This window comes from Indicator indicator, chromosome 11 (assembly GCF_027791375.1).
Source record: "Indicator indicator isolate 239-I01 chromosome 11, UM_Iind_1.1, whole genome shotgun sequence".
Lineage (NCBI taxonomy): Eukaryota > Metazoa > Chordata > Aves > Piciformes > Indicatoridae > Indicator > Indicator indicator.
This window is the reverse complement of record NC_072020.1, coordinates 19,946,485-20,234,842: the sequence shown is the minus strand read 5'-3', so window position 1 is coordinate 20,234,842 and position 288,358 is coordinate 19,946,485. Positions and strand designations below refer to the sequence as shown.

General features: G+C 39.8%; 1 protein-coding gene across 1 annotated transcript; it reads right to left on the bottom strand.

The window, feature by feature from the left end:
• Positions 1 to 103,060: 103,060 nt before the first annotated feature.
• On the bottom strand, positions 103,061 to 243,522 carry NXPH1 (neurexophilin 1). The gene is made up of 2 exons (XM_054385006.1): positions 243,469 to 243,522; positions 103,061 to 103,822 (listed from the first exon to the last, which is right to left on the bottom strand). Exons 1-2 carry the CDS (start codon positions 243,520 to 243,522, stop codon positions 103,061 to 103,063), a joined length of 816 nt encoding a protein of 271 aa, XP_054240981.1.
• Positions 243,523 to 288,358: the final 44,836 nt, after the last annotated feature.

Here is a 288,358-nt window from a genome sequence, read left to right as displayed (position 1 = left end):
TTTAACAGTAACCTAGTGGTGGCATTTGCTTTTGTTAATTTCCTTATTATTTTCATATTAAAACTTTAATGGGACTACAACAAACATGTTCTATCAAGGGCCAAGATCTAGTCAGTGGCATTTTCAGTGTCTCTACATTGTAAACTACACAAATCTGAACTAGGTTTTCACAAGCTGACTCAGACATGCAGGAGCAGAGTAGCTTCAACAGCACAGAGTTCAGCTGACATGAAGCCTAACCTGCAGAAAAAAGCCTTCCTGCTACCATGCCTAGACAGCTCCCAGTGCCATACTAATTAACTTACAAATGGCTCACTGGAGATACCTCTGCACTGTACTCTTCAGGAGAATCATACCAGCAGCAATATGCTGAATAAAAATGGACACACACAGTCACTTGAGATAATCTTCTTGTGATGAATGAGCATCCTAAAAAAGGACAAATCATGCATCTTTCCTGATGTGAATTCTAATTAGACTTTAGACAAGTTGAAGCAAAGACTGTAGGTAAAACCTTGCCATGTGTAAAATTCATGTGAATGCCAAAAGATTCAATTGGTATGAGCTATGTAACTATACACACCACAGAAACATGCCATTTTTCTATACATTCTGCTTTCTCCAATAAAAGGCCTGATTGTCAGAGTGATCTGTGGACCAGTTTTCCTTAGCAATGTTTGTTATATATGTAGATGTTTTGCCTCAGCAAAACATAGAGCACAGATTAGAAAGGAGCCAGGCTCTTCTCAGAGGTGGCCAATGACAGCACAAGGGGAAATGGGTGGAAGTTGAGGCATAGGAAGTTCCATATAAACATGAGGGAAAAGGTTTTCACTGTGAGGGTAATGGAACACTGGAACAGGTGGCCCAGGGGGGTTGTGGAGTCTCCCTGTCTGGAGATATTCAAAACCCACCTGGATGCATTCCTGTGTGACCTGGTATAGGTGATCCTGCTCTGGCAGCAGGGTTGGACTGGATGATCTTTTGGTCCCTTCCAACCCCTAACATTCTGTGATTCTGTAATTTTCTGAAATAGAATCCAGGAATGATGCAATGCACTAGAAACCCATGGAAGACTGATCCTACAATTGATGCAACAGAGATCAAAACTGAAAGCCATTTTCTACTCCAGTGCTCAAAATACAAAAAGCAGAAGACAGATACTTCCTCAAAATATCAGAAGTAATAAAAGCTCTCATACAAAGATGAAAACAGGTGCAGGAGAATTAAGCTTATTTTTAGGAAAATTACAGATGGCAAAAAACAAGGAATGAGTTGCAAGAAGCTCTGAGTTTGGAAGTAAATAGTAATTCCAAATAAATGTTCCAAAGCGTAGTATGCCTTTCCCTGAAATTCATCTTATTCAGCTGTTGATTTGTTTGTTTGCTGATTGTTCTATTTAGCCATGTCAAGTATCCAGGTGTGGAAGTATAATGAATTATAATAATGATAATGATGCTGTAAATAAGTTGCCTGAAATACCTTTAAAATTAATCTTTAATTAAAGCAAAATACCTGAGCATGTGTAATGTTAATAGGTTCTATATCTGCAGCTATGCTTGAGTGATTTCCTGAGAACTGCTTTTCATCAGTAATCTTAGGTATTAGAATTCAACACTTCCTTTCTGATTCATTAGAAGAGATTAGCAGGTGTCCATTGAATTTTGCAGCTTCTTAACCTTTGTTCCTGAATTTTCTGCTAAGTTTCACACACACACACATACACATCTATATATATATATATACACATATACATATTACAGAAAACAATTTTAGAAAGCTTTATTTACAAATAATTGATACTGATTAGACAAAGATGCCTATTCCCTCAAGGTGAGGCTACAATAGTAATATTTAGGGGGTTATTACAGAATATTTATATCTTATGTAATCCATTGTGTAAAAAATATTTGATTGAGCAGCTAGAGTAAAAAGGCAAAAGTGTATCTTCCTCTCTGTACATGCATTGTAACTGAACAATCCTAAGCAAGCACAAAGTAATTTAACATATTCTGGCATATATGACCATGCAGGAAATTAAATATGAAGTCCATAACAATTTGAAAAAGATGAAATTAATTGGAAGAAAGGACAAGAAATCAAATAGAAGGGTCTAGAAGATCCTGTGTAAGGTTTAGTATAGTTGATTGTTCCAGGTAGTCTGTCCATAAAGAAGAACAATAGCTAATGAGGATGGATGTATCACCTAAGCATATCAGAATTGGCTGCAGCAAGAATTGTGATGCATGTGGAGGACTCTCCTGTTCAGCTCGCTCTCATATGACTGGCCTTGAAAATGCTGTGTGGCTACATTCTACATCTGCTAAAATGACATTGCAGCAGGCCCCTCAATTTAAGAAGGACATTGAGATACTTGAACACGTCCAGAGAAGGGCAACGAGGCTGGTGAGAGGCCTCGAGCACAAGCCCTATGAGGAGAGGCTGAAGGAGCTGGGGTTGTTTAGCCTGGAGAAGAGAAGGCTCAGGGGTGACCTCATTGCTGTCTACAACTACCTGAAGGGAGGTTGTAGCCAGGAGGGGGTTGGTCTCTTCTCCCAGGCAACCAGCACCAGAACAAGAGGACACAGTCTCAAGTTGTGCCAGGGGAAATTTAGGCTCGAGGTGAGGAGAAAGTTCTTCACAGAGAGAGTTGTTAGACATTGGAATGGGCTGCCCAGGGAGGTGATGGAGTCACCATCCCTGGAGGTGTTCAAGTGGGGATTGGACGTGGCACTTGGTGACATGGTTTAGTAGTCATGAGGTGTAGGGTGACAGGTTGGACTTTGATGATCCGTGAGGTCTTTTCCAACCTTATTGATTCTGTGATTCTGTGAAATGTTAACCAGATTTAAATACTCAGATTTCATAGCTGCTTTGTTTTCCAAAGGAAATATGTCAAATTGTATTTCCTTTGTGCTGTCAAAAAAATAAATCCTTTAGAATATAGTGAATTAGGTTTAGTTATAATTAAGATGAGATAACAAAGATAACTGTTTTATGAAGGGGTAGAGATTCACTTGCAAGGAGATTTAGGCAATGGTAAGAGTCACATTGATGGTCAAAGGGTAAGAGATGGGAAAAAGTCATCCATATAAGAAAATCACATCTTTTCATCCTGTGGAGAAATACTGTTTTAATGTTGAAAGAGTTTTCTCAGTGTTGTTTCTTGACATTCAATAACACAAAAGAGTAGACAATTTGGCACTACTTACAGGTGTTTAGTTTGGTATTCACTAAAAATAAGCAACCAGAACAGACATGTATTTTTATCTGAGAACAGAAAATTTGAAAAGGAGTAGGAGGCTAACTATTTCAAATTGTTTCATGACTGCAGAAGGAGGTGTATCAGTTAAAGGATTTGTTTATTTACTTTAATGATGTAAAGAATCCTTCCTGCTAGAAAGAATGAAGAGAAAAAAATGGAACTAAGAGTTATATAGATTGCTATGCTCTTAAATAACAGAAAATAAGAGCTGTACAGATTGTTAAATGCTACCAACTAGAGATTTTTTTTTTTTTTAAGCAGCTTAGAATTTTAAAAGTGTTTCTCTCCTGGAAATATGCAGTCAAACTGCTAGTCTGTCATTCACTTCTGGGGGGAGAATGAGATGGCTTTATTCCTTGGATAAAGGTACCTGCTGTAAGTGATCCCCGTACATGAGAAACGAATAAACAGGAGTTTGGTCTACATCTCCGGGAACAGCCTTGAGCCAGTGATGATGCATACACCTGAGAAAACTACAATAAAGGCACCACCTCAGGAGAAACATTTGGCATCATTGTGATACAAACATATCTCTGTGCCATAACTCATTCCCTGTCATTCCTTTCCTCCAGGGAATTACTTGTACTTTGCTGGTGGTCAATGTTATTAGTAACAGGGCTACAGCATACATGCCAGCTCAGCTGTTCGTGTTGTCATGTGCAGAGAGTAAAGGAAAGCTTTTTTTTTCCTGTGCATTCTCAGTCTTTCAGTCTGCACAACTCAGTGATGAGGTTGTGCATCTACTCATTGCTGAACTTTGGCCAATATTCAGTTTGTACCAAGGCAGGACAGCAGGATGAAAATTAGCACATGGGAATGCCACCCCAATCATAGTGAAGTATTAAAGGTAACTTCAGAAGGATTCAGAGGAGCAATTGAGTTCACAGGCAATAGTAATTCTGATTTTTACCTGAGCGATTTTTTTCTGTCAGTGATCTTCCAAATTGAGGAAGAAAATATCTTAATAGATATGGTTTAAACATAGGCAATGTTTTTCAGGTCAGCTTTTCAGGTCAAAGCATGATAAGGACTTTTTTTTGTCACAAGGCTTCCCTCTCATTGATATATGTTTGCAGAAAAAGATTTTAAAAGTTTGCAAAAAATTAAGTTTTAGGATGTCCTCAATAAACTATCATGGACAATCAGGCTCTAGCTACACTCTAGTTCATCACAGTTGAACTCAACGGTCTTAAAAGTCTTTTACAATTAAAACAATTTTCTGATTCTATGTAGTTTGAACACTCAAGCATTGTCTGCCTGAGCCATGTGTCCCAACCTCTGCACTGCTAGATGACAAACATACTCAATGGATTTTGTCACTGCTAGTTAGCTCATTCAAAAGCAGGAGTAGCTGTGATCAGTTCTCCCTTTGTAACTACCAAAGCTGACAGTAAAAACACCTCATCACAAAGGGGATGGAGAGGACTGGAGCAAGACTGAGAGAGGATCTTATCAATGCATATAAATATCTAAAGGGTGCAGGTCAAAAGGACTGAGCTGGACTCTTTTCAGTGGTGCCCAGCAACAGGATGAGGAGCAACAGCTACAAACTAGAAGACAGGAAGTTTCACCTGAACTTAAGGAGAAACTTCTTTCCTGTGAGGATGCAGGAGCATTGGAACAGGCTGCCCAGAGAGGTTGTGGAATTCTCCTTCTCTGGGAGCTTTCAAAACATGCTTGGAAATGCCTGCAACCTGTTCTAGATGAACTTGCTTTACAGGGACGTTGGACTAGAATATCTCCAGAGGTCCCTTCCAACCCCCACCAGTCAGTGATTCAGTGATTCTGTGATTCATGCTCTCTGGGCAGCTTGTTCCAATGTCTGACTACTCTTTCTGTGAAAAAAATTGTCCTAATATCCATTCCAAATCTACCCTGGTACAGTTTGAGGCCATTCCCTCTTGTTCTATCGTTAATTACCTGTAAGTAGTGACCAGCACCAACCTCTTCACAATGTCCTCTCAGGTAGCTGTACAGAGCAATGAGGTCTCCCCTCAGCCTCCTCTTTTTCAAACTAATCATCCCCAGCTCCTTCAGTTGCTCTTCAAAAGATTTATTCTCCAGACCCTTCACCAGCTTTGTTGCCCTTCTCTGCACTGGCTCCAGCAACTCCACATCTCTCTTGTACTGAGGTGCCCAAAACTGAACACAATACTCGAGGTGTATACAAGGGGACAATCACCTCCTTACTCCCTACATTTGTTTTGGTTTGGGTTCATTCTCACAAGTCCATTCCTTAGGGCCATTATCTGTAAGTAATTCTTCTCACAAAGGAAAGGCCTGTGGTTGAAAATTATTCAGATGCCAATTGTGAAAAATTAATTCATCGTCTATAATTATGATGATAATGACACCACCAGTAATCATAAATCATCATTATGAATGTATGATCACTAATTATTGTAGCACTGGGCTTTTGCTTAGTACCAAGCAATATTTTAGGAGCTATGTGGCAAACTGAAAACATTGGCAAAGTAAACTTTACTGCAATGAGGCTGCTAATTTGCAATGTAATGTTTCCTGAAATATTATGGTTTCTTGTTTATCTGTTTTCCTATTAAAGTTTAGTCAAACTGGCTGCTTGTGAATAATTCACTCTAAATTATTCAAATGCGATAGAATCATACATTCTGAGATGGAACTAATTACAAGAATGGACTGGAGACTTCTATAATCTGGAATATTGTTTTTTAATCTAATTCTGCTTCTGAGATAATTACTCAGAATCAATCACTGTCAGGATTATAGCAATAATCAGATTGGAGTTCGAAGCTGTTGATAATATCTCAGAGTCCAATTTCTCTCCATGATAAGGAGATCAAATCAATTCAGCAACTGAAAATTACATTAGGATTATTCCAAATATAGTTTGTATGCCCCATTTTACTTTTTTTGATCTTGAATTTATATTCATGTCATCTGGTATAAACATGTCCAAGCCAAACTTTAGACAGTATTTTTAAAACTAAACCAAATGATTCTTGGTTTATCTGAGGAGTGGCTTTCATTGCAAAAACTGCATCATACTTTCTGCCTCTAGTACTGATTTATGATTCAAAAGGCAGACAAACAAATGAGTCCTGAATGTTTCTCACTGAATCCTGAAGAGCAGCACTAAGAAAGAAGTTTGCATGCCAAATCACTTATTTGCTGTGTGTCCATCTAGTTGATAATCTACTGTTACTAAAGGTACACCAGCCCTGCATTTAGTTATTCTCATTTAAAAGCAGCAATGACTATTCTGTTTTAAAATTATATTTAAAATACTGAAATCAGGCTGCAAAATCATTTTCACACCTATTCCTTTACTTTACTGGTAATTACTTGCTCTTGTTTACCAGGTTCAGAAGTTATTTCTTTTACCTTTACAAGTATTCTTTCCACAATTTTGTATCTTCCATTGTCCTATTCTTATGCAAGAAATGAGTAAGCAATTCACTACTACATTATACATGGTCTTGAAAAGTCAAAGATATGTGCCCACTTGCAAATCTGCCTGAATATTGTTGGGTTTTTTGTTGTTTTTGTTTTTTTTTTTTTTACCTTTGACATTATTAGTGAAATTTTGCTAACCTTTACTTACGTGAATCATTTTACTATATATTGTCTCCTTAGGTGATGTAATATGTTTCCTTTCCACATAGGAAAGAAAAAGGTTGGGAAAAAAAAAAGGGAAAATAAACAAAACACATAAATGTTCCAAGAAAGAGAACAGAGGTAAAATATGTAGGAGCAGGGAAGCTGATCCATTGGAGGCAGAATGATTAATTCTAGTAAAATGCAAAATGATACCTATCTGCTAAATATGTAAGCATGGTATTCACAACCTTCTATACAGTTGCTGGCAGGTGTGGGAACTCCATTGTGCACTTTAAAATCTTGTCAGGCATCCTGTCTCCCTTTTAAGAATGGAGCCTGGAGTAGATAAAGATCCAGGGAGACCTAATAACAACCTTCCAATACCTGAAAGGGCCTAAAAGAAGGATGGGGAGAGACCATATGCAAAGGCCTGTACTGATAGGGTGAGGAGCAGTGGCTTCAAACTAGAGTAGAGGAGATATAGACTGGGTGTTAGGAACAAGTTCTTTATCATGAGGGTAGTGGAACAGGTTGCCTGGGGAGATGGTTGAGGCCCCATCCCTGGAGAAGTTCAAGGTGAGGTTCAGCACCCTGATCTAGTGGAGGATGCCCCTGCTTACTGCAGAGGGGTTGGACTAGGTGACCTATGAAGTTCCCTTCCAACCCAGACCATTCTATGAGTCTATGAATTTAAACATTGAAAATCCTGCTTAATATATTAATATACTTCTGAAAATGGTATCTTCAGGAAGCAATGCAAAAATTGTAAAATTATTTGGACCATATGCCAGCCCAATGTTCTAGAAAATTCTGCTGACTGATTTCCATGAATATTTAATTTGGAATTTTAAAGTATTTGCACAAATAATTTTAATCAGCACAGTAAAAAATATAAATTGAAATAACTTAATGAAAAGAAAGCATCTTATTTCTGTCAAACAAAAGATTTGATTTAACCTAAAATGAACCTTTTTCCTTTTTGTTGCCCAGAAAAAATGTTGCACACTTAATAGTACATAGAATTCAGATCCCCCAGACATGCCAGGGAAAAAAAAAAAAAAACCCTCATTAATATGCATAAATTAATATATAAATGCTACAATTACTATTGTTATTAACCATACCACTGAATGCCATTCTTACACTGTTAAAGAATTTAAGTGGAAATAAATTACATTTCATCCACCTCATTTTGATACCACGTTATATGGGCAGAGACACAGAGGAGGAGAAATAAGGCTTCATTACAAAGAGACTTGGACTTTTAATATCTACCTGGTTATAAGCCCCAGATCCTTTTGAAAGTCTGAGATAATGGAAAGTGAGAAGACAGAATAACTTAGACAAAAGTTGTTAGATTTTAAGCATTCTAGCTTGTCTTCTGGCATTCATTAATTACTAGATCATATCACATTTATGAGAGAAATTTCATATCCCATATAAAGCCATTACACATCTTTTCTCAAGGCAAGTAGGTTTTCACAGGGAACACTGAATGAGTACACAAACAGCACACAAATTCTTAGGATTCTTTTAAAAGATATGTTTCTATAAAGGGTAAATGTAAAACCTCCAGGATTAAGTGGAAAATATTGTGAGGCTGAAGACCAGTGTTTTACATTATGCACAACACTCAAACTGCCTGAGAGGAGGTGTCTTTGACTTCATAATTACTTTGATGGCTAGAGCAAGCCATATGCAAGCAAAGTTCCCAGCAGAAATCAATGAGAGTTTTGTTGCAGACCTCATGAGAGCAATAAGAAGCTGAGAAATTGCATCTTTTCTTCAAAATTTGAAGTACCCATTTTTGTCCTCCACTTTGTATATAAACAAAGATTACTGGTAGAAGTGCCCTAATACATACAATTTACTTTTCAGGCAGGCTATAACCCCTTTGCCTCTGGGGTCCCTATGACAGATTTGGGCTGGCATGAGCCACACTCAGCAAAGACACAAGCAGAACCACAGGACCTAGGTACTTGTGCTCCAGTATCACAGCAGCAGTGATTCTATCCTGGTTTCAGATGGGACAGAGCTATTTTTTCTTCTTGGTAGTTAGAAGTGCTGATAATAAACTGATGGCTCTAGTTGTTGCTAAGAGGTCAAGTATTTTTCAATTTCCCCTGTTTCACTAGTGTGAAGATGCACACTTCCAAGGAGATGGAATTTGACACCTGAAATAGAACCACATTCCCTGGAAGTACTCCTAGGTAGGTAAGAATCACCTCCACATGACTGCAGTCTTCCTGAGTGTTCTGTAAAGCAACATACTATCAGAAACCTCTGCTTCCTTTTTTACACTGATACCTTACTGGGCTTTTGCAATCCAGAAATTTGAAGGAAGGCAAAGAATGATCAGAGCCTGGTTTGTCCCTGTTTCCTGTCCCAGGAGGTTCACTGAAGTACATCTAGGGAGGCAGAGAAGCAACAACTCTGCTTGGCTAAGTGGGTCTGATTGCCTGCTCCAGGGAGTAAGGCTGAAACAGTAAGATGGAAATTACTCAGTTTCCACATGCAGACTTTAAGTATCGTCCTCTTACGCCTTAATTCTCAGAAAACTGCCACTGCAACTGAGCAAAAACAGAAACTCATCACATATTTAAAGTGACAGCATCCAAAATTCCAGTTTTTAAGTTAAAAGATGTTTCTGTGTTCTCTTTTGTTTCAAATGTGTCACCCCAGCCATTTTTTATATCTCAGATGACACTGGAGAGGTTTTATATCAGCTCAAGTGAAACAAACAACTCTCTGATGACACCGTATGTTTGAAATACAGCTTTACCCTATTAACCTGGAATGAAATTTGAGATATATCCAAACTAGGAATATTCTGAAGATAGCAGGATGAGATATATCAAATATGTATATGGAGATATATCTGAGAATATACCAAGTAGTTATTAATGAGGCTTGTATTCCTCCTCTGCTTACCTTCAGAAATGTTATGTGTGCCCTCAAAGTTACAGTCAACACTGTAGTTATCTAACTTGTGATGACTATTATCCCACAAATCATAGCCCAGGGCCCAGGTTCTGCAGTGGGTAGCACTTAATCAGGCAGCTGCTTTTGCTGACATCACATGTTGCCCATATTATGCAGAGTTACACATGGTTAAGTACAAATTACAAAGACAGGAGGGAAAGAACTGGCTCCACAGTCACTGTTCCCTTAGAGCACTCATTTACTCCTTGAGTGGTGGAGCAGGTCAGACAGAATTTCTCATAAACAGTTTAGCTGTCTCCCCAAATTGGGATAAAATAAATAAAAATGGCAAAGTCTTCCCCCTATAAATACTCCAAAATATCTTTACTTCAAACAAATGCTGCATCAGTAAGGCTCCAACATTCTCATTGAGTTCACTTCTTCATTTTCTCTTATACCATGGCTGACATCAGGAAAGAATTCGCAGTAGAAGAGACATGTAGTAAACCAATGTAATTGCTCTGGTCACATTAAAACTAAACATTTTAATTATTTTCTGGGGAAAAAAGGACAATGAAATGGATGCAGAGGTGTTGATTTTATTGAATACACAAACCTTTTCCCCATATAAAATTGTTCCAGTAGAGGGCTTTCTGCAAGTTGTTAAAACACAACTCCCTGGAAACAGAAGTACTACTATCTGTGTAGTTACTCCTAATTCAGGATGAGGGGTATATTTCGGATCCTGGTGCTATGGTCTTAATGTATTGCAGGTTAAAATGAGAATAATTCCTTAAAACTGATGACTTTAAAGTGTGCAACCCAGCAGCTTGGCCATTTAGATATATTTGCATCTGCTTTTCTGTACAAATAATAATACAGATTAAGTCTCTGAACACTAGGACCATTAAATGGCTGAAGTGCATAAAAGAGCTCTGCAAGAGGCACATGCAGCAGAGTGCACAAGGTGTGGCACACACACCCAAGGCACTGTCCAGAAGAACCAAAAAGTTTACACAGCCATCTCAAGTGAAAAAAAAACCCAAACAAAAAATTAAAAAATAAAATCAAGATTATTAATTGAGCACAGGTTTGCTTCTTATGGGTTCAGGCTGGCTGATATGTCATTTCCAAAGCAAGGATGTCTCTGCTCTTCACTCATCAGAATTTGTTTTTCTGAGGTCTGTATGGTCATGGTGTAAATCCATTCTCTGCCAATTAGTTTTCCTTTGATTTTGGATACCTGAGTGGTTGCTGCCCAGGATTTCAAAAGACAGTCAGACTTGGCAATCAGCACATTTGTGATTGACACTTTCTTACTTTAATCTTTTACATGTAGGAATGAAACCAACTTTTAAAAGACACAGTAGGCTCTGAAAGCAGTAGACCATCTGTGTGAGCCACAAGAGCTGCCAACAACAGAGCACCCCTCCTGTGCTCTGCTTTTTAAATAGGCTCCTTGGGGAATAGCAGCTGAGATTCACAGTGTCTCAAAGCAATCTAAGAATCAAGGAAATGGGATGCCCAGAGGTGTGATGGCAAATCCCCCAGGCTCTGATGTCATGTAGGATGGGGATGATGATGATGGTGACAGTACACTAATGAGGACAATGATGCTGTAGGCTGGGTAAGTTACCTAAAATTCCTTCAATAGAAATATCCAGGGCATATAACTAACTTGTCTTGTCTAATTTACTTTCTGATAGTTCATATATGGGTATTTACTCTATCCTTGTAACATGTTTTGAACTTAACCTTATCTAGACTCTCAAAAATCCATGTTACCTCTAATCTTAGCTCAAAATCATTTCATGTCCATGTTTTCTACCACCTTGGACTTTCCTTCTCACAACAAAATTCTGCATAACATTTGCAAGTTAAACTAAAATGTCTTTCAAGTCAGCCTGTGAAATGTAAAACTCATCTTTTGAAACAAAAACATTCCTTGGAGCTCATGAATCTCTGAGCCTGAGAAAAGATAAGATGTATTTGCAACACAGCAAATTTGTAGTTTTTTTGTGGCTGGCATGTAAAAGTGAGGAAAATACAGAAGTTCTGACAGAATTTTACCACGACAACAGAAGACTCAAATGTAAATCAGCAGATGTTATTCTAAGCGTATCAAAGCCAAATAAAATGTTTGTATGGACCCCTGCGAAGCAAAACTGCCAAGCTGCACATTACTTCAAGGCAATAAAGCTTGCTGTAAAGACAACTACAGTTAGTACTCTCAGATTTCCAAAACCTATATTACCATATGTTCAAAGGTATATTCATTCTCTCCAAACAGCTTTTTACACTTTCAAAGGACATGGAAGTGTGTTTTCTGCTAACTAATGGCAAAATTATACTGTTTCTACCAGATGAAAGGAAATGTGGCATTCTCAGGGGCAGAAGAAGAAAACACAAAGGCCCAGCAAAGAAGCATACATGAAGCTGTTATGTTTCCATATATTTTTGCTCAATACATAAGATCTCAGTGTAACTGTGGCACCGCTAGCACAACTCCCATTTGCACCAGGAAAAACAAGACAAGGCTCCTTCTGTTAGCAAATGCTACACTGATTGTCATGACAGGCAATATTGTGGCTGTCTACTCTGCCACTTTCCATTCAGAGGCTGTTTTCTGTATTGACAGGGTACAGCCTTGTGTATTATTGCAAGGGATTTTTGTCATGAATAACATTTGTGTAAAACCTTTTTAGTTAGCACTGTCAGCTCTAATAGATGGAATGACTAATCAGCACATCTGACAGAAGTCTCCTCTTCAAAATTGCATTGTACCAAAGTGTCAGGTTCAAATATTGTGACAACCTTCTCTCTTATGCACAGAATTGTAAATAAGGACTCATCATGGTTATGCAAGTGTAGTCAAACTTGTATGTTGAAACAGAAGTATTAAGCTTGTGTTGTTTTCACATTCCAAGTACACACACAGCAAGACACTATGATTCAAATTAAGGTCGCAGACCTGGAATGATTTCAGCAAAGGTGACCCTCTGTAGTTTCAGTTATGTTCTCATGAATCCCCCTACTCAGACAGTAGTTTGACAAATCAGTATTTTTTTCTTCCTCTTTGTTTTTCGGGATAATTTTATTCTTAGGTAAAGTATTATATTTGCTTCCTTCCCTCTTTTTCTCCAGAAAACAGTCATCATAGCTGAATATCTAAAAATATTGCCTTGGTATTTTCACAGTCTTTTATTTCTATATTGTTAAACTACCTCTACCCTGTTTAAAAGTGCAAATTTTACCAAATAATTGAGATACAAATCACCTAATTTACAGCAGCGGGACTTAGATGACTTTAGCTAATATTCTAAGTTTGGACATACAAAACCTTCAGTTACCTCTGGATATTACTTCCATACTGGAATCCTAGAATGGCTTAGTTTGGAAAGGATCTTAGAGATCATCTACTCTAACCTCCCTGTCATGGGCAGAGACCCCTCTCTACTAGACTTGGATGCTCAAGGCCTCATCCAACCTGGTACTGAACACCCCAAGGGCAGAGGTATCCACAATCATCCTGGGTAACTTATTCCAGAGTCCCACCACCTTGTACTGAAGAACTTCTTTCTAACATCCAGTCTAAAACTACTCTCCCTCAGCTTAAAATCATTCCCTCTTGTCCTGTTGCTGAATACCCTTATGAAAAGTCCCTCTTCAGCCTTCCTGTAGGAGTGTTGAAACTAGATGATCTTTGAGGTGCCTTCCAACCCTAACAATTCTATGATTCTATGATCTTGTTCATTGCATGATCATCTCAGCTTTGTCCTATGTAGCTTACTAACTATGCTGCCTTTTTAATCTCTTTTCAGTTTGCAGCTCTTAAAATACTCCTTTGGATCTCTGACACTTATACATTGGCAGTAGTCTGGGAATTAAAACTGCAGTTCAGGACTGGAATGGATATTGGTACTTTTTTCATAGTTGCCTCTCATGGTGTTCATTTAAGTTGTTTGACTTTCTTTGTCTTCAATTGCCAAAAGCAGTCATGCAAAGGACGATCTGCCATGACAGAAACAGTTCCCCAAATCCTTCAGTTTCCTCTCCCAAACAAGTACCAAACTAAATACTATTCTTTTTTTTTAACTTTTTTTGTGACTATAACAAATACTCACAACTTTGAAATTTTATTAACCTGTGTATCTGATTCTCAGTGAAGAATATTATGATTGTAACAGATGAGGACTGAAGGCAGGCAGCAACACAGAAGGGTGAAAAAACAATAAAGGCTTTTGAAAAAAAAAAAAAAGAAAAAGAACAATGCACGAAGATATTCAGACACATCCATATCTTAATGGAATTGTTAATTAGAATTGTAATTTTTTCTTATATCTGCTTTTCAGAGATGACATGATGGAATGACTTTTTAGGACAGCTTTAAAAAAAGCAACAAAAATGGCTTCACATTATTTTATCTCGGGTTTTTAGGGTCTTTTTTGGTTAAAACAGCTAGGTGGGATAAAGGCATTTTGTGAAGCAAGACTAATGAAAAATAAAAGGCCACAAAAATCTTTTATTTTTACATCCAAATCATTCCACAAATATTACAAATACCTTCTATGAACTCAGCAGCTTCATCAAGTTTGGAGGCAATTTAGATCCTTCCATTGCTACGTAAGCCTTCCCAAATCTTCCCTTTTTTTGATTAGAAAAGTATATCGAATTTCTAGTTTAAATTTATACATTTCTATCCATTCAATTTTCTGTAAGCACTACTATTCAGTATTTATGCCTTTGCAATTGTTTCCTGAATGTATTTATGAAAAACAATCATAGCTGCCTCTTCTTTTATTTTTCTGGGCTGAATAAACAAATTCTCTTTAATCTTTTTATGTATGGTAAGACCTCCATTTCCTGCACTTACACAAGTGGTCCTTTGCTCCTGTTCCAGTCTCTGAGGACTTTGTTATTTTAAACACAAATTGCTTTACAGAGTATCACTGTATTCTAACTGTGCCCTTACTAATAGCCTTGTAACAGCTACACAGTGCCTGGAGTAACATTTCTCCTGAAAATATCTCACATTATATGCTGCAAAACTGTCACCTTTTCCATGGATGGAAAGCCATTATCTTGCTCATTCAGGTTTCTTCTTCTATCATATTAATTCATGAACTTTTGCTTATAATAAATGCTATGTTATCTATTCCAACATATATGATCTTGTATTTGGTTCATCTATCTCACTGTTATCACTCCATCCCTTGAAGCTATACCATGTGATAGTCTTATCTTTCTGCAAACTGGTAGTAAGGCTTGAATTGCTATTATCTCCACTTTTTTGCATCACCAGACTCATTCATGAAAATATTAAATAAAGACTCTACATATATGTATATATGTAAAGAAAAGGCACTCTTAAAAAAATAAAATAAAAAGTAACCAATCCTCTTTCTTTCTTTTCAGTATCAATGAATTCTTATCTCTCTCTCTGAGCCAGATTTTTAATCCCATGCAATAAACACCAAACATCCCATTATCTCCATTTCAATGGTTACTTGTGGGCATTAAATCAAATGCTTTCTCTTAAACATAACTAAAGTCACCATTTTTCAAAGCTATAAGTTATTTTAATAGGCATTATGCTGATTTGATAGAAATGACCTTTAATAAAACAATTGTAAATTTAAGTTTACTTTGCATTTATGCCTGTATCCCTCACATAACATTCTCAGCCTGCTATAAGCAGGTATTTCCTGGACTACCTCCCCATTACACTCCCTGTTCCAAAAGCAGAATTGAGTTTGGTACTTTATTTGTAGCTTTCCATTTCCTAAATGCAGTACTCTACTGCTGAGTTAACTGAAATCATTACTACTGGATTTTCAAATCCATTTTCCAATTCTTGTAGCATTTTCAAAAGGTGGATATATTTTAACCAATGAGTAGTCCAAATATTGTTTTCATCACAAATTGAGGTTCCATTACCCAGTATCCAGATTAATGAACTCCTACAATCATCCGTGTCCAGATCAAAACTGTAAATAAGCTATTAATTTATTCTTCGATTCACAAACTTTTCTTAGCCTTATTTGCATCCTTGGTATTTGGAATGTGTTCCTTGGGCTTTACCTTTTATCCTTTTTTATGCCTTAAATCTGTCATTATTATTTTATTTACAAGGTGAAAAACTCCTTAGCTTTTAGCTATTTCCACTCTATTCCTTAATTCGTTTAATTTCAAGAGTGAGCTTTTTTTGTTCATCACTCTTTTCCCCCTCTATTTGGCTGTACCTTTCTTCTGAATATCTGTGTTCTTTATTCATTATTTATCCTGTGCCAGTTTATTGTCATCTGCCTGAGATAAAAACTCTACAAAATACGTGCATTTACTTGAAGTAAAGTAAAGTAAAAGTAAAGGTAAAAGTAAAGTAAAGCAAAAGTAAAGTAAAAGTAAAAGTAAAAGTAAAGTAAAAGTAAAAAAAGACATCCTCCCTGTTCAAATTACACATCATCAACAAGTTTTTTCTATTTCTCTGGCTTTGCTTTCTCCAACAGATTTACTTTTCTATAATTTACATTTGAAGAAGTGCTGAAGCAGTATTATTCACTTCCAGCCTTTTTTCACTTTCCAGTGAGTTCCATGACTCCATCTCCTCTTTGGAGAGGATTTGGTTACCTGTCTTCACCAATGATATGAGCATGTGACAGGAAGATACAACTAAGAAGGGCAAGACAGCAGGGGATTAAAAGAAAAAAAAAAGTATAAAAGAATTAGAAATGTAGACAGGACACAATGAAAGGGGGAAGAAGATCAACAGGAAAAAAAAAAGGAAAAGAAGAGAGAAATGCAGACTAATACAATTAGATGGAGCAAAATAACATAAAACATAAATTTTCCAGACTGAAAGAAACTTAGAAAGCCAAAATAGGAGTTACAGAGGAAAGCAACTTAGAACAGCAGCATGAATTATGGCAGCAAAAACAAGCCAATGCAATTTCAGTCTGTCTATGTATTGATAACATGACATAATGCAGCACTCTATCATCTGGGAAAAGGAAAAGTAACTCCAGAATTTAAGGATGTTTCTATTGTGCACCTTATACAAGGAAAAGTGATCATATCTCATACCACAACCACCAAAACATCTCCTTCCTAACTATATCTGGGAAATGGCTGGCTCAGACTACATTCAGTTGTCTACCTGCTGACTTTGTGAAAGTATTATTTTTAGATTCACAATGTGGGTTCCCCACTGGCTGCCATATTGCTGGCTGCAGTATCCATGATGGGAAACTGAAGAAAAGTGCAATGCCTAGGTTCAGTCCTTAATAAACTTGCTGTTTGTGTTGTTAAATGACTAAAACAAGTCATGAGCACTTCCTCCTCTCAGTCTCTGAATTCAGCCCAGGAAGGCAACGTCCACCTCAGCCCTACAGATAGTGTAAACGCTTTTGCATTAAATCAATCCATTCCAGCCCCATCATACAAGTCAGCCAAATTTCAATATACTTGGATTAATCCTCCTGCCTAATTCACAGAATCCCACAGTGTTACCAGCTGTTATGACCTTTGAAAAACAGGATTTCTCCAGCACCTCACCACTACTGAGGCCTCCTCATCACACATTGCCTCTTTGATCAGGTTTTAAAAAGTGAGCACATATTCTGTAGAGTGTTAAAGAATTTATTGTTGTCATGTAGCAGAAAGGCAGTCTTCTTAGTATGCACAAGGCAGAGAGGTTTAACACCTTAATGATTACTAAAAAGAGCTGACAGGGTCGAATACAGAACCATTACTTCTTCCTAAAAAACACTGTAATGCTGTGCAACCCCCAGATCCTCCTTTCAGCCTCTCATCTCTTTGCCATCTTCCTCCTTTGCTACTCTCAGTGTTTGTTAGCTGGACCATGACAGACAGCAAATATGGCAAACACAGAGTGAATTTTAGCTGAACACTAACACTTTTTATCAGGTATTTGCAATCATTCTGTAAATACCTGCCACTGGTTTCATCTCTGCATTCTCTGTTTCAAGCAGACCCATGCTTGCAAGGCCATCTCAGTAGGGAAATGCCTAGAGCTCTGATCCAAGTTACATAGGCAACTTACACATAACCCAAACAGCAGTGAGATATCACTCTGCCCCGGGCACTGCAGTGATGAAACCTTCTCAATAAGATTTCACTATGCACCGTGCCAGACATGGAATCCTTTATGAAGTAGACATTAAAACTGCAATTGGACTGGCAGACCTTTATGACATAATCATAGAATCATAAATGTTGGCAAAGACCTCTAAGATCATCAAGTCCAACCATCAACCCAATACCACTATGTGCCTGTAGTGCCATGCATACACGTTTTTTTAACACCTCCAGGCATGGTGACTCCACCACTTCCTTGGGCAGACTATTCCAATGCCTAACCACTCTTCCAGTAAATAATTTTTTCTTAATATCCAATCTAAACCTGTCCTGGTTCAACTTGAAGCCATTTCCACTTGTCCTATCACTAGTTACTCAGCAGAAGGGACTGAAGTTCACCCCACTACAATCTCATTACAGGTAGCTGTAGAGAGCAATTAGGTCTCTCCTTACCCTCCTCTTCTCCAGGCTAAACCATCTCAGTTTCCTCAGCATAAATGGAATATATCTATAAAAAATTATCTCTATACTATAGAGATAGTATATATAGAGAAAATATCTCTATAACGTAGAGATAGTATATGCAGAATGCAGGGGGGAAAAATCTATCTAGCATCAGCATACAGTTAGGAGAAATGCTTGGGGTTTTGTAACTGAATGGATTTATCTGGTCTTTCTTGTGATCTGAAGAAGGTATTTTGAGTTTGGTTGGAATCCCAGTGGGAATGTGCACAGAGCTTTTCCTTTTAGATAATGGGGATCATCAGACATATCTATTTGTTGGTCCTCGTTTGCAAATCCTAAAATAATTCATGGACTTGGATATTTTTACTTTTGGAATGGAGGTCTTTTGTATCAGTCATCTGCTATTGAATTTAGTGTAGCTAAGGCATCATATTTCTCTGTTCTATCTCTCCGTCCCCTATCATTTGTGTCATCAGCAAATTTTAGTCATTTTGCAAGATGTATTTTATTTCAATAACTGTCTTCCTCCAGCTATGCCCTACATGCTCAGTTTCCAGATCAATCTTGAGTAGGATGTCCTGTGAATTCTAATCACTTAAATCATATTCATATCTACACAACAAACTCTACTTCTAAATTTATACCAAAGTCAATCTCAGGCCCACCTGTTTTAAGGATTAATTTTCAACTGCTGAACTGGAATCTATAGATGTTTGAGTCCACATATTACTGGAGGATTTGATAGGTAGACAGACACAAAGGTTCAGTAACTTAAATCATCATCTGACCTGTACTTGGGCTTTGATTCCCACATCAACTATGTCTATAATCTTTAAAGCAAACATGGATTACAACAAGCTTGAATGAAAATTGATGCTATAGTGTATATTGTCAGTGGAACTATTTCAGCAGCTCATTGGAGTTTCAAAAAGTCTGACATCCATTGTTTGTCTTAATCTCAACAGAACTTCACCTTAGAAATTAGTATTTATAGCCATTTGTCTAAGTGAAATAACAAATTGAGTAGGATCCTTTTCTTGTACATTTCTTGTACAAGTAGTGTTCATGAAGGTGCTTGCTTTACATTAATCTCTAGAAAATGCAGTGTTCATCCTGCTAGGAAAATGAAGTATTACTGGACAACATGTTCCTTTTATTCCACTGCCATGTGAATTTGGGTAGAGATTGTATTTTACCCTCTGTATTTGCAAGATGGAAACAATTCATATTTTCTGCCTGATCATGACGCTTGCAAAACTGAATTAAATCAGGCTCCAGGAAACTCTGACGTCTTAGTATAAAGCATACCTTTGACAAGCAAATTAAAGTATTTTAAGGTATACTTCCTATATATGTGATTAAAGAGTGGTTATACTCTCTTCCTAATAATACAGAGGCAGGTGTCAGAGCCTTGTTCTGTTTTCACTGCCACATCTGGATGCTAATTGCATACATAACCATTTAGAGCAGCCTGCAAGTATTAGGCTTGTCCTTCTCTTTCTCATTGTTGTGAACTTCTTCTGTCTTAACCTCACTGAAACTCTGCAGTTTAAAATGTACTGGTCTGGATGTTTGCTCATGTAGAAAAACTATTTCAAGCCAAGCCAAGGAAGCTTAGTGAGACAAACACTGTACTAGTGTTTTTAGAGTAGATTCTTCTACTTAGGTGACATCATTGATTCTAGTTAGTAGAAAATATAGAAACACTTTGTTTAGTAAGGGGTTCTGAATCTGACTCTTTGGCTAGTAGATTTTCAGCAACAAAGGAAGTATTCTGGAGAGGGCCAGCTATTCACATGAAATACATTCAACATTTAACAATGCAATAATATGAGTAAAAAGAACAGAAATAATTGCTTTTGAAATATCTTTTGTAATAAAATGTGTAAAGTTATTAAAATCTTTACTGCAATTTAAAAAAATATATATATTTTTAAAGGTTTAAAAGTATTTGGAGATTAAACTATTACGTGATGATATGTACCTGGTCTTAAATCAGAGATTACACCTGCAGAAGTCACCCATGATTAAAACTCCAGCATTTTGCCATCCTTTTAAGACCTATTTACTGGTTTTAGAGTCTGTGTATTTTTAATATTCCCATAGTGAGGCAACATATTGCCTTAATTAAAATAAGTCCTGTTAATTTATGAATCTCTGATTGGGATTTATCAAATAGTGATTAAGGTGTAATAGAAAGACGCAATCATAGCTACCAGGAATTCAGCAGTGGTCTCACAGTGAGAAGCTCTTGACCTTATAACTCATTTACTCTTTGGCTTGGCCTGGAAATCTCCAGAAGGAAATGATGTGGAACACATGAGGATTCAGGTCAGAACCTTGTTAGAATCAGTGTGAAAGAGCAAAAGATTATTAGGAACCTCAATAAATTATGACTGGAAATTATTTCAAGGGAAAATTATGCCAGGATGCAAAAGGAGCAAGCAGAAGGAGGATTAAATAATAGGCCTTCCCTATACTGAAAGCATACCAAAACAGATGTATATCAGCACTGTATAAAGTGCCTGCTTAAGAAAACACTGATTTTCTGTGTTATATTATAAATACTTCTATTGCTCTCTGTGATAATGGATGTCAAGATACATACACACAGTTTTATGCAGTTGTTTCCTGTTTGCTCCACTTCTTCCACTGATAAAGTCTTGTAATGACATGCAAAAATATCTGGACATGTTCAAACAGACTCAGGGCTGTTTATTCACAAACAATCAAATTCTCTCCCAAAACACCACAAAATTCCCCTCATACTGATATTTTTATACTGTGTTCATTTAGTCCTCTTTACTGCATAAGAGTACCAGTACCTGAAAGTTTGCACACAAATCTGAGGCAGAACATGTCCAAAATCACTTTTTCAGTCTCAGATCATAACTGGCAAGAGGGAAGAAACTAAACTCTTTGGCAAGTTGCAGTTGGATGATTTTGCTTTCTGTACAGTTGCAATTTCATCCTACCTGGGACTAGTTAAATGTTGTTTATTTTGACCAGAGATGTGGCTGAGACCCAGTCCTTGGAGACATTCAAAGCCAAGCTTGATTGAGCCCTGAGCAATGTGATCTAGTTGGAGATGTTCCTGCTCACCACAGGGAAGCTGAATCAGGTGACCTTTGAGGGTCCCTTCCAACCTGGTGCCTTCTGTGATTATGATCTTAACTATTTTCCCACTGCTTAGCTTTTGTTTTAAATCTAGACCTTACTTAAACTCTCCCAGTTTAGGAAGAGGTATCCCACACAGACCTATCACCTCTGTCTTACTACTGTTCCAAATGTCCAACTTTGATATCTCTTTGTTTCACCTCCAGGTTTGGACACAAAAAAATGAATGGAAGGATAGAAATTTTCAACTAGTGAGAGCTAGACCTTTGTAATACAAACTGTCAAAACCGTGTTTCAGGATCAGCTAGTAGACGTTCTCCTTACATGTCTAGAGACACACACAGCATCTTGGGAAGTCAGTAAAGTGCTTGATTCAAGACAACCTCACAACAGCCTCTAAGATTTTTCCTCAAATTGTTATTGTAGAGGAAACCACCAGATGGCGACCAGAAATGCAGCTCTTCATCATGTCCTAAGATTGTGTAATGTTCTGTTCATCTGTCTTCAGACCTAGCATCCTGGTGGCCTCAAAGGGCAGACAACTTAGAGTCAATGAAATGAAGGCATTTATCACCCTCTGCGGTTTAAGCCTGCTTGCCAGCCAAAACTGTAAAACAGCTGCAAGCAACTGAAATGTGCATAGATCTGTTCATAATGTCATACTCTGATATGAAATTTATTCGAGAAGTTGTCCTTTGCCCCCAGCCTAGCAACACATACAGTCCCTGCATGCTGGAAAGAGATAAATCTGTTATTTTACTCTTGAAATTCTAGGGCACCTATCAGCACAGCGTCTGGGAGCAAGTCATAGTACAACAGGGAACTGGAGCTAAACTGGTATGAGAGATAAAGTACATTAACAACAGAGGGAAATCAAAGTAGTAAAGAAAAAAGGCTGATGATAGAAGTGAGAAAGTTTTTCTACTATTACAATAATGTACATATGTATTACTCTGTCTCAGTCTTGCTTTAGTCATGAAATAATAGTTGTGTATCAAATGAATGAAAGTCTTCTTGTTGACAGGGTGTCAGCTTAACTGTTTTTATGAATTTCTTTGTCACACCTGCTTCACTATGTTGTTTTAAATGACCTGCAAAACTGTTGAGAACATATTTTACTGCTGAAGAAGTTATATGGGCAGTAATTATAAGTCTGCAGATGCCTTCCTGTGTACATGTTATACAATCTTAGAATCATCTTGGAAAAGACCATCAAGACCACTGTGTCCAGACATTAAGCCTACTCTACCAAGTCCACCACTAAGTCATATCTCCAAACACCATATCTACATAGCTTTTAAACACACCCAGGGGTGGTGACTCAATCATCTCCCTGGGCAGCCTGTTCCAATGCCTGATAACCCTTTCAGGGATTTTTTTTTCCTAATGTCCAGCCTAAATCTCCCCTGGTGCAGCTTGAGACCACACCCTCTTTTTCTGTCACTAGTTACTTGTGAGAAGACAAGTCTTCCAATTCCAAAGGCTAATTACAGAGTGTCTACAGTTCTTGAACCCTCTAGTTTGATTAGCTTTGATAACAAACAAGAATAACAAAAAGAACCCTTCAGTCTAGTAATTTGAAGGCATCTCTCAAACAAGACTTTGGTAAGCCCACTACACTTCCTTAAAGGCTAAATTATGGGGTGTGTGAACAAAAGAGGAGAGCAATTAGGATTTGGACAAAAAATATATTGAAATGCATTCAAAAGGCACCTCTGACAAAAATTCAGAAATCAATGTAGGAGTCTTTCCTATTGCTAACTGGGCTATGTCAACTTTAAGGGATTTTTAGCTCTTCTCTCTAATGACAGATCAATCAAAAGGAATGGGTTGGGTTTGGCGGCAATGTGCTATTTGATCCTCATTTGTCTAAAGAACCCCTGTTCAGGATGACTTAGCTGAAGTATTGAGAGGAACTTAATTTTGTGCTTCCTCTTTCAGCAGTCAAGAGGGAGAACACATTGTTAATGGGCAAGAGCGATAATGTGTTCCTGAGTCTGGCTTCAAATAAGGCAGTGAAGTTACTGAAGGCTGTTGGCATTGTGGGAATGTTTCTGAGATGACAGACGATGTTCAGGAGTTGGGTGTAACACTGTACACTTCATGCAGGAGTCAGACCAAGTAACTGGAGTCATCTAGAAGCAGTACTCCATATCCTTGGCTGCATCAAAAGGTACATGGTCAACATGTCAAGGGAGGTGATTCTGCCCCTCTACTTCACTCTTATGAGACACCCCCACAGTACTGTGTCCAGCTGTGGATCCCCCAAACCAAGAAGGACATGGATCTGTCCCACAGAGAAGGTCCAGAGGAGGGCCACAAAGATGATCAGAGAACTGGAGCACCTCTCCTAGAAGACAGTTGGGACTGTTCAGCCTGTAGAAGAGAAGGCTCTGGGGAGACCTCATTTTAGCCTTCTAGTACCTGAAGGGGGCCTACAGAAAAGCTAGAGAGGGACTATTTATAAAGACATGTGGTGATAGGACAAGGCCACCTGAGAGTAGATTTATATTAGATATTAGGGAAAAGTTTTTTACTATGAGGGTGGTGAGACACTGGAACAGGTTGCCCAGAGAAGTTGCAGACACCTCGTTCCTGGAAGCGTTTAAGAGTAGGCTAGATGAGCCTTTGAGCAAGCTGGTCTAGTGGAAGGTGTGCCTGCCCATGTCAGGGAGGTTGGAACTAGACGACCTTTACAGTCCCTTCCAACTCAAGCCACTCTATGATTCTACCCAATGCCATTCTGTGTTGCAGCAGGGGGCTGTTGGATGCTTCTGCATGTGTGTGTGCACAAAGAAAAGACTGGAAATGACAGAGATCTTTCAGCAGTAATTCTGAAAGTGTTACGTGAACAAGCTAAGAGCTAGAAGGAGGTGAATGCCTAAACACAGGTGAACTCTTTATTGTACACATTTCTTGTGACTGGGGGATTGCAGCCCAATTGATATATTCTCCTGAAATACATGTAAGGTAAGAAGCATTATTGTACCCATTCCTGAGCAGGGAATCGAAGCACTGAGAGATTAAGTGAATTGCTCAAAGTGACAGAGCTAGTAAGGAATAAATCCTAGTCTTCTGACACCAACTCAGTGCTTCAGTAATCCTCTCAGTTACAGTTGCTGTAAGAAAATAAGTCTGAACCATTGTAAATATTACCTAGACCTTCAGATGTGTAATCCTGCTTGAACATGTAATGCCTACTTCACTGGCTGGAGAACTGAAAGCCAGCTAGCCCTATGAATACATCATTATATAACACTCTAACACTGCCCACAACCATACTGGATAGCACTGACATTCTTCTACTGCTGCTCTGTATGGCCACAGTAACATCATGTCAGAAGCTGTAGAGGTGCAGATTTGGAGATTTTTTTCTTCTACCAAAATGCTAAGTAATGGTTTAAATATATGTTAAATTAATTCAGTTTATGTGCAAAATACTATATTTGCACATATGGCAAACCTAGTAATTATCTTTTTAATATCATGAAATAGCTACTTATTTCACCTTGAAATATTGTCTTCATGAGATCTGCATATTGGACTGAATTTCTAGCAGGTCATGAGTAAGACAAAGAAAAGCAAAAATTATTACATTTTCCATAACTAACATGTGCCTATTAGTATTACCAGTTTCAGGGCACTGGTTAGTTACTGCTGAAATATTCTCATGTGAAACTCTGCTATTCAGGTTTGAGGTATTTACATGGCTAAGTTGAGAATGCCCAAAAGTTGCTCAGGTTACAGCACCAGAGACCATAAAAATACTAATGAAGATAAAATCAGTAGAATTTGTAAAGCATACCCAGAACAGAAATACCAACTAGACAAGATTCAGCTAATCCAGATGGGTATGCTCACATATTTTGCAAGTAGTGACAACAGGGCAAAATGTTTATAAATGCTATTCAATGGTAACTTTACTTATTTGAGCTCTATGTTTTGCTAAATTCTTCAAATTTAACCAACTAGAATATAACTCCTGTGGATCAGAAAGGTTAACTGTACTGTGACAGAATATTTCGCCACATATTAATGATTTCTCACAGTTTGCTTTTTCTTTTACCAAGTATTTTCATTATAATTCCCAAAAGCTTCTCCTGTTTCTTTGTTGTTCCTATATCCTTGCTCTGATTTACCCTGAAACTTTTCCCCACTCTAAGGCAGAGTTATACAGCCCATGTTTTGTCTCCTAACACAGGAATGGAGAACAATGTTGAAGCACCTTTTCATATTCTTCCTCCACAATTTATTAATTCAGATAAAATATTGGAAAGTCACACTGCACAAAAGCTCTTCCTGTGATCAATATGGGTTGCAGAGGTCTCAATGTTATTCATTCTTTACTGTTCTTTCTGCTATTAAACTCAATCTCAGCACCCACTCTGTCCCAGAGCTCACCATCACCACTGAAAGATGAGCCCTTTATCTGTCCTTACCATTCTCACACCTTCTCATAAAAGGCAGAAAACTGAACAAAGATACCTGGCCCAGCTTCCCCAGGCTGCCCTCACCATCACCTCGTTACAAGCAGAAACCAGCAAAACTTAGAGATTCAGCTGTGTCTTTTATCCTCCCTTGAGGGGTCTGCCACCTTTCCCAGAACTGCTCATATAGAATGAAAACACATCAAGAGAGACTGGGAGTAAAGATAAAGGCAAATTTGAGGATAAAACAAACAAAACAATAATAAAATAAAATTAAAATAAAATAAAATAAAATAAAATAAAATAAAATAAAATAAAATAAAATAAAATAGCAAATACTACTTTTTTAACGCTGTAAACCAGCAAAGACTAACTTGAAAAACACAATGGTTATCTTTACCTATAAACATGGCAAAAATGGAATTCAACAGCAATCCAAATTTATGTGAAGCTTGTCTGGAAACTTCATTTTGTGGTGCATCTCTCCAGCAGTGATGCTGAAGGGTGCAGTGTCTACCCTTTTTTTGCATTAAGAATCCCCTCTTAAGTTTTTCATATGAAGCCAAACCTTTGGCATTATAGAAATCTTTACCTGGGACCATGTTACCACAGAGAATCTAAGTGCTAGAAATATCTTGGAGGGATGGAAAGCAAAGAGAATAATGGCAATGCAAAGATGCAGTGATGTAACATGTAGTTCAGCAGCAGCAACAGCATTTTAGGCGTCCTTGTTGAAAGCCTCATTGAAAGCACCCTCAGTCTGAAAATAATATGTTAAATGCTGTTCTTTCCAGATTAATATGATCAACAAAGTAAGGAAGGACTCATTTCTGTGGAACAGAAAAATTCTGAAGACCACAGCACTTCATGAAATAAAGTATTTAAATGGTCAAAGAAGTTTTTATCAGGTCCCACTGACCTAATATAGGCAAATATCTGATACAGATAGAGCAAACACGTGCTGTGGGCAAGCAGATGTCCAGGGGATAGTAAAACTGAGAGAATGACAGAAAGACAAACTTTCCAGGCTTCAGTGCAGCAGCTGCTACTCTGCATTTGGCCTAATCTACTCAGCAGCATTTCCCTGAGCACAATGACCATGAAAGATCCAAGCCCTGTCCACAGGAGGCTGAAGCTGGCTTGCTGGCACTGCACCTCCCTTTGCTCCATCTCCCCACAGCCAGTCACAAAGGCAGGCAGGTGTGTGACACTGTGTGGCAGGCTGCAGTGTACCTTCTCTCCTGGGTGCCCCACTGTCAGGCAGGCTTGAGCTAGGCAGCATGAAGCAAATAAATTATTGCTACCCTCTTCCAACATGTCCCCCATAAAACAAATCTGAGAAGCTACTACTATTTATTCCCTTAAATCCCAATATGTTACTTAATTCTGCGACACTGGGAGTATTAATTTTTTTTTCAAGACAGCACAAAGTGATGCCTGGGTGTTGAAGCAGTTATGTGGATTTATATTAAATACAACATGGCATAGAAATGTATTTGCAGATAATTACACACAGTTTAGCATACTGCTCTCCCTGTAAGTTTATGTTTCTCTTGTCTCCTGAAATTGGAAGTGATTTGAGGCAAAGCATGGTTCCATATCTTTATGCTATGCCTGTGTTAGCATCAGCATTTAACAGTACAAATATTTCCAAGGAAAAATAATAAGTGTTTTGAATATTAAGCTTTCCTCCAAAAGCATTGAAAAACTTGAGACAGAGAATCACTATCTGAAAATCATGTTAGCTGGCACTATGCTTTTAATCACAAACTTCTGACCTTATATTCTGCTGAGAAGTAGTTCCCTTGAAATCAGTTTAAAGAAAGGGTAGAATTGCTTTGGTTTTGGAAACAGAAAATGTTCTGAGACAAGGAGTTACGAATTCAGAGGGACAGTGTTACATTCCTGTGAGAAATATCACAAGATATTAACAAAATATTCTGCCCTGACCTGCAACTCCTTGTACCTCCCCTGTCTGAGGAGAAACAAGACCAAAATGAAAACAACTGACAATTTTTCTGTTAAAAGAGAGGAATTTTATCAAGAGCCATAGCTTAAAAGCAACATGTTGAATATTTTTCAACAGGGATTCCTCTGGAAGAAAATGCTATTTCTCCTAAATCAAAACTTTTTAAATGGGCACAGCAGGAATTAAATTTGGATTGGAAAGAATCTTCATGGAAGGAGAGCTCAGAGTAGTCAGCTGAGTAGTTGTGAAGCTGCACTCAAACAGGGGTCCTTACTTTAAGAGTCTCCTTTGCCCAACACAGAGAAGGATGTTTTTCACATGCCAAATGAGTATCCTGCCTATGGAAGGAGGCTCTATGACACCTTCTTTAGCACTATGACATTCTGTATAAATAACAGAATGTCCATAAAGGCTGACCCAATATTCATTGTAGTCTCTTGAGAATAAAAAAAGAGAGACTCATGTCCCCACTGTGATAAGTATTTAACCACTTATCTGATGTGGAACAGCTCCAATAAGACAGTTTAGAAATAGACACCACACTCTGGCAGCTACTGCACATACCTACTCGTCAGGAAAGCCCTCGTTTACCTTGCTCTGTCTGTAACTACATGCCAAAGGAGTTAAAATATGGTAACAGAGAGCTTTCCATTCTAGCACACTGCTTCAATCACTAGAAAAGTTCATATGGGAAATAAAGGGGAAAAGCTTTAGCTAGAACTATTTATTGATGGCAGTGATGGATCTTTCACCAAGGCTTGTTTTTCAAATCAAGATGCAGTCCAGGTCCAAGCAGTTATTGTTCAGGGAAATCTCATGGTCAGGTCTGTCAGGAGGGCTGATTAGATGATTACAAAAATTTCTTTAGGTTCTGTAAGCACAGAATTTATGAAGACAACACAATAAAAAAGGGCAAGTCAGCAGCAAAGGACAATGAAGTATTTTTTGTGTGTTTAGCATTGTGTGAGCAACTTACTGAGCTCCTTGCATCCTTATAGTGTTTGGTCTGAACAAGACACATTGAAAACATTCAAGATAGTGGATAAATTGCCTACATGTTTGAGGATAAATAGGCTAGCCTGAGCAACCATATGAGATTATGGTTGGAAAAGGTTCTTGAGAGCCTCTCCACAAATCCCAAAAGAGCAAACAAACATCAGTTCTTCCAATGTTGTTTGCTACTTAGGCACCCAGAGCTGTGATGATAAAGTACTGCTCCTTTATGAAGCTTTTTGTAACCTGAGTATTTTTTTTCTTATTGTGTTGTCTTTGAGTCACCAGGGTCACTAGTATTTCAACCAGCTTTCATAGGAGTGAAGAAGAGCAAAGGGCATGAAATTCTTACTCCAGATGTCTGCCATCTAACCTGTCTACAGCAGACTTACTGTCTGGATTCCACTGTAGTCTTGGAGAGCTAATCAATACAGTTAATGGAGTTTAAAGAACAATTCATCTGACCAAATTTAGGACAAGATGAACTGCTCTCTAGATGCCATTGACTGTATTGGCTATATCTCCATTGACTGTAATGGGACTCACACAATTAATTCAAATATGGACAGATGCATTACATATACCCAAGGCAAGACGAGTCTTAACCAGAGCCTTTCCATTCTGTGGGTAATGAGAATGCCCACAGCTGTATTGGACAGTGTACATGATATGCCTGCACAAGATCTTTGTGCTTAAACCTCTTTGTTTCACCTGAAATTGAACTGAAGAATGCACTCAGCCTTCATCATGTCTAAGAAGTTGAGAGCAATCAGACATGGTGCTACTACTCCTGTTCCTTGTGTAAAAGTAACTGCTGAGTCTTAGAAGTGTTATACTGGCAAGACATTTAAGTTTGAGCAGATTGCTGGCTTTGATGTGTGCATGAATACACATGTATATACATTCCTGGAAATCACTGTGTCCTTGTCTGCTTATAAAACTTTATCCAGTTCAGTAATACAAGGGATAGCTGGACTTTGGAGTTCAAAATTTCAAAACTTCACTATCCTGCCTTAAATCAATAGGGAAGGATACTTTTAGATCAGACTGGATGCCGGAAAATAATTTTTCACCATTCAAACTACTAGACATTGAAACAAACTTCTATGGGAGGTGGTGGATTCCCCTACATTAGACAATTTCAAGGTCCAGTTCGACATGAGATGCTGGGCCATCTCATTTGAGCTATACTCTTACCCTGAAAAGTTGGACTAGATGGTCCTTGAGGTCCCTTCCAACCTGTCTATGAATGTGTGAATCTTCAGTATTCCACTATTACTTGTCTCAGATCTTAAAATGTGTGACATAAAAATGTAATAATTTCAACATAAATTTTAATCTTAGCTGACCACAGAATCACAGAAACGTTCAGGTTGGAAAAGACTCTCAGAATCACTAAGTGCAACCGATAACCCTGCTCTACAAGGCTCACCCCATATCCCCAAGTACCACATCCAAATGACCTTCAAATACATCCAGGGTTGGTAACTCAACCACTTCCCTGGGCAGCCCATTCCAGTGCCTGACCACTCTTTTTCCTAATGTCCAGTCTAAATCTACCCAGTCCCAGCTTGAGATTGTTCCCTCTTGTTCTATCACTAATTACCTGTGTGCAGAGATCAGTGCCAACCTCTCCACAATGTTGTGTCAGTGTGAGCTGAAATTCCCCCCCCCCACCAACAATAACCAGGCTAGCTCAGTCTGGAAGCAAATGAAAAGCTGTATTTACAAGCAAAGTCTAAAATCTACAATGAAATGCAATAAATATGTACAAATATACAAAATTCACAACATTCACAAATATATACAATCAACAGAAAAGCACAACCGATCTCCCTTTGCTTCCCCCCAAGGGGACCCTCCCAAAGGGGCCTCTCTCTCTCCCAGGAGCTTCCCCCCAGACCCCTCTGGACAGAGAAGCAGAGTTAGTTAAGCAGAAAGTTGTTAACTTAGCTGCCAAGGTCAGTACGTGTTATCTTCAGCCAGAAGAGAAGAAGAAACAGCAGCCAGACAGCCCAGCAGCTGCCCCCACTGCAGAACGGAGAATGTGCAGAATGCCTACTTTGGGTAATAGTTCTTAAACATTTCTATCTATCCAATGGAAGTGTTTAGAACAATCAGTATTTTGCTTTCTTACACCCAATAGTGACTTATTTACATTCTTTCACTTTCTCTGTTCTGAACTTTGCAAGGAAAAATTAAAAAGAGTTTCAAACCATCACAGTCCACCCCTTCTAAACAATTCCATTGGCTGCTACTATCATTGATCTAATCTAAAATAATATCTACAACAATATCTGAATAAAGATCATAGTCCATTCCGGCTATCTCAGATGTAGATGATTCAAAAGAGTCAAATCACAGGAAAAACAGCAAACAGCTTGTTTCCTCGCAGATGGAGTGAAGGAAGGAACAGGGACTCTCAGGTGACTCAGGGCTCTCAGGGTTCGTGCACCGTAGATCTCATGGACTTTCCTCTTGGGCGCGATGCTGTATCTGTGCAACACTCTGAATTTAACCTCTCTCAGCCAAAGTTAGATTTCTTTGTGGAATACACTGAATTTCACCATTTTCTTGCATCACCCAATAGGTGTGACCAGGACCTTCAGCAGAAACCACCCCTCACACAGGTTTGGCCTCTCCTGAAGGAGAAAATACCCAAACAGTTTTGCCTAACAGATTCTTTTCTCTGATAACAGGAACTCTATCACCTTCTTCCTTTCGCAAGAAATCTGATTGGGCAGGTCCAGCTCGATTCACTGAACCTCTACTATTCACTAACCAGGTTGCTTGTGCTAAATGCTTCTCCCAGTTTTTCAAAGATCCACCCCCCATGGCTTTGAGAGTGGTTTTCAGCAAACCGTTGTAGCGTTCGATCTTCCCTGCAGCTGGTGCATAGTAGGGAATGTGGAATATCCACTCGATGCCGTGCTCTTTGGCCCAGTTTTTTACAAGATTGTTCTTGAAATGAGTTCCATTGTCCGACTCAATCCTCTCTGGAGTTCCGTGTCTCCACAGGATTTGTCTTTCCAGACCAAGAATGGTGTTACGTGCAGTTGCATGAGGAACTGGATAAGTTTCCAGCCATCCAGTGCTTGCCTCTACCATAGTCAGCACATACTGCTTACCAGATCGAGAACGAGGTAGAGTGATGTAGTCAATCTGCCAGGCTTCACCATACTTGTACTTGGACCATCGGTCAGCATACCACAAGGGCTTGATCCGCTTTGCCTGCTTAATAGCAGCACAAATGTCACAGTCATGGATGACTTGTGTGATAGCATCCATGGAAATGTCAATGGATCTGTCACGAGCCCATCGGTAGGTTGCATCTCTGCCTTGATGTCCTGACGAGTCATGGGCCCACCGAGCTAAGAACAGCTCACCTCGGTGTTTCCAGTCAAGATCAGGATCAAGATCAGAGTTTGTGTCCACCTGGGAAACTCTTGCAGCTAGATCTGCCTGATGATTGTGTTGTTGTTCCTCAGTAGCTTTGCTCTTAGGAATGTGAGCATCGATGTGTCTCACTTTCACTGGGATTCTCTCAATGCGAGCAGCAATGTCTTGCCACAGATCTGCAGCCCAGATTGGCTTTCCTTTCCTCTGCCAGCCATTCTTCTTCCAGTCTTTCAGCCAACCCCACAAGGCATTGGCTACCATCCACGAGTCGGTGTAGAGATAAAGCTTTGGCCATCTCTCACGTTCAGCTACGTTGAGAGCTAGCTGGACAGCTTTTACCTCTGCAAATTGACTGGATTCTCCTTCTCCATCTCTCGCTTCTGCAACTCTGCGCGTTGGACTCCACACTGCAGATTTCCATCTCCGCTTGTTCCCAACAAGACGACAGGAACCGTCCGTGAACAAAGCATATCTCTTTTCATCATCAGACAGATCACTGTAAGGAGGAGCTTCCTCAGCACGAGCTACTCTCTCCTCTGGAGGTTTAGCACAGCTTGTGCCTTCTGGCCAGTTTGTGATCACCTCCACCAAACCAGGCCTTTCGAGATTTCCCATTCGAGCTCTCTGTGTTATCAGAGCCATCCACTTAGACCAGGTAGCATCTGTTGCATGATGTGGTGAAGAACCTTTGCCTTTGAACATCCAATTCAGAACTGGCAATCTAGGAGCTAGAAGAAGTTGTGACTCAGTTCCAATCACTTCAGAAGCAGCTTTCACTCCTTCATAAGCAGCTAAAATCTCTTTCTCTGTTGGAGTGTAGTTTGCCTCTGAGCCTCTGTAGCCACGACCCCAGAAACCAAGAGGACGTCCTCGTGTCTCCCCTGGAGCTCTTTGCCATAAGCACCAGGTTGGACCATTGTCACTCGCAGCTGTGTACAGAATGTTCTTAATGTCTGGACCAGTTCGGACAGGTCCCAGACCCATCGCTTGGACTACCTCTCGCTTGATCTGGTCAAAGGCTGCTTGTTGCTCAGGACCCCATTGGAAACTGTTTCTCTTTCGAGTCACATCATATAGAGGTTTCACAATCTGACTGTATCCAGGAATGTGCATTCTCCAAAATCCCACTATGCCTAAGAAACGCAGAGTTTCTTTCTTGTTGATGGGATTTGCCATGGTGGAGACTCTGTTTATCACATCCATTGGGATGTGACGGCGACCATCTTGCCACCGCACTCCCAGAAACTGGATTTCTCTGGCAGGTCCTTTCACCTTGTCTCGCTTGATAGCGAAACCAGCTTGCAAGAGAATGTCAAGGATTTTGTTACCTTTCTCGAAGACTTCTTCAGCAGTCTCACCCCAGACGATGATGTCATCGATGAACTGAATGTGTTCTGGAGCTCCACCTTTCTCCAAAGCATCATGGATCACTGCATGGCAGATGGTTGAACTGTGAATCCACCCCTGGGGCAAACGATTGAATGTGTACTGAATGCCTCTCCAGGTGAAAGCAAACTGAGGCCTGCATTCCTCTGCTATGGGAATAGAGAAGAAAGCATTAGCAATGTCTATGGTAGCATACCATTTGGCCTGCTTGGATTCCAGCTCATATTGGAGTTCCATCATGTCTGGTACAGCTGCACTCATGGGTGGAGTTACTTCATTCAAGGCACAGAAATCAACTGTCAGACGCCACTCTCCATTCTGCTTTCTCACAGGCCAGATTGGACTGTTGAAAGGTGAATGAGTTTTGCTGATGACCTTCTGACTCTCCAACTGACGAATCAAGTTTTGAATGGGCACCAAAGAGTCACGGTTGGTTCTGTATTGTCTGTGATGCACAGTTTGAGAAGCAACCGGCAGCTTTACATCCTCTATCTCATGTTGTCCCACAACTGCAGATTCATCTGAAAGCTCAGGACTAATGGACAACTTCAATTTTCCTCCATCAATTTCTACAGTTGCTATTCCAAAAGCCCATTTGTAACCCTTAGGGTCTTTAAAACGCCCTTCTCTCAGAAAGTCAATTCCCAAAATACAAGGTGCATTAGGACCTGTTACAATAGTATGTTTCTTCCACTGCTTCCCAGTTAAACTTATATCAACCTCTATCTTAAACAACTCTTGAGATCCACCAGTGACTCCCTGAATAGTTATAGATTCTCCCCCTTGATAATTTGATGGTATTATGGTGCACTGAGCTCCTGTGTCAACCAAGGCCCTGTACTTCTGAAATTTTGAAGTGCCAGGCCACTGGATGTACACATCCCAATAGATTCTGTTATCTCCATTATCCCTTACCTCCCCCTGGCGGGAGGCAGGGCACCCCTAATGGTGGGGATTACCTCCACATGTACAGCTGGCACAACGTCCAGCACCAGAATTAGGATCACTGTTGGAGCTATCAGAGTTGTTCTGGGAAACTGAGGAAGCGACAGCTACCCTCCTGGTATTGCTACCTCGGGATCTGCCCCTCTGCAGCTCCCGTAACCTCTTGAAAAGATCAGAAGTTGGTTGACCATCCCATCTGTTCATGTTCTCACCAAACTGATCACGCAGAGTTATCCAGATACTGCCACGTGATTGCCTCTGCTGTCTGTTTTGGTTTGACCTATTCTGGAATGGCCTTCTTGGAGCACGTCTGTTTCTGACAGCTGAAACTTGTATCCATCTGGAGGAAGAGGAATTAGAATCATCCCCCTTCATCAAGTTGGATATGGAGGTTTTAAGTTCCTCCTTCAGCTCTTTCCTGCAATTCTTTATCTCTCCAGACAGAGTTTCAATGGCTGAAACCAAAGAAGTACGTGCAAGACTATCCTCCAATTGCCTCATTTGGTCAGTGAAATGGCCAACAGTGGGAGGCACTCCACCATAATTTCTTGCCACAATCCTGCTTGCCAGAATAGTAGCATAATTAGGAGGAGCAAGCTTAATGAGCTTTTTGGCAAGGCCTGTTCCAACAGGAATTTCATCAGGATTCAGAGTCTTATGATCTCCATACATTACTTCTCTCACAGCAAACTCTCTCAGACGCTTGATTCCCTCAGCTATTGTGGTCCAAGGCTTAGGGTTCCATGGTAAATCATCTCTGCTGGGGTACCTCAGCGAGACTGCCAGTAGGAGGCGTGCCCACAGAGAAACTTTACCAATGCACTTGCCTAGGTGCCTGTCTATGCCTGTATCCTTTGAGAGCATCCCCAACTGAGAGGCCGACTTGTCGCCTACCACCAATGCTGGGGCTCCCATATCAAAACACCTGGCTAGCCAAGACAGGACTGGCTCATTATCTCCTCTGATGTAATCCTTCCTCACATGTCTAATTTACTGTCTGGGTGCATTAGCTGACTGTATGTCATCCTCATCATCATCATCATCATCATCCTGAGGTTGCTGTCCCCATAATCCTATTTTAATCCTCCGTTGAATTTCTTTGAGTTCAGAGACTCTGCCAGCAGTTGCTAATCTACCAGGGTCTACCTCCTGACCTACATCTCCATCATCCATGTGGGGTCTCAAGAGGTCTACCAGAGTTTTAAGGCTAACCCTCTCTTCCTCATCAGAAGGATCTTTCTTAACAGAGGGACCCTGAGTAGAAGGACCCTCATCTCCATCTGCACCATCTCCTGCAGCATCTGCATCTCCTCCTGCAGCTCCTTTACGCTTTCTGGTTACAGTGGCCACCAAATTTACTGGCTTGGTTTTCACATTCACAGCAGAGTTGGAAGAGCAAGTAGCCTTATGTCTTTCTTGACACAGTGCTATCAGTAGCCATATGATTATTCCAAGAAGCAACAAAATTAAGATTAAGGCTAGCACAAGATATCTAGGGTACCACTGGTTCCAAGGACCCTCTGTAGTTGTAAGAGGAGTAACAAACTCATATGTGTCTGCTAGCACATCCATAGTTGAGTTACCATAGCTTCTTAGCCCAATAAGACCACAACAGAATTCACCAACATTCAGTAACTTGTTCTTAACCCAAAGAAACGACTTATATGCCACATATCTCACAATCTTGTCTATCATGCAGGTAACAGCCCATCTGTAGACAATTGCACCGATAATAGATGAAATAAAATTACTCAAAATCCAAAACAGCTTCATTTTGCTTCCTAATCTGAGCAGAAATAAATCACAAGCAATCGAGCCCCACGTTGGGCGCCAAAAATAAAAAGTGTGTCGGTGTGAGCTGAAATTCCCCCCCCACCGACAATAACCAGGCTAGCTCAGTCTGGAAGCAAATGAAAAGCTGTATTTACAAGCAGAGTCTAAAATCTACAATGAAATGCAATAAATATGTACAAATATACAAAATTCACAACATTCACAAATATGTACAATCAACAGAAAAGCACAACCGATCTCCCTTTGCTTCCCCCCAAGGGGACCCTCCCAAAGGGGCCTCTCTCTCTCCCAGGAGCTTCCCCCCAGACCCCCCTGGACAGAGAAGCAGAGTTAGTTAAGCAGAAAGTTGTTAACTTAGCTGCCAAGGTCAGTACGTGTTATCTTCAGCCAGAAGAGAAGAAGAAACAGCAGCCAGACAGCCCAGCAGCTGCCCCCACTGCAGAACGGAGAATGTGCAGAATGCCTACTTTGTTTTGGGTAATAGTTCTTAAACATTTCTATCTATCCAATGGAAGTGTTTAGAACAATCAGTATTTTGCTTTCTTACACCCAATAGTGACTTATTTACATTCTTTCACTTTCTCTGTTCTGAACTTTGCAAGGAAAAATTAAAAAAGACAGTTTCAAACCATCACAAATGTTCTTTCAGGTAGTTATAGAGAGCAATGAGGTCTCCCCTCAGCCTCCTCTTTTTCAAACTAACCATCCCCAGCTCCTTCAGTTGCTCTTCAAAAGATTTATTCTCCAGGCCCTTCACCAGCTTTGTTGCCCTCCTCTGCACTGGCTCCAGCACCTACACGTCTCTTGTATTGATGTGCCCAAAACTGAACACAATACTCAAGATGTAGCCTCACCAGAGCTGAGTGTAAATATCTCAATAGATAAAAATACAGAAATAAAAAGACTATGGATGTTTGAGAAGAAGATATATGCCACCATTTTATAAAGAATGCTAGGAGGTGAAAAGTTTCTTGTAAGAACTGTTCTCATAAAGTATATGCAAATGTTCACTATGATGAATAAAACATTATTAAACTCTTGTACCCTGAATCCATGTTTCACTCGACCTTATCTCATTAAGAACTTGGTGCTGAAATCACATCTGCCAGATGGCATTATAATTCTGGGTCCAAGGAGCATGGACTAAGTCCTTCAGGTGAAATGTTTTGTGCCAGGACATATCAGTAGTAGTCTTCTGTTACCTTTAAAGACCATTAGTGTTTCCTAAAAATACATTTATACAGCTCAGTTTAATTCCAATACTTTTACTGATAGGAATAGGATTTCTAATGACCAGCTGGGACATTCCATTTTATGTTTCCCATCAGAGTCAATTACGAGGAATAATCAGGAAGTTTTTTCTCAAAAGTTCAGTAATACAGAATAATTGCTTCCCAGAGAATTGTAGGTTTCATGGATGTTTCAGACTGGGTATTGCAATTAAATTGCTTTGGTTTCATTACTGGCAGTATTTCTTGAAGCTGCTGATTTAAAAAAAAAAAAAAAAATTCTGTTCCACTCTGGGCATACAGTATTTACTGCTGAAAGTAAGCAGCAGGACACTCTTCCTCCAAATGCATAAAACAACCTTCAGTTCACATGTGAGATGGCAGTAAGGGGGATTCTTTGTAGTTTTATAGCTGAATATATGAAGCTAGCATATGCAGACCATTAGCTCTGTCATTTTGAATAGGAATTGATGTCATTCCGAGCATGTAGTTATCAACAAGAACAACTGCCTTTGGTCAATATGCAAACGAGAAGAGAAAGGATAAAGAAACTCCCTCTGAGCTTTCAAAACCATAGGGAGGAAAAGAGGCATATCAAGCTATTCAGAATAAGCATGATACATAAATACATAAATACAGACCTCATCAGCTGCTTCTCCTTACAGTCATGAAACCACAGTGGGGCCAAACGATTTATCTACATAGACTATCCTGAGCAGTGAAATTATTAGAAGTAAATAAAAAATGGGGGGGGAAAAAAAGGCAGAAACAGGAGTTTGACAGTCAGGGAGGAAAGGAAAACTGCCAAAAAAACCCTCCATGTGAACCACAGTTGCAGTCCTATTTTCCCAGATGTACTCTTTTACATCTAAGAGTCTGCCAAAGGACATGAACACTGAAAACAGCTCCATGAAAATCACAGAATCATAGAATGGTTTGGGTTGGAAGGAACCTCCAATGGTCATCTAGTCCAACCCCCCTACAGTGAGCAGGGAGACCTTCCATTAGATGAAGTTGCCCAGAGTCCTGTCAAGCCTGACCTCAAATATTTCCAAGGATGGGGCTTCCATCATCTCCTTCGGCAGTCTGTTGCAGTGTTTCACCACCCTCATGGTAAAGAACTTCTTCCTAATGTCAAACCTAAATCTACTAAAATACAAGGAGAGACTGAGTCTCTCTTTCTAGATGTCATCTGGGAGCCAGGTCAATGGGCCAAATATGCTAGCCTATAACCTGAAGCTACCGAACCCTTGTAGAACATATGCAATTCAGTATGACAATAGGGCAGCAGAATATGTATTGAAAATATGAATGTCTTACTCAAGTTGTGAGCTTTTAAAATGTACATGGAAAGACCTGTTTACTAGGAAGCATGCCTTTTAAATCATAAAAATTACCTTTTTTTTTTTTTTTTGCCACTTACCAGGCTGTCAAACAGAATAATAAAGCTCGGAGAGGAGCTTCACAGATTTCCATCCTTTAATCCTAAACAGAGAGACCCTGCAATTTGACTTAGACTTAAAACACCACAAATTAAATCTAACAGCTCAGAAAGTGTGATCTGGAGTATTGGTGGACCTCCACAGAATGAAACAACACAAAAATTACATTCAGATCTTCGAAAGAATTATTTCCTACATTATTATGTTCAGGAAATATGGCTTGTCTGACCATAATCATTTACTCTGAAAGGCACATCAGTGTCTTAAGTGTTATAGCTCCTCTGGCTAATACTGTGCTGCTCCCCACATACATATTCATATAATATACACACAACCTCAACATCTCAGTAATAATAAAAGAGATTTAGCAGAAATGCTTCATTTTCTTCTTTCATTTTAGTTGTCTGCCTTTGTGTGTTTAACAGCTCTGTACTGATCTTCAGGTTCATTCCTCAGGCTTTACAAGTAACAAAGTAACCAGAACTGATAGTCAGCAAACAGCAGGGAAAGGTTTTCAAAGCAGGAGGAAGAGATTTTTTTTATTTTTTTTTTTTTTAAATGTTTTTGACCTGGGCCAGTGACCCTGTGGAGCACAGCACAAAACTTGGTAAAAGGAAATATTTGTTTAAAAAGGTCTCTGATTCCCAGGATGCTGTAGCAGAAATTGCAGGCTGTGATTTGGGTTTTTTTACAACTACTTTCTTCAGGTTGCTAATCACATGAAAGGTGTAGAGTCTCTGATTGGTCTGCACTAGTGTTTTGTACTGATCTTAAGCAGCATACTCATTTTACTGCCTCATACATCCTACCTTGCAAAATGTTTTCAACACTGTCACACAGCTTTGGGTCAGCTTAGCGTGTGGGTTTACTCTTAGTTTGATAAAGCTTCTTTTACACTAACTGCTTTGGCAAGAAGTGCTGTGCATTTCAAAATGTTACCTTTCCATCTCTGTAAACACCAAAAAAGAATCAATTCCATTTGCAGAGCTGCAGATTGGAATTTTGATATTAAATCACAGTAATCCTTCTGCTTTTATGCACACTTTCTTTATCCAGTAATAACAATCCTCCTAGTAAGGAAGACACTAACAATAGATCTGATTCTCGCAGAGTTCAGCCACAATCTCTGAGTTTTAGCAAAAAGATCAACCTTTAATTCTCTGAAGCCAAATTAGAACATAAGACAAACTAGTTTTGTTCCAGCTCCCAGCTTCCTAAGGTTTTTTCAGTTTACTTTACAAGCACTTACAAACTCAGCTGGCCTGAGCCTAAGACCTTTCAATTCCATAATCCTCCCTCTTGCTGTATTCTCTGTAACCTCTGAATGCAAATCAATGGACCTCAGATGGTGATTCTGGCTGACTGCTAAACAGTCTTCTCACACTCCTTTTAATGTCCCCTTGCATCATGCAGAAAACGTTCCCTACTTCACTTGTAACTACTCTAAAAGTTTAGTAAATAGCATGGTGCAAAGCATTTGAACTAAACTCTTTCAGACCTTCTGTGAAGATGTTTAGATTTGAATACATCTATATCAATTTAATATGTAGAAAAGACCCTGGCTCCAAGCCAAGAGGAATCCCACTGGGCTTTGAGTCTGATTTAGACCAGTTCATCCTACAGGCCAGGTAAAATCTTCATGTCTGTTCATCACTCCTGCCTGTAAACACAGGCATAGTCTAGCTGTAAATTTGGAAACTATTTCCTTATTTTACCTGAACAAATGTTTAGATTTGTTTCATATTCACCAAAACAGCATAAATCTTCAACAATATCTGTGAATAATGAGAAAGACCCAAGCAGAAACAACAGCTCAGAAAACAGTTAATGGAATTTGTTTAAATTATAGTTCAAACTTTTCCTATAAACCCAAAAAAAAAAAAAAAAATCTGAGAACCCATATAAACATCTCTCAGAAGACAAGGAACAAGTAGCATCTGCACCAAATCATAAAACTGACCATGGGAAGTTGACACGGAGCCCTGCTTGATAGGTGATCTGTTCTAGTCCAAGTCTCCTCCTTCAAATGTTGCATGCTTTGCTGGAGTGTTTATTAAAGTCAGGATTTAGCAAGTTCTTTGCAGACCCTGGAATATAGTTTGAGCTTATCTGGATGGTGCTGTAAGATCTCTACAGATCGGATCTCAAGAAATTGTTTATGAGTGTTACAATATAAATGAAAAAAATAGAACTGAATACAGATATCATGGGAGTTTTCTTCCAGATTCTATTAAATGCTGAGAATTTGGGTTTCTCCTTGAGGAAGGGGACAATTGAGTCCTTTTTACTCCCAGTAAGAAAAATGAAGCTGATAGAAGTTCCTCCCTGGAAGGAAAAGCATCACTTTCTTGGAAGTTGAAGGAGGACAAAATGATTCCTTCAACATGTAAAATGTAACTTTTTGAGTGTATATTTGACTACCTAATACATTTTTACCAAAAAAATCCATATTCTTTCCAAACAGATTGATTCTGGAAATGATGACAGGCTGTTTGTTGCAAAGTCTAGCTTGCAGGCTTCTGGATTCCACTCTTAAGGAAAGGAAATGATGTTATACAGGGTTCCCTTTATCTCTTGTGCCTGAGTAACAGTGTTCAGATCAAGCCTCAATGTGTAGAATAGGAATATAAATCCAGAGAGTTAATGGAGTCTAAGGGGAGACCTTACTGCTCTTTACATCTGAAAGGATGGTGTAGTGAGGTAGGTGTTGGTCTCTTCTTAGTAACTAGCGATATGGCAAGAAGAAATGGCTTCAAAGTGCACCAGGGAAAGTGTAGATTGGATATCAGGAAAAATTTCTTTACTGAGTGGTCAGGTATTGGATCAGGCTGCCCAGGGGAGTAATGGAATCCCCATCCCTGGTGGTGTTCAAAAAACACGTAGAAATGGCACTTTGGGATGTGGCTTAGTGGCCACAGTGGTGTTAGGTTGACATTTGGACTCACTGATCTTACAGGTCTTTTCTAACTGAGATGGTTCTATAAGCTATCAGGAGCATTTCACATCTGGGAGTGATTTTATGAACTCTGCCTGTGGGGAAAAAAAAAAAAAAAAAAGAAAGTGCCTGCCTTGTTGATCATTATCAAAGAAAGTTCACCAAGTTTCTTTTTCCCAACCTGGTCTGCAGTGGTGGACTGTATCTCTAGCCCTCTTAAAGGGCAGAGTAGTTAGTTCCCATGAACCTAAATGTCTTCAAAACTACTTCTAAGCAGCTGAAAGAGGTCAAAGTACTCAAAAGTAAGAAAAATGATAGACAAAGGTGCCACAGACACATTCAGACACATTACATACAAAGGTAAAGTATGACCAACTGTATCTCATTTTCTGGCCAGCCTAGACTGAAATATATCCATAGAAAATGTGGGGAGAGACTTATTTAGTGACTTGTGAACAGAGTATTTTGATCTGGCTCATGCAGTCATTAGGGCACGCTAATGATCTAGGCTGACTTTCCCCGCAGGCAATGAGAAAAGAGCTACCACTGTCAACAGTTTGCATACATATAAGATGTCATTTTCTGTAGCACTATCAGTTTCTTTGTGGTGAGACTAAAATGATGTGGAAGTAAAAAGGTACATTTATTTTACAAGATTAAAGCCAGGTATCCAAATTCAACCACTATATGCCTGTGATTTTAAGAATACTATAGAAGACTGTCTCAATGTTTTCTTATGCCACCAAACAGCTTTTCATCCTTGCTTTTCTTTCACTACTTACAAGGAAAAAATATATAGAATCTCCCTTTTACAGAGTAAAAGAAACAAGATTCATATTGGTTTTAAGGAGGGGAAAGGTTGAGGAAACCATGGTGTATTAAGGATTCCCTAGGTAAAGATGGCAGGCATGGAAACAGGAAGGGTTAATTTCTCTATGTTGTCAGCAGACTGCCTTCAACCCATAGTGAAAATTCCAGAACAGAACACTAAGATCCAAATAACAAGGCAAATCATAATAATGATAACAAATAAATAACAACGTTGAGACATATTCCAGTCATCTTTTTTTGCCTTTAATCTTGCCAGAGGCATTCTACTTTTTTTCCTATTAAAATAAAACAAATAAAAAGCAGCAGCGTTCTTTATCTGCTTTGAAAATATTATTAAAAAAATAAATAAAAATGGATCCCTCTCAGCAATTTTATTAAAATAAAGCTGAATATATTCTGCTTTTAAAAGTGGAAATGATTCTGTGCTTTTAATTTCTTTCTGAAGTAACAAATTGCACGGTACCAGAATGCTGCTTACCATTACTGGTCCTGGCCTTAGGGAATGTTACTTTATTACCTTTCCAAACCATACTTCAGAGGAATTAATTAATTGATGCTCTTAGCAGCCTCATCCTGACAAAAACATATGATACTCAAATGTTAAACATGGAAGCTAAGATGAAACTGTCAGGAGAAGGCTGAAAGTGGTTATTAATATGGGTTTTGATAAATATCTTCTCAGGCTCACACTGTGCCTCGTCTACTTTCATCTTGGAAAGTAGTTAATCTGATTGATGAAGATCCTGTTTCAGATTGTCTCCATGCTGAGTTTAATAACTGCACTTTCTCTTTTTCTTTTTTTTTTCCTTTTTTTTTTTTAAATAAAAACTCCCTTATTGCAAGGCAAAAAAGCTTTGGGCTGCCACGTTTTGCAATTGTGTGAGAAGCCTAACAGTGAAACCCTTGCTTTTTCCTCTCTCCATGCTTGAACAGTGTTGCTTAATTACCACACCAGCCCATATGTGACAGCATCCAGCTCACTTCCTCCTCCCCATGTGCTTTGTAAGCAGACTCCAATAAGAAAATTGTCATATGCTGCTAATGTTAAGCCCTTAGGCTTAAAAGAGCAAGTTCATCAAGGCATCCTCTCAGGAGGCCTCCAGCACAAAGGGGTGACACAGCACGCCAGTTTAGTGTCATTACCAACAGTCCAGTGTTAAAAATGAACAAGTTGGGTTTATTTCTTTTTATTCCTTAAATTCTTCTCTTATTGTTTTTAAACATATAGGCAGAGTTATGGTTGCTGGGTTGAATGAAAAGGTGTAGCACTGTCACAGAGTAATATCTGTAGACATATTACCATGCAACACATAACTGTTCATGTTAGAAAGAGAAAAAGTTCAAATATAGTATATATCATAGAATCATAGCATGGCTTAGGTTGGAAGGGATCTTAGAGATCATCTACTCCAACCTTCCTGCCATGGGCAGGGACGTCTCTCAACTACACTTGGCTGCTCAAAGCCTTATCCAGCCTGGCCTTGAACACCCCCAGGGAGGAAGCATTCACAACCTTCCTGGGCAGCCTATTCCAGAGTTTCACTACCCTCATACTGAAGAACTTCTTCCTAAGATCCTGAAGATCCTAAGATTCTGAACCTACTCTCCCTCAGCTTCAAATCATCCCTCCTTGTCCCATCTCTAGACACCCTTATGAAGAGTCCCTCTGCAGCCTTCCAGTAGGATCCCTTCAAATACTGGAAGGCAACTCTAAGGTTCCCCTGGATTCCTCTCTTCTGCATGCTGAACACCCCCAGCTTCTCCAGCCTATAAAAGTGAAACTCAAGGCCCCAACAAGATTTGAACTCATGATTCCTGCTTTACAAGACTGGTGCTCTAAATATAAATCAAAGAAGAACTTCAACTATACAGTGCTACTGTACAGACATATTAAAAACTGGCAATGAAGCTGTTACTAATTAATAAATCAGCTTCAGCTATAAAAGTCTTTGTAATGTTTCTACAGAATATTCTTCTGTTCACTTGAACCTGAGATATTTCCTCTGTGAATGTCCTGAAGTAGAGTGAAAGTTATTTCTGTGATCATGGCAATGCAGTTCCCTCTGCAAACTGTTCCCTCTCCACTCTATTGGTGGATAACATGGTTTCCTCAAGTCACTGCTTTCTCTATATCACCTTTCCTTTAATCCCATCATTGATGCCTCCCTCTCCATTATATTTTAATTATTTCCTTTGTGTCCACACTGTACAAAGTCTATCCCTTGCCTCTTGATTATCTCATCCTTCATTTCCTTCCTAGTAGCACAGAGTCACAGAATGGCTGAGGTTAGTAAGCACCTCTGGAGGTCATCACATTGAACCTCCCTATTCAAGCAGAGAGCCAAGCTTTTGAATATCTCCAAGGATGGAGACTCCGGAACTCCCCTGGGCAACCCATGTCTGCCTTTTAAGGCATTGTAACTCACAAACATCTTCTTTACTGAAATGACTGGAACAGCCTGACAACCACTAGGGTGCTGCAGTGTGGAGATCACTATCTGCCACAGCAAGCTGCATCATCTCACTGTCACTCTGAACTCCCCTGACTGACTTAGAATCATAGAATTGTTTTGGTAGGAAAAAGCCTTTAAGATCAAGTCCCATGACTGACTTGCTCCTGTATAGACAGGAGTACTGGCAGTTTCACTTCTAGGGAAACAAGGTCCCACAATCAGAGTGCTGAAAATAGAATAGATTCAATTCCCACAAGAAAACTCCCATTAAAAGATCTTCTCAGTCACTCATTCTGCAGCTAAACCTCAATAACATTGAGGGCTAATGCGTGGGTGGAAACTGAAAGGCAGCTCAGTGCTGAGGAACAGCTATGTGTTTATTTCATTGCATCCATAGTCTGGGCAAGACTACAGCCCCTTAGGAAATTGTCTGTGAAATGTTATTTTGTGTGAAAATACTGACTCGTCAGAAAATAAATTTAGAAAGCTTCCACTTCAACTACCTTTCTGTTCTGTTTGTGAGTGTGTGTGTGTGCTTTTATCTCATAGTGCTTATTTTGGGTTGTATTTGTTTTATTTTCATTTAAAAAGTAATTGGAACTATTTCTAAGTAATTGTTTAAAATTGTTTCGATTCACTGAAATTTTATTTATATTTTTGAGAGGGTAGTGAAATGCTTTCAGTCAGTAAAGAATTACAGCACATCAGGGCAGAGTCCTCTGAAGTCTTGTCACCAGTGCAGACAAACTCAGTTTTGCTCCTGTAAGGTCCTACTAGAATCAGATTGCTCTTTGTTCTAGCACCTGGGACCTTAGCAGACACCTGGGGGGGCAAAGAAGATGCAAAACTGTGTACACTGGAGGAAAAATACCTGAGGAGCCAGTTTGTCATTATTTTAGTGGTAAGGAACCTGTGGAGTGAGAACTGAGAGCAGACGTGTAAGAGGAAGGTACTGCCTTTCCCCACATACCTTTACTGGTAATGCTGCAGAAAGTGACAGAGCTTTCCATGGCTGAAACAGTGATAAAAGAAATAGCAAAGGACACAGAATTTTGTTGTTTCCAGATCTTAGCTGCTCTCAGTAACTGCTTCCCTGGTCTGTGCCCACAGCCAGCTCAGAAGGAAAGGGAAAGAAAGTGTGTGTGGGGGGGAAGACAAAAAAGAAAAGGCAAAAAGGAAAAGGCAAAAAGGAAAAAGTCACTTTTCTCTGATACTTAATGTGTTGATAAACACATCATAATGCAACCTGATTAAACAGCACTATCAGTGTATGCTACTCATAGCAATTCTTCCCATCACACAAGAGTTTTTGCACACAAGAGTGCACACAAGAGTGTGCATAATACCCATCACTTGGGTGTTGCATCATTTTAAGTGTACTTTCCTGGAGGGATAGCACACTGAGCCAACTGCCAGCAAATCCAGAACAAAAAAATTGCAGGGAAGGGCTGGAAATACTCAGGCTGCCTACCTACACAGGAGCTGCTGGCAGATTTTCATTCCACATTGGCAAAGGAAAAGTCATTGTCTCACCAGTTTGAGTACTGGGGAGAACTTAACACTTATTTTGTTTCTTTGCTATTCCTGAATTTAATACATGGAAAACGATGTCTTCTGGAAAAATGAGAGCTGAGATTTAACTGATCTGGGAGGAGACAGATGAAAGTTCCACACCACCAAAAAAAAATACAGAGTATGGTCTTGGCAAATGTCTATTAAGAAATGCAGTTTTAGAAATCCAAATTGGCATCAAATTACTGGCATCTCTGAGAAGCTGTGAGGATACACATTAGTTGCTTTAACAGGCCTAAGTGTCGTACTTCTGTTGGTATCAATCTCTGTGACTGTTAAAGAGAGAAAGCATGTCTTACAAGTTTCATTTCAAAGAAACCTCTTTTTGACTAACAATGAGTTGATCTCATTACCTGCTTCTTGTATCAGTCTGGTGAAAGAGTAAATCTGAAGTTCAATTTTCAGTCTTTCTTCTTAATCAGCCTAGAAAAAAAATGTCTTTAAACTGAAGTAACTAATTCAGAAAAAAAAAAAAAAGGAAACCTAGATGTTCTTATCTTTTGAAATCTGGGCTCTATCTGGAGGCTACATTTTTTTTATTAAAATAACTTTTATCAGCCTAAGAAATTAACTAGTCTAGAAAGAACATTTATCAAAACTGCAGTTAGTCTCTGAAAAGCAGTTAGGTCTGAGCAAAATGAAATTAAATAAGATGATTCAGTGTCACTGTGGAACATAGTGAAAAGCAGTGCATGGGAAAGAGAATATAAAAGTGCCACCATACATTAAGCAGTTCAGCCCATACCACACAGAGCAAGTCAGTACATACTTGTAATTAAAGTTGCTTAAGTATATTCCTACAACATTATTGCCAAAGGCCAGGAACCAAGAAACTTTCACTCATATATGTGAAATATCATTACCTTCAGGTTTACAGACACCCACCACATATAAAATCAAAACATCAGGTACTCTGCTGGTCTGCTGCTGTGTCTCCTTTATGACCCTACTTTGATGGTATGATTATTTAAAGCATGAGTTGGCTGGCATTAAGTCTTCATGCATGAGCCTAGTTTTTGAGGCAGCTGAAATTCATTGTCAAGAGCTCCAGTTGCCTAAGAGTTTGAGAGCAAATAAGAGGGTAAGACACTTATGAGTAGGGTGCTATAACCAAGTAGAACCTACAGGATAATTAGCAAAATAATAGTATCCCAAAGGAGTCAGAGAATGACAAACAAAGCAACACAGAGTGACCACAGAGAGTGTAACAGCAGAGGATACTGGACAAATTGGAAAGAAAAGGGTAATTTATAACACTGGCTGAGAGAATAATCAGCAAAGAATCAGCAAATTGAGGTCAAAAAACCTGAGTCAAGAAAGTGCCTGAAATGGGAAATGACTTCAAGTATCTCAGTGCAAGTCTCTGGAGTATCAGAGCTCAAGGTGAGATTAAGAAAAGAAGCTGTGAGAGAAATAGAAAATGTAACAATTAATATAAAAGTACATTTGTGGTGTTCAAAAATTATTAAAACAAGAGTGTTTAAAAGCTTTGGCTATTGATTTAAATCATATTTTTCCCCCTACTTAATTTATTATACATAGGATATGTGAGTCAACTATTTAGTTGGGGGTTTGAGGGGGTGGGTTGTGTGTGTGTTTTGGTTTTGGTTTGTTTTTCACAACCTTGCTGTACAGGAGAGGCTTTCCAGAAATGAAAGTTGAAAAGCCTGTGTTTTCACAGGAATTCAAAGGAACCTGTATGTTTCTTCATTTTTAACCAGAACTACTTTTAAAAAATCGGCTTTGTGTTCTGTAATGACCTAAAAAATTCTGGTGAAGAAATGCATGTGAAAATGAGGCATGGCTGAAAACCCCATGCAACAAAAAGAAAGTTTCTGCTGAGTGGGGAAGGTTTGCTAAATATGGCACTGAGCTGTGCCTGTCTGGCCCTTGGTATTGGCATTGTCCTATGTGGGACTGTGCAGCACAGGGTTTAATTTGGGGCATTTGTCCAGCACAGTTCACTCACCCTTAGCAAAATCTTCTTTCAGTTCCTCCTTCCCCATCACCTCACTGCCTGTGCTTGACTCAACTTTTGTCCCCTGGCCTTGGCATATATCAGTGGGGAACTCTTGCTGAATCCCTTCTTCCCTGCCCTATCCTTAACACTTCCCCCACCTTTTCTGTGTTACATCCTTAGACCTGCTTGACAAAACTTTATCATGCATTTTCATTTGTATGTTCAATTATGTGTTCTTACATGAGCTTGCCTCTTTTGCTGAACAACATTTCTCACAACAGACCAAGATGATAGCATTTCCAGTAAACGAGGCAAGGATGAAGCAGGGATACAAGAAAAGAAATTTAGCACATACAAAGAACTTGAGCCACCAGGGAGACTAAAAATAAGAACCTCCAACACTCTAAATGCAGTAGTGTAGTGATTGTTGGGCAACTTTTCTTCTGGTGTTCCTAAACTGGAAAAAATGCTCAATCATACACACAATATCTTTCCCTGTAGTAACCACATTAAAAAGTATTTTGGAAGAAATTGCCAATAAGTCACAGAACCAACCAGTTTGGAAGAGACCTCCAAGATCATCAAGTCCAACCAGTTACCCAACCCTCCCTAATCCACTAAACCATGGTACTAAGTGCCTCATCCAGTCCTTTCAATGAGAAACAAAAAAGTCTTTGGGGACAAACAAAACAAACCAACCAAACAAAACCCAACCAACCAATAAACCAGAAGAATAATGTGGATAGAAAACAGGTTTAAATGTCTGTTTTCATAATTTTACTGAAAATTTGTTTGAATCAAAGACATGAGGTCATTGGTCATTCAGTCCATCCTCTCACTCAAAGCAGAGCAAATTATGTTGGTCACAGAGTTTCTTCCTCTTTGCCAGAAGCTTTCTTCCTTCTCTGATTGAGACTGTCTCAACATTTTCCAAAACTCTCATAATATTGTGCTTTTGATCCTTATATTTTATGCAAACTTCTGATATCTGGATATTTGGTTCTTTTTTCATCCCTATTTTTTTTATTTCTATTTTTCTGCTTCCAAGGTTACATTCCATTAAATGACCATTAGTTTACAGAATTAGGATCTTCAGTATCATCTCCTATCACATCAGGCAGTGTCTGTGCTCCTCTCTGCTGCATCCTGTATTTGTCTTGCCTGATGATTATCTTCAGGTCCTAGACTCTTGTTATTTAGAGCTGAGTACTGCTTTTATTTTTGTTATTATTAAGACAAATTTATTTTCCTGAGAGCTGTGAACAATAACTTCATGTTATTACCTAGGTTTCCTCCACAACTTAAAATGTTAGATGCCTTTATTGAGATTATATAATCATAGAATAATAGAATCAGTCAGATTCCTAGGAAACAAATGAAAAATAAAAAAAAAAAGGGGGGGAGGAGGGGTTAAGTAGTAGATCAGTATCCTGATTTGAGTGAAAAAGGGAGGCTAGATGATGATTTCTGAGTAGTGAACTCCTGAAATTGGCTATACTGATGATTATAAGAAATGTTCCTTAGAGGCTGTAGCCAAACCCAAACCAAACCAAACAAACAAAAAAACCCCACAAAAAACAATATAAAAGAAATGGTTCTAAGTAGTTAATTTACAAGTATGAGAATGAAACAAAGATGCAGATGGTGAAGAAATATAAGGGCAAGAGAAAGCAGATGAACATCAATGTTTACAGGAATGGTGATGAGGGAGAAAGAAAGAAGGGCGATAATGGTAAGTGAAGAACATTGTCTGTGGCAGTCAATACTCAATGCGAGCAGCGTTCAATCAATATGCAAAGAAGCAGCTAAAGTGGCTACAGCACAACACTCAGAGAAGGCATTAAAATGGCTGCAGCACATACAGCATGCATTTGTTAATCAACAGAGGGCTGAAGTTGTGCCATCCGCTGTGACACGCAGAAGCACGAGGCAGGGGGTAGGCAAACAGAGGTTAAGTGAATAAAATGTGATTGATTATTAACAAGGCCAGCAAGCAGGTGAAAAGCAAAGGCAGTTACAACTGAAGGATGAAAAATGCAGCTCTTTGTAATGACAGCAGAAAACACCAAACACACACCTGCAGCCCTGCTCTGCCCAGGGCACTTCCAGCCTCGTATGCACCAGAGAAGGTGCAGAGCTGCTCGGGCAGACTGTGAATCTCCCACAGCAATGCTCCATCCTTCTTTCCACATCTCTCTAACTGCTAAGGAGAATTTCCTCATGCAAATTCTGTTTTCTCCTCAGCACTCACACAGTCTCCCACTTTTTATGCCTATATTAGAGTAGTAAGCAGGGGCTATAATTATCTGCCACCACCATCTACGTTCTGTATTGCTAGCAACAATTCCCACTCTGCTCCTTCAGGTACTTTCAGTGCTTTTTTTTCTGGCCTGTACCCTATCCAGCTCCTTCCTTTCCTGTGTTACTTCCACTCACAGAGTTTATTTTTGTTGTAACACACAAACAAATAATTGCAGCTTGCCAACGAAACAGAGAAGGGCATGGTACAGAGAGCACACTGCACTAGAAATGCAGAGACAAGTGGAAACCTTTATAGAATCATAGAATTGTTTTGGTTAAAAAAGACCTTTAAGATCATTTATTTAGTCTTTAAAGAAAAGGACAGCCACTACTATACTTCCTCTAGAGGCACACTGACAGTTTTCCCTTCTGGTTTGTATTTATTTGTTTGGGGTTGTTTTGTTGTTTTTGTTTTGCTTTGGGTGGTTGTGTTTCTTTGATTTTTTTTTTTTTTTGGGGGGGTGGGGTGGGGTGTGGTTTTGTTGTTTCTTTGTTTGTTTGCAGAAGAGGTTTGGGGTTTTTTCCCAGATATGAGTAATTGAAATGATTCCCAAAGGAGACATATTATGAAAGGAAGGTGAGCAGGTGCAATCAGTTATATCAGTATTCTACAACAGGCTCTATGGAGAGGTTTGTGACCTGTAAGTCATATACCTTGTTTGTTTAACAAGACTGGACAGAATGGATCAGCAGTGGCAGTTTCCCAGTATCAGCAGGACTCTGATATTACCCTTTGTGTAGCTGAGCAGGCCATGAAATGATACACTGGGTGAGGGGTGAGGATAGTTACATTTAGTCTGCAATGAACCTAGAACTTACTAAATTACAGCACCAGTTCCTGCCTGAATACTGAAAAATTCTACTGTATGATAAAGATAGGCACAATGTATTCAAAACCAAAATGAGACCCTGAGCTTCTCAGCAAGCCTGACTTAGTTTGTCCACAGTAATTTTTAAGTGGAAGGGATTAAGCATAGGAAAAGTACTGTATAGGTGGCTAAGAAGGAATCACACAAATCTTGCTGTGTCTGTGTTACTTTTTGTGTCACATTATAGAGCTGCATATTCTAGATTAAGCATCAATCTTGTTACACTCCTGCAATAGTCAAAAAGTGGAGCACACAATACAGAAATACAGATTTTTCATAGGTGTGCTATCCTTGTGAAGATGTTTTAGGTAGGAATAATACCAAAAATCTACTTCCCAAGTTTCTTTTTTGGTTACAAAACAATTTTCTTTTATTTTTTGATTGCTGGGGGAGCATTTAATTCTGCTTCCACATCCAAACAAATTAGTAATTCAAAACTTTAACTTACAGTTCTATTAGCCAGCTGCTGTGGCAGGGATTAAGATACTGGAATATAAAGATGTAGCCTTTATTCAATGTTAGTCCATTGTGTTTCAACAAAACAGAGGAAAAAAGTGGTTTCATGTGAGTTGATAGGATGCAGAAAGGGATGAGAGGAAGTTTCCTATGCTCACCTAGGTGGGTCTGAACAATGTGAGAGGGTGACATCAAAAAGACATTTGTGGGAGCTGGTGAGGAAGGAAATTGTGAAATCACTGAAGACAGAGGTTTTGAAATGATAGATTGATAGATAAGCAACAAATATCTATAGCAATGCCAGTTCATTACAGAAGACATAAATCAGAAAGACTTGATTGTCAGGACATATGTAGGACTAGAAAAATGCTTATGCTGTGACCTGTCAGGATCTTTGTAAGGTAGAAAACATGGGCCTGACCCAAGAATACTTGGGTGCTATGGATGTACACAAGTCCTGCCAAAGCACTCCTGGGGAGAATGCATTGGTTATTGAGCCTCAATGAAACCTGCCTCCACATCTATCAGTTTCAGAAAGTTAACCTTTTCTTCCCTTCCCACTTTCATCTTTCCCGAGAAGAAAATGTTCTGCAAATTCAATTACTATTCAAAACATTTTTTGAACAAATAAAAGCCCATTCTATTCCATTTCCTGAATATTTTTGCAACCTTATTCTCTTACAAACATATAGCATATACATCTCAACAAATGATACAATGATTGAACAGTATAATTGCCTCAGACTCTAAAGGGAACTATCAACGATCCCCAAGTAACACTGGGCTTGGGAAGGTGTGTTTCAATGCCAATGCTCTTGGGCAGGACCTTAGCATATTCCAGTATGATTTTCTATAAAGACCACATTTTTATGGGGTGTGTAGTCACCTAAGGAAGAGTAATATTGATAGTGAGTTTTGTAAAAGGATCCAATTTAATGGTGGATTAAAATAATAAAACCTAAGCTGAAAAGTATAAAATGTGAAAATAAAACTCTCGAGGTGTTTAAACACACTAAAAATTCTGAACTAAAGTGACTTTGGAAGCAGATACCACAGGGGGGGGAAAAAAACATTGGGTTTTCTGTAGCTGTATTATTTGTGATCTTAAGAAAATTCCACCTTTAGCAATTGTCACTTTTTGAATTTGACAGAAAATACATAATGCCTCAGGTCTAGAACTAATTGCAACTTCATCTCAGGTCTTAAACAGTCTTAAGAGGAAAAGAGCACACAGACACTTTCTTTCTTGTTTCCACTTATTTTGATGCATTAAAGAAAAGAAAATAATCACTGTTCTTCTGGTCACTCAGGAGCACTGTCTGCCAAACAAGGTTTGAAGAAGGCAGTGAGCTGACTGGACTGTTTCAGTGTTCACTGATGGCTGCTACCCATATCAGTGTCTACAGCTGCTGCAATGAGTTATTAGTCTAACTGAGACAAAAATAATGTCAATGTCCCAGAGTTCTGCTGCTAAATAAAATGAGTGAAGAGACACCCTTGTGCTGGGATCCTATTTGAAATGTAATCCATGACATTTTCCAACAAAAGTTGCAATTAGCGTCGTGGACGTTGCTGTCATCGCATGGCAAACGTTTTCTTGCTTGTCTGTCAAAATCGGAGCAGCTGTCACAATTCAACCAAACTGAAAAGAATTGCAATTAGAAATCTCTACTTTATAAAATTTCCAGGATGCTTTTGCTAAAGTCAACGTAGTAATTATAGAGAATTCAGTCAGAAATGCAGTCATCAAACTTTTTTAATAGAAAAGATAGCTTGCTTTTTTTTTTTTCTTTTCCACTTTTCTGAATGCCAAGTGTGATTATGAAAAACGGAGGTTAGCTGAGATTAAAATATTACCGTATATCCCCAGTATTAGAAAGTAGTACTGTGGGGTTTGGGGGGGTTTAAATTGTGTGTTTATTACATATAATCCATTAAATCTTTTCTATGTAGAAAGTTGAAGCATTTACCATAAAACCAATAAGTGGTGGTACTGGGCACAGTCTAGAGGCATTCAGAATCAAACTGCATTTGCACTGTAGTTTCTCAAGTCCTCAGAGACAGATTCCACCAGCAGGTTCTTGTTATTAAAAAACAGTAAATGATTCAGGAAACTACCTGATACAGCTACAGCCCCTACAAAGCTATTGCCTTGAGGAGAATTAGTTTTAAACCTTTTATGCAACCCACAGATCTCCACAGATCTGTGTTGTTACATTGAAGGCAGAGAAACTTCATGAAGTTTTACACTATTTGTGAAAAGGTCTGGAGCTGAAACTAGTTTCATCCTGTATTAAGAGCTATTTTTAATCAGTCTAAATGTCATGCAACCTAAACAACTACAAGATTTCATCCCTCAAAAGAAAATATTTTTCAAGAAATTCCTAACCTTTTGGGTTTTTTTTTTTGCACAAACTTTGCAAATATTTCTACAATCTTCTTCAACCTTAAACTTTATTGTTTGGCAGAGATTTTATTAAAAGAACTGTTTACTGCATTTTTTTAATCTCTGATCTCAGCAAACCCACCAACACATTTCTTACAGAGCAACAAATAGATACTGTAAAATATTGTCAGACATCTGACCCAAAATTTCTGCAGAAAAAAATAACAGCACATTTGAATAATGAGGGAGTTAAACTTATTTATGAGCAGACATAAATGTGGAACTTTGTTGAATAAATTTCTGGCTGTTAATCATTCTTTTATTTCCAGGTATCCTTGGTTTGTTTCTCCTACATACACACATACAAAATAAGTTTCAGTGTATTTTTTTAAATATGCTTCATGCACACCTTTTAAACACACCTTTCATACAAAATCATGTTTCCAGAGCTAGATATCTGAAGTAAAAGCATATTGAGGAATCCAAATAAGTCACCTGATTTTTAGAAATACTGAGACTCAGCTCCCAGTGAGATCAATATCTATTGATTCCACATACTACATTCTCCTTATGCTGTTGAAAACATACCAATATTGCCATCCAGTATTTCATCAGGAAGCAATAAAAATGAAATCTTAGATATCTGTGTTACTTACAAACTAAAAGTAAGTGTCAAACTGCAATTCCAGTGGTGTAGTGTTAATAGTACTTAACAGTGATTTGTAGAGTTTTAATTAGAGAATTTGTTTGTGTATTCTCTGAAATTCAACAAATACTTTCAAACTGAATGCTATAAAGGCTTTAAAATTGACATCTCAGATTGAATATTTCAAGTGAACTTTCTCAGAGATGTAGTTATTAACAGTAGATATTTGTATCCTGTGTTGTGTGTAAGAACAGTTTCCTTGTGAAGCCCAGCCACTGATCCTGAAAGATTTGCTATGTTTTGTCCATATCATTCTCACCATCCTGAAAACGCCATAACTTCCCTCACCTTAAAGCCCTTACTGGATTATAAACTCAAAAAAAATCGACATCCTATCTCTGTTAACCTTTGGCAAAGCTGGAGGAACTATTCCTTGCTCATGAAAAAGCCATCTAATTGCTAATCTATAATCCTTTTAATATGCTCTGCATTTTGGATTGATCTATTGCCAGCTGACCCAGCAGTGCCCATGGCTATATTAATCCTATTATTCACATATTCCAATGGAACTCTTTAACGAAGTCTGAAAGGCTTGCATGCTACTGATATTAAGGATGGCTACACTTGTATAGCACCTAATTAGGGAACATTCCATTGTATCACCTAATTGTGCAAATTGCATTTTATCCCAAAGCATAATTTATTTTTATGACAACCTTTATCATTTTGTTTTCATCTGTATCCTGGGGTGGTGTTTTTGGGGAGGGAGATGACTGACTTGCAGCTTCAGTGTTATGGTTTTAATATACTAATATATACTAATAAACATTTCATCACTTGACCAGACTAAGGTAAATAATGGATGTTTTGAAAAATAGAAGTGATAAATTTTCATAGTGTCTTGTATATCTAGAATTTAACCTAAGGTTTTAAAACCACTGTAAAAAAAACAATGACAAATTGCTAGATCTTAAAATACTATTTCAGGAATTTTTTTTTTTTTTTTTTTTGAGAAAGAAGTTAACAAGACATTTTAATAATAAAGATACTTTACTATCATTTGCCACAGTTGTTCAGTCTCCACTCTCTGTTATTCTTTCCTGCAGAAAATACAGGATCAGTAAGCTTTGCACAAAGTCCTGTGGTGCAGCTGACATGCTGGAGGACCTGGACAGGCTGGAGAGGTGAACCCATGACAGCCTCACCAGAGTCAACAAGACCAAGTGCAGGGTCCTGCATCTGGGTCGGGGCAGTCCCAAGCACTGATATAGGCTGGGCAGTGACTGTCTTGAGAACAGCCCCAAAGAAAAGGACTTGGGGGTGCTGGTGGATAAGAAGCATCTTACAGCTCAGAAAGCAAATCATATCCTGGGTTGCATCAAGAGAAGTGTGGCCAGCAGGTCGAGAGAGGTGATTCTCTCCCTCTAATCCACTCTGGTGAGACCTCACCCTGAGTACTGAGTCCAGTTCTGGAGCCTCTATTATAAGAAGGATCTGGATGTGCTGAAAGGTGTCCAGAGAAGGGCCACAAGAATGATCAGAGGGCAGGAGCACCTTTCCTATGGAGCCAGACTGAAAGGGTTGGGGTTGTGCAGTTTGGAGAAGAGAAGGCTCCCAGGAGACCTTATTGTGGCCTTCCAGTACTTGAAAGGGGCTTACAAAAAAGCTGGTGAGAGACTTTTTAGGGTGTCAGGTAGTGATAGGACTAGGGGGAATGGATCCAAGCTAGAGGAGGGGAGATTTAGATTAGAAGTTAGAAAGAAAATCTTCACCATAAGGGTCATAAGACACTGGAACAGGTCACTGGAACAGGTTGACCAGGAAAGTGGTCCTGGATGTTTTTAAGGCCAGGCTGGATGTGTCTCTACGCAACCTGATCTAGTGTGAGGTGTCCCTGCCCATGGCAGCAGGGGTGCAACTAGATGATCATTGAGGTCCCTTCCAACCCTGAAAATACTGTGATTCTGTGATGTGTGCATGGACTTTTCCTTCAGGAGTTTGAAGCAATTGACAACTGTTGAAATTGATGGAATCACTTCTAGTGTCCCACACTAAAAAACAAGCCTCTTTTTCACTCTGTGTGTTGCACAGCAAGTGAAACACACCATCTGTAATTACTGCATCAGAAAAAAAAAATTCTAATCCAACCATCTGAAATCCTGGGCAACTTGGAAAATAAAGTTCCCTATTCCCCACACTGATGCCCTTCACTGAGTCTTATTATGGTTTGGGTCATGTATCTCCACAAAACCTGCCCTGCAGTTACAAGAGAAATCACTTACACTTCATGATGCCATAAGAAAAAGAATAGCCTGTCCCTCAAAAAAATTACTTAAACACATTGTCACATGTTATTCTGCCAACCATCCCAAGAAATAACACCACTGAGAATGGAATCTGTTTTTTTTAAAGCATATCTTTGTGCTGTTAACATCTTGGCCCAAGTTGGCAGTAGCTTCCATTTGCTTTGCACTGAAAATGAACATTGTATTGTTAACCCTTAAAAAGCTAAAGATTAAGCACGCTGCAATGTCTCAGCTGCTGAGTGATCAGCACGATCCATAAGCTCCTGAGTGGCAGAAAAATAAATATCAAAGCCTCAGCTGAATAGTAACCTTCTGCTACCTGAGCTTTCTCTCTGTTTTAAAACACTGAATCTATCCCATAAAGCATGACCTTAGACAAGTATTGTGACAATGGAGTCTCGATTACTTTACCTAGCTAAATCTTATGCATTTATGTACAAGTACAGATTCATAACAACATATACTTAGAACAGCGAGCTGATGTTACATGATACTGTACAACTGGCTAGCTGCTTGTGCTTTGTAAACACCAGAGAAAATGAGGATCTATTACCTCTGAAATACTTCATTACAGTTTTCTAATTGGAATGCTACTTAATCATCCGATATACTGGCTAAAGGTACCCTACTCATAAGCAAGAGCCACATTCAGGAAAATAGCTTTAAATCTACTAAACTGGTGGCTTTTGGAGTCATAGTTGTAGATAAACCAATGCAGCAGCAGTTGCACATTACTCAACATGTACTTGCTCTCTTGACAAAATCCTAGTCTCACAAAATGCTCTAGAAAGAGTAATCTCCTTTGGCAAGCAGTGGCACTCTTTTATTTTGGCTTTTTCATAGGCCAATTGCTTTATCTGGACACTGTGTTCATCCTTCCATGAGCTTTCCATGGATCATTCTTCTTTCCTCTGTACATGCACCTGAATTTCTTAAAAAGCAAATTAGAGAGGCTGAGGAATTCAGTCTGTCTGTTCATGACACCAGGGAATCAGGACCTGTGTCAGAAGATGTGTCCTACAGGATAAACCAAGGCAGCATTTCCATCCACTAAGAGGCCAGGAGCAGCTCTCAGATAACCTCTCATGCTATGTTGCCTCCATTCCCTCTTCATTGGGAGTTCACTATGCAACCTTCCTGAAACACTTCCCACACTACAGGATTCTCCTAGAAATGAGACATAGAATGCTTAAAGAGGCTTGATAAGCCAGAATTGAAGACTGAAAATTCACCTGGAGTTGCACTGCAGCCCAGCTACCCACTTGAGTAATCCTTCACCTTAGCAGTAGCCTCATTGCCATTCCAAGGAACCCCTGAATTAGGTTCGGTTCAGCACAAACAGAGTAACAAACTAGGACACGGAGTTGGTAAGAGACATAAGTGAAAAAATAAGTACTTCAGTTAATGGAAATCAATAGATTGTTCAACCCTTGGCTATACATGCTATTAACATAAATGTGCTCATTAGTCTGCTAATAGATTTACCAGCCAAAAGCATTTTTCCCTTTAGGAGCATGACAACAGAATGTAAGAGAACTTCTGACTCATGTCCTCTTAAAGATGCATCTTAAAAAGAGCTCTGTCAATGTTGGAGGTATTTATTTTGACTAGTATTAGCAAATACTCACCAAATTGACCCTTCTCTCCCAAAACAGACAAACAAACAAACAAACAGTCTACACAGGACATCAGCATTGCTCAGTTGGTACCTTAATTGAAATTTGCTTGACTGAACTGCAAACAGGAAACTATTCAAGCAGACATTACAAGGACTAAGAACCAAGTTAGAACAATGTTTTAAATCACATAGGTTGAGGGGCAAGGTATGAAAAGCCCATGAAATTTAAGAGTTGAATGCAAAAATGAGAACCACCTGGGGAAACATGTAGAAGTTGGTTTATTGCTTTACTATTTCAGATTCCTGATATCATGACCAGATCCTCTATATTCTCCATTATTAGCATTTTGATTTCATATCAGCTCATTTGCTTAATGTATTAGCTTTGAAAGAAAGAAACAAACAACAACAAAAAAAAAAAAGGTGGCTAAGATTTTAGTTTTGGAGGGAATGTGGAGAAAAGGGAAGAAATTATTCATGTCATCTCAGATTTTGACTTAATGATACCAATTATCACTATTAGTCTATTTCCACATTATTTCCAAGATATTTGTGGTAGTTTATAGTTAGCAGCTGTATTTGTACTAAGCTATTTTCTCTGAGACTTGCTGAAGTAAATTGGCACAGATTTATTTGCATTTTAATGTCTTTTTTTTTCCCAAACACTTTTGAAATATTTTTAATTGGTCTCAAGAAACCACTATTTCCTTAAATAAAGAGTAGCAACAGTTCCCCCATTTCTTAAAGTTAAAAACAAGATGATAATTTCTTTCGAGGAGTTAATGAATTTTTAACTCTGCAGGTTACCAATTTGTAGTTTGGATGCTGCTGAACTAAGCTTTGAACATCTCAGCACGAAGGCTTTATAACATTTCTGCTGTTTATGGTACAGTTGGAGAATCTGAAAACAGTGAAAGTGATTCAGTTACTTCTGCTAGTATACTGCTGAGCTCTCTTAGGATTATCAGATTCACATGTGATGCATACTGTGTTATTAGCCTTACTCTGGGAGCTGGTTAGTAGAGCTCCCTGTAACCATCAGCTCCTGATCCCCTTCCTTGCACACTGTGAAATTTTGAACAAAGTTTCCATCATATATGAGATTAGTAAATAATTTCTCTGCTGTTTGTGGGGTTACATCATTTACTTTCCCAAGAAATATGTATGAGAATTCACTTACCACCAGTTCATCACAAAGATTAATTATTAATTCATCATCATAATTTGCAAGTACTTCTCTGCACAAAATACAGAACAAGCTTTCATTAAGCCTCCTCAAAATTAAACTGATTGGCTACCGCATCATTTTTTTTGCTAACACACCGTATTCCTAGGTTCTACCAAAACAATTAAGTCAGTATTTGGAAAATAAGTGACAGATTACAGAATCACAGAATGTTAGAGGATGGAAGGGACCTCCAGAGATCATAGAGTCCAACCCCCTTGCCAAAACCAGGATCACCTAGGGTAGTCCCCACAGGAAGGCATCTAGGTGAGTTTTGAAAGTCTCCAGAGAAGGAGGCTCCACAATTCCCCTGGGCAGCCTGTTCCAGTGCTCCATCACCCTCCTTGTAAAGAAGTTTCTCCTCATGTTGAGGTGAAACCTTCTATGTTCAAGTTTATATCCATTGTTCCTTGTGTTATTACTGTGCATCACTGAAAAGAGATTGGCTCCCTCCACTTGACACCCACCCCTCAGATATCTATAGAAGTTGATCAGATGCCCTCTCAGTCTTCTCAAGACTAAACAGCCCCAGGGATCTCAGTCTCTCTTCATAGGGGAGATGCTCAAATCCCCTAACCATCGTCATAGCTCTCCATTGTAAAGAGTACATCAACTATATTTAAAAGTCCAAAATAGAAGTTATTCTTAAATCATCAAAACTATCTGATTTGGGACCTGATTGATGAAAAACAAATTTATGCAGCAAAATACTTCATAAAAAAGGGAGAAACTTACAACAAAGCCATCAAACAGAAATACAACATTGATCAAAAATGGCTCACTGCAATAAGTGAAGATTTAATAAGTGTACTGAAGCAAAACATTTTGTTTTGCTCTACATACTCTACACATGCTGCTGAATCAGCAGAATATTCCATAAGTTGTTCTAGAAAAGTATGTCTATATCATAACCTAATTGAAGAAATCAGTTCCTGTGGTGTCAACAGTTTATTTATTTCCATTGTAAAGAAAATTTTAGTACAGAAGATGAGAGAGGGAAAGAAGGAGATTTATAGTTCATTTAGGGAGATAAAAGTCAGTATTTTATCAGTGCTAAGTCAAATAAAAAATAGCGTTATCTGAGGAATAGGTTCAAGTTGTTTCAGGAAAATTCAATATTTTTTTTCTTCAAATCTCAGTAAAAAGCAGGTTCTAGATAAAAATTGCCAAAATGGGTGAAGATCACTTTTTGGGGGGCATAATTTCATGTGTTTCATTTATCCTGGTGCAGACATCAACATTTTCTTTTCTTTTTTTTTCTTTTTTTTTTTTTTTCCTCCTTCCAGGAGAATTCTAGAGAAGATTTTTAAACAGTCTTGTTATTCTGAACACAGCTAATGCTGTCACTTAGCTGTGTCTGAAGTCCACTGAGAAAAACCAAACCAGGAGGACAAAAAGTCCTCACAGGGAAGTAAAAAAATGAACCTCTACAGAATAACTCAGTTTAGAATACATTTTACATGGAGACATCATTCATTGTGTAGGTTTTTTTATTCCACAGCCTTTTGGTTATACTTCAACTCAATTTAGACATAAATCGTAAAGAAAACCTATGGTATGACAGAAAAAAAACGTTGACTTTTTTTCCCCCTTGTGACAAAACCAAAAATGGATAATGTAAATTGGACCTTCAGAGTAACTTCAATACATTTAAACACACTTGATAAAACCTGTATGCAGTTGAGCCTGTAGGCACTATGAACTAGTCAGGAGCCTTTGCATGCAGCAAATCCAGCTCCTGAGATCTATGAAGGTTTCCTTAAAGAGTCTGTGGTAGAATAAATAGGAGGATTAAGGTTATAAAAGTATCTGGAAGAACACAGACAAATGGATAAGATGAAAGTTCATGGAGCACTCAATAATACAAATAGTTCTCACAAGAGCTGCTGATTTTTTTTTACTAATTAAGGTTGCACTGCACAAGGCAGAAAGTTGCATGCTTCTTACTGCATATTGATTTATTACTATATGTAAACCCTGCTTTATGCCTTAAACACAGTCACTTGATTGATCATAAGACTGGCACATGCATGGAGCATCAGGCTTTCTGTTTCTGCCAGTTACTAAACTAATCCTTTGCAGGCTACTCAAAAAAATAAAAGTAATCAAGGCTTGTATTTTCCTGTCTTTAATTTGATCTGTATTACAATAGTTTTTTTTTTCTCCAAACTGATTCAATAAAAATAAACAAAACCACAGACACGGAATCTCCAGAATACTTGAAATGTCAGTATCTCAAAATATCATAAATCCTTTCTCTTTTGCATTTTCCTGTCTCTGAAATAGTATCAACTTTATGAAAGCACTTGCTAAGCCACAGGTATATGTGTAAACTTCAAGGGAGAAAAATGCTTAATAGCAAGACAGAAAATTTCGCTTGGAAAGAAACATTAAATATAGATAGAGAATTTATTCCTCATAATATAAGACATTTTGGCAACTGAAATCACTGTAAGACTTAGCCTACTGAAATGAGTGAAAAGCTCATTGATTTCCCTGTTCTTTGTATATTTAAAATAAATAAATAAACACATCCTTATGTAGTTGTACCATGTGCTTTTAAAGAAAGCTTCTGGATTAAATTTGGAAACTCTGTTTAGAAAAAGCCAGTTATTCACCCAGGTATTTTCCAACATTCAAACAACAGAGAATAATGAAAACAAGTAGAAAATATCATTTGAGCATAAAACCAATATTAAATAGGAAAAAAAAAGAAACTAAAACCTTTTCTATTATTACTTTTAATTTTCATATTAAACATTATCCACCTTCTCTAATGCAGAATTTAATTTCTAATACAAAAGAGATAAAATACTGACAATGCTAATGGATAGTAATCTGAAATGGAGTGAAATAAAAAGAAACATGCATTAAAATATGTTCGTGTTTGCATAATATCTATAATAACCTAATATGTTTTTAATGCATTTAGGCAAACTGGAAACAAGTGACATTAACAGCAGATAATAAATCCCTTTATTTGTGTGTCCAGATATAATTTACATGCTGAGATCATTGTGTTTCTTGTCACAGGCTTGCAGTGAAAATAGCAATGAAATAAATTAATCTGGTACTACGGGAGTGGGCACTGCAGTAAAATGAATTTGAGCCTAAAAAAAATACCCTAAATATCCAGAGAACAACAAACAGGACACAGAGAGTCACATATCCTAGCTTTAACTAGAGAGTTCTCTTAACACATGGACATGCCAATGTGCCCTTGGAAAATACATTGCATTAAACACGTCGATAACAAATGCTATCATCAGCTTAATGAAACAGATGTTCAGGATTCCAAGTGGATTGAATGACACTGATAACTTCATTCACAAGTAATAGTCAATATAAAATATTATTTTCTTAATAGACTAGAGCACAGTATTGATAATTAAATAAACTTTTAATAATGAATTTGTCACAGAGCAAGAAACTGCCATGAATCATTCATAGTTACATGCTTGAGGCAAAAAGTGAAAAATGGCTGATTTTTTTTTTTCCCCCACTTTTTTCTCTGCCAGATTTGCTCTTCCAAATTAGCTAATCAAACCAGCTGGATAATGAGGTCAAATTTTTGACCAGGGTTAAAACATCATGGGTTAGGGGTAATAAAAAAATAAATTATTGAAATAAGAAGGCACCGTGGTCTTAATGCTCACTAAATTTAGTGAGCATTAAGACCTTATTTTTTCAAAATAAGGAACTATGATAAAGTCTACAGAATTTGGAGTAAATAATACCCTTCTATATCTAGAGAGGGATTGTTGAGAGGTTGATACCTAGTTCTTTTGCTCTGGAAACAATAGTCATCAAGTAGAATAATTTTTAGAGCTGTGAGGATGATTAGGGGACTTGAGAATCTCCCCTATGAAGAGATACTGAGATAATTGGGGCTATTTAGTCTGGAGAAGAGAAGACTGAGAGGGGATCTGATCAATGTCTATAAATATCTGAGGGGTGGGTGTCAGGAGGAGGGGGTCAGGTTCTTTTGGGTGGTACACAGTGATAAGACAAGGAACCATGGCTTCAAACTTGAACATAGAAGATTTCACCTCAACATGAGGGGAAACTTCTTTACAGTGAGGGTGACAGAGCACTGGAACAAGCTCCCCAGGGGGGTTGTGTAGTCTCCTTCTGTGGAGATTTTCAAAACCCACCTGGATGTGTTCCCATGCGGACTACCCTAAGGTTATCTTGCTTTGGCAGGGGGGTTGGACCTGATGATCTCTTGAGGTCCCTTCCAACCTCTGATATACTGTGATACTGTGATAAATACTGAAATAAATACTTTTTAAAACACATATTAACTAGATTGTAAAAAAAAACAAAAAAAAAAAAAAAAAACACCAAAAACGCTCCACTTTGGAGTATCTGAGTCTGGATTTGTCTGCGTTGGTCAGTTTGAAGACTCAGCTCACCGGGTGCTGAGCTATCTCATTTCAGCTACGCTATCACCTAGTCCACTCTTGCAATATCCAGTGTCACTGTCTGGACTGAGAATTAAAACATGGGACAAATCTCCCATAAGGTGTCCACACAGTTTTCACCCACAGTTGTACAAATGGGTGATAGGTGCTCCAATAAATACAATCATTCTTGGTACAACAGGAAAGCCCTGAGGTTTCGGAGAAGATGGTCCTCTAAGGTCCCTCAGCCAGGCACCTCATGTAATGCCATGCAGAAAACATCCTTTCCCTGAATAATTTCACTCAAAAGAAAGAAGGTTGGTGGAAAAGAAAATAATACCTCAGGTTTACAGATGACACCAAAATAGAGGAGACAGTCAGCAGGCTGGAGGGCAGGGCTGCCACCCAAAGAGAACTGTGCAGGCAGGAGGAGTGGGCCAAGAGGGTCTGAGGAAATTCAGCAAGGACAAATGCTGAGTCACACTCAGCTGAGAATCAGTTCTGCTGGAGGGATGGACAGAGTGTGAGGCCATAAGTGAGCCCCTGCAGCAAAGCAGACCACGGCTGGTAGCTTAAGGGAGATGACTATTCCCCACTACTCAGCAACACAGTGGTGCAAACTGCAGGAGAGAAACAACTCAGGAGATAATCGGAGACCATCAGCTCATCAGTGATGTGTCATGCATCACTGTGTGCAGCACAGCTTTCTGCATGTTCCTAGAACTTGTACCCTTTGTTTCCCTGAGGACTGCAAGGCAGGGTTAACAGTTTGGCACAGACATATTCTAGTCTCTCTCATAGTCCTTCTGTGCTGTGCCATATTTCTTCAGTTTCTTTGTACAAGAGGATTTACTATATTACAATCAAATACAAACGGTGAGTAATGAAAGCAGCTCTGTATTACACTCACGTTCCCAATTAGTTCCTCCCTATTGAAGAAGTAGATCCAGGACAGTTTCTCCTCTGGATGGATTTTCTACTTTCTGGATCATAAAGCTGTCTTGTCTGTATTCTAGGAACTACTTTCTTGTTTTACTGTCTTCATTACCTAATGGGTTTCAAAATGGTTATTGTTAAGTCCCTCATGAATATAGTTGCTTCTGGCTTTTAACACTTCAAGAGCTGATGAAGGAATTCTCCATTCCAAGTCAGATGACCTATAACAAATACATGCTCTCATTTCTTCATCATATCAGTTTATTTTTTTCAAGTGCCAATAGTTGGTACTATTTTGTTTCCTTATTTTTCTATATAACATTTCAAATAGTTTATTTCAGAATTTCACTCTAATTTTTTTGTATTTTAATTCTCACCTATATGTTTTCTCCTCTATTGCTGTTTTAGCACTTTTCTTGCCCTTTCTTTTCTTGTCTTGACATACATTATATCTTGCTTTTCTATTATTGCATCCAAATAATCTAGAACAATTCAAAGATTTCCTTTTCTTTCAACTGAAAATTAACCACTTTACCTTGTGGGCTTGCCAGAGAAGATCAAGATCTTTCTCATCCATTTATATACATTCCTTTATGAAAACATGTCCTGTGTATTAACTAGCAGATGCAGTACAGCACAGGAGTTGCTAGGAGAATTTTTCACTACAATAACAGAGCAAATAGTGATTTATCTGAATATAATTTATAACTAAGCTTGAGGCTGCAGTAAATTATGCATCTTCTTTTATTCACATCATGTCTTACAAATATCAACTGAAGATACCTCTTTTTCTCCCCCTGTGTTTTCTCCTGTAATGTTTCATACTCTTAATGGAGAGTAGTAATATGTTCAGAAGGAAAAATAACATACTTCACTTCTTTTTCTCTCTAAGCTGACATTCACCATATGTATGGTTGCCTTGTAAGCACACTCCACCAGCTTCTAACCACATATAACTGCTAATATCTAATCACTGCTTATGGACAAGGTAGAAGTAGTAGAATGTCCACTCCTTCTTTCTCACCAAGGGCATTAGGACATTTTGTAAGAACTGAAGTATTTAGAAGACTGAGAGCTAAGTTCTTGGAATTTGTACTCACTACCTTGAGTAATTTTCACTTTTTGAATTGGATCCCTTTCACAGAGAATAGCTAATTTCATGTTGTTCACTTCAGTCAATGAGGGGAGCAATAGAGACTGTCACTATCTCAATTACTCTCACTCACAATTATTCAACAAGTCCGAGTGCCAGGTTCTACACACTGGCCACAACAACTCCATTAGCACTACAGGCTGGGGACAGAGTGGCTGGAGAGCAAACAGGCGGAAAGGGACCTGGGGGTGCTGGTTGATAGTAGGCTGAACATGAGCCAGCAGTGTGCCCAGGTGGCCAAGAAGGCCAATGGTATCCTGGCCTCCATCAGGAATAGTGTGGCCAACTCTGTACTCAGCACTGGTCAGGCCACACCTGGAGTACTGTGTCCAGTTCTGGGCGCCTCAGTTCAAGAAAGATGTTGAGTTGCTTGAACGTGTCCAGAGAAGGGCAACAAAGCTGGGGAGGGGTTTGGAGCACAGCCCTGTGAGGAGAGGCTGAAGGAGCTGGGGGTGTTTAGCCTGGAGAAGAGGAGGCTCAGGGGAGACCTCATTGCTGTCTACAACTACCTGAAGGGAGACTGTAGTCAGGTGGGGTTTGGTCTCTTCTCCCAGGCAACCAGTGACAGAAAGAGAGGACACAGTCTCAAGCTGCACCAGGGGAGGTTTAGGCTGGATGTTAGGAAGAAATTCTTCACAGAAAGAGATTGGCCATTGGAATGGACTGTCCAGGGAGGTGGTGGAGTCACCGTCCCTAGAAGTGTTTAAAATAAGACTGGATGAGGCACTTAGTGCCATGGTTTAGTTGATTAGATGGTGTTGGGTGAGAGGTTGGACTTGATGACCTTGAAGGTCTGTTCCAACTTGGTTAATTCTGTGATTCTGTGATTGTCAGAATTGATTTACTGACCTCTATTTCTGGGAAATATCATGTCCTTCAGTTTAACAAATGTAAAATTAATTACAGAAGAGTGTTATCACATACACATGGAACCAAATTAAGCAAACTCTAAAGAAACTGTAAAATATCAGAATTTAAAATTAAAATCATGAATCACACATATAACTTCCAGTAAACCTGGTGTAGTTAAAGTGAGAAAGCACTGGAAAACCAAATTCACAGATAAAGAAACAAAAGTTCGTTGTCTCTTCGCTGCAATTTCTACAGTGCCCAGCAGTTAAGATTACTCAGGTTGGGCAAAAAGGATAGAACTACAACAGGAGAACTACAAGTGAATGGTTTAAACTCTCCTAGAGAAAATCACTTTACCTGCCTGTGTATGGAAAAATAAATCCTCATCCGCATTTTCAGGACTTACTTAACCTCTTAGGCCTGTGGTATTTGGCTTAAACCCAATGGAAACTTAGACTCACTATCAAACTTTGTAAATATTAGCTAGTTTTCAAGGAAAAGTGCTGGTAATATTATTCAAAGGCATGAGTACTGGAGAGCTGGGAAGGAAATTATTATCTTAGCCTGTGATGCCTTCACATTAAGCCAGAATTGACAGTTCTGAAGGGTTTTTATGGAAGATATAGAGAGCCACTCCTCAAAAGAGTCAGTAGCTAGAAGTGTCACTCCCCTGAGATATGAGTTGCAAGTTCAAGTCCTTGTTTCCAAATGAATTTCTGCAACATAAGCTTTCTCACATTTCACACACCCAAGAAACTTAGCAGGCTCAGAGCAGCTTACACAGGCAACTGTGATAGCACACGTTTTTCTTGCAGTTTTTGAAAGGCAAAAATTTTGGTAAAAGTTCCAAGGTGATTCAAGAGAAAAAAAATTCACTCTCAAGTGGTTTCCAAATGGGTGGCTGACCTGCCCCAGTATATGGGAAAATTTTAAATATTTCACCTTCTTTTCTGACAAAAGAAGAAAACAGGAAAATATTTGACTGTCAGCTGCTGAGGAATGTAAATGAAGTTTCCTGTTTTATTATTAATTTTATTGATATATCCTAGGTAAAAGCACTCTTCAGCACTCCTGTTAGGTAGTGATATTGGGTGAAATAGCTGTTTTGCATCTCCCCAGTTATCATTATGTTAATTAAGTTAATAAAGTTACAGCCTCCAGCTGTAATCATATTCTTATGCATGTATCTTATTTGTCTGAGGTGTTTGACTCAGCACATTGGTCTTATCAAGTCTGACAAAATGCATATTTTGATACCAGTTTAAAAGGAAATTTTTTGGGGGGTTGGGATATAGTCATTTACTGGTGCACTGAAACTCATTCATTTCTAGGAAATACAGAAAAGGGGTCTGTACATTGCTTTCAAAGGATAACTGCAGTCCCCACATACAAGTTCACATTACATAAATGAGGATGTTTTACTGAGCCCAGGATAGTACAGACATCCATATTTCTTTTTGAACAGCATTTTATAGGTCATTACATCAAGCAGATTCAACTCTACTTATTTAAATTCCTTTTTCTTTTTCTCTACAGTGGTAAGTGTTTGCCAAATATCCTAAAATTTCTCATCTCCACAGTTTTCAGAACAATTTGTGACTGTGTAATTGACCTGGCTCTGACTAATGATAGTGCAACTGGATTTGAAATTAAGATGCAAGTGAGAGGAAAAAAAAATCACTTAAAAGTGAGGCAAAGAAACATTTCTTATAATGCCTGCAATTTAACAGTTCCAAATTAATTTCAGGATGGACTAACTCAGTTCAGCCCATTTTCAAATCTGTCCCTAAGTCATAGAATCAGAGAATTGTTTCAGTTGGAAAAGATCTCTAAGATCATCACATCCAACCATCGACCTAAGAGCGCTAAGGCCATCGAGTCATAAAGTTCTTCCTTGGGTTGACACAAACTGCATGCAGTCAATGAATATTTTCAGTTGAAGGGTGTCTGTGGCAGACAACACATGCATAGTGATGGTTTCAGCAGTTCTATAGCGTGCAGGTCTGTTCCAATTTCACTGTGATGCCTCTTCCTGCATCTGAATCACCTAAAAGCCTCAGGTAGCAGTAAAGAACACAAATGTTTATGGAAACCTATTTGTATAGCCATAATTTTGATAAACTCATCAAAGATAGCAATTTGCAGATGTTCTTATCCACCTTAGATTTACAGAACGTAATTGTGGTATGACTCTGCTCTTTGGGGCTAGTTTTCACTTTTCTTTTTCTTTAAGAATTTTGAAGAGAGTTCTTTTTCCCAGATCTCTCTAGTTCAGCCAAATTAACAATGCTAGTTCTAGTAGAAATCATGAAGTTTTGGTATTGATTTCACAGACACCTCAAACAAGATTTTGAAAAAGAAAACCTATTAGGAAACTTAATCATTTGTAGTAAAATTATGTTAGCTACCACTTGGCAAGATTGGCTTTAGAACTAAAGCTTTGAAGCCTGTCACAGGTCTTAAAAATAAAATTGCTTGAGTAGTTGAGGAGAACTGTATTAAAATGCAAATTTCCAGCTGTTAATATTTCTTCAAAAACCAATAATCCCTCAAGGCCACCAATATGTCAAATACTTAATGGAAAAATATCCCTTAGGCAGAATGGCCTTTCTAAGTTGACTTTTGATTAAACTTAAAATACTATGTAGCAAAAAAACTTAAAATCAAAAAGAGGATATAAATATCATACCAGACTAAAATGTCATCAAGAATGCAATTGCAGGGGCAAACTTGAGGTTGCTAATTTTTAAGTAATTTTCTTCTCTTTTTAAGGATTAGCCAAGGAAATAATTGCTAATATAAAGTATACCCTATAACACACACCTACAAATGGGCCTTAGAGAAACAGAAATTAATACTTTATTCAAAGCAATACAAAATAACAGAGATGCAAACATAAAGTTGGGATGCAGTTGGCATACACAGCATAGATGTCAAAGTCTCCACTGCCAAACACTTCTGCTTCTATTCTGTTGTAGTAAATCTGAAACTTGAGGCTCAACATTACCAACATAGAATTGTTGTCTACAACTACCTGAAGGGAGGTTGTAGACAGGAGGGGATTGGCCTCTTCTCCCAGGCAACCAGCACCAGAATAAGAGGGGACAGTCTCAAGCTGCACCAGGGGAAGTTTAGGCTCGAGGTGAGGAGAAAGTTCTTCACAGAGAGAGTTGTTGGACATTGGAATGTGCTGCCCAGGGAGGTGGTGGAGTCACCATCCCTGGAGGTGTTCAGGAGAGGATTGCATGTGGCACTTTGTGACATGGGTTAGTAGTCATGAGGTCTTGGGTGACAGGTTGTACTTTGATGATCCTTGAGGTCTTTTCCAACCTATTGATTCTGTGATTCTGTAGGAATAAGACAGATCTCAATTTCCCTGGCTACTGAATTCCAGGACTCTGTGTGTCTCTGTCAAACACAGAAGTCTGATTTCCTTTCAAAGAGAATGACTGAATCAAAAGTCTAACCTTTTTCCCATGGAAAGAAGTGAGAAAACATTCATGTAAGGAGGATTGAGATCTCAGTAAGTTGTGGTACACTGTGACTGAGGAAAAGAAATTGTAATTTAAATATCAAATCAATTCCAGAACCAATAGCTGCTACTACCTTAAATCATACAATTGTAGAATCATTAAGGTTGGAAAAGACCTCTAAGATCACCCACTCCAACCATCACCCCAACACCATTTTGCCCACTAAACCATGCTCTGAATTGCCATGTCCACATTTCTTGAACACTTCCAGGAAGGGTGAGTCCACCACCTCCCAGGGAAGCATGTTCCAATGCCTGACCACTCTTTCTGTAAAGAGATTTTTCCTCATATCCAGGCTAAACCTCACCTTTTGCCATAAAAACTTTGTGGCAACAAGGTAAAAAAAGTGTGCTAGACCCACACTGTCATGTCAATGAGTAAAGAGAATTTTCCTTTGCAAGAAAAGGTAACCCCAGGTGCCTGAACTATAATTCAGCCTCAGTTCATCTCTAATGTACCGCACATTTGGATTTTAATAGGAATTAGACAAGTGTTTTGGTCAGATAAGGAAATCTCATGTGATCATGAGGAAACAGCAGCTGGATTCTCAGCGGGTGTGAGGCAGAACTGAGCTCCTGATACGTCCTGAAGATGCAAAGATCTACATCAGGTAAGGACACAACAGTGAGTTTGATCTTCAGAAGATGGGATATGATTTTTTTGCTCTGTGGTATAATTCCAAAGAACATGTTTTGAGTACAAAAGCTATCTTACAGTTCTTCAGAATATAATCAGCTCTATAGCTTCAGTATAACTTTTGAGGCTTCAGTTACCAACGCATTACTCTAGTGAATGTGAACCATCTAGCAGCAAAGAAATTATCCTGGAGGGGGGAAAAAAAAAGCTATGAGGCAGGAGCAATATCAGGCCCCTTTTTTTAAACAGAAGTGGTAAAATCTGTAGTTTGTGTAGAAAGAGAAAAATTTCACAGACAACTGTGATAAGTAGTTGTGATGAGCATTCTGAAGATAAAGATGGATCCAGACTGTGTTCTATATTCTGTTCAGGTGGCTTTATATCCCTTTCCCTCCATAATTTAAGGGAAGAACAAAAGAAAGACTCTTTCAGGCTTTCTCCAGGTTTAGAATTACATATTTACATTCATTTAGCACTTTTTTTAGATTATTTTAATAGCAATTTTAGCTCATGAACAAGTAAGATTATAGGTTTTTTTCCCTATCACCATCCTACCTTTGCTTATCTTACAGGAAGTTCTGACAATCTTTTTAAAGTTAAAGGTTTTGCCCTTTTATTTGGTTTACTTTCAGATATTACCCTTTATTTTCCCCAGGGCCTGTCAGGAATTGAAATTTTGTTTCAAATAATTCTAAGCACTCTTATATCTCTGTTCTCCAAATAGTGTTTTGGGGTTTTTTAAATTTAATTATTCCAAAGGGGCCTTTTTACATGCAGACAGACAACTGAGAAGGCATTTATTTTTCTTCTTTACCCTTTATCTTTGAAAGATGCATTTTGTCTTTTTATATTTGGTTGGTTGGTTGGTTGGGTTTTTTTTTTTTGTTAGTTTAATAAGGAAGTTACTTGAGGATTGAAGATTCTTAATTAATTCCCCAAATGGTAGGGTTGTTTGGGGTTCAGGTTTTTGGGACTGGGTTGTCTTTTTCTACATTTAAATAGCTTTTTACTTTGTTACTCAGTTATAGCATCAGAGGCCTTGTTATATTGTAAGGTTTGGATTCTTTTGTGCATGTTCACACAGCAATGGACTATTCTACAATGTGTGCATTTAGACATATGGTATTTTCAGCTACAAATTTCAAAAGTGCCTTATCTTAAACAGTTAAGAAACAATTAAAGTTTCCATCAAAGAGAGAACATGAATAAGTTAAAAATAATGAGTTTCTGCAAAACATATCCCAACAATCAGTGCTTACTAAAATGTAAATCCTTTAGCATTCTTATAAAAATTGTTTAAACTAAGAATTTTATTATGTTGTAAAATGAGGTTTTATCATCAAAGACAGACAAAAGTAAGACAGAAAAAACTGGCAACTGACTTGGATTTAGTACTCAGCATTAATGCTTATTCTGAATGTTCCCCCTTGAATTATTGTAAGAGAGAATTTTTCTTGTTTGATCTGTTGAGTCACTTTTGTTTTGTTGTGTCTAAGACTTTACTTATTTGTGAGATCAAATAGTGTCTTAAAAGATTAATTATTTTCTTTGGTATGACCTTATGATCTGCTTTTCTTTGGTGCAAAGTGGTAAATAGATTTATAACCTGTCATTTCCAACTATGGTAGATTGCCCTTGGCCAGAGGCCACTCTCTTACTGCTCCTCCTCTAAGATGCCTTCTGCTAGAGCAGAAAAAAAAAAAAAAAGGATGAAAACAGCTTGCAGGTTGAGATAAAGATGGTGACATCATTTACCAATTACCATCATAGGAAAAACAGACTTCACTTTGGGAAAATCTATTTACTGAAAATTGAAATAGATTTGGATGGGGGGAAATAAAGACAAAATTAAAACACCTTCCCTCCTTTTTCCCAGGTTCAACTTCACTCCTTCATTCCTGACTTCACTACTACTTCTTCATCCCAAGCAGCTCAGAGGGATGAGGAATGGGGATGTATTGCAGGAATTCCATAACACTTCCTCTATTCTGCTCCTTCCTTCTCCTCTGCTCCATTGTGGAGCCTCTCCATGACCTACAGTCCGTTGCTGTAATCCTGCTTCAGCAGGAGTCTCCATGGGTCACAAATCCTTCAGGAGATAATCACATGCTCCAGTGAGAAGTCCTCCATTCTACTTCAGCATGTTACTCCCATGGGTTACAGGAAAACTCCTGCTCGACCATGGTCCCTCCACAGACAGCAAGGGATTCTCTGCTGTGGTCCTGGAGCATCTCCTTCCCCTCCTTCTCTGAACCTTGTGTTCGTAATGCTGCTTCTCACTGGTTTTCCTCACTCCTGTTTGCAGGCATTTTCATACTCCCTTTAAAAATGTTTTCACAGAGCCTCCACCAGCTTTGCTGGGTTCAGCTGCGTCCTCTGATAGATCCACAGAGCAACTGGCTGGAAGTGACTGCGTTCAGCATGGGGCAGTCCCTGGCCTCCTCCCATAGAGACCACTCCTGCAGCCACACCACCCACCATCAGATACTTCTTATAAGTATTTTAAGCAAGGTAAAAAATCATAATAATCAAAGATCATATACATATTCCTGAAATGGAGCAAAATTAATTAGAAAACTACATCAGGAAAGAACTTCTAACACATGTTTAAAGTCTGTAGTAAAAATTATCTTGAGTAAAAAGTAACATCATCCATAATATTTTCTTTTATGCATGGATGACATGAAATATAAGTATTTTAGCATTCCCTTATATAGGCTGCAGATCTCATTAATCTGGCAGTCAAAGACTGGCAATACCCCTTGTGGATCTTGGGATTTATCTGTAGGAGGCATATCAGCTTCTCTTTCTTTTTATTCCCCAAATTTAATGCATAGATGGTTTTGAGTTGTTATGTGTTGAGAAGAATTGGGGAACAAATAAATTGGTGATGCAGGTGGCTGAGTCCCTGAAGGGGTTCAAAAATCATGTAGACATGGCACTTTGGGACATGGTTTAAGAGATGTGGAGGCGTTAGGTCAACAGTTAGATCTCAGAGGTCTTTTCCAGCTGAAACAATTCTGATTCTATGATTCTATAAGAACATATTTCTACAACATAGGCCATGTGAAGTAAAGAAATTTTTAGGTAAGAAAATTCTATTACCTTAGTTTTTGTTTTAAAACACCGTACCTTTTGATTTGCTGTTCCTTCAAGTGACTGAAAGTTTCTTCTGAGAGCAGATTTTAATAGAAAAAGAAGGGAAAAAACAGGGTCGGGGGGTGGGGGAGGGGAAGCAGAAGAAGAAAAAGCAAGCTAATGAATGTGATGTTTAGCATGCAGTCATCCATTTAAGGCTTCTGCTGCCACAACTGCAGTAAGCTGAGCACAGCAGTAGTTATGAGGACTAATGAGTTTGCCAGACATTTTGCAATTCTCTCCTGCTGTGTGCTGTCAGTTAAAAAAAGAGGGAGACAGTGATGGCCACCAATTTAAACACAATGGATTGACCATAACTGGCACCTAAAGAACAATAAAGTGAAGACCAAATGGCAAGATCTAGCCAACTAGCTTGTAAGCTCCTTGAATATGACCAGGATTGTTGCATTTTAAATTTTACTTGAAAAGCAAAGTGCAGCTATAGATTCAGTAGCCTTTTATACATAAATCACCATGTTCTATTGGAAAAGCAAGATCATTTATGCCAGAATATCGAATATTAAAGATGGTTACACATTTTTTTCATTCTTTTTTGTGCTAATTGAAAGCAGAGAGATATTACTTGATCATTTTGAGTAACATTAAAACATAGGAAAAAAGCATGCTCCAAATATATTTCTCCAGTTTTAGTGACATTCCTGTGAAATAGGAGAGATTGCTCTCCTTTTCTGCATTTTCCTTCAAAAAGATTGAAATCTAGATTTTTAAAAGACAAAGTAGATCTTCCTATCTGCCAGCATGCTTCATAGTTAGGATATTCGTTATTTTCTAGTAAAAGAGGGATTGGATATCAGATTTTCCACTCTATATGAATAAGCTCCAGTTGAAGTTAATTAATCTGTTCTATGTGAAAAATTTATCCTACTGGAACTCTGTTTCCAAAACAATATTTCAGGGTTGAAAAAGAGAAACAAAGAAAGAAATAAAACAAGACCAAGCAGACCAAAAAAAAAAAAAGGCAACCCAAAACAAACAAACTAAACCAAATCAAAACAACAGCAAACACAAAATCACAACCAGTGGGATTTTTTTTTCCTTTCCAGTGGGTAAAATTAAATATAATGCTTCAACATAAGGGGATTGACCCAAATAAACTTCACTTGAGTTCAATTTTAATATTTAGCAGGAGTAAGTGAGCCTTGAGAGGACCATAAAGCTGTTCCTTGTTCAGGGTACCAGCTAGAGGATTCATCACTGGGGAGGATTTATCTCCCCTCTACTCAGAAACCCTGACCTTAGTTTCTGAGGCTGAGCTAATCACCCCAAGATCCTGCCATAGGCAATGGATATAAAAAAAAAAAAACACCTCTAGATAATGATCTCTCTAAAATGGGCATAGATGGATCAGATTGATTGTAAATACATGGTTTTGTTTGTATTTGCTATAAAAGGAGTTTCAGGTATTTAATTCTGGCATAAATATTCAGGGTTTATTCATCTAATTTTTTTTTTTTTTTGCCATCATTCTAGCTCATTTGAGTATTTTTCTATAAGACTTGGAGATAAAAAGGCAAGGAGTTTTTTCCCTAAAATCCGTTTCAATCCTCCATTTTCAAACAGCAGAACCAGGCCTAAATATCAACAATTTGTATCATGTTGTATCAGTTAAGTCATGCAATACAAATAAATGTAATATTGATCATACTCAACATTGCACCTCTGTTTATCTGTGACATGAGAAAGAACAACTTCCTAGTTTCTCTGGAGACTACAGCAGTGAGTTATTGCAAGGCGTATTTGGAGAACTGGAAGTCCACAGTATTATGAGCTGATCCTCTGGGAGCCCCCTGGGAGCTACTGGAATTCATCAGAACAGCGCTGCTAGGAGAGATTTTAGTTCACAGATCACGAGCTTGAGTGAATATCTACCTCAAATGCCTACTTTATTTTTATTTCAAAACACTAAAAAACAATGGGGCAACTTTATTTCAAACTAAGAAAACAAGAATTGGGCGTGCTGAGCACAGAGCTTCATCATAGAATGATCCAGATTGGAAGGGACCTCCAAAGGTCATCAAGTTCAACCCCCTCTGCAGTAAGCAGGGGCATCCTCAATTAGATCAGGTTGCCCCTGATTAGCTCTGTCTTCATCAGGAATCCTGTCTGTAGAACAGCCTTGCAAAGATACCTCTGGACTGCATGGGTAATGGACAAAGCTATTCCAGGTTTGCTTAAGGAAGGTAGAGCAGAATCATAGAGTTCAAACATCTATGTCCAACAGGAGCACAGAGACACAGAGTCAATATAAGGGCTAAAACCTTTCCACACCCAGTAGGTGTAAATATATTCCCACTTTGGTCATACTATGGGAAAGCATTTTTTCACATCCCTTGCGAGACACAGGACTCAGATCACAGCAGGGGAGCTTCTATCACACAGGCTGCAGCGCACCTTGTGCTTGTGTGTACAGAAAGAGAGCTATAACCGCGTATTGGCCACGTGTAAGCTCCCAGCATTACAGCACTGAAGCAAATGCTGTCATCTGACTGTCCCAAATAATTCCCTGCCTGCTTAGCAGACTGTCTAAGCACCACAGGAGGACTGCAGCTTTTACTACTAGATAAGAAGAGCAGCTTACAGCAAGAATGGCAATAGGCTTAGGTAACGTAATCCACAGCCATGGCTGCAGCCTGGACAGAGGTTTGTGAACTGCATATAAACCTATCCTGGTCTCACAGAGGGTTTTTGCTATTCAAAACCATTTCAAAAATTTCTTTTACATGTAGCACTGTCACCCTTTGTAATGTCTGAACTATATCATCTTTTCTGCTACATTATTATTCTTCATCCAGCATTCCTGGTGTAGTTCCTCCTCCTTGAATGGACAACAGAAGAGTTTCAGCAGGGGATTTACCAGAGAAAAAGAGAAAAGACTAATAATGTTCCTCAGAAATAAAAGGGAATATTCTTATTGAAATTCATCCATAGCTTTTAGATTTAGCAATGTTTTTGTGAGGAAAACAATGACTTTTTTTAATACTAATATATAACACACAACAATAAAGGGAAAGAGACTTAATTCACAAAAATATTCCAAACCATTTTTTATTCAAAGGAATGTTCTAAAAAGGGAAAATCCAGGGCATTTCCAGCAAGTGTAAGCAACCTGTATACTTTGTACTTAAGGACAACTGAGTCCTTGGAGAAATAATTTTCTATTTGAAGCAGCAGGTGTTTGAATGGGGCATGACCTTAAGGCTACACAAACATTTAAAAGGTTAATCAAATTTTCATCTAGTTAAAAATTCTGTTTAATAATTTTTTAAAAATAAATTTTAAATAAAGTTAAATAAATTTTATGTCTATACCCCCATAGATGTCAGGGTGACATATTGGGTGACTAGACCTGCCAGCAGCTGGTATGTTCTAGGCTGAGGACTTGTCCACTGTTCTGACATTGATTTCAGTCGTATTTGGAAGACAGTAAAGCTTTGGGCAGTTATTTGTTTCCTCAACTAGCAGTGTAGGGATGGTGCTTTACTGTTAAGACTGAATAGGTGGCCAGCATGATCTATTTGCTTAGGATCTTCAGAGAGCCCTGATTTTTACCCTGGTCTTACCCTTATTCTGATATATAACAGGACACAACTCACTTGTTGACTGTGTTGCCATGCTCTGTCCAGGATCTAATACCTTCAGAGAAATTCTTCTAACTACATACAAATGCAGAAAAGAATTCCAAATTGCTACACTTTTGGTGAGTAGTTAATCTTGGAGCATGTTGACTGCACACTCAGAGGCCTAATTACATACATTTAAGACTAATCCTGATTCAATTTCACCCATGAGGATTTTTTGCTACTGAAATATCTCCATACTTCAGATCATACAGCAACTAGACCAGTGTTGGAAGCTTTTTAGAAGATTTTGGTCTCCAATTTGTCTTACAGATTTTTGCTTCTTTTCTTTCTTGATCCTCCTCCCACCTTTCTTTCCCATTTCTGATCCTGAATCTTACTGAGTTACCTCTTGTAACACAAGCTTCTCAGTCCTCTCCTAATTGGCAAAACCCTCCTGGGAGGATGACTTTTTAGCATTTCAACATCTCATATTATTGCTGTGATCTTTTCTGCATAAGAGCTGCTAGACTCAAGCAATTCACTTTCAGTTTGCTAAATGAGATGACTAATGGGAGTGGACAATGAACCTGCAGATAGGTCTTTTTTGTTTCATTCTCCCCCATGCATGTGCAGATATATCACCATTGAGTTGACTGGCATTTTGTGGGGGTAGCAGGAGTTATTTAGAACATTATTACACATTCAAACAAGAAAATAATCCTATTTTCAAAATGGTTATCTCTCAGAGATTACATATCCTCAAAGTCATATTAAATCCTAGTGTAGGGTATAAAGGCTTTTTCTAATTAATTCAATTTGGTTATGGAGATTTGGTTCCACCTACACAATTTTTTTTCACATAGCATTTTTTATATTATGCCTTTTACAAAGAGATTAAACTTCAGGACTTAAAATAAAAATCTATGTGAAAAGCAGGATGACGTCAGTCTAGTATCTACTTCTTCTGTAAGCTAATAGCTGCTGAGCAGACTAAAGTTCTTAAGTTGAAATGCGACTGCATAAATCATGCAAAACAATTCAAAGTTTCTAGACATCAAGAGGCTTGCAGACTTGAGGTGTGATTGAAGAATAATAATATACTTTTGTCAGTGAGTTAGCCTGGGTCTGAAAAATAGACTAGCTGATTGAAGGACTTGACCTAATGATCTCATTCTTTTATCTCTACTCTGTCCTTGTTTCCAGTCCACTCTAGATCTTTGTTCTCCATTTCTTAGTAGACAAAAATTTTCCCTCAATTCCACTTATGTAAATGAATTTCACCAAGCCTGTCAGCTTTGGTGAGATCACATTTTATGGTATCCTATTTTCAGCCATGACAGGTCTAGCTATAGGTAATACAAATAGGCAAGACTCCAGGGAAAACAAACAACAAAACCAAAACAACAAACAGCCAAACAAAAACGTAGCCCACCAAAAGTTTTTGTACAAAAAAAAAAAAAAAAACAACAAACAAAAACCCCAACGAACACCTCACCTAGATTCAAAGACCAAGAAGCATGAAAAAAATGTATCTACTTAAATGTAGAACCATAGAATGATTAAGGTTGTAAAAGACCTCTAAGGTCATCAAGTCCAACCATCAACCCACTACCACCACACCCACCTGAGCACCTCCAGGTATGGTGACTCTACCACCTTCCTGAGCAGCCTGTTCCAATGCTTGACCACCTTTTCACTAAAGAAAATTGTCCTAAAACCTAGTCTAAACTGTCCCTGGTGCAACTTGAGGCCATTTTGTCTTGCTCTGTCACTTACTTGATAGAAGAAGCCCCCACCTCACTAAAACCTCCTTTTAGAGAGCTGTAGAGAGCAATGAGGTCTCCCATCAGTCTCCTCCAGACTAAACAATATGACTCTTGAGATTTATCTTCCTTGCATCAGGTGATGGAAAGCTTAGTGTTCTTTATATGTCTTAAATCATTCTCCAAGAAGAAATGGTTGTTGTGGGTTTACCAGGACTTTTACTATACCCTACTCATTATTTTTCAAATGATCACTGTTACTATCTAAAATCTGTGCTAACGAAGTGCCTGAGATTTCTGTCCATGACCTAGACCATGTTTTACTCATCTTGTTGCAGCACAGAAAATAGCAAAAATATCTGAGCCTGACACCTGAAGTTAACTATTTTCTTCATTTCATCCAACATTCTGTATATTTCTAAGGAAGGTTAAAAAGACATTCAACATTCTAATAATCAAGATTAATTTTAAGGAACCAAAAATGGTGTATACATTTCTTACGCCTTTTATAGTTTACCTTATCCATAGTTGTCATCAGGGCAAAAGGCTATTCTGATTTTAATAGAATTTCTGTGAATAGCTTTAGAAGAATTCAGAGGTGGTTTCAGATTTTGGTGTTCTTGCAGAAAATGCAAGGTTTAATTCTGAACAGTTATCAGGGAAAACAACGAATACACATGATTTAATTTAGATATAACTGGAAATAGCTGCTAACTATTAGATCCTTTCCAAAAATGCATTTCTTCTAAGCTGTCCTATCACAGAAAATAAAGAGATCATTTTACAATACCTTTCCATTATCTGCATTATCAATCATTTAACAGCTTTAGCTGTTTAAAAGTAAAAACAAAATCATTGCATTACTGTTGCTAAAGATAATGCTACTTGGAATTAAAGGAATAGTTTTTCTCTATGCTGTCATCTTCAGGGTGCAACAAACAACTTATTTATTTTAACATGCATCCATAAAGTACTGCTGTAATTTTGTAAATGTTATTTCTCTATCATACACCAATATTCTGTCTGTGCTACTTCCCACACAAGAGGGAATCCATAAGGAAAAAAACCCCACACTTGTCTGTCTTTACTTATTTTCATATCTGATTTAATGTTCCTAGGGATTTAATCAAAGTTTTCGCTCAGAAGCCTAATTTTTGAAACCAAATTATATCTTACTAGCTCTTCTAAAATACAATTAATCAGCAGAAGACCCATTTTAATGTTGAGGTTTTTTAGCTGAGAAAGGGATTTTGCAAGGGGAAATTCATCCAGCACCAAAAGGGTTGCAAATATTCTACGCTTGTTATTTATGCCCTCTGCTCAGGCTCTAAGTGAAACTCTCAGTGCTGCCTGCTCAGGAGACTTTAACCCAATTAAAAGCCCTTGACAAAATAGGCTACTGCATTTCAAGCTCAGTTAGCCTCAGGAGAAAACATCAGGGGTAGGGACATGACAACATGGTCAATTAACATGATTTTAGATATGTTAGCCCAGCTCTGCCACAGCATTAACTAAAGTCAAATGAGCTAATACAATTAAACAGAAGAGTCTCTTTATCCATCCAAAACATACCCCCAAAGACTAGGAAGGGTGACCCAGTGCCTGGCAGATCCTTTCAGGGAAGACACAGTAAAAGCTCCATCTGGAATACCATAGCATCCTTAGGTATAGCTGTGTGTTCAAGTCAAGCTTGAAATCAGTCCTGAATGTTGCTCTAATCCTTTGTGTCTCTCTTACTGTCTTGCATAGCTGCTTACCACATTTTCTGTTCTATACCAAACAGGTCTGCCCCTAAGAATCACAGGAATATAGAATCTTAGAATAATTTTGTTTGGAAAAGACCTTTAAGATCATCAAGCCCAACCATTATCCGTCTCTGCAAAGTCTGGTACTAACCCATGTCCCTCAGCACCACATCTCTGCATCTTTTAAATACATCCAAGGGATCAGGATTCAGCCACCTCTCTGGGCAGCCAGTTCCAGTGTTTGAGAAATGAAATTTCTTCTAATACCCAACTTAAACCTTCCCCTGATGCAACTTGAGGTCATTTCCTCTTATCTTTTCATTTGTTTTAGATAGAAGAGACTGACACTCACCTCACTACAACCTCCTTTCATGTCTGAAGTAAAGGCAAACTTCTGATTCTTTTGCTCATCCTGATAGCCTTCTCTGAACTTTTTCCAGTACCATTTTACCTTTCATGAACACAATTAACTGGTATTGTTTGATTTAGAGATTCTTATTCTTCAGTGAGGTTTTTCTGTCTTTAGTGATGTTATGAATCAGTATTCTGAATGTCCCAAAGTTCAACCTGTAGAAGACTTCTCTAGCCTATCCATTCTTTGGCTGTATTCAGAAACATAGTCATCTTCAAAGTTCATTTTCAATGCATTTCTTTAAAATATGCCCAAAAAGCTTTCATACAAAATACTGCAAGGATCATATCCCCAAGTCAATAGGGACTTTTTTTCAGAACTTTGGTGCTACTTAAGGCAAAATATTTAGAATTCTCCAGCTGATATCCAGGGATTGATCTTTGGTTGCAACTGAATTTTGTCTTTTGTGCAGTATGCATTTATTCCATTTTGGAAATTATATTCAGTCATACAGGTCCAAATTCAGTCTCCCAGAGTTTTGTTTTATTTTTAAGAAATAATAACTGGAAACAATAGGGTGAAGAGATTAAAAGGGCATGCTGATACTTAACACATGACAGTTTCCCAAGAACTGGTGTACTGCACTAATCAGAAGTCCTGTTCAATCTGAAAGACATTTTGAACTGAGAACACCCAGTTGGCCAAATCTGTGCAAGACCACCAGCACATGCTAGGATCAACAACAGACTGTGCACCTTGAATCACATCCAGAAAGGTGATGACTGCAAAGACTACAGGACTGTGCACATACCTCATGAAGGAAGGGACCTTGAGGGACTTTCTAAACACCTACCTACTTAAAAGCCACTGGTCTAACAGATTTTAAACTTTTTTAAATAGATGGAGTCTGGGGCTTCACCCTACTACAGCAGGAGGCTAAATCAGAGTACTGGCATGTTCTTATATAAAGGCAAGAATGAAAGTTAAAGATCTTGAATCCACTGTGATTGGTAATGTCTAAGACATTTATGGAGGTATTATGTTTGTTCTGGATTTTCCTCAAAAGTTTATTAAACCTAACCACACCAACAAAGAAGAAAAACATTTTTCATCATCTTAACATTGAATATATCATGTTGTCTTGTCCCAGATGTCTCTCTTTACTTACTATTTCCATAAACAGATGACCTCTCCTGTCATTTAGAGAGAAGTTATATCTTTTAAGGTCCAAGATAGGCACAAATAGCAATTTTGTTTTACTCAGTGATTTTATGTTATTGCTTTGATTTGTAATGTACTGCAATTTCATTTGCAGTCTGTGCTATCTTTCCAGGGAGATCAATTAAAGATAACTGGACAAATTCTTGATTATATTCAGAGTCAATTTTAATATTACTTACAAGATGGCGGTTGTAATTTTATCAAAGATGTAATCTCTCCAGTTTTGCTTTTGCTTACTGGGAGGTTTGAGCATGGTAATTCAAACCAGCATGGTATGGAATATGAGAAAAGTCCAATTTATCAGTGTTCCATCATATAAACCAAACAAATAACAGCCTAATGAAGAAGAATCGAAGATACAAAAAAATTATTTCCATTAAGCCTCCCAGAAATGCAATATTTCTGACAACATATTCTAAGAGGCAGTGAATCTCAAAGCCAATGCAGAGAGTGAGAAAGGAAACAAAATAATACTAATTTCAGAGGAAAACAACCAATATCTTACTGGATTCAGAATGGCTTTATATTGCCTTTGAATTCAAAAGATAGCATAGTAGGCTTGTAAGAGAAAAATGAGGGAACTTGACTCCATTAATTGCTACCTTCAGTCAATCTGGAAATGTTAGGTACTTTGGTTTTGTACAGCATTTCATGTATGATTAATATCAATAACCTCCACCACTGGTTACTGGGTGGGTGTGAGACCCTTGGTTTACTGAAATTCAGATCTGATATCAGAATATGTAATTTAAAATACATTGCTTAAGACTTTTGCAACTCAGCTGCTGAGATTTTCTATATTGTATTATAAATACATAGATCTAATGCATAGCTTTTTATATTTCTACCAAGCTTCCATTTTGCATACATGTCTTGAGGCACTGCAAATCCAAAGTGTTTGCTGTCGAACAGATATAGGCATTTTAGGTCTGCTGAAATGACTCAAATCCTGCTGTGAACACCAATATATCTGGGGTTAAATAGGATTCAGGTAATAATTTAGAAATTTTCAAAGTGCATTGCTAGTCATCATTTGCACCCAGTGGTTTTTGATAGATATGACTAAGCTGTTCTGTAGGCATCCAGGATCTACCATATAGAGGTTGTGGGAAGAGTGGGAGCAGGGAGCGAAGGAAGGAGCGAAGTGGAAGGACCGAGTTCAGTTTGATAGCACCAAAACAGTTAACTTGTTCCACTGTGGATCTCACATGAAATTAGGTTCCTCAATCTCTCTTCCCATTTACAGTACCTCTTTCAGACACAGCTGGTGCCACTTGGCTGTTGTTTATGCAGATGTTCCAGCTGTTAGGGGCTTCATTCTGTCCCTTCTGCTATAGACCTCACAGGATAGAAAGCATTAGGCACTTTATGTGAATTGTATATCATTCATAAACTAGATGTTCCCAGCTTCTGTAACAGTCCATCTTCAAGGCTGGAGCTAGTGCTCTGTGCAGCTAATCAGTAGGGAGAGTTGCAGCAGTGCTTTGGTTGCTTTGAAGCTGCCAGTTGCAAGAGACTATGCACAGAACTGAATTGGACACCTGGGACGTTAGGCTGTAGTTATAGCTGTGAAAACAGCAGCAGTGCCAGCACGATGACTCTAAGCACCAATCTGTTGTTTGGGGAGCCTGAATTATTTTTGAAAGCCCTAGTAAATGACTGTCAAGCAGACTTAGGGCTACAGCTATTGCTTGTGATGGGCTGTTTCAGAGGTACTATCTCAGGGTCTTGAGGTGGAGCAGTCAAATCAGTTCAGGTGCACTCCCATAAGTGCATTTACCCTCTCGGAATGGGATGATTAGTTGGACTAAGAATCCTGCTGAGACTGTATAGCTGCTGAATGGGAGAAACTTTAATTAAGAAAGCTATCTCTTCTGCTCACAGCACTGCAAGGTAGATATCCCAAACTCCTGTTGGTGACTTATGAAAGCTGGACCTCAGGTTCCCAAGTCATTTCAGAGTGGCAGTTCACTTACCCTTTTCAATATCTAGAACAAAATATTGATTATTCCACCAGAAAAGAGTAGATGGCAATGGTAGAGTAAAATATGGTATATCCAAGGCTTATGTTCCCTTAAGACATCTGTGCCACAGCTAGACTAAATTTCTTTCTTCCCCAACGAAACCAGAAACGCCTTATTTAAAGCAACACTGTTGAAAAAACAGTTTTCCTATTAGATAGTGTCAGACATTACCTTCCAATACTTGTGTGTGTTCTTGCTGTCAGTAAAACTCTGAGATGATGACCCCCAATATCAGCTTTTAAAGTTGGAGCAGTATTTAATGAAAAAAATAGTCCAAAATTTTTCTAATCTGCAATAAAAACAATTTTACCTACCTGCTTTCCATTTAGAAAATCTGACATATTTTAAACTAGCCTCAAAGTAACTCCAAATGCCCCATATATATTTAGTAATGTTAAATAAATTTTGACACTCAGCAGGGCTAACTACAAAACATAAGGCTTACTGACACTTTTTTCCTTCCTAAAATGATACTTGTAATTCAATTATGTAGTCATAGGGGGAGAAAATGGTGCATATTCCAGCCAGCAGCCCCCATTGTCCACATGTGCATTGTCAGATCAAACAGATCTAATAATTCCTTGTTAAAGTCATCATTTCCCATTAAATGAGCAACTGTGGCTGGTAAAAGGTAATGGTTACAGTGTGTTACACAATTAACACAGTGTGAAATGAACTGAAATATGTTTTCTAAAGACAATTTTAAATGGAAATGGAGTATTTAGACTCTTTGTGTCAAAAATACTGATCCAAGTGTGGGCTGTGCTGAATTGTTTTTACAAAACTGACAGTGTGCTCACTCACAGCAGCTCTTGTACTACACATTAAAACCAGTGTGTTGTCAAAAGCATATCAACCACTCTTTAAGACTATGAAAAAGAAAACTTGCATTAGAAGAAAATCACTTTATGTTGTCTGGATATACACAAATGATGGAAATGTTTTCAGCCTTTGTAATGGTTTCTGCCACAAAAGGTACTAAAAATACAAATAATCACAAGGACTGCAATGGGTAATAGACAGCAAGTTTAGTGTAAATAGAATGAATTCAGAAAAGAAAATTGCATTGCTTGGGAAAAAAAAAGAAAGAAAGAAAAAAAAAGGGGGAAAAAAAGAATCCACCTAGCAAAACCATTAGCAAGCAGTTTACTGGGTTTTCTACATGATATGTGCCAAATTACCTCCAGTACAGCTCAAGTAGTCTGAGAACCACAATACCCAGCAGTTCAGAGATACAGAAGTTGCTCATCAATTCATGCAGCTTCTGTTTGTCAATAAAGAGAGCAGGTCTCTTAGCACATATCTGATCTGGGAAAAAAAAAAAAAGAAAAAGGAAAAAAAAAAAAAAAAGGAGAATAATAATTCCGTAAGTCTCTTCACGTAGGAGAGCTTTTTTTTTTTTTTTTTACTACCCATAAGCTAAATGCATTTGCAAAGGCTTTAAGGCAATGAGTCCATTAAACACCTCACCTGGGTGATGACACATAGTTGTAAGTTGATAGAAGGTGCCTCAAAAAATAGTGAAGCAAATTTTGTTCTTCAAGTGCAGAAATCCTTAGGGCCAGCTGCTTAAGATTTATGGCCAGTCTCCATGGGCAGGCTGTGACTCTTAGACACCAGCTCCAAGCCAGAGGCATCAAAACTAGGTGAGACTCTAGAGACATTTAGACAAATCTTTATGTGGCTGTGTCCCTGTGACTCTGTCCCAATAAATCCTAAAATGGATTTATTGGTATGAGCCAGTCTGACCAGCTCAGAGCACTAGGAAGGGTTTTATACAAGTGGCAGCCTTTGACCACTTAAACAATTCCTGAGGTACTGTTGTGTTCAAGATAGCAAATAGATAACCTTGATAATGCCTTCAGGATTCTGTGCTAGCAAAATATCCCATGTTAGTCAGGTGCAAAACAGCTCAGGAAAAGATTTCAGAAGCCTGCAATATACTCTAGTAGAGTGAATGAGGGTGAACCTGGAATATGGGCAGCACTGTTCTGCAGTGTTCCTTACTGCAACAAAACTAAGTTCAGCTTCCAATTAGGATGAGATTAGGCTATCCAATAATTAAGTTACACAGGGAAAAAAAAGTGTAGCATCCTCAGATGTTTCTTCCTTTTAGGACATGAAGATCTTTCACGCAGAGTATAGACAATAGATGTGGCAACCAAAAGAAGCTCAAACCCAAGGATCTGTCTACACAGTATAATGGAGTGCAGTACAGAAATCCTCCCACACCCCTGTGGCTGCAGGAATGGGGTAGCAGGTTTTATTGTCTAATTTTCTATGTTGCTGTCATGCAGGATTTTTTTTCTCACAGTTACTCTATTGCTCTTCTCTTGAATGTTGCCTTCCTGTATACCCCTATGGTTGTCCTTAAGATTTTCATTTTACATGCCTGCAAGGTATCAGGTGTTTGATGACAGCAGCTCAGAGCATACTCGAGACACATGTTTTGTCCTAGCAATAAGGTACAGCAGCACTTAGATAGTTTTGAGGAACCAGCCAGTATCTCCAGATGTCCTTTCCCTCCTCTTCCTCCTTAATCTAACTTTTTAGCATCCATTATACACATCAAGCTCCCATTGCAGTTTAGCTAGGTTTTGGGACAGGGGCTGTGTTTGTGAATACATAATGGCTGAGATCAGAAATCACATTATGCAAATAATAAGCAATAAATAATAAGCAACAAATAACTGTAACAAATGTCAAAAAAAAGTAATAGTTTCATTCCTCTTATTGAAGTGGTCTGAAGGAAGATAGAACCTTTTGTAGGACTGTTCCTGTTGCAGCATCAAGACTCTCTTTGTGTTCCCTGGGAGTGGGATGAAGGGGTGTTTAGTTTTGAAGATGAAGAAGACAACCACAAAGTAATATATCCACTGAGTAGATCTTGCCTCCCAAAACCAGAGAAAGTAAAAAATTGATTTGGGTATCTCATCTCTCTCATTGAGAAGATTCAGCAATGTTAGTCTGTGAGACAGATAAACATTTATGTAGTCTGTGATGTCTTTGGGTTGTGATAGTACTCACTTAAAGTCCTGGCAAAATCTCCAGTGACTCCACTGTGAGTTATCATAGATTTCAGTGGGTTTGAAGTAGCTTATGAATTGTCAGGTATGTATTTGAGTCTGCTCCAGAACAGAATGCTTCTAATCACTACAGTGTTTCTGTTTTAGCAAAGAATGATAGGAAATGCAGCCCCAAAACTCCTAAGTTCACACAAAAATGTGAATACTTAGGAGGCTTGGATCCCTCAAGGTATAAATTTAACCTTGTACCTATCACCTCTGTGGAAATGATGCAATGTGACCTCCCTGGACTGCTAGAGCATGATATCTCATTCTAGAGTTGAAAATATTCACAAAAGAAGACATCAATACTCAAATCAATCATGCTATACACATTTGCAGATGATGTCTAGTTAGGTTACTTCAAATGTCTGGCAGAGAGACAGAGCTTGCAGTTAAATCTCTTATGACCACTCTGCTTAAGTGCACATTTGAACACTTAACCTAACACCTAAGCCTGAGACGTTTCTCTTCTTGAGTCCTTGGAGTCATTCAATCTACTAGGCTTCCTGAGAGAACATAAAACAGAAAAGAAGAGGAATTGTAGCCTTAGAAAATGCAGCCAGAGTGGGGAAGTTGACAGAGTGAAGAACTGAATTCATGTCTTCCACTTGCTAGACAAGTGCTGCAACCAGATGGTTCTCATGGGACTGGTGAGGATGAATCCTGCATATTTTAAAAGGGAAATCTTTGTTCAGTTCTTTGTAGGAAAGAAAGGTCTGAGGGCTGATTCAACTTGTGTTGCAGCTGTCATGAGATCTGATTTACGGGGGGGGGGGAAGATAAAACTGAGTATTTAGAGACAACAGGCCAGCAGAAGAAGAAACAGAAAACTTCTTTTACCAACAATCTTCAGAAATGAAACTGGCGTTAAATTAAATCATTCCTCAGTTCCAGTCCAGGCTACATAAATTTGTTTATGCTTTTTGGTCGTCTTTTGGGTTTTTTGGAAACTGCATTCACTTATCCTGTGAACTTACCTCCCTTCAGCCCAAAAGCTGTGCAACCTTAGCACCTCAGTGATGTTCTCACATTTAGACCCATCACAGCAGGGGTTTAGCACAGGAGGGTGTGTTGTTGCAGGACTTGCAAAGCCTACCTCTGCCTGCAGGTAGCCAAACTGCCCTGCAGCTTTGTTTTCACATGAAGGTACTCCACTTGTTGGAATAGCCACATCAGAGTCAGAGAGCCAACAGGTAATAGTAAAACAGTGACAAGCTGTGGGTGAGTTTTGTCTTCCAACCATTTATAGTTAAAATTTTATAAAGAGGAGTCAAATTTTCTTTAAAACTAAATGGCCAAAGTTTAGTGATGATCAGAATGGAATTATATGCATAAAGGTTAAAATCCTTGTTTTGATAAGGTAATATTAACATATAAGGCAACCTTGCATAGCTTCTCCTAGGCACATGGTACCCATTAAAATGTAGGAGCTTGTCTTAAGGTTATACAAAAGCCCTTTCTGCAGACTGGGACAATACTGCCTCTGATCCAGGAAAAGATCATCACACATACATACCAACAGGCCAGAGGTAACAGCTGCTTCTAATCCATTAGCATCTGTAAGCATAAATCCCAGCAAAAATTCAAACACCTCCCTCTAGAGAGTTATTTCACTCATTAATATGAGAAGGAATTAGGACTTTATTAGCTGTTTCTAGTTCCAATAGACACATTTTCCTGTCTTAACACACACACACACAAAAACCCAAACTTACTTGAATTTTAAAGTTTATGACATTCCTTCCTTTCAAATGCAGGTAAATGATTAAAGTATCTCATTCTCTGAACACATGAAAGTTATCTCTTCTGGTGAATAATCTGTTGAGTCTTCTGCTGAGTCCCCAGTTAATTATTTGTTTAAGTTTCTGTTATTTGTAGTCTAAAAACTGTAACTGTAAAAATGCTACTTTGTTTATTCTGGCAATGTTAAGGTCTCACCTGTGCCATCTTGTAATCATAGAATCATAATATCTCTAAGATTGTCAAGTCCAACTGTCAACCCAAAATCACCATGCCCACATCACCATGTCCTGAAGTGGAATTTCCATCTCTGGAAATATTCAAAACCCTCCTGGATGTGTTCCTGTGTGACCTTCTTCAGGTGAACCTCCCTTGGCAAGAGGGTTGATCTCCAATGATCTCCAGAGGTGCCTTCCAAACCCTACCCTTCTGCAATTCTGTGATGTGCCATACCTACACTGTTTTTTTTAACATCTCCAGAGATGGTGACTCCACCACCTTCCTAGACAGCCTGTTCCAATGTCTGACCACTCTTTCAGTAAATAAACTTTTTCTTAATATCCAATCTAATCCTACCTTGGCACAACTTGAAGCCAATATAAATTGATTTACAATATCAATATTGATTTACAGTGTCATTAAATACTATGAAGAGCTGATGTTGTAACTCTGAAAGTGAAAAGGGGAGGAGAGAGATACATTGCTGATTACCAAAGCCATCTTGGTAAATATGGGGAATGGTCTGAAATCCATAAGAGCAAATTCAACAGAGCCAATTGAAGTACTACACTTGGAGCTTGTCTACACGAGCAAGTCAGCAGAGCAGATTAAAACATGAATTTATAGTACTCTTGCTGCTGCACACTAACTTTTCCTGCTGACACTCCTGCTAAGCAGTAAGTATAGCTCTGTGTGAAGTTGTCTACTCCACATGTTGCACAGAGCCAGCAGTAATGCAGGCTGCCAGCATCCACAGGGTAGGTGGCAGAGAGAAGTGAGTGTGCTGTAAATTTATACCCTAGCTTACTGGAATTTACTAGTTTAAATATTCCCTTAGGCAGAAAAAAAAAATCAAATGCAGAAAAAAAAAAATTAAAAAATGTAGAATTGCAGGTTAGACAGCATTACTACATAAACAAGTTGTAGGTAGCATATCCAGGACAGTCAGTGAGGCTCTGGCCAGCATGATCTAGTGTGAGGTGTCCCTGCCCATAGCAGGGGGGTTGGAACTAGATGATCCTTGTGGTCCCTTCCAACCCTGACTGATTCTATGATTCTATGATTCTATAAATGATGAAAAATAACAATGGCATTAGTACTATATACAACATTGTTACCAGTATACAGAACAAAACAGAAAATGCTTGTTTATATTCTGCTTTACTCAGTGTTGGTAAGACGCCAGCCAGAGCAGTCTTTGGAGTTCCATACTTGAAAGCATAGACAAGTGCTACTCCTAGAAATGCAGAACTCAAACTGCTTAGTCTAGGAAAACTGTGGCTGAGAGATGAATCTGGTAACGTCTTTCAAGTATGTGAAAGAATGTTATGAAAAACAAACACACACACACAGAAGTTTGTTTTTTCAGTCCAAAAGTATTTGAAATTAAATAGTTGGAGGAGGAAGAGGAGGAGGAGGAGGAGGAAGAGGAGGAGGAGGAGGAGGAGGAAAAGGAAAAGGGGGAGGCGAAGGAAGAGGAGAAGGAGAAGGAGAAGGAGAAGGAGAAGGAGAAGGAGAAGGAGAAGGAGAAGGAGAAGGAGAAGGAGAAGGAGAAGGAGAAGGAGAAGGAGAAGGAGAAGGAGAAGGAGAAGGAGAAGGAGAAGGAGAAGGAGAAGGAGAAGGAGAAGGAGAAGGAGAAGGAGGAGAGACTTCATAAATAGCTTCCGTTGGAGAAAAGACATAAAAATAAATGACTTGAGAAACATTGGCCAAATGTGGGATCAGATTAGTTTATGAAAATGATGAATTAAGCACACTTAAAAAAATTCACAGTGTAGACAAACATCTTTAAGTATGGTGTGGGTATTTTCAACCCTTTTTCTGTGCAGGAGCTCAGAATTAAACAGCTTTTCAATTCACTTTTGTTTATTTCTTTACATCTATATCACTCTAAAATATAGATCTAGTGGCCTTACTTGGCTCAAATATCTAATTTACAATTAGCTGCAGAGCAGCAGCATCTATTGATTGAAACCTGAGAGAAAGTTAGTGGGATTTTAATTTTATGTCTGATCGTTTACCATGCAGTTGGAGTGTGTCATCTAACCTATCTTCCTCATCTTACTGATGTGTGAAAAGATGTTATAATATCACAACTATAATAAATAATAAATAAGCAAAATACTTACATTTGTACGTAAAATTATGCTGCTAATTACATGTGTTGGTTAGGGTTGGACTCGATGATCTCCAGAGGTCCCTTCCAAGCCCTACCATTCTATGATGATTTATTTGCATTTCATTAGTTAATTGGTGTTCTGTGTGCCTCCTGGTTATCCATATATCATTTGCATCACTGAACAGGTTCTATAGTGAATTTACAGCTTTTGTGCTACAATGAGTTCAACACATCTTATATTACAACCCAACTCTCCTAAAAAAAACCCAACAAGTCTTTGAGTTGACTACATATTGCTTCCTCAAAGACAGCAGATGGAAAAGATCTAAACCTGGGAGATATGAAAAAGCAGTACCTGCTAGGGAAAGGGTGGAATGTAAATTTAAAGTATGCCAAGTAGATAAACTGAAAGTCCCGGAAATTTTGAAATCCAAAACATGAAAGGGGTAATCATGATAACAGAAAGTTAATTGCCTTCTCTTGGCAACTAGTCATGTAAGAGCAGCAAAGGGAATACAATGCAAAGCCTTTACTTAAAAACTTGTTAATAATATTTGGAGGAGGAAGTAGAAGGATTAGAGTAAGTCTAAAGGCTGGCAATTGTTCCTTTATACTAGCCTGCTACCTAGAAACATACCAGAAAGAGCAGGAAACAAAAGTAGCGTGCATTTACTAGCAATGATGGGAAATTATTTTATTGATTTGTTGTACCTCCAAGCAAATCACTTTACCTTTTAGTTATATTTAGTCATTTATAGACAAAAACTTTCTTTACATTAATTTCCAGCCCTATGAATAAAGTACTTGCTTGATGGGTTGGTTTTATTTGTGGCATGAAATCTTTACCTGAAGATTAATTATAAGTACCACTACTTAGAGTTTTTACAGGAGTTAATGCAGTCATCTCATTAGCTCAATTTTAGTAAAATACATAAGTGTATATCTCACCTGCTCCTATGTGTAACACACATTAGTGTGGAGCACTATTTGAATGTGATCTAAAATAGGCAAAATTAGTTCAGACAAAAAGGCACATCAGAAATCAGTCCAAAAGAATAATAAACTATTTCTTGTATATGATGACAGCAGTGATCTAGAGTTAGGTCCAAGTAATTTGCTAATGAAGCTCACAGGTGATTCTTACATCTGTGAAGTTAGAAATGTATTAAACACAGACTCATAGAATTGTTTCAGCTGGAAAACATCTCTAAGATATCAACCCAACACCAGCATGGCCATTAAACCATGGCCCAAAGTGCCACGTGTACACATTTTTTGACCACCTCCAGGGATGGTGACTCCACCACCTCCCTGGCCAGCCTGCTCCAATGCCTGACCACTCTTTCAATAAAGAATTTTTTCCTAATATCCAATTTAAACATCCCCTGGTGCAACTTGAGGCCGTTTCCTCTCTTCCTATCACTTGATTCCTCCCTACAGCCTGTTTTTAGAGCAATAGGGTCTCCCCTCAGCCTCCCCTTCTCCAGACATGAACCTAAAAAATGCAGAGCTACAGAAAGCATGGTGTAGGAAATCAGCCGTTAAGATATCTGAAGACTGCTACTTCAAAACTCGAACAGGAAATGAGAAACAATTCTGGAAAGCAGTGTAATTAAAGGTTGCTATTTCTATTAGAAGTAGTAGTGGAGAGCTCATTAGAAGTAAATTTTTTGCAGCTTGAGATCTGAGAGAGACCACTGTAACTGTGAGCATGGAGCAGTTTTGTTAGAGAAAGGTGATGAGACCTTTATCATTGGGATTCCATCTAAAACATTCCATTCATTTACAGGGTTTGATTCTAATAGAGACTGAGGAAAAGAGAGTTTTTCTGAAAAGACCAACAGAGTTCCTCTGGAATGGTTAATGAAAAGCAACTTTACAGGTAATATCATGCAATTACCCAAATTATCTAACTGGGGAAAAAAATAATTGTAAGATTCTCATGAATAAATGAAAAGGATGCTTTGATCTCAAAAAGGAGGAAAAACATACAGGGTCTAAATTCAGCAACAGTGTAGACTTCAGGTGGGGTGGGGAGGAATCAGAAACTGGTAGAAAATGAAAAATTACTTTAAAAAATGTTTCTCTTTTTAATAGTTTTGATTAAAAGAATGGTGGCAAATGAGTAAATCTCTGATGCACAGAGGAGATGGTACTGGAAAATACTGTGAGCCCCTGAGAAAAGCACATTCCAAAGTTTGAGTCAAATATCCAACAGAGATTATTAGTCCTGTTTTCTGAAGGACTACAGCTAACTTACTGAAGCTTATCAGCTAAAAGTTTAATTAATTATTCTACAGTCATGGAAGATTCATTTGGGAATCTCCTTGTTAAAGTCTTATTGACACACAAGATGTGTTGCTGGTGTCTGCCCACATTATTAAGTGGACACAACATACATGTGCTGGTTTGAGGCCAGCCAGAACATCTCTTGCCCCGAAAGGGACAAAAGAATGACACACACAAATGGATTGGAGAGTGATGGAAAGTTCAAATGGAAAAGCAATTGGTGAAACTACAGAAAACTACAAAGCATAGTGGCAAAGAACATCCTAAAGCATACAGAGTCCCTTACATAGTACCCAGAGGCTTCCCAATCTTTCCCTCCTCCCACGTGAGGGTCTACCCAAACCCCCAGGGCTCTTTCTTCCCCCCTCCCACTGCTAGGCAAGTCTCAGGCTGGCCAGGTCCGAGACTGCCCCCCCCTCCATTCTCCTCCTGGCATTAGGCCTAGACAGCCCTAAGTGGCCTTGAGGATACTCCCCCAGCATTACCTGATAAGAGAGAGAGCATCTCCCATGGGAGCAGAGAGGGAAGAAAGAGGAAGAGAATGGCTTTGCAGATGGCTTTATAGGGTGCAGGATTTATGGGTAGAAATACGCCGTTTCCTGTGTCCACCCCTATTGGGTGGGCACCTGGGACACCAGAGGTGTATCTCATGTAGCAGTGGCAGGGGGCACCCAGACTAAACTGCCACACTACAGGTCATCAGCAAAATAAAGACTAGTGCACTTAATGTCACACACCCATGTATCAGTTCATTTCAGACAGTTTATGAAGGAACTCCACACAGAAACAACAAAAATTAAACAAAAATTTAAACAAAGGGGAAAAAAGGAAACAGAAACAGAACCAAAAAAACTCAACCAAGAAAAACCATCATGAGTACAGGGTCACCACGGTCCCTGCCAGCCAGGCTCTGTTATTTCTCTTTGGTTAACCATCAGCAATAACATCTTGGATTCTGAAAGCAGTCAGTAGAATGGAGACCAGAGTATTTGCCACTGGAGGGAGTATGTCGCAATTGCTGAAAATTCCATGCAAAAAAAATCCAGCTTTTGTCTCCAAGACGTCCCCATCGTATGACTAATCAAAATACTTCCACCCAAGAAATTAAAAGAAGCTTCATAAATATGGCATAATAATTGTCACCACAACTATAGCTATTGCATACTTTAACATTTAATACTACTTTTCATTCATGTTCCATAAGTAACCTCATTTTTCCTCATGTAACATGTTTCTAAGTAGGTTTTCGATCTTATTTTAGATCTGCTCTGACCTAGACGATGAACTGAAGGTCTCATATTATTTATGCCCCTGCTAACTCTGGTTTTACTTCTTTCCTATGGTTATCAGATCCATATGTGCACTGAGCTTTTCCCAGGAACTCAGTAGCCCTTCCATAAAATATTGGACAAAGTCTCAGACTTATGTTTAGAAATCACTGATTTCCACATCATCACTAATGCGTATAAACTGTTTCAACTCCAGAAAAAATTTTGTTCCCTCTAATTTCCTATTAGCAACAGTCCACTAAAGCCTTCCCTCATGACAATATCTCTATGTGCTACATGGTTGAGGTACACTGACCATCAATCTTACACATGCTCCGTTGTCTCATAGCCTATCTTCAGCAACAGGACAGTAGCTTTGTTAGAATTAAAGTCCAGCTGTCTTGCCCCTGGTTAAAAGCACCTACCAAAAAATTACATTTCTTTCTTTATCCCAAATGCAAACTAAAATAAAGCATTTAAAATTATGGATACCATGCACAGCACATCAGTTGAAGCTGAGGCAGTGATCCATGACCTGTGTTTTTCAAAAATAATTAAAATGATTAGACAGACATATTCCAATGAAAAAATAAACTCCTGTGGAAAACAATGTGAACCCCTTTTCAGTTTGGGTAGTGGTTATAGTTTAACTAATTAGCATGGAATACAGAAAACAATGAAAAGATTTTCTTTTAACCATTGGATCATATTGTCAGGTGTCTATTACTCAAGGAAACACAACATTCCCACAGCCCTGCGATTTTATCTTTATAAAGAACAGTTTAACTTTACAAGCAGTGAAAAATGTTAGCCTTTTCCATAGATACTGACTTCCTCAAATTTTATCTAGGTAATTAATCAATCAGTGTATTTTAGCTTGTTCTTAAAAACTAAAAAAAAAAAGGAAAGAAAGTAAAATGAAGGGAAAAAAAGAAGGAAAAAAAGAGAGAGAGAATAAAAAAAAAAAAGACTTTTAAGCCTGGCTTCCACTGCCAAAATATTTTTGGAAACAACAATATTCATACTCATACACAACAGTGATAACAGGGCAACTCATCAAAAGACTATAATATAACTCATAAGCAAAGTTTCCATTTCTTAATACACATGTAAAACTAATTGCTTTCTATCCTCCTCATGAAGCCCAAACTGATACAGTAGAACCAGAACTTTTTTTTAAAGGGTCTGGAATGCTTGTATTTCACTGATGTATGAGTACTTTAAAATGGTACTTTTTGAGAATCACAGAATCACAGAATATCAGCAGGTGGAAGGACCTCCAAAGATCATCTAGTCCAACCCCCCTGCCAGAGCAGGATCACCTATACCAGATCACACAGGAACGCATCCAGATGAGTTTTGAATATCTTCAGAGAGGTTACTCCAACAACCCCTCTGAGCAGCCTGTTCCAGTGTTCCATCACCCTCACAGGGTAAAAAATGTTTCCTCATTTTTCGATGGAACTTCCTATGCCTCAGCTTCCACCATTGCCCCTTGTCCTGTCATTGGGTGTCACTAAGAAGAGCCTGGCTCCATCCTCTTGGCATTCACCCTTTACCCAGCTCCCTCAGTCTCTCCTCATAAGGATGATGTTCCACTCCCTTAATCGTTTTTGTGGCTCTGCGCTGAACTCTTTCACACAGTTCCCTGAGGTCCTTCTTGAACTGAGGGGCCCAGAACTGGACACAATATTCCAGATGTGGCCTCACCAGGGCAGAGTAGAGGGGGAAGAGAATGTTTATGGCCTACTAACCACACCCCTTCTAATACACCCCAGAATGGCATTGGCCTTCTTGGCCACAAGAGCACATTGCTGGCTTATGGTCAACCTTCCATCCACTAGGACCCCCAAGTCCTTTTCCCCATCACTGCTCTGCAACTGTCCTTATGTTTGGTTTTTTTTTTAAATAATTTCATAAACAATATGCCTCAAATTCATAAATACATGATTTACAGGTATTCTGCAGTAACCTGCTTTGAAAATTGGCAGTTCTTGATATCAAAAGTCTTTCTGATTAGGTATTGTGTACATTTCTGCATCATGCAACTCCTACCGCAGCAGGTCTTTGATGCAGCTGTTTGAGGTCTCTGGCAATGTCAGACACACAATTAAGCACAGATCAGTAGTGATAAGACTCTCTTCCATTTCTAGCTGCAGTCAGATATGATTTGACCACCTCTGTCAAAGAACGACATAGAAAACCCACGCAGTGCTGAGACTACAGTTCAGTGTCTTCTGGTGAAGAACAACTCTTCAGCTCAGATGCCTAAGCTGGTGTTGCTGTAAAAGCAGCAGATATTTTGTAATCTCTCTTTTCCACCACAATTCTATAACACATCATTTTCAGAGTAGTTTCTGATATTCCTACAGGATTCAGAGTTACACCATAGGATTAAGAATGCATGAGGATGTAATGATATAACCACAGTTAAACTGCCCTCTGACTAAACCCCTTGAGTAGTATTACCTAAATCTCTAGGTTAACATTTAACAGAGCACTACAAGTCATCCATTCTACTCTACTGAGTTTTGACTTCATCTTACTTCATTCTAAATTAGTACATTTCAGCAGCTTCTGACATCATACTTTTAAAGTAAGGGATACTTTGAAAGACAAGGTCTTTGTAAAGAGGAATTTATTGGTTTGCTTATTATCCATGCAATCTTGGGAAAAGAGGAGAAAGGGATAAAACTTTATGAGTGACTTCACAAAGAGGGAAGGAAGTATATTTTCTATCCCATGCTGACATATGTTGATAAAACTAACAATTGCAAGTCTTCCATTTTTCCATCACTCTTTAGAACTTTGATCAGTGATTTCTTTTTATTTTTTTTTTATAGTCTATATATGTTTTCTGTATTCTGGATTCCTTGTCTTAAAAGGACAGAAAATGGCACATAAATTTTACCCCTGACCCATCCAAAGCCAGTTTAACACATCAATCTTTGCTCAAGCACATGATCCATGTACTATTGTAAAAAGAATTACTTTTTTTATTAAAATATCCCTATCTGTGACTTCTCTGTGTAGTGAGAATAAGACACAAAGTATGCTTTAAATGTCTTTTTTTTAAATTACAAAAAAAAAAGTGAACAAAATCAGTCTCTTCACTTCTTTAAAATAAATAACTCAACCTTCTTTAATCCTAAAAAATACACCTTTAGAGATATACATTTTTACTATGTCTAGAAGTAGTGAGTTGTAATGAGGCAATATTTGCCTGGCCTAGCACTCCATTAAGGCATTGTTCATGTCCAAGACCCACATAACTGTACATACATTGCTTAACTGAATTAACACATTCATGTTCATTAAATTCCTTTCTCAAGTGCTCAAACCAAAACCAGTCTTTAACCAAGTCAGCAAACACAAAATATTTCCCAAAGAGACTGGAAGAAAGTAAATGCAATGAACTAGCACCTGAGCAAAACATTCTATATTTTGATATTAAATCATAGTTTTACAACCAGGTCACCAAAAAGAGCTCGTCCACGTTCAAACTCAAGAATACTTATGAAGAAGATAAAGTTCTTCAGAGACTTAAGACTGAAAAATAATGTGACTGATAGTGATAGAAACAGATAAAGTACCCACTATTAAAGTTAAAAGGATCAGAACCATTGCATGATGAATAATTCCTTTTTGTCCTGGTGTAACTTGAAAAGTGGATAAATATATACATGAAAGAATGCTTAAACTTCTTATATATATATATGGAAAGTTTTTTTAAAAAGAAAGAAAATAATGAAACTGTACCAGTAATACCATTTCACATCCTTTTTTTTCCAGAAATATAAGTGGCAACACAAAGCATGTAATGCTCAGTCATAATACAGATTGCTAAGGTTGCTGATCATATTTAACACTGGAATCCTACATACTATTAAATGGAATTTGTATTGAACTCAATAACAAAATTCCCACTGACTTTAACAGAGCCAAAGATTTTACTTTTGGTCAGTGCACACATAATTTTATGGTTTATATCGAGAGCAGTACTTTCCATAGAGCACCAATGAGGAAACATCAGCAGTGTAAGCACGATTCCTGTCAAAGAAACATAAAATTAAAAAAAATCTCACCATATTTCTGAATGAGATCAGAATCTGGACTGTATGGCTTGGACAATTTATTTCTCCAAATCTACACAGGGGCCAGAGGTTATTTGTCCTGGGAAATGTCACATACAAAGAAATTCCCACAAGTATATCTGTTTGAAGAAGCCAAAGCAATAATAACGTGGAAGTCTCCTATGTAAAGAACAATGGGAAAACATTTACTTGTCAGTAATGTCATCCAGTTGGTTTGTTTCATTCTCATTTAGGTTCTGCACATTTCAGCAACAAAGGTCCACAAGTGGAAGTTGTTTCAAACTTCTCCCTTGTTGAAACATCAATGGAGTGTTTATTGGGATTTTGGAGAAGATGTTCATGATGCTGTGCATATTTGGAAGCTGACCCATATCTTCATTCACAGCTTGGACACAAGAGCACAGAACCTGGCAGGGAGGGTGGAAGTGGAAAGAAAGCATTGCCAGGAATGATAATTCTGAAAGACATGATATCAAATACTGAGTTCTTCTTTGGGCAGCCTTCTCTTACGCATGGACTTGGTAGAACTACTGGTTATCTGGATATTAAGAGTGAACTGTGGCACTATACACATACACACACATATGGAAAAGGGGGGGAAAAGTATATAAAAGCTATGAGCTTTTTGTTTCTAGGAAGAAAATTCCCTTGTACAACAAAAAGGGATCTCTTCATTCCATAACGAGAGATCACTACCTCGGAGGAGGCTAGAATTAAGGCAAAGACAGGCCTGTGTATACAGAGTGGCTCCATGTTTCCCCACTTCTAAATGACAATGATTTTAAACAAAGCCCTGCTTCTCCTAATTTCTTCTCTGAGTTGGGCCTTTCACTCAGCTTAGCAAGACCCTTCAGTAATAACTTCTGCTTGCTAAGAATAGGGCTTCAGTAATTTTTCTGTAGTCTGCATATATGCCTATATGGATTTGCAGACACACACACATGTACCTAGGCACACACAAACATGCACACACCCAGACTTATAAATAGATGCATCTAGATGTTCATCTACAAAGAGACAGGACTGAAAACCGTGTCAAACTTGGAGTGTTATCCACTTGTCAGGACCATTTAAAACACTATCTACACAGTACATACTGAAACTCAACTTTAAGATTTTTTTTTTTTATTTTTATGTACAGTTCTTTTTTTTTTTTCCTTTTTTTTCTTCTCTGGAAATAAAATAGCTAAATACAGACAGACTGTAATGTTGTATATGTATAGCTTTCAACAATACTTTAGCTGAATAAATGCTTTGTACATAGTTCTGTCTTTTAATGGAGTTTACAGCTACATTGATAAAATGGATTCCTCATTTCCTTGATTGCTTTTAACCAATAACAAGCAGAGAGACAATTACAAGTTAATATTAATAAGCAGCTCAAATAACACTGGTTAAATTATGTACAATACAAACCATTCATACAAATGAAGACTAGGATATTGAATTTGTTACAATATTCTGTAATAAAGATAAGACAGCCACTTATAACTTACATGTTCTCCACCAGGCATTTTCCTTCTTAGAGATCAGTTGGGGAGGTTTTAAGTAGCTTAGGTGGCCTAAATTCAACCAGGTTTAAAGAATCGGAGCTTAAAGAGTCAGAGAAACATGAAACCAGAATGTCTGCCCACATGTAAATTCCAAATGTTTGCCCATCTTTACTAGTAACAGGATTGCTCCATGGAAAAAGAGCCACCTAACACCACCTCGAATGTGCCTACTGTATGCTGGAAAAAAGTCACAATGCTTTGCTGTGTTCATATATTAAGGAATACTGAACTCTAGACACACATTTTTCCCATTTTAACAAGTACTTACTCCTACAGTATTATTTACCAGTACAGCTACTCCAAGCAGTATAATGCATGAATGGGAATTATTGATTGGCATGTACTCAAAGGACTTTCAAAGAGATTTCCATAACAGTCTGCATTAGAAACCATTCTCTGTCTAGTTAATCCATTTTGTTTGATGATGGGTTATCCTGAAACCTTAGATAACAGACAAACAAAGCTCTCTTAACAGGAATCTCAATAGATGCGAGCTGAAAAGAGTGTGTGTCTCTGTGTATGTGCATGGTTTTATTTCAAATCCGTAGTGATTTACAACTAGAGTGATACATGGAGCTGACTGGGCAGAAAAAAAAAAAAAAAAGAAAGAAAAAAGAAAAAATTACATTAGATTGTTTTCCACTAACATATTTGCAGCCATTTGACATCAGCAGCAGCAGCAGGTAGACACATTCCAGGCAATAGATGTGGCCTTCCTCCTTGAGGTTACAGCCCTGCCATACGACCTCTTTTATTCCCCAGGCTTCAGTCTCAGACACGTGTTGGTCCTCATCCTGATGGGAAGTAGGGTGTGTCACTGTGGTAGTTGTAATCAGGACACACCTTCTGTACTAGTTTATAATCTGTACTATAAAACGAAATGTAAATACAGATTACTTTAAAGGGCTTGGAGCAGAGCCATGACACGTGGCTCTGCGTCTGCTCCTGATAACAGGTTTTTGAAGGGTCATAGTTGCAGAGTGTGTTCTTGGTAGCCTTGTCAACCTTTTCGTACTCGATTCGACAGTTAAAGGACTTGGAATCTTTGGCATCAATCACTGTCTGTTGTGCCAAGTCAAATTCCACTATTTTTGTAGGGGGCACTAGGCTCACAGACACATTCCCTTGACCGGTGGAGTTATGCCTGAAGTAAACACTAAAGGTCCCATTGCCATGGTCAACGATTTTCCCCGTTATTAACAGATTTAGCTTCACAGTCTTGATGTTGGAATGAAAATCGCCCCAGCCAAACATTTTCTTAAATTTCCCAGTCTTGACAATGGGCCGTCTCTTTGCTCTGGGCCGAGGCTCTTGCAGGTCTGTGGAGTTCCTCAGCCAGTCCCAGAGATCTTGCTCAGAATAAGTTTCTGGGGCATCGTATCGCAGGTCCAAATCTGTATCGTTTTCCTTTCCGCGAAAAGTCTGTGACAGCAGCCGGCTGATGGACAAGTCCTTGCTACTTTCTGTCCATATATGCTTTAGTGTGGATTTGGAGCTCCCTGATTTTAGGAGTTCTGTTTTTCCTCCATTTGTTAAATTTGCACAGGTAACCTGGGGGAAGGAAAAAAAGAAAAAAAGGAAGAAGAAAGGATATATTGAGATAGATAATACAAAACTCCTCATTCCCACCTGAGAACAAAATGATCACATTTCAGAATCATAGGGATTTGACTTTTTTTCTTCTTTTGGAGAAATTAAATTATCTCTCTCTATGCAGTAATACAAACCAGAAACATCTCCTTTCCTCTTCTTTCCAAGTAATTCTTACTTAATTCTCCTTTTCCAGTCTTTTACACCAGCCTTCAGATTTAATCCCAGCCAATCACATTATTATTCACCCTTGAAACCTACTTCTGTTGTGATGCCTGTAAGTGATGAGTATGTAACGAAGTACTGCAAAGACTAAAGCACACAGCCATGTCATCCTTCAGTCTGTATGTAGGGTTTTCACTGGCCACTTCTCACCTAAGAGTGAAGTACCCTGGCTTGAATGTTCTCTCTGCAGTGATACTTTTCCACCATCAGTTACATTCATTTATTTTTGCTGTTCCTGGAGTCTGCTCTCAGGGTGCTGTCTTGGTGGTGCCAGCCTGGCCATACTCAAAGTCCCTGTCATTTTAAATCTAATAGTAGTAATAAAATTTTCCTACTGCTTTTATGAGTACACATTGGTCTGTGTTCTTGACTGGGACCTTCAGTCACAATTGTAGATAATAGAATAATGAAAAATTTTAATGAGTTTTATGCCAACAGCTGTACATACTGCTTGCTGTACCTCAATTAATGCAAGGGGAGCCAGTCACAATCTTTTATTATAGTCCCTTACAGATTAGCTACTGACTTGCTGTGTCTGTATCTAGTATGACACACATTTCTCCTTTCCACTTCACTTCTTTATTCACATCTTCCTTCCCAAGGCAGAATGTAGTCTGTGCAAGACAGAAAGCCACTTACCTATTTACATGCAAAACAGGGCCACCAATTTAAAAGAAGTAATAATAAAAACCCTGCAAAATCCCATCTTTATAAAAGACACAAATCTTGCACCAAGGTCCTACAAAATCATAAAACTTCAGACATAATTCTTCACAGAATTTAATGTCAGAGCAATTGGCCTTATTTATATATTTTTTTTCTCTTTGCCTTAATTATGTGGAAAACAGGGAACAGATGCAGCCTCGCAGCTGTCTAACGTGGAGCACTGGTAAAGAGCTCTGACAGCATCGCAGGGAGGGCTGGAACTGAGGGGGGCAGCGGCTGGGTGGAAAGAGACCAACACCAACCTTAGTGCCATTCCCCCTAAAAATTCACAGCAGACACACTGCCACATTTTTTAACATTTTAACTGCTCTGAAGAGGTCATCAATTTCTTATTTCCCTTTTCATGGCTAGACAGGAGATTCTGAATATGTCCATTTTATTCCTCTGTGTTCTGGCTTCTATCATGATTTATGTGCTTCTATCACACTTGCAGTTATATCATTCTCCTCACTTAAAAATGAACTGCGTGTATTCTCGACCCAGGAAATCCATTGGAAACCAGCTAGTATTTAAATCATGTCCCCTCCCTACTGGTACAACTGGAGGAATATGTCACGGAGGATATCTATCACAGCATGGCCTTTTCATTTCCTAACAATCATGGAATTGAAGCATGCTTTCATTAACTTCAGTACTTTTTCAAGGTCAGTTGAAGGCACAGAATAGAATCAGTCTAAATTGTCTTAATACACTGATCAGGTAGGAGGTATGCCCCCAGCCTTCTACAATAAACAAATAGGCAAATAAATCTGTCACATCCCACACTATACCTCCCCAGTGCATTCCAGGCTGGTGGGCCACTTAGGGTAATAGATAAAATATGGGGTTTATTTAGGATTTTGCCAAGGAGATTACTTCCACTTCTTTTCACTAGAAAGAAGGATTAAAACACAGACTAGCATTTTGATAGCCAATTTGTAGCTGCATCTTAACATCAACACAGTGAGCCAGGAGAGAAGCTGTAATGAAATGCACTGATGGTGCGCTGGTTAATGAAGCAGCAATGAAGATGTCACAGGGAGAGAGGAAGAGACTCAGAATATAATTTTCCTGTGGCATATGGGGAAGGAGTGCAAAATAAGAGAAGAAATGTGGTTAAAAGGAAAAATGTACCTGTCTAGCATGAATCTGTCAACCTGCTATGAATCTAAGCAGTTAGCTAGCAGAGCTACAATACCTGCAATCTGTAGGTAGGATACAGATTGCTTACCACTGTATTTTAGTTTGCTCACAGCTTGTTTTTCCTTTGTTTTCCTTCCTGCACCCAGTGATTTACATTTCACAGAATTACACTACAAGTTCCATGTAACAAGATGTAGCAGCATAAAAACCTTTTAAAGAGGAGGTGTCTGGTTTTTGCAGATGTACAAAATTGAACACCCAGAAAAGGAAAGAGGGATTTTTTTAAATGGTTGGTGACAGATTCAATACATGTGGTTTTCCGAAAGTCAGTATATTTCATGGAAATGGATCGTTCAAGATTCTGTGCATGCCACACTGCTTCACACCTGATCTAACAAATAAATTGACTGCTACTGTCATCACTTCTGTAATACCTGAAAGACTTGTGGTCATGCAGTTAGCCCCTACACCTCTGCTTGTGATTTTCAGTGTGGGTAACTGGCTGTATTCATGATCAAAGGCCTGAACCTACCCTCCACTAGTCAGGTGTCTGTGATTCAGTGATTCCCAGTCTTCCCAGTAACCTCCACTCAGCACTCCCAAAAACTTGCCAGTGCACCCAGTGTCCTCCCAGGGGTCACCCAGTGAGGCCAAGTACAATAGCTACCTCTACAAGGTTTAATCAAGACAGTAAACAAACAAATAAATAAAAAGAACAGCCCACAAGGGTTAATTTAAAAAAGCTCTAGAATTCATTGCTCTTCACCAGTGTGAAACCAGCTAACTGGTTTTTAAATATACTGTTAGAACAGTCCATACTACAGAGAGTAGCTATACATCACCCAATAACACAGAGCATTGCTGTGTAATGCAGTTTCTGCAACTGCAGCAGCTATTTTCACACAAACTAATCCACAATTTTTTTTTCCACCTCTCTTCTTTCCAATCACAAGGCTGCAATAATAGAGGAAAATTCATCGCAGATCCATGAGATTTTGCACTTAGTGTAATAACTGAGGCATACTGTTGCAGGGGAAAAAAAAGAAAACAAACAAACAAAGCTAGTTACAAATCATAGAATCATTAAGGCTGGAAAGGACTTTCAAGATCATCAAGTCCAACTGTCAACCCGACACTAACATGATCACTAAACCATGTCATGAAGCACCATGTCTAAGCATGTTTAGAACAGAAGCTAATGCAGAGCTAAAACCATCAAGCAGCCCAAATTCTGTGGTGGCTTTCTTGTCCTCTTCCTTGAGTATATTTGCACACAATTAAGAAACTTGCATGTTCTACTTTATCGATTCATTCACTCTAACCAGAGTTATCTTCTTTCCCAAACCCAAGTGCCATTCCTAGACAAAACATTGAAAATTTTGGCCCACTTGTAGTGGACCTGGCTAGGAGAGAATTCCTTTTCTTCATAGCAGCTCATATAGTGCTGTGGTTTAGATTTTTAACCCAAACACTAGTAACACACTAATGTTCTAGCTCTTGCTGAGCAGTGTTAGCAGAGAATCAAGACCTTGTCTCTTGCTGAGCAGTGTTTGCACAGCACCAAGACCTCTCGTTCTCTCTCAGCCCTTTGAAGGGGAAAGATAAAGAGATTTGCACTAAGCTGGGAGGAGACACAGCTGAGCAAGTGACCCAAACTAACCTAAGAGATATTCCATCATTCTTAGCAATTAAAAGGGAGAAAAGGGGCTTGGTGGAGGGCCCATCTTCTGCTCAGGAACTGTCTGGGCATCAATCTAGTCAAGGGAAGTGGTGAGTGTTGCCTTGGCACCAGTTGTTTTGTCTTCTTCTCTCTTCTTTCACTTATGCTTCATTTATTGAACTTTTTTTTTTTTTATCTTGACCTCCAACTTTTCTTGTTCTTATTCTTCTTTGCTCTTCCCCTGTCCCACTGGGGAAGGGAGGGAAGTGGTGAGCAGTTGTGTGGTGCTAACTATCCACCAGCAATAACGCACAGCACCACTACAGCTGCAAAAGGGCTGAGGAGGGGAATTTCATAGCATCATGGAACGAGCTGGACTGGAAGGGACCCCCAAAGCTCATCCAGTCCAACCCCCCCTGCAGTAAGCAAAGGCATCCTCAACTAGACCAGGCTGCCCGGAGCCCCATCGAGCCTCACATTTGAATATCTTCAGGGATGGGGCCCCCGTGACTGTATAGCTGGGAGGCATTTTGAATGATTATGATGTTAGAAGTGTTCACATAGAACAATAGCAAGGAACAAAAAGATTTAGAAATGCTTATCCAGTGCTAGAAATGTCAGTGGAAAAGCACTCAGTACGCATGGCAGACTGACCTTTGGTTCTGGTCTTGTACTCCTAACGGAAAGTATGAATTTCCACTACCTAGTAAAGTTTACTGATATACAAGTATACAAGGAGCTGTCTGCTTGGTAATTCTTTTCCAAAGAATGATGAAATGCTATTCCATTCCTTCTGCTTCTAGGAAGGAGTAAAGACAGTGGTTCCACAGAGCAGAAAAGCCTACAGTGTCCTTAAAAAAGACACAGGAACTTATCTGTAATTCAGATTTTTGCTCCATTAACACAGAATACACCAGTCATTCTATACCCTCTATTCTGAGGGTGAGCATTTTTGAAAGACAGCATTTAGCATCTTTAAATGTGTTTTAATGACTATGTGTAGCTCATTTAGGACTCCCTACAGAATAGGCAGTTTATTTGTCTCCAAAAATTTGGAGCTTTCTTTCAAGACACTGAGCCCTCAATGCTTTCTCAGGTCATATCTGAACATTTGAAACAGAGAAAACAAAGATGGAGAGGGATCTCAGGAAGCCACAAAGGCCTCTTTTCAGTGTAAAATCAGCCATAGGTATATTAAGGTTAATTTAAGACTGATAAATTCAAAGAGGTACATAATGCCTCTTGATTTCTCAGACTTTTCCTTTTATTCTAGCTCTATTAGAGTTCATTACCTGTAATTATAGCATTGATTTAGAAATTATGTATTTATTCTGCTGAATGTGTGACTACTTGAGGGCAAATGAAAATGTAAACAAACAATCTAATACTCAAGGTAGAAAATTTCTCTCTTCAGGTAAATAACTAATCAAAACCAAGATCATTCTTGCTGGCATAGCTCTGTAAGAATTTGACAGCACTGTGCTTCCATATGCTCACTATGAAAGAATTCAGAATTTTCTTTCCTCAATCAGATCTCTCAGAAACAGCATGGGTAGGAACATACTGAGGGACATAACTATAAGATGGATAATTATCAAGGCTCAGGACAGCACTTGCAATCTTTTAGCTGCATCCAGTTTCCTCATATTAATCTGTTAATTCAGTGGCTGGAGGAAAATCTGGACGTAGTTTATCGTTCTGCTTTGATCAGTTTTTCTTCCCATGCCTGCCTATACACCGTACAAAGTTACTGGTGGCATGGAAATATTTTTTTCAGTGAATAATTTCCAGAGTAATCAAAGCCAGTACTCTACATGAATGGACCATAAACAAAGAAACTGAGAATGAAAGTTAATGGAGATATGATTCTAACAGGGGGAGTAAAACAGAATGAAAGACTTGTTACAGATTGACACTTCAGAAAGGGAGGATGAACGTGGAAACCCATATATTAATATTTCATAGAAGCAGATCTCTCTGCTTCTAACTTACAAATTTTATTGCTACATGACATGAAAAGAATAAGGATGTGGATTGGTCAATCAAAAAAATGCAGACTCAGGCGAACCTGACAAATGGAACAATAAATCCTGCTCTGCTGTGTCAAACGTGAACACAAAATTGGCTATGCAGAATCAACCCAAAGGCTCATTTAGAAACACATCCTTTCTCCTATAGCAGCTAGAAGAGATGCCTGGAGAAGAGCAGGAACATGGTAAGTATATGATAGTCTCCTAATTTCTTCCCAGGTGTCAAATACTTTTAGTTTCCTCTGCTAGTTATTGTTTCTGTATGTATTTTCCACTTCAGTAACTCTCAGTAAAGTGCTCTTCTGTGCATTTGTCCACTCTGACCCTTTCTAAACTTTTAACCTGCACAATATCCTTCAGCAGTGAGTCCCACAGCCCTATTCCCACTTAAAGTTTGCTTTGAACCTGGCTCCTGCTGCTTTCTTTGGAGAATGCTTTGCTCTTCAAATGGAAAATTCAGTCTCTACCCAATTTTCCCATGCTCCTTTTTACATTTCTTTGCTGCTACATTTCACATCTTTTTTTAATTATTATTTTTTTACAGTGTGTGAAAAAAATGATGATTTCTAGCTACATAAAAAGCTTACATCTAGCCCACCAGTACATACCTCAGCTATTCACAGTAGCAAAGAAACACTGATCAATTTTATAGCCCTGAGTACCAGCTACCTGCTTAAAAAACAATTCCTTGTATAGAAACAATTCTGTATCTGTACCTTTGAATTTCCTTTTTCTCCTCTGCAGCCTGCTCAGTTCTGCTCCCAGTTCAGTCTTTAAGATGAGGAGATCAGTATATAGTATTGAAGATGTGGTAGAACCATGGTCTTGAACAGTGGCAAACAGCCTTCTATTATTCATTTTTTCCCCTACTAATGTATAATAACTTATTTACTTTTCATCACTAGTGAGCACTGAACTTCTGATTGTATGGAACTGTCATAATCCCAAAATCTTAATCCTATTTATATGTGAAGATGGGTTATGCTTTTTATTCCCCATGTGTTTCACATTACATTTACTACCACAGATTTTAATTCCTTAATTTACAGCCTCTTTATCTCTGATAAGACCTTTCTGCTATTCCTAACTGTTGGTTCTTATCTTTTCTACTCCAAAAATATTTTGTCACCAACAAACTTTATCACTTACCTTTCCCAAGTCATTTACAAATATATTGAACAGATCCTTGCACAGAGCCCTGCAGAATTCATATGGTGACCTGCCTTTCATTAATGACTATAGAAAAAGACATTTTCAACATTATTTTGTAAAATAATCACTTGGGTCATTCATTAAGCATAATAGATAGATAGATAGATAGAGAGATATAGATAGATATAGATATAGATATAGATAGATACAGGTAGATATATACAAAAACATTTGACACAGAGAGAAAAAAGCCACAGGGAAGGTATTTTTTTCTTTTACTATCTTTAAGAAATTTAACTTAATATACACTATTACTGCAATTTTTGTGCAGACCTAACTTAGGATTCGTAAGAATTAGCATAATGCTCTCAATTGTGCTCAGATCAGATTTAAATTCTGTATTTTTCTTGGTTTAATCTACAAGCTATTGTGCTTGTTCTGAATGCCTCTTGCTGAAAAGAAAATGTGGCCACCTGAGTTGTTTCTCACAACAGAGATTATGCAAGATGAGAAGCTGTTATAAATTCAGCTGAAGACAGCTGATGTAAATTCAGTGAAATTTAACATCATTGAAATTAGAGGGTCTATATCAGTTGATATCCATTTAAAATGTAAGAATCAAAGACTAATTAGTGAAGTTGTACCCACAGAAATATGAGGGCTCGAATAAAACAGTAGTAACACTGATTTGTTTAGAGACATTATAACTCCTAACAGTTGTTGATCATAAAATATTAAGATATTGCAGTGAGCTCTTCTGCAAAAGAAAAATACTTAGCAAAAGTTACAGTTGCACAGTGTTCTTCTACACAATGTAAGCCACCTGTTTAAACAAGCCTGGAAAATAGCAACTCTCAGTTTTCAGGAAATGCAAAAGTGATAAAGCACCTTCAATTGTTGTGCTCCAATGAGACTGTTTAAGAACTGCCTTGTCAAATTTTGCTTTAGAGTCTCATTTCCTCTTCCTTGCATTCATACTGACTGTGGGCTAGGTTGTGATGTTGCCAGAAGTCCTGTGAATGGTAAAACTGATGAAAGAAAGTGGCAGCCTGACACTACACTTCAGGAGGGAGTCAGGACATGTTCTGTGCCAGCCCAATCCATAATCTAGGGTGGGAATTACCTCAATGATCACTTCATTCTCCTGAATTCAGATCTTAGGTCTAAACTATTCATCTAGGCTTATTTCATAATCAAGAGGGAGAGAGAAATAGAATGAAATACCTCCTCTGTCTCCATGAGTTGTTGATGAACCTTCAAGGACTGAGTAACTGCTCTTCCTGTGGATGTCTAAGAATAAAAAAGAAAAATCTGACCTATGGTGCATAGTTTGCCCTGGAGAGAACACCACAGAGAGAACACAAAGGCAGCAAGCTGGAAGTAGGACAATGATTGCTCTATCTAAGCACTTGCTGAAGTGGTTTGGTCACGTTCAAGTCTACTGCTCACTATACATCTGTAAGCACACTCAAGCTACTGCTGTGTTAATCCTCCATCAAGGTATGTAGATTTGCTGGTATTGCTCCTCCTTTTATATTCAGGAAATTTCCCATCTGAAGGTTTCATTTCACAACAGTGTAGCTTTGTTAAATGTAGCTGTTATCTCTTGGGTTTTAATCATACAAACAATTTTCACAGGTATTTAGGATCTGAAAAACTAGTCTTCTTGAGCCTGCTTTGTTCACTAGTGACTGCCAAAAAATGTTTAGTAAGCAGGCTTTTTAAAAGCATTTAGGTTTCTAAAGATAGGCACTTAAAATCAGTCAGACTTAGATTGTAATTATGGAGACAATTCTTCTGGTAGCAGTGCCCTAACTGCTTCTTGCTTTTTATTTTTTCTCTGCTTCACTCTGCCTGTGCTGCCCTTTCAGATGTGGCAGCTCTTTGTAAGAACCCAGGACCTCCTCTGTCTTTTCACAAACTTCCACAGTTGAAAATAGATTCTGAGCTAAACATCCAGGCTCCTCTAAATGCCTGGAGAAAACCAAGAACTTTGAATCAAGAATGAAAACCATAAATCCATGGCAGAGAGTGATGAATGTCCAGCCCTAAGAAATGTTCCACTCTTTTTCTGGAAAGCAAGGGTGAAGACAGACACTCTTGCCACTCTTGCCTTTCAAAGAAGGAATTACATTTTTTTCCTTCAAAGACATAGCTCTTAGAGAAAAAAGAACGATTGTCCTAGTCTATTTAATTTAGAGCTTGAGAACATTACCAAGTCAAACCAAAAGTCTATCTAGTCCTGCACCATATAAACCTGACTGAAGGTTTATTTTTTTGTCAAGGAATCCAAAACCAGGGAAAGAATATACAACTTCTACCAGAAAATCTTTCTCATCTTCAAGCCTTTGCAGACCAAGAACTTTTTAAGTTAGATTTATGGTTATGAATTTAATAATTTTCAACAAGTATCATTTACAAGAACTTGCCTGTTTCTCTCTGAAACCTCCAGCATTTTAAACACTCTGTGACCAGTAATCACACCTCAGCTTCAGACTCTCTGAGGAACCTTCTCCTCCTGTTTGCTTTGAACCAGTCACCTCCTACTTTCATTTTGTGTCACCTAAATTCTTGTCCATCAGGCCTCACCAAAACCTAACAAGGCAACAGCACTTTTCCTGTGGGATTCAGAAGGAATGTTGGTGCCTAGATTCTCAGGCCAGGCAAAGTTATAAAAGTTTATGCCACTAGACAAACTTTCAGGTAAAAAAAAAAAAGAAAAAAGGAAAAAAAAAAAAGGAGGTATTGTCTGAGTTACAGCTAATTCCAGAACTAAGAAGCTCTAGAGGTGGTAATCAAGGGGCAGCATAAAGCAATGGGCTTGGAATATATAGGAAATGAATGGACTTTCTGGAGTCAATTTAGAGGTGAAATCCTGACCCACCACTAGAGTCAATAGTAAAAATTCTGGAGGAGCAGAGGGATGAACACAGTGTGGCATTATGTAGTTTGATTTCATTTTCTTGCCTAGTTAAGGTAGAATGGATGGTGTTTGGTTTGTAAAATACCACTTCTCTTTCAATTTAGAAAACATTAAACTCTCCTGCATAATAGGCTGTGAACTGAAGGACCAAATGAGTTAGAATATGCTGTGTAAATCTTCACATTACTGTTTTACAGCTTTCTGCTTTTTGCCTTAGAAGTGCAGGAATTCAGCCCAAATATTTCTAACGGTGGCAATGCAAGAGAATTTAAAAAGATTTGGAAAGGGTTTGAAATATAACTGTGTGAAATATCCTATTAACTCTTGCCCTATGTTTTACATTTTTAGAAAGAATTTAAACTAAACTCTTGAAGCCTGCTGCCTATGTTGTCATTAAAGATTTTTTACTTTAGTGGATTATGACTTTGGAAAATTCACTCCATCTCTGTTCAGCGGGGGATTAAACTTCCATGGAATAAATTAAAGTGGGTTAAAAATGTCTAACAGAGTTTTAAGACCCCTGTATTATACCAGTATCATGGAATGCTGCTAACTTTGAAATGAAAGCCTAGCTAGGTAAATAAATTTTGTCAAGGATCTATTGTTCTCATTCCACATTCCTGTAAGCCTTCTTTTATTAATATTGGTTTGCCATTTTCTGCATACATGTAGAAAGCAATATTAAATGAAATTAGATTTTATATAAAAGGCCACAGAGCAACATTTTAATCAAATTTTGGACTGGCTTGCTTTATATATGACACATTGAAGAAAATGTCCATTTTCATATAAGTAGACATATGTTTGGAAGAAGGTGAAAAACCAGTAAAATGTGTGATGTCCTGGCACTACATCATGGACAGAGCCACTGTGCACTGTTAACACACCCTGTTAGTATTATTTGCTTCCTACATAGAGTTTCCAATCATCCACTGTTAATGCAAAAATTTAACTCCTGCTGATGTTGGCAGAGTGTACATTTCTACACAAAGAAATTGTATACCTGTATGAGATGCTCATGAGATGCAAAAAAATATTTGTACAAGAAATTCTATGGCAAGTGTATAGATTTCTCTCATTAAAACTGCCTGTTGTTCATTATGAGTTACTCATTTACTACAAACAGCTGAACACTTGAGGAAAGACATTTTAAAAGCATGGAGGAAGACGTTTCAAGGTTCAGTTTGGCATATCCTTGCTAACTTTTATGTCTTCATCCTCACTTTATACCCTTGCCAAGCATGCCTTCTGACTTTCCAGAAGTCTTCTGTGATCACAAAGGAAAAAGTTTGCTGCTCTTTGCATTTCAACCAGAAGCAACTGTGTCTGTTCCATATGCATTGATCATTCATTCATTCTGTCAATGGATATCAAAATCTATTAAAATCCATCTCTGAGGAAAGATGTGTATTTCTTTAATGTTGTTCTGGTAAGGAAGGGGGAGATTAAGTGACTGTTCTACTGCAAGGACACTCAGTTACTTTTTATTGACATTTTCTTGGTGTTTTGTTGAGGTCTGCTAATTCTTACAAGGGATCTGCTCAGCAGTGAGCAGCACATGGGCACCAGCTCTGCTGGGCTAGCCAAGTGCTGCACATTGTTTTCTTGGCTATGACATACACAAATATGTTGCAATGGTCTCAAAGTGCAGAGATGTCAAAAAAATACATATTGTCCTATTGGAAAGCAGGAGATATGACATGATACATATTTACAAGATCCAGGAAAACAAATTCTTCTTGATGACAAGAGTCCTATTATACCATGAAAAGGAATAGAATACTGGAAGAGGGTACCATACACCATTTCCCCTACTTCTTGTAAAGTAGTATTATTAATTCAGTATGGTACTTCTTTGCTACAAGGAAAGGCTGAGTGAGCTGGGGTTGTTCAGCCTGGAGAAAAGAATAATCCAGGTGGAGTAAAGAGCTCCCTCCCAATACCTGAAAGTATCCTACAAGAAGGCTGGAGAGGGACTTTTCACAATGGTGTCTAGTGACAGGACAAAGGGGAATGTTTTTTAGCTGAGGGAGATTAGGTTTAGACTGGATCTTAGGAAGAAGTTCTTCAGTATGAAGGTGGGTGGAGGGACTCTTGAATAGGCTGCCCAGTGAGGTTGTGGATGCCTCCTCCCTGGAGATGTTCAAGGCCAGGTTGGATGAGGCCTTGAGCAGCTGAGTGTAGTTGAGAAACATTCCTGCAGGAAGGCTGGATTAGATGATCTATAAGGTCCCCTCCAACCTTAGCCATTCTATGATTCTAAGATTCTCAACAGACCAGTTTGTAGGTCTAGGGTACATTTCTAAGTTGAATCAAAGAGATGTTACAAGGGAACCTAGCACAGCCAAACAAAACAGAATAGACTACCCACTGGAAAATCAACATTGCCCGTTCCCGATAGCAGTCTTGTATTTTCCTTCTACAATTGTATCACACCTAATTAAAAGTGAAAATTAATAGCCAGCAGGATTAATCAAATTCCATATGCAAATATCTGGCTCATGAGAGCCATGGTCCAATTGCTTGTACTATCATTAAAGTCATTAATTTAAATTGAGATAAGTTAAGAGTCCCTTGGGCATTGACACATAAGTTGAAGGAGGTTATTCATTGCTAAGTTTTTCACACTGAAAGGAAAAACTTAGGAAGAAAATATGTGAACTTGCTTCAACACACTGATTTCTAAGATAGTGAGCAGTGCTGTGAGCTTTTCTGTGGACGACCATGAGTGCTAGCCTGTAACACAGAGTAGTCCTGATGCATTGCTTTAAATTCATATTAAGATATACTGAAGTAAGTTGAATGAAGATAGTTCAAGATATAGTAAGATGACATATTTGGGATTATTTAATGCTTGCTGACTTCTGCTGAGCACCTTAAAATTACAGAAAGACTTTTTTCCCCCTTTATTTTTACTAGAACTTGAGTACCAGTTTCTTAAACCCTTCAAAGACTTTCACACTCATCAGAAAAGGTCCAAACATTTCCAATTAGCAAGAAATACCAACTCAACTTATAAACAGAAATACTGGAGCCCTTAAGCACTGGTTATGCTAGTGTAAGTATTCTCAGTTTACCGTCTCTTCAGCTCACCTAAGAACTAGCTCCAGTGTCTTGACCCATAACTGCATTTCTAGGCAAGGTGACTAGAAGAAATGTAGTCTTTAAAGGCAAATTATAATGGAATGTTGATGGCTGAAATATTTTAAGTTGCATAGTAACAGACTGACTGTAGAGTAATAAAGAAGTGATAGCATTATATTACTTTTCCAACATAAAGAATAAAAAACATTAAATTTATTATTCTGACCTTGTATCACAAGGACTTCTCAGGTAGGTTAAAAAAAATAAATAAATTGGGCTGTCAAACTGGACTTAGACTTAAAGGGAAGCCTGCAAAGCCTGGTTTCCAGAAGCTTTTTGCAATGTAAAAAAAGACACCATAGTAAAAAAAATTAGGCTGGAATCCTTATAGGTTTGGGATTAAGCATTTATTCAACAACATGTTATCATAAAGAATAATAAAGAATAACAAATTCAGGGTTCTGGGAGAATCAGAAATTAATAATGTCTTAAATTTGCATGAGTTAGGAAACCCAGTGATGTTGAAAATCAATAAGAAACAGGAACTTTTCATACCAGGTTCCAGAAAACCTTTATTTTTCCTGACTGATACTTGGAGTCCATTCTGCTTTGACCACAGACTGTTCTGAGCATCACCACCTTAACCACACTGAACTATTTGGGCCAATTCTTTCTGCAATTCCATTTGCACAGCCTCCTGCACAGTGGAGTGATTCAGACAGGAATTAAGTTCTTTGCCTTTCAGAGAATAAACATTTCTTCAAAGACAGGTCAAGATGACTGTATATTAATATATTCCTACATCTGGCCAAAAAAGCAAATAACTTTTTTCCATCGTCTCATCCTCTATATCTATGTGGCTGAGCAGCAGCAGCACAAAACAATTTAACCTTAGCAAGCAAATTTCATTTGTTACCTGCCAAACACTGATACAAAAGATAACTATGAAAAAGCAATAAAATCCTCATTCTCAGGCAATAAGTAACATGTTTTCACTATAATACACTTGCTAAATAACATTCAATGAAGTCATAAAAGCATTTAATTTAAATATAAATGCTTAGCAGTTCCATTTTTCAGGGAGTAAATGACACTTTTACTTGCATTTCTTTTAAATGTATTTGCAGAATAGACATCCTTTCAAAGCCCACAGTTAGTATTATATATTATTACTCTCACTGCAATGCTTACAGACCACCCTGTGGTCAGGGTCAAGTTGCACTACATACTAAACACCTCTAGCTACTGCCATAAGAGGGCTTTCTCCCTGAAACGGCTTTGGCAAAGGCAAAGTTAAAAAAGAAATAATGATCATGTCCTAATTCAACTGCAGAGCACAAATCTCTGGACTTTTCTTTCCAATGTCATATCCAAGATGTCCACAAAAGGCTGATTTCAATAACAGGTTGAGATAGAAAATGCCACTAGCTGTTTGAAAAGGAAACAAAGTCAGCTCAGAAATGAGTTGTGTTGCTGAACTCACTAAGTCCATGTCATCAAGAAGTCTGAAAGCCACTTGTAGAGCATTAAAAGATCCCAGTTTTCTGCAGGAGCAAGGGCACCTTTCCTCAGTAGTGAGGAAACATTTGACTTGTTCTTCTGACAAAAAATCATAGTAAAAGCAAACATAAAAATCATATATTAACATAATATTTTCAAAACACAAGTCCCTCGATCCCCCTTTTTTTCCATCAGCTGTCAGTCAACAGCTGCTCTGAGCAGTCCACGAGCTTATTAACCAAACCTAGGGAATGTAAGAACATATTTCATTGCTGCAGCTTAATAACTTTCAAATGATACAATTTTTATAAACTTACTGGAAACCAGAAACAACTCACTTGATATTCAAGCTATTAGGTTTTTAGAGTGTTATCTTTCTTAGATTGCAGTATAGATAACTAAGACTGTGAGGCTGCAAGTCCAGTCAGCACTCGTTACAAGATCCTTTTAGCATTTTATCTGCCCACTGACTCTTATCTTGTGCATTCATCTTACAGACTTTATTACTAGAATATGGAAATATTTTCATCTAGTGGGATCCAGTAATATCCTGGATGAATTAATAGAATAGATTTTCTGGTCATTTCAGAACAGTTTTTCCATGGAGAACAGCATATAGACAGATTTGGTCTAAAATACATCATGTTTATAAGAAAGACATTCTACTAGTCACTAGTTGCAGGATAGCATGAGAACATCAAGCTTTGGAATTTACAGTTTTGCTGTATCATTATAGCAACCTTATCCAAATGCCTGAAACCTAAACCCCCACCCAAAAGCTTTAACTCTTTATTGCAAGCCCCTAACATTCATCCTTTCACTTAACCCTAATTCTAACCTGTTTAATGCCCAAGAAGGACAAGAAAGGCAGGGCTTGGAGCATGTGCCTTATGAGAAAAGTCTGAGAGACCTGGGGCTTTTTAGTCTGGAGAGGAGAAGACTGAGAGGGGGTCTAATAAATGTTTATAAATATCTGAGGGGTGGGTGTCAGGAAGGAAGGGACAGTCTCTGCTCATTTGTGCCCTGTGATAGGACAAGGGGCAATGGATGTGAACTGCAGCACAGGAAGTTCCACCTCAATGTGAGGAAGAACTTCTTTACTGTGAGGGTCATGGAGCATTGGAACAGGCTTCCCAGAGAGATTGTGGAGTCTCCTTCTCTGGAGATTTTCAAGACCTGTTTGGATGTGTTCCTGTGTGACCTGCACTAGATTCTATGGTCCTGCTCTGGCAGCAGGGTTGGACTCGCTGATCTCCAGAAGTCCCTTCCAACCCCTAACATCCTGTGATCCTGCATAATTCACATAATTTATCTATGATGTACTTTCTCTAAAACTACTTGTGCATATTCCAGTATAATGATGTGTTTTGAATAACGCAGAATCAGATCCTCTAACAGCTTCACTTAACTAATTTTTCAGCAGATCCCTGTCGGATTAACCCAAATGAGTATTGACCACACATATTCAAAATTATCTCTCAGTTTGAAATTACAAACTCTTCTGCATTCAGAGCATTTAAAATAATCTTCAGATACTTGCAGTCCAAAATATGGTTTGCTATCACTCAGAATAAAAGATTTTCAAATACATCCCATGAGCACAAAATGCTCAGACAGAGAGACTGCAATAGCCCAGCTTGTCCTTCAGTCTGAACATGGCAGTACTTTTAATTTGGGTAATGGCAGTAAGGGCTGCATTGCACTGTCTGTGCCCCTTCAGTTACTGCCAGTTCTCATCATATTGCCAACAAGGGATCATTAGGAGTTTGGTGCTTATGGTGTAAAATATATACTAGGAATTGCATTTTGATGACTACATTTTGCATCTGTCTCCCACTAACCAATGAAATAGAGGAGTGTTAATCACACTTGACCTTTCCTAGATTTGAACTAGTAATTTAATTGCTAATCCTCATTGAGGGACTCTGAAGTACACTATAGAGCTCCTGAGGCACGCAGCTTGACCCACTCTGATCAGCACTAGTTTTAACCACCACCATCATCAAGAACATGCCCAGAGTCGACAATGTTAATGACAGTTTTGGCCATCCTTTCCAAATGGAAGTGTAGATGAAACTGTCTAACATTAAATATCTGCCAAGCTCTAGGTGATTCTACATGAATCGAAAAGTATCCCTAGCCAAAAATGTCTTGCAGCCAAGAAGATCTTGCAGACTCATGCCACTGCACTATCAGTTTGCTCTTAAATAATGCCCAAATCCTGACAATTAGAATTCCTAAGGGACTGGGTAAAAATCTGTTAGTTTTGGCTTATTGCAAAATCTTACCCTAGATGGTAATGTAATTCCAAACCAGCTGAGATTCACCCTGTGTTGAATTTCACTGTAAAAAAGGATCATACAGCAAAGAAACGAACAAAAGGTTTTCCCCTCCTCAAGTTTCAAGCCACAGCATGAAGAGCATTTTCTTTGTTTCTTTTTTCTTCTGAATGAAAATCTTGCTATTCTAACTCTTTATCTCCAGATCTAATATTTTTCCCTTCGTTATTTTTAAAATTTACACTCAACTTTATTTCAGACTAACACTTAATAATGGAGAGAGAAGAAACACAGAAGCAACATGGTCTGCTATGCACTCAAGTCTCACTGCAAATCATAAAGCTGGAAGAACATGGAGTTCTACTTGCACAGGGGCTGCCAGATTAAAAAGGTTTTAAAATGACAGTAATTGTCTTGCTTCTTACATATATATGTCAAAATGTATTGTTTTTTTGACAAGATTTAACATCATATTTGTAACTAAGCTCAGGACTACATTTCTGCTTTAAACCTACCTCCTGAGAACTTCTCTACACAGGTTACATTTACTTTACTGCACAGCTTAGAAGACATCATCATTGCAAACTGGAATGAAGAGCCTACTGCCCTGAGACTGTTGATTCATATCTCAGACAGAAATACTAGGAAGATTCCTCAAAGCAGATAAACTGTGTGGATTGGTTGGACTTGATGATCTTGGGGGTCTTTTCCTTGATGATCTTGGAGGTCTTTTCCAACCATACTGATTCTATGATTCTATGACATGGTGCTTGCACAGAAGCTAATTAGATTCACCTATTATACAAGCTTGAGCACCATGTTGAACTGATGCAGCTCTGTGCTTTCTGGTTCAGGAGGTAGCTTGCATGGATCTGAACTGTATTTGTTACAAGGTATTGGCAAAGCCCTAGTTTTCATCATTTTTATCCACAGAAAAAATATAAGTCTTCCACAGTAGTTTTCTGTGTTCACTGGAGTGAGTAATTTCCTGTACAAACTGAATTCAGGCTTCATGAACCCAGCTGCAAAATGTCTTTGGAGGGGAATAGGTAGTTCATAGAGAGGGATGCATGAAAGGTACCTCCCAATTTGGTGAGCTACCTGCCACTCAGGTTGCATCTCACAGAATCACATGGAATCACCAACTGGTAGGTGTTGGAAGGCACCTCTGAAGATCATCTAGTCAAACCCCTCTGCTAGAGTAGGATCACCTAGAATAAATCATGCCAGAACATTGGTTTAAATTCCTCCAGAGATGGAGACTCCACAACCTCTCTGGGTGACCACTTGTTTTTTAGTACAGAATAAACACAAGTTATAGAATGTCATGTCTGCACTTTAGTGGAGCTGCTTCAAAACTACACTGGCATGTCAGAAGTCCTAATCTGCTCCACATGTCAGTATCAACATAGTAAAATGAGTAATTAATATTTGTTAAGGGTGAGAACTTTTTTCCCTTTCCTGCTGTCTTGGTCATGCTGGGGTAGGCTCACATAGGTTAAAAATATATTAATACATTTTTAAAAATCTTTACATTTATATTTTGCCCAATATAAACCAAGAAAGGAAAAAACACTCTTGCAAGCTTTGCCCTAAGATCTCAATAATAGTTGCCACAGAAAGTTGCCTGAGAAAGCATGTTGGAAATACTTCTTGGACTAGGAATTTTAAAATCTTCACATAGGAGATCATGCACTCATCTCCTTTAAGCACTTCAAAGAACTAGGAAAAAAGCAGCAAGAGCCATGAAAAGACTCAGGACTTTTGAACCATGCCCAGCCCTCTTTCTGTTGATGCAGCTCCTCCAGGAAAGGCAGCTTGCCAGTTTGCACAGACAAATCCCCTGCACAAGGGGACTGAGGAATTGGATGGACTCAGTCAACAGGAACTCGTGGCCAGCATGCCAGGCCACCTGTTCCGGGAGGGGGGGATTGGGCCATGGAGAGGAGTTGAATTCAATTTCCTTAGCCATTCTCTTTACACAGCTTTCCAGCATTTATCGAATCTCAGCCACCTGGAGAAACTCTCTTTGTATCTAGCAGAGAAAGGGAACAATGAAGCAGGATGTGTTTCCCCATCCCTATACCAGATTGACATTGAAAAACCCTCAGTAAATGCTACAAACCTTGCAATGTAAATGTACAGTTTTGCTGGGACATGGATGAAGAAATCTTCTGGCAGATAGATTAATAATAATTATTATTATAATAATTATAATAATAGTAATAATAATAACAACAACCACCATCTCATTATTTTTTTGTGAAAATTAATTAAAACTTCAGGGGACTGAAACAGGGAAACATCTACAATTACTCCAGGGGGATTTTTCTATCCATTGATGTTTCATTTTTTACCACCACACTAAGGCTCAGATATTTGCAGGAACTTAACACCATTCACCAGCAAAGACTCTTAGTTATTAATATAGTCAAAATAAAATTATCTCAGCAACATATCAACAGCAAATTATGCCACAGACAAATACACATGAAAACCATTTTTTCCCTTTACTTTGAAATAGAAAAACTAATAAATATTTATTTCTGTATTTGGAGGAAATATTGCTAGTATTGACTATTTATAAAATATAACATGAAAAATATTTATTTACATTATTATATGGTGGGAGCAAAATACAAAAATAATATCCTATTCAAACACAGTACTTTTCCTTAAAGAACTTTACAACAGAACCAAGTCTGTCTACTCCATACTCATCATTATTAAAAATTATAGAGGGCAAAATCAAACTACTGTAAGTCACACAGCTTCCTCAAGAATAGCTCTGAATGACACTTTGCAAAAATCATATCCAAGCATCACCAAAAATCAATCCAAGAAGAATTAAGGATGGTTAGGTTGCATTTTTGATATTAATACAAATGTGATCCTAGTAAAAAAGGACAGGCCATAGAACTTGTTTAAGTGGAATAAATGTTAAACCAATACTTATATCTGCTTGGATCAGAAATTCAGGAAATGATTGCAAGACTAAAAACAGAAAGTATAAATAACTAATAGTGTATTTTGAAAGGAAATGAGTACATTGAAATCCAAATAGTGCAACTTCCCTCCACACCCCCCTTCCTCCCTCCCCTCAATAAACTACCTGAATTGGACATAATGAAAAATGAGACAAGACAGACAAGAGTACAAAGCTTCCCAGCACTGGTCCATCATTGGCAAAGCAGAAGAAAGAAATGAAGGTTTATAGTTGGTGTGGACCCATGTGACACTTTCTGGAGAAGCAAGCTTTTTATTCAGAAAAGGAACAGATGTTTTGGCAGATAGCATAGAAAGAATCCTGTCAGAGACTATAAACTAGGCTTGAAGGGGGAAAAAATAAAAAAGAAAAAGAGAGTGTGGAGAAAATGTGAAGTATAAAACAAAAGAATCAAAATGACATGGGTAAAATAGAAATGCAGAAAAAGAGACAAGGGTTTTGTTGAACTTGAAAAGAGAAAGTAAATGTGCTAAACTCCTTGTAACTTTGGAAGAAGTTTTAAGGCAAAAAAAAATGAAACTTATCTCTCTTCCACTGACACAGCTCATTGCAGCATGAGGCTGGGAGATTAATTTTATAACTGCAGACAGAAATCAAATAAAAGGAAGAGTCAGTGCCCTTTTTAAGCATCAGTAGAGAAAGATCACAAGTACACAGCCGATATTAAAATGCAGCCAAGGTTTATGGCCAACATTTAAGTAGATTTGTGCTGGAAGAACAAAAAAATAGCCAACTGTGTAAAAAGAGATGGGCACCCTGCTCCTGAAAGTTTTCTTCATTTATTCATTTGTGATAAATAAGCTCCTTCTGGACCAAACAAATATGTTTAAGATGTTAAACTCAAACTCACTAAGCCAATTCCTCTGAATACGCCCAGTCATGACACAGAAGAGCATTGTCAAGAAATTCTCAGACTTCTCCATTCTGAGATCTGCTGCTGGATAACACCACTTTAAAATACTCTCTTTAACCTCCAAGAATAGCCTTTTCTGAAAATTGTGAAGGAATCTGGCATTAAGGTAGCAAAGCCACTTAGCCAAGGCTCAGTCCTGCCATCTGCTAATAGTGAAGTACCAGCTAAGATACTTACCTTGGTACAAATATCTTAGTTGCAATGTGGCCCTGTGCAAGGTACACTCTCAGCTGTGACCCACTGTGATCACACCGACACTTAAGAAGTCTTAGCATGTAGTAAGAAGTCCTCGATACAGGAAGGACATGGACCTGATGGAGAGCATCCAGAGGAGGGCCACGAAAATGATCAGGGGGTTGGAACACCTCTGCTATGAGGACAAGCTGAGAAAGCTGGGGTTGTTCAGCCTGCAGAAAGAAGGCTCCAGGGAGACTTAATCATCACTTTCCTGTACCTGAAGGGGCCTACAAGAAGGCTGCAGAGAGCGCTTACGGAGCCCTGGAGTGATAAGATGAGGGGCAATGGTTTTAAATTACAGAAGAGTAGATTTAGGTTGGATGGTAAGGAAAAAGTTCTTTACGATGAGGGTGGTTGAGCACTGGAACAAGTCGCCCAGAGAGGTGGTTGAGGTCCCATCCCTGGAGATGTTCAATGGGGCTCTGGGTGACCTGATCTAGTTGAGGATGCTCACTGCAGGGGTGTTGGACTAGATGAACTTTAAAGGTCCCTTCCAACCTGGATGATTCTATGATTCTACTTGTGCAGAAAGAGAAAAAAAAGAGAAAAAAAAAAAAAAAAGTAATCACAGAGAAAAAACAAGAGCATGGATTACAGAATGCTTAAGAATACTCAAGATCACACCTTAACTCCTACTGCAAAAGCTTCCTCCATACCAAAATAGCAGTAGTTGGCCAGCAGGGATGCAGCTTAAGGTACTTTCTGAAGATACCTTAAAAATCAAAGGCTAAATTTAGTGTTTAAATGTTGTCTTGAATAGCTGTTACTACGGGGAAAGACCCACGGAGAAAGAACCACAAATGTAATATCATGATGAAAGTGTTACACACTGTTGTCTTTTGGATGGAACTCCCTCTATCAAGTCATTAAAAAGGTGCACAAAACAGAATATGTGTGTAAAAAACAAGAAACCATGAGAAAATTCACAGTCAGAGGAACGTACAAGGAAGAACAGCAAGGAAATTAATACAAAGTCCCAGTAAAGCTGACAGGAAGAGCTAAGAAGAAAATTGATCATCCGAGCCCTTTTTTGCATTCCATGGACATTTCCACCAGTGGCTTCCATTTAAAATATTCTCAGTTTTCAGTCAAAACCAGATTTTCCTGTCTGATGGACATGAAAGCTCAAATTCACATCTGCAAATTAACTCTGTTCTTTCTGCTTCATACATCAAGTGTTATGTGCAATATTATTTCTGGAATTGTATCTTAGCTTACAATTTGATGATTATGGCACATCAGGGAGAAGAGAATGCACCTTGTTCTGCCACAGCTACATTTTTATTGACTCTGCAGTACTGAACGGGGACATTTCTTTTTGTCAGCAAACTAAGCAGGTCTGACTTGGGAGATTTAAAGGGTGCAGATCTGGCATCAGCGATCGGTTGATGTTTGCAATGACAATGAGATGGCAAAAAGTATCTCTGCAGTCTAGGAAGCTACTACTATTCAGCAGCAGAAGCAGAAATGTTTAAACTGGAAACATTAAGGGATGGCAAGACAAAAAAGTTTTACCAACTTTTTTTCTGGGAAAATTTTGCTTTATTGATGGAGAGACTTTCTGCACTCTCACCAGCAACCCACCACAGAATCCCCAACCTGTTATTCATCAAAAAGAAACAATCCGAAGTAATTTCCTCAGTGGTTCCCACTGATGCTATAGATTTTGGGTCTTGTCATAAATGACTGGTCCTCCCTGGCAAAGTCTTTATCCTCCCAGTGTAGTCCCTCAGATTCCAGAACTGTGAATCAGCAAATCATATAATCATAGAATTCTTTGGGTTGGAAAAGGCCTCTAAGATCAGGCCCAGCCATCAATCTAACACCACTATGGTCACTAAACCATGTCCCAGAGTGCCATGTCTACACATTTTTTAACACCTTCGGGGAAGGTGACTCCACCACCTCCCTGGGCAGCTTGTTCCAATGGCTGACCACTCTTTCAGTAAAGAAATTTTCCTACTATCCAATCTAAACCTCCCCTGGCACAAGGAAACAAGACCTTTCGGTTTGCTCTCTCACAAATTCTCTGAGAGAATTTGTCAAGAGAGAGAATCAGCAAGGTCATTCCTCCTCCTCCTCCCCTAGACTCCTCAAAATCTTCCCTGGCTCTGAAAACTCAATCTGTATTTTCTGAGAAACAAATTCTTCACAGGTGAAGTCTGATTAAAAGTATATCTTCCTTGTTCTGTAAAGAGGAAACAGCTGAAATAATTTCCTACTGAATGCAAAAGCCACAATCCAAAATGCTGGAGGACAGACAGGATTGATCCAAAAGGCAATGAAATCTTTCCATTGACTTTGATAGACTTTGGTCTTAAGTCATTAATCAGTACCATTTAGGACTGCAGGTATTGTGGAGAGGTTTTTTAACAAGAAAAACAGAGAGAAAAAAATACAATCCCTAACATTTCCCCTAACTAAAAAAATAAAAATGGGAAGTTGTATTCATAGATACCACAGGTACTGAGAATATAATAACCAGGTTTATGTTTAGTAGACCAGACTGATGACAAATTAAGCATGGAACTGATGGAATTTTATTCATTCACATTTTTTTTTTTCATTTTAGAAATAAATGCTGTGCCTTCAATAAACACAGATCGATGTTTTCCTTTGCAAAATTACTAGCTCACATATTTTTCTATGGACATTCTCTGTGTAACAAGGTAGTACTAGAACATTCAAAATTAGAAGGACAATGAAGTTTTTGCACCATAGATGTTATGATTTTTTATAGCATGTAAAATCATTTATAGTCAAAAGCTATATTTATGTATCGTTGATGTTGTTCAGTTTGTTTGCTGGTATTACACACAACGTAGGAAAATTAGTTCCATGCCTACCATTCTTTCATCTAGGTCATCCTTCTGATTACATTTTTCTACCTCATATGTACAAACCAGTTCTCTGAACCATCCTCCTGAGCTATCCCTGGCAAGTGTGAATTATTTTGCTTACTTGCATTATAATGCTAAATTCTTCACAGCTGCAAATCATTACTTCTCCTCATTTTACTCACCTATGTTTCTCCGTTTTTGTTTTGCTCTACTAGATGAATTTTTCCATTTTGCTGATCCTCTCAAAAAGGTGAAGTCATTTTCCTTAACTTGTGTTTGCCATTACTTGATAACTCCATGACTCTTTCCTCTCCTGAAGCTAACCACTTTCCATTATCCAAATAAGGTGAACTTTTCAGTGGTTGTTGCAGCTAACACTGAGTAGTATTTAACCTAAATGGGGAACAACTCTACTGTGGGTCTGATGGGTGCAGAGCCTTCGTGGTACCACAGAACCCTCAGAAGATATTGCAAGGAATCATCACCTTTGAGAATGAAATCTCAGGGGCGTATACATTCAAATAGATGCTGGCTGGCTATAAAAGCTTTTAAAAGCCTGCTTTGCCTTTTAGACTGGGTTATAGGTGAAGCTTTTTTAAATTATCAGCCCTTACACCCATGTCTCACTCTCCCTAGTTAAATTTTAATCTAATTGAGGTAAACCACTACTTAAAATAATTAAATATCTTCCTTTCCTAAGTGCTGCCTGTAACCAAATAATACCTTTCTGAAGTGAATGTTTAGCTCTTGCTATCCCCAAGAGCAGAAGTCATGCTTAAATATTAGTAATTTCCTGTCTCCCAGTTTCTAGTTACCACTTTTAAGTCTTCCTCTATGATAATATGCTCTTGCCTATATCTGGTTCAATTCTTGTGTTTCTCATCTCTAGGACAGACTCCATCTGCCCCTGGAGCTTTGCTAGACTTTAGAGATTCTAACATCCTGATCATCTGTTGAGGCATGGTCTTGATTTCCCTCAGTATTTCTTCTTCCTCTTGTAAGAAATTTACATCCATTCCCAGCATCTGCCAGCTTGTGACATGCCTCTTGTGAAGGTTAAGGCAGATCATTAATTTAACATCTACAAGTTCTGCCCATTAATTATGGTAGCTTCTTATTCCTGATACCTGCATGGGCTTCTCACGAAAAGTACTTTAAAATTACTTCAAAAACACAGCTCAGTATGTCTTCTCCCATGCTGACTCTTTCTATAGGCTTAAGCTTCCCACAACGAAGACCTATTTGCCACCTTCTTCTATAAAGGCTAAAGAAGAAATCTATAATGTGCACTAGTTTTGTCCAAATCTCCCATTAACTACTTGGTCTCAACTGTGACATGTAGTAATTGCTTTGATCATCTGTATTAATCCAGTGATTTTTCAGGTAACCTAACCTCTTTTTGCAAGCTTTTTAATGTGGCCAGTCTCGCAACAGAACTTTGAATGGTGAGGATTATTTAAAATTCAAAGTAGCCAGTGAAAGCTTTTGAAAAAAATAATGGGATGAAATACATCTGTTCCACAAATATGGACAGAAGTAAGTTTCTGTCACTGTAACTACTCACATTGTATTTTTTTATGCATGTGCATTAATTTTTAACATTTTTTATTGCCCTCACTCAGACAAAAACTTCTTCGCTATCAACATTAGAGAAGAGGGAGAGACTGCACCACTGACACAACTTCCTCTCAACACCAGCCAGTGCTTCCCTTTTCACTATGAAAACCTGCCTCAAATGCCTCTAGAAACTGAGATCACAATCTCCTTCATAAACAAGTCACTATCCTGTGTGGATACACTGCAGCTGAATTTTTGCAGATGTTTCTGCACAGCAGCTTTAATGACTGCCCATTCATATTCACCCACAGTGCCAAAGGTCTTGTCCAATCTGTCATGATCCACCTCAAATCTCCACGACCAAAACATCTGTTCCTCTGGCGAACTCTGATCCCATGAAACCAAATCTGATGGAACAAAAGTGTCAGTCTCTTTGACCACTGCCTGTTTATGATTTTCTAAAGAATCTGATATAATCTATTTGGCTTCCCCTTTAAATTCTTTTTCATTTTTGTCCTACCTATCATCTCCACTGAGCTGTCTCTAGTTAGACCATACTGTTGGCTTCCATTATCCATTTGTCAGATATTTTTAAACAAGCTCCTCTGTGATTTTTTTCCCAAGCATCTGCCACACAACCTCATTATCTTCCTTCAAATCCCTCATTAAAACTCTCTTGCTGTGATGCCTACAAAAAAAAACATGAGAAAATATTTAAGCTAATAATACACTGAGACTTTTTCTCTTATACTGACCAACATTGCCTCATTGTTTTCTTCTGCTCCTTTAGCTGTCTGGATCCATGTGTTGTCTCTTATCTTACATTTGAATCATAGCCTCCCCATGTGGTCCTGATTTATGACTTAGAGCTCTTCGGTGTTGATAATGTAAATAATAATCAGAAGAAAAGACTTTTCCTTCTCATTATACTTTGCTAGTTTCAGAAAACATATTCACAGTTCTCTTTTGTGTTAGTTTCTAGCAAGTAATTATAGAAAGCTCTATAATATAATCTCAAAGTCCTCTCCCTTTTCAGAAGGGAGCATACAAGTGAAGGACTAATTCATCCTCTATTCAGAAAATAATATTTGCAAAGGAGGACTCTGGGTAAGAGGGAAAAGCTCATGTTTTAGCACTTTTTTTTTTCCATAGAGGACAGAAGTTCAATCCCATTTTCTCTCCATCTTGCTCTTGCTTCTTAGAACAACTAGAATTCTCCTCAAGGAAAGGATGAGGTCTCTCCTGCAGATTAGAGATTTCCTTTCTTCCTTCCCTGACTGCCATAGTCCAAGTCCTTCTACTCTTGAAGGCCTACACTCCTGCTCTGGCACTCCCCATGGAAAGGAAAATGTTTTCCTCCAGGACAGGAAAGATTTTGTTTTCCCTCTGGTGGTGGAGAACAGAATGAAAAGCTAATGTTTTTCTCATCCCATAATTCACAGCCTCTCAGCTTTGTCTTTCTCTCCTTTTTACCAGAAGAGTCTAATACTCATGCATTGCAGAAGGAACAGCCCCTGTTCACAAGGAGAGTAGTGACAATTATTGCTGACACATTATCACTGAAGATGCTACAAAGAGATGTAGAAAGTACTTTAGACAGAAGTGCAATTCATTAATATGTTCAGCTGGTAATTGTCTATCATATGGAGAAGAACTTTAACACCTTTCTAACAAGAGATACACACCTGTGAGAAAAAAAAACTTTTACATTTCTATATCCAGCAAGGTGTCCACAGACAAGCAGCAAGCAGTCAGTTTTGGCATCTGTAGTGTCTACATCGACAAAGCCACAGGAAGTGATGGACTCTGTGCTGCTCAAGTGAGATAGGACTTGGATACTGAATTTATGCTCTGTGTTTCCATTTTGTAAACAAAGAACACTAATAATGCAAGCTGACAAATTACATCACATTCACAAAAGACTAAACTCTGCCTCTTATCCTTTTAATCAATCTGAGTTATGGGGAAATGGTTTAATTATGAGAATTTAAGCAGTCGTAAAGATTTAGTAGTTCATTAATCCCATACAGCATCCATGGGATATAAGTGTGGAACTGCAGCTCAAGCAGTAGGAAGAGCTGTTTGGAGACAACATGGAGCAGGTGTAGTCTTCACCTCTTCAAGAAGCATTTCAGAATTGCAATTCTTTGTGTTCCTAGGGGAGTGAGGCAGCCCCACACTGTTAGCATAATCTCAGAGAGCCAGCAAATGCAAATGTACTGTCCCCACTTTGATTTCATGTTGACAACATTGTGTCAACCCTGATCAACCAGTTTCCATTTAATTGTAAATTGTTATCTCAAGAGAAATTCAACTCTACAACTTTCATATCAGAAACCTACTGGAAAAATAATGCAGCCTAGCAGAAAGTTCTGTTTCCTATAGACAACACCTGCTAGTACCTTACTAGCAGCTCTACAACACTGCTGGATCCATGTTATAAAAGAGTGGATATTCATTCTATGCAATGTATAAAAAAAAATAAATGTTTGTGCATTAGAAACACAACAGAAGCTCAGCATTGACATTCACAGCATAAGGACTTCATTTTCATGCAAATATTGTTATCAAACTTATTTAGTCCATGTGGTTTCAGAAAGCTACCCAAAGTGAACAGTTCTAATTCAAAATGTTGAGCCACCTTAAGAAGAAACTTTAATGATCGTGGAGAAAAAAAAAGGAAAAGAGGGAGAAAAAAGGGAAGAGAGAAAGAAAAAATAAAAAGAGAGAAAAAAAAAGGAAAAATAAAGGAAAATGAGAAGGACAAAAGGGAGGGAAAAGCCAACAAGAAATCACAATCTTCCAGAATTTAACTTTATCTGATTTTCTCCAGTGGGTTTTGATCACTTCCCTAATATCACTTTCAATGTGTCTCATATCAATACCAATGTCACTCTCTCTCCAAATTCAAGCAGACATCTTCACCTGAAATTGTGTTCTGATTTAGCAAGAAATGACCTTGCAAGATATCATAAAGGGTAACTGAAGTGAGCTGAAAAAAAATGTAAACAACAGATTAAGACATTAAACGTAGGGTTAGATTATTTTCATCCTAATATGAATACAAAAGAGAAAAACAAAACCCAACTTTAGCAAAAAAAGGAAAAGCAATAATGTTATCATGTAACAAAGGAATGTAAGGAGAAGAATCCATTACCTGGACTACAGTCTATGGACCCAATTTAAAGTTATGCACCATTGGCAAAGATCTTTTGAATAATTCACTCAGAGGGGGGGGAAAAAAAAGTTCAAAAAGTGCTGTCCAATAAAGCACAAAGATTTACAGTTCATTTGAGCTATGTTTCTTTATGCACAAGTGGCCATATCTCCATTATGCATCCAAGGGTGCACAATCACAAAACAAGGTGGACTGTGACAGAAAGGGACATGACCTGTTCCAGTACACAAAATATATGCATTACCAGTGCTCATTTAGTTGAAGAAAAGTAAAAGAAGTATAAAATGTCAAACTGCCTGAGGAAGCCTTAACTTAAAATGAATGTTCATTACCTTCAAGGGTTTTATGCTGAGCTCTGCTGTGAGAGAAATAAAGGATGAAGAGGAGAAGAAATGCAACCACCTAAGAGAAACTGCCCACAACAAGATATTTATGCTAAACCCAAGACATGCAATTTGCAGGTTTTGTATCTCTACATTGTTTACAAGTGAAAGAATGAGAGGAAATGGCCTGCAATTGTGCTAGTGAGGATTTAAATTGGATATTGGGAAAATTTTCTTTACTGAAAGGGTGGTCAGGCATTGGAACAGGCTGCCCAGGGAAATGGTGGAGTTGCCATCCCTGGAGGTGTTCAAGAAATGTGTGGCCATGGCAATCTGGCATATGGTTTAATGGCCATGGTAGTCTTATGTTGACACTTGGACCCAATGATCTCAGAGGTCTTTTCCTAACAAAACAATTCTATGATTCCATGATCTGTCACTGACCTGTCAGGCAACATTAATCATTGTCAGTGACAGCTTTTGATCACCCAGTCAGGCCATTTCCTCTTGTCCTATTGCTTGTCACTCGGGAGAAGAGAGCAACATCTACCTTGCTACAACTTCCTCTCAGGAAGATGTAGACAGTGAGAAGATATCTTCTGAGCCTTTTTTCCTCCAGGCTAAACAACTGTAGTTCCCTGAGCTATTCCTCATAAGACTTGTGCTCTAAACCCTTCACCAGCTTCATTGCCCTTCTCTGGACGCATTCCGACACTTCAATGTCTTTCCTGAGGGGCCCAAAATTTAACCCAGTATTTGAGCTACAGCCTCACCAGTGCCAAGTACAGAGGTACAATCTTTTCCCTGGTCCTGCTGGTCACACTATTTCTGATACAGGCCAGGATGCTCTTGACCTCCTTGGCCACCTGGGCACACTTTTGGCTGATATTCCATCATTTGCTGACCAACACACTCAGGTCCTTTTCCACCAGGCATCTTTCCATCCACACTTCTCCAAGCCTGTAATGTTGCATGGGGTTGTAGTGACCCAAGTGCATCAGCTGGCACTTTGCCTTGTTCAACCTCATGCCACTGACTTCAGCCTTTTGATCCAGCCTGTCCAGATTCCTCTGTAGATCCTCCCTACCCTCAAACAGATCAACGTTCCCACAGAGCTTAATGTCATCTTTAAGTTTACTGAGGGTGCACTAGATAGCTTCACCCAGATCATTGATAAAAACAAAGTCTGATCAACCTGATTATCTTCAGGTAGCTCTACTATGAGCAAGAAGTTGGGGAAAATGACCTCCAGAAGTCAAAACAAAAAGAGGTTATGCAGTGGCTGTGGTTATGCAGAGGCTCCTTCAGATCAGAAGTGGGAATAACAAACTGCACAGTCAAATACATGTTGAAAGCCATTACACATAATCAACACCAGTTACAAAATCTGAGAAAGAAGAATTAATTGGTACTGAAAACAGGAGAATTTTAGCAAGACTTTTGATGACAAGCTGGGAGGTAGAAATAATTATTATCTGATTATTAGCTATAAATATGAGGAAGCTGGTGTAAAAGAAGTTGATCATTACTATTAATTTTGTAGCTATAAGGGCTAGCTTTTTAGTATCCAGTGAAACTGGTAAGTTTGCTTCCCAAAATTTTCCTTGGGAGCTATTTTATAACTTTCAGCATCAGGCCTAAAAGGTCAGAGAGGGAATGATTAGTAAGAGAAGAATTCCTCCACTGGAATGTGGATGCTTATCTCCATTATCGATTTTCTGTTGGAGTTTGTTCAAGTGTAGGACTGTTATTCAATTTTATCAGCTTCCCTCCCCGCTTTCCATAAGGACATTTGGTATGCTAGGTGAAATATATTATATTCTGGGACATTCAAATACTAGTTTCAGGGCTTTCAGTGGTTCCTTTAGAGAAGACACTTTTTATGGTGTGATGGTGAGCACTGGCAAATTGCACATTTGTTCCTCAGGCAAGAGTGGGCCTATTCAGAGGATTAGAGATTGCAGAGAGTTTGCTTCTGATGACAGAGTTTATGGAGGCTGAAGCTGTGCAAGGATTTTACAAGGGTATCAATGCATGAAGGAATGAATATCAATAACGAGAAAGTCTGATAGAAGTGGAAATCATTTTATTACAGAAATATGGTAGGAGTACTTAGACAAGCTCCATAAAGAGAATGAAAAGGCTAACAACAAATGGCCACTTTCCAGACAGCTGAGCCAAATTTTGAAGAGATTCAAGAGACAATCAGAACTCTAAGGAATAACAAGCACCAGGTGTCGAGAGTGTTGATGCTGAAATGTTAGAAACAAGAAGCTGTAATCTTAAGAGACCTCATCCAATAATTTGTTTGATGTGAAGGTCTGTGAAAATGCTAAAGGATCTGAAGAAAGCAGATAATTTCAAAGAGGAAGACAAAATATAAAGAGACAGTCTGCTTTTTCCACTTATTATGGTTCATAGAATCCTAGGTTTAAGATTTGATATAGATTTTGCCCTTACAGGCAACAAACAATAGGAGAATGCAAATATTTCCAGGCATATATAACATCTTATAAATTTCATCTCTATGTGTCAGACATTTTCAGTGCTTCAGTGACAAAAAAAAAATGTAGTATGATCAGTGTATATATTTTAAATAGATTTTAAGAACTGTGTGATAGCATTTTCCAACATGGTCTTTGTACTGCAATGAAAGAGCTGCCTAGTAAGATTATTGGGGATGTGCCATCGTGTGTATGTGATTGAAAGGTAGACTATGGCATGGGAAATTCCTATGGAATTTGTCAGTTATAAGGGATTATGAAAAGCAAAGCTGTGTGGAAAAATTCTGGTAGGAGTCTGTGGGAACTTTGTGAAGAACGTAGGGCAGGGAAAAAAAAAAATTGGTCTTAAGCAAATTCCATAGCAAAGCACATAGTTGGAATTCTGGGAACATATTCCAGTTCTGGGCCCCTCAGTTCCAGAAGGGCCTCAGGGGACTGCTTGACAGAGTCCAGTGCAGAGCCACAAAGATGCTGAAGGCAGTGGAACATCTCCCTGCTTAGGAAAGGCTGAGGGAGCTGAGGCTCTTTAGCTTGGAGAAGAGAAGACTGAGGGTTGACCTCATTAATGTTTACAAAGATTTGAAGGACAGAGTCAGGAGGATGAAGACAGTCTCTGCTCAGTGATCTCCAATGATAGGACAAGGGGCAACGAGTGGAAGATGAAGAATAGGAGGTTTCCCATGACCATAAGGAAAAACTTTTTCACTGTGAGGGTGACTGAGCCCTGGAACAGGCTGCCCAGATAGGTTGTAGAGTCTCCTTCTCTGGAGACATTCAAAGCCCACCTGGATGCATTCCTGTGTGACCTACTCTAGGTGATCCTGCTCTGGCATAGGGGTTGGACTGGATGAACCTCCAAGGTCACTTCCAGTCCCTAACTTTCTGTGAAAGCCATTCTCATACTGCTATTGCATAACCACTTAAAATGTTGACCAAGGAGGAAACAAAAATATGGCAAGTGCTACTATGAATCTTCAATGTCAAGGTGATGAAAGAGAAGAGAGGAGAATCTGAGCTAGATTCATCACAGTGATATTCCAGTTTTCTAACAGTTGGCCTTGGCTGAAATTGATAGTTCCATGAGTATAATTTCCATAGTGAGTCAGGCTGAGGATAAACTCAGTAGTGAGTTGTGTTTATTCATGGAGCCAGAGCTTCCTTTGTTATGGTTGTTATTTATGGCTCGCCCTTGGAGTCATACCTTGTTTGAGGTATGTTTCTGAATTATTGTCAGACTTGACTTGCTGTTGTACTTCATTACATTAAAATTTTGCTGATGGCTGATTTTAATATTCATATGCATGATGCAGCTGTGTTTTGTTTCGATTTAATTAAAGTTACCTACCTGAATCATTTTTGCCTTCCCTTTTGTTTTCAATAGCCATTTCTTGCCCCTCTTCTTTATCTAGTAATTATTGCTCTAGGCAGTTGTTAGATCCAGTTAGATTGAGTTCCTTACGAATTTTGATTTGACAAGTCATATTGCTGTATCAAAATCAGCAGAAGAGGCATGTGATACCCTCACTGGAGATTAGCATATCTTAATATAATTTCTTATCCTTATTACTTTGTAATAAACAATTTCTAATAGGAAGAAAGCTGCAAATTGGCATCCCTGAGCCAAAAGAAGCATAGGTAAGTCGTTGATTTTGGGAAAGAATCACATGTAGAAATCAGGCCTATCATGCAGTATGTCATTATTAGGAGATTTTCTTCAAGAGGCAAAAGTTTGCCCCTGCTCTCCTTCCACAGGTTGTCAATAGCATTTTAATCAAGAAAAATTAGCTGAAGTTAGTGTCATTTATCTAGGGCTCTATAATGATCTTTACAAATGTTTCCTGAGTAAAGCTTCATAAGTGAAAGTTCTCTATACTAGTTGTTTTATTTATTTGTTACTTCTGCCTACCTTAATGTCTGGCTACAGTGTTATGAAAATTGTCACTGAACATTGCAGCTAAGGAAGGAATCAAGATGTCTTTGAAATAACAAAATAAAACTCAGCTTTTTCTAGCCCTTTCTTAAAACGAATGTTGAATGTATAGATCATCTTGTAGAATACTATAAAGTTCAACAAATCTAGATTTGTTGGGCTAAGAGGGAAAGAATAAATAAATAAATCAGAACCCAATTTTGTACCAGCAAGAGTTTTCTAATCCTTCAGCATTTGTGTCGGAAATTGTTCGATTAAATCTCTTCCTTAAAAATTATACACTTTCATACACATTGTTTTAAATGCACATCTAAAACCATAAATTGCATTATACAAACAAAAATCAACTGTACTCCCAAATGAATAGTGCCATTTACAAAAAAGAAGTAAATGTATTTCTTCAGAGAAGCAACTTGGATAAAATAGGAAACTCTGTTCAAATGAATTATTCTTAAGTAAGCCAAAAAAGGAGCATGATTTACAGGGTGCAGAGTACAGTGATGATGCCAACACAGAAAAAATTCAATGCTTTGAACAAAATCCTTCCAAAGATTTCTTTTGTTTTGTTTTCATTTAAAGAGAAAAGTTTCTGTCTATCCAAAGCCTAGAAATTCAAAGATATAATCCAAACCTATAAGTAAACAACAAAAACTATGCAGGTGTATTATTGGATCACTTAAACAAATAACACCACACTACAACTGTAGAAAACACTACTTAGTTTTCACAGCATCTGTCAATACTGACCACTTGAATTTAAAGAAACACACTGATGCTCTATTCTTACATATACCTTTCTGACACCACCTTGTGTTTTTTCTGTGACATGTGCCCTGATGCTTAAGAAAGCCAACAGCATCCCAGGGTGCATTAAGAGTGTGGCCACAAGGTCAAGGGAGGTTCTCCTCCCTCTCTACTATGCCCTGGGGAGGTCACACAAATTGCTTGCAGTTCTGGACTCCCAAATTCTAGGACAGGGAACTACTGGAAGGAGTCCAAGAGAGGGCCACGAGGATGATAAGGAGAGGCTGAGACACCTGGGGCTCTTTAGTCTGGTAAAGGGCAGACTGAGATGGGATCTTATCAATGCATATAAATATCTACAGGGTGAAGGTCAAGGGTGGGGGGGAGGTAGGAGGGGGGCTCTTTCAGTGGCAGCCAGCAGAGGACAAGGGGCAAAGGTGCAAACTAGAACACAGGAGGTTTCACTTAAGTTCAAGTAGAAATTTTTTTCCTATGAGGGTGACAGAGTACTGGAAAAAGCTTTCCAGAGAACTTGTGGAGTCTCTTTCTCTGGAGACTTTCAAAATCCACCTGGACATGTTCCTGTGCAACCTGCTCAAGGCAAACCTGGCTTAGCAAGGGGGGTTTGGCTAGATGATCTCCACAGGTCCCTTCCAACCCCTACTATTCTATGATTCTATGGTATTACACCTAAGGGCAGACCACAGTGGTAAAATAAAATTGGAGTACACTCCAGAAATTCATGTGGAATACTTTTCCTAGCAAGACTTCCCAACAAGCACCTGTTAGGAACATTCATCACAGTAATAATTTTTGATTATTTCAGCCTCTGTGAGTATCTGTAGCACTATTTGGTTTCATTCACAGACAGTAAGTACACCACTGTAACACAAAACCCCCAAACCTTGGGGTTAATGCTACCATCATGTAGCTTTTTTAATCACCCTGAAGAAGCAGCCTGGAAAAGGCTACCATGAAGGTAATAGCTGCATAACTCATCAGTGCATAGCTTTAAGTAATAGTTAGCCCCCAGAGACCTGTTCTTCAATGCAAGAGAAGGAAGAGAATACTCTGTTATGAAGCAGAAGAGTGTTTCAATTGCTATCTGGATTAGAGAAGATATTGGTCAATGAGTGCTCCTAGCAAGAATTCTGCACTCGTAAAGGTTACCTTGGGTCTCGAGAGACCTTTGGTCAACAAAGGTGGTACCAGGATTTAGAATTGGAGCCTGTGCAGAAGAGAAGGCCAGCTGTAATTGCAATAACAGAAGGAAACACAGATGAAAGTTTCCCATAGGTGTATAAACCAAGAGGAAATGTTTTAGATGCATGTTATGACAGGGCCACTGCTCCCAGAACTCTTCTCACCCCACTTTGTTTTATTGCCTCCTGTGTGACATTGACACACGATGAAGGGACTCCATGCAGAGTACTGCTCTTGCACATGTAGGCTCACTTGAGCAACCCACGCCTGCTTTCTGCACCCACTTTTGCCCCAAACCACTTCATTAATTCAGTAATTTGTGAAATTCTATTTAAATTTGAAACACACATAAGAAACAGGATGTGAAGAACACTATCCACAACATGGGTGTCCACATGGAGATTTGCCTTCTTCCTCAGTATATTATCTTTCTGGCTGTTCTATGACCTCTTCTGTTCAGAAGGTGAAGAAGACCAGCAACAACAACAACAACAACAAAAAAAGGACAGACAATATAGTTTACTCTTCTAATAGAGGATTTGCACTGTAGTATCTGGAAAACATCCCCAGAGAACAAATTCAGCGGCCTCACGATTCACCATGTATTTATAGGGGATCAGGAACAGCAGGGCAGATGGGTAATGATAAAAGTCTGCAGCATAAGATGCCACCAAGATATATTGGTAAACTTGTCAGAAGAGGAAAGTTAAAAATAGTGATCAAAAGAAGTAAGAAAGATCAAAAAATCTAATATAAACACTGTCCTGTCTAAATATCATGGATGAGCTGTGAGTGTGAGTAGAGAAACCATCTCAAAAGAAATGAAGACTACCCTCACATGATGCTGAGAAAACAGAAATATTCTATAAAAGACTTGGCTAGAAGTATTCTCAAGATGAGGAGCTGAGTAAGGCCTTGGTGGTGACTATCAGAGGTTGGTTGTTTCATTGAGGGTTGGGTTGGAAGTAAAAAGGGATAGAATAAGAAGGGGAAGTACCTGCTTCAATATATAAGGCTCAAGGGTGGCTTTGAAGAGACCTACCTGATCACAGTCTTAGCCCAGCTGCTAAGTTTGTGCCCTCAGGCAATTAATTTTCATTCTTTGTGATTCTGTTTCCTTTTCTGTTTCCCCTGCCATCTACTTTGTCCTGTATACTGTTTGGGATAGCAGCTGTTCTTTACAGTTCTTAGAATGATTGAGTTCTGATCTCACAGGAATCTTCTAGACACTCCTAGAATACAAATAATAAATAGTCTTAATTTAGCAAATATTTTTTGAGTTCTCCCAGGTATTATAACCGATTACTGCCATTTTCCCTTAAAGAAATGATCCATCACTCTGCTGATGATAAAAGAGCTTTTCAAACAATGGATTTAAAAATCTATCTATTCGGAGGAATAATTTGTTCTTATTTCTTTCCTATCGCTTTATGCAAATTGTTTTCTTCCTTGTGGGACAACTCTAAACCCTCTAAATAGTGTGAGCTAAACAAGTATTGAGCAGGTTCAGATTCTGTACAATATGAAGATGCAGAAAGATGTTTTCTATTTCTAAATTTATTTCTAAATTGCGTGTACATTTCCTTCAGAAGTCATTAATAAATGAGCTAACTAAGCAGGATATGACTATATACCCACCTAATTTTACACTGACATATTAACAATATTTTTTTCCTATTTCTTAGCCTTGTGACTACACTCCAACAATTCTTTGTAATTCATTTCTGTCTTTTAGTAGAGTACCACATAGCTTGGCTACACTTCTGGTAGGCAAATGCACATATTTCAAGAGTTGTCGCTTATTTCAAATGGATCAGTTTCAGAGCCCAAATTCAGATATTCAAGGATTTATTTTTTTAGCTTTAAATGAGCCCTCACAGTCCACTCTCAAGAAAGTTTGTCACTCTGCATGAGAGGTTCACTTACCTAGGGGCTTTTGACTTCAGCTACTTAGGAAGGGCTTGCTTTAGTTACCAGTGGAAAGATTCCCATGAATTTCAGCAGTACTCATCACAGATGGCTGCAAAGGACAAATTCTCCCTTCTAGTTGATTAGTAGAAGTAACAGACTAAGTGAAAAAGGAGAATATGTTTGTCTGTTGTCTACATATGCCAAATGTGATGCATCAACAGAAAATCACAAAAACTAATCCTGAGTCTGAGCTCTACTGGCTGAGACGGAAATGCTATCAATAAATCATTTCATTATTGATTTATTTTGGGGAGGTTTGCAATCCCATTCTATCTATTTGCAACAACTTGAAATAGGTATTATCCTGATATTAAGCTGCTGAAAATTTTGGCTGATTTTCATAATGAAAAACTCCTTTAGGGTAAGGGTGTAAGGAAAAAGCCTTAGCATAACAAAGGCTGATGGCAGCTTTGTTGGACTTTTAGAATGTTTTCTATCTGCTGTAGACAGCTCTGTTTTAGTCCCAGATGGTAAACCAGATCCACCTATGGAAGGTGCTAAAAAGAGAAAGGTATTGATAAAATAATTGAAATTGTTCTTCCTTTACCCTGTTCCACAGTTATCATTAATCTCAGGGACTGTAACTGGACACTAGTCTAATGATGGAGGACTTAAAAAACACATTACTTGGCATACACTGCAGTGAATGTGAGCACACAGGCAAGAACCACAGGTCAAGTGATAAGATGTGTGATTTCATTGATTGTTCCCTTTCCTGGACTATCAAGTAACTGATGGTCCCTAAAGCTACATCCATTCATTCCATAAAAAAGTATTCTCAGTGTGCAAGGCAGTGTGTTGCAGTGGACTGAGTTTCATGAGTTAGGAAACTGATTCCAACTTGGCTACTCTGAGGTGTGTAACCTTCATCATTTCATTGTACAGATGTTTTTTCTTATTAGCCCTTCCACTGTCTAGACTTCAAGCTCTGCGTGGCAAGTACAATCTCTTACTCTTTATGCACACAACCCCTAGTACAATGTGGCCTCAGTAGCTCCACCAAGGCATATACTGCTCATGCAACACTTTCTTTGGCTTCATATGGTGTCTGACAGCCTAGACTTCTACACTTTAATCTTGCCTTGGGGAGATAATGTTCTTATGCACAACCTCATCATTAGTTTGTTTTCAGCTGATCAGTTTTCAAAGTAAGCTCAGAATCAAATTGCATCAAATTAAGGAGTTGCACAACAGTGCTTCAGTCTCCTGAACTCCTGTTGATTTCAGTGGCATCTGTAAGCATCAAAACAGGACTTGAAGCCTCTAACTACCTTTGAGAATATAAGCTGATTCCTCTGGATCAGTTTACCACAGTTCCCACACACTCCCTCTGCTCATAAATCTGATTTTTATCCTATTCAACAACACAAATTAACAGGGTGGAGACAGATTTGCACTTTAAATCATTGGTTTCCAGTATGAGTATGAAAATTACTTGTGCTTTTAATTTTGTGCCTAGAATTACAGCAAGTGAAGCTGCAATTATGTCAATCTGTTAAAAAACTAGGACCAAAAGTAAGCAGGTTTTCCATCACAATAGCTTTCCAAAAATTACATAGATTCAGAACTCTTATGGATCTTTCAAAGTAGTACAAAAACATGCAGTTTAACCTAGACAATAACAAATAGAGGTGGACACATTCTTAATAGTCTAATGACCATTTGAAATTTGGATTCTACCTGTACAATATAAAACTGTGCTTCTAATGTGATGCAGGACTAGAAGTATACGAAACAAAGAAAAAAACAAACTTTACCACTAATCATGAAGTTTGCTAAAAATATCCTTTTTTCCTCATTTGTACAAAAGTTGTCATCAGATAGAATGTTTTCTTGATTGCAATGCTCAAAGGTACTCACTAAGTCCAGGATAAAAACAACCAAACAACCCACCCAAAAAACAAACAAACAACAGAGTTCATATGAAACCTGTACCTAACCTTTGCCCACAATACTGAGGTTCAGATCTATTCACATAGGTTGGGAGGAGGACTTGTTAGAATGTTTGGCTGGTGGTGTTCTGATTGTGCTACTCCATGTCAGGTTGGCTGGCTGGATATTTATTTAACACAGCCCACACTGCCTTGGTTGTCAAGCAGTTGGCAAACATTTGTTTGTCTTCAGAATACTGTAAAACTGGGGAGCACCATTTATCTTGTTAAAAACTGGAGAAGGAAAGCATACACGACTCATTTCTGGCTTGTGCTCAATACAGACAGCATTTAGCTTTTTTCACTGAGTGCAGAATCATGGAGCATCATCACTGGGACCACCCAGACTTAGTAAAGGTGGTAGAACTGGTTCCAGATTTATTAAGACTGAAACTCAAAATGTAGAGTTCCAGAGTGTTTTAAAGGAGTCATAGAATCATTAAGGTTGGAAAAAACCTCTAAGATCATCAAGTACAACCATCAGCCCAATACCACTATGACCACTAAATCATGTCCCAAAGTACCACTTCTACACAGTTTTTGAACACTTTCACGAACAGTGACTCCACCTCCTTCCTGGCCAGTCTGTTCCAGTGCTCATGACCTCAAGTAAACTGCTTCAAGTAAGCAAGTAAAGCCCACTCTCCAAAGCTCTTTCAGATCTGGATTAGTTAGATCTTTGTACATCTGTTCTGAAGTAGGTATCTGAATTTTCCTGTCAGCAATTTTCCTTTCCACCCCTAGAACAGACAGGATGTTGGACAATGACTGCCAGAAGCTACTCTCTGCTTTCAGTTCACAGCATCTCAGAGATACTCCTGAATTTACTCAGGTACTTAAAATTATAATCTAGAGCAAAATTGCTTTCCACAGTGTACATGCAACTCACAGAAAATATCCTAAATTCCTGGGTTCTCATTCAATGACCTTGGTTGTGATACCATCTCTCCTGACTGCTCTATATCAGTTTGAAAGACTACTCTCAAATTATGTTGAGCTTAATTCTGCAGAAAGATTAAAATTAAAGGAGCATGATCTCAGATGCACTGAAACACTAGGGGATGATTTCCTGTGGATAGCAATGGCCTTGATATAGCAGAGCAAGTATGCACATGCAGCCTGCTAGCAAAAATAAGAACATCTTTTCCAGATGCATGTGCTCTGTATACATTTCAAGGGTAAAACAACAACAGTGATAACAAAAAACAACCAAACAAAACCAAACAAAACTAAAACCCCACAAACACACATACACAAAAAAAAAAAAACACCACAAAAGAAAAATGCAACCAAAAAAACCAAATTGAAAGAAACCATCAACTTCTTTCCTTTTATTAGGAGATTTGTAAGAGTCTCATTATAATTTCCATTTCCCATTCAGGTTGATTTATGGATTTCCCCCCTTGTTTATGGTGCTTTTTAACAGTCCACTTTATAGAAGCCATGAATACATCAGGATTTGAACCCAGGACCTGATGCAAGTAGCTGAATGTCAGCTGACAAAACAGCAGTCTCCATTTAACAAGATTCTTTGTCTGCAGGTTCTCTCAATCTGCTTTGCACCAATTACAGAAGGTAGGGTCAGAGAGAAGGCTTAACCTAGAATTTTTTGCAGACATTTTAACAATGCCACGTTCAGAACTGTTTTCCTGATCCCTATTATGTCGTTAGCCCAGCAGAGGGAAGAAACAGTTTAAAACATGTCACAGTAGGAGCTGTCTTAATATTAAGTGTTAGATCACTGAAGGGGGATGTGAAATATCCCAGCTTTGTTGTAGTGTTTGAAGGCTTGTACAGAACTGTTAAATAAAGCAACACGGGTTTACTACCTATTTCTTTCTTTAGAGAAATAAAATAAACATGAAGGGAAGGCTGCGTGCCCCTCTTAGCACAAACTGACTCAAAGCCATGAGGGGAGATGCTGTAATGAACAGCTCAGGAAAAGCTCTGCTTTTTTCTGGATTTTTTTTTTTTCTTAATTGGGTGATAGTAGGTCACTCCTAAATCTCCAGGCAATCAACAAGAACTATTTTTACACAGATGTAAAGGAGTAATATGAACATTCAAATATGATCTAATTAATTTTCTAAAAGCCAATGCCTTTTTCTGCCAGAGCCCAACATAACATAATATCCTTCAAATCTGAGGAAGAAAAATCATTAAAATCTGAATTGTTAAGAAACAAAAACAAACAAACACCTTCAAATTATGAATTGGAGGTCCCCTGCAAGGATAATTACAAAGCATTCAGAGTCATGTTAGGTTAGAGGGCAAAAATGCTTTTAACTTTGTAAAAAATTGAGCTATAGTTCACCTGATCTTTTTTCCCCAATAAACTGCACCTGATGGAGCAGGTCCAGAGGAGGGCCACATAAATGATCAGGGGGTTGGAGCACCTCTGCTATGAGGACAGGCTGAGGGAGCTGGGGTTGTTCAGCCTGGAGAAGAGGAGGCTCCAGGGAGACCTAATAGTGACCTTTCAGTACCTGAAGGGGGCTACAAGAAGGATGGAGACTGTTTACAAAGGCCTGAAGTGGCAGGATGAGGGGCAATGGCTTCAAACTTGAAAAGAGCAGATTTAGATTGGATGTTAGGAACAGATTCTTTTCTATGAGGGTGGCAGAATACTGGAACAGGTTGCCCAGGGAGGTGGCTGGGGCCCCATCCCTGGAGATATTCAAAGTGAGGTTTGACATGGCTCTGGGCAACCTGACTTAGTGAAGGATGTCTCTGCTTACTGCACAGGGGATTGGACTAGATGACCTTTGGAGGTCCCTTCCAGCCCAGACAATTTTATGATTCTATGGTAAGATTATCAGGATCATTGAGAGAAGCTTATGATCATCATCTAAAACTCTTCAGGCTTCCACAACAAGCCTTTTCTGGTTTTTAATACTTTGATTTTTATGAAAAATTGAAAAACCTTGCAAACATATATATGCCATTACATGTGTGATAACAGTACAGACACATATCACCTACAGAAAACAGTTTGCCTGTGCACAAGAGATGCCAATTTTTATGTTTTGCTTCTTGTCACTACAGAAGGGACGACGCCAGCCCTCTGTGTGATGTCAAACAATGTGGCTTTGGCTTCTAGTCCTCAGCAGTAAATCTACCTGAAATATGGAAAGACTTGGCAGTCAGCCCAAGCACCCATCACCATTTTGATAGTTTGAAGTGCATATGGTCCTTTGGAGTATATTTGCTGTGATTACCCAGTTCGAGTCTTTTCCAACTATTGTATGTGTCATCAAATGACAGTAATGATAACTGCAGTCATTATTATACAGTTTAGAACTATGCCATCTGTTGAATATTAGGCTTTGCCTTCCCCCAACTGGCAGGTTGTTGTGCCAATGTCAACACATAAGCAATGTCACCATACTACACTTGTGTACATCGATACAGCTCTTTTGTTTCTATGTATCCCAAGGAATCCACAAAACAGAGCAAATAATCACCAAGCAAACAGGTCAGACAGAAAAAGGTAGTTCAAGCACTGACACCCAGACACCACAGTGCAGAGTCAATATTCATCTTTACAAGAAAAGCTAATGCAGCTGTGTTAAACAGATGTTAAGAGATGGAAGTCTCAAATGTATGTCTTAACAGATTTTTTTCTTTGCAATCAACATCTGTAAAGAGGTAATGTAAGGTATCAGCATAATACCCTGTAGGACAAATAAATAGTGAATTCATAGAGATATCCTTAAAAATATCAATATTTGCCCTCAAATACAACAAAAAATCAGAATAATTCTAGCAACTGAATGCCAGAAATGACTGCCCAGATTTCAGATCATAAGAATCTCTCATTTTCTGAAAGCTCAAGCCCCTTTCAAGATAAAAAGGGATAAAAATATTCTGATTTCAGAAATTCCCTGAGCTTAGAGAGCTCATCAGGCACAAAAGGGATGGAGCAGGTTGTACCATCCACAGCAATGGATGTACATTCTTCACTCATGCGTTATCACGTGCTGCATCACAGAGCATTAAGATGATTTTGTGAAATTCACATGGCACTTGCATGCAAATGCTCTTTTATTGGTGACATCAATTGGGGGAAAAAAAAAAGAAAAAAGAGGCACTGCAATGAATAATTTCAGCAGGCAATTCAGTCAGTGGAAGACAGCTCTGTCAGATATGCCTGGGGAGGTGGTTGAGGCCCCATCCCTGGAGATATTCAAGGTGAGGCTCGACAGGGCTCTGGGCAACCTGATCTAGTTGAGGATGCCCCTGCTGACTGCAGAGAGGGCTGGACTAGATGACCTTCAGAAGTCCCTTCCAACCCAGACCATTCCATGATTCTGTATAACAAACCAACTACCAAAGACCTTCTGAGTATTTATTGCTGGGTTTGGGCTGACTAGGAAGGAAAATCAAAAGGTAGATTATTACAGGAGGATGAAAGAATCTTTGGGAACATTAATACTAAAGATTTCCTGCACATTTACATGCCTGGAACGTATCATCTACATTGTGTTTATTTTCACAGGTTATTCTTTTGGTAAACTTGTGACACTCCAGATTCATTCTCCAATCCATAAAGACAAGCTGAAGTGAAGATAATGTCTCAATCTACGGTCTTTAACCAAGTAAACCATCTTAAGTAAGAGTGTCATGGTAGTGAATTTGACTGAAGAGCAAACACAGCCAAGTGTGAAGGAGGTTCTTACAGAAAGCAAAAGCTCTCCTCACTTCCGAAATGTCCTGTGAGCCATGAACGTGTGTCCTGGTTTGAGCCAGAACAGAGCTAATTTTGTCCAGTGATTTAACTTTTCAGTTCAGTCTCTTCTAAGTAGCTGCACTTTCTGAAGTTAACAGCATGTTTTTGAACAGCTTCTGGAAGTGGCAGCCCTTGATGCTTATAGTTAGTACCAAAGATTGCTGTTCACATCAAGGTCCCTGCTAAGTCTTGTGTACTACCTTGGAGGTGCAGAAAGTAAAAGGCTCCAGCTGTGGGGAGAAAGCAGACAGTTCGATTGACTCTAAACTGACCAACAAGGGATTCCATTCCAGATATATCATACTTAGGATAAAGCTGAGGGATCATGAAAGTCAAGCTCTTTCTGTTCTTCAGTGGCCACCATCTGAGGAGGACTCTGTACATTCTGTCTTCATTCCTGATCCATGAATTCCTGAATCCTGTTCCCACCTGCCACTGAGTCCAGTCTAGGATTTCCTCAGTGATGATTCTATGGTGATGAAATTGCTATTAGGGAGGGTGGGTTGAACATTGAGTTTGTACCTATTTATATATATTTCATTTTATTGTTATTATTTTCATTAAAATAGTTTCAGATTTCTCAGCCCATCAGTCTGTCTTCCATACTCTCTTTCTCTTTCCTTTGGGAAGGGAGAGGGGTTAAAGCAAAGCATCTGCCATTTGCTTAATGTCTGGGCCAGCCCTAATCCTTGACAATATATACAGCAAATAAGAACCACCCACAACCACAAAAGGTACTAAGAAGAAAAAAAACACAATTCCACAGCCTCCAGGCAGACCACAGGAAACAAAATTTAACTTAATGTTTCCTGACAAGCTACCTCCAGTTCCATAATCAACTAACCAGAGTTTCTAGTTTTATATTGAAATAAAACTGCAGTAGCTTAGAATGCATAACTTTATTAAAAAATAAATAAATAAAGCTATTATTGCTTGAGTTTCCAAATTAAAAAAAAAAAAGGCAAAAGAATATGGTACTCCAGGAAACACTCTAACCATTAACTACAAGCTTACTATTATAAGTGCTACAGTTTTCAGCTGTAGAGTGGAAGATCTGTATGCTGTAACTGCAGTCACTATTTGGAGAGTGCTGATCTAAGCAGACTGCTGATCTAGCAGCACATTGATTGCTCATAGAGAAATAAGGTTTAGAGCAACAGATATCAGCTTCTGTAAATCTAATTCAGTTTCCTTAATTCAAGACTTTAGATTACTCTCATGTCATCTTTATAACCCTGAGTTCTTAAATTACATAAACTGAGTGGTAGAAGAAAGATGAATTAAAAACACAGGCGGAACCATGGCCAGGTTTTTCTTTTGATTTTCCACCCAGTTCCTTGGTGCACATCTCAGTGGTATTTTCCTTTCTGTCCATGTTTTGCATTTTCAAAATAGATGAATAGCATAGAAGACGGCAGAAAGTGTTTGCTTCTTTCAGTTCCACCACAGAATGATTAAAGGTAGAAAACACCTTTAAGATCATCAAGTCCAAACATAACACAACCACCAGGAGCACTAAACTATATGCTGAGGCTCCACATCTACATGTTTCTTGAACACTTCCAAGAATGGTGACTCCACCACCTTCCTGGGGAGCCTGTTCCAACACCTCACCACTCTTTCAGTACAGAATTTTTTTCCTAAATATGGGAGGTGATTCCTCTTTTGGGGAGATGTCAACATTTAGGGCTGGGCTGACCTCTAGATGAATGACAGAGACTCTCTGCTAACCCCTCTCCCTTCCCAAAGGGGAAGAGAAAGGAAATAAATGAGAGAGATTTATGGATTGAAAAGAAAACTAAAACTACTTCAATGGAAATAATAACAATACAGTTAAATATATACAAATATATACAAAACTAACATTGAGCCCAACCACCCTGATGGTAACTGCATCGCTGTTACCACTGATGCTATGGGCAAGCACTGGAGGAATCCCAGAGTAGACTTAATGGCAGACAGGAACCAGATTCAAGAGCTGGACCCAAACTGGATTTAGGAACACACAGACTGGGATCAAAGGCAGAATAACATCCTCAGATACTAACCATTATAGAAGAACTTAACATTCAACTTTGTACTGACTGTGATGGATAATGTATGGAATCCCTTGTTGGTGAGTTTAGGGTCACCTGAACTGTCCAATCCTTTCTGCAGGTGCCATCCTCTTTCTTTACAGCACCTCAAAGTGGTACAGAAGATTTAGCAGTGACCTTGGTCTGCACAGGAGCGAGTACAAACAAGAGCCTTTCTGCAAACTGATCCTTGGTACTAGCTGTAAACATCAAGATCTATGATTTTTGGAAGCAGACGCTGTCAGCAAAAACATGCCATTAGCTTCAGAAAGTGCAGTTACTGAGAAAAGGCTGAGATGGAAAGTGAAATCACTGAACAGTTCTGCTCTAACTCAAACCAGGACAGGAGGTTATAAGAGAAAACAAGTGATCACAGGCAACCAGAAGAGCTGATATCTTGAGGAGCAAAATGAGCAGCCACCAATATGGTGAAGACTTATGAGTTCCTTCTGATACTCCCCTCACAGTAATACACTATGGGATAGTAGCTTTCTGAAGTATCAGCTTTCTCTATCTGACTGTTTTTAATCAGAAGTCCAACCCTAGAGAAGTCTTCTCGTTTAATCTCACTGAAATGTTTACAGTACTGCGAAAAAAAATTGGCTTCAGTAAATGGGTAAGGTTTTTTGGACACCCCATTTCATCAAAACATGCCTGAACAGGATAATTCTTCAGAATCAGATGGATCAGAAAACATGGAGGCTAAACTCAGACCCCATAATGGAAGAAGAGCTACATGTAACTCATACTTCACCATAGCTCTGTGGGAACTGTGATCAGGCTAAGTGCTGTAAAACGTAGCTGCAATTATTTGCAGATGAAAAATTCCAGCTACAGTTATTTCTTGAATCAAGGATGAAGTATTAGAGGTCACTCTGTCAAACTAGGAGCATTTCAGCATAACTTTTGTCAAGGTTGTCTTGCTCAAGTTTTTTTGTGGTTGCTTTTATGGAATAGGGTAAGAAATAAATTCTAGCATCCTGCACACAAGTTCCTCATATTCAAATGCAAAGCTGTGGACAATTCAAAATGCTGCCAAGCAATATAATGCTACAGGCCATCTTCACTGAGAGAGACACAGCTGGATTGAGAATCTTCACTGAGGTCTCCACTGGAGCATGGGAGAACAAAGATTGGAGAAATGGCCACATAAACGTGTAATGGGCAATCTGCTGTGATTTCTAAGGATACAAAATTAGAGAAAATTATAAAATCCAGACTATTCAGCCATCTGTGGAGTCAAAATGAAAAGTACTGGATCAGACAAAAAGTCTAATAGTTTCATTAGACTTCAAAGCTGATTTACGGTTCGTTATTCCCCCATCCATCTGGGAATAACCTGGAGACAAAAGCTGTTACCTCATGTGGAAGGACACTAGTCCATACCTTTCACAGCTCTAAGTACAGAGAGCATGTAAGGTGAAGGGGAAATGTGACAGAAGCTATGAAGAAGATAACAGAAGTCATCTAGAGGGAAGTATGGGTAGGGAATACATGAGGACCAAAACAAAACCAAAGCAAGCCACAACAACAACAAAACAAAACAAACAAAGAAAAACCCCCACAAAATCAAAAAGAAAACCCCACCCAAACAAGAAAAAATAAAATAAACAAACCACCAACAAACCTATATTGCTACTCTGAAGAGGCTTACACTCAGTTTTCAGGAGTACTGCCTAAACATATGTGCAAAATTCAGCTTAATGTGTCTTTCAAGTCTCTCAGCTGGCTACTAGCCACAAAATTAAACCCCTATTACAGATAGAGGCTTTCTGAAGACACAAAATGCTGTTAACTGAGCCTGACTGACATCCAGACCCTCGTTCTGATCTGATATCGAAACACACATTTCTCCATTTCACACCAAAATCAGTTTTGCAAACATAAAAAAAAGGCGGAATATTGACTTCACTGTTACTTCTTGAAACAGAATCAAAAGCTTCTGTCAAAAGAGTTACTGTGATACTCATCTGATTAAAAAAAAAAATAAAAGTTAGGCAAAAGCCTATAAAATAATCTGCATTCAACAAATTTGCCATACAGTAGGACTACGTAGCAGGTAAAAGTCTTAAAACCTATTATTAAAAACATATTAGCACAAATTCAGTGGCCATGAGAGGTGATGTGAAACCAGAGAGAATCACAGAATCAATAAAGTTGGAAAATACGTCAAGGATCATCAAGTCCAACCTGTCACCCAAGACCTCATGACCACTAAACAATGTCACCAAGTGTCACGTCCAGTCCCCTCTTGAACACCTCCAGGGATGGTGACTCCACCACCTCCCTGGGCAGCACATTCCAACCTCTAACAACTCTCTCTGTGAAGAACTTTCTCCTCACCTCCAGCCTAAACCTCCCCTGGCGCAGCTTGAGGCTGTGTCCTCTTGTTCTGGTGCTGGTTGCCTGGGAGAAGAGACCAACCCCCTCCTGGCATGCCTGCAGCAAGTCACAAAAATCATCCCAAATTAATTAGTAAGTCCAGAGTTTATTTATTTCATTATTATTTTATTATTAAATAAATAGAGAAGCATGTTGCTTTCCTAACAGTGAGGGCCTAATAGATACAGTGGATCAATCAATAATCTGTACAATCAGGAGATCTAGTAGTTATTACTCATTCCTACTAACATAGCATTCTCTAAAGCCAAACTAAGAGAACAGGAGTGAGATATTGAGAAAGGGCTGGCTAGCAGATTGACATGTGCCACTGTGCTATATTAGATCAATTAAACTGTCTGGATAGTCCTTTGAGGATAAGTGGGGAGATGCTCAAAGAAAATATCTGCACAATCTGATGAAGACATTGAAACAGCAATTCATCATTGCCTTCAAAATGAATGGCAATAAAAGCTGAGCAAATGACAGATGTTCTATACAAAGTCAGTCATTGCAGAGGAATGCAAGAGATAAGATGCTTCAACTCTTTTCAGTAATGACTGGAAATACACCAAGCCAAAAATCCCATTATTATAGAAATAGGATTCCTCTAGGGAAAAAAAAAAATCTCCTGCTGTTATCATGGACCAGTCTGCTCTGCCAAACTGCTCTGAGCACACAGCTTGCCATAAATACACTATAAATGAAGTTACCTCTTACCAGCAACAAATCAGTAGTAATTACTTACTGCAAGTGACTTTTTATTTAAAGGATTTTTTGTATTCAAGCACAGGAGCCATAGCACCACTGTGTGCTAAGTGGCTGAGAACTGTGAGGAACATACATCACTTATCCATCAGTTTTATTTAAAAGATTGCTGGAAGTCAGTTTGCAGAAGTTAGAGTAGTCTCAGGTTCACACTAATCCTACAAGTGATTCTCAGAGAGACATGGAACCATCCATGCCTGCTGAACCACTCCTGCATTATTCCTTTTCATCTTGTCACATCTGCCTCTCTTCCTCAGCTGAGCTCTAAATCTGAGTTGTGTGTCCCTTGAGAGCCAAGAAATGATTCAGTGGTGATCTCAAGGTCTGAAGGCGTCGTTTCAGGATGCTGTAAGCCAGTCCAAGAGTGCCCTGATGTCAAAAAGAGTGATCCCCTTCCCATGGTCTCAGGTTGCAATTTCCTTCTTTTCATCAGCTCTAAGGCTAAATGGAGCCAGGCAGAGTCACGTCAGTTTACTGATCCAAAGGAAAACTTCTACATTTTGGAAGGTTAGCTTTCAGTGTAAGCCATCACACCACTACATGCTCATCAGCACCAGCACAATAAGCTGGCAAGGCTGGAGGGAAGGGCAGGGCCACCTTCTTTTCCACACTGGTCATAGACAAGCATAAGCTGAAGATAGCTCCACTGCCTTAGAAGCAGCTCTGTTATTTAGCAGCAGAGTTCAGCTCTCCCTAGAGCAGAGAAGTGAAAAGCTACTGTTAATTAGTATCTGCAAGTGTTTACACTAGCCAAGGGACTACTAACTGCTTGGAATTTCTGGCAGGAGCTATGATCCTCCACGACCAAGTACATCAACCAATTATTAGAATTGATTGATATTCCTCAACCTTGAGGAACCAAATTGCTGTCAAACACCCAGAGCAAACAGGTGTAGAGGAGCCCAAAAGGGTCTTGGTACCAGAAAGCTTCAAATATGGGTTCTGTCATCAGAAAAGAACAGCTCTTCTTTCCAGAGATGAGACCCAGAAAGAGGCAGCTGAGTGCTCCTGCAGACTTTATAATATCAGTGATTTTCCATCTCCAAACAGTTCCAGCAACAGATGCTAAGAATTTGCATGTAAAGGTTTGTTGATGTTTCAGCAGCCAGTGCCACCTCATGGAAAAACTTACATGGGCTGCAGTAACAGAAGTCAGAGCAATCAAGAGTATTCTGTAAGCTAGTAACTACTGCTCTTTCTGGCAGGGGGAATTTTTAGGTCCTCACAGGCCATATATCACCTCTGCAACAGGACAAGCACCTTGGCTCACAGTAAGCTATTCGACCTCTTTGCTTATAAACAGACTCAGGTTTTCTAGGTAAAGTTGAGGTGCTTGAAAGGAAATGAGCATCACACATGCAACAAGCAGTAAGATCTTTACACATTTCACTGAAGATGGCAAAATCCCAAGTCTTGACTATGGAAAAGATTGCTGGAATTAAGTCAAGGTGGAAGTCAAATAAAATATCCAAACCCAGTGAACGCTGTCCACTCACACTTGAAGACCACCATAACAGTGCCAAGAAAGTTTCAACACCTTAGTACTGGGATTTTCTCATTTGTGCATAATGTCAGCATCTTCCAAAACAAACTCTACTCGCAAAAGAACATGAAAATGTTGCTCTTCAATTGCCATAACATTTAAAAGTTAGAACAAATTAACTAGAGAACATTTTGTGCTTCCTCTATTCCCAAATATTTCCTTCCTTCTCAGTTGTTCAGCTCCTTTTTCATGGCTGTGTAAGCTAATTCTTCAAAGGTACTCAACAGCAAAGGCCCTTCTAAGTGCCAAGGTTTTCTAAATGTCATTTCCCAGAAACTTTATGGGCATGCATTATGACACTTGCCAATACTACCTCAGATGAGAATTTTGGTAAAGATGGCCCTTAATTAATATTTTAAAAGATTATTATACCATGAAGGTGTTGATTTTGGTCTACAAAGCAGTCTGCAACAGTTGGGACTTACCAGAGAGGAGGTTTTAGTCCTAGCCAAGCCAGCAGCTATTTCCATATTCCAAATTTCTCCTGACTGTGCATGGTGTTGGCAGAATGACAGCCTAACTGTAGTTCTATTGTCAACATGGAACGCAAAAGGGAAGTCAGTTTGATATGCCAAAGAGACAGCCAGTGGGAAGAAACATAAGCAATTAATTTTGGAGTGTTGCATTTACTGAATTTGGTTAAACATAAAATGATTGTGCATTTTTCTTTCCCTGAACTGATTGCTAATTTTTTTTTTTAATAAGCTTAAGGAAAGTCTGTGCAGACTCCGTTGTGAGCCTGTTTGCCATACATAACAACAACAATGTGAAATGCAGGACCTTTATTCTATTTGATTTCGTTGCAGAATAAATTTGGTTTGGAGTCAGGCCTTTTGGACAATTGGCCATCACCTTCATCACCCATCAGGAAGATTATCACCCCACCTCTACTTATTCTGTCCCTCTATCATACAACTCTGATTGGGGCAGAGTGGCTGGAAAGTTGCCTGGTAAAAAAGGACCTGAGGGTGCTGGTTGACAGCAAGGTGAACATGAGCCTGCAATGTGCTCAGGTGGCCAAGAAGGCCACCAGCATCCTGGCCTGCATCAGGAATAGTGTGGCCAGAAAGAGCAGGGAAGTGATTGTGCCCCTGTACAGGGCACTGCTGAGGCTGCACACTGAATACTGTCTTCAGTTTTGGGTTCCTCACTGCAAGAAAGACATTGAGGTGCTGGAGCAGATCCAGAGAAGGGAAACAAAGCTGGGGAAGGGTCTGGAGAACAGGGCTGGTGAGGAGCGGCTGAGGGGTTGTTGAGTCAGGAGAAAAGGAGGCTGAAGGGAGATTTCATTGCTCTGAAATACCTGAAAGGAGATTGTAGTGATGTGGGGCTCAGTCTCTTCTCTCCAGTATCAGGTGATATAAAAAGAGGAAATGGCCTGAAATTCTGCTGGGGCAGGTTTAGATTGTGTACTGGGGAAAGTTTCTTTACTGACAGAGTGATCAGGCATTGGAACAGGCTGCTCAGGGAGGTGGTGAAGTCACCATCCCTGCAGGTGTTCGATAAACGGATGGACATGTTTCTTGGGCCATGGTTTAATGGCCATGGTGGTGTCATATTGAGGGATAATCTTAATTTTTTCACTGAAGTACAACATTAGCACAAGCTGAGAAATTTCTAAGCAAAGCTGTTACTGTTTACACTGCTTTTGTCTCATCATTCTTATGAGTAGATATGCAGAAGGCTTGTTAAAATTTACTGGTCAGAAAGGGCAGGACTCTCCTATGACCACACTCTGAAGAACTCTGGAGAACATGTTTATAAAGCCTGTTTTCTTATGTTTTACATTGGGATAACTGAAGCTTTCTTTTACTTCTCTTCATCATGAGTTGACTTCAAGTATATTTTATAAATGAGAGTTTCTGACAGTCAAAGCATCTATTTCCTTCAAGGTTTGTTTTTATTTGCTGCAAGATTTTCTCATGAAAACTCTATTTCAGGATTTTCTTTCATTGCTAAATTTAAGGTCAAACAGAATTTTTGAAGTTGGTATATCTGACAAAAGATTATGACTAGAAGAGTCATATCTGCATCCTTAGAGCAGATTTGAGAAATGCTAAATAATTCCAGTTCTGACCATAAAGCCAAGAGAAAACATCATTGCACAGAACTCTTGAGTAAATTATTGGAAACATGTGAAATGTTAATTTTCCAGGGTGAATAGTGAGTATTTGGCAAGTGTAACATTGCCTTAAGTGTCATGCTACTATAAATTAGGTCACCTACCAGTCAGCAACATCTGAAAACATACAAAAGATTACCAGCAAAAAATAACAAAGACAATTTTCTGTCTCTCCTGCAGCACAGCATACCAGAACAACAATCTGCCTTGCCTAATTCTGACATTCAACATCTTTACTTGTGGTATATCACAGTGCAGTAGTATCTCATAGAATGGTTTAGGTTGGAAGGGACTTTGAAGATCATCTATCTCCAACCCCTCTGCGATGGGCAGGGACAGCTTCCACTATATACAGGCATGACCTCCTTGGGCAACTTATTCCTGCATCTCACCACCCTGACTGTCAAGAATTTCTTCCCAGTCTCCAGTCTAAATCTGCCCTCCTCAAGCTTCAGTCCATTCCCTCTCATCCTGTCACTACAAGTGCTTGTAAAAAGTCCTTTCTCAGCTTTCTTGTAGCCCCCCTTCAGGTACTGGCAGGCTGTTCTAAGGTCTTCTGCAGGCTGAACTGTTCCAAACCTCACATCCTATTCCCATAGGAGATGTTCTCCATCCCCCTGATCATCCTCGTGACCCTTCTCTGGACCCACTCCAGCAGCTTTATGTCTCTTATGCTGGAGGCCCCAGAACTAGATGCAGTACTCCAGGTGGGGTCTCACAAGAGGTACAGGAGGAAAATCACCTCATTTGTCCTGCTGGTCACACTGGTTCGGATGCACCCCAGGACACAGCTGGCCTTCTGGGCTGCAAACTACCATTGTCAGCTAATGTTGAATCATAACGTTGAATCATGTTGGTTTCACAATCTCTGGCTTCGTCTGGGGAGGGCAGGTAAGTGGGCTAGAAACCTGCATTTTTCTTCCCTGTATTCTATTGCTCCAGACGTAATGTTGCTTCACATTTCATAACTGTAAAAGACCAAGAGGTCCTCCTCAAAGGAAGGAGATTCCAGCTCATCAAAGCTGCATGTCGCTGGATTTATCGTGCAGTGTTGAAGTCCCCCCTGCAAGAGTGTCCAACAACAACTGATACTTGGAACTAAGAGTAAAAAAACATCATTTCTTGTCCTAGAAAAAAATTCACAAAAACTTTGGTAGCCAAACCTCACTTGAGAAATGAGATAACATTATCATCTTTCATCATGTTAGTGTAGGCTCTGTCGTACACTTATCTCTCAGTTTCTTCACTGAGACTACTATCCTGTGGAGCAAAGAATAGACTGCCTCTGAGTTCAGCTGATAGCAAGGCACCACCATATTGATCAGTGAAGGAAGAAATGGTATTTGGTCCTGCTGCTGGATTCTTTTAGGGGAAGGATGCATCGGTACTAATATGCTAATCTCCCTTGGAAAGGAAATGGGAGATAAGAGCCTCCTCCCAAGGAGAAAACATTGAAAAGGTCACATTTTTATAGCAGACTGAAGAGCAAATATAAGCATAGAGGCAATTTTGTGCCAAATCCTATTTTGAGTGCTTCTTTTTTGTTTTTCTGAAGCAAAAATATTGTCTGAGGTGATTTTTTTTTCTTCATTTTCTTACTCAGTCCACAGTTTGCCAGCTTTCATGATGATTAAAGTAAAATGTGGCTATTTTTCATGGGAAAATGCCTTTTGTACTTTAAAGAAAATGTCCTTGTCATTTTTTGCATACTGCTTAGTCCAAAAAGTGTTATTTGGCAAGCTTCAAATGCTGTGTGTATACAGTCAAAGGGAAAGATTTTATGTTTGACAGAGTTTGAAAGCAGCAGACAAGAAACAAATGCATTAACATATAAAAACAATATATTCTAGAACATGTCATAGCCACATCTAGGAGCTGATATGGAACATGATATTTACAACAGTTCTAATTTAATGCTTGAATGCAAAAGGAAGACAAGTATGTTTAAGGTACTATAAAGTCCAGGCTTTGGGTGCTGATCCTGTTGTGCAGTCAACATGAAGTCTCTGGGTATTGCATTAGGTGATAAACACACAGAAAATGCATCCTGGCATCCTGCAAAGTGCTGAAATGTGTGCACATAATCAAAACAATTTCCTTGTCTTTTCAGCACTTCTGATCAACCCTCTCTCTTGTGCAAACAGAGCTGTAGTTAGGTTATTGATTACACAGCCAACTAGTTATTAAAAAAGCTTCAGCATCGTGCTGTTTTCTTTAAAATATCATATTATTGATCACAACGGCCTTATTTTGCTTTTTACATATTTACATTATTAAAAGAGAAAAAAAAAAAAGGCAGTTTCTAAAATTGGGGAGAGGGAGGGGAGGAGGGCAGCACCCTTGAAAATAGTGTTTTTGTGACATTAGGTTAAGAAATTCACACTCACCAAAGCGTCAGGCAATTCAAACTTATGATTGCCATGGCAAATGCAACATCCACACTGCACACAGGCCTGAAAATATCTGCCAAAGGAAATCCTAGAAAACTCTCTGCAAGGTAAAAGGAGACTAATTTAAAATTCCCTTGAGAATCATCACTTTGAATTCCTTGACTCCTCTGTGCATGCACGCTTTTATCACGACACTGCACAGACACAGTTTTTTGGATTTCCTCCTACACTTCCACTACGTTTCTAACACCAGAATATTGCACTGTGAATGTTAAGCACTGGGATTCTAAAACCTTGCTCTTATGGAAAAGGCTTACTAGAGCAGAAGCTGAACTGTGTTCATTTATTGTCGTGATGAAGGGGATAGTGAGAATCAAAACTGACACTAACTCTTTCCATTTCCTATGCTACTTTTTGATTGCAATCACTATGGTCTCCGTGGATGTCCTACCCGTAACAGGCACACCAGTATTTGAAGCAGTTTACTGAGGCTGGAAAACAATTCTGATAAAAATGTGCTGCTGCCAGAACTTGGCATATTAGAGTGTCTGAAAAGATTGCCAAGGTTGGCATTTTGCCTATATCTTGCCCAGGGCCATAGAAGACTGACACAAACTAAAAATAGTTGAAAAGATCAAATGCATTTGATTTTATGAGGCACTTTTCTCTTATTTTAAAGGACAACTTGCCTGTCCAGCCACAAGTACCTAAAGTGACAGGGTGCTGATGACTTCAGGAATGGTGCTGGGGATCACATGGGGTTTTGATGGCTTCAGTCCACTCTGCAGAACTGGACCTGTAGCACATGTTGATACATAAAACCTTATGTGCAAGGTGGACTTTTAAAAAGAGGCAAAGAAATCAGAAAAGTACATCTCAGTGAAAATTATACAAAACATCTAGGAGATAGAGAAAACTAAAAACAGATGGGGCAGGAGGGTAATCTTTGATGGAGGTTTTCATCAAGTATTAAGCAATGTGGCCTTCCTATGCTGATAGAAAGCTCAAAACCCAAGAGACACACAGTATGAGTAGCACTGCATGGTACACAATTGTCCCTGGTTTTGCAAGACCCTCCAGATTTTTGAAAAGTTGAGACTGAGTTTTCCCCACATCTCACAGAACCACTTGGATGGACACAAAAAGATACACACCGAAATCTTCATTTCTTTTTTGACTTTTCACATTTTTCTTCTATTTTTTTGTGGGTTTCTTCTGTAAGTCATCACAAATGGAAGCTGTACAGGCAAAAATGTGTGCAGAATGCCAGCTTTTAAATCAGTTCCCAACTGCCTAACTGGTCAGAGACAACAGGCTCACAACTGAAAACAAGCTCCTACAGAGGACTTTTTCAGAATGTAAAGATTACATTTTTAATTGATTATTCTAGGATATGAAGGAAAAACAATGACAGAACAGCATTCTGTTGAACATTTCATAAACAGAAAAAGTTGCTCTTCTGAGTTCAATTGATTACTAATTGTTTACATACTTTAGAATATAAAATCATGGAATGGGTTGGAAGGGACCTTAAAGATCAGGTTCCAACCCTCATGCCATGGGCAGGGACACCTTCCGTTAGCCCACTTTGCTCAAGGCTTCATCCAACCTGGCCTTCAATACCTGCAGGAAGGGGGCATCCACAGCTTCCCTGGGCAACCTGTCCCAGTGTCTCACCACCCTCACTATAAAGAGTTTCTTCCTATCATCCAGTCTAAATCTACCCTCTTCCAACTTGGAGAATGAGTAAACTGCACAGAAAGTAGTAGATTGGGCAGCCTTCCAGCATTTACCACCTCTGCCAATTCCTTGCACAGTTCTTTACCTAAATCCTTTTGAAGTAGAACTCTGTCATTTACAAATTCATACTGCATAATTGCAAAAACTTTAGGGAATTTTAAGTTCCTTCTAGTGGATTTTCATAAAGCTGCTAGAAGCTCCTTTCAGATTTTGTACATACAGGTGGTGTAATTGCTTCCAACTCAAGCCTGCAGATCTCTCACTGCTGAAGGAATTAAAAGGATAGCAAAACTTCCAGTGACTTCAGGGAGGTAGAAACAAAACCAAATGTTTTATGAATTCCAATTAAATTTTACATGGAATAAATACAAAGTGAGGTCTGTAGACTCCATAATCTGTCTCTGTGGAAGGATCTGGTGTCTTTGAGAAGCAAAGAAATCATTCTCATCAGAAAGCTAATTCTAGTAACCAGTTAGAACAGGAGCAGGACTGTATTTGAGGGACATTAAGGTTTTCAAAGCCACTGCTATTCAACTGTGGAAGACTGGGGGTTGCATTTTTTGGGACCTGATACCAATGAAGTATCAAGAGAAGTAAATAAGAAAACTATTTTAACAAGATGAATTTTTCTGAAGAGCCAATAAAACTTCATTTCAGAACCTTCTCTTAAATGCTGAGCCACACATTTCCAGTTACCGGCTGTTGGGCAGGTGCCGAGTCATCACAGTGACTGACATCTCTTTCCTTTCCCCATATACTTCTGACTTTAAAAAATGCTTATTTGGTGCACCACTAGCAGTTTTCAATACACTAGCTACTGTGTCCTGCAGACCTCTGAGTGGAATTAGACTCTCCTGGCCCATGGAAGCAGATTCTCCAAGTATTACTTCTGCAATATTGGTTCTCCTCTCCCTTCCACAACAGTAGTGAGGTGGATGCTACAAAGTACAGACCCCACTGAACTTTCATGCTGACAGTTCTTTTTCGTGTTACTTGCAAACATGGCACAGAGTGGTAATAAATAATGCCTCTTAATAGTGTAGTAGGAATAGCTCTCCAAAACTCTCCATTCAGTTAGCCTTCTCTTTTTCCTTTCCTTTCAAGAGGGAACAAGTGTTCTTCTGAGGAACACATTTGATATGTCCATCAAGTTTTCTTCTTCATTACACTCAGTGGTGGAGCCTGTCTCTGTTGGTGGCTGTGATGGCATCTGCGTGTTATTGACCTATTACTTATAGAGATTGTTGGCATATGTGGATGACTTTTGCTGCTAGAAGTTTCATACCCAAAGCCACGTGGGAAATATCTCTGTGATTACTGGGAAAGAGGTTAAAGATATCCATGTAATTTTGTTGTCTCCATTGAGGGATTCATGGATTGTAAATGACCTTTTTTGTGTCTCACTTATCTACATAGCTGGAAATATGTAAATGGGGCAGCTGTTGCCAGTCTCATGCACTCAGAGATATCCAGATCCAATTAGATTGTCTCAGATGGATTCATGTTTGCAATACATTTTAGTCCCAATTTTGTATTTGCCTGGAGAAAAGAAAATTCCTATTTTTTGTAGTCCTGCTTCTCATTTCACCCAATCATCATAAATAAAAACATAAAAGCACAATAAATTCAAGTTATTAGTGAAACAGGATACAGTAGCACTTTTAACTTCTTCCAAGTTATTGCACTAAAATAAGAGCAAAGCTCTTTCAAGGGACATTTTCACTTTCCATGTGCTAAGGAGGGAAGTTATTAAAATGTTCTCCACCATGAAAATTTGTAGTATATCTGATTTTATGGCCTCTCCTTAAAAGTAATGAAGAGTTTTAAATCAGATGTTTTGAGCACAAGCTTAACCAGAACAGAATTTGTCTCACGCCACATTCATGAGCAGCACTTAACACAAAGGTTTCTAGGGCTGAGGTCTCTGCTTTCTGTCAAAATACAAATATTTATGCACATCGAATCTCTTTGGCAGTGACACATTGAGACATACGTGCCAGTTTTCAAACACATAGAATCATAGAACCAGTCAGGGTTGGAAAGGACCACAAGGATCATCTAGTTCCAACCCCGCTGCCATGGGGTACCTCACACTAGAATCATGAAATTTTTTTGGTTGGAAAAGACCTCTCAGACCGAGTCCAACCATTGACATTTTCACAAACACTAGACTTTAAGCACCTACTCTTACACAGGACTCCAGACAAGTGTGATGTCTGAGTTAACTACAAAAGCTCACTGAAGTGGGGAGCTCAGACCTAAGACTTAAAAGCTTTGTAAAGTTAACTACTATCACCTGAATCATCATAACACTCAATGTGCAAACTCATAATCTACCTTAAATCCAACATAATGATACTCAGCTTGGACTTTCTTTTGAGTTTTATTATAAACCCCATTATCCTGTAATTGCTGTCTATTAAGAGCATACACATCAGCTGTGCCTGTGGATCCCATGATTTTTATGACTTTGGATCACTAAAGCACATGGGACCAGGTCCCTAGGTCTCAATACTGTAGGTAACTGTGGGAGCTTTGCTATTAGCTTACATAGGGCCTAACTGATTAAGCATAAAATTAACATGACAGTTTTTCAGATTAAAATATTTCTGCTGGCTGCTTCTTTTGTTACAGCAAAAGCCCACCAGCTGGGTTAGGCAACACAAATGAAATGGCTATTGTCTCCCAACCTTTCAAGCCCCCCAAAATCAGTCTCAGACCTAAAAGGCTCATAATATCAACTGACTCACAAACGACACCAGATCAGATCTTACATGCAGAGATTCCTGCTACTTCTTGCTTTGCTGCATGCTCTGTCTTTACCACTCACACAGCACAGGGACAGGTGCTCTTTCCTTTCTATTATACCAAGCCTTATCTCTGAGATATCACTCTCACATAGTAGGAAAGGGAATTTTCAAAGGCTTTTGAGAGGGATTGAGACCTACATGAAAACATTCTCCTTGTGTTGTTGGTAAATCTAATGTGTTCTCCCGTGGCTGCAGACACTGAAGGTAAAACTGCATCTAATCAGTAAAGCAACCAGGTATGTCTATTAAAGTACATTTTTGCTGAATTCAGCATGAATGAAGTAGTCACCTGAACTGAGAGCATTTCTTTGGTCTCTTGAGAAAGGACCAGGTTATGGAACCACTTTTCAGTCAAAGTGCTGAGCAATCCAATGGTTCCTCCAGCTTTTTGCTGTTGTGGTAAGTAGTCAACCCTCTACTTTAGTAAACAATGAATACAGTCATATACTTGTGTTTTCCTCAACTGTGTTTGTTATAAATCTCTAATAGGGAAAAAAAAATGACAGCACTTTATCCTGGTTTGTCACAGCCCTTAAACAGCATTGGAAATGTTCCAGCAAGAAATTGCAGTCATTTTGTTTTCTGTATGATGGATTAATTAAAAAAAAAAAAGAAAGAAAGAAAATTCCTTTGAAGGCATTAACCCTTGCAAAATATTGCAGATGGCTGAAATGACAATTTGCATGAAAATGGACAATGTATAAAGTGCCTGATCCAGCAAAAAATATTCACAGTCTTCTGGACCCTGAAAGCTCTGGATGCTGGTTTCACAGCAGGTGAGTTGACATATACAACAAAAGGTCAAACTGCAGCAGAAAGCAAATACCTCAAGCACATGTTGTGAATGGACTCCCTGTGTCCATCTGCCACCACCTCTGGTCTCTAGACAGTCTCACCACTGAGAAATATGTGAATTACAAGACTCCTACCTCCCTGCTCCCTTCCTCCCCCTCCCATTCTTTTCTTCTGCTCCTCAGGACTGTGAACAAGACACAGCTTCTTCACAACATATCTTCTGCTTCCTCAGTCCTTAAATATGCCTAACCAACAATAAATAAATCCACTGGAAGAGTAATGACCTGGGTTTCCAAACCAAATCACTGACTCAGGATCACTCATGCTGATTTCTGTTTGTCCCTGTTGACAGTAACTGTGTATTTCTCTACACCAAATACACTTTAAGTGTCTGGACTTTTTATCACCATTATTTGGGTAATCAGAAGAGATCAGCTTTGTCTAATTGCCATTCTCATCCACTCAGACTGCTTTGTGAAACGACTAGTGAAACCTTTATCCTCCTAGAACATTTCTTGTACAGGACCTGTGACAGCATCACATTCATATTTGGCAGTAAAAAGCAGGAGAACTTTGAAAATATTTGAAAGTAGCTCACACTGCCTCATAGAAGTGCCCAACTGGTGTGTGAGTAATCCAAACCTACTGTGTCTACAAAAGCAGACTGAAAAATGAGGGTCAGGTCACATCATCCTTTAAAATGGGTTAGAATTATTTTCAAGATTGTGCATGTCAACTGGTATGTCCCCATTTCTGCTCCATGTTAAGTGGGAGAAAAAAAAAAAGAAAAGAGAATGCAGTAAAAAGTGAAGAAATACAAAGCACAGCTTATGAGAAATATTAAATATTTGCCTTGGATTCAGTTGCAGTTCTTGGTGGAGGTGGGTTCACATCTAGCTATTTGTCAAAGCTTGATTCTTACAGGGAGGATTTCTAAAAATAGGTGGAAGCAAATGTTACTTCTCTCTCTAAATGCACATAAACATTTCATTTACTTGTTCTACCTAGCTCCTGTGCATGCATGTACCTCATTATTGCAATCAACTACATCTACCCAGGTAATATTAAAAATCTGGTCATGTACTTGGCATGCTGTAAATCTGACAATTAATTGCTTTTAGGAGTGGGGTCCTTTTTATAAGATGAAAGGAAATACTTAAGTTAGTCTAGATATCTTAGTATTTCTCCATAACATAACAGAGCTTTAGGCAAACATTAGGTTTATTAAGTCAGCCTCACGATGCAGGCTTTCAACACTGCCATTTCCAATAAGTGCACATTTGTTTAATATTAAAGTTCCCTTTCAAAACAAAGTAGTCAAGCCTACCCTCACATTTATACATCTGCAGTTTGTTTGATAACTTACAACATAATTACAGGCTGTCCTCCCACTAAATGCTGTATTCAGACTTACGAAACAAGGTGGTAAAATATGCACTGGAGGCTGAGTACTAAGCCCATAATTTACCACAAGCACTAGGAAGAAAAGAAATGGAGGGGAACCCTGCTATTTAAACTGCTCAGTTACCACGTTTCCCTCCCCCCCACACACACACACAGTAGCGCATCACCCATTCATATTTCAATTTTACATTTCCCAAACTGTCATCTTCTCATCTTTCAAGTTCATTTGAAATGCAATCTGCTTATCAGATCAGCAGTGAATGCTTTTGCAGATCAAGAGAGAGCTAGCTCTTCCTGCTAACAAATAGGTCTGTGGCAAATGAGGTGCTGAAATAAAGCAGGTGGTGTGGGGGTCAAGAAAAGTGCCCAGGGAGTTATGGAAGGGAGAAGTGTCCAGCCCCTTTCTTACCTCTCGTGCTCAAGCAGTGTGCCCTCTTTCTTTGTTTAGCTTTGATGCAGCTAAAATCTGCAGGTAAGTCCCAGGTAAATCCAAAGCATGTGGGAAATGAGAGGCTGACCTAAATTTCAATTGTTTCTCACCAAGAGTGCCTCACCCAGGGGATCACAGAATCACAGAATGTCAGAGGCTGAAAGAGACCCCTAAAGATCATCCAGTCCAACCCCCCTGCCAGAGGAGGGGTCTAGACTAGATCTAGATCTAGACTAGATCACCAGCACATCAGGAGCACATCCAGGTGGGTTTTGAATACCTTCAGAGGAGACTCCACCCCCCCTCTGGGCAGCCTGTTCCAGTGTTCTTTCACTCTCACAATGAAAATTTTTATCCTCATGTTTCCATGGAACTTCCTGTACCTCAACTTCCACCCATCGCCCCTTGTCCTGTCTCTGGGCATCACTGAGAAGAGCCTGGCTCCATCCTCTTGGCACTCACCCTTTACATATTTATAAACATTAATGAGGTCACCCCTTAGGCTCCCCTTCTCCAAGCTAAAGAAACTCAGCTCCTTCAGTCTCTCCCTGTAAGGAGGATGCACTGAGAAGGCCAGCCACCCAGCATCCAGTGAGGCTGACCAAGGGACACCTCATTACACTTATCCTGGCCTGCTTGCTTGGGTAGACTCATGGTACCTGGGCTTTGCCTTCCCTTTCCTTCCAGCTCCTGCTTGCAAGACCCTTGGGGTAGGAAGCCTTTATGTTTCCCTTTCCTCAGCAACTGCAAGCCATTAGCCAGGAGCAGTGCTTTCAAACAATTACATTCTCTTTCTTTTTTTTTGCTTTTGTGTCTGTTTTATTATCCCATGATATTTAACCAGAAATCACAGGCTCTGGCTTGTGATTTTCAGTGATGTGTATACACATAAAGCTAGCCTTGCAGTAGTGTCCTCAGAACAACTGCATTCTCCATAATCCCCATCCCTGGAGGTATTTAAAAGATGCAGAGATACAATGCTGAGGTACATGGTTTAGCACCAGACTTGGTACAATTAGGTAACGGTTGGACTCAATGATCTTAAATGTCTTTTGCAACCAAAACAATTCTATGATTCTGTAGCCTTATAGTCATTGAATAACTGGTGCTGCTCCAGACTGCATTTGTCTGTCACTACCTAGAGCTGTAACAAATTATCCAACTGTTAGATTTTCACAAATGAAAGCCATCTTCACATATGATGACTATAAAAAATACTATTAGAGGTATACTTTTCTTCACTATTTTTTCTTCTGCCACCTCTGCTGCCCCTCTGACCCGAACCATGTATTTATGAAATAAATACAAATCAATGAAAACACAGTCACTTTGGATTTCACTTTAAGATCTCTAAGCTATATTTGGCAGGTTGCAAACATGAAAGATGTGTTCATCTGCTGTCAGAAATAGGTAACAGTAGACTAACCTCTCAAATGTAGCTGTATGACTTTCATAACAGTGGAAAATCTATCAGGGAAAGGAGGGAGATATTATAATGAAAGGTAGGTGCTTTAGTGTCCTCTGCTGAAGTTCCTCCATAAACTGAGCCTAAGAAACCTTGGTACATCCCCACATATTCTAGGGTGTCATGAAATGCCAAGAAAATGAGAAAAGCATATTCCAACATATTTGCTCATTAAGTTTCTTCTTAGTTCTCACGCTCAAGTTCTGACAAGGACAAAACCCTCAAATTTTCTCTGAGCTTTCAAAGACAAAGAAAAGGTCTTTTTCACATTCCAAAATCCAGACTGCTTTTGTCAGCATGCTAGACAAGCAGGAAAAAATGCAGAAGACACAAGCTACAAAGAACTTACTGAAATCTGTTGAGATTTTGTCTCCACCAATTACATGCAAAGTTGCAGCCTTACTGAGAGTCTACCTTCTATGTGAGCTAAACCAAAGTGGTATCTGACAATATCTGAAATAGTATGGGAACCTTCAAAGTACAGTTTGAAAAAGTAACAGCTTTTCTGTATGGATGCAACATATAGAGCATGATGAAGACATGAGTCTCCCAATAGGTGTCCCTATTTCACTATACTCCTTTTAGTTGAGCCAGGGATTGTGTAGAACATTTAAGTCCCATCACCTCTTCCAGAAAAAAAAAAAAAAAAAAAAAAAAAAAAGCTTAAAGGTATTTTTCAGGTATTTTTTGCATGCTCTTTTTCAAACTGTGTTGAAGAGCTGAGAAATTCAGTATGTTGAAATAACAGCAGAAAAATACTGCACAGTTTTAAAAGAAAAGGTGTGAGTGAGTCTGCCAGTGTTTGATTCTTAAAAAAACAAATCAGACTTATTTTTAAATGAAGTTCCTATATAAAATACAGTACAATTATGGACATGCAGCTCACTGCTGTGTGCCAAAGCTGGCCACTTTTATGACTGAGTGCCTTTATAATCTGAATTGTGGCAGGTATAATTTGTGCTTCTTTCCCTAAGCCTTTCCCCAGAAAACTGTCTTCTTGGACATATTGTCCAATACTCCAGGTGTCCTTGTCTTCTTTCCCTATCTATCAATTACCCAGAAAAACATTCTTCAATGCAGTGGTGAAATATGAGGTGTGATATATTAAGCCGACCTACTACATGGATGTTCTCTAGGACATAGGTTTGTATATGGACACCTGGTTCCTTTAGGGTTTGTATCCATTGCCTAATTAATATGTCAAAAAATACTATCAGTTAAAACAAGAATGTGCCAATGACCAGAAAAGGAAATAGGTTATAAATGGTTTCTGAAAAGACTTTTCACATCTGTGCTGACCCACCTGCCATGGAAACAAGAACAGGAAGGCACACACCACATTTTATTTTATGGTATGCCCACTTATCCAGATGTGTCTTTAGTACCAAGCAAGTCAGCCTGCCACAAGGAAGAGAATGGTGCTTATGGATAGATTCAGAAGAAGATCTACTGAACAGTGTGTTCTGATGATGGTTTTTATGTTTTCTTGATCCCTATCAGCTCCTGACAGATGTACTATGATTCAAAGTTACTTTACTAGATGACTGCGTACTATACTGCCTGTCTCTTCTCCAAAGTTCAACAACTGCTGATCTTTGGCAGAAAAGCTCTCTTGTTTCTACAGCTAATGCACTGATTTGGGGTTTACTCACAGTGTTCTGTTTCGTGACAGCATCTAAAATGCTCCATCATAATGAACTCCATGAAAAAATGTGATATGACACCAGAAGTGCATCTAAATTCCCCTTGCAGTTATTTGATCTGGGAAACTGAAAGGTCTGGTTGTGCTGTGGCACCCCTGACTGATCCCAGACCAAAGTACCAGTTGTAGCATGCAGCCCTTAGCTGGGCTTTGGATACATCCCTTCTTTCCAGGCACGACTGTGCCAAAGGGACAGCGCAAAAGCACCTACAAACCAGAGAAAAGATTCAATGCTTTACATCTAATGATAAAGGCAAGAGTGGGTGTTGTCTTCACAGAACAGGGTAAGGCAGAAGAGGTCAACAAATGCTGCTGCAAAGGCTGGTAAGTAAATCTATAGCTCACGCAGAGTGGGAGCTTGTTTATGAAAGTAACATTTTTGCATTGTCTCTTATCAAAACACAGTTGTACTAGAATAGAGACCTTTTAGTTACATATTCATATTAATAAAAAATGACATTTTGTCCATGCCACCTACTGAACTGTCTGTTCCTGCTGTGCAGATCATAAAGAATTAACTTGGGTTAAGAAACTCATAATATTCAAGAGTGAGTTTTCAGTAATTTCAGATTCTATATTCAGAGTCTCCACCCAATACTACTGATGCTTTCCATTCATCATTACATAAGTTATGAATGAGGACAGAGCTGTTAAGGAAGGCAACACTGCGAACTATTCATATTCAAAGCAGGCTTCAGAATAGATTGCAACAAGTGTGAGAAATACTAGAACACAGCAGTCAAAAAGCCAAGGATAAAGACAGCAATCTACACCTTAAATGCTTCTTCGAAACAAGGCTACCCAGACCATTGCCAATACTTACAACCAAATTATTTCAGACAGCATCAGCTTCCCAGACAGTCACTAAGGCTGACTGATGTGCAAAGTGATTGTGGAAATATCAGACAATAGCCCAATTCCTGAGGTCCTTATCATGCATTTAACTCAGTTGTTACTAGGGCACGGGGTTTTTTTTCTGAAGTCAATGCATTCTGACACCCTGCTCTGAACCCTTGTTGGACTTGGCAATAATAATTGCTTCTGCTTCTTTTCATGTGTTATCCCTTCAGCCTTGATCCTTTCATCTATGTCCCCCGCAGGAATGATGTAAAATCCCTACTCCACTTCCAATTATTGAGACATCTGGGGATGGAAATGAGGAGTCATGACAACCAAAATATAACAAAGGACCTTAATTTAAATTACAATTTGACCTAACGATTTCAGAGAGAACACATTGCTATGAGTATAAATATATCACCTGATAATTTCTTGGGTTTGAGTAATAAGAGCTAAATACTTGGAAACTCAGGACTTCTGTGAAATCACCTTTAATACTTAAAGGAAAGGCAGATTAAAATCTCAGGTCTCTATAAAATTGCTTATGCACAAATGTTACATCAGATTCAAAGTTCAGTCAAGTAAAGAGTGGGTACAAAACATAGATGTACAGGCTGTAGGGCTCTACTTTTTTTTCTACAAGGAAAGTGCATCAGTTTGCTTGGGGTTTTTTTCTGTGTTATATAAACAGTCCATGCTGAGTAATTGAAAGAAATTAAGGAAAAATATTAGGTGGCATTTAAATTCAGGGTAACGATCAAATACCAACAACAAGCATCTTGGTACCTTGTGTGAAGCCATGGTGAGAGCTGCAGCCCAAGCAACTCAATAGAAAATCTGAGTTCTCTGTGCAAAAGGGAAGAATGAAACATGTTTTGCTGTGCCTCCAGGGCAAGCTGTCTGCAAATCAGTGCATGAGTCAGACCAATTTCTATCAGCAGGACAGAATACCCAGAGTGTTTTTGGGATTTGGCTAGCCCACTGTAACTTCCTTTTCTCCAGCCCGCCAGGTCTTGCTCTAACACCATATGCTGTAACATCAGTGCTCTGCTCTGCCACTTGCCAGCCATGACCTTGTAGGCATGCAAGACACCCTGCCTAAATTCTCAGCAATCATCTCCTTTCAGGGTGGATGATTTGAAGGTTCCTGGAAGGAGGGAGGAAATCCTGCTTTATAAGCCTGTATCACGCTGTGTGACCAGCTCGCAGCTTTGTGTCATGCAAACCTTAATCTCTTCACAACCTGTCTAGTTGCATCTTAGCCTGCTCTGAATATTGTCTCTCTGCCGAGGGATCTGGATTTCTCATGATCTAATCATATTTCCTGTCATTTCAATACAGGTTATTTCCCCTACATGCTTATTACAGATGCATCCTTCAAAATTTCAGCTAAAAACAATGTGACAACATCAGCAAAAAGCTTTGCCTTTCTGAGTGCAAACAAACTAGCCTGTTGGGTATTCCAGCAAAATGGCACAGTCTTCTTTGTTAATCATTAATCCTAATGTTTGCCTTTTCACTGTAGCTAGTTGCTTCCTCACTGCTTATCTTCTGAATCAGATAGTGGCAGTGTGTTTTCATACTGCCCTGCGTTTTCGGAACTCATGTAAGCTGAAAAGTTGTTTCTGTGTCAAGTCTCATTCTGTCATCAACTGCTATAAATGTTATGTTTTCATCCACTGATATTCACAAAGCATTTTTTGTGAATATCCTTGAATATACCTTCAAAAGCAATCATTCCCTCTTGCACAGAAATACAAAGGCCTTTCAAGTATATTACAACCAAACAAGCACACATCCTTGGGCTCTGTGTGTGGTTCCTTTTTTCCTTTTCACTATGTTTTCATTTGAATGTTTTATTGATTTTCTTTCCCCCCCTCAGATCCAAACCCAGAAAAACAGAGTAAAAAAATCATCTACTTTCAAGTGACAGAAAAGGAAAGGAAAAGGCCAGAAGAAGCAGATAACAAAGTCTGAAAGTTGAGGGAAAGATCTCAGTAAGACAATATGATACAGCTCTATATATGGGGGCAATGAAGAGAAGAAAGGGCCCTCCTCATATTTAACCCCATGTGTAGGAGGAAGGGCAATGACAGCAAACCCAGGTATCCCCAGTAAGCAGAGTCAAAGGGAAGGAGAGGAGAGCAGACCAAAGCAGGCACATCACAGAGATCAAGCTGCCCTCTGCAAAACAGATAAAAGCTCATCCTTTGCCCAAATGAGAGGGAAGCAGGTGAGATATGTCCTAAGATCTGCCTGAGGAGGGGTGCAGCTATACAATGTTTACTCAGACATTTCAAAGCATGCAGTGTTGCCTTCAGTAATGCCTCACTATGAAAGTATTATGGCACAGCTATCAACCTAACACAACCATTCACAGTACTTCATACATCACTCTATACAAGGCTTCGCCTTTAAATCCTCTTATTTCACTCCCTCAAAGGCACCTCAGTGTGTCCTAGTCGAACTGGTTGCACCATTTATCAATAACAGCAGCAGCTGCTGCCACATCTTGCAGTTACTTGGAACTGTAACAATCCACCTGTAAGGAAACAGTGGGGAAAGGGAAAAAAAATAATAATAAATTCAACAAGACTTTCTCAGATCTACACAGCTAACAAATGCAGGGCACTGGTTCAGCAAGGGCAATAGCATGATCCAATATGGCAAATTTAAATGAATGTGACATTGATTTCTCCTGCAGCTCTGTTCTGTAATTAAAGCTATGACCAAAGGCCCTTATTCATCTTTTTAGTCAAGCATATTCTCACTGCAGGCAGAGGAATCCAGACAGTGAAAGACTGAGGAAACCTGAGTAGCAGCCTAAAGATTTAACCCTCCTTGCTTCATTTTTCACAACTCTCTTTTAGAAGGATGATTAAAGTCACTTGACGTGTGAGGTGCTGTATATGTGCCCTGATCTAATATGAGAAAGAAACAACACAAAGTTCTATGTTAGGAAATAACAAGGAACCAGAAGCTGTGCTCTCATCTTGACTTCTGCACCATGCCCTGATTAAAAAGGATTTTTTTTTTCTGTCTACAAAACCAAGCAAATTAAGTCCACAAGGCAAAATTCAGAGCCTGAAAGTTACAGCAGCACAGCATCTGAGGCCACTGCAGCCAGTCCTTATGCCCAGACCTTCCCAGCCTCCCCACCCATGCACCTGCATGTCCCTTGGGGCTCTCCCCACCTGCCACCACCACCACCCCCTCCCCTGCCTACCTACACACAGGCAGATGTTTTCCCCACCACTGAGAACTGGATTATTTGCCTTATTTATTTCTTCCCTTTTTTCTAAGCAGTGGAGATGACCACTGCCTTTTCTAACTACAGGACACTGGTAAATGTAATTTAAGGATCAGTGCTCTCAGATATCCTTCTTTTCTGACAGAGATAGACTGTTTTCTCCATACTATCATACATTTACAATAATGTCCACATTTTCAACCGTGGAAAGTGCAACACCACACAAAACAATCATCAGTTAGTAGTCTTATTACATTTTTTATATCAAAATATCTTTAAAATAGTGACAAAATCTTAATGTCTTAATATTTTTCTTTTTTCTTTTTAACATTCAGAGGTCATTTAACACAGTTTAAAAATAACAGAATAGGTCACTTAGAGGCAAAACAGTTTGAGAAGCTATCTGCCTGTACAGCAAAATGCTAATGCCCTTTGAAATACAAAGGCAAGGCAGTTGTTCTCTTTATTGTATAATGTTTTGTACATTTCCAGACCCTAGTCCAGAAGTATTTCTCTTTCACCTCAAAATCTGACTGCTGTTCTAATGCTATTTAAAACTAAATGGAAGAAAATTATATTCTCCACGAGAATTTGATTGATTCCTTTCTTTGGCTAGAAAAAGAAATAATAGTGATTTTTATTCACACAAAGCACTGTATAGAAACCTCTGTGTGTAAATCACATTGGCCCTCTATAATTTGTTATTAGCTATTGGTTATAGCTGAGATAAATGCATGGGAACGCCATTTATGTAATTGTAAGCAACGTCACATTTGGATTTGGGACTCAGAACTCCTGTAGCTTTCAACAAATCATTACCCTTTCTCCAGTTTGCTCTTTTTCCTGCAAGTCTTTGAGCTTAAGCAAACAGGAGCGCTGTTCTCAGTCACAGGAAGAGTCACATTAATTCTTGGAGTGAGCGAAAAAAGAGAACTCACAATGCAGCCTTATACACAATGCTTAAAGTGGCATTTGAGGAATTAAATAAGTTGAAATATTCAAGAACTATTTGAGTATTCAGTGACTGATATAGAATCATAGAACGGTCTGGGTTGGAAAGGACCTCCAAAGGTCATCTAGTCCAACCCCTCTGCAGTCATCAGGAGCATCCTCAACCAGATCAGGTTGCCCAGAGCCCTGTTGAGCCTCACCTTGATTATTGCCAGGGATGGGCCCCAACCACCTCCTGGGCAACCTGTTCCAGTGTTCCACCACCCTCATAGTAAAGAACCTGCTCCTAACATCCAAACTAAATCTGCTCTTTTCAAGTTTGAAGCCATTGCCCCTTGTCCTATCACTGCAGGCCTTTGTAAGCAGTCTCTCTTCACCTTTCTTGTAGCTCCCTTCAGGTACTGGAAGGCTGCCACTAAGCCTCCCCAGAGCCTTCTCTTCTTCAGGTTGACCAACCCCAGCTCTCTCAGATATGATGCCTGGGTCAGCCTGAATGCTCTGACAGAGAGGTGCAGTGTGTTTTCCTGACTTTTGCCAAGTAGCAGTCCAAAAGAGATGGTTCAATACCACACACCACATTAGTTCTCTTTCTCATTTAGCTCATGCATCATCTTGTGATCTTTCTTACCATGCTGGTACTATGCACAAGAGAGCACAGAACAATAGAACCAGCTTACTTATTCACAAACACAGATTCTGTCCACTGAAAATGTTCATAATGGTGCATGATGCTCAGATAACACCTTCACAGATGGGGTAGGAAAGCAATTGAGTCTAAAGATCTCATCCTATTATGTCATTTTCAATCATATTGATTGTTACGCATCTTGAAATCCACAAAGTAATTTGTAAGATTTCAGAGAACTACTCAAATAAATCAGAGGAATATTTTAGCACATTACAGAAATTCAAAGCTGTATTTGTGCTGCATAAAGTGGGGGTCTAGAACAACAAGTTTTATTTGAATATGCAGGTACCATAAATATAGGTTCATACATCTTATATGTAGCCAGCTAGCTGAACACCCACTTGTGAAACAAGTTTACATGCTGCAGTTACAGAAATTCTGCACTGAAAATCTGAGTTTAATTGCATACTCAGAGCCTTGCCTTTGTTTGTAAATCTGATCTTTATTGGATTTTCCTACAATAACAGATTCCCAGAGGACCTCAGCCGCTCTGTTGCAAGTATTTTGTTCTCCTTCTCAGTCTTTAACTTTTCTCACAGCTTCCTTGGGGCAAATACCTTGTTTACTGTCACAAAATACATCGCAGCTCACCCGATCTTTGTATTTGCAGAAGTACAAGAATCATTCTGTAGATATGTGAATTGATATCACCCTCTACAGCTACCTGAAAGAACAATATAGAGAGGTGCTGGGCTCTCCCCACAGGTAATTAGTGACACAACATGAGGAACGGCCCCAAGCTGCACCAGGTTAGGTTCAGGCTACACATTAGGAAAAAGTTTCTTTACTGACAGAGCAATTGCCACTAGCAAGGAAGAAACTGGAGACTGGCACTCATGTCCAGGATCTATAAAGAGGGGCATGTATGTGGAGAAAGGTTCTTTGCTCCCTCAGCTCTTAGATGCACATGCAAACACCAGGCATAATACATTCTGCTTTTTTTTTCAAAGCAGGAGGAGAAGTCATGGACTGAATGGGGACCATGACACAGACTTGCCAGTTTGCTCACCCGTAAGATGACCATGCCTCTCTGGACTCATTACTTTACATTCAGATTTGGGTCTCCAGAACTAACAATACCAAACTGTCTGACACATTTTTCCAGCTTATGATGCATGCTGCAGTCCACAAGGAACAGATCTGCAATAATTATACTTCATTTCATTGCATGTCAGACAACAAGTTAGCTTAGCACATTTTAATGGTATGGTGCACAGTGGCTCTTTCAATTAATGAGAGCACATTTTGATGAGAGACTCCAGTGGGTTAAGGAATCATAACCATCATGAAATCCAAGGTTTGGGGTTTTGGTTCATTAGGCAATAAGGATAGCCCTTCAGAATACTTGCTTCCAAAAAGATGCCAAGATTTTATACCCCTCTGGAGAGTTTTTCTGTGAACTGTCATTACTGAAGAAATGTACTTGGAGGGAGAGGAGAGGAAAGAGAGATTAAAGAATTCAGCTGTGTCACAACACATTTATCCATCAAAACAGGATAAAAAGTTGGTTTCTCAGTCATGGGAAGGAAAAAATAGTTCATTAATCTGTTTTGATAATCTTACCCTGCATAAAGAGGCATTTCTATTTCCAGAATACCGGTTATCTTGCAAACATTCAAGATGTGCATGCCAACCTACAGTTATGTGCACCACTTTCCACTACCTACACTAAAATTCAAGCATAAGATACAGGCAGCATTCACATAGCCAAACACTGACAGATGTTTTCCTAGGAGGAATCAGTACTGTGTCTGCACCAGGAGCAGCCAGCAAGAAAAAAGGGACAAATCAGCAACTTTGCACTATGTGTACCTACAGAAAGTGCGTTTCCATGTCAAAATGAAAATAGGTTAGACAAAAGTTGAAGGGTGCTTCTGGGACATGCAGTGTATTTTTGTATCAGTTCTCCTTATGATTATAATTTCCATACAATTCCTAATAATACAGGAGGAGGGAAAGGTTATGGATTATCTTCCCCAGAGGTGGTCTCTCTGGGAAGGTAATTCAAAAAGCTGTACAGTTTTGAGGAAGTTAGAAGCAAACCAGACCAAAAAAGTCAGGAGTTTATCCTTTGGTGCACTCGTATCCATAACTTTCCCCAGAGCTAAAACTATACACTTGCAATACCAAGTTACTGTGGTACTTAAAAAATATTAAGCAGCACAGAAGAAGAAAGAGAAGTTTAAGTGCTGTAAAATAAGCAGTATGTTTTCCATTAGCAATAAGTGAACATTTTAAAAGTCGGAACAGAGATCTGGAAGCCCTGAACATTTTAATACTCCAATGAAATATTGTAGGTTTGAACCTGGAATGTGGAAAAGGATCTGCAGGAGCTCTGAAGAAAGACAGAATGAAAAAAAGAAAAGGAAGAAAGGGAAGGGAAGGGAAGGGAAGGGAAGGGAAGGGAAGGGAAGGGAAGGGAAGGGAAGGGAAGGAAGGGAAGGGAAGGGAAGGGAAGGGAAGGGAAGGGAAGGGAAGGGAAGGGAAGGGAAGGGAAGGGAAGGGAAGGGAAGGGAAGGGAAGGGAAGGGAAGGGAAGGGAAGGGAAGGGAAGGGAAGGGAAGGGAAGGGAAGGGAAGGGAAGGGAAGGGAAGGGAAGGGAAGGGAAGGGAAGGGAAGGGAAGGGAAGGGAAGGGAAGGGAAGGGAAGGGAAGGGAAGGGAAGGGAAGGGAAGGGAAGGGAAGGGAAGGGGGAAGAAAGTAAAAATAATGCCTTCAATTTGTGAACTACTAGAAACAAAGCACAAGGGATGTAGTCAAAGCACTCATTTCAAAGGTTAACATGCAGACTGCACTAGGTCCTCCCAGGCACAATCGTTCAGCAGAAATAAATATTAAAAGTCATAATACATGTTTTTTAGCTCAAATCCCACACTGGACTTTGATCAGAGCATCACATTACAAGGCATGCATAGTCAACAAAATTGCAATTGAATTGCACCAACAGCTGCTGACCTCTTGGTGCAATCTTTCAGGTAAAAGCCACGGCACACAAACATGCTTTCATCTGGGTGAAGCATTTCTCCTGCGCACGGAGAGGTAACTTTTTTGACATCAGCATAATTAGCCCTGGCGTATCGACTCTCCATGTCAGCCCTTGGCTGTGAGCTAACTTGGGTGAGATCTTGACATAATCATGTTAAGTGCTGCCAGTTTGCGTCGCTGCCATGGATTAAAGAAGAAAAATGGTATCAACAACGTGGGCATTTGTTCTTGGCCTCATGGTAATGAAGTTATTTGCACTAAAAGTGTTGATATTTGAGATCTGCTTTGTTTCACTTATGAAAACAATCAATATTACAGAATCTTTCTACCCTTTTTTTTTTTTTAATAGGCTATTAATTAACCTATTGATTATTGTGGTGAGAGAAATATTCCTCCTGAAAATGTATTTGCTTTTTCAAGGTCTTCTCTATCCTTTCTAGAATGCTGTGAGCTACTGACAGAATAATGTTGCCTCTTTCTTTTTTTTTTACTATATGAATAAATAGCCACAGCATAATTTACAGACTATTTCAGTTCTCCTTGAACCAAGGTCTGAAAGCTGCTAAAGCCACCTCATACAAGAAACTTGCCATCAGATGAAATTTTGGATTTCTATTCACAGAAAACACTGGATTTCATTTCTCTCAACTTTATCTGGAAGTTGCATACTGACAGTGGGGATCTCTGAAGACTTTTCAACTTGGCCTCTCTCCCACCTTGTAATTTACATATTTGATATCCTGCAATCACCTTCTGAGATCTTAGAGCACAGCCATTTCTCCTAGCAGTGAGAGATAAGAGGATGTACTTTGCACATTCCTTAAGCTTGATAGCATTAAAATACTGTATCTTGGCATCACTAGAAACTTCACTGCACTGTAATACTGTGGGGTTTAATACATGCAAGGTGATAACTATCCAATTTTGGGCTTTTTTTATCATTCTAGATAACAGAGTATTTAATGATTATTTCAGCTACATCTTGGGGCTTTGATGATCTGGAGCAGGGCAGCAAATATTACCACACGTACAAAACAATGATGAGAGCACAATTTAAGGCACTAAGACACTGTTTCAAACTTCTCTGTTTATATCACACACAAACTTTGATTGCTGAACGTAATGATGGCCCAATCATGAGCTACAACCTGAGCATCAGCAGTATCAATTAAAAAAATTCAGCATTAGACTTTATTGTTATAAAATACACTTAAAATTCTAATCAGTTATAAAATGATGTAGAGTTAGGAACTGGCCAGCTCCAGAATGTTAACTGCTTGCACATCTTGGTGCATTTGAGGGTGACTAGTTCTGAATGGCTAGAACTGAACCCATTCTAGGGTCCAAGCATCAACTTGGAAGTGGATTATTTTTCTTCTGTTTAGGATCTCATTAAAGTAAAACCATGGTTTTGCCAAAACACAAACAGAGAAGGACAGAAAATCCCATGAGAGCAGATGGTCTCTCAGTGCTTCCACTATTTAAAATACTCTGGTTCTGAAGCCCCTGGAGCAGGTGGGTGCTGCTGATACAAACCCAGCTCTCACTCTGATACTGACTGAACTTGCTCTGCTCTGGTTATAGGCCTTATTTGGAGCTCAGTCCTCTTATAGTGATTGTCTTCAGTCCTTTTTTTGCATGGATTTCTGTATTTTAAACAGAAGTGTGGGGTTTGTATTTTAAACACTATGTCTTTAGAAAGTATCCTCCCTGTTACATGAATTTACTTCCATTAAAAATAGATGTGAAAGTCAGTTAAATCTCTCAACAAAACTCATCCTTTTAAAAGATAGAATTGGAGCATCCTAATAATCTGGCTGTGCTCTGAAACAGATGAAAAACAGGGGAATTTTATAGCCCCCTAACACAGAACATTTATAAAGTACTTGCTAACCACTTGTTCTGATCTCCACACATAGCATGATATTCATTTTCCTGAATCAGCTATTTCCTGCCATTGGAACAGCCTAGGATTGCTTGCCTTGCATCCTGAAGGGTGTGGATATACTGTAGGTCCTGTGCCATCTCTGCCAAATCAACAGATGTCTCCAGTGGCATCTTGGTGTGGGCAACTGCATTGAGCCACTAAGCACTGTTCTGGTCACATAGGGTAGGGTTCAGCATGACATTAAAACTCATGGGTTTAGGTGCCTACATGCAAACTAGGTGTCCATTGTAGTCACTGGAGAAAGAGCTAGTGAAAGTGGGCAGTGGAGACCAGGTGTCTTCTTGCCAATCAGCTCAATACATCTTCAGGGGTCCAGTAACCATACAGAAGTTTCCTAAAACTGGGGGCTTTGGCTGTCCAGATGCACAAATGTGGTAAATGTGACATTAGACACAAGGGAAATGCAAGCCCTTCTGGATCAACAGCTTGCAGCAGGGAAGTTTGAGTTTCAACTGGCACTAGATAAATATGTTTAAGCAACTGATCATGCTGGGAACTTAAGACTCCCAGTCAAATGCAGACACTTACTTTTAGGTATCTGATCTGGAACTAAAGTGAAAAAAGTCCAAAGGCAAATTCCTTTTGCAGAGCACGATTTTCCTGTAATTCTTGCTAGTTGAGAGGAGAAGGAGCACAAAATGGAAATTAAACTGTTTTGACGTACAGCTGAGAGGAGAACTACCTGTTTGGCTTCTTTTTCTATTACAGTCCGGTAATAGTATAGATTTTACAATTCCACAAATCATAGGCTTAGTCCTGCCACTCCAAGCATCAAATCAAATCCAATTCCAGACAAAGACTTGAACATCAAAGATGTACTTCCAGTACTCCTCCTCCTTCCCTCACAGTACCTTGCTCTGCCATTCAGGGCATTATCTGCACAGTCCACGTGCACTGAACCAAGTATCTGCAATGAAATGTTTCTGTTCTGCTTCTTCCACTTATTCTGCTTCTGCTTATTCCTTAGCAGGAATGAACCTTTCAAAAGGAGCTGTTGATGTGCCTTCCTGTTTTGCATTACATTTATAAAAAGCACTTCACAAGCAATCTTCACAATACCAATATTTAGTGAAATGGATTTCTTTTCCTTTTTGCATTCCTGCAGAGGTTATTGGTTCTGGGAACTAAATTTAATTTATTTCCAAGTATCTCAGCCATTTCATATGTCACTTTAGTATCCCTTTCTCTCATCATGAACAGGAGACATATTTATACCTACAGGGCTTGTGATACATCTTGGACATAAAGAACAGGTATTCTTTCTGCTGCACAGATTGAATCTAGTACTCAAAAAAAATTCCACTGAGAAAACCTGTCTTCATATTCTATGCACAGTGCTCATTTTAAACACACACATATGTATTTAATTACTTGTCAGCTATTAATTGTCATTAATATTAATTGTAGTTTTTTCTCTGAATTTGTATTTGTTTCTGGTTATGCTTAATATACGAACACCTTAACATTTTCTGATGGGACAAGTATGCAGTCCCTCAGTCTTCCTTCTCCTAGGCTTCAAGACACCCTAGATAACATAAACAGCTGGCACAAAACTACAGGCACCAGTGTCAAAAACAAGGCCTGGCAATCCACTCTTTTTTTTTTTTTTCCTAGCACTATATTCTCTAGCAGCATAAGAAGTGCCATTACTGAACAGAAGCTTATAATTCCTCCTGATTAATCAACTCCCCAAAAAGTCATTTGAGATGTGATATCAAAATGTGCTTAATGAGATTCCTAGAACTTTCAGAAGCTCTCAAGCAGCAATAGGTGAATCCCTTGAAATGTACTAACACGAGAAAATTCCAAATGGTGTCTTACCCAATCCTCATTTTTCCCCCATCTTCTTGCTTAACCTAGAGATGCTTAATGTCTAAGAAACCTTTAAGTCTCCTCAGTGAGTAATCCCATTTTAACATATCTTTTTAATCTGTACTGAAAAACAGCTATCAACTTTGGGAACAACATTCTAGTACATGGTACATATCTGGTATTGTGGACTAGTTTTTATTCACTACCAAATTATTTTCATATCTTTCTTCAAAACACCCTTCATCTATTGCTAATTCCTTCCTCTCTACCACTGCTTAAACTTTTTGTATCTTCTTTTTACAAAGCTTACATGTTATGTCCTGATCCTTTTGGATCTGCATTTTGCTTCCTTCCATACTTCTGTTCAAACACAGAGAGACCTACAACCAAAATTTCCCTTTCTAGAAAGCTCATCTGCAGTCTGGGCATGTTGTTCTTTTTATAATCGTGTCTAACCACCTCTGTTAGAGTTTGAACTCTTCCAAAACTTACAGCCATCTTTCAACACACCTGCTACACTCTTTTGGAGGCTTGTGATTAAACCCTGCATAGCATCTGCTCACTATATACTCACTCACTGTCAGAAGGTTAACTGGTAGATCTGCATTCACCACATTTCCTCCTAGTCCCTAAAGCCCTCATTCCCTCTGCAATGATAAATGGAGACCTTAAGACACCCCTCTAAGTACACACAACCCTCACTTCCATCTCTGCATGAGCTTTCTGTTGGCTATTCCCTAACCTCTACATGCAGCAAAGCCACATACATTTTGCTACTATTCAGGCACTGTGTGCCTGCTGAGGGGATGGAAGGGCCTAGGTCTTCTTTATAATAGTTATTGTCAAAGCAAAGCCCACTGGACAAAGCACAATAATTTCACCTTATAAAGAATAAAGACTACTATTCATGTAGAAAAAAGAAATGCAGCTAAACCCTGAACATCTTCGGTATTCAAATTTTGTAGCAATCCTTGTACCCAAAAATTGTACCAAGCGTGGAATTTCTTATAACTAACCCTGGTTTTATGAGGATTTCAGTCATCCATCACAACCTACAGAAAATCAGAGTTTACCTAGATTATTTTTAGACATGGAGGAAAAGAGGATTTCATTTTAACAAGCTTTCAAGAGAAAAAAAAAAAAAAAGACTTGAGAAGCTGAAAATAGTTTCCAGTAATAATATGCTGAAACTTCAAAACACTTTATGCTAAATCCTTAAAATATTAGATGGCAAGGTTTGCTATTTTAGTTACGTAAGGGTATACATTTGCATAAGAGAGCCGTGGTCTTCACCAGCACATCTCTGTGCTGTGTGTTTCAAAACTTACCACAAAATGGCACAAGAGGAAAGTGCCTTGTTTTTGTATAAATTTAAATTTTTTACTACTTTATCCATAAATTCCTGTTTCTAAAGAGCTCATTGTAAGTTATTCAGGACTTGATGTTAGTTTACTTTGTTGTTGTGGTGGGCAATCAAGATAGGTAGATATAAAATTCTCATGCACAGAAGGTGTTCTGATCTCCATTCTTTTTTTGATTACTTCTATTCCTGAAAATTCCTTCTTGTTTGTATTTTATTTTATGTTTCAAAACTCTTTTCTTTTACTCCAACCAAGTTTGATTCATCCATTACTGGAAATGAAATTAGCAAGTCTCAGTGTGGTGTCACACTGTGCTAAGAAACCAAACGCGTAAAGATACTCAATGAGCCAATTTACCTTATTTTGCCATCTCAATAAAGGAATTCCAAACTGAATCCAAATGCATCAGTATATTCTGCCACAGTTTATTGAAACATATAGCAAAAATTGAAGGTCTTTGGAAGTGTATACACAATCTGGTGTTTCCTACCAGTCTGACAGGTTGATTTTTCAACTTCAATAATCCTTGACAAACATCATTTTTCCAGGATGCCTGAGAAGAAATCCTTTTCATACCAACAGCTAGCATCTTCCACAGAGAGATTTACATGCATTCTTCTAAAGCAATATCTTGTTTCACACTCATAAACTAATATTTGTCTTCTAAATATTATATGATTAGTACATATTATGCCAAGAACAAACGTACTGCATGATGCTATAATAAATCTGCAAACTTCAATCCTCCCACAGTACTCTACCAGAATACCTCATAGCAATCAATAATACATTTTGCACTATCAATGAAGAGCATAACACAGAGAAAGATGCATGGAAGTCTTTCCTATACCCCATAAATTATGCTTCATAGCCAAATATTGTTTGCAGAACAGGCTGCATCACAAACAGCTCCTGGGAACTATAAGTTCAGGATCGCTTCTGCAATATCTGCAGATATATTTATGTCAAATAGGGAACATAAGCTTCCAAACTGATTCGATACCTAAACAAATTGGAACAAATGTTCTATCAAGGGCTTTTTCTTCATCATCAATAAACCTGACATACAGTACACCACAGAGTTATGCTAACAACTATATTTTCAAGGATGATCCTAACTGCAGGTAATAGAACAGATCTTGAATGTAAATGTTTTTATGCAGCAGCAACAGCAAACTTAAAGCATACTCTATGACATTTATACTCTCTGTTGAAGGTAACTATAACTTTTGTCAAACTTTCCCTGACTACTAGTGGCAAGGTTTCTTTATAGCAGCATTTTACAGAATGCTTGTAGCTATGCAGGTAGTTCAGATGAGAAACATCACTTATCTCAGCTCTTCTTACTGTATCTAAATCACCATGTCATCCTTTCTTAAGAAGTAGTAAAACACTCTTTTATAAGTTCCTGTTACAATTTTTTCAGCTGTTTCTCATTGCTTCCAGAGAGCAATTCTATTTACAAGAGAGCAATAAGCTAGTGCAAACAATTTAAAACAAAAAAAAAACCCCAAACACGAAAAAGAAAAGACTCCAAGAACAAACCAGAAAGCAAACAAAACTGTTGCATGGAGGAAAAGAAGCTTCCATGAGCAGGGACTGTAGATCAAGCCACAAGCTGGAAATTTCTGTTTCATATACTTCTGCCAATATTCCGCTAATATTTCAGGCCTACAAAAGGAAATAGACCCCATAAGTTTATGCATCTGCCTACTCTTTGGTCATCCTACCACAGCCCAAAGGAACACAGACTGCCCAACGATGCATAAAACCAAACCCAAACATATCTAAATAGTATCTGCTAGTTACTAGAGTAAAGTAAAGCAGAAGAAACAAAAAACCAACAGGTGCACTGAAGTAGGAAATAGGTTACTAGACTGGCTATCCCTTTTGCTGCTAAGTCTTGCTATTGGACCAAAACTGGACAAAGGACATCCAAAACTCAGATTATAATATAATAGAAAAAGGATGGCCCCAAATCGCTTATACTCACCTGCAGCTGAAAACCACAGAAACCCAAAAATGAGGATACAAAACCTATCCTCCCTAGATAAAAACACTTCCACTCCAATGCAATCCCTTTAAAGGACAAAAAAGCAATCACTAAAAAATAAAAACCACTGCTGAAGCTCAAGCAATGTAAAAGATGTTCCCTGCTCTTTTAATGCCAGAGCATGGAATCAGTTCCAAAATATCAACTTCACTTTCAGTACTTAATGTGATTTATTCTATATGAGGCATCAATCAAGTTGTTAATATCAGGCCTAAAGGCTGATTTCTGGCTCTTTTTGCTTGGTTCATTCTTTGATCATGTTTATACCTCCAATGTTGACTGAGAAAAAAAGTGAAAAATCTTTGATTTAGAGCTTTCAATTTCCTCCAGCACAGTAGCTTGTACATTTTACTAAATTGTGGTTTCATTTCAAGTGTTTTAAATATTTAAATTACCAGCCCAAAATTTAATTATTTTGGTCACAAAACAAATGCATCAGCATTTTTTTTCCAAACTGATCCTAATTCCAAGCCATACTTGGAAAAAGTGAGCATTCACCTCCAAAACAATCAAATTTTGGACTGATTTTAGTAAATATGTTACTACATCAAAGGCAGGCTTGTTTGAGGTAAAGCCAAGTAGCCATTTAAGTCAAGGGACAGTCAGGAAGAACAAAACCAGCTGTTGCCTCTCTGTCTACTTTGGTGATGGCACAGCCCTGGAAAACCAAGCTCCATGCTGCTGCTGGAGGAGTGGGAATACATTGAGCAGTGTTCTTGGTTGGTGGAAGAGGCTCCACCACCTCAACAATTGCTTGTGACAGCAAGATCAATAAATCTAGTTCTCTGGAGTTCAGCCTCTGTCATGCTATGGCCCTTCCTCCCCATTCACTGTTCTTCTCCTTCCTGCAGAACAGCAGGCAAGAGCCAGAGCTCCTGTACTGATGCGAAAAATAGGAATAAAAAAAAAAGAGAAACTGCTTTGCCTAGGCCTTTGAGAACTCTCTATTCACACTCACTTGTCATGTCTCTTCCCTGAGGCAATATGTGATAGCTGGAACACAGGCCTTTGATGGAACATGGGCAGAATTCCTTCGAAGCCAAAATACAGCACAGATAAAATCCAAGTTACTGAAATCAGGAAAGCAATTGAGGAAAACCCGATCTAACCCACTTAGGTTTCAGGGAAAAGCCTTTCTGGTAATTATAGATGTATTACTGAGGAAACTCGGAGGCATCCTTCTCTTTATTGAGCTGGCTGCCTGGATAAATCACCTCTCATTAACAATTTAGAAAGATACACTAATGTCTGAGACCTCAGAGGAGCCTAGATTTCTAGCCATACTCTGTCCAAACTGAACTCATTCAAATTGCTTTGAGTTTTATGAAAACCGTGACAGTGGATGGTACTCACTCACTGTACAACAACTGAGATTTTGAAGCACTTGACTCCAAAAACATAGTTACTTTGAGGGTGGCAGAGCACTGGACCAGGCTGCCCAGAGAATCATAGAATCATAGAATCAAGAAGGTTGGAAGAGACCTCAAGGATCATCGAGTCCAACCTGTCACCCTACACCTCATGCCTATCTAAACCATGGCACCAAGTGCCACGTCCAATCCCCTCTTGAACACCTCCAGGGATGGTGACTCCACCACCTCCCTGGGCAGCACATTCCAATGGCCAACCACTCTCTGTGAAGAACTTTCTTCTCACCTCCAGCCTAAACCTCTCCTTTTCTGGAGACTTTCAAAACCCACTTGGACATGTTCCTGTGCAACCTCATGTAGGTGAACCTGCTTTAGCAAGTGGATTGGACTACATCTCCAGAGACCACTTCCAACCCCCACCATTCTGTGATTCTGTGAAAAGCAGGAGCTCAGCTTCAACAGAAAAGGCACACAGTACTTTCATTCAAAAAAGATGAGGGCACTTTCTAGTATGAAAAGTCTCTGCAGATAGTGCAAGTGAGAGCCCTCATAACTCCCTAACTGCATAGGAATGCTACACTATGTATCAAGTATCATCCTGCAAGGAAAGGTTAACATCTTGCATCACAGAGAAACCTAAGTGCACACAGCAATTCCAGGCTCTGCTTCCTGGCTTGGCAAAGGAGTCTAACTTGTGACCTTCCTTTTTTTGGGCATGGCCTACTGAGTAACCTACCCACCCCAGTGATTAGCACATGAGCTTTTGTGACTCCCAGACTAAGTACCAAACCTGTCTCACTCAGTGTGTGGGGAACTTTGGCATTGTGATTTCAACTTGCTCAGAAAAGATCAAGTACTAAGGAGTGTAGAAGCTAGGGCTTGGAGAACAACCTTGTTTTGCAAGCTAGAAAGCCTTTATAGTCCCAGAGTTGTTTGATGAATGTAACCTACATATTTGTCAGTTGCTAGACTGTGGAAGAGAGGAAGCATGTTCCCTGAGAAAAGTGAATAGCTGATAAAGGAGTTACTCTGCATGTTTGCTTCTCTGCTGAAGGGTATTATTTGCCTGAGCATACTTCTTGTACATTTTATTCCATTTTTGTTTGGACTTCACAGATACTGCCTACCAGCACAGATGTCCTGTGATGAAAAACATGACAATTCTGAAACAAAATTACTCAGCATACATAATGTCAATAGATGTTTTGGAAACAGGTCCCATTTCCACACTCAGCAGGTTTCTGCTACTATCTCCCACAAAATGTCCAAGCTAGCAGAAGCCTTGTGAGGCTACTGGCTTTGGAGCAGCCATCAACCATCTTGAAGGGTGCATGTTTGTGAATTGCTGTGGTATTCTCACACGTGTTCAGAGAAATCCCTTTGACAACCAGGCTGTCCATGCCAATACCAAACCAGGCTGTCAATGCCAATATCATGACAAATATCAATCATTCTCTAAAACTACCCTGTTGTGATTGCTACAAGAACATGTGTCCACTATTTAATTACTTATCCATGTATCTTTGACTCACATGAGGTCTCTGTGCTACCCTACCAGTGTAGAGCTGTCATAGTGGATGTAAAAGCAAAAAAAGTCTTCCTCCATGCTGTGCTCATGCCAACTCCGAATAATATTCCTAGCCTGATTGCTCTGATCTTCCTCATCCCACTGTTTTGTTGTCCCTATTAGAGTACCCTGTGTGAAAGTAAATTATTAGCTTCTTAGACAAAGGACATGTAATTATTGGTATTGATAGCATCCAGAGAACACACTGAAAAAGTGCATTCAATAACAGAAATACTCTGAAAGGACTAACTGAGAATTTCTTCTCAAATTCTCAAAACTGAGAATTTCTTCTCAATTCTCAGTGGATGGGAAAAATCTTAGCTGCTATAATTCCACTGTAGTGTTGCCTAAGAGTCACAGTCCCTTTCTAATCCCTCCTCCATGTCAGGAATGACAGCTCTCAGAGAATGCAGATTACTTCCTCCCCTCTCCTTCATCCCCACACATCTCTCCTGTCAGTTACATTTTGTAAACTGGTTCTTTCCAAGGAAGAACTAAGCCTTCCCCACCTCCAGATTGCTCACACCCAGGCAGCAATCTCCAGTGCTTGCCACTTCACTCTACCTGAGGTGGACATGGGCTCCTGTACTTCCCTGGTCCTCTGTGTCCTCACAAAATGATGAACTACAGATGTGATTTTAAAGTGCATTATGTGTGATCTCTGAGATAAGTGAGCCAAATCTGAAAGAAGAGCTGTTAAAATGTTTATTTTTACATAAAAAAATGGGACTCTGGCGTCAGATGTGGCAAGTTAACATGATCTAAAAATAGAAAGAAAACACCTCATTAAAAATGCATTCTTAACCATAAACATCATTAAGAGATATGCAAATAAGCCATAGCCAGCAGGTGGTCTGAAAAGACATTCCCAGGGAATTCATCATGAAACACAAAAGAAAAGTAGTTAGAGTACCCTGGTGTAGTGCTTGAAATGAGCCAACTTCCATGTGGACTTCTGCTATAATCTGCCCTGCCTTTGCCTCAACACACACTTCCCCAAGCCAGTCTGTGAGAATCCAGAGGAGGTGACAGGAGTGGGGAACTCAAGAACAAGCAGGTCAGACACAAATCTCATCACTGTCCTGCCTCTTATTGGTATGCTTTAACCACACCAGCCAAACCAGTCATCCTTAACAGGAGCCACAACCTCAAAACCTGAAACAAAGTTCAGATTCAGGGAAGACAGTTCAGGGCCACCACTTCTTTTCTTTCTCACACTGGCACATTTCCCAAAGAAATCACAAGATACATCTGGGATTTCCTCTCTTTGTTCCACCCCTCACCCACAGATGAATACAGGTACTAACCAAGTCATACCTATTACTACTGTCGCTTACTTTGGACAGCAAATTATTTTCTATTTTTAAGCAAATAAAATTCTCCAAAAGTATGTGCTGTCTCTTCCATATGAGTTTAGAAGGACATTAAAATATTCTTACTATAAGATTTGGGAGACTGCAGAGAGCACTTGGCAAGCTAAAGTACATACTGCCACCATATATATATTTTTTTATCTGACTTTTCACCTCTTTTCTAAAATCAATGGCCCATAGATATTCCAGTAACCTAGACAGCACCCACAGCATGAGAGAAAGCAAAAAACAAAATTCATAAGTGGTAATTTTTAAAACAACCTACCCACGGAGCACATATTTCTCCCAGATTGGCATCTGAGGGTTTAAGTCTCCGATTACTTTTTGTTTCTTGTTTCCTACTTAAAGTACTGTAGATGTGTGCATTGTCGTATAAATGCTACAGGTTAATTAAGTATTATCTTTAAATGTATTTCCTTTTATCAGTTTTAATTGCAGAGGTTTTCCATTTCAAACCAAAGTCTTTTTGATGACATCTTTAGAAAGCTAAACCTGAAAATAAACAGGAAGCTAAATCTGAAGCTTCTATTAATATTCACCTTCTTGTACACCTGCAGTGTGTCTTTTTTTCTTTTTCCAAAATTCACTGCTATTTCTGCTTCCTCAGATTAAAATTACTTCATGCTTCCATCCATTTTTGCACTGCACCTATTGGCCTCCTCTCATTTCTGCATATACAGCTTCAGCTATAGACTTAAAGTGATGCCATTAGATCTTCCTATTTCTTCCACGTTATATTATTCCTCTTCACTGATAACTGTGGAGTTTTATAGCAAGCTGTCAAAAGTAGCTTCCAAAACTGTGCTTCCAACTCCATGGTCACTTAATAAATCAGGCTTAATTATATCAATGTCACATCTGGCATCTCACCTGTTTCCAGTTGGCATAAGTCTCATACTTTACAAAAGGAGTATGTTTTATTCATTGGAGTTTAGAGCCAGCTATCCAGTCACCCCTTTTGTGATCTTTAACCAGTTGATATCTTACTGATCTCCTTTATGTTTGTTTTCTTTATACAAAGTAACTCTGTCAGGATGCTGGTAATGTAATAAATGTAATAATCTGTGAGATAAAGGCAATCATTCTGTAGGTGTCTCCATGTATTAAGGAAGTGTACCTCCCTGGAGAACGTAGAGTCATTCAGGTGTAGCAGTACTCAGCCATTTGATGACTTAATCTACTAACTATTCATAACAAAAGCCAGATTTGTAAATGTTTTATTTTACCTTTCATGTTTCAATGAGACTCCTTACCACACAGCCAAGTACCCAAGTTCACCTACTTAGCTTCCTCAGCTGTGCACAAAGATGACAGAATCATATCACTGTTTCACTTGGAAAAGTCCACTAAGATCATCAAGTGGAACTATCAACCCAACACCACCATGGCCATTAAACCATGTCCCAAAGTGCCATGTCTAAGTGTTTTTCAAAAACCTCCAGGGATGGTGACTCCTCCACCTCCCTGGGCAGCCTGTTCCAATGCCTCACTTCTCTTTCAGTAAGGATATTTTTCCTAATATCCAACCTAAACCTCCCCAGGTGCAACCTCAGGCCATTTCCTCTTGTCCTATCACTCGGTACTAGGGAGAAGATTCCAACAGCCACCTCACTACATCCTCTTTTTAATAGGTTTTAAATCTGGGAGCTTTTTTAATTTAATTTTGTGTTCTGACATACCATCAGCTTTCCAGGATAGTCCTTTGTGAGTAGCACCTGTTCTTCCTGTGGTTCAATTGTAATTTTCCTTATCTTGTATGACTGATGCCTTTGGCAGATGTCTTTGTCTGACCTGAATACTCTTTAGCACCTGTCAGCCTTCTCCTGCTCCTGCTTTATATAATCTCCCTAAACATTGTCAGTTCTCTGTGGTAGCACTTTAGCCCTGTCACACACAGGGAAAGCATCACTTTCTCTAAAGGTTTTTTGTTCTTCAAAAACTTTCTGTGGTTATGAGTAGATTTAAATCCTTGGTCTTGACATTAGTTCTCCCACCACAGTTCTGAGAGTTTGAATTCATCCCCTGTGTCATATGTGTGGGTAAACTGGGATACATTCTATGAAACTGGTGTTTAAAAGGTTCATCGTTGTCCTCAGAAATTAATTTTAATTTCTAAAAGACTCATTTTCCTTCCAAATCATAGAATCATTAAAGTTGGAAAAGTCCACTAGGATCATCAAGTTCAACCACCAGTCCAACACCATCATGACCATTAAACCACATCTTGAAGTGGCATGTCTGCACGCTTTTTTAACACCTCCAGGGATGGTGATTCTACCACATCCCTGGGCAGGAAAGAAATTCTTCCTAAAGCCCAATCTAAACTTCCCCTAGCACAACTCGAGGCCATTTCCTCTCATCCTGTCACTAGTTACTTGGGAGAAGAAACCAATACTCACCTCACTCCAACCTCCTTTCAGGGAGTTGTAGACAGCATTGAGGTCTCCCCTCAGCTTCCTCTTTTTCAGACTAAACAATCCCAGTTGCCTCAGCCATTCCTCATAAAACCTATTCCCTAGACCCTTTACCACCTTCATTGCCCTTCTTTCAACACACTCCAGCACCTAAATGTCCTTCTCATAGGGAGGAGCCCAAAACTGAACTCAGTACTCAAGGTGTGGCTTCACCAGTGCTGAGTACAGGGGAACAATCAGCCACACTATTGCTGATCCAGGCCAGGATGTTGTCAGCCTTCTTGACCACCTGGGCACACACTGGCTCATGTTCATCCAGCTGTCAACCAGCACCCCCAGGTCCTTTTCTGCTGGGCAGCTTTCTATCAGTAAAAGTTCAGATTCTGGCCAAAAGAGTTTCTCAAGTCTCGACATAGTTTTATTGACATCTCAAGAAATAATTCATCTTGATACCTGTCACACATACCTTCCCACCCATCACCTACCCAGTAAGTGACTTATTTAGGTTAATAACTGAATTGCCTACTGTCAATTCCATCTCCTGATGTTACAGCAGTAACAATTTCACCACTTAAAGAGGGTCTAGTCTGAACTGCTGAGGCCACCGAAAATTTTCCACAGAAAACAAAATGTGCAAATTATCTTTCCAAATTCTTTCTTTGGGAAAAGTCTCAATTTATTATGACTGATATGGACTGCACATTTTACATTTTTTCCACATTTAGATGTTCTTTGAAAACATCACAGACAAAGAACTGAATTTTAAGTGGTAGTAGCACATTTCTCCATTTCCATCCATTTTTAATATAATTTTCCTTTGTGGCAATTTCCCCTCAGGCTAGAGCACAGGCAACTAATCGTTCCAGGAACAAAACTTTGGATTAAAAGATTTCTAAGTCCATTACAGAAGTCCTAATGAAAACATTTACTTTCAAAGTCATATCTAGCAATCAAACACAGTTCCTACTCAGGCTGTAGTCAGGCTTAGAAGCAAGCCAAAGGCTTACACTTTAGAATATAAAGCAAATATTCTGCAAAAGTGTTCTGCACATTGAAAGTTCACGGTAGTCCTCAGTTTCTCCAGTTAAAATACCTAGCTAAGGGATTGCTACTCAAGATTGCATTTCACCTCTCATGCATATTCATAGTGACTGTTTGGGAATATCTTTATACAAGCAGTAAAATGGGCAAGAAAAGTTCTTCTGGACTCAAATACACCATTAAAAATAGACTAAATTGGCTTACTATTCCCACAGGTTAGGCTGACATTTTGAAACTGTAATTTGGAAAAATGAGGGAAGGGATACTATTGACAAGAAAAGGGATGAGGGGGACAGAAGAAGAAAGAAAACAGCAAAGGTAGGATAAAAATGCTGTGAAAAGCAAAATGAACAGCTACCCCCTTTACCGGTAATCTTCTAACATATAAATCACTGGACTGTTTCTCTTGTAGAGATAATCCTGATTTTTTTTCCTTCCTCTCCAAAGGCCATATACAGATTCAATAAAAGCATTTCCCAGGCAATCTATTAAGTTCTTCTCTTTGCAGGTCACCTTTTTAAATTTTCAGTTTCTCTTTATTTTTATTTTGTAAATAGAAACAGATCAAATCTTAACTGTTATAAACATCACAGGCTGCAGAGAATATTACCAGTGCAACCTAGTTAAAATAAACTACCCTTGGACATGGCATAGATGCTGTTCAGCCATTCCTGCACCAGGTTTTGATACTGCAGCAGAAATAAACTTGTCTTTGTGGCATCTTCTGAAAACCTTGCTCCATCACTTCACAATCAGGTCCTAATATTGCAAAGAACTGAGGACCCTCTGCAGTCCACAAAACCTGAGGGCTTTCCACACCATGAGGGACTGCCATTTTTAATTATTAAAGCTGGAGTCCTTGGGCAACGTTATTGCCTAACTAAGAGGTATTATTTCCTGTAGCTCATCTGATGAAGCGTAAGCAAGCAGCTCTGGAGTCTTTTACATAGTGAGAAATTTATAAGTAGTTTCATTGCAAATTATTTCCTACAAGTTAAAAGACACCAATAAATATAAAAGCATGATTTTTTTTATTTTCAGAAATGACCTAATGAACTGAGACAGTGAAGCTAATGTGCCCCAATTATGTCGGGGAGCAGAGAAAGGAGGAAGAAGAGGGAAAAAAATTAAAAAATAAAACTTGGATTATAAATGTTTCTGATTTCACCCTTCTGAACAACTCATTTTAACTCATACTGAACTACTCAGCAGCTGAAAAGAGAGTCCCATTTTCTAGCCACAGAGCTAGAGAGTTCTGAAGGTGCATGGAAGAACCATGATTTTAGTGTAGCACAGAACACCATTGCTGCTGTTCCTGAAAGCAGCATCCCTGGAGCAGCAAAAGAAATACAGTTGTGTCATCATCCTCTTGCAGTCTACAAGAGGAATTTGTTCTGCAGACTGCTGTACAATGCCAGACATGTCACTCAGTGTAGAACCTAGCTTCAAAGGTGCCATCTCTTCTATTAGCACTTTCCTAAACTATGCTCATGGGAGACATCCTCATCTCCACACAGAGACTCCTGACTAGCATTCCTCCTTTCCATTCTTCTGCATGCTCCTCTCCTGCTTTATGACCTTGAAGATTAGTTCTAGAGCACATACAGCTAGAGATGTGTTGCTTGACAGAAGCAAAATGTGGACCTCCTGGCAGACAACATTGCACACATTAGGCTGGACTTTCTTGGCTTGTCTTTCTCTGGTTCTTTTCTAGTGTCCTCCCACAGCCTCCTCCCTTCATCTTCATTCCCCTGCTGGTGCCTTTAGCATTTTCAGTGTCCTTCACTTGACCTCACTGTGGTGTGCTCTTCCCCTACATTTTTGCATTCCATTGCTCTCATCAACATATGATTAAACACTTCCCTATAAAGTCCCAGCAAAAGAACACATCATTTACCACTTTCCCATTATCTCTTCAGGCACTTGCCTCTGTTCCTGGTTTCTTCTGTTTGGGTTACAAACTTCACAGGGCAAGAATCTACTTACTCCTGTGAATGCAGTACCTAAAATAAGGGTCCTTCTTCTAAGGAAGGGGAGCAGGTTTTCCTCCCTCTTCTTTTTCCAAGACAAGAAGTAATGGAAGGAGGAATTTTATGTGAAGTACTTCAAAACGCATTCTAACTGTAAAATAAACTTATCTTGCCTTCATGCTCTACTGTAACAAAAGATCACAAAATCATTTTGCTTGGAAAAGACCTTCAAGATCATCAAGTCCAACCATTATCTAAATCTACTAACTCTGCTGCTAAACCACAGCCCTCAACACATCTCTGTGTATTTTAAACACCTTCAGGAATGGGGGCTCAACTACCTCCCTGGGGAGCCTAGTCCAGTGAAGAAGTTTCTTCTAATGTCCAACCTAAACCTCCCTTGGTGCAACCTGAGGCCACTTCCTCTTGTCCTCTCACTTATGACTATGGAGAAGAGACCAGCACCTACCTCACTCCAACCTCCTTCCAGGGAGTTGTAAAGGTCTCCCCTCAGCTTCCTTTTCTCCACATTAAATAACCCCAGTTCCCTCAGCTGCTCCTCACAAGACCTATTTTCCAGACCCTTCCCAAAGCATGGGCTCATGCCAGCAGAGATGCCACCACTGTGCCTTGCCACTCCTTAGGAATTCAAGGGGAAGAAAATCTGTGATTCTTTTCCGTCTCCCATGCTACCATACTGAACTATGCACAGACAGGCTCTGAGGTAGGAGAACTCATTTTTCACTATTAAAAACGAACCTGACAATTCAGAGAAGTGGTTTGAAATCAATAGGATGCAATTCAGTAAGGACAAGTGAAAGTGCTATGTTTGTGTAGAAGTAATCAACTGTACAAACAGAAAGTGGAAAATGAGTCTGAAGGAAAGAGTTTGTGGTCTGTTGGGGATCACAAGCTGAACAGAAATAAACAACCTCATCTCCCTGCAAAAACTATTGCACAGGTTGTATAGGCAGCACCGTGTGTAAGACCTGTCTGTAGATACTCCAGAATTAGCAAACAGCTAACATCCTGCATGCATTGTGCTGTGAAAGAGGTGTGAGCTTCTTGCAGCAGTCCAGGGAGAACAGCAAGGTGAAATACAATGATATAAAAAGTGATCTGCAAGTAAAGACTGAACAAAATCAGAGTTGTTCAAGTCTCAAGAATGAAAAGATTTCACAGGAAATGTCATAATAGACTTCAGGAGTATCCTGCTGAGGAATTGGAATCAATTGCTCTCCATGTCCACGGAGATTAGCACAAGAAATAATGGAATGTGGAAACTTTAGATTAGGCATTAGAAAAACTTTCTAACGTGAAGAGAGCAAAGCATCCGAATAGATTGCCTGGAAAAACTGTAAAATCCATATCATCGGATTTCTAAAAATAGGTTCCAGACATGTTTTATCAGATTCTGTGGTAACAGTTGTAATAATAACACCTTGTGCTTCTCTTGTGTGTTTTATAACAAAGAACCCCAGGGTGCAGCTCCCTCTAAGGAAAACATGAGAACAGGAGAAATTTGCACTCCACGGTTTCGAGCAATCAGAACAATGTCTCAAAGTAGTTGAGCCTCCCACTTACTGAGCTGTAGGCAAGCCCTAAGAAAAGGATTGTGCTAGTAATTTGAGGACTTAAGTCCAGGATCCCATTGAGTATGACTCACCTCATCTACCTACAGATGTCTACAAATTAAGCATTATAACTGAACTTGTCATAGTGGGCTCATTTTGCAGTCAATGGAGAGAGGCAGATGTTTAGGCAGTGAATCACCTGGCTTGCTAAGGTATAAAAGTGCAAGCTGTATTTCATTGTCTCCTGGGCTGGAAGTTGATGATCCACCAATTAGAAATCACAGCTTTCTGACTGCTCACTTTGTAACCCAAGATCTGGAGTAAAGTACTCTGGAGTGACGTTTTTTGTATATAGAAAAGTATGGTTGCAACTTACCGATCCTTGGTGCTTGGTTGAGGTTAGTACAAAGTCAATTCTGTGTTTAGGAGCAGAAGGAGGACACATTTCCCTTCTACACTGATTTTTAACATGTTAAGGCGATGGCTCAGTTGTAAGATGAATTGCTTGACAGAAGACATGTGATAGATAAAGATGGTCATAAGAATATGATCTGTTCATCTCTCATGTGATTCTGTAATTGCCCACACAGTCCATCCTGTGTGTATAAAATGGAAAGGGTCTCTTCAGATGCCCTGAAATAAAAGTCAATTCTAGTAACAGCTTTCATATCGCCTTTCCCCCAGAAATCAATCTCCCTTCACACTAGATTTGCTTCTCAAATATGAAATCTTTCTCCTGGTCTGCTCCCCAGACTTTTTTTTCCTTTCTTTCTTTCTTTGTTTCTTTCTCTCTCTCTTACTTCAAAAACATCATCCCTTTACACTGTCTCTCCTTCTGTCTCCTTTTGCCCTCATTCCTAGCATGAAGCCTCACCCTTAATTGTGTCAAAGGTTTTTTTAGAGAGACCTGAATATACCTGAGAAAGGTTGGCTTGTTTTGGTGGCAGCCTTCCCCTTGGGACAGCAACACAATTCAAGAGCTTTATTAGCTGAGCATGCTACCAGGAGGTGTTCAGGCTGAGGACAGAGACCCCTGCCCACAACCTCCCATGCTGCAGGTGACAGAGGTCATGCTGCAGCAGCAGGGTGGAAGGCTGCCAGGTCAGCTGTGGGCACCAGGAACAGCATCAGACCAAAGGGAGATCAATGAGAATTAGAAGCATTTAATATGAACTCCAGGGAGATGCCAAGCTCTTAGTTTGCTTCTGAATACCTCCTACTTTATGCCCTGCAACAGCAAGTGGACTCTGTTGAAGAAAGTGACCCACCTGGCCAGTGTCCAGCTGCCTAACAGTCAAGGCTTATTTGCTAATTTAAAGACCCTCTTGCTTCACAGAGTATGAGATTTGGGGAAGAGGAGTTGTGGGAGGTGTCTGTTTTTTATTTTGTTATTGTCCCAGAATGAGATGGAGCTAGGAAGATTGGGAAGAAGCACATCCAGGATGCACAGATGCAAGAATAGGGATTGCCTGAATTAGGAGTCTGCTGACAGTGCCTCTTCTCCCACAAACACCAGTACAAGCACAATGCTCACTTGGCTTGGTTTTATCCTGTGTTTGGAGAATGGCCATTACCAGTCCCTTTGGCCTCTTTTTGTCATCTCCTTCAAAAAAGCCAACTAGCTTGGCCACTCTGAGGACTATTTTGGCAGGTGTTGAGTTCTAGATTATACTTCTTGAGCACTGGCATTTGCATTTGTGACCGCCCCTTTCTCTAGCCTCTGCCCTGGCTTTGTTCCCAGCAGCGCAACAGCCCTCGAGCTGGTGCAGAGCCAGTCTGCTGCTGGACTCCCTTCACATCCTGGTAGCTGCTTTGCTTTGAGTCAACCTTGATAAGAGAAAATATGCTTCACAGTAGCTGCTACACTAGCAACCAAACTCAATGGGATGCATCTTGTACTCAAGGAAAGCACTGGTTTGATGCACCTCTAAGCACACCTGGAAACAGTTGTCTGCCACAATGTGGCTGGAAGATGTACAACTCATTTGTGCTTGTGCTGCTGAGCCTTTCCTTCAGAAGCAAGGCAGAATTTTCATACCTGCCTGGCTTTCTGGTCCAGTTTCCACAGATTTATGCTATGCAGTCACACAATTGAAAGTAATAATGTTAAGATTTTGGCAAGTTATCACTCATCAGCAGATGCACAGCAACTAAAAGACTAAGTCAGTACCCCCAAGCCTGGATGAATAAAACTCACTAGGCTAAACCACTATTACATCAAAGCAGACCAAAAATCACAACATCCCTTTGTTATAAACCACTACACAACTCTCTAAGTCCAGATTTCGCAGAAACTGATAAAAATCTGCCTTAATACTGGGTTCTTCATTCAGCTCTTCCCACTGACCAGATGCTCCTTTGCATTTACTCCATGTGTAAATATATGGAGTAAATACAGAGCAGATGTAACCCCTTCCTGATAGGTTTAATGTGACATTTGTAGCCTCCTTTCCAAACAAACAAACAAAAAACAACACAAACAAAACAAAACAAACAAACAAACAAAAAAGAAAAGCCTGGCATTTCCCAGTCACTTATTTCTTCCTTGGTCATGAATGACTAGAACAGCACATAATTCTCCAGGTAAAGTGCCAGTAATCTTATTTCCCATCTCACTAGAAGTACCTCATCTGACTTGCTTCAGGAACATTTGATCTTCTTCATGGCTAAGTCATGTTGGCAGATGTTGGTCAACCTGTGATGAGTTGGTTCAACCAAGCTTCCTTTCTCTCAACAATTTCCAGCTTATTCTCCAGCTCATAAAATAAATTGTTAGTTCCAAAATGCAGTAATTGAGTTAACATCACAACCTATCCTCTCTGTTTTTCAAATGAGAAGTCAAGCTCACTGATGGTGTAAGGGCCTTCCAGAAAGCCCTGTGTGGATTGGACTTCCACTCCACACTTGGGCAGGACTACCATTCTACACAAGGAACTTTCCTCAGTTATTTCATTCACAGCATCTCAATATTGAAAAGCCGTTTTTGTTCTTGGAGTGGGCAAAACTTTACAAAATCCACTTCAAGAAATAAATATTTTAATCAGCAAAGAAATAAAGATGAGTTGATTTGCTTCCAACTGTAGTAATTCTTTCATCTCTGATTAAATACAGTCAAGACAGGCACACAGGCACACCAGTTTGTTTTTTTTTCAAGTAATTTAATTTTTATCTTCAAGCAAAGATGTAAAGCATCACACAGATGGAGAAACTGAGACAGGAAGGCATGGTTAGACTTTGTCCAAGCTGATAACAGTGTTGATTGCAGATATCACAGCTGTAATCCTTACTCTCAGGAATGCATTAGCTGGCTATCACTAAGCATAGGCTTTCATAATAAAATTCATAAAACAAAAGGCATTTTAAAATCAAATTCAGTTTCTGGGTTCGTTCTCTTAACCTTTTTGGGGCTTGGGGGCTATTTTGGTTTGGGGTTTTTTGTTTGATTTGGTTTGGGGTTTTGTTTGTTTCTTTCTTTGTTTGTCTTGGTCAAGTTTTTGTTTGGTTGTTTGGGTTTTTTTCCTGCATGAGCAATGAGGCTATTGTTGTTTAGGTTGCTTTTTACTCAGTTACTACTCAAGGATCTCTTCTAAATTTCCAGAAGTATGAAATAACCTCACGTTTTGTTGAAAACCCAACTCGTGAATAGATGGAAAGTGTCCCTGATTATGCATATTTCTACGTTAAATTTGTTTAGGTCACTTTGGGTCTAAATTATATTGCTGCTATTCCTTTAACAGGCTATTTTTCTCATTTTCAATAAATATTATTTTGTCGTGTCCCACTATGGCATTTATCAACTGCAGTGCAATCACATTGGGCAATTAACGGCATTCAAACCCCAAAACAGGGTGTTTACATCAGAACAAGATTGAACTATTTACAGTAATCATATAATAGAGAAGCTTACCCTACTACCCAGGTTTCTACCCAAAGTGAATTAAATACTCCTGAACTCTTATTCCATGAACACACAATGATTATTTTTCACATGGTACAGCAAATTGCTCACATTCTTGCAGCATCTCAAGGAACGTGAACTTTGAAATGGAAACTGTTAGGTCAGAGACACCACTCAATAGTTCTTTATTTGAGGAATTTACCTGAGACAAGGTGCTGAGACACTGAATAACAGGAGTTTATTCTTGCAGAAATGATTTTGCCAACTCCAGAATGGTGAGAGGCTTCCCATAAGATCCACTCACTTTCTGGTTTATATCATTCTAGAGGGCTTTTCCTGACATCCTATATGCCAGATTGTAGCTTTCAAAACCAGGAGATAAACTAAGTGATGGGTGTTTTACCCTATATGTTAGAGAATTCGTGCTGGACTCTTTGTTCAGAATCGTTTTGCCTTCCTACACACAGCAGGAAACAGGACTGGATCCCATTACAGAATGGGTGCAGACTATGCTGAGAAACCTCTTCTTCCAGGATTAGCAAAGACTGACAGTCATTTCAAAAATGCTAACCACATCTGCCATGTCGTCCCAGCCTTCTCCTATGGCTCCTTTGGTGTGGACCAAGAGACCATAGTGAGTCTGAGGGACAGCAAGATGGACTGGATCTCTGAATGGGATCAGCAGGGGTAAGAGTCAAAGCTAAAAGGTTCAGTCACAGAAAACAGTGCAGTAAGGAGCACAGTTCAAGAAACAGGTCATTATTAATGAAATTATAGATCAGACCCAATAACCATATATTTCCTTGAGCTTGCCTTCAACAAGCCTTTTGTGAGATATTCACAGAGCAGGATCAATACCTCTCTGGAGGTAAGTGGCATAAATTATGTCTCAACATATACACCACGGGAGTTTTACTGTGTGTTGTATACAGTAATTGAATTTATAGATGACTGTGGAAGGTTTCAGCTTTCATTGATTTTTATCATAAACTAAAAGGTGGCAAGAAGAAAAGAACAGCACTTTATGTGAAGCAGCCAGTCAGCTGAAGCTGCAAAAAGAAAATGAGAATTTGGCATAGTACTCATGATCAATCCACGTTTCATGCTGAAGTGAATGCAGATATTTGAGCCTTTCCACTCAGAGTAGTAAAAAGTCATGAGAAGTGCCCCAGAAATCCCTGTTCATTTAATAGCAGTCAATTGTGCTATCCATCAGCAGGGTTTAAGACTATAGGAAGTCTTTCTAATTACCGCACTTCAAGCACTTCTTACCCCGTGAATGCCATCTGAATCATTTATGAAACAAGGTAAGGAGTCCTGTTTTCATTGCCACACATAATGGGACCACATTCACATTCCAATTGAGCTGAGTGATCTAATTGAAGATTGCCATCAGATTGTAACATTTGCAACTTTGAAAAGTGTGTTTTTCAAACATTCCTCGTCCGATTTCCTCCCTCCCCCAATGTCCTTCACAGCAAGCAATTCAGAAACGTTAATGCAGCATAACAACTCTTTACCCTTTTTCAAGGCCAATTTTGCAATATGGGCAAAATGATTGGAAATGTAGCCCTGCAAAAGCTTAAACCATCTGTCAGGAACTCGGTTAAGAAGATCCACACTGTTTCACAGCCAAAGATGTGGATAAATTATGCCTGGCTAGAAACGTCCAAGGCATGTGGGTTATCATTCAAGCTTATTGGGATGAATTACAAATTTTTTATTGTTCATTACCCTAGTAAAATAATCATTTCAGATTATAATAATATTCAATAATCCATGCAGACTGGGAAGCAAGCAAGTGTTAAATACTGGTAAGAATGGTTTTAAAAGCTCTCTACCTTGATATACCAAAAAAACCCCAACATATGCATATGCACTCAGGTGTTGATTTGTTTGCCCCTGTTGATACACCACTGCTCATATTTTTGTACTCTAGACATATTTATTTATATTGCTGCTCATGTTTATCCCATACCATAAACCACTTCTCAATTTTATTCCTGAAATACGCTTTTTAAATAATAATAATAATAATAATAATAATTAAGGAACAAGAAGTTGGGTGAGCTGTGGTTAAGTTTTATGGCTTATGCTAGCAGACATAAAATAAGTCTGAATGTTATGTTGTTGTTTTAATATTGCCATTGTTTTTACAGACAGCTGTTCTCAATGTTTTTAAACAAGGATTCTTCCGAAGTATTTCATAAACACTTCCAATCTAGAACACTTTAAAGCTGATAAATATTGCATGATGCTTTTATCAGAAATATGAAATTTATTATTAGTTGACGGAAGCTCTCTGGGCAATACGGAAAATCAAAATCAATCAAATTTTCACACCTAAATTAGTATGCTGTGATTTTTAAACCCTCCACAGACATTGTAAATGCTGAAAGGCATGTGAAGATCTATGCTTACTATATATGTGAAAGTTATGAGACTTATTTGATAAGTAATAGTCATCTTGTGCACAAAAAGCCATAGTGCTTAGCTATCAAAGATTTTTGCTGATATGTCCCTCCATAATTACCCAAAAATTCTTACAAGTGCTAAAGTTCATCCCTTACTTGCTTCAGAAATCAGCACTAATTTCACCTGGGAAAGTAAATGATCTGTTAACCAAGCTTGTCCAAGCAATTTTAGCAGAACCCTAAATATCTTGGCTTTCACTTTTTTCTGATTAGTCTCTTATGGGTCAAAATTACATTAAATTTTTCTCACACTGTTTTCACTGTCCAGGAATGGAAGGTACTGATATACCCATGACAGCCTACTGAGAAGGCAAAAACAAAATTAAAAGAAATTAGCTGAAATGCTGATGGTCCTTTTTTCACCTCATTACTAAAAAATATAGCATTTTTGAAATCAAGTTTTCTTTGGAAAAGGAACAGAGGATAAAGAGAGGCGTAGAATGATTCTTTGGGGTGATGGCAGTAGTTCAGCAGAGTGTCTGCAGAAAACCAAGGTGGCACCCTCACAGAATTCATAGTGGATCCCTAGTGTCCACTCAAATCAGTAAAGAGGCCACACATTTTGTACAGGTGTAATCAAGTGAAAACCTACAAAGATCACCACTTCCAAAAATAGATGCTATACACCCAGATTTCTCTGCAAAACCAACCTGGCATCCACATATCTTAAATGGCCTCTATTATATTTTCACTGGATAATAAAAGTGATGTGAAATCCATTAATACAGCAACAAACAAACAAAACAAATCAAAGCAGCAGCTGGCACATTAGGTGCTGTTCAGGTGCCAGCACAGCAGCCTGCATCAAACAAGATTATTTTGTGTTTGTTTGGCTGATTATATGCAGTTGAAAATAGGTTGTAAGCAAGAATAGCAGCTTTATCAGTGGGGCTGACTGGAGACTCCATTAGGCTTGCTGCAAAAAGTCACCTGAGCTGCTTTTTACTCCTTTTACTCTATGTTTTCTATCTCTGCCTTCATTTTTATACTGGCAAAGTAAAGATGTAATATTATGTGTCCACTTATGGCCACTGAGTATCTGAGAATACCCCTAGTCAAGCATGTCTAATTTACAGAAGATTGGGCCAAGTGACATCTTGGACCAAATTTGAACTGATGACCTAGATAATAGAAAACCAAATGACTTTACAGAATTGTGGTAGCTAGAGCAAGGGTTAGGTTCAGACATTGCAAAAAAAAAAAACCCAAGGAAAATATTTTATTTATTGGAGCTAGTCTGGGCATCCCTGAAAGGTTATCCTGTTAGGTCTTTAAGTTCCCTCCTCCACTATGGTCCTGAGCCAGCTGAGCTATCATTTATCACAGTGGGCTGAAGTTGTCACAGCCTTGGCCAACTGTTCAGGAACACAGAGGAAAGTCCTGAGACAGATCTTTGCCTGGCTCTGCTCAGACTATGAATTTCTCTGTTGTGAAAAGAGCAAGGAGGCTTCATCCAATTGGGAAAGTGGTATTAAAAGATGTCCAGCCCATCTTCAGCCTCACTAGAGGATTATGAAGAATAATCTGATGAGTAAAACATTGTGAAGCATCTTATCCACTACAAAGACATTAAACAGGGAAGGGGGAAAAGGGAAATCTCACTGCCAACATCCTAATACACATGCCAACATAACCTCCACCACCTTAATTAATCCCTGGCTCAGATTGTCCTTTAGTCTGTTGTTAGAGTTGGGCAAGTACAGCTGTACATGCTGTATTTTCCACCATTTCCCCCACTGCCCTATTTTCCATCATTCTGTGCCAGGCTCTAAAGCCACAATCTAGAAAAAAAAAAAAGGATTCTTTTCCGGTAGCCCTGACACAAGTCTGAATTATCTTGGTTCAGCAGTCATGGTGCACGGGGTTGACCACTGAAAAGTTACCAGACATAAACACTACTGTGAAAGGCCTATGAAATATCTTCCAATGGACAGGAAAACCATATTTGGAATCAGCTACCTCAGCTCTGTTTTTCTGTGGTGTAGCACAAGTCTCGTTTGCCCAAAGTCAAGCTCTGAATTGCATCAGCAAAAAAAAAAAAAGGCAAAAAAGCAAAACATTTTTAAAGTAGCAACTTCTTCATAGAATGATAGAATGGTCTGGGTTTGAAGACACCTCCTGAGGTCATTTAGTCCAACCCCCTCTGCAGTCATCAGGGGCATCCTCAAGTAGATCAGGCTGCCCAGAGTCCTGTCAGCTTCACCTTGAATATCCCCAGGGATGGGGCCTCAGCTACCTCCCTGAGCAACATGTTCCAGGGTTCTACTACCCTCATGGTAAAGAACCTGTTCCTAACCTCCAAGAACTTGTTCCTAACATCCGTTCTTAAACAATCCAACATCTGCAATTCTGTTTCCTGCCCAAAACCACTTCTATTCTTCTACTCTCCACTAACTGCTCTTTAGAGTAGATTTTTGGGGGGGTTATTTCTGTTTGCTTTGGGTTTGTTTTTGTTTCTTTTTAAAACAAAGGAATAATTCATAAACGACAGAACTTCACATTCAGAGACCACCAAATGGAAGACTGAAATCATCTAGTATGAGAATAATTGTTAGAGAATGAAAAAAAAAAAATATATATATAAGAAAAGCCCATTTTGATTTAGTCTTTCATATAGCTGACAGTTAAATGTTATCTGGTGTATGATCTCATGTTTTGAAGTTCTAAATAAATCCTGATGCAATGCAAATAAGCTCATTATCTCACCTCTGATCTTTATGTATTTCATTTCTTGATGACCTGTTTTACTTTCCTTCTGCCTTAAAAGCAAGAAATAATTCAGAGACAGAGGGATATTTTTACATTTGTTTTATCTCTCTTACCCAGATCTGATTACTAATCACAAGGAATAAATGATACTTAAATGAATACTGGATAGACACAAAAGACTGACGAGTCAGTGCACCTCAAAGGAGCAAGGTAATACTGTGTGGCATAGAAAAATAAAGCAACCCTCTGGTAAGTTTTGAGATGTTAATAAAGATAAACGTCTGTAGAATTTAAATTATATTTTCTTAGTTCACCTGACAAAATGACAAATGACAAAAAGTTAATCAAAATAACCTTTTAGTTTAATCTATAGAGCAAGTTAGTTAGTAAAATACTTGTTTTAGACACTGAATGATGAACTTCAAAAGTCTGCATCAATGTGAATGGATCAGCCTCCTGCTTCTCATTAAACTCTGGTCACAATACCTGTGTTTATCTCCTCATTGTGTGGGGATTTACAAATGGAACTTTACTCCTCAAAGGACTTATGTACTGTTTTTCTCAGTAATTGAGGTATGCTGAAGATGAAAGAAGCTGACCATGAGACACCAAAAATACTGAATCAGCAACCAAGTTGCCAACATATAAATATGAGGATCTTGAATTACACACACTGACTAACTGCCACAGGAAAAAGGGCTTCAATTTCCAGAACAGACTGGGAAAAGCTTGCTCTCTTAAATCTACAGTCACTGGAGATCTTTTCTGCTCCTTTTTTCTTATTTTTTTGGGTATAACAGACGGGCTGAAGTGAACACTCAAGTTCATACACTGAGCAAGTGGATTAAATAAAAATGTGCAATATTTCCTGGGAACTGCACTTTCCATGAGCTGCTAGCTGCGGCTGCTCACTGAAAGCTAAGGAAGATATATGCCACACAGGGCTGTGATTTAGCCCACTTAGACTCATTGCCCACCTCCTTCACATTCAACTGTTGTGGATATTCTAAGGGACCAATAAGCAAACATGGCTAAGTGCTGTTTCAAGAGCCTTTGGGAAAACAAAATTATATATATAGGGAAAAATTAGAATATGCATATTCATAGGCACACTTCATCACCAATTGAAACAAGAAGGGTTCCTGCACTCAACTGAACTCAGAAGCTACCTAGTGGAACACAAGCACCCATGAAGAAAAGGGATCTTGCATGTGGCTCACAAAGCCCATTTAGGATGACCGAGAATCCACCTGCAGACAAGTAAACTCAAATGCCAGCTAGGATTAACCAGAATGGGATGTGTAGAATCCCAGATTTCCCCAACCCACACCAGAGTTCACTAGCCATGGAATCATAGAAATGTTTTAATTGGAAAACACCTTCAAGATCATCAAGTCCAAGCATTATCTAACCTCTAAGTCTGGTGCTAAACCATGATTCTCAGCTCCACATCTCTGCGTCAAATCATGTTTTACTCTGCTCTGCACTTCTGACTTGGAGGGTGGGGAAGGGTCAGATTCATAATGAATTTCAGTTAATAGAATTGATTATCACATTTGAGAGTTCCCTCTACCACCTACTCCTTTGTCCCAGCACTTGCATTTGCTTCATATAAGTCAATGGCTGATCTATGGAGTTAAACCATTAGAAAACTTTCTTTTTCATTTGTTTTCTTGGTGGCAGGGAGGTGCAGATAGGAAGCTAGCCACAGCTTCCTGATGCTCTGCTTTGGCCCTGGTGTAATTCAGACTAAAACTATCTTTGTGGTACCTTTGCACTGCTTCACTAGAACTGCACAATTCTATCTAGCTTGAAGTACTAGCAAACATTTTATAATCTCTACTTCGTGTATAATGAATAAGAAAACATCATGTAGAGATTTAAATCATTATTTTGACAGATAAATCAACTTTTTGTCTTTTAAACAATACACTAAAGCAAGAAACTGATGTCAGTGAAGAACATTTTGCTGAAAAAGTAGTCTAATACTGGAGATAAATTGAATGCCTTTGGAAATGGATCAGATGACCTTTTTGATATTCAGCATTAGATATAATTTGGCTCTCCCCACCTTAATTTACCTATAAGTCTCATCTCTGAAAAGCCAGTTAACGTGGTGTTTTATGACATAAGGGATATATTTCAAGGTTCTCTCTGTGGTTCTTCAGATCCCAGCAACAACCACACCATCTGGCACAATAACCTCTGCACACACAGTCCAAGTACACAACTTTGCAGCAGCTGAGCAGAACAGTATGGCCAAGGTTGCCTGACAGTTTCTCCAAGCAGAGCTCAAAATAAGAACATTAGCTCCTCGCATTCAGGAGCTCATCATTAACATGAGCAATTGGGAATGAAATAAAAGGGAAAGCCCAAGCCACATGACACCACCACTGCTACAATGTCTCAAAATGCATTTACTTTTTAATTGGACTTTTACCATCAATTTGAATTGTGGTTATGTGATCCAAAATAGTCACAGCATGCCTACGTGAATTGGCTAATGAGATGTCCACAGACTGCTGAGCCCTTCAATTAATCAAAGAGCTGAATACATTGCAGGCAGCTAAATATTCTTCTCTCTGGTAATGTGTTAAAACTCCATATTATAACAGTCATTTCCACTAGAGACTAAAATCTGAGTTCATGTTGGGATAGCCTTCAAACAAATAACGACACTCGTTTAGCGATTCCAACATCTGCTTAATTATTTTTATTACCCTGTTACATCTTAGAGGTAATATTCCCAGAATTTGACTTGCAAAATAAATTACCTTTAAGACAAAGAATGGCAGATTAGATCTGTGGTTAAGACACCTGGGAGAGAAGTGGGTTTAAATCCCAGCTCTACCATTCTTTTCTGTTTGACCTTGGTCATGACATTCAGCTTTCTAGCCTTATTTTCCATATCTATTCAACAGAAATTGATGGTGCCACAGAACAACCCCCCAAAAAATAAAAATATCATATAAAAAGTGCAAATTCCCCTGTTAGGAAATATAAGGTGCCTAGGATACGTAGCTCTTCCATTCCTACCACAAGCTAGCAGCCAAGGGATCCCTGTAAGCACAGTGCTCTAAAATGGTGAGTTAAAGGCACTTCAGAAATTCAGGATGATGAGCTAGAATACAGAAACAGCCTCCCAGCATTGCTGTATCAAACCATTCCTTCACACGTGGAGTTCAGGAAACTTTCCAGCCTCTTTGTCCTAAGGCAAAGGGCTGCTACCGAGCACGTTAATCTCCTTGTCTCATCTTTCAGGTTTTTTTTCAGATATTTCTGTTTGCCTGTTGAACTCAAGACTAATCTCACTCTGTATGATGTCAGCAAACAATGAACACAAACTGCAACACAGGAGGTTCCACATAAATGTAAGGAAAAGATGTTTCACTGTGAGGGTGGCACAGCACTGGACCAGTCTTCCCAGAGAGGCTGTGGAGTCTCCACATCTGGAAGCATTTCAAACCCCCATGGACATGTTCCTGTGTGATTTACTCTAGATCATCCTACTCTAGGAGAGGGGGCTTGGAGTAGATGATCTTCAGAGATCCCTTCCTAGCATTCTGTGACAAAGGGCAATGGTTTTAAACTGGAGCAGGGTAGATTTAGGTACCCAAAAGGCAGAAATTCTTTACAATGAGAGTGCTGAAATAATCAAACAGGTTGCTCAGAGATGTGGTTCAGGCCCCATCCCTGGAGACAAGGTCAAACTTGAGCAAGATGATCCATCCCTGGAGACAAGGTCAAACTTGAGCAAGATGATCCATTTGGAGATTTCCCTGCTGACTGCAGGGGGATTGGACAAGATGACCTTCGAGGGTCCCTTGCTCTGTGATTCTGTGATCTCTTCACACACTTTCTCTTTTCAAACCTACTGAGGTGCCTAACCAGATGCAAATTGGTGGCTACTACCATTAGCCATAACAACAGTGATTCCTGCACATTCTAGGGATCAAAGTAGCAAAGGGAAAGACAGATATGTTTTCTTCATAAAAGATAGCATTAGCTGGACTTCATATTCACCCACAGGTTGCTGCACACAACTTCAGTGTTTCTCCAGCATGCTGCTAGACTTATGCTGGGGATCTGTTTCTGGACCATTCTACAATGGGGCACTGCTGGATACCTTTCTTAGGCAAATGAAAATCTTATAGCTAATGAGGCTCCTAGGCCCCCTCTTCAGCATTACTAGGGTGGACATGAAATACTGCATCACTTGGTCTTCTGATGTGAGGTCAAACCCGAAACACACACCACCCCACCCCCCCAAAAAAAAAAATCATTCACCTTGCCTTAAATCCTAGAGGAAATCACCAACAGGTAAGAAAAACATTCCTCCTGTACTGGCAATGGCCAAATATGTGACCTAAGAAATGATCACAAGAATCTTTCAGAATGAGGGTGATGTAGGTGGCTGCATGTAGGCCTGTGCCTGTGAGCCAAGTGCCTAAGGTTTCACTGTGGCTGACAGAGATTCAGCCTATAAGGAGAGTGGAGCCTCAAGAAATTCTTCCCAAACAGAAATAGCCCCTGCAATTATTTGAGTTAGTCTAGTTGCTTTACCCAAAACTCTAGAAGACAAACTCCTGATATTTCCTACCCCACAGATATGTTCCTGTTGCTAGAATATTTCAGGTTGTCAAAATGAGAGAAGACTCTAGGATTCTCCTAGTGCCTCCTATCTTTTCCTCCAGATGACACCAAACATGTCAGACATCACTGTACTGCATGGACCATCCTGCAACAGTGTAGGCAAAACAAGGCAATGGTCCCTTGAAGGATGTCTGTGAGAGTGGATAGTGAAAGGACAGACAACATAAATTTTAGGAATACAGTTTGTAGCTCGGCTTAAGTTTGTAAGATAGGCTCTTCTTCTACTTTGTCTAGTTCATCTATTTCTTATCAGTTTCCTGCCTTAGACCTGTTAATAATATTAAAGTTTTATCCTGCAGTGCCACTTCTGAACTTGCCCATTTTTCCTTTTAAATTCCTCACTCTGGCAGGAAGGGTTATTGGCTTGATCTTCTTCGAAGACAGATTTGCTTGTTGTCACAGCTGATTTAGAGGCTCCCATGACATTTGGCTCCCCTCCTGTTTCCTGTATTGCAGATGAGCAAAGCTTTCCCTCTGGAGACACTGACAGGTAGAGCTAATTCACAGTTCCCAGTAATTGACCATTTCTTAAAGACTAATGATGTAGTTCACACCTAACCAGCCTTGCAAAAAGATGCACCAGAGTAAAGCAAATCAGAAGAATGTATATTTCAAACCTCATTAAAGGGTTTTCATCAGCAATTCTTCCTTAAGCTTGAAAAATATCTCACTCTCCTTTATGCAAATCTCAAGAGTTGGCTCAAGCTAATCCCATTTATTAGATGCTTTAGCACTCAGTTACTCTACTTTCGATGGACCAACAGTTATGAATTACGAAAAACTTTAGTTTGTTCAACAGAATAAAATTTCCAGAACATCACAGAATCACAGAAAAGTTCAGGTTGGAAAAGACCCTTGGGATCACTGAGCCCAACCCACAACCCTACTCTACAAGGCTCACCCCTAAACCATATCCCCAAGCACCACAGCCAAACGACCTTTTAACACGTCCAGGGTTGGTGACTCAACCACCTCCCTGTGCAGCCCATTCTGATGCCTGACCACTCTCTCCATGAAAAAATTTTTCCTAATGTCCAGTCTATACCTACCCAGTCGCAGCTTGAGGCCATTCCCTCTTGTTCTATCATTGATTACTTGGGAAAAGAGATTAGCACCAGACTCTCCACAACATCCTTTCAGTTAGCTGTAGAGAGCAATGAGGTCTCCCCTCACCCTTCGCTTTTTCAAACTAACCATCCCCAGCTCCTTCAGTTGCTCTTCATAAGGTTTATTCTCCAGGTCCTTCACCAGCTTTGTTGCCCTCCTCTGCACTGGCTCCAGCACCTCCACATCCCTCTTGTACTGAGGTGCCCAAAACTGAACACAATACTCGAAGTGTGGCCTCACCAGAGCTGGGTACAAAGGGACAATGACTTCCCTACTCTGTCTGCATTCCTTTTCTCATCACTGCAATGTAAGAAATCTATTACTTCTACTCTTGGAATATAAGGAGTGTCACAGAAAATGTGTTTGCATTTGGTGATTGCTGTATGTTGCTTTTCTGCAGTTTCTCATACATGTGTAATAAAACCTGTGACAAAAGCCATAGGCAATAGAGAAGCACAAGACTAAGAATGTAGGATTAAAATAAATAGACCAGAAAGGGTTAAACAGTAGCGGGAAACCAAGACAAATATCTGAAACAGGAACAGTGAGGAAAATAGAGCAAAAATAAACCTTGAAGAGTGAAATGTGAAATGGTAGAATTAAAAAAAAAAAAAAAAAAAAGATAAATGAGGAGAAAATATATTGAGAAAGAGTCTGAGAGAAAGAAAATGAGATTGGAGAAGAAAGAAATAAGACAAATTAGCCTAACTGTATAAAACAATGGTAAAAGTCCTTGGAAAAAGCAGTCAAATTCCAAATGAAAATGGGTGAAACGAAAGGGGGAAAAAAGAGACAAAGCCACAACACAGAGATGTTACTGATTTCTAATCTGCAAGAGCCTCACTCTCCCCACCACAGTTGGCTTATTTCACAGAAATTCATAAGCATACGGCTTCTACTTACTATACTATTGATTTTGGTAGCACTCTTGAATGTGCAGCTACACAGAGATATTTGCAAAACTGAAGTTTCAATCTCTCTCATTTCAAGAACTCTGCTCAGGTGGAAGCACCATATCTGCTGATGTCATTGTTCTAATCCTTTCTTACTCAGGACACAAAACAGAACTGAAAAAAAAAAACTTGACACCTGTGATCCAGTCTACATTGCTGTGATTCTCATCACTCCAGCCCTGAATCTCGTCATCTTCTGGAAGCTTTCTTGGTGACACACTCATCTGAATTGCATGGAAAACGTTTCATCCAGCTGTATTTATCCAATAAAGCTAGGTAGACAGACACAACACACTACTTCATCTGCATATAGATTTTGAATTTGCTCCAACTGAATTGCTGGCAGCCACTTCAAGATACAGACACCAAGACTTTATTTTGCTCAGCAGCCATGTGTATTATTGCCTTCATCATCTGCCTTCAGACTATGTATTTCACTTTTCCAAGTGGAGAAAAGACATTGTTAGATGGAGAGTTCTCCCATTTTTCCAGATTTGACACAAAGCAAGCACACTAACTCAGTACAGATTATCCATAACTTCACCATTTTAATCCAAAATCCCTAGTGGCATTGACTTTGGGGCAATCACAGGATGAGATAATATTAAATACAGTGCCATGTTTTCTTCCTCTGTCTGTCACAAGATAAACTTCTGAAGTGGAAACTGCTAAGTCATGGGGAGCTCACAGTGTAATGCCCAAAATTAGACACCATCTATCATCGTGTCAACATCACTTCAGGTAACTAAAGGACAAGTTCTCCCCCTCTGATCTACTGATGAGTTACATCACGACCTAGAAGAAAGTATTCATGAGTAAGCAACCTTCTTTACGGAAATTAATTCTCCAGGAAAGAGTTGTTCCAGTTTCTGCAATAAGCAGAAATGCCACAGCTGTTAGCACTGAATACTTGATATAATACCAGCACAGAGCCATCTCAAATATGTTTTAAAGCATTCTAAAATTAAAAGGCAAACACTTTCAGTAGCAAGTGCATACTGAGTCATTTAATGCTCCATGATTTATTTATGAGGATTTTCACAACAGTAAGAAAGAAAAAAAAAAGGGGGGAGTTTGAAAAAAATAAATGAAAACCAGCATGACTTTAATATGACCAGAGAGAACCTCTTGCTCTTGCCTTTGGGATATGATCAAAGGACTCACTTCTGTGAGTATAGTTCTGAAAAACAATCCTGTCTGACAGTTAGCATATGGCCCCAATCCTTAGTTGTACTTCAACAGTATTTGCCACACCATCAGTGTAAAACATGCCTAAAGACAACACTGTCTTCTCCTGCAGCATCTACTCAAAATGGGAAATTTCCAGAGACACAAAGAAAAGCATCTAGCCTATCTTCATAGCCTGAGTAAGGAAAACTAATAGGACAAAATCCAGGATAAAAGGCCATCCCTGAACTAAGCAATGGCTTTTGGGGACCTTGTGGACAAGGGAATATGCAACCTCCAAAACTACAGGAGACTAGAAGTGCTTTAAAACAAACTCCCTCTTGAGTTGCAAAATCATTGCAGTGACACAGCTGAAAAGAGTTCCCACTCAGAGACTAAACACAGACTTCAATGAATGTAGTTTACAGTTTTTGGTCACAATTAGTCACTTGGGGAGCTACCCAGAGTTTATTAAAGTTCCCTCAAAACTCATGTGCCCTCCTAATAAAGTGAAAACACAGGAATGAAGAGGTAGAGGAAGAATAAAACGAGTGCAATACAGCTGAGGAAATGGCTAGGTCATGTGCATGAATCCAGGAGCTGGGGAGTAATTCTTAAATTCCACGGTTTTGACACAGACAGTAAAAGTAGGAAATCCTGACATACATCTCCATGAAGACTTCAGACCATTTGCCCATGTTCAGTGAACAAGTTTGTCCTTTGCTGCATATATTTTCTGCTTCTCCTTGACGTATCTTTATATCAATTCACTCAACAACCAGGTCAGCACAGAGAGATGTCAAAGGAAGGTCCCTGATGCAATGCCCACCATAATGTACTCATCAAAACAGTCCCTTTCACTGTAGGTGTCTAGAATATACAGCTGGATGCCACAGATTCAAGAAAAAGTCATTGATCTTCCCTGTCAGAGATCTTCCTCACTATAAACAATTCCATTTGCAAACTCAATAGTAATGGACCCAAGCAAGAGGAGGGTAGATTTAGATTAGACATCAGGAAGAAGTTCTTCACTATAAGCATGGTAAGACACTGGAACAGGTTGCCCAGGGAGGTGATGGAAGCCCCATCCCTGGATTTTTTTAAGGCCAGGCTGAATGTGGCAGACCTAGCAGACAGTGTCCCTGTCCATGGCAGGGGGGTTAGAAGTAGATGATCCTTGAGGTCCCTTCCAACCTTGACAATTCTGTGATTCTGTTACCCTAAACCACACCTTTCTCTCCCTGTTCTTTCATACTGCTGCAATGAGAACTGGTCTCCTTCTCACCATGAACAAGAAATGGCTACATTTGGCCCCAAAATCCACAACTGTGTTTCCAACACCCTGTAGAACTGCAGATGGTTGTCACTAGTGATAAAGTTACCAAACAATCTAGTTAATTCTGTGTTTGACACACCTTCAATAATTTTCATGAAGTGTTTTTACATCAATTTGTGAAAATATAATTTTCACACATGATAAAAGTCAGTATTTCACGTTTCATACTGTTTCATTTGCATACAGAAGGAGAAAGAGAAAGGAGAAGTCTTTCCCACTTCACTTTCTTTACTTGGGACAATGAAAGGGAAGCAACTTTAATTGAAGGACCCAACCCTGAAAATGCAGAAATTCTTCAACCTAAAGTGAATTTATTGCATCATTTTCCCACACACGTTAGTATAGTTCTGTTTTCACCTCTGTACTGTTGTGCACATCAATACAACATGTCCTGATACTCAGTCTTAAGCAATTTACAGAGGCACTGTTCATGTTTTTAAAGTTCCCTTTGATATACAGAAATGCAGGAAGTAAAAGTGGATCAAGTAGATGCAACTGATAGTTCAATTCATAAATTGTGAATATTACTGCAAATATAAGTGCCCAAAGATTTTATTCTGTTCACTTTTTACAGTGGTGGTGATCCTTATCTTTCTTATTTTCAAAATCATTTCTACTACAGGTCTTTAAAGGCAAAGAAATGCAAATATATGCTGCATGTAGAAGTGCCATACCCACGAGATCATTCCCAAAATCTCAAGTTTCCATTCTTCTGTTCTTGATGTGTTTCAGAAAAGAGAGAACACAGAAACAACTTGAATTCTGTACTATGAAAAGTAAGCTTTTTTCCTTTTTTGTTGATTTGGGGTTTTTTTAATCAAATATAGACTCTAGGGCTATCTTTTATTTGCAAGCAGTACTAAAATACCAAACCAGAGCATAAAGTCAGACATCCCTAGAGAGCCCTAGATTTTAAAAGGTGCTTAGATAAACGATTTCCATTTCAAAAGCACTAACCACCAACAAGTATCTGTTGTAGAAAAAGGCAGATATTGGATTCTCACTACCTCTTCCTCGAACTGTTTAAACACTGACTGAGTAATCTGATTTTAGGCTCAGTCATGGTGATCAGTTGTGCCTTAGTTTTCCATTTGCAAGATAAGGACTGATCATGATTTATCATTCTGGGCTTCAGCAAGCCATCTATGCTCAAACAAAGTAAGCGTAAGGTAGTGGTGTTTTTCTAATCATTGTTCTGATCAAAGGCATAAGTCAGCATCAGTTTTTAAACAGTATAAAATCATATCCATCTATTTTAATGCAATTGAAAACATGTGTGAAATAAACCTGGAATATACTGTATGGAAAAATATATTTTTTTTTTTAAGATGGGTATATTTTCTATTTTGTGAATTTCTGCCATGCATGTCATCCTCTGAAGATGAAAACAAGGCATCATGACTACAATTAGACACTGGAACTCCTTTATAAAGTCATCTAAAACTTCACTTCAGACTTTGAAATACAAACAGTATCCTATGAATTAATCTGAAATACAGTATCTTATGAAACTTCTTTAATAGAACCTTTTTTTTGTATTTTAGAACCCCCACAATGATTTTGGAGACCCACAGAGGTTGCAATTACCATGCAGATCCGCTAGATGAGCAACATACTATATCAGAACTAGAAGCAGCATGAAAATAGAGTCCATAATTTTAATTTGTGTGTCAGTGAATATTCAGCAAATCACATTTTCAAAATATTTTTTAAGGAAAGGAAGCTGACTGAACAGCAGAAGAACAAGGTAAATGAAAATTGGGTTCCAATGAGCTTCTCATTTTTCAGGTGGCCAATCTCAAGCTCAAGACTGCCATAGAAAAATGTTAATTTTTTTAGAGCTTGCCAATTTTGTTTTCTATCATCTAAACCAGAATATTTAATCTCAGGAGTAGAGGCAGATGTCTCTTAGATAAGACACCTGCTCCATTTAAGTTGGAAAATACAGTCAAATTACACTAGATTATCCACCTGCACGAGCACATTTTAGCTGCATAAAAGAGAATTGTCTGCAAAGAGTTGATTACAGTTAGCTTGCAGCCACTCAGATGCTTGTTACTGCTTCAAGGGATGGATGCAGGCATCGGAAGACTCAGACTCAGTAGCTGTAGTCTGTCTCAGGATGTGGCACAGAAAACCATTTTCCTTCCTCCATCAGTCAGAGGAGACTAGTGTTACACACATTCATCACCACTCACACAAGAACAGCACATACAGGACAAGCAGATGATCAAGCCCAGTCAGCACGAGTTTGTGAAAGGCAGCTCCTGCTTGACAAACCTGATCTCCTATGGCAAGGTGATCTGCTTAGTAGATGAGGGAAAGCCTACGGATGTTGTCTACCCAGACTTTAGTACAGCCTTTAACACCGTTTCCCACAGCATCCTCCCAGGGAAAGCAGCCTCTTGTGGCTGGATGGGCAGGCCCAAAGAATTGCAGTGGATGAAGTTAGCTCCATCCAGCTGGTGGCTGGTCACAAGTGGTGTGCCCACAGCTAGGTACTGGAGCCTGTTCTCTTTAATAGCTTTATCAATGCTCTGGACAAGGGTATGGAGCACACCTTCGGTAAGTTTGCAGATGACACAAGCTGGGTGAGAATATTGATCTGCTGGAGGATAAGACATCTCCACAGAGGGATTTAGACAGGTTGGATCAATGGGCCAAGGCCAATGGTATGAAGCTCAATGTGCCAGATCCTGCACTTGGATCACACAACCCCATGCAATGTTACTGGCTTGGGGCAGAGTGGCTGGAAAGCTGCCTGATAGAAAAGGACCTGAGGGTATTGGTCAAGAGATGACTGAACATGAGCTAGCTTGTGTCCAGGTGGCCAGGAAGGTCAAAAGCATCCTGGCCTGTACCAGGAATAGCATGGCCAGCAGCACTAGACAACAGATTGTTCCTCTCTACTCAGCTCATGTGAGGTGACACATCAAATACTATGTTGAGTTTTGGACCTCTCACTACAAGAAGAAAATTGAGGTGCTGGAGTGTATGCAAAGAGTGCATGTGGTGCTTAGGGACATGGTTTAGTGGTGAACTTGGCAATGCTAGGTTAATGGTTGGACTTGATGATCTTAAAGTTCTTTTCCAATCTAAATGATTCTATGATTCTAAGAACAGGCAGAGAAGTGAGACCAAAGGCCTACTTAGAGCACTAACAAAAAAAAAAGTGCCTAGGGAAGAGCATAAGCCAGTCTGTAGTGACATTTCCCCAGAATATCTTTCCAGCATCTAACCATCTGTGGCTCAGAGATCTCCTTGAGCCATAGGCTTTCTGGAAAACATCACCCATTGCCTCACCTCAGGCAGTTTCAAGTACAGAAAATCAACAGCTACATCTGTTTCATAAAAACCATGAACTGGATCATTGGAGTCCTAAATTCCCAAGCTCTGGCAAGGAAATCTTTGAAAATCCTAAACACTTGTGACCTCAAGAAGGCATAAAGGGCCTAAACCTCCTTTGCTTTCCCCTGGTGTAAGTCATGAGTTTCCACATATTGCACCCTTCTAAAACGAATATTGAAAGCAAATCAAGGCTAGCTACCAAATGTCTTGGTGATCACTGCAGAGGACAGAGGGAATCCAGGGCCCATCCTCTCCTTTTTTGATTATAGAGTAGTCAGTGTTTATGGGTAGGCAGTCACAAGGTTCCTAGAAATCTTTACTTTGCAGACCTTGTACTTTTACTCCCTGATCCTCCTCCTCAGGACTAGGACAGCTGAGTAATCCTTCTATCTGCAGAAAGCCCCCAAACAATCTGGTTATTTCTATTCCATGCCTCACTTAATGGTAGCATTATAGAGTACAATAGACTTTGTGTTCCCTCTGCACAGAGGACGTGGGCTCTTTGTGCTGTAACACAACACACATACTCCAAAAGCCTACAAAAGGAATAACTTGACATTCTAATAATAAAGATACCAAATATTCTCCCTCAGCCCTCTCAGCAGACAGAGGAAATAGTGAGTATTGATAAGAAGTAGGTAATTTCCTCTTGATTCCTATTCATAAACTCCATATGAATGTTAACACTGTCAGCCTTGTGTGAGATTGAAATTAAGATTTCTGTCTGGCAGTACTTGCATCCCTCCACAGCTTGGCCTACAAAGGCTCCCAAATTTTTAAAACTGTTTGCATAAGAAGAGAAACTTCACTTTATTGTGAGCCATGGCAGTCTGGTAAGTAGATAAAGCTTTACCCTAGACTGGGGTGTTAACTCCTTTGTAATTCTGATCTCTCCATTCACTTACTTTATAAATAACAGAGGAAAAAAAATTAAATCAGATAAAAAATGGATGCAACTGCAAATGCATCCTAGTGGCAATCTCCTTTTGACTGTCAAAAGAGTGATATTGGAGCCTTTCAGCCTTTCAAAATGTAGAAATGTAAAGTACAAGTTTTGCTTCACATGAGGGTATTGTGAAATGATGATGGCTTAAAAATAGAGATTTCATCATTATTTTTCACCTAATTGGTTGGACCTCTACAAAACAAACACCAAACCCTGAGCAAAAAAAACCACAGAAACCATTCACAGGTAAGGATTGGTACTGATGTGGTTCCTGTTAAAAGGAGTATAATGAGATCTGCTTTCCAATGGTCATTGAGCTCCTCCAGCCAACAGGATCACAGGCAACTGAAGTACCTTTGTGTGATTACCTTTGTGCACATTAGTGACACCCTGGCTGTTGTACAGCACAAAATCCACTAAAATCAGCAGCCCACACCCTTGGAATTGAACATGGTGATGCCATTTATATCACATAGCTTACATTTCCCTCACCAAGTGCAACCCATGCTACAGCCCTGCAGGCAGCTACACACATTCCTGTCCACTCTGTAGGACCTTATGCTACACGTCTTGACATGCCCTCCCACAAAGTCCCTGCATAAAATTCTCCATGCCTTTGACAACTGTATCATAGGACCAATCACACAACTTAATAGGCTCTGCCTTGGTCTCATCAATTGATTAAGACAGCCAAAGCAAAAGGAGACCAACAACTGGACTTGGCTATCAGCCTTTCATCAAGTGTGTGTGCACATTGCAGCTGGAAACCCAAGAGGGCTGGGTAGAAAACAGGCACTGTCTTCCCAAAGATCCAGGACAGAGCTCTCCAGCAGGCACTATGACCTGCTTACATAGTTCTGCTGATTATGACTCATGCCACAATACCCTGGAGCAGTGTTTCCCCACTGAGAAGATGCTAAGTCATCAGAGGTCACCAAGGTTTAAAAACACAACATATAGGACAGCTCACACAACACTGACTGCAGTTCTCTTGGGTCCACATGAAAAGGTGCAGAGACAGTAGGAGAAAAGATACCACCAAGGCCAAAGTTCTTTTCCCAAGTCACATAGGCAGAAGATGAGTTACATAACAAGTCACACTTTCTTTTTTTTTCTCTTTTTTTTTTTCCTTCTCCAAAAACCTTTATTGTTGTTCACTTCACTCCACACTTCAGTCTCTTCACAAAGAATGAATTCTGACAACCCTGCTTCAAAGAGCAGCACCCTGAGTGCTTTTCTATGTTTTGGGTTCATCTGGAAGGCAAATATGACAATTGTCACAAAGGACCCTGTCCTTAGTGCACCCTTTAGTATTTGGAAACATGGAGTTTCATGGGGAGCTTCACCTCAGCTGTCTGAGCCCTGACCTAAAGGCTCTGTCAAAGACAGGCAATGCTAAGAATCCTCTCCTGGTATGGACTTTCACAAAGGCAGACCAAGTTAATGGTCATTTATACACATTTATTAACAGATTTATGCACACATATGAACAGATAAATACATGTATCTGCCCTTTATGCTTAATTTTGATCCAAAGAAATACTGATCTTTACTCACAGGAGGCTACTCTCTGCCCTCTCTGATAATCCTCTGAAACAAAGCTGTTTACCACATGACCAAGCAATCCTGAACAGTAATCTAGATGGAAAAAAATAATAAAAGAAAAATAGAAGGCAGAACACTTTCTAATAGGCAATTCCCTAACAAAAAACAGCGCATGAAAGCATGTTCCTTAAGCTATCCAGCCTTTCTTACCAGCCTTTGCAATCACTCATCACATCCTTCCAATGTTCCACGTGTGCATAAAGCTAGGACGGGTTCCACTGGCTGACACATGAAGTAAGCAGAGGCAGGACCAAGCAGAAGCAGCCACAAACCTGGGTGGTAACTGTGGGAATTCAAAGCAACAGCCCTGCAAACATGCATATTGTGCTGACCATCAAAGGCAGCTGTAACTGTCTGACGTCAAAGGTTTGCAACAGAGCTACAATTTTCTCAACACTTGGTCAGCATCATCAGCAAAAGGCTGTCAGACTTGGTTTCTGTCTAAACCAAGAACTCCAGACACATCTTGTTCAGCTGTGTGAATGAGATAGATGCTAAGTGCAGCAGGTAACAGTCTCAGATGAGATTCTGGGACTCTCCCCATAATCTCCTACCAAGTAGTGGACAATCAGCTTTCTCCAGCACTGAGCAGGGTCCTTTTGTAAAATGCACCAGAGTCTACATTAGAAAACCAATAGCCAGACAAGACTGATCAAATAAATAAGTGAAATAGATCTCTTACTCTCAACAATGGTAACAGAAGGACATTCCATAATTTTCTCTGATATTTCAATAGCTTAAAATTTACAACGAGCTTAGCATTAAAACTGTATTACAACTGATTTTACTGATGCCTGGTAAGTATTTACTTCCAAGCACTAGAAGGCTGGTATATTTCTCACTATAACTGAAGATTAGCTAGAAAGCCAACCCCTTCCCATTTGTTTATCCTACTTAAACCTTGCTTTGGAGAGTACCTTAATCTTCTGTGGGCCTTGCTAAAGGACAAAAATCTTCAGCTTCTGTACCAACCCTCATTGTCCCTCATTGATCAGATACACACCACTAAGCTAGGTAGCAAAGATGTAAGACTCAATATAAAATAATAAGCAGTTATCTTTGTTAGCTCTGCTCTCTAGTTTAAATCCTCAGGCTGTTGACTGAATAGTTGCACACAACTTGGGCAGTGGTTCCTCACGCGAACTTTGGCACTGCTCAAGTGTTTAGCTTTCAATTCACAGCAGAGAAAAATGAGGCAGTATTATATTAAGAAATGTATTACAGTGTAATCTTTCAGATAGAAAATTTTAATTAGTTTTAATATTAATATTCGCTGGTAATACAAGAATTTAGCCTTAAGTCAATTTTTACAGTACTCAGAGATGTTCTTGCAGGATGTATTTCTCAGGCCAGCAGAAGATGGAAGCAAATGTTTAAACACTGCAACCTGTGTGGCATAGTCAGAGTTCAGAATATGTTTTGGTGTTTCCCTTGACTGGCACTGACAGGGTTCCCTTATCAGGAAGTGACACCAAACAATTTCTCTTCATCACAGCAGTGGATGTTTTAAAAATTAACACCAAAACTCAGACTGAATTTATTTTCAACAATACAAGGGACACCTTGTAAAGAACGTTCGGTTCATCTGCTGCTGTCTTCAAAATGAAACACAAATAACGTGTAAAGACTTGTAGAGAGCTCAGCCCAGCTATTCAAGATAGACCAGGCACCACAAAATCTTTTGGCATCTAAATATTATGGCACAGGCCTCTTAACACCAAGAAGGGAGATTGTTCAGCATTCCTCTGCTAGGTCTTTCTCTAAGACAATGAGCTATGAAGAGCTTTCTAAGGCATCATGAGAAGTTCAGTTTTGTTTGGTGCTTTGAAATCCTTTTCTGGGGCTTTTATTACAGATGAGTTAGTTGGAAAAGCACATAATATCCCAAAACTTCAATCTGAGATAGCATAATGAAAGCAGGATCCATGGGGTGGGTTGTTTTTTTAAAAAAATAAAATAAAATTTAAAAAATCAGTTACTGGCAAATCAATATATTTTCCTGCTATTTCTGCCTCACTGATTTATCTTTTCTTAAGGTCTGCAGCTTCAATTAAAGGTTAAATGTGTTGAGCTACCACACCTTTAATTGTTCAGAACTGGTGAAGTATTTCTAGTCCTGTAGGAACATCCTTGTTCATGGTAGATAGGATAATAGCCTCACACAGAGATGTAGCTGTAGTACAATGTCCCACTTTCCAGCATTTCTGTTCATGTTGAGTGTCTGTGGTTAGAGTGTGACCCACAGAGAACTGCTTTCCACCTCCAACTTCACCACCAGCACTGTTGTGGTTAGTTAGTCAGACAAGTGCTGTAGGTGTTTGAAGTTGAACAGCTAAGACTAGATGTGACCAAAATGGGTAGCATGTTCTTTCCTCCCCTGCACTTATGATTAGTTTGCTTGCTGTGATGTTTTTGTTGGGGAAGGTGGGGGTGGAGCAAGGAGAGGGGAGTGTTGTTGTTTTTTTTAACTTTTTACAAAATTCAAAACATTTGGGTGGAAGATTTTGTTAAACTTGTCTGGAGGTAGCAGGAAAAAACACCAAATTATTTCACTGATGGGTTTTACATCGGACTATGTCTAGAACAGGCAACTACTATGCTTTTCTTCTCACATTTACTGCTTTTGATAATATGTTAAGAAAACAGTTTATAAGCCCTTAGGGCTCTCTTATGCTTGTGCTTTTCCTTAAAGGACTGACATAAAAAAGCAAAAGGAAAAAGAAATCAAAACAAGCTTTACTTCTCCAAACCATGTAGTAATCTTGGTTATAGTCAGCACATATTCATAGATCTTACTGAGCTTAACAGAAAACTCCTTTTAAATACACCCATTCTGAAAAACATTCCCTCTTGGTTAATAAACACAAGAATCATTTCCGTTAGACTCATGGACTCACTTTCACATATCTTCCTTCAAGCTGAGATTTATCATGAATACTAGAAATAAACACTGCCCTCATATCACTTATTGAGTCTAGAAATACCTAGAAAAGTAAGCAAAGATCAGGAAGAGTACTTGACAAGAGGAAGGATGAGAGATTTGCAGGAAAATTGATCTTCTACTCCTGTGTCTCAGATACAATATTAATGTTGTTCATTTATGCTGAGGTTCAAAACAGAACTCACCAAGAATGTATCTGTGTGGTCCATTGCAGTGCATTTCTTTGCCTGTATATGAGCAATTTCCAGGCTAGACCAATATCAATAGTCAAATCCAAGAGCTAGGACTTCTTTGCTCAAATATTGTCATTTCTACCTCAACTAACATATGTTGAGGATTAAGGATGCTTCCTGTTCTCTAAGCACATAGTTTTCTGCATCCAATTACACAGCTGTGTTTTTAAGGAAGAGCCACAATAACTTTCTCTACTGTAACTCTTTCCAGAAATCTCTTCTACTTTATGAGAGGTGCTGAGCTTCTCACTATCAGCCACAGTGACACCTCCTTTTCCTAACAGAAGAAGCTATATGAAATCCTGCCACAGAAAACATTTTTTTTTAAAAAACAAGAAAATAGTCCACAGTGTCTCCACTTGATATTACAAGTCAGATCTTCATAGAAACGCAGAATGGTAGGAGTTGTAAGAGAGACCACAAGTCAAGGGACACCGCAAGTCAGATCTTGTTAAAGACCCACAGATGGTTTGGAAAGTGGTTTCTCTCACAATTCTGTTGCCATAAACCATTTGCAGAGTCCAACAGCAGTTAGCTATCACTAGTTACCTTCCAACAGTGTGATAGAAGAGATAATCTCATGATAACGTGTATTCAGGGTGTTCGACTCAATAGAGAAACAAAAGTAATAACCAAATCACCTAATCTAATGTCCTGATTCTACCTATGGCAAATATCAGGTGCTTCTAAGGAAGCTCTAAGTGCAGTACAGAAACAGTTAAGAATAAGAACTGTTCACATTCCAGTGACAGAAATATCTTCTCTTTGTACAGAGTAAAGGCAGAATTATTTGTGTGTAGAAAAATCTCATGCTAGCGTGTCACGTTTAAGGGTTTGTTTCTGTCTCCAGGCATGACAGCTCACATGCTTTCAGAACAATGGCTCTGCTAGCCAAGAGAGGAAGCAACAGCAGAAGGTATGTGTAGTCACATATGGCCAGATCAAGGGAACCATCCAGACTTAATACCAGCTGAAGTGCTGGCCAACAAATGTTCCAGATATCCAGAGAGAAATCTGCAGGCACTGGGGTAGTCTGCATTGTGGCAAACAAACATCTCACTTGTTCCCAGGTAGTGCATTTGCCAAAAACCAGAAAAATCCCATTTATATCACACATCTAAATTTAAACTGGTTTTATCCATCCCCACCTCTTAACAGCAGGCACAGAGGCTTTTGTTTGTTTTCAATTTTAGAAGAAGAGAATTTATGCCAAAGCTGCCACAAAGATGATCTGAGAGAGAAATGTGAGAGATAAGCACACAGGAGCTAAAAGTACAACTATCAGAGAGCCCTTGAACTCTTTTGCTAGTCATTCCTCCTATCTTTCACAGCACTCTGCTTTGCCATTTTTGCAAGACTGCAATACAAGATGTCCTGGCATGCTAAACAAAAGTCTCTATTTGTTACACAGTTATTCTGTAAATAAATCTGCAATGGAGTGCTTAAAGGTTTGTTTCTTACTTTTTTAGCAACTAGGCATAAAATATTGGGCTGTAAAATGTTTATAAATTAGATTACTGGAAGGGAATAGAATGCATTGTTACCTATTGAACCAATAATGGGTCAAATGGCAGTTTAAATTCTCCTGTGACCTTCACATAGAGCACTGACAAAAAGCCATTTTATTTACCTTTTTAAATCCACATAAAGGTGAAAGATGATACCACTACAAAATGAAACATGAATTATTTTTTTTTTTGTCCCAAGTCATAACCAAAGTCTCCCAAGGTCACATGTAACCTGAAATGAAGAAAGACTTTCTTATTCATGCTACTAGTACATTTGGCCCACATCTGGTAGCATTGGTGATCTGTTTTCATTTGCCTCTTGAAAAATCTACTTATTTGAAGATGGACAAATAAGTAATAATGAGAGGTTGTTTCTTCTGTCCCTTAGTTGTTTCTGCACAAACTGATCACTCACTAATTACGTTAGAGCTGCTATAACAAGCTACATGTTTCAGCTGTAGAGATTAAAAAGGTCTACTCATAAAGAGATGACAGGGTGAAAAAGCTTTCTTCATCAAGAAGCATATTGCACTCCTCTGGATCAACAGCACCCTGATGTCTACGCTTCTAGAACAGTATACTTAGAAAATAATTAAAGCTATGTATAATTTGATACAATCTGCTGATCTAAGTATTTAATGAACAGCATTTTTCATTCCATGCACACCAAATGAAACTATCTGTCACTTTTAGTTTATAAATAAATACATAAATATCCATTCATTCCCAGCATTTCCTCTGCCCTTTCCAAGCACCTTATGATAAAACAAGTTATTACTAAAAGTTTTGTCTGGAACCACTAATCAGCAGGCAACGGCATAAAGAAATTCTAAATAACAGCAATAACTGCATTCTTCTGACCATTCTACTTAATGCTTTGAACTTCTCCAAAGTACAGTGTTAAAAAAGAAACAAATGTATTTATAGGATAACTCCATTTTGGACAGTACTGTCACACAGAGCACCTGGGAAGGCACATGCAGCTCTAAATTATAGGTGGCCCTGGTAGCAATGGCTATGATTAAGGTTGCCTGAAACTTCCCATAATAAGAACTTTTCTCAGTTGTTTATAAATTTGCTGAACTCTGATTACTTGCAACAAAATTTTCCTTGCAAGGTACCTGCCTCGATATTCAGTCTTTGTGGAAAGTTTAACACAAAATAGCTTAGAGGACAAGATTACAGGAAAATACACCTTGGTCTTAAAAACAAACAGACAAAAAAATAAAAATAACACAAACAGTTCTTCTTTGAAAAATCCTAATGTTGCCTTCTTGGAGAAAGAAAAACCTTCGAAACGTGGCAGGGCACAGCCTTTTACTCAGTTATATATTTTTTACAATTCCTGAAATGCTCATTCAAAGCCAGTCTAGTTTGTTGGGTGCTTTTAATCTCAGGTCTTAGCTATCTCTTCCCAGAGGCACCTCAGCTTTTGCAGTTCAAAATCGCTAATATTCTTTACATGCTTCAACGCTCAGAGCTGTTTGCATGGAGGAACCTCTATGTGTTTCAGCTCTGCAAAAGAGTTTGCTTTCTTCAGCCCACAAAGCTGGCTGCACCAAGCTAGATCATCCCTACAATCCTCGCTCCTGATGTCCTAGATCAATAAAATAAGATGCTGGAGATGAATTCTCCTTTCATTTTACTGACAGCTCCTGCTGCTGCACTGAGGGTGAAGAGGCAGCTAGACATAAAGAGAGCATGCAGTAGTTTGTTGATAGATTTTTATAGGGAGTGATAGATACAATTCATTAAATAAAGCCAATTAGAAGCTTAAAAATTATGGATGGGGAGTGAGGGTATTGGCCTGCAAATTAGTAGCTTGTTTGAAAACAGCATACACACCCAGCTCACAACAAGTGTTGCTCTTAAGGGAAAAATAAAAGCCTTCAGGATCTTGGGCACATAAACAGCTTGCTAGAAGTAATTAATTAATTGTGCTATGACAGACTGACAGAAGGGTTTAAAATGTAAGGGCAAAAATTGGATTTGGATGTAGCTGTGAAGATAAAGGAAGTCCAGCAAGCAGATTAACAACAGGAAACCATGAGACTGCATATGATTAGTATTAGCAATTTTGGAAAATCCTCCAGGCTAGATCCAGAAGGTGGTATAATGACTGCAATGAAGTACTGACTCTGTGAGTCTCAAGGACCTGTTAGAGTTCATAATCTGGAAATAGATACCCACATAGCCTGCTGAGAGAATCTTTATGAAAGTACAGTTCACAGGAGCTACTAAACTGTCCAAACTGAACAGCCAAAGGTAGACAAAGAATTAACCTAAATACTTTATGACATTTCTGAGTCATAAACTGATCCTGGAACTAGGTACCTTATTTTATCTTATCCATGACCAACGGATAAGAGTTGGCAAGGCAACATAATTTCAGCTTTCTGGTTCAAGAATTTCTTTCAGATCAGAATAAAGGTGGATTTTTTTCTGATATAGGGCTCTCCAAACCAGAAGTGCTTCCACTATGAACAAACTCATACACATAGGGCCAAAGAGCAAGAGAGACTTAATTCCACAAATGTCTCAGAACATGCCTACAAGAAGATCCTGTTTCTAGAGTGGAGAAGTAGCTGAGTGTATTAAATCAAGCAGAATAGAATTAACAAGGAAAATCAAGAAAATTCCCCAAATTATTCTACCTGGCAACGGTTAAAGCAATTACCTTGGAATTGTAAGCTTTGGATTCACATTTCCTGGAGCAGAAGAAGAAATTCAATCTCTTAAATTCATAGCAAGGACTTCAGCCGTTAGGCTGATGAGACAAAGGTAGATGGAAAGTGGAGGTGTCCTGTGACCCTACCACAGCTTTTGTGGATCTAGGGTGTCACAGACCCATCTGGAACTACTTCCCAGTGGCCAGTATTGCCTTGTTTTTTGCTTTCATGTGCCTCTGTAAGTCAAGAGCATGCGTACTAGAGAAGTTAAGGGATTTTAGGCTGCAGTGGTGGCATTTAAGCTCAAAAGTAAACCAGAAGTGTAACTATCACAGCTAATACTAATTCTGTTGTAAGTGATAGCTGAATGTGAGGTACAGTCATTTATCCAGGAGAAGAACTTAGCTATGTGTTGTTAGCTTCTTACAACTGACTAATAGGATGCTTGAATGTGTGACTGAAGCTGACAGCTGAGCCCGGGATGATCAAAACAAGATTGCTATGGTCTGAGTTACATCAGCCATGGAAAAGGCACTGTACAGTGAGGAGATGCACGCTGACAAATGTGCAAAGTTAATGTTCAGGCTGTCATGAACTGAAATCACCACACTAAAGAAAACCAGAGCTTGCCTGTGTGGATGATGTAAACTAATTATTAAGTAATTGAATGTGAAGTAGCTAACCAATTAAAACTAGAAACTGTGAAACGGGACAACGAAGATGAAGGATAAAAAGAATAGTGCATATAAGAGAAATTTTCTGCAGTCATTTCATTGGACACTTGCAGTGCTTCTTTATTGTGCTCAATGGCAGTAATACTTTATGAGCCAAAAAAAACCCAAACAACAAAAAAAACCCAAAGAGCTCAGGCTTGAACTGAGCCTGTGACTCAAGCCAGAGATTTAGGTCTATGGCGGTACTGACTCAGTCACTAATAATGCCAGATGCTGTATAAATGGTTCTTAAGTAGACAAAAATGAAACAGAGGTTCAGACTTAGAGAAGACAGACTCTTGTAGGAACAGATATCAAAGGAACTATGAGAGCTAAGCAATTGGGACAGGATGCATCTTTATTCAGATTCTGCTTTCTTTGAGATTTTGTTTTGACTTCTAAGAAACAATTTGCTCTAAGATTGCCTTTTGATTACTGTCCTTATTTCTATGCAACTTCAGTGACTCATTCATATTTTAGAACCAACAGGATTTCATTAAAGACAAACCTCCTGTTTCTTCAGGCATGAGAGCTAATACCATGCAGTCTGTATCACTCCCAATGAGCCCTCTAGTAGTGGTGGCCATAGCAAACATTCAGGTCAAACCATGTGATTTTTCAGCAAGGTAGCTCCCATATCATGTTTACTTACCATGAAAACAAACAAAAGATTATAACCTCAAGTTGATTTTTATAGCCATTGGAAGTCACTTTTATACCGGCATTTCTGCTATGAATTCTCAGCCTAAGCAGTGATGTGCTTAACATCCTGAAGTAACCTGAAAATTGCTTCCATTGCCAAAGAGATTTCAATTAAAAAGAACAGTTGAGTCCATTTTCTGTCAAGCTATCTTTATGACAGCTTTTGTTTCCTAAATAGATACTCAGAAGGTGTTGGAAACTAGGATAAATTTATCAATGTAATTTCAGCTGGATAGATTTTCCATCCCCACTGGGCATATTTATTGGAATCTGACTGTAGCTGGTCACATTATTAATAGCAAACAATTTATATGATTAATTTACCCTACATTTCTGTGATGAAATACCATCATCCACTTGGGCTTGTGCTTTTATTTTTAATTATTCATAAGCATTTGGTGAATGTTCTCAGCATCTTTTAGTCTGGAATTTGCTTGGGAGTCCATTTCTTTACTAAAGGTGGTATGACTTGAAATCTTCAGTTACTATTGTCTTTGTTGCCTTAATTGACTTTACTACTGTAACTGTAGCATCAGGAACACTTCTGATGTGATTAGTGAACATCTAGTGTTGTATTTGAAGCACTGACTTAACAAGGGATGCACAAATCCATATGGAAACAACCCTTCCTTAAACATCCATCAGACAAAGCAAGTTTGCACAGGTGTATGTTGAAAAGAAATTAATATACAAGGATGATATCACAGAAGAATTGAAAGCTTCTGAGGAGCGAGAACTTTTATGAGTGGATCTTCATGCTATTATCCCAACTCATCCCAATGCATTCCTGTTTTTCTGTAGTATGTTTTTCCAACCCAAAAAGATCCTTCATCCATTACTCCAACCACCACGTGATCAGCTTCAGCTAAATCCAGGAGAAAAGAGTGATGTGGACCATGGTCCATAGGAGTTGCAAGAAATAAGGATTGCAGGATGCACAGGGCAATGAGTTTGCTATTTTTGCATAATTTTTTAAAAATAAATACACTTCAACTGGTCTTTTCTAAACATGCTGAAGAATTATTCCAAACATTTTTGTAGTCTTTGAGGTCCTAACAAAAAGACAGGGCACGGAAAATAGCTTAATAATCTTAAATCAGTCATGCAATGTGGATCATGCTCAGAGATAAATGGAAACACTGCCTTAGACTCTATCTCATCTCTCCATTAACATGCAAAGTAGAGATAGAAAAAACTTGCATAGCAGCCCCCCAAAACCATCACATTCCCACCAATGAAGAACTTTTCCTGATGAATACATGGGCATGCAGGCCTCTCATTATCTGATTTTTTTACAAGACAGAGGTAAAAAACTTTCCATGAGTAATGGAAATGTAGGTTCAAATTTAGGGAATGTAAAAGACATGAGCAAAACTGAGTCTGGGACCTGTCCAACTAACTGAATTTTAGGCTGGATCAACAGGCTGGCAAAGTCACAGCTCCACCTGTTGAGCTACAGCAAATCATCCACCTATAACAGCTGGCAGCACAGATTGATTTTTGTGCTAGACAGAGATGACTAACACTGTGCCACTTGGATAACACAAAACATAGAAGTTTAGGGACAAATCAGGCAGTCATTAGCCTGGGTGAAGGAGTACTGCAGCCATTGAGCCATTCTGCCAGAGAGCAGAAGGACTTGGATCTAAAGGAAGGGTTTCATGGCAGACCAAAGACAGGATGGCATTCTTCTGGGTACATTCACTAAAGCATACCTCAATGTCAGAAACAATGCTAGAAATAAAATTGTACAGAGCCCACTCAGCCTTCTTTACCCTCACAGGAGATTAAGTTGCTTGGACCAAAGGCTACGAATACGTTCTTGTACCTGGCAATATACAATTCAGGAGTGCAGCTCAGACTGGGATCCACCTGGCTGGAGAGGAGCCCTGTGGAAAGGGACATGGGGGTCTTGGTGGACAACAAACTCAGCACGAGTGAATAGTGCATTCACTCGTACTCCTGAGAAGATTACGATTGGAGTCCAGAAGTAAATTTTTCACCATGAGAACAGCTGGACAGTGGAATCATCTCCCAAGGGAAGCAGTGGTTTCCCCTACATTGGGCATTTTAAGACTCAACTTGACAAGGTGCTGGGCCACCTCATTTAAACTTTACTATTACCTAGAAAGGTTGGACCAGATGATACTTCGGTTCCCTTCCAACCTAGCATTCTAGGATTCTGTGAATATCGCATAGCCACACACACATATTCTTCCACATTTATTAGAAATGCTTCCTTCTTCCTTGCTGTGCTAGCTAAGAATAGCCCATTCACACAAAGCAACTCAAGCTAAAAATTAATGACATATCACTTCCAACCACCTTATAAAAACGGAAATATTTATCAAGCTAAGTCATTTTGCAACCAGAGAAATCAATGGCAAAGTTCTCAGGAGTCTGAATGGTCTTGATTCAACATGCAAGTTTCTTGTGGAAGAACAAATTAGGGTATATTTTTTGCTTTATATAGTTATCATTCAAGTATAGTTTTCCTCTTAAAGGAAAAAAAAATCTCCAGAGGTCTGCAAAAAATGTACATCAGTAGCAATTAGACTTCAGATCTAGAGCACAGATATAACACTGAGTACAAGCCACACATAGCTTTCTCAGATATGCTGCCATTTGTATCTCTTTGTAATTCTAGAAAACAGTAACTGGTGGTGCCTGAAAATTTCCAAAACACATTTTAAAAACAAAGCCATAAAATAAAATCTATTTGAAAAAATCTAACTTTGGTTTAAATTCAAAGACAAAGATACCTTGCAAAATTATTTCTTCAGAAGCTGAGTCATTAGTGAGAATAAGTCCCAAGTCATGATTCCAAAGATTCAGAATTAAGCAAAATATATCATTATTATCGAGTAATCAATGGATTTTTATTATCAACTTCATTATTATCCAATAATAATAAATAAAGTATTATTAGGAAAAAGGATGGAAGGTAGTGTAAGGGTTGGTTACAAGCATAATACTCTAACAGATTCTAAGCAACCCAGAGGTAAATTCAGCGAGTTCTTGTCAAAAATAACACTTTGCAGCATGTATAGAGATGTGTGATCTTTTCTGGATAGAATAAGAAAATTTTATATCTTAAAAACAACTGCAAAAACCATGCTGCATTCACTCACTCCCTTATGGGCCTGATTCAGTAAAGCCCTGAGGGACACAGGAGCAAGTCTCTTACCTTCAGTTAAACCTGTGCTTTACCCCTAAGTAGTTACAAACTATTGTTGTCTACTCTGAAGTGTCTGAATATGTTTCAGAATATTTACAAACTGTGAGGAATGAAAGCAGCACTCACACTTCCTCTCATGTGCTTAGTCACACATTTCCACGTTCATTTGGATTGCATTATACTGAAAAACTGAACCATATCACTACAACCTGCTAATTCACCCAAAAACTTTTCCAAGACTCACACTCTGCTCCAGAAAACAAATATTCTCTGCATTTAAGATCCAAACATAAACTAGATTCTGATAGATTCCTAGTTCTGTGGGGTGGTGTGTTATTGCACTGACTAGTGCTAGCAGAGCCAGCAGAGCTGCTCACAGAGGAAGGAGGTACAAGCAAGAGGTACCAACAATTTGTTCAGCAGAATGTAGCTGAAAATACAAGAGATGGTTCACACAGAGCACTGTCTTATCAAGGGCCAGACAATGCTGTTCTATACTCACTCCAAGCGACCACCCACCCAGGTGGCTCCACTGAAGCTGAAGATATCCTTTGTGCAAGTAACTACTTGAAATCTCAACATTCTACAATTCAGATGTTAGAAAGCAGTGTTACTAAAGGGACTCTTGCACCTCTATTTGCAACATCACAGAATCACAGAATCATTCAGGTTGGAAAAGACCCTTGGGATCATCAAACACAACCATTAACCCTACTCTACAAAGGTCTCCCCCAAACCATATCCCAAAGCACCACATCTAAAGAAATTTTAAACTCTTCTAGGGTTGGTGACTCAAGCACCTCCCTAGGCAGCCTGTTCCAATGTCTGACTACTCTTTCTCTGTGTGTCTAAACCTACCCTGTTGCAGCTTGAGGCCATTCCTTTTTGTTCTTTTGCTAATTACCCGTGAGAAGAGACCAGCACCAGCCTCTCTAATGCATCATTCCAGGTGATTGTAGAGAGTGATGAAGTCTCCTCAGCCTCCTCTTCTTCAAACTAAACAGCCCCAACTCCCTCAGTCATTCGTCACAAGAATTATTCTCCAGGACCCACACCAGCTTCTTTGCCCTCCTCTGTATTACACTATTACCTACTCTGAGCAAGCCAATTAAGCAAATAGGATTCCTTGTGGAAGCAGGGAATATAGAACTGTGGGCCTTGTTAAGGTAATACCCATTACAGATAAAGGCAGCAGGATGGAGCCCATCTTTTTAAATGGTGAAGGTTTTGATGTGCTATTTGTTATGCACATCTTTTATGTCACATCTCTGTATTTGTGCTTCTTTCTGTTTCCCTGCTCTTTAAAGATCTATTCACTCAGCAATCGTCCTCCATAAAGCTCCAGTGTTATTGCTATGCTTTACCTAGCAATATTGCTTACCAAATCTTCTCAAGGTGCAAAGCATTCCCCACATAAACATTAAGAAAATCCTCAGTATGCAGTATAGAGTAGCTGCAGAAAGTGACAATAGAAATTACTCTAAATTAGAGCCAAATTATGGACTAACATTCTGGTTTTAAACAGACCAATATTTCACAATATTGCTATTGACAGTGCAACAACTGTGAGAACACAGCTGTAATACTAGTCCTGCTTTAAGATCAGACTTTCTTTTGCAAGATGCTACAGATGAGATTGTAAATATAAAAAGCAGTCCATTAATTTTATATAAGCAGTTTTATGTACCTGAAGCCCTATGACAACATTTCTTGAAAAAATAGCCTAGCAGAAAAACTGTTTTTCTAAAGTTCAATCAAGAATGGCTTATAAAAATGACTGTGCAGATAAATATTATGGTACAGGTGGTCTGAACTATGCATAACATAAAGTCCATTAGTTAAACTTTTTTAAGAGCTGACAATTACACTTTCATTTTGAAGCAGCATCTGAATAATGACAAGCAATTCCCCGTGATAGAAATGGCCTACTTAATCTTCAACAGGAGACAGAATCCATCCTCCTCACACAAGTAAACCATTGATTTACACAGGAACCCTGTCTTGTATAACACTGCAGGATCAGGCCATAGGATCTGATCTATAGGATGTTTTCCAATAGTGCTCTCAATATAGGGCTAGAGTGTGTCATCTGTTTTTCTTTTTCCTTTTACTGACATCGGGGGTGGGGGGAAAGGAAATGCCAGTCACTAATCATTTGTAATGTTACTTATGTTATTCTGACACAGGTATGCAATATCAGGCAGAAGAACCACAGAGTTCAGAGATTTCTCAATTGAAGCATCAGATGTTCTTACTAGGCATGTTCTTGGTAAGAATAAAAGAAAAATATTACTGATAATCTGATCTAGCTGAGGATGTCCCTGCTCACTGCAGGGGGCTTGGACTAGATGACCTGAACAGGACCCTTCCAACCTGGGTGACTCTATCTATCTATCTGTGAAGGTACTTAGCATCTTCTGGGTTTCAACAGGAGATACTGTATCAGTTAACTTTTTAATGACTCTCTACTTTTCTGTCTAAACAAATTATTTTAATCAATATGTTATATATATATATTACAGTTATACATATATTACAGTTCCAAGATCTGAGTTCACCAGATCTGATGGACCTTCCCTGGTATTACCTCAGCTCTCAGCTATGCTGCTAAAAGCAGTCAGCTGAGTCTAGGGATCCTGTACAGCTATCACCAAAGTTTAAGGAAATATATAAAGAAATAACACAACTATATTTTACTTATCCATTTTTTTTTCATCAAGTCTGGGCTAGAAAATTAAATATGAGGAAAACAGGGCACTATTATCGATATAATTTTGTAGGCTCCCCAAAAGGAAGAAAAAAAATTAAAAAAAAAAAAAAAAAAGAAAAAGAGATAGCCTAATTTATCCCTCTTCAACAATCTGCAGATGTGGAAAGAGTAGATTATCTTTCCATGCACAGGTTAGCCTGTCACCAAAATGATGACATGGATTAACAGGAGAGGTGCTACCCCAGAGGGCACTGGCAAAACTAACAGGACAGAAACCAACTAGTGGACAAATCATTTCATGGCAGACACAGGGGGGCAAGGAAGAAAATACTGCTAAACTGCTCCTTGGAGAGGAAAAGACAGGGCACCTGGAGAGATGGATGCAGTGTGCAAGGCAGATGAACGTCCCTGAGACATTTGTCACTAGCTGGACTGTAAGACAGTGACATTAATGAGGGTGGCATTTGGAAGATAAAAGCAATATCTCTGAAGCAGGCAATATAGTTCCCAGGCACCACACATGGGGACATGGTGTAATCAAAAGTGACTGGGAAATGTTTACATCTAGCAAAAGCGTCACAATTGCTACTGATATTCATGGGAGAATATGGATTGGGAATAAATGGTTTATGGTTTTATCTGGAGGGTTGGTGGGGATTGTGGGTTGTTTTCCTCTCAGCCCAGTCAATTCCCATCACATTCCTTTATTGAAGGACTCTCCATCAGTCATCCACTTACACCTGCCTTGTCAAAAGTCAGTGTTTCATTGACAAGTGCTTTTCAGGCAGCAGACCTCTAGAAGACAGTTCTGTCGATAGTGAGTGGGGATTTACAAGGATGGAAGCACTTGCCTGCGATTATCTCCTCTTGAAAGTGAGGAGGGAGTGGGGACATACTCCAAGGACTGGCTGCCAGGACACAAACAAGTGGAGGGAGCAAGATCTGACTGCCCCTTACAGGTGCCTCTAAGTGCCACTACCCCAAAAACGACATCAACTGTGTCAGAGAGCCACCTCTGCCCTGACCTACAGGATAGAAACTGTCATTATTAATTAATCACTCCCTGCTCTCGTGTCTCCGTGTCAGCTGGGTCCCACAGCCCAATCTGATTTCAATGCTCTCGGGTGCCTCTTGTCACTCCCCAAAAGGAGAGGATGCTATGGTGCTGGCATAGAATGAGACTAACACAAGCATGCCAGAACAGCCTTCCTGATCCCCAGACACATCCTGCCAGGGTCCTTAGATGATTAAATCCAAGATCCCATCCCTGTTCCACTCCGGTGCCCCTCCGGTCACCTTTTCCCCAGAAAACACAGCAGCTGCTTCGCCGTTAAGAGAAAGCCACGCAGTAGCAACAGCAAACACATCGATCTGCTGGTCCGCCCGTCTGCTTCATCCTTCAGGAAAGCTAAAGCCAAATCCCAAGGCCCGAGCGGGCTGCGGGTGATCTCTGAGTAGCAGGGGCCGGAAGCTTTGACTAGCCCGGGGAAGGGAGTTTCCGAGGGCAGGCGAAGTCCCCGGCAGTGCACTGAGAAGGGCGCCGACGGGGAGACGCGGGACCGGGCCTTCTCCGTGGGGCTGGGCCCTGTCCGCGGGCCAGAAGCTGTTACTGAGTCGGGTGTCGTTCGCGGCGCCGGGCGCTGTTCGCATGCTGGGGTCATACCCTGCCTGTCCCGGGATCTCTCCGCGGTGCTGCACGGCGGCTGAGTGCGGCAGAGCAGCCGCGCAGCCGGGCACACCACAGACCGCCATGTCCAGTCGGTCTGCAAGCCCTTTTCCGCACTCCCTGCACCAGCCTTCCGCGGCTCGAAGCACTCAACACCTCCTACCGAAGGGGGGAAAGCACACTTAAAAGAAAAAAAGAGAAACAACCGTGGACTAATCGTGCACTGATAAAAGTTTTCGATGCAAATCCAGTAATGAAGAGGAAAATGGGAACCCAAACTAACCCGACATGTGATAAGGACAAGCTCTTTCTGCTTCCTCTTTAGTGCTGCACGCACGTGTGAAGATGCCCATGATCCCGTCTTACTGCAGGGTGTCCAGTACCTCCCAGTTGTCCTGCAGTACCGTCTCTTTCTCTCTCCTCTTCGGTTTAAAAATTGAAAGAGAACGAGGAAGTGGTGGAAGAAAGCTGACTGAATCCCTCTTTTAATCACAAGCAAGCCCAGCAAGACGGATTCTGGGAACAGAAGCTGTATTCCTAAGCAGCGACCGGTGTCATACTAGTTAAAATAGAACAGAAAAGCCTCTCACAAAGTCAATTCTTATGTAGATGAGGCGACATAAGAGCTTTTCTCTCTCTCTTCATGGGCTTAGTGAATTTCTAAGAAGCCCTAGAGGAATGAGGAAGAAAGGGCGGGAATATTGGGATTGCTAGTCGTAACAAATATTACCCTGCTCTGGACGGTCGCCTAGAAATACACTGAGAATGAGGGGATCCAACCCCATTGTCTCAGCCGAGTTATTTCTCTTGACCTTCGGCTTTGTCCATCCAGGCTGAACAAACTTCCTGCAATGAGCATCTCCCCTGTTCTCTGCCAGACACAAAACTTTGGTCTCTCTAGGTCACGGAAGGGAAAATAAGATGAGAGGCGGTTTCCCCTTCAAAAGAATGACACTCGCAGAAGTTTAAACAACAGCCAGAATATTTAAAATAAATAATAATAAAGGGGGGGAAAGGGTTAAACAATAAACTAGGGAATATGCTGTTCTGTTGAACAGAGAGCACTTCACACAGCATTGAGAACCTGCCAATATATATCATATCAATAAAAAGGAGCTCTTCGAAAGCTTGCATAGTAATTGAGATTGGAGATCTTTTTTGATATAGGTTGGCATTTCCTCATATCAATCTGACAGAGCCAACTCGGGAAATTGCTGGTAATATTCATCTGGGGAGCACTTTCATTAAACGTAATTCATTCGACTTTCACAATAAATTGAGTGACATCCTTACAGCAGAACCTTTTTATCCTTGATGAAGTGCTTGCCAGCCTTTGGTTTTCCACTTTATTGTCACATTCCTTAAAGCAGAATCGTCAACATGTCAATCTGATGCGTGGGGGAAAAAAAAAAAAGAAAAAGCTAAAGCTGTATTTACAAAGCACCCAAGAGGTGGTTTAGCGCTGACTTACAAGAGAACGAACTGGGTATCTGATAAATCAGAGCTTAACTTCACCCAAACCAAATCGGGAGAACAGAAACGAGTCCTAGGGAGGGAAGGATGGCTCACATATTCATTGTCTCCCAGTGCTGGCTATTCCGAGCAATTGGTTTCTTAACCTGCTTCACCGCACTTTCCAAGATGACTGGGAAATTGGCTTTTTTGTTAATTAAAATGGCGGGTTAGAGATGCAGGAAAATATTGAAGAGCTTAAAATGGATACCTCTACCGAATTGAAGATTTGGGTAGACACAGAAAGGCGGGGATATTAGATTATATTCGAGTTTCTCCCTCCCTAAAAGGTGAAATCCGCTCCACAGTGCTTTCTCCAGAGATTTAAGAAATTAAAACCGTGTGTACTAAACACCTGGACATTTCAGTGCAAGGAAACCCCTACTTAAACTCTTAGCACAGGTGGTTAGGAAAGAAGGAAGCCTGGGAAAGAATGCACCACTCTCCTCTTAACAAAAAAATACCTGGAGCGCAGATACATCTGTTTCTCCTACACGAGGTCCGAGCTCGGTTGGTAATCCAGAGCATTACCTTCCAAAAGGATAATTATTCCCCCTACACTACTGCCAAAGCGTCCCTCAAACTCCTTCAGAAAGAGGTAGCAGGATCATCTCTATGCTACATAAACTCTGGCACCAAAACCCACTTCTTTCCCTCCATGCCAAGCGCTCTAACCTTCCCCCCCTCCCCCTCCCGCCTTCGACGTCAAATAGAAAATTGCAAGAAATTGCTTATTTGGGGGAGAAAAAAGAAACGCACGAATGCTTTCAGCACCAAATGCCTCTGTGAAAATCCTGGGGGTGGTGATTACGATAGGACAATGCCTTCTTTTGTCTTCTGTTTTGTCTCCTCTGCCTATAGAGGGTTGTGGTTTTTCTTTCTTCCCACGACAAAGTAGGACACAATCAGCAACTATCTTTAAAAAAAAAAAAAAAAGAGAGAAAAAAAAACTTATCTCCTCCAGCACGTGATATCTCTTGACGTTCTCCATAGCTTTCATTAATCGGGGTGAAATGACCGCAAACAGTGCCACACTGAGCGAAATTAAATGTACACAAACTGGAGCCACCAACCCCTTCTTTAGCCCCTCAGCAAACACTGTACCAAGCGCATCAAGGCTGGGGACAATTTTAAACTTCTATTTAACAACATTTCTTGCAGGAAAGCTTGTCAGAAGGCTTCCAAACTACAGCGAAGGTGTGGAACAAGCCTTTAAAATCCCAGCCCGGCACGGGGAGGGGGTCAGCAGGCTCTTTCCAAAACCTTCTGCCATAGCCACTGCCTGTAAAACAAGGTGCCCCAGGAGCCCCTCGCTTGTACTTCTCTGGCAAAGCGCCGCGGAGAGAAGCTCCCCGCTGAGAAACAACCTGCTTGCAGCCCTAGGCGGGGCGAGGGTGTGTGTGAAAAAACACCCGTCCATTTGCTCCGGCGCTGCTTAAATTCTGCACGGAGTGAAAACACTCTGCCAGTCAGCTCCGCTGTAGGTCCTGATTTACAAACGCACCGGTGAAAGAAACACTTTGCTGGGAAAGGATGACAAGCTGGAGAGGCTGAGGCGAGGCGGGGAGAGAGCAGCATGCAATGCAAAACTGGGGCTGGTTTTAGTTCCACACACCCTAAACCGAGTGAGGAGCAACCAAGTAGTGAGCCGAAGTCTCCTCAGCCTGGAGTGATCCCGGCAAAGCAGGTGCATGGATCATTCCTTTCTTGTTCCCTGAGGAAAGTTCCAGCCTGGAGCATGCGAAGGCAGAGCCTGTGAACATGCTTTGGGGCTAAACCCCCTCTAGTCTAGAAGTGATTTTTCCACCCAGCGCCCCGACTTTGCAGTGTCTGTTCGGCAGCCGGGAGCGGTAGGACGGGGCGGGCGCCCGCCGCCGCCAGTCCCCAGCCTGGGACCGTGCCCACCCCGTACCTCGGCAGCGGGTACTGAAAGGATCTGCCTCCTCCTTTGGAGACATGCTTGACCTGTCCCAGAGAGAAATAACTAGTTTAGGATCTTTGCCCTCCTTGCCAGCAGCCCGCTCCTTTTGTAGTTGCTTCTACAGGATGTTGCTTCCACTCAGGAGTTAAAAAAAAAAGAAAGAAAGAAAGAAAAAAAGAAAAAGAAAATAAAATAAAGAAATTAAGAGAAACAGGCTGACGTTTTACTGTTCTTTGGTATCAGACTGGAAATGCACTGGCAGCCAGGCAGGAATTAAACAAGAAGATTTCCATTAAGGGAACGGTGTAAAGCTCTGGTGTCCTCATAAACAAAGAGAGCTCAAACCTAAAAGAGTCTGCGATCTCCGGGTGGTTGGTTGGTTTGGGATATTTTTCTCTTAATATTTACGTGATTCTTTAATGACGATCTGGACCTCGGCACAGCACTGGTAAGAAAACATTATGCATCAGAATAAGACTACGATGTTTTCGAAAGAACAGCGGTGGAGTATGCTGATAAATAAGACCGTGTGTAGCTGCTAGACACTTTCTGCAGCTTTTTAAACGTGAAGAAAGAAAATAACTGCAAGACTTTAAAGGTTAACTCCTAATTCTACCAAGAAAGTCCCGAGTTATCCGTTTAGGCCAAAGGAAATGCACTTCCACTGCAAAACAAATAAAACATTTTCGATACATCGCACAGCTTGAAACAAGAAAAAAATAAAAAGCATGTCTCAAAGAGGCTAACCAATGTTCTTACCAATAAACATAATAGGGTGAACCATCCCTAACCCAGCAAAATTCCTACTCGTTCTGGTCGGCCATGACCTCTATAAATTTCAGGCAATAAGACTGGATGGCATATGGCTCAATTTAAAATGTGGAGAAAAGCAGGAGCACTTTTTTTTTTTTTCTCCCAAGATTTCATTAGGAAGAGGTTTGACGGTGGCAAAAAGAAAAGGAAAAGGGGGGTGAAATGAAAGAAAGAAAAAAGAACAGCAGTTGGCTGGGTGAAATCACAAACCAGTGACTGTCTGTAGATGGGTAACTTGGAGGCAGTCCAGTCTAGCTGGGGCCATTCACTATTATTGAACACAATCTAGTTCATGACGGCGGGGGGGAGGGGGTGTCGGCGTACTGTTTTCCCTGTCTCATAATATTGACCCCTTTAAAAATGAAATTTTTAAAACAAACTCAATACGAAGCCGGTTGTGCTGCCATTTAATTTGCTCTTCCTAACAGGTTTGGGACTGGAAATTTCATTTCTAATTGGAACTGCTCTGATCTACACAGAGCGATGGGCACAGACAGACAAAGTGCTGCACCTTGCTGGGTTGTGGCACCACACTGAAGCTTTTAATCAGAACTCGAGCTTTGACGCTAATAAACAGGTTATTACCACGCGATGGCCTAATGGAAACTCTCAGAATCACTCCTTGAACACAAAGAGTATGAAAAGATTGGCAAAAAACGTGGAAATATCGACTCAGAACAATCGGGTTAGACAGGGAAATCCTTTGGCTGCCTCCACCACACCCCCCACCCCCTCGAGTGTTTTGGCAGAAGACACAGCCCAGCCGACTAGCGCATCCCCTCCCCCTAGCTTGTCTTTTATTCCTCATTTTTTTTTTGTCTCCTATTTCGCATTGTTTCGAGAGAAACTGGAAAATCGTCTCCTCTATTCTGCAAAGCCAAAACATCGGAAAGAAAAAAAAAGAAAAAAGAAAAAAAAAAAAAGGACAAAAAAAAAGCATTCAGGTAATGAAGTCTGTAACTAAACGGTAATTGAATCAGCATAATTTGCACACTGAATGGTTTTCAAATGCTCCCAGTTTACAATTAAAGGAGAATTAATGCGCTTGTTGTTCAGACTGCAGCGCATTAGAATAAATCCAGCACTGTTGTTGTAATGAGTCGAGAGCAGTTTAACTGCCAGCAAACACATTTAAAATTTAACACGACGTATCGATCTCGCTCCGGCTTTTTGATAGATTATTTGCCACGCACTTTTCTCCCTGCTCCCCACCTCCCCGCCCTACTCCCGGCTATAAAATTCACGGGGAGGAGAGAAACCCACGGCAGACAGTGTGGCTAGGGGCCATCAGGCGGGACCCACCTCGGGTGGCTCCGCGGTGCTGGACCCACCGCAGGGCCCACCGAGGGACCCACCACGGGCCGGGCCAGGCGCGCCCCCGCCCCTGCGCGTCCGCCGCAGGAGCGCGCCCCCTGCCCCGCCCCGCCCCGGGACCGCTCGGGATTGGCTGCACCGCCCTCCTCCGCGCTGCACTGTAGCGCCCCCAGGCGGCTCCTCCGCGACAGAGCAGGGAGCGGCGGCTCCAACAGCGCCGAGCGACCGCGGAACGAGAGCGGGAGCCGAAGCCAGGCCGTTGCCACCTTCGGCACCGGGGTGCTTCTCCGGGCCACCCTCCTGGAAAAAGGGATAGGACCCCGCCCAGCGTTTGCCTGCTTAACGCACGGCCGGCGAGATGAGGGTACCGGCTGCAAAGGAGCAGTTGTGCGTTGTATTCGCGGCGATTGTGGAGGGAATAAAGTGTGTGCGACAAGAGGTAACGCCGCTGTTTACTCGTGCTCCCTCGGTAATCTGAGAGGAGATTTGCTACCAAAGTCAATGTGTCCGTCACGGAGTGCCCGCACGCCGGTGCGCGTCGCCCGTAGGGGCACATAGGGCCACAGGGCTCCCATCCTCAGCAGGGAACCGAGAGCAAGAAGTTGCCTCCAGCCCACAGCCTAGGCGCGCACCCTCCCAGCGGTGCTCCAGTGCCCCCTCAGGCACCGGGGGCACCCGGCCATGAGATGGCACCGGTTCGCTCGTCCGGAGATTCCCGACCCCCCTGTCTTCCGGCGGCGCGCCCCTTCCCTGCGGGGAAGAAGTTACGGACTTGGCCCCCTGCGCGCCCCGCCGAGCGATCCCGCCTGAGCCCCGGCACGACCCCGGGAGGACGGGCATAGGGTAGTTGCAGTGAGTTTGTCCATTCTCCGCCAGGATGGAGCCTTTCTTCCCGCCGAGCTGTCCCAAGTCCCCGGCCCGTGTGAGGGGGCCGGAGGCACTCACCAGGTAGAGGGTGGGCTGCAGCAGAAGGACCGCGTACCAGTACACAGCCTGCATCCTCGCCGCTCAAACTTCCCCCGCGCTGCCTTCTCTGCCTCTTTGTTCCTTCCAGAACATAGATCCACCTGACATCCACTTTACAGAACAAGCAGAGCTCTCACCAGCCTAGACAAAAAATGAAATTATAGACCCCATGACCACAAGACAAGGTTAAGCTTTGAGACAAGGGGGGAAGAGAAGTGTGTAGGGAAAGGGGGGCGGGAGAGAAGGAGGAGATGGGGTGTTTGCCTGGGGGTGGGGGGAAACAAAACAAAAAAAAAAAAAAAACAAACAAAAAAAACCACCACGATTAAAATCGAGTTAATCCAGCGTCAGAGCAAAGTGATCGCACTGTCCGGGCTGGCTGCAGAGCGTCGGTAGGCAGCGCTCCCCGGCGCCCAGTCGTTTAACTAGGAGGGAGAGCCCCGTGGTGTGGACTGGGACGGCCAGGGGATGCCACCGCCAGCCCTGCCCTGCCCTGCCCTGCCCTGGCTAGGACGGCCCAGGGGTGCCACCGCCAGCGCTGTCGTGCCCTGCGCTGGCTGGGACGCTCCGGGTGTGCCACCGCCACCCCTGCCCTGCCCTGCCTGCGCATCCTTGGCGGGAACCGGGAGGCAGCTGCCCGGCAGCGCGCTGGAACACGGAGAGGCGCGGGAGCTGGAAGAAGGGTCAGGAGACACAGAGATCGGGGCTCCGGCTGCTCCTGGATTCTTAAAGCTGAGGCGAAAAGCTTCGCCTTCGGGACCCCCGCGCGGACTCTGCCTACACCCACAAGTGCTCACCTCCCTCCGCCGCTCCTAAGGCGCACCGTGCCTTGCGCCGGCCCCGGCCCGGCGCCCCGGGGAGCTCCGACGGGCGCGGACCCCCATCCCCGGCCCCAGCCCTCCTCCGCCCCAGCGCCCCGCGGACAGCCCCGCTACCGCGGGGGGCCGCGGCGGGGATACGTACGGCGTGGGGTGTCCGACGGCGGCCGGGGCTCCGCGGGGCGCTCCATGGGCGAGCCTAGAGGGGCCGAGCGCCGCGGCGCAGCCCGCCGCCCCTGCGCATCTCCTCGCCGCGCTCCGCACCGAGGCGTCCCGCGGCCGCTCCGCATCCGGCGCAGGCACTGTCAGGGCGGCGGGGCGGATGGCTGGCTCTTCCCCCCCACTCTCGCCTCCCCTTCTCCGCACACGGCCGCGCTTCGGCTCCGCCGAGCAGGACACTTACGGGAGGAGGGAGCTGCCTGGGCTGCCCGCTCGCCTTCGGCGGGGGGAGCGGGCAAGGAGCGGCGGCACCGGCGCTCCGGGGCGTCCAGGGCGATTTGTCTCTATTAAAAATGACTTATTGGCGAGGGAGCGGCCAGCGCCTGCTATTTAACTTCAGATAAAATCTATCTGCAAAGACCTTGGCCGATCATCTTAAAATAAAGCTCTGGAGCCGAGCACTGTCCGAGCCTCACTGCTTAGGGAGAGAGAAAGAGCAGCGGAGGGGGGAGGAGAAGGGGGGGGCTTGCTTGGAGAAGGGGGGGAAGGGAGGAGAGAGAAAGGGGAGTTCAGCGGCGTCCCATCCTCTCCTCTGAACGGGGTGATGAATCAAAGCCCTCCCCGGGCGCTGCGAGCTGCCTTGCGCTGCCCGCTGCTGCCTGCCCTGTCTGTCAATGCTGCCTTCCCTGTGCGGGCTGCCTGCGCTGCCTGCACTGTCTGTTAGTGCTGCCTTGCCTACCCGGACTGCCTGCGCTGTCTGCCCTGCCCTGCCCGAGCTGCCTGCACTGTCTATCACTGCTGCCTTCCCTGCCCGGGCTGCCTGCACCGGCCACCTTGCCTGGACTGCCTGTACTGCTTATGTTGTCTGTCAGTGCTGCCTTCCCCACCTGGGCTGCCTGCGCTGCCAGCCCTGCTGCCCGCCTTGCCCTTTCCCTCTCCTCCAGCCCGAGGGTGCCAGCTGTCTGCCCAGAGCCTGGAATGAGCCCGGGAGAGCACCTCCTTCGTCTTTCTTTCCTTTCATTTTAGTTTTCCCACCTCCCTCAGGGGTGTCCCGTCCAGCGGCAGTGCTGCTTAGCCTGTGGAGGCTGCGGGAGCCCGCCAGCCAGGCACCGAGGTGTCGGGATAGTGGAGCAGAGCTGAGTGACCGCTGCAGGAGCCAAGCTCTGGAATGGAAGGGTTGCTTCTTCTCCGCAAGCAGGAACCTGTAGCTGGACAGCCCCTCGGAATGAAGCTAGAAAGCTCATCCCTGCCCGGTGTTGTGGCTAATCCCACCAGCTGTCATGCAAAGGGAAAGGTCTCATCGACCTTGTTTTCCTTCTTCTCTACAAGGAGTCCTATGGGGGTTTTCAATCCCTCTTCCATCCCCAAAACCGTATCATTACCAGGGTGACATTGGGACAGGGTGAAGAGGAGGATACCAACAGCACAGGGTAGCCTTACCAGATGCCTAGACTCGATAGCAAAACTCAGATTTATCACCTCCCAAAGGAGAACCATGAAGCAAGCCAGCATGCTGTACAGAGAGGGAAATGAGAGAGAAAAAGAGGACTTCAGTTGTCCTGCCAAATCCTTGCTTCCCTCAGAGCACATCCTGGCAATTAATAACTGCAATCTGAGGCCTCAGTACCAAGCTATAAAATAGTTTTAATTGGGGGTGGGAGGGGTGGGGGTGTCTGAATTTGGAACACTTGTAAGAAAAGGGAAGTAGAGAAAGGAGGAGGAAGGTAATGAGTACTCTTTCAAAGAGCTGCACCAGAGCCACCCCCATGACCACTTCTGCTCCAGACACCTGGAAGATGGACACCTCCATATGTCTCCAGCACCATCATCCTGCTAGACATGTGGAATGCTCACGTCACAGCTTTGAACAGCACTGTGCAGCCTGCGAGGAATCACACTGTCATCCTGCCCCTCCATACAGCCTCTGCGCTAGAGCAGGCTGAAGCTACCTAGGGACTTCTGCTTTCCAATGGGTAACAAATAGCAAACTACATCTGTCTTCTCCCTTTCAACTCCCTCCTTCCTATCTATTACACACTGACTTCCTCAGAAGTGAGGGGCTTTGTCCACTCATAGTAGTCAGTCTGGAATTAGAGAGAGATATAGATGTTGCTCTCCTTGCATAACGAACGAACTTGCCATAAACTGTGAGCAACATATTGCTGATCTTTGGTGATGGTACTTACTTAGACCCAGGTGGTTACTCTTACCTTAGAGAAGAGATTAGCAGGTTAATATGGAGCAAGAAAAGCAAATGCAAAGTCTGCGAGATTTCCATGGGTCACGTTCCTGAGGAAGACATCATTTTTTCAAGAAGGAACTACTTATCTCTACTGTCTGTGTAACTTGCTTCGGCTTCCCCAAGGCTTGATCACTAATGTCTTCATATTGGAAATGACAAGGGAGTAGTCCTTGGGGAAGAACTATTCCTTCACCTGGTCAGATGGGATAAGGTCCTCCCATTCTTTCTCATCCAGATCATTATATCTCATTTAGGAAAGCACTGGGGAGAAACTCCTGCCTCCATTGGAATCACAAGCATTGCTCCTCTTCACCTCAATCCCTTATAAATTCAGCAAGGTCTCCCATGAACAGCCTGGTCTGTGTAGAATCTACTTGAGCTGTCAGCAGGCTCTTGTGATAAAATTCTTAAGGACAGATGAACCCATTTTCTGTCAAGTTGAGACAGAAGGTCCCATTGGATTCACTGAGGGCTTCTTTGCTCTTCAGCTGACCTCCTTAGCCAAAGACCACTGGGACAAACTCTTCAACTACAGTGGAACTGAGCTGTCCTTCAGAAATGCTGTTTGGACTGCACCTTTCCTCAATTTTCACTCCAGAAGAAAGGAGCAAGGAGTATATGGGAGCCTGGACTGGTTTGTTTTTTTTTTCACTTAAAAAAAGAAAGAAAAGCAATCTCTAAAGCATTCCAACTGTGAACACGTGATGCTTTTTTGAAGGGAATGCAATGCTTATGAAAATCTGACATTTAGGATTTTTCAGTCTTTTGACTTTTATCTGATTCTGTAATATTAGTACAGCAGCTTAAGTGGAATATTAGATTTTTTTTTTTAAGTAAATTTGAATTTCAACCATTTGAATGCTGTTTGTAATCTTAGCAATAAGGGCCCCAGTATGGTAGTGTCAGCTAGTGAGGTTTTAAAGAATCAAAAATTGCGGGTTTACTAATGGACTTCAAAAAACCCAAAAAACATAATTTGGCTTTAAAATGTAATTAGACTATTTTTAAAGCTTTAAAATACATTCTAATTTTTAGACATTTGACCCTGTTACTGGAAAGATAGCTTCCTGGCTTGTAGAAAGAAAGAAAATCCAAAGATGATGGCAAGTGATTAATAGCTGCTATAGGTTCCAAGGGAAGATGGGCATATGGTTTAATCATACGAGGCACTAGAAGAAAATACAATGCTGCAATGACAGATATCAAGTTACTGCGCTAAACTTGCTGCACACTGCAGATAACCTGCCTAAACATGGACAGTCATGTACAAAATAAGAGTACTTGGAACTGAATTCCATGGAATGTTATTCATATAAGCCATGTTTCTTATCTTGAAAGTACTGCTTGGGAAAAAAAAATTAAAAGTAAAGTAATAAAGGCAAAGGAGGGCCAGAGTAATAAAGGCTGAAGCAAATCAAATAAGATGAAAAATTGATGCAGCTTAACAATAATTTTTCAGTTTGCTGAAAATTTTTTTCTCTGTGTCTCAGGATTACAGCCTCAGTTGGGAATTTTGTCTCAAAGTCAGTGGAAGTTTTGCCCCATCTCTGCAAGGGAGCACTAAAATATTAACAATGGCTGTCTTGAAATAAAAAATCAGCCTGTGCTATAAGCAAATACCATCTCATCTATATGCATGTTGAAGTACTATCGAATTCAACTGGAGTTGCATATGCACTACAGTGACAGATTATGGCCTCCACAGCTTTTCTATATTTGTACTATACAGTGTACAGGCCAGATGCCTCATATCACTCATGTAAATAATCTTACTGAAATGTTCTTCATATTGCCAACCATTAATTCATCAGACCTTCTTTTCTTCTCCCTTCCCCTCTTCACATTTTAAATAGATCTCTTTTGTTTTAAGGAAATCTTCATGTGGGAACAGTCTTTTTATGGTTAGTATAAATACTACAAACAGAGTCCCTTGTCACATTTTATTTCCATGCTTTCAAGGTCAGAATATGACTGTGTGTACCATTCATATCGCTAAATATAAAAATATCTCTGTGAGACTTTTATTTTTATTACATTGATTTCTGCCTACTTACAGTCAAAGACATACTGTGAAGTGGTGTTATTCTGTATTCCATATGGAAAAACACAGGAATACTCCAACTACTTCATGGTGTTCTTAATTATTTCTCCTGTTGCTATGTCATGAGGACTCACACAATGCTGGGGATGTGATGTTCAGCATCAAAAACCCCCCAAAAACTCAAAGGTAATGTGCAAACAGCAGTGTCTTGATCACTCAGTGCTTCTGTGATATAAATATGAGCAAGCCTACAGGCTTCACTAGACTTACTCCAGGTGACACTCAGCACGCACATATAAACTCATGATTTTTCCCAAAATACTCTAGATGAGGTGAGAAGACAACTTATTGTCTATATAAAATTTACAGCCAAGTTTAGCTACAGGATTTTCTCACTAATGATGTCTTTAAATCCAAGGAGGGTGAGCAAAAAATCATCTCAGGATCATGAATATAATAAGTAAAAAGTCTTTCTAACCTTCTTTGCATAGGGAGCTTCTTTTCTAACATAACATGCAGAATAGAGATTTGAATTTGCATTCCATGTTTATTTCATCCGTTAGATCTTGACAATCTTCTACAGGGGCAATACAGGAACCAGAAGTGTTTTAATAATACCCATAAGAAAAGAAAAAAAAAAAAAAGAAAGAAGGGGGGGAAAAAAAGAACTTTAAGCAATGGAAAGAGTTTGCACATTGTCCAGAAAATACCACAACTTGGGTGAGTTTCCTGAAGACATAATTAGATTTCAAAAATAGTGCAGGACTAAGTGAATTTCTTAATTAAAATCCAATTATTGGAATACTTCATGATGGCCACTCTAGGGATTATTAGCTGACAGCAACACTTGTTGAAATAATAAAACTTGATAACAAAAGTTTTATTAATATCTGTGCGTGTGTGGCTATGCTTTTTAATTGCTAAATAACACAATGTCTATAATGTCAGCTGGGAAGGCTTTGTACAAGAGAGCTAAATATAAGAGTTAAATTGCTTTGAAGTAGGGATTGATGTGGGAGAGAGTCTGCAAGTCCTAAAAGGATCTTGGAGAGAGGTGGGAGTGATAGGATGTAATAAGTGATAGGATGAGAAGAAATGGCCACAAGTTGCACCAAGGGGGGTTTAGATTTGTTATGAGAAGAAACTTCTCATGGAAAGCCTGGGAAGGCTTTCAAGCACTGGAACAGGCTCCCCAGAGAAGTGGTTGAATCCCCATCCCTGGAGGTGTTTCAAAGAGGCAGAAATGTGGTGCTGAGAGGCATGGTTTAACCCCAGACTTGGTGGAGTTAGAGAATGGTTGGACTCGGCGATCTTTAAGGTATTTTCAAACTGAAATGATTATATGGTTCTATGACACTTGTTTTTACCTTCTGTGTGATAGCAAGGAAGAAAGCAGGGAAGTCCCTGAAGGTTTCTTGGACTGCCTGCAGGGTTGGAGGAAGGAAGGATCCTTGCAGCCCAGGGAACTGTTGAAGCAGCTTCTCTAGGACTCCTAGAATCACATCACTCTTCATAGCTTGGACTAGAAAGCTGCACAAACCATGATCATTCAGGACAGAAGGGCAACTCATAGAGAATGAGGAAGAATAGTAAAACTTCTCCCCAGAAGCCTGGCAGATCAGGACATCCTGTCTCTACATCACATGTGCCACAATGACGTCATACAGCCACTCCTTCTGAAGCAGCATAGTAAACTGTTCAGTGCTGTAAGAAGGAATAAACCCCCTGACACAGTTACAGTCACTGCAAGGAGACAGATCACTCAGTGTCTTTCCCTCTCTCATTTTTTTCTGTATTGGTAAAAAACCAAACCAAACCAAACCAAACCAAAAAACCCAAACAACCACAACAAAACAAACAAACAAAAAAAACAACACCACGCCAAAAACATTGGGCCAACAGTCTGAAGACAGAATTTGTCAGTCTACAGAACAGCTGCAGCCAAATCCAGGAAGGGCAGGGCACCAGGCTAGCCTCTCCTTGCTGCTGGAATGGTCACACTTGAGGTTCTGAGGGCTGCTCCTTCCCCATTCCTCTCCATCCCTTGGCATTGTTGCAAGCAAGTTAGAACAAGGCCAGCATGCAGTGATGCTGTGTCTTTTGCTACACACTTGCCCATTCAACAGGGAGCCAGGCCGGGGCTATAGCTTTTGCACACTGCAATAAAGAACCTCAGAGCTCTGGTGACATTAGGAAGATGAATCACTGGAATTGCTGGTGCCCAAAAAGAAGCTTATTCTCTTCTAAGAAAGCAGCTGATAAAGGGATAAACAACCCAGGTTAGAACAGCCTCAGAGCTGAGCTCATACACAGGACTCTTCATGTCAAATATTGTGGCCACTGGCTGCAGCTAAGAAGAAATGGGCTCCTGGGCAAGTCTTGAGTGTGGTATGTGGAGCTCTGCACTCTTTCAAATAGCTTTTACTCTGTGGTGGGTTTGTAAGTTGCCTACCACATTGATTTTGCTAGGAGCTCAGTAAGCAGAACCTGAGTGAAGGGGTCTTTTTACCTTTCATAATGACATAAATAAGCACCATTTTTCCCATTAGGAAACAAAACAAAACCAACTCTGTCTTTTCTGGTTTAGACCTGTAAATTTGGGCAGCCAGTCTGTTCCTCTTCAGATCAAGGCAAGTTTTCAGACTACCTTCAGATGAGGTAGACTTGAGCCTTTGTGAGAAGTGTCATTTGGATACCTCTTGCAACAGCAAGAGTTTTCAATGATAGGTTTTGTCTAAGTCCTTTATCTAATAAATTATTTCATCTGGTCAAAAAGGAATATCACTAAAACCATTCAAGGCTGTAGTTCAGGATGAGGGTTTCACATGGTAACTATAGTAATTAGGGCTAAAAAGGTCTGAAAAGAGTTAGGGATTTTATTATCTAGAGGGGAATCTTTTAGTCACAGGTGTAAAGGACAATCTTCATTCAGAGATCAGCCCACTAAAATGGACACCATCTTGTTACTTAGCTATGAACCAGTTTCAATAGTTTCAGTATTTAGAGGATAAAAAAAAAAACATACAAGAATATGGGGAGGAGCTATATACTTTGTAACACCATGTCAAAATGTGCCACATTTCACCTGTAATAGCAATACAGTAAGCTTCTGCTTACCCAAGCCTACATTTGGTATTAAAACAAAGTGAGAAGTTTTAGACCAGACTATTGTAAATCTTTGTTAGAAATGGACAAAATTTGGAAGACCTTTCATCTTTGATGAAAATCTGAAATAGGTTTTCATCTTTATTTTACGAAGGAAGAGAAAGCTTCAAGCAACATATCAAAGAAATTACAGAGGAAATTAAATTCCTGCTTTTGCATGGAGTTGCTGCTGAGGTATGAATACCTGGCCACAAAAAAAAAAAAAAAAAAAAACAAACAAACAGAGAGCTGTCAGTATCTCCAGTATCTATGTTTGAAAACAAAGGGATGTGGATTCCTCAAGTTACTTTGGTGTGCATTTGCAATAGCTGCACTGCACACAGATGCATTTCCATCTTACCCTTGAGAAAATTTCACTAAAAATTGCTGAAAAGTGAAGCCAAAAGAAAAAACAAACCTGAAGAAAGAGAAACAATCACTTCCTGTGGTTTACATAATTTAATGTAAAAATTCATGCTTTCTCTGTCAAAGGCTGGGGAGAAGAGGGGGATGTTTAATTACACCAGATTATTACAATCTTCCAGTGCCACCATGTGGCTTAGCATCATACTGCAAAACACATCTGACATCAAACTTCACATTCACCAGGCATACGGGGCCAATTATCCATGCAGCAGTCCATAAAGTTCACATAACAAACTGAGAGCAAGTAGAGAGTTTTTCATCTTAGACACTGAACAACCCTCTGCCCCTGCCACAATAAAATGCCAGCTTCTGCTGGTGATGGGTTGGAACTGTTGCACTTGATGTTAGTATTTGGGTGTTACTCAAAGGATGTGCTCCAAAGCAGTATGCAGAAAGGCTCCCAGGGAGGCTTTGCAACAGGTTGTGTCAAAGTACTCCAGCATTGCTCTGTTTCTGCATCATATAATTCAGCACTTTATGGTTTAAATCACTGTTTTTATTTCACAATCACAGAATCACCTGGTTGGAAAAGACCTTAAGATCATTGAGTCCAACCATAACCTAACATCTCCTTGTACACAGGCTGTTAGACCATGTCCCTAAGCTCCTCAACCAAACACCACAATGTAACTGACTGCATCACCCTATGCAGGCATCACTGCATGTGGGCACCAATTCTAGTGCTTGACTGCTCTCATGGTGACAATTGTGTTCCTTAGCCTACCCAGATGCCCTTGCTGCAGTCTGAAACTGTCACCACATCACACTCACAGACATTGGACAGGCTGGCCAGGGAGATGGTGGAATCACTATACCTGGAAGTGTCCAAGAAATATGTGGACATGGCACTTTGGTACATGAAAATCCATGAGATCCACAAAGACCTCATCTGGAGTACTATGCCCAGCTCTGGGGTCCCCAACACTGGAGCAGGTCCAGGGGAGGGCCACAAAGATGATCAGAGGGCTGGAGCACCTCTCCTATGAAGACAGGCTGAAAGAATTTGGGCTGTTCAGCCTGGAGAAGAGAAGGCTCCAGGGAGATATTAAAGCTGCATTTCAGTATCTGAAGGGAACCTCCAGGAAGGCTGGGAAAGGACTGTTTAGAAGGGCTTGTGGCAGTAGGACAAGGGGCAATGATTTGAAACTGGAGCAGGAGAGATTTAGTCTGGATATAAGGAGGAAGTTCTTTACTATGAGAATGGTGAAATACTGGAGCAGGCTGCCCAGGGATGTTGTTGAGGCCCTGTCCCTGGACATGTTCAAGATCAGACTTGATGTGTCCCTGGGCAGCCTGATCTGGATGAAGGTGTCCCTGCTGACTGCAGGGGGACTTAGACAAGATGACCTTTGAGGGTCCCTCCCAGCCCAAAGCAATCTGTGAATCTGTAAGATCCAGGTTACTAAGGCAGAATTTGCAAAACAGATCAAAATCAATCCTGGTTAATTATGTCTCAGACAATCAGGCAGTGCCAGCCAAGCTTTATATTGCAGGCCTTAAACTGGGACTCCTGTTTTGGAGAATCAAGCATTTACTGCACTGACAGATCCATCTTTTACTTCCCAGCCTATACTCCTTCCAGATCTGTGCTGACAAATCTGTTGTTTCGTGTCATCTGTCGATAGTATATATTATGCCATTTGCAAAGGTGCTGAGCTTATGGAGTGTACCACTCATAAGGTAATAGGATCATAAAACATAATTGTTAGAAGCACATTTTTAGAAGATTCATCTTCCTCTTGAGGACATAAGATGTGTCCATGGTTTTATATCCACCCATAGATTTAACGAGACTATCAGATGCTGTCAGGGGCCTGATTTAAACAGCCCTGGTGTTTAAATCTAGCAAGGTGGCCATGATCACTCCAGCTTCCCAGGTAAATTGGGGCTTGCAGATCTCATTTTGTCTTTATAGGTGTGGAAAACAGCCTCAAGATGAATGTTGATACTCTTCTTAGCCAAGCACATGCTAACTAAATAGGCATCTATGTACACGTCAAAACTTGGATGCACTATTTTTTTAAAGTTTGGATATTTCCAGATTCAGACATATAGTACATTCCATATATTCTGCAATAACAACAGACTGGTTAGGATAAAATCTGCTTTTCTGAGCTAACTAGTTTCAAACACTGCAGTAAAATCACACTGAGTAGATTTGGATTCTGGAGATCAGCTACTCTTAAGGGGGCATTACATTTATAATTAAAATTCCCAAATTTAAGATGAATATATTTAATCCCCTGAGGCAGGGATTGCATAGTTCAATTAGGGTTTATGTTCAGCTAAATTTAAAATATTGGCAGCATGGCAGAGTGTACTTAGATAAAACAGACTTACAGGTTTAGAACTTGTTCAGTTTAAGCCCTTACTGACTAAAATTTAGTAAATCCTTAAGCAGGGTAGTCTAAATTCCTAGTCTGAATTAAATCCACAGATTTAACAATATTTAACCAAATGGAGTATAAAACTGGTCTGAGGGAATGATAAATAGGTGGCTGTTTGTTTTCTGCCTGAGTGCTGGGTGCTGCAAAAGTAGATTAATTACCCTTACTTAACTATGTCCTTTGTAGAAGCTTGGAACAAGCTAACTAATGGGCCCAGAAGTAGAGTGGTAGCTACTTGATTCACTAATGCAGAGGTATCACCTGTACAATTATCTGCACTCTGAGAAGGTGAGGGGTGATTACAGCAACTGAGATCCTGGCCCTCGTAAATGTGACAAATTGAAAGAACTTGAGGAGGCAGAAAAGCACTGCCAATACTCATGGAGGCATCACAGCCCAGCCTCAGCTGCAGGTTGACAACACCTGTGCTACTAAACAGTCCTATGGCAGGGTAGTATCCATCTGAAGGAGTGAACATCTGCAGTGAATGGGTTCCCTGAGCTGTAGAATGTCCACATCTTCTCGTGTATCAAAGACATCAGTTAGAGGATGAGAATCTAGCTTACACTGAGAAGAAGACAAGCTACAGAAAGATTAATCTCTCAGGGACACAGTTTCAGATGCCATGGAAAACTGGCCAGTGGTTTGCATGCCACACATAACAGTGATGAACCTTTGAAGGCTTCTCTTACAAAACGCCAAAGAGCATATGGTAGTTGTAGACCATGACAGTATCAATGTCAAAGGGAGAAAATGTAATCTTCCAGGCTGCAGACTAAAGTGTCCTCTGAAATACCCCCAGTACCCTGCTCAGAACCAGGGAAAAGATACACTTAAATCATGGCTGAGAAAACAGCAAAGACAGAAAGGTTCCTTTTTGGAACTCTTTGGAATAGCTGGAATCTGTATGAGAAGGAAAGCAAAACCAAACCAGAACCAAGTCTTTAATTCATCTGAACTTTAAAAATAAAAGTGGAGAGCCAGCACTTGTGAAAACCTTCTGTGAAGTTAGACCTCTTTCTATCCAAACAAATGGTATTCTTCTTCACCAAGTCCACAGCTCTGGCAAAGCACCTGAGCCTCCCCCGGCATGGGGTATCTGACCACCTTGCTATTCGAAGGGATGCTCTCCCCTCTGTCCCTCAGAGCATTCAAAAATTCTCATTAAGAGAGCATTATATCTATGGCAACCCTTCATGATGACAGGCCAAGGTGATTACATCCAGAGCACCTGTAATTTCCCAGTCCTTTCACAGGCAGCAGATGCCTTGTCCATGACATGAGGTCCAGCTCCAGAACTGCCAGCTGAGAGCAAACTGCTGAGTGCTTGGTTTTGAAGTATCCTGGGAGGGACTGAGCTGGCACATCCAAAGCTTTGGGACATTCTTGATAAACACAAGGCTTGAAAGCACAGTGCTCTTGAGGACTAACTCAGATGGTCTATTTTTCGCTCATGGACATAGCTAGGGAAACAAAAACCAAAGACTCCTTCCTAGGAAGCAGTTGTAAAGAATAAGTGTGTGGCATTTGATGACAACTCTCTCTTCACTGGACTAAATACCCTGGGCAAAGACTTCTGTTCCCAAATTTAATTTCACTTCAGACATTCCCTCCTTCTGCTGGCCCTTCTTCCCTCCTTCTCCTTGGCCCTTGTTGCCAAGAAGGCCAATGGCATCCCGTGGTGCATCAAGAAGAGTGTGGCCAGCACACAAGGGAGGTTCTCCTCCCCCTCCTCTGTGCCCCGGTGAGGCCTCACCTGGAGTATTGTGTTCAGTTCTGGGCTCCCCAGTTCAAGAAGGACAGGGAACTGCTTGAGAGGGTACAGCAAAGGGCTACAAAGATGATTAAGGGACAGGAACATCTCTCTTATGAAAAAAGGCTGAGGGACTTGGGGCTTTTTAGCCTGGAGAAGAGAAGACTGAGGTGGGATCTTATCAATGTTTATCAGTCTTTAAAGGGTGGATGTCAGGAGGATGGGATCAGCCTATGTTCAGTGGTGCCCAGTGACAGGACAAGAGCTAATGGGTAAAAACTTGAACACAGGAAGTTCCATCTAAACATGAGGAGGAACTTCTCTATGTTGAGGGTGGTAGAGCACTGGAACTGGCTACCCAGAGAGATGGTGGAGTCTCCATCTCTGGAGTCATTCAAAACCTGCCTGGACACTCTCCTGTGCAACCTGCTCTAGGTGAACCTGCTCTGGTGTGGGGGTTGGACTAGATGATCTCCAGAGGTTCCTTCCAACCCCCATCATCCTGTGATTCTGTGCTGCAGGATACTGGTGAACAAATCAAGCAGGACCCTTTCAGTGGAGTGGCAGGATGGGATTATATCATGTGTGTGATAAAGCCAGGTCAGTGAGCTGTTAAGAGTTTGAAGAACCTTCCAGAGGTGCTCAAAGGATGTGCATGATTGCTGTTGTGCAGAAGAGCATCAGCAGTAGCTCCTGTGTCCTAGTCCTGCAAAACAGCATAGACATTGCCCACACATGATTTCGTAGCACAACAGCTCAAAGAGTCCACATTAGAAAAAGCCATTTTTAAAACAGCTCCAAGCAGTGGCCAGCTTCAAAGTGGCTTGCAAAAGGGATGGAATACATCCTTATATTACATGCCCATAGGGTCAAAAGCGTTGAAAGAATTAACATGAATGGTATTTGACTTCAAAAAGGAAACTACCTTAAAAAGAGAGAGTAGATAAAAGGAATGTAAATATAACAAGCAAAAGGGTAAAAAAGTTTGTATGGTGTGGAACTTGTGGTTTTGTCATGTTAGAGGCTCATAATAAGCTGCTAACAACTATCAAAGAGCAAAATCAGTAAACAAGAGGGTGAAGAAAGATTTTAAAAGTAAAAGAACAAAACAAAACAGAAAAGTTTCATCCAAGTGAGGAGAAGAGAAGATCATAAAAACTGGAAAGTTTAAAGAAAACCACAAGGAAGCCCAAAATATTTTCAGGAGCAATTTGCTGAAGGCATAAAAATGTTTCATAAAAAAAGCCCTTTTAAAAAAGCTCAGAAGAAGGAAGCCTGCCAGCTAGTTAGTCAAGCAGATACATGATCAAGATGTAAAAGGAGTGCTCTTGGAAGATAAGACTGAAAATGTTTAATGAATTTTTCCACTCCTGTTCATGGTGGAAGATCTGAGGGAGGCTCAGGCACCAGAGTGCTTTATATGGAGGAAGAGTATGATGATCTGTCTCAAACTGAAATGTCAGAAGAGAAGCTTTCAGAGCAAACCATAAAACTAAGTTGCAACAAATCAGGTTGCAGGACTAAATAACATTCATTTGAAGGAATTGGTGTAGGAAACTGCTGAAGAGCCAAAACCATTTCATAACTTAAAACATACACTGGTCTTAGTGCCAGAGATGTTAAGTGTGATGCCAATTTTTTTTAAGTAGTTGCTGAAATGAAACTAGGAAATCTGTTTTCCATCAGGGGTACATTTGTAGAAACTATATTAAAGAACCCTACCCATAGGCTTAGAAATAAACACAACATATTGGAGAAGAGCCAGCTGTGGTGGGAAGTCATGCTTCATAAATCTGTTATATTTCTTTGAAGAGTCAAGTAATATGTAAACAAGGACACTGCAGAGCAGTAGGAGGGTGTGGATTTCTTAAAAAGTTTTGTCCAACTCCCTCTGTGAGGGCTTTAAAAACACCAAGCTTGCCTAGGGGAAGCTGGAGACCCTGCTAGGAATTCAAAATTCTCACAACGGAGGGATTTAGCCATGGGGCTCACAGGGATCAGTGGAGGCATTTTCAGTGCTCAACAGGTTTGCAAATGGTCTGGAAGAACTGCAGAATCATAGAATTTTAGAACCATAGAATGGCTGGAGTTGGAAGGGACCTTAAAGATCGGGTAGTTCCAAACCCCCTGCTATGGGCAGGGACACCTTCCACTAGACCAGGTTGCTCAAAGCCTCCTCCAGCCTGGTCTTATGCATTTCCAGGAATGAGGTGTTCACAGCTTCCCAGGGCAACCTGTTCCAGTGTCTCACCACCTTCATAGTAAAGAACATTTTCCTCCGTTCTCTAGTTTAAAACCATTGTCCCTTGTCCTGTCCATAGCCTCTCTCCAGCTTTCCTGTAGGCCCCCTTCAGGTACTGGAAGGTCACTATAAGGTCTCCCCAGAGCCTTCTCTTCTCCAGGCTGAACAGACCCAACTTGCTCAGTCTGTCCTCACAGGATAGGTCCTCCAGTCCTCTGATCATCTTTGTGGCCCTCCTCTGCGGCCTCTCCAACAGATCCATGTCCTTCTTGTGTTGGGGGCTCCAGAGCTGGACACAGTACTCCAGGTGGGATCTCACCAGAGCATCATCCTTGTGACGTGCCAAGATTTGCACACCATGATGACACAGAATTATTCAGGACAGGAAAAAAAGATGGAAGTGGAGGGACCTCAGGTACAAAATTGCTTGAATTTAAAGTGGTAATAAAATGTCAAGTGAAGTTCAATGTCAGTAGACTAAAAGGTAGACTCTTATTTAAATGTGCTCTAAACCAGAAATTTCCACTCAGGAAAGAGGTGTGTGAAAAGTTCAGCTGAACAGTCAGTGGAATCATGGAGACAAATAGATATTAATCATGTCTTTAGAAACAAAGAGAAAAGAAGTCAAACAACACGAGTATATCATTCACAAATGTTCCCACCATGTTCCCACTGTTGACTACAGTCTGCTCACTCAATCTTCAAATGGCTTTAAGAGAAGTAGGACAGCTGCACAGAAAGGTAAGATCACCATTGTGTTACAGCTTCCACATAAGGAACACCTCTAAAACCCACCTCCTCTGCTAGTAAAACCAATGGCACAGGAACAAAATGCTGTGGAGATTTTGCACTGCTCTCAATACAAGAAGAAATGTTCACCCAGTGAACTGAGAAGTAAGTACTTCTAAAGACAAGCTAAGGTCAAGATGTAAGTGAAATCTGGAGCTCTGTACCAAAGGATGTGCAGATTGCACATCTGAAAGTACTGAAAAAGAGACAGCAGAGCCATCAGGTGTTATTAAATAGTGACAATAGCCCACTTGCACCCTTCTGGGTCAGTCAGTGTTTAAATTGCCGATTATGTGAAGCTGGGAAACTTTGTTCTTGCAGGCTTTATTCAGTATTTACTGTCAGAGACAATCTTTTAGTCTAATCAGATCTTTTAGCTGTTATCCTTATATTACAGTAGCACAGGTGCACAAACCATGTCTAGAAGAAACCATTTGAATCAGAGTCCAGCCCTCAGAAGGACAGGCCTCCAACAGCAACTGTCTAGTTCAGAAAGCATCTGTTGAAACAGCAGTCTTCAGCAGCTGTAAAAAGCTTCTCCATGCTTAAAACCTAATCAAAAGGGGGGAAAGACAGACAGTAATGCAGTGAATTAACAGGAGATAATAGGGGAGATGAAGGGTGCAATCACTCTCCTACACCCCTCCCCTAGTAAAGCAGAATTTCAGAAAGCAGATGAGACCTACCCAACAGAAGATGGCAAAAACAAATAAACACACCCCCCCACTCCAAAAAAAAAAAAAAAAAAAAAAAAACCACAACAAAAAAAATCAAACCCAGTGTTTCTTGCTGCACTACCACGGCTGAAAAAAAAAAATCCCCTTTGAATGCAAATCGGCTTGTTTGTTCTTATATTCCTAAAAATACAGATGCTTAAGAGCCACCATTAAAGAGTCTGATGCCACTCTTTTCCCTTCTCGGTTGCAATTTGTGTTTAGCTGCATCTGGGTGACTGAGGCTCTCCAAAGGTAAGAGAGATGCCAATTTTTGTAAAAGGAAATGGAAGTGCTGTTATTCAACTCTGCTATCCGATCACTAAATCTTAAGGCTTGTCTCATAGTGGAGGAGCAGTGAAGCAGGAAATTGCTAATGCAAAGTGTGTAAGAGAAGATCCACTACAGCAGGATTCAGGCCTCATCCCAAAAGCCACTGTTGCAAAGAAGAAATACGTGAGCAGAAGGCAGCCTAGAAAAATATGATTAAAATAAAAATATGATGAAAATGAAACAGCTTTCCAAAACAGGAAAGAAAACAAAAACAACCAAACCCAAACCAACAACATAATCATTTGACTACTGCATTCCAAATTTAATTGTGTGTTATAATTCAGTGTGCAGTCATTAGTCTTCACACAGCTCAGCTCCCCAGGACCAAAACCATATCAGTCCATTTAGAGAGAGCTGGAAAAGTAATATAATTTATTTTGAAATTACTGATAATCTGTCTGAGGAGACAGGCTGCTAGTAGCACTTTGAAGATTTCTAGCTAAAAGCTGCTCACTGTTTCTGTGGGGTTTGTTGTGACCCTTCTGGTAGGCAGTTCTGAGATGTCTCTGTAGACTCACTCAGGACACATAGCTATTTAGTACAACTGTGTGTGGAGAGGTAAGTTTGTAAATGGCTGCTTAATCTAGGGCCCTTAAGCATCTTAATTCTGCTCACTTAAGCCATGCATCAATGGTACTGCTAGCACTCTTTAAATTAGGCACATTTTTAACTGTGTCACTTGCCCATCTGTGTCTGGCAGGTATGGGTATGTCCAGCTATGCAGGATGACTGATAACTGAAATCATGCTCCTGCAGAAGTCTTCACAACAAACCAATCTGTGCATCATCTTTTCCTGAGGTGCTGCAAAACATAAGACTCCCAACCAAAACTGATTTCACACTATTTTCTCTATCCAGCTGAGGTAGTTTCTGTCATGAATATTTTTGTCTCTTCACAGCACTGCCCAGACCACTCTGCAAGCCCAAGTGGGAATTTTCATATCTCAGATTGTCTTTGGTGCCATCTCACCAAAGAAGCGTTGTGTGGTGGAAGCCCCATCCCTGGATGTTTTTAAGGCTAGGTTGGATGTGACTCTGGGCAGCCTCATCTAGTGAAAGGTGTCCCTTGAGGTCCCTTCCAACCCTGACAATTCTGTGATTTTGTGATTCTGTGCATCCTTCTACAGCCCTGCTGACCGGGCTATGAAGAAAATAGTATCTACACTTGAGATTTACTATTGTATCATCTGGAGGTTGTTTATGTATTTGTCTATTTATGGAAAACATGGAAAACTCTGCAGGAGTAATTTGCTGGAAAATATAGCCTTCAGAGTGCAGCTGCAGCTGCAAGGGACAGAGATTTCAGCGTATTTCTCTGTGTGGTGGTCCTTTTACAGACCTTAAATGCAGAATTATATGATGCACAGAGGTTCACTCCCAACTGTGTGAGGTGTTCATATATTTTAATATTCAGCACATACAGCAACTCACAAATATTAAATAGCTCATTCTCACCACAATAACAAGCAGAGAAGTTCGGTTACGCAAGGGAATTGCAAGCTGGAAAAAAGTAAGGGCTTGAACATACTCTAACCTCAATAGAAAACCAAACTAGTTTGTTCAACATACAGCTACAACTAGCTCCAGTCTTCAGGTTAAGTTGTGGTTTGTACTTGTCGAAAGCAACTAACATTTCAGTACCTGAAGGGTGTCTACAAGAAAGCTGAGGAGAGACTTTTTACAAAGGCTTGAAGCGATAGGACAAGGGTCAATGGCTTTGAGCTGGAAGCGGGGAGATTTAGATTGGATATTAGGAAAAAAAATCTTTACAGTGAGGGTGGTGAGGCACTGGAACAGGTTGCCCATGGATGTTGTGGATAACCCCTCTCTCGAAATGTTCAAGGTCAGTTTGGACAATGCCTTGAGCAACCTGGTCTAATGGAAGGTGTCCCTGCCCATGGCAGGGGGGTGGTGGTGGTGTTGGAACTAGATGACCTTTAAGGTCCCTTCCAACCCAAACCATTCTGTGATTCCATGATTCTATGACCAGGTGTATCACGCCAACAGATGCTTCCATGGAAGGTTTTGCTGAGCTTGCAATACAAAGCAAAATGTTTCATGCCCTTCAACCCCTCTGCACACTTTGGACATGAACCAGGAGCATTTAGTCTCAGAGGGTCTAATCAGCAGATCCCTCACTCTTAAACAGTGTTATCAGTCAAACAGCTATAATTACCATTTCTGATAGAGACTCATCACACTGAAGTGTAATGATCAAAAATTTGGCCTGTAGACTTAGCTAGCTGTTGAGGCTTCAAAGTCAAAGAACCAGGGCAGGAAATTACAGAGCACAATTCATCTCAAACATGAAGCTTTAGAGCAGTTAGATATTTGATGTAGCTTCCTGGCACCAGCTGAGCACCTGTTTTAGTCAGAGTATGTTGTTTTGAAGATGCCATCATCCTCCACTGGCTGTAGAAGTGGATCCAGCATAGATTAGATCCTATCTTTCAGACAACTAAAGTTAGAGACAATGAAACCCATTTCTGTCACCCTCAAACTTGCTGGAACCATTAACTGTGGATCTTAAATGATGATATCTAGGCAACGCCTAGCCTGGCTTTGCTTCCATCATCCAGACACTAAAATCACAGTCACAGAATCACAGAACTTTAGGGGTTAGAAGAAACCTCAAAAGATCTTCTAGTCCAACCCCTCTGCCAGAGCAGTCACACAGGAATGCATCCAGGAAGGTTTTGAAAGTCTCCAGAGGAGACTCCACAGTCTCTCTGGGTAGCCTGTTCCAGTGCTTTGTCACCCTCACAGTGAAAGAAATCCTAACCTTAAAGTCCAAATTACTTAATGGTCAAAATCAGAAGCTGTTTTGTGAAAACAAATAAAATTACAGTGGCCTGAGATACCATTCTGAAATCACTTTGAAGGTCAAACTTGAAAGCCTTTTGTTTTTTTTTTCTCCAATATGAATGCTAAGCAGTCACCAGCTAAGGGATAATGCAAAGCTCTTGCTCAGATACAGGAAAATACATAATATACACAATATAATATTCCATATACACATATGGAATGAACCAGCAACATTTACTGACAGGGAGATGCAGTTCTTTTCAAATACAGCCAAGGTGCTTTCAGCAATGAAATTGTTCCCATGTTGCTTTAGGTAAACAAGAAGCTTTTCTTATAAGCTCCTTGGGACAGTGATCTATTCTGCTGAGAAGCTCACCTTAGCCACCCAGTTAAAAATAAATGAATAATGTAATGCACAAAGACTTCAGGGACACCTTTGTCATTCTAATTCCAGGCAAACCAATTTCCTATTCAGTGTTTAACACAAAGATTTAAGTGGAGGATTACTGTAGTCATACACCTACTCTAGATGCCACCTTTAGACTGCAGAAAACCAGTGCCTGGCAGTCTCCAACTTCTGGATTTCTGTCTTGGGTCCTTCATGGCTCTTTTATACTGAGATACCCTAGCAGGCATCCAAATAAATGGTGCCATGACAAATAAGCTTGAATATGGCAAAAATCAGAGTGGTGGAGCAGCAACTTAAATTTATGTAGCATTTGACCACTTCCAGAAGAGGAAGAATAGATCAATAGATAAATATTCTGTGTAGCTCTGCTGGCAATGTTCCTTCCAAGTTTTACTGCTGCCAATGACCAAACATAAATAAAAGACCTGTGTGCCATTTGGCTGAGTTAGATGCTGCCCGCTTCACTTATCCATTGTCCTCATTAGCAAAGGCCTGAAGAAAAATGACTCCATTTGTATTTATTCCTCATCCAAAACTCCCACTGGATATCCAGCTGTCAGAACATTCCTGTGTTTGAAGGCATTCAAGCATTTCTGAACCAAGATTTGAGTTTTCTCCTGTGTTAATTACAGGAACAGCACGCTGAGCTGAGCTGCTCTTCGAGCAGAAACCTTCTTTTTGTCACATAAGGATGTATGACATACAGCTTATAACTGACAGGGAAAGTGAGAATTCACAGCTGTATTTAGCACTTACATAAAATTGAACTTGCATGTTTGAGAGACCATTGCAATAGAATTTGAAGGAATCCCACTGGATCAAACACTGTAACAATAATCTGCAGCAGTAATGTGATGCTGGCTGAGCTTCACTTGTCCTAACTTCGTGCTTTCTCCCACTTGGAGAGAAGTGACAAAACTCTGAATTTCCCAGTGATCCTACTGTAACTAAGATTATGTAGAGGTGAAAGGAAAAGGGAAAACAAGAGCTGCAAGACCAGTTCCAAATAAAGAGGTAACAACTCAGGGATGAGATCTGTCCTTGAGAGGGTAGAGATTGGTAATGGAAGAGGCAAGTGAGATGAAAGCAAGTAATGGTTTACAATTGTAAACAGGCTCATTGTAAAAAGAAGTGAAAAGGTCACTGGACTGGAATCAGTGACTGACAAAGATGAAAGAAAATGCTGTGTGATGAAAGGATTCCTATTATGTACAGCAACAGTTCTTGAAAATGGAAATACTGTACTACTGTGTATCAGTTGATGCTAGATGAGCTGCTGGTGAAAGACTGTATGAAAGTGACATTACTCCAGGAGAAATGGAAATAAAGAGTGAATAATAAGACTGGAGCATGCACAAAATTGCTACCAAACTGCTTAAAGAACTAGGGAGTGGTTGGAAAGTCTGCCACAGCATGCCCTTGTAAAAATATTACCTGTTCATCAGAGCATACTGCAAAGGCAGCCATCAGGAAAGAGGTGCAAGGAATCAAGAGGTGCAAGAAAGCGAAAGAGGTGCAAGAAATCAAAAGGTGCAGGAAATCAAGAAGTGCAAGGAATCCAGAGGTGCAAGGAATCGAAAGCTGCAAGGAATCCAGAGGTGCAAGGAATCCAGAGGTGCAAGGAATCGAAAGCTGCAAGGAATCCAGAGGTGCAAGGAATCGAGAGGTGCAAGGAATAGAGAGGTGCAAGGAATCAAGGGGCAAGAGTTCATGCAGTGCCCCCAAGAAAACAAGTTATTCGGCCCGCCACTAGTGGTAGACCAGTGTTTGTGGCTCAGCAAAAGATGTGGCTGAGTGTGCAGTGTGCCTCCAATGATGCTGGTAGTGAGATGTTGGCTTGCAGTTGGTCATCCTGCGAAACCTTGGAAAGAAGGTATGCTAGGCTACTGAAGAAAGCCTCAGGGAGCTGACAGGTGACTGTGTGGGTTGAGACCTAGTCCAAGATCTTGTAACAGGGGCTGCTACTGATGACTCTGTCTGAATTCCACTTCAATCCTAATGAAAGAGAAGAACAAGAATAGCAAGCAGTAAGAAAGTAAGAGTAAGAAAGAGTGAAATAGAGTAGTACAAGAAAAGCACTGTAAATGTCCCTGGAATGTGCAAAGTTGTGCAAATGGCAGCACTGCCTCCTACATAGCTCAGTGGTAAAAATGGGAGGCACTGGTAAGTAAGCTCAGTCAAGCCCCTGAGTGAGCAGATGAGTGGTGAAGGGACAAGGGAGAGGAAATGCCAGTAAGTGAAATACTCCCTGGGGAGAGGATACGCAGACCATCTAGGGAGGCTGTAGATTATCCTCTTCTCTTTCCTCCTTCTGCTCATACCACAGGGCTGCAAAATCTGACCAAAACAAGCCCCTCTCCTTTTTCATCCTGCAGGAGGGGCTGTCAGAACAGCAGGTGCTTCAGTGTGTGCAGATCTTGTCACTTAGTCATGTAGCTCTTTGTGAGTCCTAAGTTTGCCTGCATGTTCCTGCCCACATAGAACAGGGCAGCCAGACTCCAAAGACAGTCTTCTGTTTTAGCTAAGGTAAAAGAACGAGAGATGCTAGCTAAAACGATGCCTGAAGGTACAGTGAGATTAGTTCATAGTGCTGAGCCTCAGCTGGACTCTCTGGAAGCTGCAGCTGCTGGGTAGTGTGGCTCTGAATAATAATGGGAAGAAAACACACAAATGTCGCTAGTATTTGCACCTTGTAGAAGATGTATCCGTTGTGGCAGCTACCTACTTCTGTGTTGTACTGAAAGGGTGGTAAGACCCTCTCTGTCCTTCACAGAACTGAAACCTCTGAGCCCTTCTTTTCATCCCTTAGCTTCCCATGGCACTTCCAATACAGAAACTATCTGAAATACCCTTTGGTTATCTATAAATGTAAGATGTTCTGTCCTGAACGCACTGAGTGTGCCCCTGTTTGATCTTTTCTCTTTGGGTCCACATCACAACATCCTTCCATTTTTTACACCTTCTGATGCTGGCACTAGTTTGGCTTCCCCGAGTAGGTATGTGATTACATAGAACAATTAAGTAGCAACAAGTGACCTATAAAGCTCCTAAATACAGTAATATTTGGCCAGTATGCTTCAAAAGACCTTTTTAGAAAGGAGTCTTAGTTACCACAAATGACACTCACTTGAAATAACATCTCAGGTTGCCCACAGTCCTTTTAACTTATTCTTAATCTTGTTCTTATTCTTATACTTATTCTTATTCTTAATTCTTTTCTTATTATTTGTATTGATCACAACCAGAAGTTTATTTTGCCTTTGCAGTGTTTCTTTGTGCATTCTTCATGGAGCATGTAATAACATATGCATGGCTATAAGCTCTTTGTTTGTTAAGCACCATGATGATTTCAGGATGATTGGTTGTGACAAACGCAAGATGCTCAGTGCTACAACTGTCTGGAGAGAGCTGTGAGCATTAGCTGGCATTCCCTGAGTGTATTTCTCATTACATCCCATCATTTTACTGTCTTTCAACAATGATGTCCCTTGTCTCCATTCCAGTGCTGCCTTGGGGATAAAGTAATGAGTCCTCAGACCATTTTCCTCTCTCTCTCTCTCTCTCTAAAGAGAAAGCAAACAAAGTACTAGAGAGAGCAGAAGATAAAGAAGCTCATAGTAGAAAAGCAGAGAAGGAGATGGCAATATACATCAAAGAGAAATCATGAGAAGATTTGATTCAGGCTGGGTCCAGGCATTGCTTGACTAATCTGTAAAAGACACCAGGTTGGTTTATTCTGCAAAACCCCACTGAAATAATTTCAGGTTTCTCATGCAAAATGACTCTTTTCTCACTTCTCAGCTGCTGGATGTTGAGTAACTGCCTGAAGTATTAGATGACTGACTCAAAACTAGTATTCTTTCTGTTGGAGAATGGTATGGAAGACCTTGGCATTTATGAAATAACAGGAAAGACAGCTAGATTAATTATTTTCTTTTTACACTGTCATTTGATGGAGACCTTTCCATCACTCTTGTATCATCACTGATTTCTGGTTTATACTGCTGAAATTGAATCATGGGTCATACACATCATTGTTTGCATCTCCTGGCAGTCCTGTGAAAACTGCGTCTTGCACTCTCCACCATTTTCAACATGGTATCAGCTCTCCCTCAAGGCCATGGCTCTGTTCCTTCCTGTGCAGAGATTATCAGAACCATTCTCTTTCTTCCTCTTCTCCTGGCACATCTCCACCTCCATCTCACTTCATAAGCAAAATGAAGACCTTCACCGGTGACAACTGGAAGGCAAGTGGGCCATTGCTTCTCCCAGATCTGCTTGCTTTGTTGAAGTAGGTTGAAATCTATACCTGCCCACCTTCTGGTTCTGCAGGACTGACCCTAGGTTCTGGCATCTAACAGCTCCTCAGTGGGTGCAGCTGCCATGGCTTCCAGCTGATTGTTCCTCCACAGCACAGAGACTAAGCCAGTCAATGTCTTTGTGCCTGGATTCGCAGGGATCTTTACTTTCCTCACCCAATGGGTATTTCAGTTCCTACTTCTTTTAAACAGGAAATAAATAACCCCAGCTCTTCTCTGTGTAACTCAGTAATCAATATCTATTTGAAATCTCCACAGTCATCACTGCTATTGTCCTCTTTAAACTGCAGAGCATTTGACAGCTTTATGCCCTAGTAACACAAAGCAAGGCAGACTCTGCTGTTTAAAATAATCTTTTCTCACTGGGAACATGCAGAAACCTCATATGTGAGACAACACACATTTTCTTGCCACAGTCCCCTGCAGCCTTCCTAACCTAAGAAGAACATCCTTGAGAGGCTTGGAAATAAATGTAGCTATGGCACAAAGGCCACCCATAAACAGTACAGCAGATTGCTTGGGTTTGCCCAGGGAAGTCAGAAATAAATGCACAATTTATGGAAGATGTGTGCAGAGAAAGAGCTCACTCAAGCTCTGAACATAGCTGTTGTGGATACTGATGGATTGTTCACAGAAAAACACACTTGGTTTGCTTTCAAACTTATTTGTAAAGTAAAGGTACAAAACACGGTTTCAATAAATGGGTTTCATCCTTCTTTTTATGTGCCCAAACACTGCCTTAAGCACTTACTGAAGGACTATACCATTCAGAGCTAAAGAAGCCACACCACATCCCGTGGAAGAAAAGGATCCAAGTACACAAATAATAAAAGATCCTGCCTCATCATTTGTCCCATTTGAAAGTTCAACCAAGTAACAAGTGATAGTGCAAAAGCAAATGGTCTCACGTTGCACCAAGGGAAGTTTAGGTTGGATATTAAGAAGAACTTCTTCACTGAGAGGGTTCTCAGGCATTGGGATGGCTTTCCAGGACAGTGGTGGAGTTCACATCCCTGGAGCTGTTTAAGTGTTGTGTAGATGTAGTAGGTTTAGTCAAGGGCTTGTCAGTGTTAGCCTAATGATTGGACTCAATGATTTTAAAGGTCTTTTCCAATCTGGGTGATTCTGTGATTTCCCCTTCATAAAATCTTGAGTTTCTTTACATCAAACACCTCTGGCTGTAACAGGAGTAGGGTTTCTTTGGTTGTTTCTGCTCTCCTACCCCATCACCACCAGTTGGGCCCTTATCAGGCAGGCTCTGCTCATAGTCACAGCTATTGCTCTCTAGCCACAGCAAGTAATCGCTCTGTGGCCAGAGCCCAAATGCAGCAAGTGCTTACTCTTTGTCCTCATTGACCTTCCTTTCAGTTTTTCCATTTCAGTCTGGCATGACCATTTAAATTATATATTTTTGTTACCATTGTTGTATATATCTCTGTGCCTCTTTGGGGCTGTAAAGTGTAATTTCTCATTTCTCCATCCTCAGCTGGTACCTCAAGTGCAGAAGCCCATTCCCAGATGGGGATAATTATTCAAACTATTCTAAGACATCTAAACATTTCCATTTGCTACAGAACTAGGGATAAACAGGCAGATTGTGAGACTCTGGGGGGAAAAAAGAATGAACATCTTTGGTAGATAACATTTCCTCTGGTGTTTTTCTATCATGGCACTTTGAAACATCTGCTGCATTCTGCCACCTTGCACAGTGTACCATCATAACTCATCAGTGATGCTCAGGTGGTATTTGCATAGCAAACCTCTAAGGAATATCTAAATTCCTCAGGAAGGCAAATGGTCATTAGGTAGCTTGCTTTTTCTCCTTTAACACTAATTCTCATGTTGATACCATGAAAGTATTCAAAGCCAGGCTGGATGGTGCCTTGAGCAAGCTGGTCTAGTAGGAGCTGTCTATGCTCATGCCAGGGGTTTGGAACTAGATGACTTTTAAGGTCCTTTCCAACACAAACTATTTTATGATTCAATGATTCTACGATTCTATGATTCCATGACTCAATGATTCTAAGACTCTATGATGCTATGACTCTGTGGCAATGTGATGAGCAACAACCTGCAAAGGATTCATCTCCCAGACAAGGTGTAAATGTCTGCTACTTGCATCCAAAGGATCACAGGATGTTAGGGGTTGAAAGGGACCTCTGGAATCTTTGGGTTAAACTCCCTGCCAGAGCAGGACCATAGAATCTAGCACAGGTCGCACAGGAATGCATCCAGACAGGGCTTGAAAGTCACCAGAGAAGAAGACTCCACAGCCTCTCTGGGGAGCCTGTTCCAGTGCTCTGTGACCCTTACAGTAAAGAAGTTCTTCCTCATGTTTAGGTGAAACTTGCTGTGCTGTAGTTTACATCCATTACCCCTTGTCCTATCACAGGGCACAAGTGAGCAGAGACTGTCCCTTCCTTCCTGACACCCAGCCCTCAGATATTTATAGATATATACATACCCACTAAAGATACTGTGCCATGGTACTCTAAGGTATATTATTTTCTCTACCCTGGTGAAATTCCAGTGTTGAGCCTTACATTGTGTCTATTTTCTCCTTAAAATTAAATTGGATAGGATGGTTTTCATTTCCTGTCCCCTTGCTTCTTGTGTTTTGTAGTTACAGGCGGTTAGACAACCACAGCGATTCACCCTGGAGGTGCAGGTATCTCAGTAAAGGGTGAAATAATCCTTTTATCAAAAGATTTACCTGCTTTACAGGAATATTGTGAAGTTTAAGCATTTTGGGGTTTTTTGGGTTTGTGGGGTTTATTTTTTTGGGTTTTTTTTTTTTGTTGGTTTTTTTTGGGGAGGGGGAGGACTGAGATAAAAAGCACCGTGGGTATCCAGATGACCTATGTATTTACAAGGAATTGTTCAATTTTGAATGCAATTAATTAAGATCATCAGGTTTTCACTATTTCAGTTTCCTTCATCTTTTTCTTTTTTTTTTTTTTTTTGAGAGAGAGAAGGAAGTTGGTTTTGATTAAGTAAAATAAAAGCAGTTGAAATATAATCCAGACAAGGGAGGAAAAAAAAGCAACCATGGTGCTTTTCTTCAAAGGAAATCACTCTTCCTGCCAGGCATGATCTCTATGGGATGCATGGGAGCCATTGTGAAGGATGGCTGTATTATTAATGCATTTTCAGGTCTTTCCCTGCAGCTCCTTTGAAGACAAGTGACTCAGCTGTATTTCTTTCTATTCAGCAAAACTCGTGCTTGCTTTCTATACCAAAGGGAAGCAAAAAAAGAAGAAGAGTCACAGAGAGAGGTCTGTCATCAGCCACAGACAGTGCAATTCCTGATGGAAATGATGGCAGATGACTAGTTTTCATTGGTACCTTGCACTTTCATTCCTATTCCATTGAGTTTTGCAGATCTGGAGACTTGGAGAAAAATCTACCCCTTGAGGTGAAACAAAGAAATGTGCTTAAGACAGGATGCTAAAATTGATCTCAACAAACTGAACAGAGACAGGGCATGGTTAGATGTTGCATGCAGTCCTGGCAGAGGGAGACATCACAAACATCTCTGGAGAATCATCTTGCCTTGGAAGGATAATGGCTATTATTAATCCTTGTTTCTGGCAGCATCTAACATGACTGAGAGACTTTTAAGTAGCAAAAAAACATCAGTCCCAAACCTTATAGTCCTAAATTAAATACAGTGTCAGAGGTAAGGGAAAGTAGTACAATGTTCAGGGTGCTCCTTAGGATGCTCTGAACTACATGCTGTAAATCAGCCAAGCAGTCTTATAAATTAGGGATTACCTTGAGAATTCTCCAGTCTATTTGAGTCATACAATGTTTGTAGAAACTGACTGCTTTATTCTTGATGGGCTTTGTCAAGTACTTCCTGTGAAAGCAGGCATACACACTGTAGGGAGAAAATGAAGTACAGCCTACTCTCATTTATTTTCAGGAGAATTTTCCAACTTGCAGCTTAATAAGACTTCACAGAACAAACCCAAATTCCTCCTTTTTAAACTCTCCTTTTAAAGTCTTAACTCTCTCTTCTTTTATTTTCTAAAAGTAAATACACTAACTATGGGCTGGCTTTAAACCCTACTTTACAAGTGTTTTGTATTAACCAGGTGTTTATTTTGTTTGCATTATTTCATCCCCTTCTTCCCTGGATATTTGAGGATTAGCATGTGTTGTGGACAAGATCAAAGAGATCAATTTACAGTTTGTGAGCTTTATAAGGGAATTATTTGATTTCTGCAAACACAACACAGCTGTTGTGCATGCAAAAATATACTTACTTAATGATATGTAAAAAAAAGATTTCTAAAAACTCTTTTGTTCAACAGAATTCAGTTCTCCATCTCATACAAAAATCAATTAAGATGAAAATGCAACTGGACTGTGTATGTGTTGGGCTTTTTTTTTTTTTTCTAATCAATAGAGCCCTATGTCTCCAGATTCTATTGAAGTAGGTTTGCAAAGCACTTTTGTTCTCACCTGTCTATGAAAAATCATTCAGAGCATCCTGGATCTCAGCTCACAGTGATTGAATCCAAAAGGTAAAGCACTCCATCCCCAGGGAGGGCACCAGCTGTCTCATTGATTTCCCATTGCTCTTGGCTGATGCTGAAGTAACATTGGCATCATTTCCAGGGAGAGGTGTATGATGAGGTAGCACCATGCTAACCATTACCAGGGAGAAGCAGAACATTTGATCTGGAAGAGGAGTCAAGAGCTGAACTATCAGCATGAAAGCATGTACTTGTGGGGCAGTGTAAGCCAGGATTCACTGCTTTGAAGCAACAGATTTAGGGGTGAAATGAGATGTAAAAATAAATGTAAAAATAACAGGCAGAAATCTCCTTTTCAAATGTATTTCTTTTGCAGGAGTTCTGTTCTTGAGGACTTAAAACCAGGACTGTTAAAATTCTGCTACTCTGATGGCAGAAAGGATACTCAGAATAAACCTCACTTTGAATAAATGCAGCTATTTCCTTAGCATCTTATTTTTTATCTGTTTGTCTCTACTCCTTTCACAAACCAAGCTGTCACTTTGATGTAATCCCACTAAAACCCCAGCACTGAGCAACATTTTCTGTCTTTTGCAGGTTGCAGTTCTACAGGAGAAGTTTGAAAATCACAGAATCATTGAATGCACTGAGTTGGAAGGGACCCTAGAAGTAATTTTGTCCACTCTCCCTGCAGTGAGCAGGAACATCTTTAACTAGATCTTGCACAGGCCCTCATCAAGTTTGACCTTGAACGTCAGGGAGCACCCAGTCTGTGGGCTGGGAGCAACCTCATCATACAGCTCTCCCAAAATCTGTAGGGATGAGGATGTCAGCAGTGAAAATCCTTCATCAACAGTTGGTGGAGATGGTGGGGAGTGATTTAAAAACTGAGACAGAGGGAGAGAAAAGGAAGCAAGTCATCCTAGGTAGTCCTCGCTGCCAGGTGCATTCACACCAGGTGCTGGCTCTGCTCTCCGCTGACTCAATGAAATCCCTGTCTATAGCAGCAGGATGCTGGCAGATTTTGCAGTGGTATACAAATTCTTAGGTATATTTCACCTTTATTTTTCTTGGGTTGACACTTTTAAGAAATCTTGGGTTTATATCAACAAAACAAAAGGAGGGGAGAAGTGTCTTCCTAATGTTTGCAAGGAATAATGTGATCTCTGTATCTGCTTCCAGAGTACAGTTTTCTTGCTGGCTGCACTGTCAGGTGCCTGAGTGATTCTGTGGCTCTCTCATTGTCATTCTGGACATCCTCCTTACCTCCTAGAGGACTGATACTAAGGAATCTGGTCAAGTACCCATAGTGCCAAGTCCTTGTGACAAGCATTTAACAACAAAATTCATCATTGCCTCTTACAGTCATAGTGGGGGTGGGTCCCTGTCCAGATTTTTTGCTGTTTGCTTTGGAAGGGTTAGGATTCCCAGCATTGCTCTGTCTCATGACTACTTGAGGATTAACTAACACAGCTTGTTGGTTGTGCACCAAGAATTTTGTATTTTTGCCTGTTCCTCCCATAGCTTAGATCTTTGCAAGACACTAAGAAGTTGATTGCAATCTTCTTACAATTCTAGATACGGAATAGTTAACTCTGCCAGGGACCTTTTAATCAATATCTCTAACAATTTTCCTGCTGTTCCATCAGGCTGTTCATCATATGGATTGGATATAGTGTGCTATAACTGGTACAACAAAGAAAAGCACTGTTGGAACATATGACCCCTGTGACCCCTCTCATCCCCAATCAGGACTCCCCAAACTCCTTTATTTCACATTTCAAAGAGACAGATGCACAACAGCAAATTATCAGCTCCTAGAACAGAATGCTAATCCTTCATCCTCACCCATTTTCTTCTTTTCTCTTCACAAGCTGATCCAGGTAGATTTCTACACTCAAACTCCCATTTCTTTTTCTCTACTCCCCCATGTGCCTCCTCAGAGCAATGCATCATCTCTTTTCCTGATCACCTTTTCTTACCCTACTTTTCAACTCCAAAATATTCTATGCCTCTTTGGATTTGCTGGTCCAGCTTTTTCTATTAGTCCGCCCTGTTCACTGACTCTTTCACGTCCTCCCCTCTTTATAAATCCCAGGAAGGCTGGTGGGCTTAGTATATGTATTCTATTCCCCAATTTAGTGCTGGGAGTCCATACCTGTATTACCAGGGACATGAACTCTGCCAAACATACTCTCTCCTCATCCCTTGGCTGCTCAGAATGTCAGATCTCTTGGTGTAAGCTTCTACCCAGTGCACATGTTTTTGGTTTTTGAGGGTTTTTTTGCATGGACACTGAGGCCCAAGGGGAGGAAGGTATTTCTCCTAGATTTTAACTCAACAAGGAGCTGGGACACTGCTGGTGGGTGCCTCCACAGCCATAAGTTGTAAAACACTCCCAAATCCTAAGGTACAGACATAACCAGGGAGGGGAAAGGCTACTGCATTAAAATAGACCATATAAAAAGGTTCTTTACAGACGCATCTGTACGACTGTAAGTGGTTGATCCATTTCTCTGCAACGATTCTGGTATCAGTCACTCAACAAGTTACTGGAGGGGAAGAAATAACATGCCATCAAAATGAACTCCTTGGGTATTTCCATTTTGATGCAGGCAACATTTGATAAAAAGAGGCACTTGTCATCTCTTCCTTAAACATAGTCTTCTGTCCCTTTTGTTCAAGCCACTAAAAGCTAGATGGCATATGCGTGGGGACTAAATTCTTCACAGGCAGGCGTCTGGATCAGGATATTGAAATGGAGTCTATTTTTAGGTCACTGATGCTAGCTTCCCCACGAAACTGCATATTCCTAGTTTTCAGGCTTTCTGAAGTGGGTTCTTGCCATAAATTGATTGTAAGTCATTTTGAGCGCATGGGAGGAAAAGCCTGCTCCAAAGTCTATTGAAAATACGTTAGAGTCTTTCTATTGATTTGAAAAGCTGGAGATCAAGGCAGCAAGGATTCATTCTGGCCATGTGAAATGCAGACAATTTGCATTAGAAATGCAGCATAAATGTGTTTCTTATGCAAAATGCAGCTGAACAACACACTTCACTGCCTATCTAGCAAATTCCACAGCTGGAAATATTCTTCTCTCTTTTATATCCTTATTCTTCTTATCCTAGTAGTTAACTAGATATTTGGGGTTTTCTCAATTGTTTTGTTAGGGGGATAAATTGATGAGAGAGTCTGTGATTGCTCTGGTACAACTCATTTCCTTCACCAGGAACAGGCATAAATCCTTGATACAGCAGGAACAAGCAATAGAATATTTGTTTTTTCTTTCATCATTCTAAATCTGTCTTTTTAATGATCATTCTGCCCCAAAAGCTGCTTTTTCCCCCCTCTTTGGCTTTCCTTCAGTCATGACACACATATTTCTCTGTCTCCTGTTTTTCTGGTCCTTCCTGCTTGTTTTTCTCATGACTGCTGATTCTCTGCTCATTAGATCCTCAGGCTCTGAAACAGCTTTCAAGAAATTTGGGATTGTTGGGATCTGCTCTCAGTGTTCATAGCATCAATCTCATTGGATCTGTTGCCAGTTAAATCCCTATTTTCACTTAACTGTTCTCACATATCTTAAGAGACAGAGCTAAAAAGCTCAGGTCTATGATCAGGTTACAACACGTAAGTAGTTACCATGCACTAGATGATCCAAAACAAGCATCCAAATTTCCTTCCCCTTAGGCTATGTCAAGTACATAGGAAATTCCTTTAGCTAAATCCCCAAAGATTGCCAACCAAATCAAAATAAATGTCATATTGACTCACGTTATGTTAGAATCATAGAATGGAATGGGATAGGATAGGATAGGATAGGATAGGATAGGATAGGATAGGATAGGATAGGATAGGATAGGATAGGATAGGATAGGATAGGATAGAACAGGATAGGGCAGAATCATGAGTAGACTAGAATCATGTTCTCAGGCCACTGTTGCACAAAGAAAGCTATGATTCCTCTGTGGAGATGTTCAGTGCCAGGCTGGATGAGGCCTTGAGCGACCTGGTCTAGTGGAAGATGTCCCTGCCCATGGCAGGGGGATTGGAACTGGATGATCTTTAAGGTCCAGTTCCAACCTAAATCAATCTGTGAATCTATATAGAGATCAGCAGGTTCACGTAGGGTCAAATGTGAGGAGGATATGGGTTTAAACCTCTTCAAGAAGGAAATTGAGCTACCAATTAAGCCATTCCTCATTTTGTGAACTTGTGTTACCTTGAAGGATCACAGATGGTGAAGTAATTGATATGTATTAAATTATTACCTTTTGGGGACAGTGTAACTTGGCTAAAGCCACACGCTGTTAGGACATGAGAAATTCAGTGCCCAACACAAAAATGTTGGATTCTTTTTTTTCTCAAGCTCAAATATTTTCATTTCTTAAAGCTGTTAAACACATGTAAAGTCAAGGTATATTCATAGAATTTGCTCTCTGATCTTGAAGGGAGCCAGTAACAGAGATTCCTGGGTTTTATTCTAGAGTCAATCATCAATTTACAGAGAGTTTTGCAAACTTTTCATATTCTAATTTTTGGTCTTGTATAATGGCCTGGAGGATATTTTTCAGTAGATTTATGAATACTCATTAATTTCTGAACTCTGTTTATGACCATTATCTTCAACATGGAATAAATTTATGCAGAGACCCTGCCTGAGAGACAGAAGCAAGTCCTTGGGATTTGTACAACTCCTCCCAAGCAAAATAATAGAAGTCACTGCCTCAGCCATTAACTCTTAATAATTTCTAGCATCAAATTGAAGAGACAGAGAATTGAAACAACTCAGAGGAAGGAGAGGAGAAGGAGATATGGTTTAATGGCCACAGTGGTCTTAGGTTCACAGTTGGACTTGATGATCCCTGGGCAGCCCGATCTAGTTGGTCCTCCTCACTGCCAGGTATGTGGACAAGATAACCTTTGAAGGTCCATTCCAAACCAATGCACTCTGTGAATCTGTGAATCTTAGAGGCCTTTTCCAACCAAAACAGTTCTACAATTCTATAATTCTATGGATTTTATCAATTTAAAACTGGATTTCACAAGCCACACTTTTATTGAAGTAGCAAATCCAAACACCTAAAACAGGAAAGAGGGTTTAGCAGAGAAAGACTCAGAAGTCCTGAGAAACCTTAGCCATGATTTTAATCATCCTTTAAAACAAGAATCCTAAAGGGCAGAAATCTTTTCTTTTTAGATCTACAAACCCTCTTGTTTTCTATTTCTTTCTTTATTGATATGCTTAAGTTCTTCTGCAAAGGCTGAACAGCCTGTGAGAGCTACCTCAGGAGAGCTCTTCTTCTGGGCCTTGATGAAACCAAAACTATTTCAGCAAAGTGTACCTTAGCACAGCAACATTCAAATGCTTCTAGAAGCACACTAGTATAAAAAGTAAAGCTTTTGTGTGTCAGGTTTTATTGCTCCTTTCCTCATACTGCCAAATTAAAAAAAAAATCTTAATTTACATCAAAAGTAATAAATTGTGACATTGTGCTCATAAGAAAAAACATTCAAATTAATGTCAAGAAATCCAAGGTGGGTTCAGCCTTCCAGATGAATTTTACTGGCCACTTATTGAGTCTTTCTTGTACTTTATCAAGACAAAAAGCTCTAAACATCTACAAAATCTGTTTATTCAGGTCTTCAACACCCTGCTGGAAGGCTTTTATTTCTCAGCACTATATAAAACGTGGGTACTATTGCTATCCCTAGCATTTCTCTATATCTTCAAAGAAGAAAAGGATTTAATTACCTGTTGTAATGAGTTGATACGGAGGCGTGAGCAAAAGGAATCCCTGACTGAGAGGTTTAAATTTCCCCATATGTTCTGCACCCAACTAAAAACTCCCAGATCCAGCCTGGCTTCAGACCTGAGCCTGACCACAACTGGAAAGCTAGGTATAAAAGAGTTGACCAAGGTCATGTAGAAGTCTGGGATAGAGTGAGGAATTGAAATTCTTTCCTTCAAATGGCCTGTTCCCTTCTAGTGCACCTGGAACGGGCCTGAGGACCAAAGCATGAGCTATTCATATGAATAACCCTTCCACTAAAAATTGCTCCAGGCACAGTTTGTAGCATGAGCAAGGATAAGTGGGAGGACTAAGCTAGCTGATAGCACTTGGTAAACTATTAACCAGCCCACACATGGGCTTGAAAGGTTTCTATGTGTATACATTAATCTTTTCTGTAAACATACAGAGGGCAATTGTGGACATAGTGGCTTAAACTGCCAGTGTTAATAGATTGCTGACCCAAAACAATTACTGCTGCACAACTCCCACAGAGATCTGTCCTTTCTGCTGAGAAGGACATCTTGGTTGGGTCCTCATATACTGCAAAAACTGGATGAAGAGGGCTTACAAGAAAGCTGAGGACTTGACTAGGGCTTGTGTTGACAGGATGAGGGGTAAGGGCTTTCAGCTGGAAGAGAGGAGATTTAAACTGGATATTAGGAGGAAATCCTTGACAATGAGGGTGGTGAGACAGTGGGACAAGTTGCCCAAGGAAGTTGTGGATGCCACCTCCCTGAAAGTGTTCAAGGCCAGGTCGGACAGGGCCTTGAGCAAGCTGGGCTAGTGGAAGGTGCCCCTGCCCACGGTGGGAGGGGGTTGGAACTAGAAGATCTTTAAGGTCCCTTCCAACCCAAACCATTCTATGATTCCATGATTCTATGAATCTGGTGTATCATTACGCCAACAGACGCTGCCATGGAGGAAATTTCCAAAGGTTTTGCTGGGCTTGTGATACAAAGATGTCCCTGCCCTTGCACAGGAACTAGATGATCTTTAACGTCCCTTTCAACTCAAACCATTCTATGATGGGAAAGACAGAAATGCAGGGGGAAAAACCAACACAAAGACATTGAAAATAAAGGAGTGTTTCTGTGTATTCGTGTGTATATAACTGGTGTTTAGTTTGCACTGAGAAGCATGAAAACTATCACCAAAAAGCTCTTCGTGACACCCAATATAGAAGATCATCTTGAAGAGGGTGGGAACTGCTTTCCCTGGAACCCAGTAAATCCAGCACAGAGAAGAATGCCTGGAAATTGCAGTTCATTGGAGTTCATTGGCAATGGTTGCAACAGGAGCTTCGTGGTCCTTCTTAGGGGCCTTAAGTTAAAAAGCAGATTTGCTCTCTGCAGGCCATCCATATTCCATCCACCTAAAGCCGAAACACTCAGAGTTTAAGGGGAGAGCAGCTCTCAGTGAGGATACTCTGGAGTACTCATGTGTCTGCATTTGGGTAGATGTCCTGTGTGTCCTGCAGGTCCCGAGATCCAAGTAAAACCACTACATCCCTATCCAGTTTCTCTGGACATTCTGTTTTAATGGTTGCATGATGTTGTTGGTGGCTGTGAAAAAGATCTCTGTTCCCCTTCAGAAGTACATATATATATCAAATCTGAGAAATGCCATTCCCCTTTATATCAAAGCAATTGGTTTTTCCCTTTGCAATAAAAGGTGCTATATAAGGCAAGATGAGAATCTGAGCATTAGAATTAGAAATCCTAATCTCTCCATGCTGGGCAGAGAGAGAAGTTCACGGAGGCGTTGGTTTACTGTAGGATGTTATTGAATTGTGATAATGCAGATAAGAAGGGAATGGAAATAGGGAAGTTATTAAACTAATTGTATCTGCAAGGATATTAATTTAATTTATCTCACTTTATTACTATTGCCATTGAGCTGGAATGCAAATCCTGAAGTGTGAGTTAAATAGATGACTGAATTTAGTTAGAGGGAGGGGAAATAAGGAATTAACAATTATAAATGCCACTTCTTTACACAAATTTGGAAAAGGAAATCTTTCTTCTAAGTGAGTCTGTGATATCTTTCTTGTTTTCCAGTCTTGTTAGAAATTTTTAAAGCTTCCACTTTAAAGGAACCCATAAAGAGGACTAGTGTATACAATTTTACTTTCCTAAACATGAATATGTTTGCCTAGTATTAAAACTTAGTTCTTTGGTGTTTCAGTAGATGCTTAGAAGCATATGGAAATCAGAAAACCTAGTGACCTCAACTAGAAATGTGAATGGTTCTTCTTCTGCCTACAAACAAACAATATTTTCTAATTAGTTTTAAAACATGTCTTAGGTTATTGTGGCACTAGCACACTCCAATAAGAATTAAAATATGAAATTCATGATTTCTGGTTTATGCCCCCCTTTCAGTGTATGGGATTCTCTCTTTACACATCACCTTTCTTTATAGAAAAGGTTATGTTAGATTTCTTATACTGCAGACATTTAAAGGCCTATATCCAGGGGTTAGCACAATGAGCCACTGTCTTCTAATAGATTAAAAGAAAAACGTGATCTTCTCTTAAAGAAATAGCAAAATTCCAGGGTGTCACCTAAGGTATAAATACTGGAGTCAGAGATCATTATCCTCATCCTGATAGAGGATGTAGCTACAATATACATTACAGTCTCAAGTCACTTCCTGAGGGTAACTTAATCTTAGAAAGACCATTTTATTAGGATGACTTCAGTGCTTCTAGTACCCAAGCAGGCTTGTTCAGAGCAATATGCTCTGGAGATACAACCAGAGACCTGCAGCAGAACCTTCAGTCATGTATTTAAATCTCCCTTCATTTTATTTTTCTGGTTGACAACGACAACGACAGATTGGAAATCAGAATTGGGTCACAAGTTATAACTAACCTTCTGATGAAATTCTTAAATGTGAAGAATGTAGTAGCAAACACACAGAGCAACAAACAAAACTCAAACTTTATTCTGTGAATTAATCTCCTAGACAAATTTTACCTTTGCCTCTTTTTATTCCTTGTCCCTTTCACTTGTCATCCCTAGCAAAGCATTTATGTCCAGAAATTTGAATATCATAGGCACAGTCTACTGATTTATTTCTTCCTACTGAAATAAGTTCAAATACTCTTGTTTATATTAAGACTTTCTAGGTGGGAAAAACCTGCCATCAGCACTCCAACACCTTGCAAAGGAAACTCCAGTCAAGCAATAGCATAGATTATTTCCTATGGTCACCTAGTATCTTTTTGGGTCTCAGGACTATGCTCACACTGCAGCCCTTCCTTGAACCAAGAGGAAAAAATTTCTTTCCGTCTCCACCTGGCTATGTATTTCATAAGGTGCTTAGAAATTTATCTGCAAGGTTACTGTTTTTCTCTCAGACTGGTTGCAATAGGCCAAGAAATTCAGTGGTTAGAAGGAGATGAGAGAAGGTAACAATAAAGGGTATGTGTATCCATGGGGGTATTAATCCAGCCCTGATTTCATTAGCCTCCTTTCTTTCAGAAAAGGAGTGGAATCTGCTTGAAATAACTTCAGATAGTATACAGAACGAATAAACACTGACTTGTAGGCAAGTTTGTTCACTTCTGATAAAAATCAGACCGTAGTGTATTAGTGTAAAAACTACAGTCCTGCAAAACACTGAACATTCATTCTTGAGGTAATGTGTTTAAGATGGACTACATGCTTAAAAGGCTTATCAAACTGCAGTCATACTTTGTGCTGAAAGTTAGGATTCAGATCTTATGAATTTAAAATAACAGATAAGCCATGGGTAGCCAAAGTTTATTATTATAGCTGTGTGCAGGATGATAATCAAACCCATGGAAATGGCTGCAGCTGTACTCACAACACCCCTTCTGAGATGCTTCCTTCACTAAGCTGAGCCCTTGACCTAAGTGGATTGTTGCCTACCATGCAATATACACAGGAGGAAAAAAAAAAAAAAAAGGGGGGGGGAACTAGAAAGCAAAATGTCATTTTGGCTGCTATATCCCTAAGTTAATAATCATTGTAGAAGCTCACACTGGGTTTTAGTGTTAAAACTAAGAGTGTCATATCACAGATTATAAGGAGACTCATGTGAACAAAGTGGATGATAGAGACAATCAAAGTGTTTATTGAGGCATGGAGCTGCAATACAAAAGCAATCAGTGCAGAAAGCAAGGCAGTGACAATACACTTTTAAATCCACTTGATAGGCAATCTCTATCTGTTGAAAATTCTCAGGCTGAATATGTATAAAATTCATTACCAACACTGCAGTATGTCCCATGACACCACTTTATTTATTCAGATGAAAACTAGAAAACAGCATCCCTGCAATCCAAAAATTCTTTGTAGGTAAATCCTCTGTTTATGTTTTCCTTTGTGCACCTTCCATGAGTCTCTCATCCAATTTCCTTGCCCACTGTAGGAAAAGAAGCTTTACGCCTGTGAAGTTTATTTACCATTTAGAATGGTCAGTGAACACATCCAGGGTCTTAATGACACTGGAAAGTACTGAATCCATCTCAGCTTTTATCATTTAATGTTCTTGGTTGAGTATCTCAGATGCCTGTGAAGCACCACAGGCTGCTCAGATGTGCCTTTAAATGGTGAGAGTCACTTGGCTGGCAGAGTCCATTCAGTCCTTATGTGTGGCAGCACACTTTGGAACTTGACACAGACATTTGGTTTTCTCCAAGTACTTTTCACACACTGATTTTCCTCCAGGGACCACAGATCCCAAGCGGTCTGCAATCGATTTCAGTTCATATCATTGGCCAGCACTTTCAATCCAGATGCAGTGGGATCTGATCACAGGATGTTAGGGATTGGAAGGAACCTCCAGAGATCAAGTCCAAGCCCCCTGCCAGAGCAGGGCCATAGAATCTAGCACAGTTCACACAGGAATGCATCCAGAGGAATCTTGAAAATCTCCAGAGATGGAGACTCCACAACCTCTCTGGGGAGCCTGGTCCAGTTCTCCATGAGCCTTACAGTAAAGAAGTTCCTCCTCATGTTGAGATGGAACTTCCTGGGCTGTAGTTCATATCCATAACTCAAACTATTCTGCCCCAAATTATCAATCTCCAAGCTGTGCAGGAAGTGTAGATACAATGTCTGAAATAAAAAGAGAGCAGCTTGAGCTCTACAAGGAGATTTGTGACGGAAAACCTCAGCTATTACTTGAAAGAGATGCTACAATACAAACCCCAAGCCTTTCACATGTGTAGAAACTCTCAACTACAGCTGCAGAAAGGCTTGAAACACAAATTTGTAGTGATAAAATATTTTATTATATCACAATGCATGTTTCATTTTGACCTCACTGAGAAGAGCTGCTAAAAAGGAAGTGAATTAAGTAATTGCCCTTTTAAAAAATATTTACCTTTCTTTCTTACAGAGGCACAGTAGAATTCCAACAAGTTATTCATTTACTAAGGCAGTTACCATTTTTCTAGCTCAGAAGCCAAACTTGATTTTTGAGGTACTATGAAGGCTTGTAAAGGAAACCTGTTTAAATATAAGACTCAAAAATCTTGAGATTAGTTGCTGAAATAATCACCTTATTAAATTAAAATTAACATATTTCTGGGGAAAAAAATTACATCAGGAGAGACAAGAGTATTTGTTTCTATATATTTCAGTGTGTTTGGAAGCAAAGCTAGCTGTTAAATGCCTGTCACAGAGTCAGGGAGTGGTAGGGGTTGGAAAGGGCCTCTGAAGATCATCTAGCCCAACTCTCCTAAATTACCCTTCCTACCCTTTTTCTGAATCAAAATTTATTGAGTTAGGCTGCAAGATTAGGCATAGATTATGGAATTTTTTTTCTGGAATGACATAATTTAATATATTGTTAAAACAACTTGTCTTTGAGTTATGAACTTACTTCAGTGTTTCTACTACCTACACTTCAAACAAAGACTAACTTTTGCTGAGCAATAATACTGAAACAGCCAAACCCTTTCCACAAGTTTGAGATTTTTAAGTGGTTCTTATACCAATTAATTTTTATTCACTCTTGAATTTCATGCAATCATTACATTTCTTATGTCAATATACAGAAGACCTTATTTTCAAAATAAGGTAATTTCAAAACCAAAAATCTGTCAGTTCATTATAGCTACCATATTATGTTTTGGTTTCTATGTACAGTAAAAAAAAAAATGCCCTTGAAGATGCTGACTTAGTCTCATGGAAAAGGTTCCTACCCATGGCAAGGGAGTTGGAACTAGATCATAGAACCACCACCACCATTTTTGCACCCATCCCAGAGCCAGGGTCAAGACCCTCAACCACCCAAGATACCACCCAGGGGAGCTCAGCCCCAGTAAGGAGGTCCAGCCAGCACACATGGATAATTTTGGAGTAGTTATTGACCCTAATCCTAACTAGCCAGGGGGCCACCAGGCCCCCCGGCCTTTAGTCCACCATCACCCAGTGTGCACCATGAGTACTCACCAGGGATGAGAGGAGGACTCCTCAGCCCAAATGGGCTCAGCTTGGGGCTTCTGCCTTTCCTGCCTGCAATAAAAAGGGGAGTGGGTGGGGAGTGCAAAGTGGCCACACCTGGGGTGGGAGGAGACTCCAATAGAGCCCAGGTGCTCTGGGATTTGAAAGGAAAAAGGGGGAAAAATGGGTTGGGTGGAAAGGGAGCACATATGGTGGGAAAGGGGAGGTGGTGGTGAAAGGAGGGGATTTTAAAATAACTTTATTTTCCATGAATCTTTCTAATGCAAAACTGCAGTTCATGGTTTGCTTTGCCTCCACGCAAAAAGAACAAACCCATCAATACTTCATTAAATAAAGCACAATGGTGGCTATTACAATGAAATCTTTCCATAATTATTATTTTGCTTGGTGGAGAAATCTGTGCTTTTCAGAGCAAAATACCAAGTTTTAACAACAACAACAACAACAACAAAAAAAAAGTTCTCCAAGAGTGAATTTTCTCCGTGGATACCAGTGGATAACTCCAAATGATTACAGAACATCCCAGGAGGAAGAGCTAAGGTTGCATTATCATGAACCTTGCTTCCTCACTCTCTTTCAGAGATCACACTGTTACTGAAGTGCACATCCTGAAAGAGCATGAGGCATGACAGAACAATTCTGAGGACGTGTTAACACACCTTTCAGCAGTGAAACCGAAAGGATTAGCGAGCTAATGACCAAGCTTTATCAATCTTCTCCTCTCACTTGAATACAAAATTCTCATAAATTATCGTTCCTGAAATATTTCAAATGCAGATAAACCAATCACACGTGTACAGTTTTCAAGATGACAAAACTTTTAAAGGTCACAGTGTCAGTGATTATCAGAGAAACAAATAATCATAGAATGGTAGGGGTTGGAAGGGACCTCTAGAGATCATCAACCTTCAATGCCCCTGCCAAAGCAGGATCACCTGGGAAAGGCCACACAGGAACACATCCAGTCTTGAAAGTTTCTAGAGGAGACTCCACAGCCTCTCTGGGCAGCCAGTTCCATGCTTACAGTAAAGAAGTTCTTCTTACAGTAAAGAAGTTTGTCTTTATGTTGAGGTGAAGTTTCCTGGGTTCCAGTTTGTATTCATTGTCCCTTATCCTATGCATGACACCACAGGAAAGAGCCTGGCCTCTTCTTCTTGACACTCACCCTTCAGATATTTATAAACATTAATAATATCTCCTCTCAGCCTTTTCTTTTCCAGCCTAAACAGCCCCAGGTTTCTCTGCCTTTCCTCATCAGGCAGATGTTCCAGTCCCTACACTGGACACTCTCTAGTACACCCCAGTTCCTCTTGAACTGGGGAGCCAAGAACTGGGGAGCCCAGAACTGGATACAATATTCCAGATGTGGTCTCACCAGGGCAATCAGTGGTTAACAGTGGTTTGGATTATGATTTTTTTTTTAACCCCAAACACAGAATTACCCCTGATTAGATAGTGTCTGAAGCCGGAACAATCTCTTAACTCTGGTATGTGGGGATCTGTGATTTCTGGTGAGCTTTGGATCAGACTCACATACAATAATTACTATTGTTTGCTCTGCTTTTCAGTGGAAAGATAGTGAAGATTCAGACTGTGGGGTTTTTTGGTGCCCTTTTTTTCCTCATCCTTGTTATAACTTCTGTAATTGTGATAAGAGCAATCTGAACTGCCTTGCCTTTTTCCTTGTTGAGTAATTTGATTTGAAAGCAACTCCAGTTCTCCAGTGCAAGCAACCTTAGGGAAGAGGTGAAACAGAGAGGTCATTCAAAATAGAGAAACTATCAAAAAGGTTTAAATAACTGAATCATTAAGATTCTATAACCTCCTCTCCATGACAAAGATGGTAATGAGAAGAGGAAATAGCATACTATGCAATGTATTCATCGGGAAAATTACTGTAATGAAACTTAAGCACAGGAAATCATACAAATGTAGCCTGAGCTTATTATATTCTAAAGACTGACATTTCTGTATGCCTTCTTCCTGTCATTGTTCCTCCTGTATGAAAATCAAACCATACTTTCATCTTAAAAGCCACATTTTGCTCATCATACACTACAAACATATCACAGAAAATTGTAAGAGCAGATATGCAGTCAAGAGGGCAGAGAATTTCTTTACCTTTCAGACAAACTGGGAAACAAATCTTTAGCTCAAATACAAACGGAGCATTTAGCAATTGTTCCAAATATATTAAGGTTTATAAGGTATAGAACAGACTTTGGAAATATCTAAATTAAGTCTTTACATGCAACCACGAATCAGTTGTATCCTGTTGAAAGACAAAGTGTACTCATGAGTTCTTCTCAGGAGACTTCCATGCAGATGACTGCTCCAGTCATTCACAATATTCATGGACTTGCCATCTGCGATGCAAAAGGAGTATGGTGTTAGTGCTACTTCCATAGCTAACTCTTCTTGTTAGCCTTAGAATCGTAGAATCATAGAGTGGTCTGGGTTGGAAAAGACCTCTAAAAATCACCCAGACCGACCTCCTCCGCAGTAAACAGGGGCATCCCCAAGCAGATCAGGTTGCCTAGAGCCCTGTTTAGCCTCACCTTTAATATCTCTAGGGATGGGGCCTCTACATCCCTGGGCAACCTGTTGCAGTGTTCCACTCCCCTTATGATAAAGAACCTGTTCCTAACACCCAATCTAAATCTGCTCTTCTCTAGTCTGAAGCCATTGCCTCTCATCCCATCACTACATGCCTTTGTAAACAGTCTCTTTCCATCCTTCTTGTAGGCTTCCTTCAGGTACAGGAAGGTTGTTGTTAGGTCTTCCTGGAGCCTTCTCCAGGCTGAACAACTCCAGCTCCCTCAGCCTGTCTTTGTAGCAGTGGTGTTCCAAACCCCTGATCACTTTCGTGGCCCTCCTCTGGACCCACTCAATCTTGGTTTAACAGTTGTGTACAAGGAGGTATTAGATCATGGTTGGACACAATGAGGTCTTTTCCAGCCAGGTGATTCTATGATTCTATGACAATCTCTTTAAATCTCCCATGACTGTGAGTACAGCAGGGAGACCTGTGCAGTGGGGCCCAGTACTCCTTACTTCATAAAAACTGATACAAGCTCAATGCAGTGAGGCACAATGTAGGTAACATTTTCCTGATTTTCATCTAAAACTAAATTAAATGAACCACAGGCACAAGATGTCTAAGGATTCCTAGTGCAGAGGTACTAATGGATTGGAAGAAGATGATATTTCTTGTTCTTCAGACTCACCTATAATGATGTGATACCTGACAGGAATAGTTTCTCTTCTCTTCCCCCATGACTTGTTTCCTTTGAGTAGAATTGCAGCACTCAGTGCCTGGTGGCCCCTGCATCAATAAACACCCCTATGTTTCTAGTGTTACATCTTCATTTGACATAACAACAGATGAAAGTGTTCTTCGGTATATCCAGTTCTGTTTCACATAGCTTTGGCAACTGCCAGCTGGAATAGGAGAAGACACTCTGATTTCAGTAGTTGACAGAACTGATAAGCAGAGAAAGCCAACCAGTGACAACTGAAAAGGAAGAGGACATACCAGAAAACCTGTATGTTAACACCAGAGTCCAAGGCCAA

Bases quoted from the DNA above. Each gene is read 5' to 3' on its own strand.
- NXPH1 (XM_054385006.1), bottom strand. From the start codon at position 243,522: ATGCAGGCTGTGTACTGGTACGCGGTCCTTCTGCTGCAGCCCACCCTC. The intron at 103,823-243,468 runs GTGAGTGCCTCC...TCCTTCCCCCAG, and splicing joins TGCAGCCCACCCTCTACCTG to GTTACCTGTGCAAATTTAAC.